This window comes from Carassius auratus, chromosome 37 (assembly GCF_003368295.1).
Source record: "Carassius auratus strain Wakin chromosome 37, ASM336829v1, whole genome shotgun sequence".
Lineage (NCBI taxonomy): Eukaryota > Metazoa > Chordata > Actinopteri > Cypriniformes > Cyprinidae > Carassius > Carassius auratus.
In genome coordinates, this window is record NC_039279.1 from 15,380,549 (window position 1) to 15,658,704 (window position 278,156).

General features: G+C 37.5%; 1 protein-coding gene across 1 annotated transcript; it reads left to right on the forward strand.

Annotated features, from left to right (window-relative positions):
- The first annotated feature begins 45,927 nt into the window (after positions 1-45,927).
- On the forward strand, positions 45,928-243,169 carry LOC113056339 (protocadherin-15-like). Its single transcript, XM_026223068.1, has 38 exons — positions 45,928-46,355; positions 62,309-62,423; positions 83,750-83,764; positions 84,108-84,173; positions 97,307-97,467; positions 98,497-98,652; positions 107,275-107,394; positions 108,222-108,332; positions 109,405-109,575; positions 128,683-128,791; positions 129,347-129,459; positions 135,355-135,561; positions 137,610-137,744; positions 147,038-147,187; positions 148,420-148,613; positions 149,901-150,033; positions 151,018-151,097; positions 152,267-152,360; positions 158,136-158,264; positions 166,961-167,266; positions 171,990-172,217; positions 175,649-175,765; positions 183,908-184,048; positions 184,315-184,427; positions 205,903-206,012; positions 207,854-207,994; positions 216,680-216,807; positions 223,139-223,354; positions 225,047-225,135; positions 226,058-226,234; positions 227,497-227,715; positions 230,473-230,481; positions 231,653-231,763; positions 238,358-238,379; positions 239,211-239,249; positions 239,510-239,583; positions 240,400-240,529; positions 241,704-243,169. Exons 2-38 carry the CDS (start codon positions 62,327-62,329, stop codon positions 243,144-243,146), a joined length of 6,054 nt encoding a protein of 2,017 aa, XP_026078853.1. The 5' UTR covers positions 45,928-46,355; positions 62,309-62,326; the 3' UTR covers positions 243,147-243,169.
- Positions 243,170-278,156: the final 34,987 nt, after the last annotated feature.

Sequence of the window (278,156 nt, forward strand, 5' to 3'; positions counted from 1 at the left end):
TCTTCAGAAAATGTTCCCCAAACCATGACACTTCCTCCTCCTCGTTTCACTGACTTCTTTAAACACTCTAAATTAAGTCTTTACCCAGTTTGACACCAGACATAATATTTCCCATCAGACCCAAAATAAATAAAGTTGCTTGATTAAAAAAAAAAAAAATATATATATATATATATATATATATATATATATATATATATATATATATATATATATATATATATATAGATAGATAGATAGATAGATAGATAACATCAAATAGGACTAAACAGTGACACTGAAATTTAGGAAATTATAGGTTGTTCTCTAATTTTGATCTCCATTGTATTTGACTTTAAATAATTATTTTCAAAATACGTTAATTCAAACAGATTACAATTAGCATAAATTCATTTATTCAATTAAAAAGGTGTGAACATGGTTAAAATATGGTTATCTGTGGAACAATCGATGTTCAATTAATTTAAAATGAAAGAGATTGAAAGAAAAATTATTATTTTGCATTTGAAAGATATTCATTTTATTTGTAATAGAAATATTGTACCTGCTTCATTTATGTGTAAATGACAAATATGCATCTCATTACATTTATTATTTTGTCAAAACTCTGTAATCCAATTGGATAGAGATTAATATGTAATTAGGTCTACTTAATAATTTAATTTAATTAAATTTTTTCTATTATGAATGCCATTTTTTATTGTGGATAAGACAGCATTTTTTACTTAAACACTTTGTGCATTAGTGTATTTTGTATTGATGCCTGCTTGATGTAACACAAGTACTTAACTTAATTTCTAATTGAGCACCAAACTTTGTGTCCAAGGCCAGCTCAAGGCACTAGAAAAATCTATTCTAATATGTCTGAGAGGATGTCTCAATTAACTTGAGGTCATTATTTTACACTCAACATTGATTCGCAGTGACTTGATGAAGAGGGCAACATTGCTGGTTGTTTATCCTTAAATACCTAACATAATGAGCTTATTTGAGAAACGTGCCTGATGGCAGTAACTGATACCAAACAATGACAACATGGGTTAATTCAGAGAATAAAATAGCATAAAATATCACTTATTAAATTACTGTACCATGCTGATATGGATGTAGTGAAGCACAGGGACGTTTAATCAATTAAAAAGAAAAAATTCTGGACTGAACCACTGATGAACCATTTTAGTGGTTTAATTATTTTTAATCAAAAGGTATACATGTATAATCATTTAATTTCAATAAACTTTACAAATCGATTGAATTCATTAAAATTTTACATTTTAATATTTTCCTTTTTTTCCCTTTTAAAATGTAATCAAAGTGCTGGACAACAGATGTATACTGTTAAAAATATAACATGGAAGACAAATTGTTTGATATTTGTTCAAGTTCTTTTTATAATTTATTGTTATTGTTGTTCGGGCCTTTCGCACTGCTTTAGTTCTAGAACTAAATGTACAGTACTAAAGTGCTGGTACAATTTTGCGCAAACTATTTCCAGGTACCATTTAAACAGTTGCATTCGCAGTCACCATGTGTACTAGGACATGATGTAAGCCTGTTGACAGCGATTGTCATTTGTGCACAGCATTCAACAACGTTAACAAAGACGAATAAAGTTAATAACAGGAGGATGGAAGACGCTGTGTTTTTGTTATGACTCACGGGCTTCACAATAATGGACATGGAATGTTGACTTATACTTAAAGCGATTGAAAGAACAGGAGGATTAAGAATCTACAATGACAACTGGCAGTGCTACATTTGCTACAAGTGCCTGCACTTCAGTGTCCATATCTTTATCGCTGTTCATCATACTTGCGAAATAAGTTCACTGTAAAACCCGACAAGTTAACTCAACTCAAATCGTTTGAGTAAACTGATTGCCTTGACTGTAATACCCGACAAGTAAACTTTACTCAAACGGTTTGAGTAAACAGATATCCTTAAGTTATGTTAACTCAAACCGTTTGAGGAAACCGATTGCCTTAAACCATTTAAGTTGAAAAAACTAACAGTTAAGAGTAATCTGAACTTAATTCAGTTGAGTTCCCTGAAAGAAGATATACATTGCAATTAAGTAATTAAGTGATTAACTGAGTGATAATTGAGCTTTAGTGATGAACACCTGCTGTTAACAAACAGAATCACTGAAGAAAAGAGAGAAAGGAACAACAGCTGACTTCAGACACAGCCTCACTCAAACTTGACAAGTTATGTTAACTCAAACCGTTTGAGGAAACTGATTGCCTTAAACCATTTAAGTTGAAAAAACTAACAGTTATGAGTACTCTGAACTTAATTCAGTTGAGTTCACTGAAAGATGTACATTGCAATTAAGTGATTAAGTGATTAACTGAGTGCTGATTGAGAATTAGTGATGAACAGCTGCTGTTAACAAACAGAATCACTGAAGAAAAGAGAAACACAAGAACTTCTACAACTGACTTCAGACACAGCCTTAGATGAAATCAACTGAAATAAAATAAATGAAATCTCTCAAGATCTGATTAAACAACCCCACAAACAGCATCACCAGCTCCACTTATTAATAACCAGACTGACTTTATTTCTGTCAGACGTCTACAGAAGATCTTATTGAGAATGAACTAAGGTTTAGATGTTGATTTATTGTTTCATTTGAAGTAACCATGTTAGAGATCAGTGTTTGCTTTAGTTGGGCTCTTGACCCTTGATTTCTGTCTTAGTCTTTTCTCTGGCTGTTATAACTGTGTGTTTCTAAAACACATTTGTTGTAACTCAAAAGCCCAGAAGAAAAGCCATCAGGTGTTAACCTGTACCTAGGTGTAGGTTGCTATACTTTATAAAGGTGATGGTAACTATTCACAGTAGAGATGTTCCGATACCCTTTTTCTCTTCCCGATACCGATTCCGATACCTGGGCTCAGGGTATCGGCCGATACCGAGTACTGATCCGATACCTGGGTGTATATCTGTATATACAGCTGTATATACTACTAGCCCTGTGTAAATTGCTAGAATTTTTTTATGGTGTGCTTCAGACAGATCCCTCAATAAAACATGAACAAATACATGGTGAACTACTGTATTTATTACAGTATTTTTATTATCTAACATGAATTTGACAGTATTATTTATTTTCTTATGCAAAAAAGAACTTCAAATGCAGCCAAAAATCTAACACCGCAAACTAAAAAAGGTATTTAAGTTTTACAATATAACTGTATAAAAAAACTGCAACAAAAAAGATCTATTAATCAGATAATCTCTTTACAACAAAACAAGTAAAAAACAAGCAACCATCTAGGCATAATTATTATTATTATAGAGACATATTATTATTACTGTAGGCTACAACAGTAGCTTTATATATTGTCAATTTACTCATGTAAACCAAACATTTATTTTAATGGGCTGCCATGAAGATCTTTGAGTGTCTGTGTTTATGATATGACAGTATTCTCAAATGAAACGGTAAATTCTCATGAAGTGACGGTTTATGCGTTCGTGTCCTCATGACACACAGCAGAGACTACAAAACAGCGAGCTCTCGCGCATCTGTGCCAGTCACCCACAGAGATGTAGATTTTGCGGGAGTAATATTTAAATAGTATTTTGCAGTTTAATATTCACAGACACTAGTATATATTCGGCTACTGTCTGGAGCCCTGCGCTTTGACTTACACGGAAGCGACTGAACGCAGCTGCCGGTACTGAATATACTCGAGAGTCTGTAACTACCGGTACTACAGAGACATACTGCTAACCACTGATCTATAATATAGTAGCGGCTTCACTGTGTTTTGGCAGTTTAGAATGTGATGAGTGATCCAGTCATATATAGATAAGGGCTGCTAACGCGTTTTCATTTCTTCTTCGCTGCTCTAAACAGGGGTTGCTTGTGGCAACACAGCACAACTTCCTGTGTTTTCAATGCATTTTGAGCAGCGAAGAAGAACCGTGCAGCGGTTAGGCAAAGCTTGCGGTCATAACTAGGTCTTTTTTAAGAAAATGGTATCGGATCGGTATATGGGTTCATGTACTCGCCGATGCCGATGCCAGAATTTGTTGTGGTATCGGAGATATTTCCGATACTAGTATCGGAATCGGAACAACTCTAATTCACAGTTATTGATCCATTCAGAGTCTAATCTCTGATGTGTAATTAGTATAAGTGGACCTAGTAAAAATGACACTAAGAGGCAGTGATTCTGTAATATTCAATTAATATTAAAATGACTTCATAAACATTTTGTACACAGACTTTTGTCTTCTATGGCAGTAACTGGTCAAACACAGACATCAATAATCAGAATATGAACCTCAACAATGGTGACAAAAAAAACATGCTGCAATGCATGCTGGGTACTATTGTAGAACAAAACTCATCCATGGCGCCCAGCATGATCTGCAGGATTTTTTTTTTTTTTTTATGGTCACCATTGTTGAGGTTCATATGCTGATTATTGATGTCTGTGTGTGACTAATCGACACCATAGAAGTCCACACTGTTTGGAAAGTCTTTGTATTAACGGATTATCACAGAACCCCTGGGTCTTAGGATCACTTTTACTGTAATCAATCAAATTACATAACACTTATTTCATCAGAGATTATACTTCTTATGAATCAATAATTGATGATTATCACCAATATAAAGTATAACAACCTACACCTAGGTACAGGTTAACACCTGATGGCATTTCTTCTGGGCTTTTGAGTTACAACACATGTGTTTTAGAAACACACAGTTATAACAGCCAGAGAAAAGACTAAGACAGAAATCAAGGGTCAAGAGCCCAACTAAAGCAAACACTGATCTCTAACATGGTTACTTCAAATGAAACAATAAATCAACATCTAAACCTTAGTTCATTCTCAATAAGATCTTCTGTAGACGTCTGACAGAAATAAAGTCAGTCTGGTTATTAATAAGTGGAGCTGGTGATGCTGTTTGTGGGGTTGTTTAATCAGATCTTGAGAGATTTCATGTATTTTATTTCAGTTGATTTCATCTAAGTCTGTGTCTGAAGTCAGTTGTAGTAGTTCTTGTGTTTCTCTTTTCTTCAGTGATTCTGTTTGTTAGCAGCAGCTGTTCATCACTAATTCACAATCAACACTTAGTTAATCACTTAATTACTTGAATGCAAAGTTTTAAAACTTACATGGTTTAAATCAAGGCAATCTGTTTACTCAAACGGTTTGAGTTAAGTTAACTTGTCGGGGTTTACAGTGTTGACACAATATTTACAGTATGTTACATGGCATTTTAAATCATGGCGGGTGAGGGCATTTTCAAACGTGTCTGGCCAATCAGTGCCTAATTACATCATGGTTAGTACCAGTTGTGCTGATTAGACCTTGCTCCGGAGTAGAAGTCAGTGGGGCAAGTCATGGCCTAGAGTCTTAGAGAGTTGACTCTTAACCCTACGGTTGTGGGTTTGAGTATCAGGCCGGCAATACCATGACTTAGGTGCCCTTGCATATGGGTCACCATACTTGGCTGTATGTCATGTCATTTTTTCTTTTTGGTTCTCGAAAAAGGCAGTGTGGTACTAAAGCCTAATACACACCTAGTTCCTGCAGTATGAAAGCACCCAAAGGCGGGTAGTTCCAGAAGTAGTTCTGGTTAGAGCCATGCAACGGTTCGGCTACCCGCGGATACCCGCATAACAGTGGCTGAAATGGGTGGATTGTGACATTCCTAGAAATTCACGGCTGGGGATCCGGGCAGATAATAATCTCCTTGTGGGCGGGTAGTAGCGTGGATGAAAAATATGTGCAATATTTGTATGTCTAAATTACCATTACACAAATGCAACAATGATATGACATTTGACCCATCATGTCACCACCGCACTGCGACCATGCGACTTTTGTTGATGCTTCTTGAGCGCCGCGAGTGAGAGAGACTTTTCCACAGCTGGATTTGTAATTCAAGAATGGAGAACGCAACATAAACCTGGGACTGTGGACGATATCCTTTTCCTGCACATTAACCTTAAGGGAAAGTAAATGCATAGTTTGTGAGCGACAGCAAAACAAAGCGAACTTTCGTTTCATTAGCACATTAATGACACCATTGTGATGTTGAGAGAGGTGCAAGATAAAAAATAAAGCACTTTAATTGGAATTATTTTTCTTCTTCTTCTTCTGCTCTTGAGTCTATGGCAGGCCATAGAACCACTTTTTTTGCACACTGATAGAGTACAGTTTCAGCATTAATATTAATACTTCCAGAAGTACATTTTATAGCACAATAGTAATATATTTCTGTCACAATTTTTTCACATTAAAACAACATTTTATTTTGACATGTTGTCATGATGTTTTAAGTTTCTGTGTGTATATGATAATGAGGATAATTATTTTTTTTTTATCTAACAACACAAAATGCACATAGTAGTGCTACATATTTATATTAAAGAGATGTTTTATATTAAAGTTGTTCTTTAAACTTCTTTTTTTTTGTCATTTATGTATGACCATGAGTGTATGACTTTCGTTCTTCTGTGGACAAATATATTTAATACAAATGTCTTAATGTTTATGATGCTTCAAACATTTTTCAGCAAGTTTTTGTTTTCCACAGTAGAAAGACAATCATACAGGTTTTGAACGACATGAAAGTGAATAAATGATGACTGAATTCTCATCTTTTAAGTCATTTAAGTCATTACCATTCATGTCAGTGTAAACATCTCTTTTCCATGTGGCTCATTATATGTTGAGGCTTATTCATAAAACACAGCGGTAAATGAAATATAATGTCAAAGAGATATTTAAGTACATTGTCTATTGAACCGGAACCGGGAACACTTCCCATAACACCCAATGTACTTGCTACATCATTAGAAGAATGGCATTTACGCTAATATTTGTCTGTTTCTCTCTTATTCTGAGGTCACCGCAGCCACCAAATCCAGTCTGTATCCAGCACTGCAGTCACCCGGATCCAGTACGTATCCAGACCAGATGGTGGATCAGCACCTAGAGAGGACCTCCAGAGCCCTGAATATCAGCGGAGCCCAGGACAACTAGAGCCCCAGATACAGATCCTCTGTAAAGACCTTGTCTCAAATGACCACCAGGACAAGACCACCAGAAACAATGATTATTCTGCACAATTTTACTTTGCTGCAGCCTGGAATTGAACTGCTGGTTTCGTCTGGTCAGAGGAGAACTGCCCCCCCAAATACTATTTAAACCTAACTGAGATGATGACATCACTGAATTCATTGATGACTTGCATTTAACTTTGTCATTTTGCATTATTGACACACTGTTTGCCTAATTAATGTTGTTCAGTAGCTTTGACCCACTCTTTTTTGTTTAAAGCTCTATAAAAATAAAGGTGATTGTTGATTATTATACGTTTTTTGTCAGATGAGGAAGAACAGTGTTGTGTATCCAGACGCATGCTGTAGTTGAGCACTTTAAGCATTTTAAACACCCGATTCAGTTGCTGTAGTACAGCAAAACTTGCATGATCCTAGAGTACCATGCTAGGTTGTGGTAGTCTGTTTCATCCTCTTCAGCTTAGCACAACCTGCACATGGGGAATAGCTAAATGCTTTTACCATTCAATTTGTGCATTCTCACGGTGACTTCATTTGCATAATTCCTGAATGGAGCACTAAAACAGACAGTGCATGAAAATAAATAGCATTATCAGCAGGCGCAATTCATTCTTTGAGAATTCTTCATTCATTTCTTATATACATACATTAGCAGCTAAAAGCGTATGTCTAACACACATCAGCATCAAACTCCATTTCACATTCATTTTTTGAGATTTACAGCCCAGTTGTCTCCAAACCCCTGCATGGTTGCATAATTGTTTACTTGCAAAAATCCTAAAATTGACAACAAAGCAGAATCCTAGCCGACTCCTCTGCTCCCGTCATTACACTTTATTCCAGGTCGCTTCTGCTGAGGATTTGTGAATTGAGTAAAAAGGATTTTCACCCTAAATATTTGATGGGCCTGTTGAGGTTTAATCCAGCACAAAGCTGGCATGAAGAATTGTGTCAGACAACATGTGAGAGGCCTTTTGGAATTTGGAAATATTTCAAAGTCATCAGCGTGGCGATTGCATGCTTGCAATATTTATGAATTACATGGATTAATTGGTAAATATTGCACCTGGAACCATGGGTTTAAGTTAGAATCGCTCATCTTAATCTGTTCTGTGATGATTTGTTACTGTTGTTTTGGCATGTTTACAGTACATAATTACAAACTTGCTGATTTTTCTGATCAAATGAAACATTTCTTGATGGTTTTCAAGTCAGCATAAAATGAAAATTCACCCTACTCATTTTCTAAATGCATGTTATTGTGAACTTTTCACCCATCTATGTGCAAAGTTGTTGGAATATCTTTTACAAGAAAATAAGTTTATGTTTTTTTAATTCAAAATTTCATGTTTAATTAAACGTGTTACTTGACATTTCTTTGTAATTATTTATGAAATTTACTATTGCAGCCATTTATGAGTGAAAAGTAAATCCTACACCATTTTTCAATACTATGAAGTGGACATATTAAACATCTAGAACAAATTCCTGATGATTGATTTGATTCTTTGCAGAAAGAAATAAGAATGTCTGAAGATGCTTCTGGTGAATTAAACTAGCTCAAGAATCAGAATAAGAATAAGCTTGATTGCAAGGTGTTTACACATACAAGGAGTTTGTTTTCATGATAGAAGCTTCCGCAGTGCAACAGAATCACAGCGACAGAACAAAAATGTGGGGAAGTTGTGGCCTAGTGCTAAGAGAGTTTGACTCCTAACCCTAGGGTTGTGGGTTTGAATCTCGGGCCGGCAATAACACAACTTAGGTGCCCTTGAGCAAGGCACCAAACCCCCAACGGCTCCCCGGGTGCTGCAGCATGAATAGCTGCCCACTGCTCCAGGTGTGTATTCACTGCTGTGTGTGTGTGAACTTTGGATGGGTTAAATGCAGAGCACAAATTCTGAGTATGGGTCACCATACTTGGCTGAATGTCACTTTCAAAAAAACAGATAAATAAAAAATAGAACAAGTAAATAAGGAATAGAACTGTGGAACCATGGTGACAGCTTCCAGTCTCCATTATTTTGACCTTCTCCTAAACACTGGGAGCCTTTCTATTAAAAGAGATAAAGAAATGTTGACAATTATAAAAGAATAAAGAATGAATGTCAATCAAACATCAGATGTCAGCAAAAAAAAAAAAAAAAAAAAAAAAAAAAAAAAAGATTTCATGAATAGAACGATTGGTTCATAAACAAAATTTGTTTTGTATTCTAAAAGATGACATTAGTGAAGGAAAATAATCTATTAACACACTCTTTAAAGCCGTTTATAAAGGAACACAAGTTGAAAGCAAATGAATCATCCATTGTATGAGACATCTGTCAGGCTTGATAAAAGTTCTCAGGCACACAAATACTTCCCATTTGACTCAGCCTGATTGAGTTCAAACTACAGTATTTAGGCAGTTTACTCTAGATTAATTAACATTTCGGTGTACATTTAATGGTAATTAGATTTCATAAGGATCAAGTGTGTAGTAATAATTTATTTTTCCCAATAATGTTAATCCTTTGATTTTTCATTTAAAAAATTCATACCTTTCACTGAATTAAAACCATTGAAAATGGGTGGAATCTCAATGTGAAATACACATTGGCAACAGTTATTGACCCTTTCATTCGATACTTTTTTAAACCTCCATTTGTTACATTGTTACACTCTTTCACGATATTAGTGTTTTTACTGTATTTTGAGCACATAAATGCAGCTTTGGTGAGCAGAAGAGAATTCTGTAAACATTTAAAAATCATAATATTTCCAAACTTTTGACAAGTACTGTATATTTGTGTGTACACAGTGTTATGTGTTTGGTTGCGTGATGATTGAAGCCAACAGTATAATGGCCACCAGAAAGCTTGAAGCAATGGTGCACTCATCTTAATTACAACAGAACAGTGGAACATACTTCAAATATTTATGAGGATGTTTCCAATGATTGCCTTGATGAACATTCCTGAATCAAAGTAATTATCTAAGGCTGCTGTCAAGTCAGTTAATGTTGTCATGCACTAGTGCATCTCTACTTGCCACAATTCACCTAAGGATTTAATTAAGATGCTTAATATGCAAACAGAGCCCAATCATTTTGTCAATAAGGCTTGGAGCAATTTTATTCTTCTGCTTTGTTTCTTGTTTATCATACCTGTTGCTGCCCAGGAGATTTGACAGACAATGAAATGTTCTAACCTTTCTAAATATAACTGATTGTTTATATGGGCGCCATTGATCAGCCCTTTATTTTGAACCACCAGTCCTCTATTGTGGACACATGTTTTTTGAGCATTTAATTTCAAAATCTTGTTCCTTCCTGAATGCTTCCACTCCTCTGGAACTACTTTCCAATTCATTGCTGTTCCGATACATCCCAGTAGTGTTCAGCGGGGTTTCAGGTCTGTACTTTGTTCAGGCCAGTCAATTTCTTCCACACCTGTTCCACTAAATTGTTTCTGTATAGCCATAATTTTGAGTACAAGGCTTTTATGATGTCATAATGGAAAAGGGCCCTCCCCAAATTCAGCCTGTTTGTCAGAGGTTGTAAGGCTGGATGCCTAAATGAATGCACAATTTAATAATAGCTGAATCTGTAATGGCCAACTTTAATTAACAGGTGGGTTGCCACATCATTTTGTTAATGCATTGTACATTTGTCCAGATCAGTAGAAGATATAGTAAAGATATTAAAAAAAAAAGCATAAATATTTAGTGAGCCATGTTGAATTTGGGATGAAATTAATAAATCAAAATAAACACTTTTGTTGTCTTTCTCATTCTCTCTGTTCAATCCTGCATGTTTAGAGAGCGACTGCAGAATGTTGAAATTACATTATAAAAATCATGTTGTTTTCTTTGGTGGGGTTATTCAAACAATGAAAATTATAGTATATGTTGGCTGCTGAATTAATTCCAGTGTAGGCATTTAATATTTCAGTGCTTGAGCATTTCGAGTGCCGTCTTTTATAATACTGCCAGCGAACTCAAACACAAGTGCGCTGAGGCTTGACTGAAAAAGTCTTGATTTATTTCATATCTGGCAGAGAAAACCAATTCAGCCACCCTCAGATTTCTCAGGTTAGTTTAATTTAGTCTCAACTCAGTGGTGTATCATTTAGAGTGTATTTCTGAGTAGACCTTTTTGAAAGGATCTTGTTTCCTGGTGTCATGAAAGTATGTCATATATTTTGTGGTCTCCAATTAGGGCATTCATGTCAACCGCCCATTGAGATTTGAGGCTTTATAGGTTATGACTCATCTTATTTCATGTCTGCACTGCATCTCCTCCATACTCATACAAACTCTGAACACATCCTGGTGCCCTTTCATTTGTCTAGTGCTTTTTATTATTATTATTTATAGTGTTTTCTTTTTGTATGTACCTTTTAATTAAAAGAATGTTCTAGGTTAAAATCTTATATAAGCAGCATCTTCATACAAGCTCGTTTCTCAATTTTTAGTTACATATTGTCAATTTATATCATGCGAAAGTTACTGGGTTTACAGATTTTAACATAATCAAGACAAAATATGAAAATATGAAAGGTTGGGTTATAATTTTACATTAGCTATGTTTACATGCTAAATAATCTGTAATCTGATTGGTTAAACTGGACTGAAAAGCCTTCATGTAAACCTCTCAATCAATTCAACTGAGATCCGATTGAAAGGGATGGTGTACCTGAAACAGGATGGATCTGAAAATCAAAAAAACCTCACACACACATGCGGTACTGTGATGCATACAGTATATGTATATATTGTGCTTTGAATACATATAATGCACTTGTGAATATGTAATTCAGAATGCAGTCTTTAGGGTTCATATAAACATAACTTTTAGAATTTGAAATCAGATTAGATTCATTATGACTGACTTTATAGTTAATGTAAACATACTTAAAATAATGGTTAAACTTTCAGAACAATGCAACAATTTCAAATTTGAAATGTTTAATTTTCCACAAATAGTATGCTTGTGGGATGATGCATTTTTTTAGGACAAAACCCAGAAATGAGTTTGCATTTTATCACTTTGGTTTTAATCTTACCGAGGTCAGTGGGTTTTTGGTTGAAATGGCTGAAATAAGGTAAGTGTATATACATATGAATAGAATACGTAGCTTACTCAATATTTTAATGAATTGCAAAAGCTTATTAATCAAACAAAGCCTACTTATTAATTGGTGAAATAATCTAAGATTAGACAATTAATCATTCTTATAATCGTGAGATTAATCTATTATCAAAATAACCATCTGTTTCAGCCCTACTGAACATGTAAACTCATTTACTTTTGTTGGAATCTTAATGGTGGTGATATTGAAGTCGTGGTTTAATTTTTCTTAGCTTTTTACTTCTGGCAATTCTATTTAGGCTTCAAAATACAAAACAGAGTTCATTTTTGAATATTATTGTAATAAACAAAACATAAGAATCATACTTTTTTGTTGTTCACAGAGATTATATTCTGCAACAATCCAAAAACCAATGGATAGATCCTAGTGAGTTTTTGAAGGAAGCTTTTGTAGAGGTAATACTAACTTCTGGGTTGGCATACAAAAATGTCATTACAGCACTTGTACGGTAAGCACATTTTTTTGTATGTTTTTCCTTTATTTTGTCACATTATAAGTTGAAATTATTAGTTGTTCGATTTAAACCACAAACTTGCTTGAAAACAACATTAACAAAATAAATGCCATGTAGGAGTTCTAGTTTTCATGTTCAACAGAAAAAAAAAGAGTAATATTATACATATATATTTCAACAATGGACTGCAAGAACAAGGTGTAGAAACTGGAATTCTTCAGCTCAAAGCTTGATCCATTGTTACATGCTCAAGCCACAGTGGAGCTGGATAGCAAAACTAAATACTTAGTGGTGAAGCAAAATAATAAAGTACAGAGGTTTCATGACTTTTTTCATGATGTCTACTACAACGGACAATCTCAAGGTTGCACTGGAGCCACTGACAACACATATGCATTTGTGTCTTCAGTTGCTCCAGTTCAGTCTTGAGAGAGACCATTGTGTTTCCCTGAAACCCTTATGCTAGGGTTGTGCAGTCATGCTTCTGGAGGGCCAATGACCAGCAGAGTTCAACTCAAAATATCCCAAATCTCCTGCCTGGAAATTTCATGCAAAGCTCTTATTTTATTAGGAGATAACAAACTTTGTGGGGCTATACCATTGGAGAAAGCACAAATGGTAAACTTAGATCACGTGTGCATAATCATGTCATAGCCTTAAAGTCATTGAATTGCTGTCAGAGATATACAACAGTCAATCTCTAGTTGTGTCTTATTTTGAAGGCTGTGCCCTTGAAGGTCACATTTCTCACAGCGTACAAAAATCAAAGCGGTCTCATTTCAGAAAAGCAATCATTATAAAATTGACGTTTATTGTAAGAATTGTAATTTGTTACTTGCTTTGGAATGTACAGTAAATGGTTATTTTCTGAAAAGATGTAGTCTACTGCCAAGTCCTCCCTGGAAGTTCGCATTTAAGAGTTGGGAAATTTTAAGTCATTTTCGGTACAAATAAATAAATATGCAATTTTTTTTTACTATTCTTCTATAAAATTATGAATAAAGGACACATGTCTTTGCTTTATATTTTTAGATAATGGATCTTTAATCATTGCATTGATAGTAACAGATCTGAGAGACACAAATAGGTTTGGTTATGCATGGAAGTAAACATAACAGCTGCTTGACGAAAACCTAGTGTAAACACACACCATTCAGAGAATTATTGTAGAGGTTGAGTTGTTCAGATGAAGTGCCCTTCAGTTAGACTTACTACAATCGAAAGAAATCAGATAGAGGTCAGTGTCAACATATCATCCTTTTTATTTGCATATTTAAATTACACATGCTTTTTTAGGCATTGTCTTGATGTACATATAAATTTAAATTCACACCTTTTTGACTTAACAAGCTTTATTTACAACAGTTCTATAAAACGTCTTGGTTATGTATGTAACCCTCATTCCCTGAAGGAGGGAATGGAGAAGTCACATTTTGAGCAACAAATTGGAATATCGCTGCAAGAGACCAATCTAATTCTAGTGTAAGCTAAATGAGCTGATGGACATGCAATGATTTCATCTAGCTACCGCTGATCTTAGCGTGAGCATAAAAAGGCAGCCAGTGAAACATACACCAGGTTTTCGCTGAGGAGCAAAGCTGGGAACCGGACTACTCAGCAGTGGTACAGCAGCCAGTGCGATGGGGCATGACATCTCTGTTCCCTCCTTCAGGGAACGAGGGTTACATACGTTACCGTGACTTTCTCTTTCAGTCGGTCACTACGAGTCACGACAAATTGGTATCTCTACCAAAGTGCCATGGATGCTGCCCCTTCCAGTGTCCCTTGTGAGCCTCCGCACCCCTTTTTGGTGCAGGCCAGGGCTTGGAACAAAAAGACTGTGGCAGGGGAGGCGTGGTTCAGCGAGGTCTGTGCCTGGAGAGAAAGTAAGGAGACGAGCGGTGGTAAGTAGGTCAAGTGAAAAACTAGTGACACCTGCTTCTCATTGCAGTGATTGGCGTGGGGAAGCTGTATTTAAGCCAGCTGCTAACCAGCGAGGGAGAGAGAGCTGAGGACTCATGGTGACTCAAGCAGAAACGTGGAAAGCAAGGCTGTGAATTGCCCAGCAATGCTTTGAATTAAACGTATGCGCAGGTGGCGCGACTTTGTTTTATTTTCTTTGATTAATAAAAACCCACAAGCCTCAGAAACGCTGACCCTGGTCTCCTTCCTTCTACTACATAAGAACATTATCACAAAGACCATTCAACGTTGTCTTAGCACTATTCATTCAAAGAGATTGGATAACAATGGGAAAATGTACCCGTTCCACTTGAAACAGGAATGTTGCAGTTGCCCCATCTTTCTTGAAAGAGGTTTCGGAAGCACTTAAACATATGAACAACCTTTTAGGTGCATATGGAAGAAGAGAGGTGATTGTAACCCTCTTGGAAAATGGCAGAGAGTCTGATGGAGAAACACAGGCTCTGAGGCTATACCGTCGACTTTACACATACGGAACCACTTAGGTCTCTACATATGGAACCCAGCCCTCTACCAGCTTTCATGGATTCACTGAGTGAGAGCCTGGCACCAGACATTTGTTCTGGAGCAATTTAAGCAAGCTGACACTAAACTGGGGCCTCACAGCACTTCTACCCATTTGAGGTGAGAATTCAGGAGGATACTGGCTCCACACAAACGCTATAGAATCTAGCGAATGTGTTGGGAGTTGCTCAGTCCGCACCTTTGTCTTATAAGCCAGGGTGAGGACATCCACAATCCAGTGGGCTAGTGGGCTATCCTCTTCTTAGAGATGCCCTTCCCCTTCTGCTGGCCTCTGTAACAGACAAAGAACTCGTCTTAGGTCCTAAAGCTTTGTGTCCAGTCTACATAGCATCTCAAGACTCGGATGGTCTTCCTAATAGATGATAATCATACAGATGCACCATATATATAGTAAATGTTGAAGAAGAAAAAAGGAAAGAAATATTTGTGCAAAAAGCAGATCACTAAGTTAGGCCCCCATCATATGACAGGTGCGTCATAGTGCGTTTCACAAGCCGTCACGAGAGATCGCATAATTCCAATAAACAATATTTCGTATGCTATAAAATAATGCAGTTTTTTACTACTGTGACTGAGTTTTTTTGTTGTTGTTGTTGTTGTTGTGTAGTTTATTCCATAATGGATACAAACAATACTGTCCCAGAAGAAATTAGGCATAAACAAAGGAATTATCATCCATATTACAACTTTATTGCTTTGTTGGTCTAAAAGTGCACTATAAGATGTCGTTCAGTGAACCCTTACCTATCTGACTAAACCGGGATTTACAGCTGTGGATGTGTTTATGACTCGTTATTACGATGAATCTGGTCCGTACTGCGTTTTGATCATGCATGTTTTTATGTGTACTGTTGCACAAATTTATCAAATACATTCCTTATAAGCTTTCCATTGAAAAAGTTTGATCTGTCGTCAATGCTTAGACCTTCATAATAATATATAGTTTGTATTGATAAATTTTTTATGCAACGGTCGCCGTGTTGTCCATTTGGACCAGCACGTCCTTGCCTCGTAAGCACCCTTTGAGACGGTTCAAGGAAAAGAGCAACGCTAATACTCTAGACAGTTGAGGATGTCAACACCCCACTCTCTGAGGTGAACAAGAGCCCCCTCTGTGACTTTTGTGTAGACCCTGGAAGACAGGGACAGTACTGATATGCACGTCCTTCAAACACGAACCGCATAAATGGTCTGTGGTTTGGAAGGCTCGACACATGATAGTACATGTCCTTCAGGGATGGATGCACCTGAAGATGTGTTTCTGCCTCAACATTTTGAATGGTAACTGGTGAAGGGCCCGGTTCAAGACATGAGGACCGATGAGGGCTTTGAGCGTGTTCTACAATGCTTACCTGGTTCCACAGTTTTGCAGAGGTTGCATGAGTAGGGTCTTTGTTGACGATCTTGAACTGCCCACTGCTGCCTGCTGGTAACTGCTGGGTAAAGCTCTCGACCGTGTTGCCCAAGAGGCCAATCTGGGACACAGGGGCATTGAGGAACCGTACTTTGTCAGAGTCCCTATTGTCAGCCAGACACATCCAGATATGGTAATCCCGGACCACAAATGTGGGCATCACACAACCCAGAGAACCTGTGGTGACCTTTGTCGCTTGGAGTGCAAAGTCAGTAGTGGTTCAGAGCTCTTTCAGGTATTCTGGATCATGACCACCCTCATGCAGGTCCTTCAGTGCCTTGGCCTGATGAACTTGCAGTAACGTCATACCATGTAAGGCACAAGCAAGATAAGCACCACCAGGCAGACAAGATGAATGCTTACAGGCCTGGGAAGGGAGCGACGGGTTTCCCTGTCAGGAGGAGGTGGTCTTAGGACACAACTGCATCGCTACCAACTGCTCCACCCCATATTCCCCTTATCTGCACACCATAAAGTGTGGTGAGGGAGGAGGAACCAGCAGGCCAGTTACTGGCAGTAAAAGTTGCTGTCCATGACCTGGTGAGCTCCTCATGCACCAAGGCAGGGCGCTGAGAGTCAGTGTGAGCCACCCTGAGAAACCAATCGTCGAACCTTGATGGCTCGGGATGAGGTGTAGATTTTCACTCGAGCCCTAACTTCTTTTCAGCCCGGGAAATCATAACCGACATCTCCAAATCCAATTCAGACGTTGCCATCATCCCGGAGGGAATCTTCCTCCACAGAGAGCTCTCCCTCCAACGCAGTGATCTCGCAGTATTAATTTTCACAGGCATTTTTGATTTGGTCTTTATCTTCAGACAAAAATGCTTAATAGTCTTAGTCACATTTTAGTCATTTGAGTCTTTCATTGTTTGTCGACAAAATAGTCATTGCATTTTGTTCAACTTTAATCATTACTTTTATTCATTATTTTAGTCAAACTGCAGTTACCAACATTTATTTTGGTAGCTTTTTTATATGTAGTTTTTTAAACAAAACAGTCATAGATCTTGTCTCTTGAGACCAAATCAGTTAAGCTTATGAGAAATTTGAATCAAGCATTGAATTTGCAAAAAACTTTAATCAATTATGAAAATTTTCATTTTTGGGTGAACTATCCCTTTATACAGTAGTGAAAAAGGGAGCAACTTATAAAAAGTATAGTTGTTCTTATATAATATAGATGATATATATATATATATATATATATATATATATATATATATATATATATATATATATATATATAATTTATAATTGTTGAAAAATAATCAAAATAAGATAAATGTTAAACAGATTTTTTTTTTTTTTTTTTTTAGATACAGTAAGTTTACTTAACTTGTGTACATCTATATAACATCTTTTGTTGGTTCAAATGAATGAAACAGATAGGTACCTTGTCAGGAACCAGGCAGTTAAGCAAGAGGAGTCACAAGAGAAGTTCAAAAATAATGATTTTTATTTCCTAATAATCATGACAACAAAATGAAAATAAAGGCTTGGGCCCCAAAACAAAAGTCAAATAAAGAAACAGTAACTAAAGCTCTGAACAAAAAAATACAACTGATCTCTTACAAAAGAAACAACGGGGACTTATATATTGTTTGATCAGACCAATTTTAACACACAGGGGAAGATTAACAACAACACTACTACATAAGCTACAAATAACAGCAAAATCTACATAAAACTTATTCCAAAAGGAATAAACATTTAATTAACCTTAATTCAACAAAAAATGAATTCATAATATAAACCCAAACCCCAGAATATCTAAGCAGAGAATGAGCTATCCCCCCAGGACATAAACAATGGTAGTGTCCAATTAGGCCACCTCCCCTATAAAACTGCTCCTGCTCCAAACGCCACCCCTTTAAGCCACCCAACCTCCTGGATCTCTCCTGGGTGTGGAATCCAACACTGGTAACCTCAGAAACAAATAATTCTACAAACAGAATGACAATCCTAAAGTAACTAATGGTGCGCGCTCCCAAAACTATACTTCTGTATGGTCAACTAAATAAAGTACAATGTATACGAAGTGACCTTGCACTGTATGAGAACTGAAGAAGTGGAGTGTGCATGAGAGCGAGCACTTCTACCAGCGCCATTCCGCAATTTCCACCTATCATGCCTTCACTAACTTCCAAGTTAATCGACAATGAATTGTGACTCCCGGGAAAAACAGCACTTCTGGTCACCTTATCACTACCGCTTCGGGTGCTTAAGTCATTGTTTCAGATTGCTAGTTTGCGTGTTGTTAGTCTATCCATCCATTGCGGCTGCCATAATGAAACTAGATATGTGAATGCCCCTTATCTGATTGCAACCCAAAGAAAGGGACACACATTTTGAAGGATAAGACATTAGCATATAGGATGTATCTTGAATGTCCGGTAGTCCACAAAACGTTATAGTCCCATCTTGTCCTGTTAATGAAGACGTTGCATAAATTTTGTCATAGTTTTTATCCGGTTTAGCTCGTCAAGGTCTCGTCTTAGTCACATAAACATTTTTCACTAATTAATATTTTTCATCCTCATCTTCGTTTGACGAAATTAACAGGGCAGTTAATGGGCAGTAGATCACTGAGTTCTGGAGGTAACAGAGCCTGGTCTGCAGCTCCGCGATGGTCATCTTCCCACAATGGGAACATGACACACCAATGAACGTCACCTCAGCATGTTTAATTCCCAGAAACGTGAAGCAGTGATCGTGACCATCACCCGGTGTCAGGTAATGACTGGAAAATGCTTTTACATGCTCAGATGCACAGGGTAAATGGGCATTTGCAGCACCACAGGGGGTAGTGCAACCCCCTGGACACTGGAACAACCACCGCTGAAGCACCATCTGCCCACACAGAAAGCTCTGTAGAGCATGCTGAACTCATCATCACCATGAAGATATTGGTAGAACCGTAATGATGTTATCACTTGGCTTTGAATCGAAAAGATGGTATGCGTTGCACCAGCTTCCTTTTTATGCTTACTCTGCGATCAGTGGAAGCTGGATGCAATTGCATGCCAATGTCCATTGGCTCGTTTAATTTACACTCGAAGTAGATTGGTTTCTCAAAGCGAGATTGGAACTGACTGTAATGGAACCCATTTTATGTGTCGGTTTCAATAAGCTGTTCCTTTACAGTATGTTTTTGTCTAGTTTTATGTTACATTTAAATTTATTCATTTAGCTGACGCTTTTATCCAAAGCGACTTACAATTGCTATATATGTCAGAGGTCGCACGCCTCTGGAGCAACTAGAGGTTAAGTGTCTTGCTCGGGGACACATTGGTGTCTCACAGTGGTCTCTCCGACCAATGGCATGCGTCTTATCCACTGCGCCATCACCACCCCCCTACAACTCCTGTGCCTCATTTCAGCTGGATCTCTGGGTTTAATAATGTTGCATTTCACTTCTGTAGTGTATTTTCTGGCTGAAGACTCGTATATCAAACTGTGTCATATTTTAAACCGTAAAGCTAATTGTTAATATATAGTCAACTAGCTTCGCTGTTAATATTTGAGAATCTTTTGTCCACCAAGTCATGTAGTGAATCTAACAATGTCACATGATGCAACCCATGTACACCCTAATGTGTCATGGTCAATAAGTTTCTTAAAATGTAAGGCAAATTTGTTTTTATTAATAAGTGTTCGATCAGGTCAGGATTATCACATTATTTTTTTTTTCAAGTTTTCAAAGTAAACATAAAAAAAATAAAACCTATATTATTTTATGTAGTTGCCAAAGCAATGGTTCTTATTTTAATTTACGTTAAATAAAAAATAAAAAAATAAAATAAAATAATAAATGTAAAAATTAAAATATTTATTTAATTGAAATGTTAAATATATAACTATAATATTATATCAGTGATACTTTCCCGTTTTTGAGATGCGTCTTACCAAGAACCACCTATGTTATATGATTGTGCAGTGATCTTATCCAACAAATACACCATTCTTCCACAGAGTATACCAGCATATTAAAAAAAGTCCTGCAAAGACTGCATACATTCCCTAATGGTGTATTTTCATCCATGGACCGTATAGCAATTACCAGGAAATTGCACCCAGGTTTGTGAAAAATTATTCAACTTGCAGTCAACTGCTATGGCTTTGTTTGTAATTTATGTAACTTTTAGTTTACAGAAGCAGGAGAAAAGCTGCCTCATGATTTTTTGAAGCATAGTGAACTACTGCAGTACTGTATGCATGAAGATGTAACTCTGTGAGATTGTTTTAGCTGTTTAACGATCAGCAGTGTGTTGATAATGTTTAAGGAGTATAGATCAGTTGAGAGCACTGTGATAGTTGCTGCGGTGCTTCATTTTTATAATATGCCAATACTTTACCCTCTATCCCATCTCAAGGTGATGCTTGCACTCTACTATTCAGCACAGAATTGCAGTGTATTATGATTCACAAGACTTGTGCAGGCAGCTGATAATCAATCATATGTCAAGGACCCATAGGCTATCATTTGTAGAAGATGTCAAATTATGAGCTGTTCACTCATGTTTCTCTATCCCTTTGTCCTTTAGTATGTTTTCGTCTGTGTGTGCGCGTGAACATCATAATGCATGATCATGCATGATCTCCTATACATTAGCTGGCAGGTTTTAAATTAATGAGTTAGGGGAGGTAGAGGTCCAGATCTGTTTCAATGATTTTGAAAATGGTAATTTTAATATTTCCCCCATGGTGGTGTTTTTTATTTTATTTTTTTTTAATATATTTTTTAATTAGTGGTCTGAAATTGATTTTCTGTAAGAAAGTACTAATTACACCCGAGCCATATGCCTCTTTAAAAAAAGGTTTTTACAGTGCGAGTCAGACAGAAGATCCTCATTTTAACTTGTGGGTTAAAGTTGCAAATTGTTTAATGTATGATTTTATACACTTGTAAAGAACATTTTTCTTTACATTTGATTTAATATCTCAATATTTATCTTTGGAATGAACAGTCACACAGGTCTTTTTTTATATAGGAAATATGCATTATTCTTTAAAGTAACAATGATCTCTACCTCTTCTGAGGAAATGTAGAAGTTAACTGAATCAGTGACATCATTAAAATGAAACTAAATTAGCTTCTGTTGTACATCAACTGGCATAAAATTAAAATTTTTGTTTATTCAAAAAGTAAGTAACATGACTTAAACCTGGGGGGATTTATTTCAAGAGTAAGAACGAATTCTAGCTCTGGGCCCACCTGTCCACCTGATATTTAGTGTGAGTTGTTTAAAATCAATTTTTTAATTATACATTTATTTTTAGTGTAAAATGTATGTTTATATGTATCAAACTAATATCCTAACTATCCTTATTTTTACTGTTGCCAAGCAGTGTAGCAACTCCCAGTGGCATGTTTCTATATTTTACAACAAATGCCTTATCTAATTAGAATTTAGAGCCTTTCTATTAAATAAGTGCAGTTTAATTTTTTTTTTGTTCACACATGAATTTTATGACTGTGAATGATATTTTGGGGGGTGTAGTTGCTGATATGCAGCTGTATTTTTAGTGTCTGGCATATTATGGCATAAAGTGTAACTGTTACACTGAATACATTTTCATCATAAATCATAAAATGGAATGAGATCATTTTACTTTTATTTCCTATTTAATAACATTATTACTAAATGCTTCCATTACAGAAAGAATGTGTTTAAACTAGGTTAACGCATTACATTAAAAGGGATAGTTCAATCCAAAGTGGAAATTTGCTGTTAATTTACGTTTAGGGCATCCAAGACATAGGTGACTACTTCTTCTGTAGAACAGTAAGGACTTTTTTTTTTCTTTTTTTTTTTAACTGCAGTCTTTGGTGTTTTAAAAAATGCAAGTCAGTGGCTACCTGAATTTAAAAAAAAGCAAGTTTGTTTACATAATCACACAATGGGTCTCATTCATGAAACATTCGTAAATATACGAGTAAATATCTGAGTGATTTGCGCGTAAAGAGAACTTCCCGAAAACTCTTCTCCTGATTCACAAATACTTCGTAAACGTCAGATGTGATAGTGAAATGTGTGTGTGTGTTAATGAATTCCAATCAGTCATAAATGGGACGCGCGTGCACGCTCATTCTCAATTACCATAAATCCCGCCTATTAAATCCGACTGACAACTATATATGAGCATCATATTATGACACCAAATGAAGGCTTTCAACATGTCTTCTAAAAGCGATTGAAAAAGAAACATTTCTCAGCTGCACAAATTGAAGTTTTATTATCAGAAGTTCATTCAAAACGCCACATTTTATTTTCAAGCGTACATAGTGGCGTATCAGGTCCTAAAAAAAAGGAAGCTTGGCAGCATATTACAGATCCTATTACTGGCTCTCATAATGAAAGTAAAACTGTATGTAATTACTATATATAATATTTTTTTCAAAATGCTGTTTAAATATGTACCCGAATAAGGTGAATGAAAATGCAGCTGTATTAATGAGCAAAACGTTCAGATGTTAAACGCACTATTTACGCGTGGCTGGGAGCAGGTGTAGATTTCGTTCGTACCAACTAACATTTGGAAAATACGAACGTTTTAATGAATCCGAAAATTTATGCCAGAACCACTTTACACACGATTTACACACAAATTCGTTCTGCTCGTGTTTCATGAATGAGACCCAATGATATCACTTATACACAATTTTATCATTAAAGCACCCAACAATGAGGTGAAACTTGAATGTTTTGCTTGTCTCAAGCATTTAGAGTGAATGAACTAATCTTAACCAACTCACCTATTAATGGCAAAAACTGGCATCACAGAATCCTATATGTCAGTATATTGGCTCATTTCCAGTGACTGTTTTGATTGAGTAATTTGGAGATCTGTGCTGCTTAGGACAACTGGTTCATTCGTTCAATACGTTCACAAACTGGACATCACTCCAAGCCATTTGCCTGAGGCTATGATTTGCAGGTAATAATGTTTTAAATAATGTTCAGTTTCTTGCACAGATTGATCATTTCGCTTCATAAGACCCCAATATATTGTCAAGAGCTAAAGGCATAAATTTTGTTCGGCCTGTATATGTGCTTTTTTGTCTCTTAAAAAAGTGACAGAAGCCGAAGTTTTGCATTTTATAAATCACCAAGAGCTTGCATGAATTAAAAGCTAATTTTCTTTTTTTGGAGGGGTGAATTATGCTTTTAAGAAAGCTAAATTTGACACTGCTGCTCTTCACATTTGAGTGAGACACATCTGCCACATCTCTGTTGCTCAGATTAGTGTGTGTGTGTGTGTGCGCGTTTTCTCTAATTGAGTCTTCATTAAGATAAGTCTTTGAATCTTGGCATCACTGTACAGACACCCAAATTGGGCACCAAGTGTATTGAAGGTTCAAGTCATCTTGCAAAGTTACGCTCAGTGTCCTGTTTAGTTAATCTGCTGTTGTGATCATTAATATTTATATTTGATAATTAACAAGGCTGAACTCTGATTCAAATAAAACAAACTGCCATCTCAGCTACAGTTCCACTTAAAACCCAGGCATTTAGTCCAAAATTAGTAATCATTGCAAATGATCAGATGTACAAGATCCGCCTGGTAGATAATAAATAAATAGACAAACAAACAAACCCATATTGGATTGGAAGGGTTGGGTTGACGGTATTGATTTATGACCGTAAATAACCACACAGAACACTCTAGAAACCGCACAGATATGTGCTAAGAACTTTTCAAAACTACCAAGCGTAATGGACGTGCACAGGGTAATTTTCGCTGACTGTGAGAAAGACATATTATTTTTATGCGTATAGTTCCAGAGCAATGATCCAGACTGAGCTTGAATGTTGGGAGCAGTCTGACTTCTGGACTGAACCATTTGCATTATTATACTCCAAAGGACAGGTCAGAAGCAGATTTATTAGCCAGAAATGAGGGACTTCATGCTTATTTGCACAGTGCCGGTGATCGATGGAGTGACTCGGTGGGCCGTAGCGAGTGTGACAAAGGAACCCCGAGTTAAAAGAATACAATATTTGTCATTTTAAGATGATGGGCCAGCCAGTTCACAGCTCCCAGGCAGCAGTCTCCCCCTCAAATGGCTCACATTTATATCCCCGCAAAGCAGTGAGATCTCCTGAGTGAGATCAGATGATTAATGAGTCTGGGAGCTGCTCTCATAATTCCAGCTTTCTTTGTGGTCTGTTCAACTGAGCTTGACAAACCTGAAGCTTGATGCTTCTGGAAGCATGCTTTTATCATGTAGCATTTTTTTTAGAAGGAAATGAACAAATAAAAAAATAAATAAAAGAACTGTATTTTCTAGGATACTATATTGAATAGATAGTATGTTGAGCAGTTGGTGTTTATCAGTTATCAGTGTTTAATTAAATGTTTATGTCCAATATTAGTGTTAAACTGTTGGACTTCAAATTAAACCTACTATTGATTTTCACCACTGACGGATTTTGCAAAACATTTAGACTGATTACTTTCTGTGCACAGATGTGGCAAATTTGTCACAGGACGCGCGGTATGACAGTTGCGTCTGACTATATATGAACTAGCTGTTATAAATACAGTATTTTTATATTTAACGTTAGTTTATTTTTTCGACTGTTGTCGATTCCATAGGCTCTCTCTTGCACACCTGCATGGTTTAAAACACTAAATAGTTATGCTATGAAAAGAACAAAGAGTCTCTCTCTTGCTCCAGCTATGCACTATTATATCGTGTATCGTCGATCTCACGGGCTGACGATATGACGATTTGAAAAATGCCCAACAATACTATCCATTTAAGGTTCTATGGTGTATTTCAGTTAAAACATTTTGGTAAATGTAATGCAAGTTTGTTATGTGGCGTGACACTCAGCCAAGTATGGTGACCCATTCTCAGAATTTGTGCTCTGCATTTAACCCATCCAAAGTGCACACACACACTGTGAACACACACTTCCGGAGCAGTGGGCAGCCATGTATGCTGCGGCGCCCGGGGAGCAGTTGGGGGTTCGATGCCTTGCTCAAGGTCACCTAAGTCATGGTATTGAAGGTGGAGAGAGAACTGTACATGCACTCCCCCCACCCACAATTCCTGCCGGCCCGAGACTCGAACTCACAACCCTTCGATTGGGAGTCCGACTCTCTAACCATTAGGCCACAACTTCCCTTATTGAAACATTTATTCAAATTGTTCTTTCAAAACGGCCGAATCATTAATTCTGTATTTATGAATGGATTATTGAATCATTAATCATGATTGGTTGAAAAAACACATTAATTCAGGAGCTAAATATTGCAGTGAGATGAACAAATGTTTGTTTGTAACTATTGTAACTATTTGGAACTCTCTTTGTTGGCAAAAAAGAAAAAAGACAATATTGTGTCTTAAATGAAAATCACTCAATATTAACTTGTCTTTTGAACTTTTGTATGAAGTTATTACATCCGTGTTCATGCTCGCGCTAATATTCAGGAAAAACGCTCTTGTTTGTGTGATATTACTTAACTGATATCTTCTTTAAAAAAAAAAAATGTACTTGAATTACAGCGGCATTCTAGCTGCTTTCTGATCACGCATGCTTTTGTTCTCAAGATGTATTTGTTTTTTGCCACGAGATTGTACTTGATAATGTCAATGCATATTGTTAAAACAACGATTACGATATTATTGTAGACAATAAATGTTGCACACCCCTGATAGATAGATAGACAGATAGATAGACAGATAGACAGATAGATAGATAGATAGATAGATAGATAGATAGATAGATAGATAGATAGATAGATAGATAGATAGATCTGATAAATCTGATATTGAATAAAAAAAGTGCCAACCACAAGCGAAATATCAGTCCTTCTTGTTTCAACATGTACTCTACTTTCTAAAACGGTGCTACTGTTGATCAAAGGTCATTTGAAAAGCTTTAGTAACATTTAACAAGCATTTACAAATGCCATAAAAAAAAAAAAAAAAAAACATTAGGCAGCAGTAGATTTATAATATGTCAGTTTGGTGTCTCTCATGCCACAGCAACCATTTCTTGACATTTTCTTATCACTGAACTCAAATGCGAAAATATGGGCTTTCAAGAAGGGCCAAGTGCTCTATTATTGCCTTTATTGTTCTCAGACTTTGGGCTCTGTGTCTCTGCTGATATGCTGCGCCTGTGGAAAATATACCAGTAGTGAGGACAGCGAACCATTTCCTCAGCCTCTGGGACTGCAGAAGTGTATTTCTTTCAGACTACAGCAACACCATAAGCTGTTGTGCCTCCAGAGCTGGGAATAATTTACATTGAATTCATGTAAACATATATTTGCCTCCGCAGATAGTGTGCAGCATTGCCTTTTAGAGCTGCTCTGCATGTATTATTTAAGAGAAAATTAAGTTTTAATCACAGCACTCAGGGAACCTTTATAAAACAAAACCATTGTCTATATAATGATAATGTATGTGCTTAGTACAAAACTCACATTACTGCATGAAAGGTATGTATCCAGACCAGTGAATACACTGTTGAATTTCAGAAGTATCCAGATTCCAGTAGTTTACAGGATGCAATTGACCCTTCGCAGGAAGTGTGATTGAGATATCTTGATGTTCATTTATGTTTATTTTGTTGTATAACTAGTAAAGAGAAACAGATTATCTTTTCACTTGGCACTTGAACTGAGGTGCTATACAGCAATCTGTCATGACACCCTAAAGAGCCACAAAACTGGATTTATTGTTTTAATTTCCTACAAAATGCCAAAATTTGAAAGCTGAGACTTTTTCATACCAAAAATAACCTGCTCTGTCATGTCTCCCAGCACATTGTCAATGTCCTCTTTGCTCCGCAATGCATTTTTCACTGCATAAAAACATGATATGTGGTGTGAGAGTGCCATGGATTGTCGGGCATAGCTACAGTAAAGAAGGGGGGAGGGTCTTTGCAAAGGGTCAGTTTAATATTTTTCATGAGTCTCTAAAAAAACAAAAACAAATTAATAATAATAATAATAAAAACTGGAAAATTCCATGCAAATTTTACACATAAAAAAATAGATACATTTCTAAAGTGAATTTCTTTTTCTGTGTCTGTTTTTGCAACACATTTTTTGTTAGAAACTGTCTTTCAGATAATGTTTATAAATGTAAATGAAATGTAACATTTTGGCATAACTTAATCATATATATCTGCAATTTTATAATAATAATTATAAGATAATATATGCATTTTGTTTAAAGCTGTTGAAGAAGTATTAGACATGAATAAAAAATAATTACTCCATTTCCAAATTCAATTTTTTTCTCTGTCTGTTTTAGCAACAACCCTTTCCCCCTCGACAGCACTTTTAGTCATATTTTGGTATAATCTAGTTATGTATCCCAGAACTAAATTATACATGGAGCTAAAATGCACATTCTCACAATTAATTATGACTGAAGTTACCTCTCTCATTAATATGTCATTCTCCCTGTTTGAATGGAACTTTCTTCTGAGAGTTGTGTGTAGAAACTAAATAAATAAAAAAATAAATAAAGTTGTTTTGTTGAAATTTGGACTGGGATGTCTCAGGGGTCATCATTATCCTGACTGCTCTTTCTTTGCTCTGATACGTTTAAAGGGTTTCAATAGCGAGTGAACGACTGGGATGAGCTACTCCTGATGAATCCTGACCTCTGAATAAAAGCACATCACCGTAGCTGGTTTTACACAGAACAAATAAACAAATAAATAAATAAAAACTAATGATATTTATATACATTTATGGAAGATGTTCAGAATACTTTCTTTGGTATTTAGGTATTTGAGAGCTCACAGTTAGTTTTTTGCAGTTTGGTAATGTTTGTGGTATTTCAGTTGACTTATATTTGCTTAACAGCTTGTGAAGCAGCTGTGCAGGAAAAATTGATTGAATTAAAGTTCAAAATAAGACAACCAAGGCTTGCAGCACAGTTTGAAATCATTTTTAATTCTCCTAAGACCATGAACATTTAAAAATGAAAACTGTTGTCCATTTCAGAACAAACCCAAAATCTGAAAATATATCAGGTTTCATAGATATAGATTCAGACAGGCCTGATATATATACTGCACAGCCTCAGAACGTGTAACACTGCGAAAGTTTTAAACACTCAAGACATGTTTTACCACTACAGTTTGTCTTTAAAATAGTTTAGTGGAAGAATATTTAATCATAATTCTGAATTTATATCATAATGATCATATTAACATTGGTGTGTGTACCAATATATCAAAACATATGAATAAACATCAAAGATTAGTGTTTGCACACGCTACTTAAATGTATGCACTTAAAAGAAACAGAATTAAACAACTCATTTGTAGACATGAATCAAACATGATACATAAAAAAAATAAAAAAATAAAACTCTGGAACACAATATAACATTCAATAACAGTCATACAACCTAACATACAATAACCATCTTCTGTTCTCTGATTAATAGTTCATACTTTTTCTTTAAGTTTAACCAAGTAGCTTAACTTCAGACTGAAGCTTTATCACATAAAGACTCGGTTATGGAATTATATAGTTTTCTGTATTAGTTTATTAGGCTGTGATATTTTTGGGGATGAAAAATAGATGAGCTTTTTTGTGAAGTATGCATAAGACGATAAAAATATATTTGATAATTATAATAATATAATTGATGTTTTACTTTAAACCTACAGTACATGAGAACCAGCTGACTTACCCCTAGTTGAGAATCACTGCTCTAATGAATCAAGATAAGAAGGAAGTTGCTCACTAACTTTTGTAAGAGTGAGAGAGTGTTTGACCCTCTGGCTATTTGACAGCTCTTTGATCTCCACACTGTCATTAAAGTGGTGTAACAGCAAATGACGCAATTTACAGCCTTACCTTAAACACTTATGAGCTGGACAGCTAAACTGATGACCTCACGCTATTCCATGTTGCTGATTTTGGCATTTTCCAAAATGCTGAGCTGATCCAGTAAATGGCTGCCTGTGTCACAAGCAGTTTTCTCATTTCATGTCAAGCATAGCTAATTATTATTATGACCCCGGCATTTTTTTCAGCGCAAATTAAACTACGAGCATGCAATGCCGTAGTTATGGTTTCAGTCAAGTCATGGATAACCAAAAAGACAAATAAACCTTAAAACGGTGCTATGTAAGTTATGTATGGGTCAGATTTAAAGTGCCCCTATTAGGTCATTTCCAATATTGCCCTTCATGCAGTGTGTAATGTAGCTGTCTATGAATGTAAATGTTCAGCAAAGTAAAGTGCTTGATAAATAAAGTTACTGTCTCCCAAAATTAAAACACAAAATAGATGTTGTACAGCCTAAACGAGCCATTAGTAACACATTTGCATAATCCCCACCTACAAGTTCCATATTGTCCGGCAGCGAACAACTTGACCCCATATTTAAACACGTAATTTTATTGATGACTTCTCCTCTAGTCTTAGGGAGTTAAAAAACAAAAACAAAAAAAAAACGTGGAATTCACAAAATGCTTGCTGTTGAAAGATGGCTCAGAACCCAGTCACCTGAATCACAAGTATGATAAAGGATAGATGTTTATATTTTCTATCAAGCGTTGAAAAAAATACAGAACTATGGCATTGGACATATCGTTCCCAACGCAGCTAATCACATCAGACTGGGCCGTCTGACCAATCAGAACAGAGTAGGCTCACGGAAAGGAGGGTTTTAGAGAAACTGAATTTTATAACAGTTTTGAGCGAATCTGAGGTGATATTAAATTATTTTAAGAAAATGAAAATGAAAACGAAAGTGTTTTTGACCTTGCATTCATTTAATCCTATTGTAGGAGACTCCCAAAACAATATTAGAAACCTTAAAAGTGGCATGATGGGGGCACTTTAAGAACACGTCTCTAACATGCAGTGGTTTTCGGTTATCGTGGAGCACCACAATACTGTCTCCCTCATCTAACACACCCGATTCAACTCATCAGCTCATTAGTAGAGACTTTAAGACCTGAAGTGGGTCGGAGAAGGTAAAGGGTTGTGAGAAAATACTATGCCTGTAAGATCCACGTCATGTTCAGCAACAGCAGCTCTTAAAGCCAAAATAGCCCAATAACCCGGCTGCTGTAATGGCTGTTAATAAAAAAATAAAAATAAAAACGTAAATCAATAACTTTTGTAGCTTTAAGAATTCATCTATATTGAATTTAGAATTCAGTGTTTGATAACTATATTTCCTACTTGCTGAAGGGCAAATTTACCTAATACGTCTTTTTTTTATAATGGGTTCATATGAAGGTTGTTTCAAGTTCACTTAAATAATAAGTCGTTATTTTTTTAAAGTCAAAATATTAAAATTGATAGCTCTCAATTATGCTGCAATGTTAAATGGCTATAGTCAATGCGTAAATATTAGGAAACAAATTAATTTAAAATCCATAGAGACATCAGTAGTATTGGTATCAGCGATACTCACCTTTAGTCACAAAAATATGCCATTAAACAAATATTTACAAAATTAACTTGTATATATGTTGTTTCTACATTCATTTGTAGACTGAATATGAAAAACTAACAATAGATGGGATTGATCCTGATTAAAAGTAATAAGGCAGCCCTCTGATACACTGTACAGCATTAAAGTTATATAAAATATAACGTTATGAGACTTTGTCCTTGATCAGCCAAAACGACAGTATTATTTGTAATATTATAGTGGATTTGGGCATCCACCATAATACTCACTGCATGTGAGAAATACTGCAAGTGATTTAAATAGTGAAACTGTTGGAGTTCTGTTATAACTAGTATATTGCATGCCAGGAAAGGCTCTCTGCCAATCAGATTTGAGAACCAGAATTAACTGTTGTGTGTGTGTGTGTGTGTGTGTGTGTGTGTCTATATATATATATATATATATATATATATATATATATATATACTTACACACACATTTAACAAAATGTGTATTTCCTCTTTTATGTTTACTTCATGATCCTCAGAGTCTTCTGAATACCATATTCACATTCTAATGCAGCTATGTACACATGTCTTATGGCCACCTGCTTATGTGTGTCAATCATCCAGGAGCCCAGCTTACAGATCTGGGGACAGTTATGCAAACAGCGTGTAATTGGGTTTATTAATCAAATATATCACAGGACAAGCCCACATGCTCCCATGAAGGCTTTTTATTTACGGAGAAAGAACCTCCAGCGTATTCCTCCTTTGATCTCTGAATTGCTGGCAACACTTGATTTGCTGTGAATGAAAGCCAGTCTGCAGTGCCATCTCCCTCCACAACAGTCGCTCTGCCCATAACAAACCATATAAACCCCAACCCAGAATTTAATAACATTTTTCAGTTCCTTTTCAAGCCAGAAAAAAATAATCATACTGTCATGTTGGTGCTGGTGTGGAGACTCGATTAGCAGGTCCTGCATATGTCCTTGCTGCTGTGGAATATTTGGAGAGCTCCACCATCTGAGAGCAAGTCTGATTTACAGCCATGTAATGATATTGGCCTTTTCTTTTCTTTCATTTCTGTTTAAAAACGGCATGAAACACAACTGGATTCTGTAATGAGCCGGGTTTGAGTCTGGTCTAATTTTTTTTCCCCTTCTACTCCTTAGTTTGCTATTTTAGACTCAGTGGTTCGCTATCAAGATCAGCGCTCGCACTGATTAAGATGGCACCTGTTTCTGTTTTACGCTCACTAGCCTTCTGTGTTCATTTGTTCCTGGCAGATTCTGTCACCTTTAATCTAAGTCCTGTAGCTTTTAGGTCACAATATGTTAATGTAAAAAAAAAAATTATAATATAGACTGCATTCAGTGTAGACACACTGTGATTGTTACTGGAAATGTATAAATCTAGTTAGGGCATGGTTTAATGCAGCATTTTTCTGCTTTTGGCAGGAAGGAGAAGAAAGCTTTAGACAACAAACACTAAAAGGGTGTAAAAATGCATTAAACATGATTTACAGTGCCACAACATTTTCCCAGCCTTACTATTTCCCGATATTTGTTACTCATATGAACAGACATCCTGGGAGAGCCATTGTTTTGAGCGTGCTCCCTCACTCTATGATGAGAAAATAGAGTCCTGTTTTATTCTGCTAAGATTCCAGGTCTCTTTAGAAAAACATAATGGAGACATTGTGTCAAGTGTCAATGCGCTGAATAACATTTTGTAGAGTTGAGCTCAGAATGTCTCTTTGTTGGTGAGTCATAATGGGGCGGCGGTGTTCTGACTGAGGGACTCTTGGGACAGTGTAAATAAATGCATGCACTCCCAAAAGGGTAAGGAGGAATCGCTCGTGTCTCTTTGAAGGATGAGCAAGAATTTGCATGCTCTGCACAGCAGTACTTATTTCCAATATCGAAACTGACTTGAACGAGCTGAAATATCCTGAGAGACCAACATTCATCATTTATTTATATACTTTCATTTTGTTGTTTTAATTACACTATCAGCCTTTGCTGTACTAATGGTTATTTTTATATTGATTGTGGTGATATGTAATATAAACATTTAGATTCTGAGTTTGGTAAAATAATGAAGAGGTTATTGTTAATTATTGGATTTTCTTCTTTTTTTTGGGGGGGGGGGGGGGTGGGGGTTATGATGCGTATGGGCATGCAGCATACCCATATTCACACACACACACATCGCATTTCGATAGCTTCAGGTCATTTTTGCATGATGCTTTAACATGCGCTAAGCCCAAAAAAATACAAAAAATATATATAATTATAAATAAACTACAACTAAGTAAATGATCCTACCATCCCAGACCAACAGGACACTCCAAATACAAACAGATCAATGCGATTATCCACCCCCAAGAAATCTAAGACAGTTTAACCTTTTAATTGATCATTGAATTTGCCTTCTTCAATTGAGCAGTTATTAGGACTGTTTCCACATCTGAATTATATTGGTTATGCCAGTAGAGGTCATAGAAATAGATTGTATCTATTGAAATGATCTGATTTATTCTCACTCATGTTTTGTGTGTTATGGACTGACTGAAACTCTGACACACGGTTCGAAGTGACTTATGACGTGTGCTGGTAATCCCAGTTTCACCAAGATCATGGCTGGAGAGATCAATGCTTAATCTATGGTTCAAAGTTCGTTATGGGAAGCTTAAAGAAGCACAAAGACAACAGAGCCGAATTTTAAAAAGATCTGGCTGATAGGAAATCCGTCTTAGTCTTGTGTCTTAGGTTAGAAGATGGTAAACACATGATGTGCTGCATTGCAGGGAGTTTTCTCTCTGTGTGCAGGAAGTTTCAAAATAGACACATGGCCTTGATTTTAGGCATTTTATGATTTTTTTGGAATTACAAAACAATGAGGATTTTCACTAGTATAGGCTTTTTTTTTCTCTCTCTCTCTCTCTTCTCACACACTGCGACCATACAACTGTGTCCAAACACGTTATATAAGAGATGTTAGCATTCTATGGCATCTTCAACAGTTTTTAGGGTAAGAAAGTACTTCAAATATGCAATCTGTTGTTAAATCGGCACACACACACACGGCATCATTTTGCATGATGCTTTAACATATATATATATATATATATATATATATATATATATATATATATATATATATATATATATATAGTTATAGTTATAGTTATAGTTATACATATATTTTGGATTTCATACTAGACTTCATTCTATGCCACATCAGTGCTTGACTGGCGCTTGCTTTTTCATGTACATTTGAACTACATCATATTCAGTGTGTGACTCAAACCTTGTGTGCTACATAAAATATAATTGCTTTTTTATTTTTTATTTTACAATGTAGATCACATGACAGGAACATTCATCTGTGCACCGGTGTTCAACAACAGACACTTACTCTTCTGTAGTTAATGCTAAGAGACAATGAACTTGTTCAGTGAGTAAAATCTCATTTCATTCCATTCTGTTTCGACCTGCCTCATAAGACAAATTTAAGGCTTGAGGGAGTTTGCAATGGTCTGGAGGACCCAGCAATGGCTTTTTTTATTTCTTTGAAGGAAATGAGCTCCCAGATTAATTGAGCTTGCTAACATTGGGTTGATTTTAAAGGTGGATCTTCTGTTGAAGAACATCACTCTGCTTTTCTAATGGGATCAGACCATGTGCTGTGTGTTCTCATTGAATCAGTGCTACTGGAATATGCTGTTAAAAGGATATATGTGTTGTGTTACAGATGACGTAGCCAAATTGTCTCTTGCCTAAATGCTTTTGCAGATCAATGACATTTGTTATGCTTACAGCTGGCAGGGACTGACAGGTAATTAAAAATAAAGCAAAAATGGGTTTCAGGGCCATATAACCAATAATTCCTCATTATCTCCTCAAAGCAGACATTAACACACAGAGGGAGAGGGGGATTTGTAGAGCACTGGTCATCCAGCTGAATATCAAGCTCATTTCAAGATGTTATAGGGAGTACATAGCAATGATGTGACCTTTTTTAAAACTGGAATTTAAGCTGGTTTGCTTGATATTACCAGAATTACACACAGAGCATTACATAATTATTCTGTTTTTGCAACATTAAAACATTCAGTAATTTGGCAAAACAGCTGCAAGAATTTTGCAAGTTGTTCTTTTCTTTGCATTTTAATAGTAGCAAAATGTACTTTGATGCAAGGAAACAAAGTTTTCAATAATGACAGGTGAGTAGTGATTGGTTATCAACAGTTATCATTAGCGAATAGTTTAACTTTTTTATCTTTTATAATGTTCTTTATAAATATTTATTTGTTTGTTTACATTTTTGTATATGCAATGACTATTTGTTCTAATAACTGATATTGTAACAATTTTAAATATTTTACATTGTTTATTATATTTATTTATTTATTGGATATATGCAATTATTATTATTATTATTATTACATTTGTAGATATATACATTTATATCTGTATGTATGCATGTATTCATTCATTTATTTACTTACTTTTTATATGGATATATATATATATATATATATATATATATATATATATATATATATATATATATATATATATATATATATATATATATATATATATATATATATATATATATAATGTTATTGTTGTTGTTTTATCATTTAACTAACCAGTAAGGTAAGTTTACATTGTGCCGATCAGTTGAAATAATTCATTATTCTTATTTTATACTTTTCATAAAATATGTTACCCAGATGGCATTTTATCACTGGTGGCATTGCAAAAGAACTTATATTTCTGAACAGAACTGGGATGTTTAACTATTTCTATAATTTCACTGTGTGGAGCAGAAATGATGTTCACACCATCTTTAAGGACATGCTATGTTGAATTACTCAAAGTAATTAAAGATGCTCAGCAACAAAAGCCTTCACAGATTTCTTTAATGTGAATAAACTTACTCAAGCGGAAAGCAACAGCCATTGTTCCAAATGTGCTCTTTCTCACAGATGAGTCTCAAGCAGAGTCATAACTTTAGGGAGTGTATTGTTGCCAGCCATAATGGAGAAGCTTGAATAACAACAGGAGCTAACAAATTGACTGGAAAATGATCTTCTATGGCATGGTGAAGTCATGTGACCTGACTAATGTTGCCACTTTTAACTGCTTGCTGTGTGTATCTTAACTTGTAATTGAATTTTCAGTTGTTACAGGTATGCACATCCAGTTCTCTGACTCTGTGTCGAGTCGAGGGCTTGTGAAATCTAATGACTGAGAGAAAATAACAACCTCCCTCAAATCAAGCCAGCAGTTTAATTTAAAGTGAAAATGTTGCCTCATGTTCAGAAATTGGGTGGATGGTAAATTCACTCACCGGTCTTTCTACTTATGCAGCACTGCTGAACCTACAGTAACATAAAGACATTTATATACAGAAGTATGTTTGTCACAAATCGTTTTTTTGTGTCTCAGCAGCCCTCTCTTTTTAAAGATAACAAATACCTTTCTTTAATTTAAGGCTGAATTATGGAAGACTTTTAATCCATACTACAGTATGTTCTGATATTTGCATTAGATCACCAGCTAAGTGGCTTTTCTGATGTGGTAAATTTGCTCGGTAGCTCACCTAGAGCATTGCATTTATGATACAGAGCTCTGGTATAAGTCCCATGAAACATGACTCACAATAAGAGCTAAAAGACTTGTAGAAGCAAGCTAGAGTGGTATGGATGGTGAAATTTTTATATAATTTTTTTATCTCATGTTTGCTTTTAACACTATATCAGTTAGGATTCGTGTTGTTGGTTTTAGAATGTGAAAGAACATTCAATGTTTAGCACCACTGGATTTCTTATCTCTGAATTTTCCATGAAATGTACAACATCCAGCATAAGAAAACATTGCCAAATTCACATTGATCTGTTTCAGATAAAAATGAATGCACTTTTAATTTAACTCACTTGGCAACTGACTTTAAAAGTGTTGCGAAATGTGCAAAAAGCAACAGTATATTTCCACCTACATCTTGGATGCCATGGTGGTAAACAGATAAACATCACATTTTCATTTCTGGGTGAACTGCCTCTTTAAGTAATATTAACAAATTAAATCTAGATTGTAAAGTGTTTCCCAAAAAACACTGAGCAAAATAATCAGTGTACAAAACTTTCCTCATGATTATATTTACAGTAATTTGAGGAATCAGTTCAGCACAAACCATTATAAACCAGCTTGTAAATTCACAGCCACCTGAATTGCATTTTTCACCAGCAGTGTTAATTTTAACTGACACTAATGAAGACGAGAAGAAAGTCACATCATGATGATTACAAATAGACTAGAATATGACATGGCAAGGACTCTATAGTCAAAAAAAAAAAAAATAATTTAAAAAGTAAAAAATTGTAAAACGTTTTACAATGTAATTTTACAATAGCATTAGCTGACATTAACAATGAATTATATTTTTGTTTGTAGCATTTATTAATTGTAATCTTAATGTTTGTTACTCAAAATAAAGTTGGCCATTTACACGGCGGTTCATTATATTATTTAATGTTTACAGATTAATGTATTAGGAAATATTGAAATTAAAATGAAATAAGATTAATAAATGCTGTAGAACTGTTCATAAAGTTCATTGGAGAAACGTGCCTCTATCTACAGTACATTTTTGTGAAACTCCAAAATCGTACCTACACTTACAACTCATTGTAGTTTCCATCTAGAAGCAGTAAAACACAAACAACTTTTATTTATTTTTCACACAAATTATGAATACATTTGCATCACATAACCAGCTCCATATGTATGGATTTTCTGATGTAGTAAATGTACTCGGTAGCTTACCCGTTACAGCATTGCACTTTTGATACAGAGCACTCAGGTACGAGTTCCACGGAACTTGAAGAGCTCAAGTACTTGTAGAAGCAAGCTAAAACTAAATGGCTGCTTTTTAACTTTTAATTGCATTTGGCTAAGATGCCCTCTCATTACTACTCTGCCAACTTTAGACAAATCTTCGCTGCCATATACACAGTGTATAAATTAGATACACTACCCAGCTGAGTGGTTTAGAATAAGCAGGGATGGCATAATAACCACCCTTAAAGTCGGTCAGCTGTCTGAGGGGCAGGCTCTCGAAGAGGACCTTGCAGCGTCCTTCTAGTTCACTTGTAATTAGCTTCATTAGTGCAAGTTCACTGCAGTGGGCATGTTGTCTCTCAGGTGCCACGGACTGAAGCTACAGGCAGGTGGAAGTAATCTGCGGTAATCACCCTTCTTCAGGATAACAGTAATGACTTTTAGCTCCCACAAACTTCTAGATTCACATATTGTGAGTCATTTGAGTTTCTATGGACGACTCTAGTCTGTGGATTCTAAGGCTGTGAAGTTTCCTGAGAAAAGTTGGCAAGTAAAACATGAATCATTCCTAATTATGCCTCCAGAGAGGCAGGTCAGGAATTAGGTTTCCTGGAGATTAGAGAGAATCTGAGTTAGAGTATTTGCATGGGCCAAATCTTCAACCATTTTTAATATAATATGATAAGAATTGCATGAGGCTGCTGGCTGACTGTTTGTAAGCAGATTCAGGCATCTTAGTAATGTTTACGTAAAAGACAGTATTTTCCGTTCACATAAGCATCACAGAGGATCAAGATGAGAAGGCCAAACCATGTTCATTACAATTGTGATGGAAATTTCTGATGCAGTGAAATCCAAAAAGTTTGTCCCAAAGATGTATTATTTTCATAACTTTGATTAGCAGGGACTCACTTCCTTCTAATCCTTCTTGTTGTCTGTTGTTTTAAAGTGTGAAAGAAGAACCACTCACTAAGAAAAAAAAATAGCAATACAAATGAAAAATAATAATATATATATGCAGAATCACCAAACACCTCATAAAACCTATTACAATTTCTTTTTAATTTAATGTAATTTATGCTTAAAATGAGGGCCAAATAATAACAATAATTAAAAAATATATAATTCATCCAAAAAGGAAAAAGAAATCACTTCAATTACCCTCATGACTTTGTTTTGACATTTGTTCATCCATCCAGTAACACAGATGAACTTAGAATGAAGGAATATGTTTCAGTATAAGGACCGAGACCAGTGTCATTTCAGTCAGCGACAATTAATTAGTGCACCTATTAATGTACAGTAAACATTTCTGCAAACTCTCCCTATCTGCAAAACTCAAACAAACAGAGCAATGTTCTGATAAGAATTAATATAGCTTAATAACAATTGTTTACCTACATTTAAGATGGGAAAAGAAAATGTATTTTAACGTAAAAAAAAAAAAAAAAAATTACCTTTAAATAGAGGTGCAGTGCTTATCTGTGAGCATCAGCGGTGTAATGCGCTCTTCTTAATTTAATAGTGATTTTGACATTTGGAAGCAGATTGTTGTTGTGTTTAGCAATCTGTCACACTGCTGACCCCAGAGCCTCCACTCCTTCTTTTTTTTTTTTTTTTGTCTATCCTTATTTTCAGTTGTGTCAAATTTAACAGGTCTTCCTCCCTTAGGTCTGTTAGTGTCATCTTTGTGCTTTGGAGGCTCATTTGTCAAGTTTCAGTGGGTTTATGAAATATCATTGGTCTTTGTTTCAGGGATGTTAGAGATTCAATCAAAGGATACATGCAGCAGAAAATGAAGTGAATAGAGTCTGAATGCCAATTATCTTCTACTAGCAATGTGTGACAACTTATAATAGTGATTTATTATTATTATTTTTATTTTATTTTTTATCTATGGAGAGCAAGTCTTATGTGTTTCCTGTCCACCTAATGTAATTTCATTTTAACATGAGACTGTCTGAACTGCAGAAGCTGAGAGACTCTCCTCAAAGCTCATCTGAAAAATGTCAACTTATTTGTTTTACCCAGCTCCGTGCAGAGGAGAGTATTTCAGCACCATGGACAGCACGGGTGAAAACAGCTCTATCATTGCCTGCATATTCTCTGAATAACTGAATTTGCTTTATTTTAAAACTAACATGGCCAGTATTTAGTGTTTATTATTTAACTTGAAGAGTAGCCACTCTTATTTTAATATATAAATTATATGTATATGAATATATAATTTGGTTATTATTTTATAGTAAAAATTGGACCTTAAAATAAAGTGTGACTTATAATTCATATACAATTCATATAAAACTGATTTGGCATTTCATGTAAAATATTTTGTTCAATTTTAAATTGTATTTGCAGCAAAATAAATAAATAAATGCTACAGCAATACATTTCTTTAACATTTTATGTCAAATTCTGAAATAATCATAATTATTATTGTTGTTGTTATTATTATTATTTTAACTTCCTGTTGTGTTGAGGTCCATTTGGCCAACAATTGATTTTGAACTGTCCAAAATAATGGTTAAACAATTTCTTTATTAATGATTTTTTTGCAATATTTTTTCATTTGGGATCATTACCATGTAGGCAAGGTTTCAACACATAGATACAAAAACTAACTTTTGTATTAGGGCCATATTGACCACCATTGTTTTCCATGCAATTTACCAAAAAATCAACACTTTGAAAAACACTAAAGAGTAAGACAGAAAACAGAGAACTTACCAAACACCAAAATATATGAAATGCATGAGAACTTTTAAACGTAAAAGTAGAGTCTAATTTAAATGTATACTTTTCTTCTGAACTATTTCAAGAAATATTCACTGTTTCTTTATCTAGTTGTATTTAAATAGTTAGTATTTATTTGAAATATATTTATTTAAAACATTAGACATATGAAAAACCCATTTTACTGTCACAAGAGTTTGAGAGGCAGGCATAATAAATACAAACAGCAATAAGTACTACTTTAACTATGTACAAATAATGGTAGATTTTATTTATACATACTTGCAGTTATTTGCACCTTACTGTGAAAATAGTCACTTCTGACTAACTAGAATAGAGGTTTTCTGTTTTAGCATAAACCTTTGGTATTTTTCATAATGCCGTTATTTTTTTTATTTTTTTAGGGGAGGTAGGGTTGGGTTGACCTCAAACACAGTTAAAAATAGTTAACAAATTTACATCTTCATATCTGAAATACATAAAGCTTCTACTTTGCATGATGATATGAAATATGTATCAAGTTAATGTATTATATGCCTATCTAAACACATTTTTCCTATCATCTTTAGAGGAGGAGATAATTAGGGGCAGAATTGCACAGGTTTGGCATGTGTCCAAATGAAATTAAGCTACATATAGATCCCTCAAGTAATTAGGCAAACACAGAATAATATATGGTTACAGTTTGAAGTAATGAGAGATCAGTACTAATCCACTCTTGTGTTGTGTTAGGCAAAATAAATTAACAATTTAATCCAAACCAGCCTGACATAAGACCTGATTTTATTTGAAGTCTTTTTTTTCCCTACTACACTGCTTCTTAACATAAGTTTGCTCATTCATTAGTGCGAATCGCTGCTGAATTTCGGCAACAAGATTTCTGATTGCATGTGCTGGGAAAGCAGGTGGGCCAATAGGCCTTCAAAAGCAGTAAAACGACCTTAATACACATTTCGCCTTCTAAATTAGTTATTCATTACCACTGACATGCAGCAGGGGAGCTTGGAAAGTTATTGAGGCGGTGTAATTTGAATAAACACCAGTACACAATGTTTTCAATAGTTTTTTTCTGGCACCAAACTGCCAAGACCTTATTAGCTTATTTGGTTTCACGAGTCTCCCTGGGGACGAGTCTCTCTATGAGGCTGTGCAGAAAATAGCGGGCTGGTAATGTTAGAGAACTGATGTTGTGATAAGCACAACAAAAGTTTTCAGACACAGAGGATAAGTCATCTTTGAATGAAATAACATCACAAGCCTTATGTCAAACACTTCAAGGGCTGCACTATGTGGAAAAGTCGTGGCCTAATTGTTAGAGAATCGGACTCGTAATCCAAAAAGGTTGCAAGGTTGATTCTCAGGTCAGCAGGAATTGTAGTTGAGGGTAGTGAATGTACAGTGCTCTCTCCACCCTCAATACCACGACTGAGGTGCCCTTGATCAAGGCAGCAAACTCCCAACTGCTTCCTGGGCACCCCAGCATATCTGGCTGCCCAGTGCTCCAGGTGTGCGTTCACTGCTGTGTTTGTGCATTTTGGATGGGTGAAATGCAGAGCAAGGATTCCGAATATGGGTTACCATACTTGGCTGCATGTCATGTCACTATGTCTGCTGCTTGGCTATTTAGCATCTATAAGCATTATTTGTGGCAGTGTGTAACTGAAATGCATTTTTCCTTCTATGTTGGTTTTGTACATGAATCCATCCGTCTTTCTGAGGCCTCTTTGTAGCAGCTGTTGCACTACAGACTACGCATTTGAATGCATCTCTTGCATAAAATATGCATACTGAGAGGTACTGCAAGCTCTTCAGGCTCGGGGTTTAAAGGTGCATATGAACACCTGGCATCAAACAGAGGCCTTCAAATACCTGCAAGCTTATTTTTATGGTCAAAAGCTGGCATTCAGATCATGAGCACTAGAATGAAGGAAGCACATCACTTAATGAACAGATGTGTATTGTAAATCACCTATTATGTCTAATGAAACACACATTTTCAGATTGTGAAAGAAACATCTTCCCTCAATTGTCTAACACCTAAACAAACACAACACACACACACACACACACACACACATGCATGTTTGTTCTTGTGAAAAGTGGGGACATTCCAGAGGCGTAATGGTTTTTATACTGTACAAACTTTATATTCTATGGCCTGACACCAACCCTACACCTAACCCTAACCCTCACAGGAAATTTTGTGCATTTTCACTTTCTCAAAATAAATAAATTAATTAATAAAAAAAAAATAATAATAATAATAATAATAAACTCATTCTGTATGATTTATAAGCATTTTGAAAAATGGGGACATGGGTTATGTCCTCATAAGTCACCCACTCCTTGTAATACCTGTGTCATACCCATGTCATTATACAGAGTTGTGTCCTGATATGTCACAAAAACATGCACACACACACACACACACACACACACTATGGATTTTTACAGCCTTTTTTTTTAGTTTCATTTAATTGATATACTACCTGCCAGATGAATAATTACAACTTTTTAAATGGTTTCTGAAATAAGTGTCTTATGCTGCACCAAGGCTGTTGTTATTTGTTCAAAATTTCAGTTAAAACAGTAATAATGTGACATAAAATAATACAAATCTGCATATTCAGCATTATTACTTTAGTCTTCAGTGTCACATGATCCTTCAGAAATTATTCTAATGCTCTGATTTGGAGTCCAATTACTATCGGTTATTATTGGTGCTCAAGTTTTGAAACTTGATGTTGAAAACAGTTTCTTTTTTTTCTTTTATTTCTTGATTCATTTATGAATAGAAAGTTCAAAAGAACATAATTTATTTGAAGTAGTAATCGTTGGTGACATAATATTTCCCTTTACTGTCACTTTTGATCAATGTAATGCATCCTTGCAGAATAAAACATTTCTTTCTTTCTTTTGAGAAATCGGCATATTGGTTTCTGAAGAATCATGTGACACTGAAGAATGGATTAATAGCTTTGCCTCACAGAATAAATTAATTTTTAAAATATATTAAAATAGAAGAAAACACTACTTTCAATTATAATACAATTTCACAGTGTTACTGTTTTCCCCACCCCAAACTTTTGACCGGTAGAGTAGTTCTTTGTTCTTTATATTCAGCATTTATTGGTCAAAAAATAAAATTTTTAGTCTACAAATATTTTGTTAAAACATTAGGTACGCTATTCTAATAGATTACTATGAATTATTTATTCTTTAGTTATTCATTGTCCATTTTTATAATGGAAACATTCTGACTAACACATAACTTGTGCATCTGCACAGAGATTCTTATTTTGGAGAGATTCAACCTCTGAGATGCTGGCAGTCATGGTCTAAAGGTTAGAGAGTCAGACTTGTAGCCGGAAGGTTGAGGGTTTGAGTCTCAGTACCAGCAGGAAGTGTCAGTGAGGGGAGTGGATGACCAATGCTCTCTTTCACCTTCAGGAACCAAGACTGAGTTGCCCTTGCAAGAGACCAAATCCACTTAGTTGGAACTGAATCCAAAATGAGTTTTTAATGTCAAACTCATTGAAGATTAGCAGATATGCTGTCAATTCATTAAGTGATAAGATGTTTCCTCACAAAGGCAGTTTATACAGTTTATTAAAGCTTCTCCTCCATTGGCATTCATTCAAAAAGGAGCCTCTTGATGCCTCTTGTCATTTTGGAAGTCCCTTGTCCCTGGAAGCAGTTTTGATATGCATCATTTTGTGCAGATGTTGTAATGTTACATTTATGATGATTTTATGATAAATCTCAAATCTACAGGATGTTTTGGGGTGTGCTACAGTGCTTCAGTTGACCAGTGTTCATTTACTGTTAAGCTTTAGCTCAGGAGAGTCAATCCTTACCATTACTGACTTACTGGACTATTTGAAAAAAATACATTGTCCTTCTAGTTTTCTTAATTAAAAACTTTTCATCTTCATTTTCATCAACATTTAATTATTTTATTTAATCATTTAATCACACACCCCCCCCCCCCAAAAAAAAAAACCTTTTGTTAAGAAACAGCATCTTTAATAATTCTGCCTCTTATGCATCAACACACATTCATACACTTTCCATGGCTTAATCTTAAAATAAGTGTATTATGGGCTGTTTCTCCTGTTTCAATACAGTTTTGGCTGATCTCATATCCTATTAAACTCATCATACGTGCTTCTTCAAAGTTGGCTGTATATTTCTAGCTGTCCTTATACAGATTATAAATTCCCTTTCCCCTTGGTAGACTATTTGATGGCCTCTTGGTGGATGGCTTTCTTAATACTGGGGCTGAATAGGATTTAATGTAATCCCACTCAGGGAACAGATGGACTGATAGCATTCCCTGCCTTAACACAGACCTGCGTTTAACCCATGGGCTATATTTATACCCCAGTGAAGCCCCTCCCAAAGCCTCTCACTTAGTTTTCCCTCTGACAATAATTCTATTGCCTGATTTGAAATAGATCTTCATTTTAGATTGAACGAACCACATGCTCTTTCAGTGTTTGTATATATGTTGATTAAAAAAAGAAAGGAAAAAAAGACTACTGAATTGATTGATTATTAGTTTGTGGTAATCAAACATGCTTGTGTTTAAGCTTAACCAAGTAACTTGCACCCCTCTTTTGATGACAAACCCAAAAAATGGCATACGCAAAACAGATCCATGAATCTTTTGGACCAATACATTTTTGTCTCATTTGAAAGAAACTTGTAATTTTTTTTTTCATCAAGTTATAATGAATTACAATCCTCCTAGCCTCCTAGCGGCAAAAGCATAAAAATGTGAGTTACTGGCGGAGGAACACACTTTTGGTAATTAAGAAAGTGAGCTTTGGCTTTGCGCGGATGAATCTGATGGTTACCGGTGCATCATAGCGAATGTCATTGAGGACATCAAAACGTTTCACCCGTGAATAAATAAATAACGAATGAAAGAAAAAAACTGACAATAAAAAAAAAAAAAAGAGAGACTACTACTGCAGCATAAGAAATCCGCGGAATCAATCCCGACATTCAGCAGTTGGACATATTGATCTTCTCAGGAGAAATAAAGAGACACAAAGGAAACATTTATTGAAATTAAGCGTGTAGAGTTCAAATAAATATAAAAATTAAATTGATGAATATACATTGATATGAATAGCATAGCGCAGATAATTTTTGCGTTTGGAATGTGATGAGAAATACTGAGATCAAGTTGAATTGAATCATATTAAACGCTGATTATAGATTTAAGAAGGCAAAACAATGCTAAGAAACAACGCATGAAGACTCTTTTTTTATCAAATGGGTATAAGTAACATTAGAGATCTCAAAAAGATATAATTTGTGTGTGTGTGGTTATTTATTGATTTATTTTTCTCCTGTGGGTGGCCATGCGCTCTCTGCGCTCTAATGAGATTACTCCTACGCCACGGCAGGTACATATTCACCAATTTGAGCTCTCAAAATAGATGACAGCCATTAAGGCAGAGGAGACCACGGAAGCTGGATCGCATTGCCACCCAACTTCCTGACATTTTCTATCTGCGTGGGAATCCACGCTATCCTCGGGAGTGAATTAAAGACAGAGGGCAGCAGAGCTCCTAAACCCGACTGCTCGGGATGTGTTCGGCACTGAGGAGTTTCTGATACTCTCCAGCCGTCTGAGGGGGATTTGCATGGCTTTAGAACTCACGCAGTAAGACTTTCTGCGCTTCCTCAATCGCTGCGCAGTAGCGCGTCAAGGAAAGTTAGTGGCACTTTGCGCGCATAGCGAGTTTTTGGATTGTTATTCCAATGGTTGACAAGTCGTTGGATGAGGAGGTGAGTGACTAAGTAAGGGGTTTATTTCTCGTTGGGTCGGCTGCTCTGAATCTCATTTGGGGGCTGTGTGTGATGTGAATAGTATCTTCGGTTCTTGGCGCGTAACGGCGCCTGGAAATGTTGTGAATTGCGCACAGGACGCGTTGACGTGCTAGCAATTGCATTTGGAAGATTTATTGATGAAAACCGGCAAGTGGTTTTGATACAGTGACTGACACAGTTTTCCAGGCTGACGTGAAGGATGTGTCTACAGGACTCCGGATTACCGTATGTTCATCCCATTATGCCGCGCATTCCCGCAATCTGTTGCCTCCGCGTTTAATTCACTTAACGAAAGTAAAATAGAAATCGATCACTCCAACATTGATTACAGCCTAAAATATAACATCAGTACGCATGAAAAGTTTGACTTGCATTCAATCGTTGGATTTACACAGTAGGCTACTACAGTTACTACAGCCATTCGTATTATTGTAAAATCATACAATTAATGTGAGATCGTTATTATTTTTCAATGATCTGTCATTTTAATTTCTTTTATGACAGTGGTGACTATTAAACCGCAGCCGCCCAGTTGTAACAATAACTAGTAAGCATGATATTTTTGTCTTAACTATTTATCATGGTATTTTTTTTTATATATTATTTTTTTCAGTGAGATGGTTAAATTAAAAAAATGATGAATTTATGACAATTATACATCTTAATATTTAAAAAGTGAAATTTAAACCTAATTTGACCCTTGACTTCTGTTAATGTAACTTATGGTAGATCGGTTGACTTAGTCATATTAAAGAAGCTTATTGATTAAGACAATTAATTGTTGTATTACAACATGCAGAACGATATGAAGAGCTTAATTTAAGTTATTCCTTAACCAAACCAGAGAGATCTTCTCTTTTATTCTTAAAGTTTTGATGTCAGAATTATAATCGATAAACATTCTAAGAAAACATCTTTATAGTTCTGATGGTCAAAACCCACAGAAGAGAAATTAAATCTCATTAATATCTCTGTTCTTTCTCCTAAATAGAAATCGTATTCGTTTGAGAAGTCTAGTTCTTTTGAGAAACAGCTCACCTTCTGTACGTCTTAAAAATGTCTCAAACTCCAAAGGCTGATATCAGCATAAGCTCAAACCTTTATCATATTCCTCCAAAACCAAATGATCTGAGCTATGGAAACCTCTTTTTATTTATTTATTAATTAATAATTAATTATTAAGTTGTTTTAAAAGAAGCATCCAAAACAAACAAAGCTGATCCTTAAAATGAATCCTACTGTAAGAGAGAGTCTCCTGAGCTATACAGAAAAGCAACTTCTGAACAATATGATTTAACTCTGGGGAACCTCCATGTCTCAGTGTTCCTGCAGATATGTCAGTGTGATCCAACACCAGTGATGAATTGCAAAGTTAGACGTTTATAGAAGGAGCTGGTGTGGAACTACAGCAACACGAAATGTCAAGAGAACACAATGAAGTGCTGCTGGCCTCCTCTAGTGATAACCTCCTCTACCCCTCCCTTCCTCATTAATTATTGACCCCCACCACATGTTCCTCAACTCCCGTGTTATTTGTGATGGTGTCTGTCTCCATGCTGCAGGTTAGGTCAACAGCTTGTGAGTCACCCAGCGGGTCTATTACCATGACGCCGTGTTTACCCCTTTTAAATATTTACAGAAATAGATGTGCTGGTGGGTTTAACACTAAATCAAATGAGCTTATCCAAACCTTATCCCCATTTCCCCAGCTAACTAACAAAAATATTTAAACAATAATCTCACATATATATATATATATATATATATATATATATATATATATATATATATATTTTTTTTTTTTTTTTACAACTTTGAATTATTTTTTTCAATGTACTTTTGCACAAACATAAAATCCAAAACAACTGACCTAAAAGATGTTCACGTACTTGTTCATGTGCATTTTAAGGGATATTTTGTACGATACGTTATGTCATCAGTTACTCTCCCTCATTTTGTTCCAAACCGACTTCGAAACACAAATGAACACGTCAACACACATACACAGAGCTCATCAAATACAGTCACCAGAAGTGTTTAAATATTTACAGAAACAGACACATGCTGGTGGGTTTTACAGTAAAATAAATGCAATTTGACAACCTCATTCCCATTTCCTCCACTGACAAAAATATTGAAACAATTTCCTTAAAGTAGAGCAATACAGAATATAACAGATAATCCTTGGGGTTTCTATGACAACTTTTTTTTGCAGGTCACAAGCTCAAGATATAAAAAATAAAAAAGAACCAAAGATGTCCACGTACTTGTTCAAGTGCATTTTAAGGGATAGTTCATCCCAAAAATGACAACTTATTTACTCACCCTCAAAGCATAGTTCATTCAGAAATGAAAATGATGTCAAGAATTACTCACTCTCATGTTGTCTCAAACCCTTTTGTTCGAAAATGAACGTCTACACACATACAGCTCATCAAATATGGTCACAAAGCTTGTAAATATTTACTGAAATAGGCACATGTTAGTTCATCCCAAAATAACAACTCTGTCATTTACTTACCTTCAACTCTGTCATTTACTCACCCTCATGTCTTTCCTAACACTGTTTTGTTCACACAAATGAACACACAAGCATATAGCTCATCATCATTTAAATAAACTATATTTAGTATACTCTTGCAGGTCTCAAGCTCAAAATCCAAATACAACTGAGCCAAAAATGTCCATGTAGTAGTTCACTGCATTTCAAAACATAGTTTATCACAAAAATGACAATTTGGCCATTAATTACTCATGTGCAATGGATAGTTTATTCAAAAAGGAAAATGATGCCATCATTTACTCACATTCATGTCATTCCAAACCCTTTTGTTCACCTTCGAATTACAAATGAACACGTCAACACACAGACATAATGCTCATTAAATATGGCCAACAGAAGGTTTTAAAGAAATAAACACATGCTCTTGGGTTTTACAGTAAATTAAAAGAGCTTATCCAACCAAATTCCTCTTCTGATGAAAAACAAAACAAAAAAAAACATTTAAACCAAATTTCCTTACAATAAAATATAATACAGAACATATAATTTCTAGCATAAATTCTGTGTGTGCGAATTCATATCGCCTATTTTGAAAATGCCAATGTGGCCAGAAGCCAAGCATCTGTCGCTTTTTAGCTATGTCCTACATGTTTGGATTCTGTATATTTCAGCGCCCACCCCCCACCCATCATGCTTTGCGTGGTTTGATTCATTGCTAGGCTGTCCATCATTGTTTCACTGTCTCTGGCTGTCTCATTAAAGACATTGGCTAATAGGATTTAGCCTGCTCTGAGGCAACCATAGTAAATGCTCATTTAGCTGGAGCACCCTCATCAAATGGGGCCTCTGTAATCAGACACTCAGGGACGTTCGTCCCTCCAATTTATCTCAGCCACCTGGTCTAAACACTGACTGGAGGCGGTTGCATCACTGAGGGCTTGTGGGATACAGTGAGCCTGTCATTAAAAAAAGAAATGTCGTTTGACACATTTGACCCCTCTGGGGTTGGTAAAACCAGGAAGGGGACAGAGTGAGAGAGTTGTGACCCTCTGATGGAGGTCGCCCTCTGAAAGAACCCGCGGTGGCTTTGCATTTGCTGTTGAGCTGAATTCTGTCAAGGTCTTTCTCTAGACTAAATACTTCTCAGCTTGTTGACAGTAGGTTTTCATTCTGATTAGAACTTGACATTGTAGCTTCTTTATTTTCAGTGTACTCTTGCAGAAGAAAACTCTTGTTGTTCCAAGACCATAAGAATTTAGTTTTTCTTCAAAACGCAGATAAACACACATTAATGCACAAACAGAGCTTATCAAATATGGTCAACAGAAGCTCAACTACTGTAAGTAAGCAAACACGTTGAGCTTCCATCGATCCATTGATTCATTCTATTTCTGTACGTTGATCAATGGTTATATTTGCATTTACATGTATGCATTTAGTAGATGCTTTTATCCAAAGTGATTTACAATAGATGAGCATAAGCAATTCATCACAGAGGTAACACTATTAGCAGTATGCAATGCCACATTTATTAGAACACTAGATTAGGAAAGAAGTTAAAGCAGAGGAGAAATGCAGAAAAGAGAAAGGAGGATATTTTTCTTGGCAAGGGCATTGTTTAATGGAAAACATGTGTCTTCCACTGCTTCTTGAAAGTTTTGATGTGTTTAGCAGTTTAGGTGAACACTCTTGGAAGCACTGTTTAATCCTGCGCATCCAGTATTGTTTTTTTTTTTTTTTCTCAGGTGACATCACCACTTAAGTCATAAACCTGTCATGATTTTGATTACATGCTCTTGTGTCAAAGGGGTGGAAATTATCCTGTAAATTGCCAGAAACTTTCCAAAAATCTTATATACAAAGATTTTTATCATATATATATATATATATATATATATATATCCCAGTATATTTTATGTGTGACATTTAGATTTGCATCAAAGCCCAGTTTAGTTTGCCTAATACTGTTATGGAAAAGAAGAGGTCCGTTTTGAAGCCATTTTCATAATTTTCCCATTTCATCCTTGATTTTAGCGAGCTGAACTGAAACATCTGAGGAAATTACCCCATGAAATCTTTCAGGAACAGAATGAAGTGAGGACAGAATCAATTCAGCTTGTGTTTCAGGGACTCTCACAACACACACACTTCGGTGCACATACCCTGCTTATTTTAAACCATTAATCACAAAATAGGACAGAACAGAATCATTCAACTGAAAACATCCTTTTGTGCCAACCTCTGATGATAAATCAATTAATTTGGTTCTATATTACCCCATATTTTGATTGTTCATCTTAGAACATCCACATTGAGCTAGTAACGCATAGGTTCTTGTGTTTTTGAATGAAAGGAAATTGTCAAGAAATGTGGATTAAACCACATTATAATTTAACCCCATCCATATGCTAAACAGCTTTACTTCAAAGTAGATGACAGCTCAAGAAGCGTCACTCATCACAAAGCAAACAGACTAAGTCATGAGTCAGAGGTAAGACTTATTTCTGTTAATTGCCGTGGCAGATGACGTCTTTCTTTCTAAAAACACACACTGCCTGATTGCCTTACACCAGAGATAATGCAAGAAGATTGATTTCAGCCACTCACCTAATGGACAGTAAAACACCACTGGCACATTCAAGCCTTAAAGGAACAGTTCATCCAAAAATGTATTCTATTAAAGTGCCCCTATTAGCCATTTTTTTAAGGTGTAACGATGGTGAAATTCTTGGGTACAAGACTCAGTGCCATGGCATTATAAGCAACAATATATGAATAATAAAATAATAATATACACATTTACACAATATACAATAGGCAATTGTACACAATATACAATATACATATTTCCATAATATACACATAGTGCACAGAATACACAAGAGACTTATAAATTATAGCTTTTATATATGACTTACAGTGATGTACTGTGTACTGTAGTGTTTAATATGAAGTTCAGTGCAGTAGTTTGTTAGTGCAGAAGAGAAGATAGAGCTGAATGTGTTCTATGCTATGCAGTACAAGACAAGCTACAGTGCTGTCAGAGTCAGCGTGGTTGGTGTGCAGATGTGTGTAGAAGAGTTCATGTCTCGGGTGGCAGGAGTCTCTGATGATCTTCCATGCTTTCCTTACACATCTCTGGGTGAAGATGTCCTTGAGGGAGGCAAGCTCACCTCTGACGTTGTGCTAGGCTATCTGAACTATTCTCTGCAGGGCTTTCCAGTTGAGAGCGGTGTAGTTCCTGTACCAGGCGGTGATGCAGCCAGCCTGGATGCTCTCCACAGTGCAACTGTAGAACTGTCTGATGACTTTTGAGCTCAGACCAAATTTATTCAGTCGCCTTAGGAAGAAGAGATGCATTGTTACACAGTCAGTCATGTACAGGGAGTACAGGAGAGGACTGAGAAGACAGCCCTGTGGGGCTCCAGTGTTGAGGGTCAGTGGGGAGGAGATGTTGCTGACAACTCTGATGTTGCTGCCAACGCTGCCGTCTACCTGTCGTCTACCTGCACAGAGAACTGTTCAGACCCAGAGCCCGGAGTTTCACCACAGGCTCAGAGAGCTGTAGTCAACAAACAACATTCTCAGATATGTGTTCCTCTTGCCAAGATGGGAAATTGAAGTGTGCAGGGTGAAGGCAATTGCATCTTCTGTGGAGATATTATTGCGGTAGGCAAAGTGCAGTGGATTGGGTAATGCTGGGAACACAGAACAGATGTGATCTCTGATAAGCTTCTCAAAGCACTCACTGATGATGGGAGTCAGAGCAACAGGGCACCAGTCATTCAAGCAAGAAGCTTTGGGTGTCTTTTGTTTTGGCACAATGGTGGATGTTTTGAAACTTTTGGGGACAACAGATAGGGGAAAGAAGAGGTTAAACATGTCTGTGAAGACTCCAGCTAGTTGGTGAGTGCATGTTTTAAGGACTCGACCAGGAATGCCATCTGGACCTGTGACTTTGCAGATATTCCCGTGCTGGAGTGATCGAGTAACATCCGCTACAGACACAGAGAGTGGACGAGCCTCAGCAGCCTCAGCCGTGGTAGCGCTGTGTGGGAGAGGAGCCATTGGTGACCCAGAGGTGAGCATAGAAGGTGTTGACCTCATCAGGCAGTGAGGAAGCAGTGTTTGTAGCAGGGTGTTTGTGATCCTTGTAGTCCTTAATGTTGTGGAGTCCTTGCCACATGTCTTTGTTGTTGGAAGTGGTGAAATGTGCTTCAATGTTATCTTCGTATTGGCATTTTGAGTCTTGAGGACATAGCTGGCTTGCTTATAATCATCCACATTACCAGAATTTAAGGAAGAGGTTCAAGCATTGAGAGCCATGTGAACATCAGTGTTAATCCACAGCTTTTTATCTGGGTAGGTTCTGATTCTTTTGGTCGGTACAACATCTTCTATGCACTTCCTTATGAAGCACATGACGGTGTCTGTGTAAACATCAATGTCGTCATCAGATGCAGCCCCGAACATATCCCAGTCGACGTAATAAAAAAAAGTCCTGTAACATAGAATCTGATTGGTTCGACCAAAACAGAATTGTCCTGAGGGTGGATGTTTCCTGTAAGCCGGTGGCCAGGGGGAAGGACCTGTAAGAAGTCCGGAAGGGAGAGTAACAGTGGTCCAGAATCCAATCTCCACAGCTGTTGCATGATATGTGCTGGAAGAATTTTGGTGCAGTCCTCCTAAGATTGGCTTTGTTGAAATCCCCAGTTATAATAAATGCAGCATCAGGGTGCACGGCCTCCTGTTTGTCTAAATGTACATTCTTTCAACTACAGCACGAGTTGTTGATCATGATTCATACGTCTCCTTCTTTGTTTTTCCCTGAGAGATCCCGTATTCTATAAGCGTGGTGCAAAGGGAATCATGTAGGTTCGATGGCAAACTCTCGAGACATCCAGGTTTCTGTAAGGCAAATAATGGAAAAGTCCCTGATCTCAAGCCAGAAAGAAATCCGCACTCTCAGTTCACAGAGTTTATTGTCCCGGGTCTGGATGTTAGCCAGTAGTATACTTGTAAGTGGTGGTCGGTCAGTACGGAGTCTTAATCTGATGAGAATGCCGACTCCCTTTCCGTACTGCCCGGCTTTGTTTTTGACGTCGTGGTTGGGTGGCCCACACAAAGGACTTCACAGTGTTGTTTGTAAACAACTGGTCGGTGTTGCGGTGAGTAATTAAAAGAGCAACATCAACCGAAACAAGAAACATTCAAATTACATAAAAGACAAACCAAAAGCCGCCAGTTTGGGTCAGAACTTGCAACACGGCGGCCATACTCGGAGACATCTTGGCACAGTCTTTAAATAATTAGTAAATGACTCGTGTGCAGCAGTTCAAAGAATCAGTCTCTCTAAACCCCTCAGATGGTGCAGTTCTTTGTGATTGGTCTTCAGTGTGTGTCAGAAACTAAACGCCCATTTCCATAACGGAATGACAGCACCTGAGTCTTGTCAAAACATAGAAAATAAGGTATCAAATGTTCCTTACCAATTCGAGCCAGAGTCTGATGATGAAATGGTTGATGTGGCTGATCGACAGGAGACTGATTTGTAGGCATGACTGGAGCAGGACATTTCAAAGTGTTAACAAGTTCATGGTAATTAGAAGATGTGACAAAACAAATTTACTCTCACTGCATAGGATACAGTATCTTCTTGACATGATGTTAACCACAAAGAAATGTTAGTGTTTGTGGGCAGGCAAGTTGGCGATGTAGAATGTGGGTGGACATTATGCAAATGTGTTACTTTGTGACATACAGCCGTAACATAATTCTGATTAAGATCAGTAAGGTAATGGGTCACACCGAACCTCAAATTGCTGATGACTCATTTAGGCGATTGTGAGCCGACTCTTCTTTTTTAATAGAAAATAACTTTATTTATCATACACTGTCGGCCTCACAACTTTGCAGATAGTTTATGTTCACATACAGCTACATGGCCCACTGCATGAAAGGTGATATTCAAAAAGGCATAATAGGGGTACTTTAAAAGTCTGATAGTTCAGTTGTGGATGAACCAGAGTCAAATGGTCAAGAACTGCTTGAAAAATTTTCAGAATACCTTCTCTCGTGTAAGAGAATACGGGATTGGAACGCCATTTAGAGAGATAAAATTTCATTTTTAAATAACTGTCCATTCAAACTTGTATACATTAACTAAAGCTAAGCACAAACTATCAAGTCTAGTGTGGTCAAAAGTGGTTGAATGTATGTTAATTTCCTCATGGCAGAAAAAAAATCACTGCCTCCTGTAGTTCCATCACACTGTATTTCGCCCCTGCCTCACTATGTTCTGACTGTTGTTTCTAGTCACCGTGTGGCTGGAAGTAATGGTGTACTGTTCCACAGTCAGTGAAACACAGAGCAGTGTAATACATTAGCTATGTTGACAGGTTCACTGTGGCCCATTACCTTACTGATCTTTGTCAGAATCCCAGCACACTCAGTTAAGCGTTGAGGCTGACTGATTTTAGCATTACCCACAATTCACTAATAAAAGCTCATTTATCTATCTATCTATATAATAGAATATAAAATTATATCTATGATTGTCTGTTTTTCACTCATAAATCCATTCATCCATCTGTCCAAGTGTTTCCACCATTAAACACCCCAATTTTGAATACCTGGGCATTTTAAAAGGTTCCCTAGTGGTAATTTTGACATGGGTGGCACTCAAGTGCTCTTATCTTATAAATACGATTATTTTGATGTTATTTGAAGGCAACATATATTCAGCCCCTCTTTGTAAAATTGTGGCTCTTGGAAGCCTTTACATAGTTGAGCAGGTGTTGTCTCAGTTACTCTCAGAGATTAGGGTTTAACTAGAGGGCCCTGTTCTAGACCATTAGCTTATTGGAGGCCCCTACCTTTATTGTGCACTGATTGTAAGTCTGCACACAAAAGGCCGCACTCAATTTTGTCTAATTTCTCAAAGCTAAAAATAAATTTTGAAGGAAACACATTTATATATCTCGCCCCTTGACATACTGCATCTGCTGTCAATCCGTTGCATTCTCACAGTGTAGCGTTGAAGCATCTGTCATTGATTGTCCAGAGGAAGACCTTTGTATTAACGAACACAGGGGAGAGATATGGTTTCCGTACTGACAACAGAGGATGAAATTGGATTCGTGTCTCCAAAGACTCTTTCAGTTCGGAAGAACAAAGGCCATTCATAATGAAAGTCAGTGAGCATGGCAGTGCAATGATCATCTCCAGTGTTGAGGGTTTTGATGTAGTACAAGTCGAAAGGCTTGAAAGTACATGTCTCCCTCCCTCCTTCTCTAGGGTTGACTCTTTTTCACTCAGCAATGGAACTTTTTGTATCTTTGAATTTGCTGATGTGATTTGACATCTGGATCACAATAAGTTATCATCATTATTTTTTTTTAAATTGGCTTTTCAAAATAGCCTCTTTAGGTTTAGCAAAGACATGTCGGCATGTCCTGATACCCAAAAGGAATCTGTCAAGATTGTATTAAAGATTCAGAAGACTAGCTTGTGCTTCAGTTTCTTATGTGATTTGGAAGTGCACTTATTTCATTTATTCCCATTTACACAGTATATCTTTCGATGACATCAAATGAATATATATATATATGTATCACCAATTATGAGAACCGGGAAAAAAGGCCATAGAACTGAAAAAAAATAAAATGTAAAATTATGTTTTTGTGCAACCAAGTTTGTGTGTCTGTGTATTTGTGTGCATGGGTCACCGAGGTCCGGACCTCTGTAAATGTTTCATGTTCAAAATTATTATTTTTTTCTCTGATTGACTAATTTGCTGATAGACTCCTCATATGGATGAAAATGATCTCTGCGAGATGCTTCCTAAGTGAACGAGTCTTCAGAGACGGTACATTATAACACAGTATTCAATATTAACTTATTGAGTCTAATTTAATAGATGCCTCCTTATTGGGACAATAAAGCCCTCCCTACACCTACCCTTAACTTTTTGATTATTTACTTAATTTTCATTGAAAATAAATGCTTTTCTGATGTGATCTGAAAATTTAAAAGGGAGAAATAATTTCGCCAGGCAGATTCAAACCCGGGTCGATCATGTCAAAATATGTATGACACATGTTTGACCATCTGCGTCACTGGAGATGATTGTCATGTACTGTCTTTTGTAATCTTGACAATATGTATGTTTGCATGAATAATAAACAACTGATAAAATTATCCACCCCATAAATATAGTATTAACAAACTTTGATGCAATAAATAGGGTATGATTTAAAACTGAGCATCTTTCCAAAAACATCTACATTTCAGTGTCTTTTCAAGTATTAGTGTATATAATTAGTTGTATTTATAGGGGTTATTATAGCACAATTCTATAATAAGGGGGTTATTACAGAAACGCCCTGGACCTCACTAATTTTCGAAGCCTGGCTATGGCCATGTTTGTGTGTGTGTGTGTATTAGTAAACCCATATGAATCTGTACCTGCAGAACTCATAGATTTCCACAGAATCAAAAAATCTCTTTGTGTCTAATATTTTTCATTAAATATTTTTTTTTTTAGATTCATTATTATTTATTAAATATTTAGGCTAACTTATTGATTATTCTTTTAGCTACCAAAAAGGCTGTTGTTACCTTAGTTACTGTTAACACATTTTATTAGGTTTAAATCAGTTCAGCAGAGTTTGATAGTGTGTAACGCTGAGTCGGAGACGTTATGATCCATAAGCAGCTTTATTTCAATAATCCACAGAGTAAACAGAAACAGGTCAATCAGGGGCGTTGGATACAATGTAGACAGATCACAATCATAAACCTTGACAGAGCATAGAATCAGGGCTGGCGGCTGGCAGGCAGAGGCGAGAGAACAAGGCAGAGGTCGATAAGGCAGGCGGCAGAGAATCAGAGTCCAATGAACAGTCCAGGTCACACGGAAGATCCAACAGTGGGGAAACGCTCGGTAATGTCTGCATGGGCAAAACAAGACTTCGCGTTTGAGTGAACAGGGTGAGTTCCTTAAATAGGGGATGAAGATGAGCGACACCTGTGCAGGTAATCAGCCCCAGGTACGGGGTGTATGGGAAATGTAGTTTGAAGGAGGTTAATACTCAGGTGACGGTTCCCTCTGGTGGTGCTGTTGACGGGGGTGAATGATGAGGTTCGGTATCGGGGCCGACGTGCCCGAATCAGATTGTCTACCTTGATGGACAGATCGATGAGTTGTTCGAGGGTTTTGCCCTCGTCTCGGCAGGCTAGTTCGGTCTGCAGCTCAGCATCCAGTCCCCTCCTGAAGTGTAAGCGTAAAGGGTCGTCTGGCCAGCCAGTTTGTGCAGCTAGGGTGCGGAATGAGAGGGCATAATCTGCGGCCGTTCCTCCTCCTTGACGGAGTGCAATAAGCTGTTCACCAACCTCGTTTCCTCCAGCGGGATGTTCGAACACCTCTCTGAATCGGTGTAGAAATGCTGAAAAGGTGGTGAAAACTGATCGATCCCCGTTCCAGATGGCTGTGGCCCACTCTAGTGCTCTCCCCGTGAGCAAAGAGCACACAAACGAAATTCGGCTGTCCTCTGTGGGATATAACGAGGGTTGTTGGTTAACGAACATGGAACATTGTAATAGGAACCCCTTGCATTTGGCTGGTGATCCATCGAATTTTCCTGGGAACGCCAAGCGCGGGCTTACTGAAGCGGGAGGTGTGGTCATGGCGGCGGCCATTTGCTGAGGTTGAGGTGCTGCTGGAATGTTTCCCTCCGGGGTTTGCAGGCGGAGTGATTGGAGGGTTCGGATCATCTCTTCGGTGAGAGAGGTGAGTCGATTCAGCTGCTGCTGATGTGCTGTCAGCGCCGCGGCTTGAGCGGATACTTCTGCCGTGATCTGGAAGAAAGCCGCTGGATCAATATCTGGCGAAGTCTTCTGTAACGCTGAGTCGGAGACGTTATGATCCATAAGCAGCTTTATTTCAATAATCCACAGAGTAAACAGAAACAGGTCAATCAGGGGCGTTGGATACAATGTAGACAGATCACAATCATAAACCTTGACAGAGCATAGAATCAGGGCTGGCGGCTGGCAGGCAGAGGCGAGAGAACAAGGCAGAGGTCGATAAGGCAGGCGGCAGAGAATCAGAGTCCAATGAACAGTCCAGGTCATACACGGAAGATCCAACAGTGGGGAAACGCTCGGTAATGTCTGCATGGGCAAAACAAGACTTCGCGTTTGAGTGAACAGGGTGAGTTCCTTAAATAGGGGATGAAGATGAGCGACACCTGTGCAGGTAATCAGCCCCAGGTACGGGGTGTATGGGAAATGTAGTTTGAAGGAGGTTAATACTCAGGTGACGGTTCCCTCTGGTGGTGATCGGAGAGAGCCACAGAGGCTGTGTTTGTGACATAGTGTCAGAAACAGGTATAGAATACTCTGGTTGTGCCTGCCTGTTACTTAATATGGGCCAACATAGCCGGATAGAAAAAAAAATACACTGTCATATAATATATTTATAATCAGTATTGACAAAACTAACATAAAACAGATTTGAAACATGAATCCTGTTTTCATTAAACACAGCATCTGATCTCAGCTCCATCTATTGAACAGGGTTGAGTCTGACAAAATAATATTTTGCATATCACACCAGGACTGAAAGATATGCACCGAAAATATTATTGTGATATATATTTTTTATTTATCAACCTGAAAGTTAGCATCACCCTGGCTCTTCTCGACAAAAAACCATTTGGCTTTTGGATTATTGCAGAAAACAAGGTCTGTGGCCAACAAAAGACAATACTTTATATTGTTTGTTGTGCACATTTTGTTCACCAATGAACACAACATTTATGAATTTCAAAGCCAATATACAATGTCTCATACTAAAAAGCTAATTGTGGGCTATAAAGCAACACCTCAGTTGTGAGACTCCAGTGTCACCACCATTAAGCTTCCAACAACTCTTTTACTCTTTATTTTTAAATTTGAGTCAGCATAGTTGGCAAGAATCATAATGAGTCTCCGAAAATCACTGTAGTTCCATTTAGCCACTTGTTAGCAGCTGCCTTTTTTAAGGCGAGACACTGCAGGTGAATAGGGAAAAAAAATAACTAATAGTTATCACCTTACTTACCCAGTTGATTGATTACCTTGATTATTGCAAAGATTTTTTGTATTATAAGTTTTCAAAAATGTTATGTTTAAATATGCAAATGAGGCATTATTTAATTAAATATGTGCTAATTTGCATAAATTTGTAGTGCAAAAATCTGAACACTAGATGAAGTCAGTTTCAAATTTTTTGTTTAATTTTTTTGACATATTAGAGTCAAATGATTTTACAGAGGGAATTCTGGTTATCTTTTTTTGTCACTCCATAATTCAGAAAATACTTTGAACAGCCAGAAAACAATATATTTTCACAATTTTGGTGGAAATAAAATGTTGTATATAATCCAAGAAAATATATATGAACAAATCCCTCTGTAAAAACCTTCAGAATATAGACAGGAATAAAAATGTCAAGTTTGGTGTGTGTAAGTGCTACTGAAGTGGAGATTTATGGCTCAGTGTTGAAGAAAAAACTCATTTTGAGAAAACGGCCTTTAAAAATATGTTTTGTAATTGAAATCTATTGACACAAACAGATAAAGTGCTATAAAAGAAACACTTAACAGTGTCTTTTAGATGTTTTCCTTCCACTAATTTGAAAAAGCACTTTATGAAAAACCAAAAAGCCCAAAATCTCAAAATTGACAGGTGCTTGAAAAAACAGTGTTTTTGCCTGCAGTGTCTCACCTTAAGACAAATAAAAGCTTTAAAAAAAATGGGGCTGAAAAAAAATCACATTTCTGGTTTTACTGGTGTATTTTTAGCTGTTGAACAAAACGTGAAAATATCCTTGCAGGCATTTAACCAAAAACCCATTCACTTTAGACTTCAGAATGATGGAACCGGAAGTGACAGAATGCTAACTTGTTTATGGTTTTAACCAACAAACCTTGTAAAATGGGTGATGAAATAAAATTAAGAGTTCGTAAAAATGAAACGGTACACTTGTTTAGAACTTTTTTCTGATGAAATGGAAACGCTGTTGTCAAAATCAAGTAAAATTGGGTACCATGTTATTTCAGTAATCAGTGTTTTCGAGCACTATTGTCTCTATCCTTCACTAAAATTGACCTTATTTAAAGCTGCAGTCGGTAACTTTTGACGCTCTAGCGGTTAATAAACAGAACTGCTTGCGTCTTGCAGAAGAACATCATAGCCGGAACTACTTCTCTCTGTTTATGTCTATGAAGAATCACAAAGGTACTGGGTTACTCCGCCGCGGTACTCCAGAAGCGATCTAAAATAGTTAGAATATAAACACTTATTATAGGTGCACCCTAGTGATTCAGGACAAGCTAAAAACACGGTTTGGAAAATGGATTCATGGTGTACTCGCTTATTATATACATTTTTCTACATTTTGAACACAAACAAAGTTACGGACCGCAGCTCTGATTGGTTGTTTCTTACAGGGAACGATGTATTTTCTGCAAATGGCAATAGGACCACTGGGAGGAGCCAGAGGAGCTTGATTTTTTCAAAGATTATCTGTCCCATATTCTACTGTCAGGGCATAATGAAAGGTTTAACAGATATATTTTTACAAAAGTTACCTACTGCAGCTTTAAAGAATTGCTATTGATTTGATTGTGTTAACTATTTTCTTTCATATGATGTAGACTCTTATCATTGTAAGATTCACTTCTGACTCGGTCACCTCTGATTAGTCATAATATAAATGAATTGATGTTATTCCTCTAGGAGCAAAGCTTATCTCTTCCTTCCATCCAAACCTGTCAAAGCATGTTGGTCTTTGAGTCTTTTCCAGGAAGAAGTTCGTTGACCCCTCAGACATGTTGCAAACTTCAAAGCTGCACTTTGCTGTAGGTTGTTATATCTCTCGCACGAAGAACGCTATCTATCTCTCTGCTGACTTCAAAGGGAAAGGTTATATGTGCATGCAGCAAATGCTTCCTGCCCACTGTTATTACCGAGGATTTCAGTTTGATGCAACATCCCCAAAGCCAAACTCTATTATTTTTATGACATAAAATGACTCGAGTAATTATGGCTGGGAAATTGACTCAGCTGGTATCATTGTCTGTTTTGATACCGGAATTAATTAGAATGTTCAGTGAGTAAACTTCAAAGTCCTTGGGATTGCTTTTAATGACAAACGGTAAATAATTTTGCTCAAAGAGATGAAAATCAAATGGTCACTTGGCATCTGAATCCCCCTAGAGTCTGTCTAGAAGTGCACTATATTTAAAGGCTACCAATTATACGGCTTATGACTTGTGCATCTTAAATGGTGCAGGCACCATTATGAGGCTCATATATGCGAGAGAAGCACTTCATCCGTAATCGGTCTCTTTTATGTTCACAGGTGAGCATGCTGTAATACATGAAGATGCGACAGAGGTCGTGGCTCTTTAAATGGTTGGGAATAGGCATTGGCGTTCTTCTGCTCACAGCTGCAAGCTATTCTCAAGATTCAGAAGGTAAGTTCTCCCTCATGAATTTTCATGACTGTCTGGCATCAAACTTAGATGATGATATCTGTGCTTTCCAAAACTCATAAACTTTGTTTCATAAGCTGGTGTCCTGCCTATGTAGGCACACTCCTGATGTTCCAAAAGTTAGGCAGCGTGAAAATGAAAAATCCCAGAATGCACTGCAAATAAATAGAAAAATCATACTGTGTGTAACATTGTAACCGTCAATGTATGTGAATGTAACACATGCATTAACTGTTACATTGTTACAGACTTTTTATTTTTTGCATAGTCAATGTATAATATGCACTACTAGTAGGATATGTTTGCCTCTGCAGAAACCATAATGACTCGGTATGACAGGATGATATATTCAAATTTCTTGCAGATTGTGATGTATGAAATCTGCCTCTCCAGCTCGTCTAAACACAGCTGGACTCTGTTCTCACTCGATCTGGGATATTTGTGGATATGTGTGAATATCCTTTCACACTTTACACAACTGGAGTTTACTGAATAACCTTTTTGTTGCGTAGATGTTTCCCCTTTCTAGTGTTTTATCGATTTAGCACACTGATATGAAAGTAGAGAAACTCTATATATTGATCCTTCCCCTGCAAAGAGTTGGAAACAGCTTATCCATTCAGGCTTCAGTTCAGTAATATTTCTTTTATTTCACTTGAACACACTCATTTTCTGGGTACAAAAATATTTTTGTCTTACTGTTAAATAAATAGTTCATTGCAAAAGAAGTCGTTTTTTTTATTTTTATATTTTATTTACTGACCTTCATAACATTTAGAACCTATATACGGAGCCCCGCACATGACATGCAAAAAAATAAAAACAAATTATGTGCACAATTTACTAATTCATTCCCTCGATTTACTATTGCATTCCCTCGATTTGCAAAACGTGTGCACGTTTTAGTACATTTATGGAATTCATTAGTAAATCGTGCACACGATTTAGCCTACTATTTTCCCCTGCATGCCATGTGCGGGGCTTTTTACCTATAAACATTATTATTATTATTATCATTTGCTATATAGAACACGAAATACTAATTTTTATGGAAGAACAATTTTTTCTTACAACAGTAGTATATAAATATCACCGCCATCAAGCCCCAAAACAGATGGACACCATAAGGTAACCTAAACATAGCATATGTGTGAATTATATTTAAGTAATCAAACTGCCTTGTATGGAAAATAGTCCAACCAATCTCCCCTTCCCGTGAGCTGTAACCTCCAGAATGATTCTTTTGAGCTGGTTGTCAATCAATTGTTTGATCCAGTTAGCAAATCAGACTTAATGATTCATTTTCCTATCAAACTGATTTGTTTATGATTCTGACTCAACTATACAGTCTTTGTGGTTCTCAAGCTAAGATCTTACTGTAGGGAAGATTGTCAGTGAATTCTGACTTATTAAACCCTCAAGTGTTAAAAGGGGGGTGAAATGCTATTTCATGCATACTGAGTTTTTTACACTGTTAAAGAGTTGGATTCCCATGCTAAACATGGACAAAGTTTCACAAATTAAGTTGTACGTTTGAAGGAGTATTTTTGTTCCAAAAATACTACTTCCAGTTTGTCACAAGTTTCGGAAAGTTTTTTTCGAGTATGGCACTGTGTGACGTTAGATGGAGCGGAATTTCCTTATATGGGTCCTGAGGGCACGTCTGCCGGAAGAGCGCACGCTCCCGTATAGCAGAGCACTGAGAGCACAACAGACATTCACTGATCAGAGCGAGAGCGTCGCGAAATGTCACAAAAGGAGTGTGTTTTTGGTTGCCAGGGCAAGACAACCCTGCACAGATTACCAAAGAAAAAACAGCATTAAGGGACCAGTGGATGGAGTTTATTTTTACAGAGCATCAACGGAGTTGTGCAAGTGTTTGTTCCCTGCATTTCGAAGTTGCTTGTTTTACAAACAAGGTCCAGTTTGACGCCGGGTTTGCGTATCGTTTATTTCTTAAGGATAATGCAATCCCAATGAAAAAGGATCACGATCGTGTGTTGGATCTCTGGAACTGATTCTAGATCATAAATATATGCTGAATCTGACTGTTAGCCATGGTTTGTTTTGTCCTCACGGTGTCACAGCTTCCAGACGCGCTCAACCCAAAAGCCTACTGGCGCTCGTGATTCTTTAGCTCCGCCCACACTTCACGCCTCCAGCCACTCGTGTTTTTCCGGGAAAAATCGGTACAGACTATCTTTCTCTTATGAATATAATAAAACTAAAGACTTTTTGGAGTTATGAAGGATGCAGTACTACTCTATAGGTACTCAAGATTAACAGGATATTGAGTGAAAACGAGCATTTCACCCCCCCTTTAAAGACAAAATGTATTGTGTGAAACTAAAATAAATTACCAAACTAAAATATGTTACCAAAAGTAGATGGACTCCTGCCTTAATGGTTTTGAAAGCTGTGCATGTTTTATATCTTAATGCTGCACCAAGCAGTGACATTCTGGAGAATTATGGGCTGCTAACTTTGTGGCAACAGTTTAGGAAGGGACTTTTTGTTCCAGCATGACATTTTCTCCTGTGCACAAAGTAAAGTCGATATAGAAATGATTTACTCTTTGTCCTCACTGAAATGACTGGAGAAGCTAGACTATAACAGGAATTAGCCGTACAGTGTATTATTTCAACATCACTAAGCTATACATTTACCCTACAGTAAGTCTGTCTGGGTTGAAGGCTTAATTTGCATTTGACCTCTAGGTTTGATGAAGAAAGAATATTCCAGGCTGAACATTGATTTATTTGGTTACACCTTTTTTTCCAGTGTGGAAACATTTGTAAATCATTCTTTCAATGAAAATTGTACAGATATGTACATGTTAGCATTATTTATGGGGGGTTCAACCTTAATGTTCATGGGTTGCTCTCCCCTCTGCAGTGTTATTTTGAGAAAATTGTAACTTTTTGTTCACTTTGCAAAAAATACCTACCTCAAACTTTATTTTGGTATTCTTACATTACATTCTTACTCACATGCATTATTGCCAAATATGGCAACCATTCATGCTGAGATATGGAGCAGGTATGCAGTACTGGATATTCTGGAAAAGCAGTCTCCCTAGATCATGTGGAAGATTTTTATTAGTAAGATTTTAATCAATCAAGAATAATCAATGTGAATCTAGCCATTTTTGTTGCTAGTTGTTTTCCATTATAATCCTATAGGTAATGGATAGAAAGGAATATGCTTACGTGCAGGAATGTTCAGAACTGAGAGAAACATATGGCCAGACATACAGAAAGGGGGCCTTTCATTATACCAATACAAGTAGGGGCCTCTCCTCCCTATGGAGGGATCAAAATTGCAAGCATAAGGAAAAGTTTGACTATTTGGAAACGCCCTGTATAGGGTATATAATGAGATGCAACCTAGCTTTTCTGGAGATCTCCTTGCAAGGACCTCTCGGCTTTGTTTTGCTTAAAATAAAGTCTTTTCTTCTGAGAGAAAAATCCCTGACTGAGTTCGATTCTTTGGAGAACCGGCAAAATACACCACAATCAATAAATGGAATTTTTTCCAAAAACAAAAATAATAAGTTGCTTGGTATTTAAAATGAAAAATACCAGTATAAAACAAATGTAAATTGTAGTGGCATTAATTATAAACAACATTCATTGTAAATGCCAAGCTTAAACATATTCAAAGCTAAACTTAAACCACCAGTGTGTGGGAAACGTACTATACAAATAAATTTGGGCTCGCCAGTCTAAATGTGTGCTTGTTTTTTTTATTCTTCAAGTTTATTGCATTGTATAAGTTGCTTTGCAATATACAGTGCCCCCAAGGGAACTTTATTTCAGTGCTTTTGCAATCTCTTGTGAAACTTTTGCATTTCCCAGAGAAACTTTGTATTGACTCACAAACTTTTGCCTTCCCCAAGCAAACTTTGCATTAACTTGTGACACTTTTGTGATAGGTCTGGGCGATACGGCCTAAAAATAAAATCTCCGATTTATTTTTTTTTAATTCGATTTCTGATTTTTTTCCGATTTTCCCCCCTACTTAAGGAAAGCAATAAGTACAAACAGCAGACAACTTAAAGCAAATTTTGCTTTTATTTAATCAAAAGTAGGGCTGCTCCGATCACGATCGGCCGGTTGTTAATAATGCGCATCTCGTCAGTAAAGCAGGTTCTCTAATCAGCGGTTTAAATTCCATCAGGTGCGTGATTTCACATAGAGCAGCTGTTACTACACAGAGCCGTTTGTTAACTGAGAAGATGCGCAAATAAACGCTGAAAATGAAGTGGATTTGCACATCTTCTCAGTTATGGCTCCTTGTAGTAACAGGGAATTTACCGCCGCCTTAACACTGGCAGTTGAAATCCGCTCCGTAATACGCAATACTCCCCCAGTGGACGTCGTACTACATCGCTGAAAAGCTTCAGAAGCGAGTAGAACAAAAATGGCGGAGAGATTAATTGTATTAACTGCCCTTATAATGTTAGAAAATCATGAAAAAAAATGACATGACAACTTATCGTTATAAAATCATTATTTATTTTATTAAAAGCTATGAATTCAGGTTTGTTTATCAGTACCATAGCAACGCCAACTTTCGCTGGAATTGTCAGATAGGAACCGTCCGTAGCCTTTCGCAAGAGTTAAATTTTTTGTACGCATACGGATGACCAACGGACACTATTTTTTTCGCACCGCACTCGTACGGACCCGGTTCGTAGCCATCCGCATGCGGTCTGCGAATCTCCATTGGAAATGAATGACTTCTGGTTGTTTCGTAGCCGTATCAGAGCTGATTTCAACTGCCAGTGTGAAGGCAGCGTGATTAGAAAACCGGCTTTACTGACGAGATGCACATTAACGATCGGCCGATCGTGATCGGAGCAGCCCTAATCAAAAGCAAGACAAATGTAACCCCCATTTTCATATTCGGCTGGTGCCTGCTGCTTTTGACTGCGATGGGCTTTAGGCAGCGTGGGGTCTCTTGCTCCACGTCTGTCGCATCAAACCCAGATGATTTCCAGACCCAGTTCCAAACAACAGATGATTTTTTAAATCACCTGTAACAAAAAATTTGAATTAATTCATTCAATCGATTTTTTGCCCAGGCCTATTTTGTGAGGGAATTAATATGTGGTAGGAAAAACATTGATTTCAGTGCTTTTGCTAGCAAATGCAAAGTTTCACCGGGGAATGCAGTACTTTTCAAAGAGCTTGTAAATGTTTTGTAAGAGAATTCAAATTTTCTTTGTGGAACGCAAATTGTTGGCAAGAATTAAAAAAAAAAATAGTGAGAGAGTGCAAAATTTAATGGATAATCAGTGAGACAATGCAGAATTTTTCAGGGGAATGCAAAACATTTGTGAGAGAACGAATATGTTTTGTGAGAGAAATGTTACTTGGGGGAAAGAAATATGTTTGCGAGATAACACAAATGTTTCTTGTGGGAATGCAATTTGTTTGAGGGACAATGCAAATGTTTTGAGAGAATGTACTTTACTTTATACTTTAGCGAGAGAACCAAAATATTTTGTGAGAGAATGCTTATATTCTGTGAGAGAATGCAAATGTTTCTTGGAAGACTTTTATGAGAGTATGAGAAAGCATTTTTCCTCAAATCTAATTTGTTTTTTTATTGTTTCAGATGATAAAAAGGTGACTTACATTATGAAAAATACGATAGACCTCAAAGCTTTTGCTCCTTTGCGTAGCTGAAATTAAATAGAGCTGCATTCCAATAGACAAGAAAACTCATTTAGCTTGATGGCAGCTTTAGAATCAGGCAAAACCAACAGTGAGGATCCTGTGGTTTTAACAGCAGACTCTACTTTTTCCTGACTTTATCTCTCAAAGGATCTATCACTCTCCTGAGGTTCCTTGTAAATTAGAAGAAGGTCTAGAGAGAGCTGTTTCTAAGCATTCCCATTCATCTTGCTGCCAGTTGCTCAGCTGGTATATTATTTAAAATATATGCCTAAATTTACATTGAGAAAAATGCTTTTTAGAGCAGGTTGGTTGCAGATGCTAACAGGACCATGCTAAGTAGCTCAATATTCATATTTTGGTCCACTATGTTTTGATTCTGTTAGATTTTGCATGTTCTCTGTTGGATACTTATCCTTGTGGACTTGAACTGAAAAGCTGACACCGCACCTTTTGCAGTGTGCAAGAATACCATTAGATTAACAGGCTAAAGTTTATAGTGGAGTTGGCCTCATGCACTCTATTCTCACTTGAACCATGACCACTAAAGTTCGTCAGTCCAGCTTCCCAAGCACTTGCTCTCTCACGCCCCCTAAGATTCAGATGTGCCCGCTCTGTTCAGAGTAGTTCAGCTAGGCATGGCATCCACTGAATGCTAACTAAGGACAAGTCCGAGATTTATTCCAAGGAATATAATCTCATCCATTTTTCATCAGGCTATACAAATTCACAGCTCAGACATGCTTCATTGCTAAACATTTCAGTGGTCATTAGAATTGCAATAATGTTTCCCTTTGGGGACGCCACACGGTGTGAGTCAACATGCTTATATTGTATCAGGTCAGAGCTGTTGATAATGCATAATATGCTGCAGACCCATTGGAGTTGATGATGAGAGATTTTCCGATTCAAAAGAGGTCAGTATTTATATAGTGACTGAAAAGTAATTTAAAGTAAATTTGGCTTGTGGTTTAAAGTTATGGGATATGTAATGAGCAAAAACCAGTCCATTATTGTACGTGTGCATTCCCTTCATATTGTCCTTCCAATCACTGCGTCTTGGCATGCAGTAAAACCCAGAATGGTTGTAATTAAAATTAGAAAATACTTATACAAACTTTGGTACTTTCTCATTCAAAACAAATTCAATTGATTTGGAGTTTTTGCTGAGCGTGGTTATCTTCACACTTTCTTTCTGCCGAGAGCTGTGACTTAAGCGCAAGGGCAGATTGATGTATAGGAGACATGAAAAGGGACGATCAGCAGACAGTAGTGAATGGCTCCCTGTGGAGACATCAATCCCACTCAGAAGGTAGAAGTTGTGAACTTTGACCTCAGCTGTGATGGATGTCTGCCACCTGACAAGCAGCCATGTGCTGCAATGTGTTGATGTGGATGTCATTCCCGGATTGCACTGTCCTTTTATTGTTCTAGAGATTCTTCAGAAACCCTGGGGCAGTAAAACCATATACCAGAGAGACTCAAATTCCACAGCTCTGGGGCCACTTTTAGAAAATGCTATCTATCTATCTATCTATCTATCTATCTATCTATCTATCTATCTATCTATCTATCTATCTATCTATCTATCTATCTATCTATCTATCTGTCTGTCTGTCTGTCTGTCTGTCTGTCTGTCTGTCTGTCTGTCTGTCTGTCTGTCTGTCTGTCTATTTAAAAAATGCCGCAAGTGGTCTGATGACAGTATTTGCATATCCTAATGCTTGTCAATTATTAAAAAGAGAATATAAATTGTGAAACATTTAGTAAATTAATCTGATTACACAACCACTTAAATGTCAATTACAGTTTTTCTCAGTCACTTTGGTTCTTACTTGCTCAACTTACTCAAAATCTTTAGTTCATCTCTCAAGATTATTCCAATGAACATATTAGTGCCATCAGAATTAAAAGGCATTGTGTCATTGTTCACAAACAAGATACAACAGTGCATAATAACCTGACATTAACTATGGCAACAGTTAGGATGACAGTTATTGCACTTCTTATGCATGCTATATATCCATGTTAAAAGTACACATTTACACACTACTGTATGTAAGTAGTGCATTGATTGAAAAAGACTGTATAGAATTCCCAGTTACCCTTAAAAAACACATTTCAACATTATTTTGATATAGAAAAGAAAAAATAAATATGGGCACAAAGGCGAAAATACGAAATTACAAAGGCAAACACAGGAATCCCACCTCAGCCATTGTAAGGCCATGATTGACAGCATGGTCCACAGTGGCCTTTATTTCATCTGATATGTGCCTATGTCCTTGGCCCCTTCTGCCCTATCCTCTGGTTTTCCTCTGTACCTTTACACCATGCATCCTTACTCCTATTCCTCCACAATTCATGGCAAATTTAAAAAAAGTCTAATAGAAATGTGTAGAAAAAATGCTTTGACAGTTTATGAAAACTAGATCAACCATTTTGCATTTAATGACTTGTACGATCAACTAATGACTAGATGTTGGGGTAATGTTAGGGTAGATGGGGTAAGACTATTGTAAAGAGAACTACATAATACATTTGGAGCAACATGACATTAGCAACTGATGATGTAGGAAACCACAGAAAAATATACATAATCAATTGCATGAATGCACCAAAGCAATCGCAACTTGTTCAAAATAATGATAAACTGCTTTTATGATGTGCACAAAGGGACTAGATGATGTGGAGGTTGAACAAGTAGGCCTAGTTTTGAGAATTTTATTTCTGATCTGAGAAATGCACCAAAGTGACAGAGAAAAACTGTAAATATACTGTAAGACTGCTCACTTAAAGAATTACAAAATACAGTAGTTCAGTAAATGTTTTTATAATGTTTATGCGCCAAAAGGAAGGAAACAGCACTACTCATTTGAAGCGCACCACACAGAGCATTTATCTGCTCTGCTTAGAGTTCAAACAGCATTGCAGTGCAAACTTACTAGAGCAGATGAGTTTACTTGCTGATAAGTCTCGATCACGCAAGCATTAAACAGCGCTGTTAACAGCATGAAGTGCTTGAATTCAGAGAACACAAATTACTCTGTGTTTTAAACTAGTTTAAAGCCAGATGAAACAGTGCTGACAAACAGGAGAAACTCTGTGCATAACAAGGCAGTCAGAAAGGTTTTCCTTTATTTAAGACCGGCCTTTATTTGTCCGTGTTGACCACCCTCCTGGCCACTATAAGAGGCCTAGCTTTTATTTGACTACCGGTTTTTATTTGAGGAATTACGGTATATAATTGTTTTTTTTTTGATAGTTAAATTTTAACCATGGTATTGGGGTGCTATATGTGTGTTTTGAACTGTACACTGATCTTAATGTATGCTACTATGGAAGATCAATGGCTAATTTAAATAAAACTCAAACATACTACAAAAAAATTAGTTTGTTGCAATTTTTATTTTATTGTGCACTTCTAAGAGACATACATTTTTATATTATTAATATTGCAGTACAAACTGTGCTAAATATACATTATATATTTTTTCATGTTAGTGATTAATATGATTATGATTATTATCATTTATTATTTTTATAAATTTTTGGCCATATAGCCCAGACCTGATTGGTCTGAACTAATTTGAAAAAGAGCACTACACAATATTTTTTTATTATTTAAAATCACAATATTATTTAAAATTGAAACTGTTTTGGTATGCTTTTTTTTTTTTTTTTTTTTTTTGCAAAAGCAGTTTATCCCCCCCCCCCAAAAAAAAAATACAAATAAAATTGTTGTTAAAATCAATCAGTTGCAGTGCATGCTATCCGAGCTAGATGTACAGTAATTAGAGTATCATGTTAGCTTCTCATGTTAGCTTCTAAGATTTTTCTTCAAAGAAAACCATTCCCGTCATTAAAAACCATTCTACCCAGGGGGTGTCACGTAACATGTTTGATCATCAATGGGATGATTGAATCAAAAAAGAGATAAGGACTGTAATCACAGCTTCAGTAATTACTACGAAGCTGTCAGATCAGAGCAGTCTCAGATGCTTCATGGAAGCTGTTAGGCGTCATGCATGTGTTTATGTAATAATGATTATTTACATTTTATTCAGCAGAATGGAGGAATGGAGAATATGGTTTAGTTTAGATATTGAAGTAGATTTTGTGTACTTTCGTACTGATTAAAGCAAAAATAAATACAATAAAAGAAAATACATTATTTAAATGGAAATATAACTCAGTTCCCAGGCAATCTTTAGAGAACAAATCAGAGGTTGAACATTTTTGGATTTTTGGATAAACCTTAGTAGGGAAACAACATTTTTGTAATGTTCATGCTCTGGATTTGTGGCTATTTTGAGAGTGATTCCTTCCTGTGTGCTGGCTTGTTGCTGAGTATTGATTTCTTCTGTGATTACTCCCATTGGCTCCTCTCCGAGCTTTCAGAGGTGTGTTATCTTATCTAAGGCATTCGTTAGACCAACCCACAGCATCTCACTTTAACACCCTTTATTTGCTCTGAAACCTGGTGTCATACTTTTAAAGAATTACTTTTTTTTTTTTTTACATTTATTTTTTCAGATTCTATTCATTTTATTTTAATTATTTTAGTACATCAAGTTTAACCTAAAATATATAAAGTGCCCCTATTGTGCCATTTTTAACTTCCTAATATTGTTTTTGGAGTCTCCAAAAATAGGTTTACATGCATTCAGTGTCAAAATATGCATTTAATATCACCTCATTTTCCATCGATTCTCAAACGATTCATTCAAAGCGGTTCTAAGATTCATTCTCTATCAAATCCTCCTTTCCCTGAGCCTACCCTGCTCTTATTGGTCAGGTGGCCCAGTCTGTTTTGATTGGATTAAAACATTCAATGCATGTTGGAAATGATACACCCATTGCCATAGTTCTGTATTTCTAATGCTCAATAGAAAATATAACTAAATCTGTAAATATAATTTATCATTAGGGATGTAACGATTCACTCAACTCACCATTCGATTCACAATACTGATTTCACAATTCGATTTTTTCTCAAATTGTTTTTCTAAACAAAATAATATTTAAGACAAATTATAAATGAAAAGGTGTCCATTTATTATTGCTTGATCCAAATGCTGCACATACAAAAATATGTCAAATAACAAAGCTACATTGAAGTTTTACAACAAACCCTAAAGCTAAACAAAATTAGACAAAAATATAAATATAATACAGACTTCTAATAAAGAAAGGCTAACTGTGCTCTTTCCATTCAAAATGAAAGGCAACCACTGCATTTGAATCACAATCCAAACAAAGATGCTGAACACATGCAGCATGGGCAGTTTTTTAAAAATCTAAATTAAATATAACATAATAAACATTTTAAAACAAAAACAGAATGCTCTGACTTTAGTTTTGTGAAACTATACTACATAAAATATCTGCACAAAACAGAGCAGAAGCTCTAAATGAGACGCAGATTCACTCTCTGACAGCAGGTGGCACTTTTGGAACAGCAGCGATACAGCGGTTCCTTGGTTACCGCTTTAAACAAAGCAGCACAGCGCTCATGAACACTGCTTTAATAGAAATTATACAAAGACGAGATGAAAAGAAAATATCCCCTCAAAGATACATTCAAGATACATAAACTCCAACCCCCAAATGTATCATGATTCATTTAACATCAGAACATAATTTTTCCCATTTTTAACTGGCTCACGGTGAATCATTAAATCACTATTTCTTATACTTACAGTTTGCGATTCAGTGGAGTCAGCTGGTTTAAATTAATTGGGTACTAAGCCATCTTTCAAGAGTAAGCATTTTGTGAATCCCACATTGAACTACTCAAGATTAGAAAAGCAGTCATCAGTAAAATACAAACACACACACACAAAAAAAATAATAATACATAAATAAATATTGGGGTTGTATTGCTTAGGTACAGTGAAAAAAAAATGTTTTGACTCTTTGCAGTCTCATCATTTGGAAGTGAAAATAAAATGAATTTACTTTCACAGCGTCTTCTCGACATGAAGTTTACAACACAGAGCTACAGTGTTTGAGGGTGGTGTCAAGTTGTTCGTGGCCAGCCAACATTAAATTTAGCTGGGCATTATGCAAATGTGTTAGCCCTTGACAGAGTGGGAATCAAATTCCTTTTTGACTTTTGGGAGACAAAAACTTTCTAATATCTTCTTTTTAATATCATGCACTTTTTGCATTAAAACTTTGCAGATCATTTACATTTACATACTGCTACATTACACACTGTATGAAAGACAATATTCAAAATGGCAAAATAGGGGCATTTGAACTGAATGTAAATTAAAAATATTGCTGAAATATTATGTAGATTAAATAAAATACATTTAAGCTTTTACACACACACACTCACACACACACACACACACACACACACACACACACACACACACACACACACACACACACACATATATATATATATATATATACATATATATATATATATATATATATATATATATATATATATATATATATATATATATATATATATACACATATATATATATATGTGTGTGTGTGTGTGTGTGTGTATTATTATTCTTTTTTTACATTATTGTAGATTTAGATATTTACATAACGCTTGGGAGTCTGTCAGTGGACAATGGGTTACGTAAGGTAATCCTAGGTCATCTTTCTCTTTTATTGTATGAAAAAGAGCTTTGAAACATCCTGACAATCTCATTTTGTGGTCAATAAAAGAAAGACATTCTTGTTGTTCCAAGCCTGAATTTTGTAGAGTAAATTATGACTATTTTAACTTTTGATTGAAGAAGAGAGAAATTTAGGTCACCTCTAGGCTAAAAGAACTAAGAAGATAAAAGCTTATTGCCCTTATTTTTTGTGGCCTAGGGTGCTATTTGGAACACCATTTGTTTCAAGTTCATCAATGGTAATAACTAAGCTTCTGCCTGAGTCGTGGTTTTCCTTTGCTCAATATAAAAAGGGGCCCCACAGCCATGAAACTTTAATGGCAACACAAGATAGTTGGTCTTTCCTTTGATACCCTGCTCACCATCATAGTCCTAGTTGCTAAGACTTGCCTCGGTTTAATGTGTCAGCACTTCTGATGTTACGTAAAGCCACACAAATTCTATCAATCTCTAATTCATGAGTGGCAGGCCAGAAACGTGCTTTGGAGACGCAAACAAAGATGCAAACGGTCGTCATCGCAACACACACACACACAAAAAAAATGATCCGGGGAACTTTTACTGTAGACTTGACCTTCATTTGCTCTTCAAACTATTAACCCTTGTGTAACGGGACAATTAATCTCCTACTTGTCCTCGCTTTGTGTAGCACCCTCAAAGAAATCCCATTTTGTTCATAATCACTGATCTGTGTTGCAGAATTCATGGTGTCGATTTGGTATGATTTATATTCTACTGTCGTCTTCTCATAACTGGGCATTAAATTTAGGATAAAGGTGCGCAGGGAGGAGAGACGGGCGGAGAAAAGCCAGCGGGCTGAGACCAGATTCCTCTTGCTAACAACAGCAACCGCTGGCAGTCGTAGATCTCGTCTTGCCTACCGTGAAGGAGCATGTTAATCAAATCAGTCACTCAAGGACTGCAGCGTGTTCAATGTCTCATTGCTTGCCAGTGTAAATCAAGAGAGCAGATAGTCAGTTCCTGCAATGCTGGGGTAAAATAGAGTGCAAAATGCAGGTCTACGCAAAAGCTAAAACAAGTAATAGCTGGGTTGTGTTCACCAGTGGGCACAAAGGAAAACTCTGACAATTAGAAGAACTCTGACTATTAGATTTTGGATTTAGTAGATACCTTAAAAACTCTCAGTTCCCTATCTGTCGGTCACTACGAGTTATGTCGACCGACAAATGGGGTCTCACTTGGGAGGCCAATCATCTCTGATTTTAAGAGAAAACGCCAATGAAATTGGCAAGTGGATTAACACACCTGAGCCACTCCCCGTGCCAGCGGGTATAAATAGGGCGACAGGTGCATCCACTCATTAGATTTTTGCTTCGGAGCCGAGTAGTCGATGAAGAAGATCACTACAAAGCCATTCATCTTTGTTTTTGGTAGAGCTGTTCCTGGTCGGTGTGACGGCGCGTTACAGTGGTGTCCCTGCGAGCGGCGATTCCCCTGGGCGCTTCGGCTAAAAGAGACAGTTCTCTAAAAGAGCAAATCACGGACGATTCGCGTCTTTTTCAAGATGCCGTTTCGTCCGTGTCCTTCTGGATGCGGTCGTTTCCTGTCTTCGGTTGACGGTCACGAGCGTTGTCTGCAGTGTCTGGGCGTCCAACACGCTGAGGCTGCGCTCGTGGATGATTCATGCGTCTATTGTGGGCGTATGAACATGGCAGCGCTGCGATCGCGTCTCTCACTCCTCAAGGGGAGTGCAGCAGACCCCTCTGTCGCCACCCGTCCCGGTCTCTCTGGCTCGAGCAGAGGGCCGCCGGCTGGCGCTCTGGGAGATCTGAGGATTACAGTGAGAGCTTCTCCGCCGGGCCACGCCCCACGGACCTCTCACTCCTCCCGCAGCGCCTGTCCCGTGCAGCTGCCGATTGATTCTGCTGGGCCGTCTCACGGCGGTCCCAGCGTGTCTTTCGGTGCGCCGCCCGAAGATCAGATGTCGATCGCGGCATCGGGGGATGGGTTATCGACCTCTGAGGATGAGGGTTCGGCGGGGCTGCCCCCCTCGGGTGTTGTCGCCACTGCCGAATCTGACTTGGAGCTGTCGGCCATGCTTGCCCGGGCAGCCGTGAGTATCGGGCTGGAGGTGACCACACCGCCCAGTCCCGAGCCCTCGCGGCTGGATGATTGGTTTCTCGGCGCGGGACGCGGCTCACAACCTCGTTCTGCTCCGGTGCCTTTCTTCCCGGAGGTGCATGAAGAGGTGACGAAGTCGTGGACGGCCCCTTTCACGGCCAGAAGCCGCTCGTCTCCCTCTTCCATCCTCACCACCCTCGACGGCGGGGCAGCCAGGGGGTACTTGGAGGTTCCCCAGGTGGAGAGGGCGGTTGCGGTGCACTTGTGCCTGCAAAACGCCGCCACTTGGAGGAATCGTCCGCGTCTCCCGTCCAAGGCCTGTAAGCTGTCGGCCGCGCTCGCTGCCAAGGCTTACAGTGCTGCGGGCCAAGCTGCCTCTGAACTGCATGCCATGGCTATCCTGCAGGTACACCAAGCCAAGGCACTCAAAGCTATGCACGAGGGTGGTACCGACCCGGGGTTGATGCAGGAGCTGCGCACGGTGACTGACTTCGCCTTACGGGCGACGAAGGTCACGGCGCGGTCCCTCGGGAAGGCGATGTCCACGCTGGTGGTCCAGGAGCGGCATCTCTGGCTGAACCTGGCTGAGATGAGAGACATGGACAAGGCTCGCTTTCTCGATGCTCCCATCTCCCAGGCAGGCCTGTTCGGCGACACTGTCGAGGACTTTGCCCAGCAGTTCTCGGCGGTGCAGAAGCAGACTGAGGCCATCCAGCACATCTTGCCCCGACGTGTCTCTCCGGTTGCCACCGTTCCGTCGCGGGTAGCGCCTCAGCCTGCTCGTCGCCGTGGGCGCCCCCCTGCGTCCTCCACACCAGCTCCGCCCCGTGCCGAGAGTTCTTCGAGGCCGGCGCGTCGAGCCCCGCGCAGGAGAGCGGCGCCCCCCGTGTCACTCCCGGCCGCGAAGTCCTCGAGGAAGTCGACCAAGCGGCCCTGACACGGGCAACTCGGAGATGCGGAGAACTGCTCTTCAGGAGATGGCGAAGACAGCGCCACTCCTTCCCCCGGAGGAGGGCCGGGCGAAGAATCTTCAGTTTCTGTTTTGTTCTGTTCCGCCACTGGACGTACCCACATTTTCAATAAAAGAGCAAATTCTCCTTCCTCCGAGTTGCAAGGCTCGTGGCTTGACAATGAGCAACGCACAGCTTCCTCACTCTCACCCACGACGCCCCCTTTCGCCAGCGGCCAAGAGGTCGCGGTTCGGAGACGCAACGCCTCTCCACGCGTCTCTGGCCAGTTCCTCCGGGAACACGAGGAGTGTGGTTGCGATGACCCAGGACGCAGTGCCTTCTGGGCCTTCCGGCACGACTCCCCATCGCTGCACCACTGCGGGTATGTCGACTGTCCCTTTGGTGCCACTTGTACGGTATCTGGGAGCGTGGCTTGCGCTGCCCAACCCGTCACGCTGGCTCATCCGGACGGTTCGACTCGGCTATGCGATTCAATTCGCCCGGCGACCCCCCAAGTTCAATGGCGTGCTCGAGACTTCGGTGGCAGTCCAGGACGGCCCTGTCTTGCGCGAGGAGATTGCTGTCCTCCTGGCGAAGGATGCAATCGAGCCGGTCCCTCCAGCCGAGATGAGGACGGGGTTTTACAGCCCTTACTTCATCGTGCCCAAGAAGAGCGGTGGCCTTCGACCTATCCTGGATCTGCGAGTCTTGAATCGGGCCCTACACAAGCTCCCGTTCAGGATGTTGACGCAGAAACGCATTATCAAATGCGTCCAGCCCCAGGACTGGTTTGCAGCGATCGACCTGAAAGACGCGTACTTTCATGTCTCTATCCTCCCTCGTCACAGACCGTTCCTGCGCTTTGCTTTCGAGGGTCAGGCATGGCAGTACAAGGTCCTCCCCTTCGGGCTCTCCCTGTCCCCCCGTGTCTTCACGAAGGTCGCGGAGGGCGCCCTTGCCCCACTTTGGGAAGTGGGCATCAGGATCCTCAACTATCTCGACGACTGGCTCATTATGGCCCGGTCCCGAGAAGAGTTGTGCGATCACAGGGACTTCGTGCTTCGGCACCTCAGTCAGTTGGGGCTTCAGGTCAACCGAGAGAAGAGCAAGCTCTCCCCTGTGCAGAGAATCTCTTATCTCGGTATGGAGTTAGACTCGGTGAGTATGACGGCACGTCTCACCAGCGAGCGTGCCCACTCAGTGCTGAACTGCCTGAGTTCCTTCAGAGGCAGGACAGTGGTACCGCTGAAACACTTTCAGAGGCTCCTGGGGCATATGGCATCCGCAGCCGCAGTCACGCCACTCGGATTGCTTCATATGAGACCACTTCAGCACTGGTTACACTCCCGAGTCCCGAGATGGGCATGGCGCCGCGGTACACATCGTGTCACCATCACACTGATGTGTCGCCGCCTATTCAGCCCTTGGTCGGACCTTGCCTTTCTACGGGCCGGTGTGCCCTTAGAACAAGTGTCCCGGCACGTTGTTGTCACAACAGATGCCTCCAACTCGGGCTGGGGCGCGACATGCAACGGGCAGGCAGCCTCAGGGTCCTGGACAGGACCTCGACTGCTTTGGCACATCAACTGCCTGGAGTTGCTGGCAGTGCATCTAGCTTTGCGACGGTTTCGTCCGCTAGTGCTGGACAAGCACGTGTTGGTCCGCACGGACAACACTGCGGCTGTTTCGTACATCAACCGACAAGGCGGGTTACGATCACGTCGCATGTCTCAACTCGCCCGTCATCTCCTCCTCTGGAGTCAGACGTGGCTCAAGTCGCTGCGCGCTGTCCACATCCCGGGGGAGCTCAATCGTGCAGCCGACGCGCTCTCACGACAGCTCACTTTCCCCGGGGAATGGCGACTCCATCCCCAGACAGTCCAGCTGATCTGGAGTCGATTCGGGGAAGCCCAGGTAGACCTGTTTGCTTCCCACGAGTCCTCCCACTGCCAGCTGTACTATTCCCTGTCCCAGGCCCCCCTGGGCACAGATGCACTGGCACACAGCTGGCTTCGGGCTTTACGCAAGTATGCGTTTCCCCCAGTGAGCCTGCTCGCACAGACACTGTGCAAGGTCAGGGAGGACGAGGAACAGGTCCTGTTGGTTGCGCCTTACTGGCCCACCCGGACCTGGTTTTCGGAACTCATGCTCCTCATGACAGCCCCTCCCTGGCGCATCCCCCTGAGGAGAGACCTTCTCTCTCAGGGGCTTGGCACCATTTGGCACCCGCGTCCAGATCTCTGGAACCTCCACGTGTGGCTTCTAGACGGGACGCGGCAGACCTAAGTGATCTGCCCCCAGCGGTGGTAGACACTATCACTCAGGCTAGAGCCCCTTCTACGAGGCAGGCCTATGCTCTGAAGTGGAGTCTGTTCACGAATTGGTGTTCTTCTCACCGAGAAGACCCCCGGAGATGCCCGGTCAGAGTCGTGCTTTCTTTCCTGCAAGGTAGGCTGGAGCGTGGGCTGTCACCCTCCACCCTGAAGGTGTATGTGGCTGCCATTGCAGCACATCACGATGCAGTGGACGGCCGGTCCCTGGGGAGGCATGACCTGATCGTTAGGTTCCTGAGGGGTGCCAGAAGGTTACGTCCTCCTAGGACACCCCTGATTCCCTCCTGGGACCTCTCTATTGTCCTGGCGGGACTTCAGAGGGGTCCCTTTGAGCCGCTGGATTCGGTTGAGCTGAAGTTCCTGTCTCTCAAGACAGCGCTCCTGATCGCGCTCACTTCCATCAAGAGGGTCGGGGACCTCCAAGCATTTTCGGTAAGTGAAGAGTGCCTTGTGTTCGGGCCGGCCTACTCTCACGTTGTCCTGAGACCCCGGCCTGGATACGTGCCCAAGGTTCCCACCACTCCCTTCCGAGACCAGGTGGTGAACCTGCAAGCGCTGCCCCTGGAGGAGGCAGATCCAGCCTTGTCGTTGCTGTGTCCCGTAAGAGCGCTTCGCATATACGTGGACCGCACCCAGAGCTTCAGAAGCTCTGAGCAGCTCCTGGTCTGCTTTGGAGGTCAGCAGAAGGGGAAGGCTGTCTCTAAGCAGAGGTTGGCCCACTGGAAAGTGGACGCCATCGCCTCGGCTTACCATTCCCAAGGCGAGCCGTGCCCCCTGGGGGTGAGGGCCCACTCCACACGGAGTGTGGCCTCCTCCTATGCATTGGCGCACGGCGCCTCTCTGGCAGACATCTGTCGAGCTGCGGGCTGGGCGACACCTAACACTTTTACGAGGTTTTACAACCTCCGTGTAGAGCCAGTTTCTTCCCGTGTGTTGGGTAACAGGTAATTGGCGGGAAGGGCTGGCTGGGTGTCTCGCTTGCTGCACCATTCCCCCTAACACGGGGATGTGAGCGCCTTCTTCTCCCAGTAGAGTTCCCCGGTTGGCGTACCCTGGTCGAGCATCCTCCAGCACCCTCGGCGTCAGACTTGGCGGAGCAGTCTGTCGCCAGGCCCAGTACTGGCGTTAGCATGCCCGGAGTTCGGTCAGCCCCTGTACTGGGCTAGGTGTCCATATGGCTGGGTTCCCTACGGGTAATCCCATATGTGTATTCTTCCACGGTAAGGTTTCCCTCTTGGCAAACCCGTGTCTTCCCTTGACAGACCGTTCTGTCAGTCTCTTCTGGCAGCCGTTCCATCCCTACTCCAAGGTAGGACCTGCCTCAGAGACCCCTTCCATATGTAGTACTGCCCCCTGGGTCAGTCCATATCGGTATATCCACATGTCACCTCCCTACAGGTAGGATGTGGTCTCCGTAGCGGCCTTTCCTAAAGGCTCGCTTCCCCATTGTCTTGCCAGCTGAAAGAACAAATAGGGAAGATTTGAAGCTGTCTTTCACCGAAGGTTGAAATCCCTTCCATTTACTTTATGTGGGCGGAACAGCAGCATGGCCTTCTCCAGCAGCGATGTACTCACCCTTTGGCCCCTTCGGTACCAAGGTCAGTGAATTTGCGCTGGGGCTTTGGGAAGGTTACGACCTTAAGCGTAGCTTTTGTGGCACGCCAAGGCTTGTCAACAATTGCAGCGCCTCAGGGTTGTGACGGGGTTCAGGTTATGGCGTTTTCCATAGGACCCCATTTGTCGGTCGACATAACTCGTAGTGACCGACAGATAGGGAACGTCTCGGTTACGTACGTAACCCTCGTTCCCTGATGGAGGGAACGGAGACGTTATGTCCCCATGCCACAACCTTGAACCATTCGCTGTTGCCGGGACACGTTCTCGGCTCCTCAGCGTAAAACCTAATGAGTGGATGCACCTGTCGCCCTATTTATACCCGCTGGCACGGGGAGTGGCTCAGGTGTGTTAATCCACTTGCCAATTTCATTGGCGTTTTCTCTTAAAATCAGAGATGATTGGCCTCCCAAGTGAGACCCCATTTGTCGGTCGTCATAACTTCTCCGTTCCCTCCATCAGGGAACGAGGGTTACGTACGTAACCGAGACGTTCTTTCTTGGTTAATGTTTTGCTACTTCTTTTGACAGTGAAATGTAAAAGTAGACAGTACTAGATTTGAAGGTTTTTCATGTAAAATCAAGATTATATGTGTCTGAAGAACCTTTGCTAATGGAAAGGCTATGGCTCTGAAAAATGCAATCACTACTGTCAGGAATAATTATATTCATGTTGTTCTGTTGATGTAGAAACTGCATCAGACTCAAACTGTTTTGGGTTCTACTTACACTGGTTTCGACAAATGGGACTTGTTTAGGATCAGTATCTTTGTTGGTCCTGAAACAAAATTACCTTAACCAGCGAAGTGGATATTCACAGGATATTCTGCCATGATTCTAGTTAAAAGGGACTGTATATGTTCCATTCAGAGGGCATTAAAGTGTACAAGATGTGAATTGAAATTGTATTTATTTACAAAGGTATATTGTGTTACTCTTTACAATTCTCTAGTAAGTTTCGTCTGTGTGTGAAGACGCTGCAGGCAGTGGCGTAGTGCAAATCAGTGAATGAATGTTCCGAAGTGAAGTAAACTTCAACAGATTTCCCATGCTCAGAGGATAGAGAGCAAAGAACACTGTGTAGGGACAATTGTGTCAATTGAAACACAGCTCGTTCATGGAGCTCTCTTCTAACGAGCTGGGGTACGCAGAGAAAATATGCAGAGGGGGTCACGAGGACTGGAATTGAGAGGGTTAGAGCTGAGGTTAGCATTTCTAAATGATCATAATATCCATACATTTTTTTTTGCCTTAAATTAAGTAAAGGCATGTACTGTTTATAGATATGTTTGATTGCCAGGAGGGCTATACCAGGACAAACAAACAAACAAACAAAAAGATATAGATATGGGTACATTTTGTCTTAATTGGCAAAATCATAGACACTTTGATGTCCGGTTACTTTCTAACTATGATTATGCCAAGTACGACCTTCATAGATCAACATTTTTGGTGGTATTGGACTAAAATAATTTACAACCATTGGGAATAGGGATTGAATGTTTTGAAAATATGTGAGTCTGGGCCACAAACCCAGTCTCAAATCACTTATGTATATTTTTTTGTAATAAAAAAAATATATATATATATATATATATTTTTTTTTTTCAAATAGTCAGTTTTCAGGGTTAAGTTAGGGTAACTGATCGTTTCCCATTTAATGGTAGTTAATGGTTAAAGATAGACCTAGAACTTTATTCGTTTGACCGGAACATGTTGTTCTTCCAGCAACATTTCCTATTTTGCAAAATCATGGTCATCTTGAGGACCACCAGAAAGTAAATGTTCTGGAGTGAACACCACTTGCTAGTAGCACTGCTTGTCTTCTGAATTTCTCCATGTATATGTCTCTTTGTCTTTGGTTATTTTCTCTGTCTTATCTTTCAAGCATTGGAGGAAAATTTGATTTTGTGCTTCTTTTTTTCTTCTGTCTCTCCCCACCTCTCTGTCACTCCATCGTTCTCCTCAACTCTGTCGATGACACTATCAATGACTCCAGACTGGCAGTATGAGGGTAAGACAATGTATCTTATCTTTCTGTTTCTCTTTTGTTCTCTCATCGTGCATGAGAGTGCAACTCTATTAACCCTTCACAGCGTAACAGCTCTCTCTGTACACATAAAGAAGTCATTTTATAAAACTCTCTTTGACTTGTGGTCCCCCGGTCCCGGTAGTGGACAGGTTACAGTACGCGTAGATCCATTTTTATGTGCAGTTTGTGTGACTTAATGTCAGCTGAAATTGAAATGTCTTGTTTACTATGATTGAAAACTGCTGTCTAGACTTCAAGAAATTCTTATGTCTCTTTTTTTTTTTTTTTTTCTTTTTGTCATCCATTCTGTGTCCTTGTTTTACAGAGTGCAAGCTCTCCAGAACAGGCCCACCTGCAACCATTGTAGCCATAGATGAGGAGAGTCCTAATGGTAGGTTTACATTGTTCATTTCTTTTTTTTTTTTCTGCACTTCATTAAACTAAAATGAAGGACAGTCGTTTTGAAAGAGTATGGACAGAATTCAGAACAGCACTTAAGTTAAATCATGTCTGTTCAAGTCTGCCAATTTTTGGTTTAGCTCAGATTAACTGTTTAAGAATCTGAGATGGACATTTCACACAAAAATGTATTGTTTCCTGTTCATTTACTGCCGAGGTTTTTGTTGTTTTGGTGCTGATTCACTTCCACCAATCAAGTAATGGCATACACATGTCCTTAAAAAATTTGCTGAACACAATTTGCATGTTGCAATTCCCAATCATGCGATGTTTGGTTGTGGAGGGTTCTATTTCAGAAGATTTTGATATAGTTTGATTCATTTATGATTCATTTGCATATACAGTTCAAGTTTCATTGATAACATATGGAACTGACTTGATCTAAATAATGATGTGAATGTCTTATGTAAACTTGCTTTTTAGCTTAATTGAATTTTATGACTCATGATTCATGAAACGTCGATAGTCTTATTGAACTGTCTATATGCCGAACTTAAATATTGATTCAGTAGCTTCTCTGACAGATTAGTGAAGATTTCGACAGACTGAACTGTAACTCCCGAGTTTGCGTCTATTTAAATGATTGGTCTTGAGATGAAGGACTTGATCAAAATAATTGTTTTTGTATTTTGTGTTTGAATCAGACTACACTGGTTATGCTGTACGTTTCTGATTCACTAAAAAGACGTGATTCATTAGGGTCAATTGTTTGAGAATCAGACTGCATTGGTATAAAGGTATAGGTATAAAAATATGTTTTCTTGTCATTTTATGGTAATGATCTGAATTTACATTTAAAAGAGGCGTTTTTGTGCTCAATGACAAATGACTTACTGTACTGTGAGTATGTAAATTGCTGTCTCAGAGCAGTCTTTATGTGGTTAAACTGGACTGTGGGTAGCTTGTTTATAGCATAGTTGAAATACAGCATACAAAAGTGCCGCAGCTCTCCTGTGCGATTTCCTTCTTTGTGTGCTAACTGACAGTGATGGATGTGAACAGATTTGTTCAAATCTGTTGGAAAATATATTTTGGACAAAACGATGTGTATGTTGCATTGATGAAAGCAATTTTTTTGTTCTTCACACTTACCTTAGACCTCCCATGGCGCACCTCACCAGTGCACAGGTGGTGACAGTACACTGCTACATTGATGGGCCTTTCAAGTATTGTAATATTATCCTCTCTTCATCTGCTCTCTTTATCTGTGTGCTCAAATATTGAGGTGCTATAAGAAGGCTTCAGGAGAAGCTGCATTCGCCTTTGAACATAATTGGAACAGCTTACAGGTGCGATAGAGAGTCAACACTTTCCACGTTAACCCACTATCCACAAAAAATCCACAAAAAATAAATAAATAAAAATGAAAACACTTCTAGAAAGCAGATGCAGAGAACCGTTTGTTTAATATGGCACCCATTTTACTTCTGCAGTCTGATGTATTTTTAAATTAAGCAGAATATTTAATGAGAAAAAAATCTTAGGGTGGGATCAATAAGGAATTGACTGGATTGTTAAAAATGGGTGTCACACTATGCAAAACATCAGCAATTAACACGTTGAATTAAATGTTAATTTAGAAATAGAAAAACTAAAAAAGTAGTACAATAGAAGTGTTGAATATGAAGAGCTTGGTTCCAAAATGCGATCAATTCTCTTTAAAAAATAAAATAAAAATGTTTTCCAAAATCAGTATTGTTTCTGGTCGGTTCTGAAAAGTCAATTTTTAATTTAATGCAAAATGCAATATTCGCAGAGTTATCAGGTTATGTTTTCTCCCTTTTTTTCCAAACTGCGACAAGCGCCAGTCTCCCTTTTTTGCAGAATGCTATATATCCACACCAGTCACAGTGCACCATTCCACGCACTATAATACATAATACACAGAGCCATAGATCAGTAACAAGCTACACTATATCACGTTCAGTAGATAAATCACATTCGATTATGAACGTGATATCACGTAGCTTGTCAGTGTTAGTATTTTTTAATAATGCCATTTAAGTTTTTGTTAGTGCAGCACATAGCACTAGTCAACTAAATGAATGTAACATGGCAGAGATGAATGCACTTTTTGAAGTTGAATGTTGGGGAAATTACATTTTGGAATTTCTGTGGTTTAATGTGATATCGTTGTTCATGTTCTTGTTCATGTTCTTGTTCATGATGAAATTCTTTTATTGGTGTAATTAATTTATAGCATTAACAAGATGAATTCATTTTGGAAGCTATGACTGATGAATGTATTTTTAGTCCAGTGCATGTATATAAGTATTGATTATCATATAATATAATTAGTATTGACCAAGTTCAGAGGCTGTCATATGTGGATCAACTTACTATGTTGTGTATTTTCAACAGTTTCAATATGACAAATAACTTTCATATTGATTTAATGGATTAACTGTATTTTGAGAAATTGTTTCTTAGTTTTTTAGTGTTTGGAGATTATCTGAGTGTACAATTTGATTTTAGTATGAGTGAATCTCTTCTCTCTGTTTGTCTTTATTACCACATCACTGCAGAAATAGATGAAATAGTTGAGTGTTTGTCCAGAAGTTTGAGAAGTGTTTGCTTGGTCAAATTAAGGAAAATCGCTTCTCTTAGGCTTATTTCAGAGCTTTTATAAGTTGGCAGGATTTGTAGTAATCTCTTCTTTAGCAATTTCTCTCCTAAGGCTGTGAATCCCTACGCAATTATTAGAGTAAAGAATAATCATATTCATCCAAGAGTATTATCCTCCTTAATGCATGCAATGAGATGCTGCCTTTACCTCAAATTAAAGATGATACTCCATTTTCACTCATTTCATCCTCCCGTCTCTGAGATCCACACATTATCTTTAAAACCCCTTGAAAGCAATGCCTCATAAAGGATCATCATTTCGGCTAAAATGTGTCAACTTTGGAAAGCTCAAACTGTAATCAGAGTTGTCACAGGGAAATAGTGATAAATGTTTTATGTGTAAAATGTTTGCTCTGAGGAGACATATTTTTCTCTCGCTTTCCTTCTTTCTGTCTTTTGTTTAAAGCACTTAGTTGCACTTTTACAAAACATGTTTATAATTACAATATAAATACATGGACAAGTACTAAGTGAACACTTTAGACATCATCTACTCGGGATGGTCAAGATGGTCAATTAGTCATAAAGTAACTGACTGGATGATTGCTGATGTTGACTAGTTTTGGAGTTTTTAAACTAATGGCTGTAATTGCAGTACATTAAAGGGAATAAATGGAAAGAGGCATTTTTTCTGTCAAAGGGCTGCATGTTCTCAGTATGCACATTTTGTCATCACTGGTCAATGTAAACATTCTTAGTTGTTGGCCATTGAGTTGTCTCCATGATTGTATCATATTGAAATGTAAATTGTTATGTAACCATGCACTTTGTGAATAGCCTGCATTCTGTTCCATTTCATTGTGCTTCTATGCAGGGTCTGAGACCGAATAGATGTAATATATACAGTATAGACCAAATATTTGGACACCACTTCTCATTCAAAGAGTTTTCTTTATTTTCATGACTATGAAAATTGTAGATTCAAGCTGAAGGCATCAAAACTATTAATTAACACATGTGGAATTATATATGGAATTATATACATAACAAAAAAGTGTGAAACAACTGAAAGTATGTCATATTCTAGGTTCTTCAAAGTAGCCACCTTTTGCTTTGATTACTGCTTTGCACACTCTTGGCATTCTCTTGATGAGCTTCAAGAGGTAGTCACCTGAAATGGTCTTCCAACAGTCTTGAAGGAGTTCCTCAGATTTTATTTATTTATTTATTTATTTATTTATGTATTGCATGTTGGTTAATTAATTTCATTTGGCAGTCAAACGTTATTATTTGTAAATTATATTAATAATCAGGAAAACAGTTTTTTAATGTTTTTGTAAGAATAATCAATGGTTCTTTAAAGGCCCTTGGAAGAACATACTTATCATAGCATAGTCATTGTATTGATTTTATGTAATTAAATTTTTTATATGTATTTAAATAAAGTAATCCAAAAATAATCCGAAACAAGTTCAAAATCAGATAAGTGTGGGTGTAAGTCAGTTTAATTTTTTAATATTTAATTTAGATGTATTACACCTAAGTATGACTCATTTTAGCCTGTGAGATTTCAAGCACTATTATAATGATCTCTCATGTTGTTGCTTTGATAGGACTCATTTATAAATAAAATATGTGTGAACTGTGTATAAAACGTCTCGGTTACATACATATACATATGGTAACATTCGTTCCCTGAAGGAGGGAATGGAGACGCCACATCGGAGACCGTTGCAAAATGGGATATCGCTTCGATAGACCAATCTACTTTGAGTTTAAACTAAATGAGTCAATGCACATTTGCATGCAATCACTGCATCCAGCTGCCGCTGATCACTGCGTGAGTATAAGAAGTCAGGTTTTCCAGGTATTTCCATGATTTCGCTGAGGAACCGAGCCGGATGCCAGGATGACCATCACCGGATGCCAGGTAACGACTGCACCCAGAAACGCAGGGGTGAAATGGCATCCTTATAAGGACGATCCGTTGTCTTGACAAAGATGCACCCGTGAAGCTCTTTTAGAGAATTTTGCTCTTTAGGAAATGCTCTTTTAGTGCTGAGGTGCACAGGAGAATTGGATGCTTGCAACACGATAGGGGTAGTGCAGCCTGGAGTGTGCAATCCACTCGACACAGGAACGACCACCGCTGAAGCGCCAAACACAAGAAGTTTCCGAGAGCATGCTGAACTCGTAGTTCACAGCAGACACAGTTGAGCAGAACGATACTAACGCTCGGATCCGAAGCGAAAAGCTGGTATGCATTGCACCTGCTGCCTTCTTATACTCACGCAGTGATCAGCGGCAGCTGGATGCAATAATTGCATGCCAATGTGCATTGGCTTGATTAGTTTACACTCTAAGTAGATTGGTCTACCGAAGCGATATCCAATTTTGCGTCGGTCACCGACGTGGCGTCGAGAGTGACCGACTGAAAGGGAACTACTCACATTCACATTCAGTGAATCGCAGGGTTTCTCAGTGATCAGCCGTGAAACAGTGATTCTGTTCAAATTCCCTAAAAATCTTTAAATCTTAAATGATTCCTTTGAGCTAATTTGACCTGTTTCCCTTACAACATAAAGAGCCTTTTACCCTTATTTATTAGTGTAAGGCACTGAAGACTATTACACGTTGATCATTATTACATTAGAACCTCATTATGGTTTTTGCGCTCCTCTTTGTAGAGTGAATGTTATGTATTGGGGGACCCTGATGTTGACTGAGTGCACGCTGGAGGATTGGACATTGCTTGCAGGATAGATTAACTGTCAGACCTCGATGAAGTTGGTGGCTCAGTGGTTGACCAAGCCAAACCTGGTTTAGCGTTGAAGTTCCCTTTGAGTGTCCACAATATTGGAGAAAACAAAGGTGGACAGTTTGGACTGGTGAGTAATTATGGTTACGTTTGATTGATGGTTGGGAGGCAAAACTATGAATCTAGGCAAGATAGGCTGGAAAAAGTGTGGGTCTTGGTGTCAGGATAGAAGTCGGTTTGTTGGAGGCTTTTGGGGAGTTAACTGACCTTTTGTTTGGCTGCAAGGATGAAGGGTTGAAGAGCATCCATTTATATCCCGACATTCAAAATGCCTTGCATCAACCCATTATCTTCATCTGACCATGCTCTCCTCTGGCTCTTGTTAAATATTCCATGTCCTCCCTGATCATCCTCGCTGCATCCAATTAGAGCCACAAAACTGACCGAAGTGACCCTTGCTTGATGATTAGATTTGCCTGGTACTTGAGCCAACTCTGTCAATTAGTAGGCTGCATTTGAATTGAGTTATTAGTTTTGTCTTCATTCTTTGAGTTAGGAGCAGAATCCATTTCTATATTTAAAGCTGAGACCTAGTGAACGGTCCAATATTGTCTCGAACATCAACTATGCAGCAGGTCTTCACCAATGTTGAAGAAAGTTGCTTTAAAAAAGTAATGCATTATAATTTTGCTTTCCTCCCTAATTAGTTAATTTTATGGAAAGTGATATGTTACGTTACCTTTGTGGTACATTTTAAATCTTGGCTGGGCTTCCTTTGTTTTTAATTAAAAGTTTGGTATATGTAAACACTAAACAAGTAATCTGGTTACATAACTCATGTTATTTGTAATGCTTTAACTCTCAAAACTGGTCTTCACTGGTTACAACTAACTGATGATTATTTTTCAGTTAGTCAAAACAATGTAGCAGTTGTTTTTCTCATTAATCGATTATTGGTCGAATAATAATTCCACAACTTCCAAGAACTTCTGCCTTTTATTTTTCGATTAGTTACTTTCCATTACTTTGTAAAACCTTAAAATAATTAAATACATTAAAACATTAAAGAATTAAAAGCCATTTATCAGTAATACAAATGTTCACAGTCAGCATTTGCTTACTGGTGTAAGACTTAAAATGTTTTGTTAATTCGGCAGATTGAAACAGCTGCTTGAATACATATCTGAATGAATGAACAGATGCTGTCAGAAATGTATTCTAGCTCAGGTAAAAACACTGTGTTACCATATCAAAAATGCCTATAACGCTGAGAAATTTTTATCACAATGTGTTATTAAATAAATAAAGCCAATCAAGGTGCGAGATTATCCATCAGGTCTTTTAAATACTTGCAGAATATTTTAAGCCACATGTCTAGCATCCATAACCGCTCCAGTGGATATTTGGATGAACACAACTCATTTCTTCACCTCTGTGAGTAAAATAACCTCAAGTAAATAAATAATCATGATTAGCACAGGGCAGACAACTAGCTGTTAATTTTAGTTATGTTCATACATCCGGGTTAGACAAGAATTCAGTTGTAAGTCTTGAAGACGCATTGATGCATTCCTTTGCAAATTGACATATTTTCGATTACGCTGAGGCATCGTTTCAGCCCTATTCCCAGCTAGGGTGTTTCCCGCCAGTGTTGATCATGGTTTGGCACTGGACCACCTCCTTCCAAACATCCATCTCTTCTAACGACAACCCGGCAGGCCATTTATAGGTTTATAGGGGAAATAAGCCCACCTCAGCAGCTAGAGACTTTCCCAAAACCACTTCATCACTGACCCCCAACAAACACTATGGTGTGCATGGCCTCACATATTTACTAGTTGACAATTCGATCAGAAAAAGTACTGTTTGACCAGAAATACATTGATTAGTCAATGCAAACTGTAGATCGGTGTTTCCCAGCCTTGATTATCTTCCATTTCAACTTTTCTCCACTACACATTTGTTATATGTACAGTTATGTAACATTTGTAGTCTAAGATGCATCTGAAGCTACAACTCTTATGCAATTTTCAGGTGAGATCTTTTTTGGTCTTGGGTTACAGAGGCTCTCGGTCTGATTTGAAGTGATGGTAGAGGTAAACAACTCTTGAAGACTGCTTGCATGGTTTAGAGGATAAAGCCTGTTGTTGGCATAGGTGAGCCGGTGTTGTCAGAGGGAAATTGTTCCATAAGTCAATATATCTAGGCTCCAGCATTGTGTGAAAGGAAAATTTAGCTGTATAATATATTACTATGGTGGAGTAAACAGGTAGGTATGTGAATTGTGCATGTTAGAAGAAAAGCTGGTAGAAACTCATTGCAAATTTAATTCAGTGATTTGTCATGCCAAGCCAATTCCCTATACCTATTGCTCTGTCAACAACAAAGGTTTATAATATAATATAATATAATATAATATAATATAATATAATATAATATAATATAATATAATATAATATAATATAATAATTTGTTCCACCTCAGTTCCATAATGAACCAAAAACAATAACAGTAACAGAAAAGATCTCTGTTGTGTTGATTGGCTCCATTTTATAATTTACATGGATTCCAAACTTTAATGCTTTCAGTTGATGAAATTAAGAAATATGTATTATTGTATCTGCTATCAAAGTAATTAATATGTTATTAAATATTCATTTTTTTATTTACATTTATTTTACGGTGCCGTTGCATCACAATAATATATTTCTGTCTTAAATAATGATGATAATAATAATATAATAACAACAACTGCACCAGACTGATGCATTCCACATTAAAAAATCTAAACTGGTTTGTACCTACTGGAATTTCCCATAAGATATTCTCATGGGTTAGGTTAAAGTGTGATCAATATAATTTTTTCCTTCCTTTTTGTTTTGAATGTGTGGCATTTGAGGAATAAGCCAAATGAGAGCCAGCACAATGAGTTTATTTATGTATTTATTTATTTAGCATACTGGGTAACAGAAAACTGCCTCTGGGGGTCAAGGCTATTTAGCATCTTCTCCACTTCACATCCCAGCAAAGAAGTGGAGGATGTTTTATCTTCTTCATGTTTTATTCCACAAAAATACAAATGTGGTAGCTGACTACTATTTCAGAAATGTAGCCTTGCAGTCACATCTCCAGAGGTTAGAGAAGTACAAACAAAATGATAATTGTCAGTTATGAGAATCATGTTTTTGTTATAAGTTGGGAATTGGAAGAGCAATGTCGTGCAACTTTTTTAGGATTGTTTTTTTTTTTCTTCTATTTTTCCATTAATTTTTTTTATTAATTTTTTTTACGAGGGAATATTATAATTGTATTGCTACTTTTACAGAATTTACTTAATTATTGCATTTCACGGGAAAGATTAATTTATTTTGTTTAAATAAAGAACTGTATTACTTTAGTCAATTATTAGAGTATTACATATTGCCAGATGTGCTAGTGGAGACCTGCGGTGTGGAGGCGTTTGTGAGTATAACCGAACATTATGAGACGGGCTGTGAGAAGCATTCAGAGACACAGGCTTTGTGTGCGCTCTTCTGATTTGGGAATAGCGAACATGCATTATAAACTTCTATCAAATTAGAATCTGTTGGGGAGATAAAATGTGCAAGATAACGTTCATTTACTAATAAAAACATATAAGGTTATATCTTTTATTCTCAAATACTGAAAGCAGAACAGATAAGGGAGCTCTTGATATGTGTTGTGACACAGCTCTTGTAAATTAACGTTTCCTTTTTTCTTTGGTGTCTGTCATTTCGAAGCCAAGTAATCTCATATTACATAAGTTTTTCTTAACTATCGACCCTGCAGATTTCATAATCACACACACACATACTCTCCCACTTTCCTTTTTTTAACGGTGGGCGTTTACGCAGTTGGTTAGAGCAGTGCTGATTGCGGAGAACGGAGGTGCGCTCACTCTATCACTCTAATGTTGCGATAAGCAATATCGCAACGTCTCAAATCGCGATTGCGATTCAATTTCAAATAATCACACAGCCCTAATATATAATTCAAATATATATCCTTTATATCATTTCATATCATTTACTTATATAATAATAATCATACACATAATTTGATTTAATAAGAACCCAATTTGAAGCAAAAATTTAATTATACCACGTATACTTTTTAGAAGACAGTCAGCTCCACTCAGAAATACATTCACATAAAAAATCAAATAAATATTGAGTAATTTCTTCTAATGCTTCGTGCATCATGAACAGTGAGTGATCTGCCTGCCACAATATTTTTTTTTCTTTGCATCCGTCTCTGGCCTGTGTTAATGGGCATTTACAGACTTCATATTTTCACATGGCCTCAATTATATTTTGGAAAATGATTGCATTGCAACGTAGTTTGTGCAAGTCCAGAACAGAGAGTTGTAATAAGCAAAAAAATGGCTGGTTGCTGATTGCGTAAAGGCCAAAGTATATTTGCACCTTCGGCTCGCGGACAGCCACAGTAGCACCTCACGCACCCCGTGGTTCTGCGCATGTGAGCTCATCCGTCCGCGCTCATCTACGGTTGAATATACGTTTGAAAGCTTTGCAGACATTTTAGCGGCTGTGCGTGAGACGGAAAGGAACTCTGAATGTGAAGTGTACCTAACATGCATCCAACACACAAGTCCACGGCACACACGGTGTATAATACATGTGAATGCACATAAGCTTAATACACATTCAGTCTTCAACTGGAGCTGAAAAGATAAATGGTTTATAACAAGTTCCAAGCACATGAATGAGCTAGTGAAGCTATGTTTATGAGCTATAGCAACTGATGCTGGCCCGATATTTTAATTATTTCAACTTTTTGGTATTCCTTTTTTTTCAGCATTGTGAATTTTATTTTCTTTAATAATTAAATGAACAGTTATTAGGGTTAAGTGTGCTGGGTTGGTAGGTTACTAGGATGACTAAAAACCTAGTTACTAATGTGTAGCGAATTAAGCTTTATTTAACATGACATTTTAACATGACTTGACATTTTCTTGTGAGCGTCTGACAGTGAGAGAGTTCATTTTGGATGAACAAGCTAGAAACAAAGAAAAGAAACATCATTTGTTGTTGTCAACTGCCTGTTTATTCTTGACTTTCTCATTTAAAATAATGCAATTTAATAGCATTTAGTTACACATTAAAAATGCTTTTAAATTTACAATTTCATTACATTACTATACATTTTTTTTTATTATTCATTCCTTTTTTTATTTAATACTTGCTGTTTATAAAAGTATAAAACCAACAACTGGTCAGTTGTGAATCAGTATGTGAATCAGATTAAAACTGTATAGTTTGACTGATTTTTAAATGTCCATATCAACGGTGAAGCCACCCCTACGTCCTGAGTATGAATAATATTCATAGTCTTTAATATCAGGGTGACAGCCCAGCTCTGCTTAGCAAGAATAGCTGTTAAAACTACCATTTGGTCTCTCAGCTGAGGTAATGGGAACAAATGTGCAGTATATTTCTTTTTTATACCGTTATCTGTGTGAGTGATAAAACATTCACAGGATGTCAGATTTCCTGTGCCCAGAGAGTCTCTTTACACCACTGCAGTACAGAAGAACACAGGAAGTTGCTTGGGCAGGCTGGGAATGATAGAGCTGGATGGATGCAACTGAACCCTGTGTAGAGAACAGTGAGAACACTGAAAGAAAGGAGGAAGACGCACATTGACGTGTGAGCAGACAACTCAGCATTCTGTGTCAAGTATCACCCAGCTTGCACAGGTGTTGCCAGCTTGCAAGGACCCCGGTCTGCTGCAAACCAGCTGCCAAGGGACGTCCATGACCGGGCGAACCACTGTTTGAGACAGTTGAGAGAGGGAATGGCGTGCCGCTTCCTGAGATTGTCCCGGTGCTCACAAAGAACATGTTCATTACTCATCGGTGTGACATAGAAAACCATATGGCCGTATGCTGAGAGACATGGCTTTACAGATAGCAGAAGGAGAAGTGCTTCCGAGCAACCTGGAAGAGTGCGAAAGAGCTTTAAGTGTATGCTGAGAAGGAGATAAGAACACGCTGGAGAAGAACACATTTCTGGTGTATTGGCATGCTGGGGAACTTCATTAGTATGTTGTCAAACTGTGATTTTCTTTTGTATTTTTCCACTCAAGTGTACAGGATACATACTGTCTGCAACAATGAAAAAGATAAATAAATGCAGCCTTGATGAGCATAAAAACTCCTTTAAAAAACATTAAAAATCGTTCTGATCCCAAACTTTTGAACGGTAATGTGTGTGGGTGTGTGTGTGTGTGTACCTGTGTGATATATATATCAATTTGTCAATTTATCCCCATTTCTGAAATTTCATTTCTGAAAAAGGAAAAAGTAAAAATGCTCAAGGTTATGTGTCTTTGTAAATTATGTGTTATATATAATTATGTGTTGTAGTCTCATACAAAAGTCTACAATTTTGTACAATACAAACCAAGCATATCAAGCAATATTTAACAACTACTCAGTGTGGAATTTCCTGTAAGATATAGTTTTAATTAATAATGTCCTACAGCTGTTGAAATGAAAGGATGAAGTGAGTGTGATTTGCTCTACGTGGTGAACTGAATGTCGGTGGAGTTCATGCAATGTGTTCTTATGATATCAGCTGCTTTAAATCACTTGCTGCAGTTGACGTGCTCTCATTAAACCCACATAACAACACCTGGATGCTGCTCTGCTATGGTTTTTGTTTGTTGTGTGCTTTGGAATAAGTTAGATCTGTATATGTGTTTGCTTCTATCATTCAGAGAAATGACATTAAAGTATGTTTTAATTTATCCTAAATGTCAAATTTAGTTTCCCAAAAGTACACTATAACCAATAGAAGTAATTATGTAATTACATACAAAGATGTACTTAAAGGGATACTCCACCCCAAAATGAAAGTTTTGTCATTTATCACTTACCCCCATGATGTTCCAAACCCGTAAAAGCTGTGTTCGTCTTCAGAACACAATGTAAGATATTTTGTATGAAAACCGAGAGGTCTGTGACCGTCCCATAGATTGGCAAGTAAATAACAGTGTCAAGGTCCAGAAAAGTATAAAAGACATCATCAGAATATGCTCTTCTGTACCAGCCGCGCCACAAGGAGGCACTGTTTCTACATGCATTTAGCATTGATTTGAAAGAAAACAGTGCATCCTTGTGGCACGGCTGAAACAGAAGAGCACACGCAGCATATGGTAATATGGAGAGACACTGAGGAGACTGTTGACAAAGGAATTGTTGAATAAAGTCATTATTTTTGTTTTCTTCGCTTATAAAAAGTATTTTTGTCGCTGTCTCAAGCCTCCCGATTTTGATCAAAAATATCTTAAATTGTGTTCTAAAGACGAACGAACATTTTACGGGTTTGGAACGACATGGCGGTAAGTGATTAATGACAAAATTTACATTTTGGGGTGGAGTATCCCTTTAAGTCCTAATAAAGTGGGCCAACTAGATGCAATTAATTTAAATTTCAACTATAATTTATTTTCATGCATTCGTAAATATGAATGTACTGAAATATCTGAAAACATTACATTCAGTTTACCTTTTTTCAGTATGATAAAAATTATTTATTTTTAAACAAAGGATAAAAAGAGTAGAGAGCTATAAAATTAATGTGAATATTGTCCATCTTTAGTCAATAATTTAATGGAATGATTAAAGTTAAATGCCACAAATGCTTTTTAAAATGAAACTCTTGGAAAATAAAAATGTTTGTTTGTTATTATCACAGGAACCCTTCTGGTGGAGAACATGCAGATAAACGGGAGAGCACAAGACCCTGGCAGGACCATCTCTTTATCTCTACGGGACAACTACGACTACTGGGTCATTCTGGACCCGGTCAAGCAATGCCTGTATCTCAACAGCACCGGACGAGTTCTGGACCGAGATGTAATTATTTGGCATCATAATGCTATGCAATTCCTGATATATCCATTGAATGCTAGTGGTGCCGAAATCACCACCTTTAAAGGAATAGTTCACAAAAAATGAAAATGGGTTGAAAATGTTCTAACCCTCAGGCCATCTAAGATATACAGTAGATGAGTTTGTTTCTTCCTCAGAACAGATTTGGAGAAATTTAGCATTACATCACTTGATCTCCAATGGATCCTCTGCAGTGAATGGGTGCCGTCGGAATGAGAGTCCAAATTAGCTGATAAAAATATCATAATAATCCACAAGTAATCCACATGAAACCAGTCCTCTCACACAACATATTTTAGTTTTGGACTGTTTTCGGTTGTAAACATTGCTTGATCTGTGCATCTAGAGAAAGCAATATTATGGATAGAGGACTCACATTTTAGCCAGAAGCAATGCTTTGAAGTTAATAATTGATTTGTTTCTTAAAAAAAAAAAAAAAAAAAAGGAGGCTTGCAGCCTTTTCCTTCAGAAAGACATTAATTGATGGACTGGAGTGGTGTAGATTATTGTGAAAAAAAAAAAAATTCAGCTGATTGGACTTTCATTCTGACGGCACCCATTCCGTGCAGAGGATCCATTGTTGAGCAAGTGATGTACTGATGAATTTCTCTATATCTGCTTTTTTATTCTCGGGTGAACTATTCCTTTAAATGTGGTAATAATACATGGATTTGTGCAGGATTTTTTTTTTTTTTTTCATCTTAAAATTGTTATTCTGATAATAAAACTTAAAATAAATAAATGAATAAAAATCGACTGGTGGTCTCATACTTTTGGACCCTCGTTATCCGGTCATTTGTTTTGGTTCAGTCAGAACTATGAAAGCCAGAAAAAGTTGCTCTCTTTTGCTTGGAAATTTGTTGTTCACTGCATGCACTTTGTAATGGGCTTCAAAATGGACTGCAAACAAATGGTCATTTTTCGGTCGGTCTGCTGAACGCACACCATGCAAATGAACTTGCTCGATTAGTCTTTTTTATTTTTATCTTTCAGCCTCCCTCCTACATTCAGTCCATTGTGGTGCAGGTTCAGTGTACTAATGAGCTTGTTGGCACGGTGATCCTACACGAGGTGCGGATAGTGGTACGGGATCGAAATGACAACACCCCACGCTTTCAGCAGCCACGCTACTATGTAGCGATTAATGAGGTGAGTTTCTATTTAGCAGTCCCTCTTTTGTTCGTCTTCTGTAGTTGAAATGACTTTTTCACAAGTTGCTTTTCTACAGTTTTTGGAGTACATCAATGTCACCGGCATTCTGGAGCATACGTCATTAGAAGTTTGCTGAAGTGAATTGGTTTAGCTAAAACTGAACACTTGCCAGCTGTAATTGGGAATTCAATCAGTGGATTGTGCCAGTGTGGTGGTTTATCCACAACAGGGTTATTTTGTGGTAAATGAATTGCACTTGCGGGCTTTGGAGCTGAAACAATTAGTTGTTAACGTTTCTCTCCCTTTGACTGCTGTGTAATTACCCCAGAAGTGCTGTTGCTCACTGAATAAATCTGCCAGTCCCCTTTTGTGACTTATTTAGCTTTTGTGTTTTTCCACCATAAGTTATGGCTGTATCGTAAATTCCCATTTCACCATTGCACGGTATGCACATTTTGGCTGATAATTTTCTTTATACACTCCGCCCCTCTATTTTTGCTTCCCAAATCACAAATCACAGTAATACTGTGAAATGTTTGACAGTTTTAAAGAACCGTTTTCAATTCGAATGGACTTTTAAAATGCAATTATTTATGTGATTGCAATGATGAGTCTTCATTACTTCAGTCTTCAGTGTCACATGATCTTTCAGACATCATGCGTTGCTGCTCAAGAAACTTTCTTTGTATTGTTCGTCATTTTTCTCAGTATTTTAATGTTTCTTTTTTTGTGGAAAATGTGGTGCACTACCATTTAAATGTGTGGTGTAAAAGTTTCTTTTCTTTTTTTTTCACATTTCAAATAAACACTGTTTTTTAAACTTTATATTCATTAAGTAATCCTAAGTGTTTTCCTTTAAAATATAAACAAATTTTCAACAATGATAATAATAAGAATCATAATATGACTTATATATTAATTTATTGAAATTAATTATATTAATAAAAACTATGTTGAATATGCATTTGGAGGGGTTTCCATTTCATTTCAATGTTTGCGCTCGTCAAATTGCAGGTCTTTGTGCCAATATTTAATGCTCCAAAAAAAGCATAACTTCAAGCAGATGCTAATTTGTGCTGCTCTTGGTAGATTGCGTGGGTCATTATGGAAATTATCTGGCTGAGTTCTTTAATTTGCACATTATCAGAAATTTCCACTCCCTTTTTCACTTTCTTGTATTTTCACTTTTCTTTTTAAATACAAATACATCGTTTGTTGTTTATAGTTTACAAATAGCATTAAAATATATTTTTCTTCTCTGATTGAACACATTTACGGTATACTTGTCGGTATATATATATATATATATATATATATATATATATATATATATATATATATATACCGTCTATATGAGAAATAGTAAGACCTCTATATACAGTAATAGATTGGCGATTTCTGGTTGGGTTTGTATGAGCTGTCTGAAAAATAAATATTAGCTACATATAGGCTATTAATTATGATGAACATGCTACAGCTATGAATATTTGCAGCCCTGAGAAACTGAATTTTCATTTTACATGTGTCTAAAGGACACGATATGGACAGCGCTGGATGGAAAATGTCAAAGTAACATTAGTGACTTGATTCAAATTCATTATTAATTAGTCTAAAATAAGAGATATGCAAAGGGCAGAAGTTGTGTAAAACTTTGTGAATGACAGTAATGCCAGTTCTGTGAAGTTTCATGGTGCACATTTTGTGTGGGCCTGCCATTACGATCACGATACGTCGTATTCTATGACTCAATCTTTACCGTTAAAAACTGCGTCCATTTCTGGAAATCCATTAGCTCTATTTTTATTTTTTCCATCACTTTGGATTAGCTTTCGAGAACATTCAACACGTAGTGTCATGGTGGGTCTGTAGGAATGCTGCCTCGGTCTCCAGAGATCTTCTCACATGAGATAGACGGCATGGAGAGTGTGTGGCTTTCAGCTAATTGAGAGTTGTTCCCTGGAGAGCTGTCAGTAGAGATTTCCCTCATTAGGAAGCAGCTTCAGTGGCAAGCAGCCTCCTCTCGAGTGGCCTCAAAAAACGGCAGGCCGTATTGCCCACTATCGATTTCAACCGGAGTTTGAAACGTCTGACTGACGCACAGATAAGGGGGACTAACACAGCTCAGTCCATCAGTCAACAAGCACTGCAGAGCACACTATATAAGTCCACACAGTGCTGAAGCAGCCTGCTGAGTTTAAGAGAGACGGTGAAGTAAATAATAATGTTTTGGAAAAAGCATTTGATGGACATGTGGATTGAATTGCAAGCCGTTCTAAATGGCTAAAGGGTTGTGTGTGTTCATTGATTGGCTGCAGATTCCATGAAGTTATAGCAAGAAGAAGTTCAGATTAACTTTCCATTGATCAATGTCACTAACTTAATGTCCTTTTGCCCTACAACTATTGAGATTGATTTGATGTCTTAAACAGTAAGCTACAAGAGACTGTTCCCCAGTGTGAATACCGTCAAGCTGAAGGCTGTTGTTTGCCATTTTAGCCATGACTATGTTTGCTTGGAGGCTTTTATTTATGTCAGTGCCTAGAATCATGATTTGCTACTTGCTATCGCTAGTGAGAACAAACAGGATTCAAGAGATCACTTGATAGGACAAGATGGGTGATCAATGTTTCAGTCCTATAAAGCCTATTGTATGATATCTGAAATATGATTTTGTTAGGCCTCTAAATGATCAACATGATCTAAACTTGTAGAAAAACTTTTACATTGTTAGTAATATTAAAGGGGTCGTGAACATGATTACAGGTATGTACACATAATCAGGACATATCAAGCGATCTCTAACAAAGCAATAGTGACACATAGTACAGATATTTTTTACTCACATAAGTGTGCTGTGCCATTCCTGTAGGAAAAACAGCATTTTTTAATCAGTCTCTCTGCAAATCCAGAGTCGACCTGTGTCTTGTTAACAAAGGAATCTGCTGTGAAATGAAGCGAACAAATGCTCAGTGTTTTACTCACGTGAGCTGAAATGTCATAAAAAATAAATTTCACGCATAATATTCTATAATTCTAATATTTGAATCTGAAAGAAGGTTATGCAGCGACCGCGTTCTTCCACAACTGGGCAATGGACAATATTTTGCCATCTTCAATGGCATGTTTATTGCTGGATTGATCTATCCGGTTTAGGGCTATGTAATGCTTGAATTAGTGGAGATATTTAGACAGAATTAGGCATTGATATTCTTCTTTGGAGGCAGTGTTTAACCAGATAAATTAGGCACATTCTAGGATCTGGCGTTCACTGTGCCTGGTGTCAATAAAAACTTTTTTTTCAGTAACAAGGAGGTTTTCAGTTCTAATCTCCATTTTTGTCATAATTGTTGTAGTCTTCACTCTCTCTCTCTCTCTCTCTTTCTCTCTCTCAAAAAAATAAAATAAAATAAAATAAAATGCAACAGCTGTTACTGGGGCAGTACCCTTACAAAAAGTACAAATATGTAGAATTAAAGTACTAACAGAGTTGCAGATGGGTAGAACATTTCCAGTTAAGTTTTTTAAATTTTCAGAAAATGTCCAAAATGTAAAAAAAAAAAAAAAAATTCAAAAATTCCTGGAAAGTTTCCACAAATTCTGGAGAGATTCCAGAAATGTACCGGACATTTTCCACCCCATTACAACCCTAGGTACTAACACCTGTATGTACTATACCGGAGGATATAGGTGTGTCTTTCTAAATTGTTCCACCCCCGTGAAAACTTTCATACCTTTTTTTTTTTTCTGGGAGTATTTGTAAGCTTATTGATCCAAAAAAAAAAAAAATAAAATAAAAAAAAATCTAATCTATCTAATTTTGGTAGTAAAATAAACCTTCATTAAATCTGTTGATATGCTGTAAAGACTTGTATTAAATTGTTCAACACCTTTATGACCTTTTTTTTGGAAATTTTGGTTGCCTGGACTTTCAGTGGAGGGACAAAAAGCTCTCAGGTTTCATCCATCCATCCATCCATCATCTTCCGCTTATCCGGGGCCGGGTCGCGGGGGCAACAGTCTAAGCAGAGACGCCCAGACTTCCCTCTCCCTAGCCACTTCCTCCAGCTCTTCCGGGGGGACCCCGAGGCGTTCCCAGGCCAGCCGGGAGACATAGTCCCTCCAGCGTGTCCTAGGTCTTCCCCGGGGCCTCCTCCCGGTGAGACGTGCCTGGAACACCTCCCTGGGAAGGCGTCCAGGAGGCATCCGAAATAGATGCCCGAGCCACCTCAGCTGGCTCCTCTCGATGTGGAGGAGCAACGGCTCTACTCTGAGCTCCTCCCGAGTGACCAAGCTTCTCACCCTATCTCTAAGGGAGCGCCCAGCCACCCGACGGAGAAAGCTCATTTCGGCCGCCTGTATCCGGGATCTTGTCCTTTCGGTCATGACCCACAGCTCATGACCATAGGTGAGAGTAGGAACGTAGATTGACCGGTAAATCGAGAGCTTTGCCTTACAGCTCAGCTCCTTCTTCACAACGACAGACCGGTACAGCGACCGCATTACTGCAGAAGCTGCACCGATCCGTCTGTCAATCTCACGTTCCATCCTTCCCTCACTCGTGAACAAGACTCCAAGATACCTGAACTCCTCCACTTGAGGCAGGAACTCTCCACCAACCTGAAGTGGGCAATCCACCCTTTTCCGACTGAGAACCATGGCCTCGGACTTGGAGGTGCTGATTCTCATCCCAGCCGATTCACACTCGGCTGCAAACCGTCCCAATGCACACTGAAGGTCCTGGTCTGAGGATGCCAACACGACAACATCATCCGCAAAAAGCAGCGACGAAATCGTATGGTCCCCAAACCGGACACTCTCCGGCCCTTGGCTGCGCCTAGAAATTCTGTCCATAAAAATTATGAACAGAACCGGTGACAAAGGGCAGCCCTGCCGGAGTCCAACATGCACCGGGAACAGGTCTGACTTACTGCCGGCAATGCGAACCAAGCTCTTGCTCCGGTCGTACAGGGACCGAACAGCCCTAAGTAGGGAGCCGCCGACCCCATACTCCCGGAGCACCCTCCACAGGATGTCGCGAGGAACACGGTCGAATGCCTTCTCCAAGTCCACAAAACACATGTGGACTGGTTGGGCAAACTCCCATGAACCCTCCAGCACCCTGGAAAGGGTATAGAGCTGGTCCAGTGTTCCACGACCGGGACGAAAACCACACTGTTCCTCCTGGATCCGAGGTTCCACTATCGGCCGAATTCTCCTCTCCAGTACCCTGGCATAGACTTTTCCAGGGAGGCTGAGAAGTGTGATCCCCCTATAGTTGGAACACACTCTCCGGTCCCCCTTCTTGAAAAGAGGGACCACCACCCCGGTCTGCCAGTCCAGAGGTACTGTCCCCAACCGCCATGCGATGTTGCAGAGGCGTGCCAGCCAAGACAGCCCCACAACATCCAGAGACTTGAGGTACTCGGGGCGGATCTCGTCCACCCCCGGTGCCTTGCCACCGAGGAGCTTTTTAACTACCTCGATGACTTCAGCGCGGGTGATGGACGAGTGCCCCTCCGAGTCCCCAGCCACTGCTTCCTCAACGGAACACAAGTCGGTGGGATTGAGAAGATCCTCGAAGTATTCCTTCCACCGCCCGACGATATCCCCAGTTGAGGTCAACAGGTGCCCATCTCTACTGTAAACAGTGTTGGTAGGGCACTGCTTCCCCCTCCTGAGGCGTCGAACAGTTTGCCAGAATCTCTTCGAGGCCAACCGATAGTCCTTCTCCATGGCCTCACCGAACTCCTCCCAGGCCCGAGTTTTTGCCTCCACGACTACCCGGGCTGCAGTCCGCTTGGCCTGCCGGTACCCGTCAGCTGCCTCCGGAGTCCCACAAGCCATCCAGGCCCGATAGGACTCCTTCTTCAGCTTGACAGCATCCCTTACTTCCGGTGTCCACCACCGGGTTCGGGGATTGCCGCCTCGACAGGCACCGGAGACCTTACGGCCACAGCTCCGAGCAGCCGCAGCGACAATGGAGGTGGAGAACATGGTCCACTCGGACTCAATATCTCCAGACTCCCTCGGGATCCGGTCGAAGCTCTGCCGGAGGTGGGAGTTGAAGATCTCTCTGACAGGGGGCTCGGCCAAACGTTCCCAACAGACCCTCACAGTACGTTTGGGTCTGCCGAGTCTGTCCAGCTTCCTCCCCCGCCATCGGATCCAACTCACCACCAGGTGGTGATCAGTTGACAGCTCCGCCCCTCTCTTCACCCGAGTGTCCAAGACATATGACCGAAGGTCTGATGACACGACCACAAAGTCGATCATCGACCTCCGGCCAAGGGTGTCCTGGTGCCACGTGCACTGGTGGACACCCTTATGCTTGAACATGGTGTTCGTTATGGACAAACCGTGGTTAGCACAGAAATCCAATAACAGAACACCGCTCGGATTCAGGTCAGGGGGGCCGTTCCTCCCAATCACGCCCCTCCAGGTGTCACTGTCACTGCCCACGTGAGCGTTGAAGTCCCCCAGTAGAACTACGGAGTCTCCAGTTGGAGCACTTTCCAGCACCCCTCCCAGAGACTCCAAGAAGGCCGGGTAGTCCGCACTGCCGTTCGGCCCGTAGGCACAAACGACAGTGAGAGACCTATCCCCGACTCGAAGGCGCAGGGAAGCGACCCTCTCGTTCACTGGGGTAAACTCCAACACATGGCGGCTGAGCTGGGGGGCTATTAGCAAACCCACTCCTGCCCTCCGCCTCTCACCATGGGCAACTCCAGAGTGGTAGAGAGTCCAGCCTCTCTCAAGAAGTGTGGTTCCAGAGCCCAAGCTGTGCGTTGAGGTGAGCCCGACTATCTCTAGTCGGTACCTCTCGACCTCCCGCACAAGCTCAGGCTCCTTCCCCGCCAACGAGGTGACATTCCACGTCCCTAAAGCCAGATTCCGTGTCCAGAGATCGGGTCGTCGGGGGTCTCGCCTTCGACTGTCGCCCGATCCTCTATGCACCGGCCCCTTACGCTCCCTCCTGCAGGTGGTGAGCCCACAGGAGGGCGGCCCCACGTCACTCCTTCGGGCTAAGCCCGGCCGGACCCCATGGGGGAAGGCCCGGCCACCAGGCGCTCGCATACGGGCCCCAACCCCGGGCCTGGCTCCAGGGTGGGGCCCCGGCTGCGCCATGCCGGGCGACGTCACGGTCCTTGATTTTAAATCTGCCATAAGGGGTTTTATGAACTGTTCTTAGTCTGGCCCGTCACCAAGGACCTGTTTGCCTTGGGAGACCCTACCAGGAGCATATAGCCCCAGACAACATAGCTCCCAGGATCATTCGGGTACTCAAACCTCTCCACCACGATAAGGTGACAGTTCAAGGAGAGGGTTTCATTCATATCTTAATTTGTTTTTCGAAGTTAAAGTTTAAAGTCTTATGGGGCTGGAGTAAATGCTGACAGAATTTAAATATTTGGATGAACTATCCCTTTAAGGTGTCCCTTTAGCCCTTTTTACCCTACCAAAGCTGCTTTAAGGCAAGCCTCCAGGGTTAGCTAAAAAAAAAAAAAAAAATCCTAACAAGGCCAGAGGTGTCTTTTTGAATAATGGCGAAAATACTTCAATACACTGAATAAACTGCTTTTGTATGAAAACGGCTTATTATTTTGATGAATCAGCCCCCTATTTGGCTAATCTTAATGTGATCCAAGTAGGCTGTTACACTTTCTCAAGTATTAAGAAGACTAATAATGATAAAAAAGTAATAATAAGACACAAATTTTTGTCACTACCTCAAGCTGCTAACAAATAATAACTAAGCTATTTTCATTCAAGCTACTTGTGTGAAAATAAACAAACAAACAAAAAACAATATGCCAAAAAAGCAGCTGTGCAGCACAATCTTATTGTTTTGAAAGCAACTGAGCTACCATATCACTTCTGAATAAATGTAGTGATGTTAGTTCCTTTCACACACAATATGGCACTTGTACTGGAACATATGCTAATAGTGGTGCAATTGTGCTCTACTTGACACTGTCAGCTCCACTCAGGATGTTGGCTCTAGGAGCTAATTTTGTATCACAGGCTGTTTAATTGTTCTTTGTTCATAGCTCAGTGCGATATCCACACATGACCTCTTCATGACAGCAGTCGGAGAGTTTTCCTCAGACATTGATGATGGCCGTGTTCATCTTAAAGGCTCTCTGAAGCGTCCTAACTCTCTTTTGTTGTCTGGAATTTGTCTTTTTTTCCCCCACTAATATGTCTTGTCAGAACGTCAGAGTGGCGGTGCGGGAACTAACATCTGAGTTCCCAGGTGCCTCTAGCTTCCGCAGCAGACTCGTACCTATTACTTCCGCTCTTTCCTTGCCCTTCTGGGAGCCGCACCACAGCAGGACCTCGTTATGACAGCCAGAATGAGAAGAGAGCGAGCGCTGACTACTTTACAAGGGATTGTCCATCAAACTCTTCCTCAGGGGAGTGTTGTTCAACACAATGGTCAAGACGCTTGAGGCGTAAACTAGTCCGCCAACTTACCAGCACCAGGAATCAAGCACATGATGATGAAATCACTTAGGATGAAAACGCACTCACACTGACGGGCGGCCGACTGAGGCAGTTTTAAAGATCTTAAATGTTTTGTTTTTTTTAATCCATAATGTGTGTTTTTATCCTTTTCAGCTAACGCCTGTCGGAACCACCATCTTCTCAGGTTTTACAGGGAACAATGGGGCTGTTGACATTGATGATGGTCCTAATGGACAAATCGAATACACCATTCAGTACAACCCTAAAGATCCGGTATGTGTTTATAGTTTCTCTGTTGTCTTCATTGGTCTTGCTAAAAAGTGTGCAGTACAGAGAGTTTCTGACAGGTGTTTTCAATTGATTTACTTCACAACCTTACAAAACCTAAATTTTTGTGTATCATTGATTATCGCAGAGCATCATATAGCACAATTCAGCAACATTAAAATATTCAGACAAAACAGCTATAAATTCATCACATAAAATAAAGCAAATAAAATGAATGTCATGGGATGCAAATAAAATTACTCCATCAAATGATTTAAATGAATATGGTTGTATTACACATGAAAATTTTTGACATTCTCTTATTGCTTCTTAATGAGTAGCATTAGTACCACAAGTGGAGTTAGAGGAGCTAAAAACTTCAAATCCCATTTTTTCAGTAACATTATTCAACAAATATGGATTTAACTAAAAGCTTCAACACGCAGTACAAAATAATGAAAGTCACACACCACACACTCACTTGTTCTACTATATTCTGAAGATAATCGAGTTTAAGGGAGTGATTCTTGGCCAGAATAACCTGAAATGTGTACCAGACTACTACTGCATGTTCACTTGTTGAAGTTTTACATAATTTACACATCAAACACTTTTGATTTCAAACGATCAAGAAGCATCCTGTCTCCATGTCCCTCCATGTACTGCTAAACAGGGTGAGGAGGTTTTGAAAGTCAAGTAGTTTTGTCCCGTCAGCATTCTCTTCTTACTGAAGCAGATAGATGATAAATATCTCATGAGGCTGGGAGTGCGTGAGCCTTTGTGTGCAAGTGTGTGAGGGAAACCCTTTTTACCTACCCTTTTCTTCTCCACAGACCACAAACAGGACATTCGACATCCCTCTCACCCTGTCTGGATCAGTGGTTCTGAGAGAGAGGCTGAATTATGAAGAGATCACACGCTACCTGGTCATCATTCGGGCCAATGTAAGAGGAGGAGAAACAGTAGGAGAGATACAGTAGATAAAAGAAAGAAAGAGTTACTCAACCACATGTTGTTCCGACCATGTATGTCTTGTTCTTTCTTCTGTGGAACACAAACTGAGATGTTAGACAGAGTGTCCAAGCTTATGTCCATAAATCAAAAGTAGGTGGTGATCTACTCAGTCAAACTCAAAAATGGTTTGAAAAAGAACTAAAAAAAATAGTTTATAACTGAAATTACTTCTTATGAAGTTGTATTAAAACTTTGCATCAGAAACAGGCTGAAATTGAAGCTGTTATTCACTGGAAATCTCCTCCAGATACTCATGTCTCATTTGGTGTTGTGTTCAATTCAGAAACAATGCCTTTATACACGTCATCATGTGTTTGCCATTAAATGCAGCTAAATGGAACTGGTTGGATTTAAATTTCAGTCTGCTCCTCAAATGAAGGCTTAAACAACTTGGAATATAGTCGACAAGAGTTACTATTAAGGTTTATAGGTGTTGCCATAGTTAGTGTTGATCTGCCAATTTTTATAGGTGAAATTCAGCCGTTTCAATAGTAATCCACACGATTGGGAATTTCATGTGAGGGTGAAAGATTTCCCCACGCAGATTTTGCAACTGGTTCAAGTTGGTCACACAAATTTGTAGCCTTGACTAACAGAAAACTGATTGGTTTGAAAGTAACTTATGTGTGAGCTGTTCTTTATACATTGCTATACTGTTGACAGCAGATAATTGACCATATTTACCCATGAAATTACACTAAACTTTTGCTAATGTGACCACACCTTTAATCAGTATCTTGGACTTGTTTGTGTAGACTTTTTTTAGACCTAGACAGCCTTTCGTGACCAGTTTCACTCCAAGTTAAACAAGATATTCAACCACAAAAATGCAGGGCTTGAAGTGAGAGAGTTGGAAAAGTAAGTGAGATGCCCAATTTTCTGTCAGTAAAATGTGTTATTTTGACTTTGACTGGAGAGTCTATTTGGCTGGTGAGTAAGTTTGGAATTTTGGAGTTGGATTCAAACTCCATCCCTAAGTCCAAAGTTTGTGTTTCCCTTCAGGACCGAGCTCCGAACCCAAAGGACCGGCTCACCGCCACCACCACGCTCACAGTGGATGTGCTGGATGGGGATGACCTGGGCCCAATGTTTCTGCCTTGCAGCCTGGTAGACAACACGCGTGACTGCAAACCTCTTACGTACCGTGCCAGCATCCTGGAGCTTACAGATCCGGTGAGCGGTTCCTTATCCTGTGCTTTTCCAGCTGTGTCTTACGTTGAGTAGTTCCGTTAAGTCTCCTCACATATTGTAGCTCGAAAATTTAACTGCCACTGGTTTATAGTTTGACTGACATGTGTTTTGCATTTTTGGTCATGAAGAACATTACATTACTTGACAGACTAAATGGCTTAGCACACGCTTCTAGCAAAAGGGAACTTTTAAATTCTGGTTTCATTTCTGAATCCACTTGACAATTCCTGTGTTTTGAATCTTTTAATATTTCATATATCACTTATTTAGTCTCGTGAGCCTTGTTTTGACATGTTTTGGCTCATTTTGAGTTGGACATGTCAGAAATAATGACTTGCGGTTCAATAAATAAAGCAAGAACCTATTTGGTGTGGGAGTGAAACTGATTCAAACAGACTTACTTATTAGTTTGAGACTGATTCTTTTGACAGATATCTGAAAAATGGCTCATATGAGTCTTTGGTTGCAGTTTAGTGAATAAACCAAGAACTGCTCCATTTAGTGAACCATTAAACTGATTTAAACTGGATTTTTTTTTTTTTTTTTTTATACAATTCATTAAAGTGACTTGCTCATTTTGGTGAACTGGATAATTTGGGTCTTGCTGTATGATCACTTGCCATAAAAAAAACAAAAATAACTAATAAAACCTTAATGCCATAACAACCATTTTGGTTCCAGTAGTTTTAAAAATGGACACAGTTCTGAATAAGAACTAACTTATGGCTCACAACTATACAAACAAGTTGCTGTTATATTGCCATTACTTTTTAATTACAACTAAAAATGAGTTTGTGAAGTGAAGCTTAATATTGATAAATGACATGATTAAGGGATAATTTGTGAGTGAGAATGAACATGTAGGCAACAGAATGCAAATGTAAAGTATAAATAATACAAAAGTCTTATTTTTGTGCTAAACTTTGTATGGCTCAAGGGCAAAGTGGTGGTGGGGTTTTTAGTAACTCAGTTCACGAGTCACCCCTATCTACGATTGCACCTGCAATATTTGCAGCACCAGCGCAGAGCCTTGAGCACTAGGATATCGCCACCTGGCTTATGTGATAAATGCTTCTTTAAAAACATGAAATTATGGCCATAGGGCATACAACCTTAAATCAGCATTTCTATTAGCTTCAGATTTGGTTGATGTATTGAAAACGTGATTTATTTTCAGCCAGCTCTCAACAAAGTGAAATGATGTTTGACTTGAATTGTTGTTTTTGTTTTGCGTGAAGCTGCATTCGTAACATGTTTTACTCTGGTAATATGATGTGTTTATTAGTGAAACAGGTTAATAAATACTGAAATGGGTAGGACATAACATAATTTTATTTACTGAGAGTTAATGGTAATTGAGAGTTAACAGAATAAAACCAGACCAGAGTGTAACGCCTGTTTCACACATACTCCATCTGCAGTGCGTATGCATTACATATTTTTGTACGCACCCATGGTTACGGATTCCAGCGTTCACACTGCACGCGGTTGCGTTCCGTCAGTGCGTTCCAGAAGCGGTTAGTCCGCAGCAGTGCAGCGATCATTTAAGTACGAAATACGTACGTATTTTTGCTGTGCTGCATGCGCTGAATTAAAGTGATTGCGCATTGTTTGCGGTAAAAATGAACATGGATTGACACGGAAATGCAGTCATTTCACAATAAATGTGTACTAATTAAAGCCTAAAGTGTTTCACACGCAACACATGAGTTTTTGGCTAGGTTTAAAACATGAAAAAGAGCACCTTTAGATAAACAAGGCAACAAAATATATGTTTTATGGAAGCAGAAAATATGGTTTTATTTAAGCAGAAAAACTAAGTTCACTAAGACCTGTGGGATTGCTTGTAATAAAGATTTAAATGCAAAAGGCACGAGTGTCGACTGTTTCTGTCAGTGGTGTTTTAATTTTAAATATTGGCAATATCCTAACAAGAAAAGTAGGCTAAAATGTTAAGTTAAAATGTGGTGTTTGCTTGAGCACCTAATTATACAAACCTAGAAGTCAAATGCATGAATAATACGTTGTTTATATTTATTGAGTTTAAACTAATGTCTATGATTATGGAATATTGTTACTGTTCTGTGATAGAAGAGTCACAATGCCGAAAAAAAAAGTATATTTATTTTTTACATCATTTAAAATCAAAATAATGAAAAAATGTTGTGTTTGTGTACTAAACAGCCATGGATCAGTAGCGGACTGCAAACGTGTACTATGTGAAAAATTAACATTTTGTCATTAATTACTTACCCCCATGTCATTCCAAATACGTGAAAGCTTTGTTTGTTTTTGGAACACAATGTAAGATATTTTGGATGAAAACCAGGAGGCTTATGACTGTCCAATAGACTACTAAATAAGTTACACTGTCAAGGTCCAGTAAAGTATGAAAAGCATCGTCAGAATAGTCCATCTGATATCAGTGGTTCAACCGTAATATAATGAAGCGACGAGAATACTTTTTGTACGTGAATAAAACAAAAATAACTAATTTATTAGGGCCGTGTATTGCCAAGAATCTGGTGATGTGCTATGTATCATGATACAGGGGTTGTGATACGATATATTGTGATACATTGCGATACAGTCAGCAAGGCGATATATTAGGATATTTCTTATTTTAGGAATAGGATATATATTTTAGGAAAGCGTTCATTAAGAGCACAATTCAATTCAAGTTTATCTGTATAGCGCTTTTTACAATAAAAATCGTTGCAATGCAACTATACAGAAAATTAAGTTTCTACTATATTTAGTAATCGCTTATCAGTGGTGACTGTCAGTTTATGTACATATGGCAGATATGTTCGGAAAAATCAATTAAAGACGTAATCAAACAGACGAACAATATTAACAGCAATTATATTATATGATGCAATCAAACTTCTAGCAAAATTTGGTAGTTCTGTATGTTGTAAGAACACACCACCATATGCCAACCTTAGCAATAAGTAAATTAAAATTATTTAACCAGAACACAGTGCGTTCTGCATTTGTAATAATCAGTCCCTGTAACATCCAATGTTATTGAACCAAATTTTGTGCAGTACAAATAAAGGGTGGGGGTGTTTGGAAATTAAAGTGCTTGCAGGATCCTTTATGTATGTATGTAAATGTATATCACAGGTTTTCCTATTTGTATTTATGTTCTGCGTGAAATTGCCAAAACCGCGACACAGGCACCGCCCCAACTGCACAATGGCCCCAAAATGAGAGAATGACCCTGCCACCCACCTCGACCCGACCCCCACGGGATGCGGTGGACATTACCACGAAGCCCAAATGATGGCACACTTCAGCTTTGTACGCCGAACCAGGAACAGGGACAATTGTTTCATCCTCCATAACTAGAAGCGAATAGTTATAATAATTCTAACATTAGTGGCATTCCCTAACGCTAGTGTTTCCTGTTACTCTTACTGTTGTTCAGAGATGAAGACTGCCATCTAGTGGTTGGGATGTAACCTCAAAAAAAAAAAAAAAAAAAACTGCCATGAATCTTGTATGATTTATTTATTTATTTTTAAAATATTCAATTTTTGAGAATCGATACAGTATCGGCAAACAAAATATTGCGATACTCAAGTGTATCAATATTTCCTTACACCCCTAGACTTTATTTAACAATTCCGTTGTCAACAGTCTCCTCTGTGTCTCTCCACATCAATCAAACTACCTATGCTCTTCTGTGTCTGCTGCACCACAAGGATGGGCAAAGTTTCTCACAGCGCTTTGTGATTTCTGTTCTTAAACCACTTAAAGGAAGCATATGGCTCAAGATCATTGCGCTGTCGGATCAGGTCTTTTCTCGGCTCACTCTGGGCACAGCTGCGCTTACCTGCAGTCATGAATGCAGTGATGGACAGCTGTCTTTCCTCTCTCCACTGGTGTTTGGATTTCATGTGATTTCTCATTGTGGTGGTGATATTATGATAACTCAGTTTGACTGATACATTTGATCAAAAGTAATTCCATTTTGTAAGATTATTAAGTAATAATCATTTTGATCAAACTTGTTAACACACTCCATAGCGCCACCTAGTGCATTTAGTTATAATTGACTTTTAGTTTGCATGCTGAGGATTCATCATGGATTCCTTGCATTTACGGCCACATTTAAAATTCACATTGTGTTACATATCCAACATTCAACTATTTGTGCACACCAATAACCAATAGCCCATATGGATATTTTTGAACCTCTGTTTTTGGTATTAATCTCAGCCAGTGGTTACATTTGTTTGGACATCTTGCTCGTCTGATCTGCTTCTGGTACCGCAACAGTGCTGGGAAGGATTGATGTCGGGAAATTTCCTCTGTTTGAGTCACTCTGTTGGCAGCATACTTCTTTATATTGAATGATTGCCATGTTGCTTGACACAGCTTTGAAGTTTTACATCACAGACAGGTGCTTTTATATTCAGCTGTACACTTTTCTGGTACACTCTGGAATTCATTTGTTCCTTGATGATAGAAACCTTCTACCAGAAAAAAAAAAAAAAAAAAAACAACCTTACTATACCAATATAGTCATTCCACCTTGCATCACAGTTGAAATGAGTGGAGCAGAATTTTGTTGCAAGTAGAGCAAGTGCAAGTAACCAATATTGGAATTTATTTTCCTATCCCCCCTTTTCCCCTATGATTCAGATGCCTGTAGTCAGTCTGTTTTACATTCATGCTGCTTTATGGTTTTATAAAATAAAAAGACACTGTCTTTTGACAATATTTTAACTGATAAAACCACAATCACAATCAAGCCACAATGCTTCCCTTTCTTCTGTGCATGGGTTTAGTCTTAGACATTATTTGGGAAAATCTTCTTCTGCACAAATATTTCATGATGCGTTCTTAAAAAGAAATGTTCCAAAAAGGTTGTTTTTATTTTTTTTTTTTTTTTTTTTTTTTGCAGCGATGCCAAAGAACATATCTTAAAATAAGCATTTTTATAATCTAAAGAATGTTTTCCACTATAAATAATCTTTTTTTTTTAATGAATGAATGAATGAAAAGGTTCCATGGATGTTAAAGATTGTGAGGAAAACAACAGCATATGCTGAACTTGAATTCAAATGATTAAGTTGATATTGTTTTTTATAGCTTTTTTATAGCCTTTATATTAGGCATGGGCATTTTGGGAAATTTCTCATTTCGATCATCGATAGGTTTCAAAAACGATTAATCGATTAATCGGGGGTGGGGCTTATGCGGGGGGCGGGGCATGGTCATAATGTATATAATGAAAAAAATCTGAAGATTGTTATGAAAATGAAAAAAAAAAATTGACATGAAAATCTGTCTATGAAAACATGAACACATGATTAGGATAGGTTAGATAATGATTATGATCAAGCAATGTTATTAATAAAGGAGCAAGAAATATCTGCATGAGGTGAAGAGTGTACCAATAAACGGAAGCTAATTCTATGACACATCCTATGATAAAACAGATAACTGAGATACATATCATACGTGACATTACAACTTGTATCAGCACAACAGGATGCTAAGTTATGCGTTAGACAGAGAGAGAGAGAGAGAGAGAGAGAGAGCGAGCTCCCGCTGATGCGTTTTCATGACAGCGCGCTGAAAGATGGGCAAGGACCGATTTTACTATAGATTCCTATAAAGTTCTCATTTTAAATGTATGGCAGATTTGTGCTATATTTTCATCTACGTTATTAAGTGTAATAGTTGTAATTAAGTTTTATTGTTAATTTAAGTTTTATTTTACATAAACCTGCATGTTTTCGAAGCCATATGAATTGAATTATGCCCACAAATATGACGAAAAAAAAAAGCTTGGCTGCATTATTATAACATCAGTAATAAAATATAAATAATAATAGAAAAATAAAACATTTAAGAGCAATATCATTATCGGGCATTGCTTATATGAGCATGAAACGAATCGATGATATGCAGCGATTTCAGCATAATATAATTGTTCATGTTAATTAATCAGACGTAGACTAGCTCTTGCAACTTTTATCTGAAAAAAAATTTGCAGATGCAGATGTGAACTTGACCGAAAGTGTAACTCGATCAGGTTGTGCTTTACAAACACTAAAGTACAATTAATTCACATTAGTGTCACTATCGTTATTTTTTTATGTATTTTAATATTTAATTAATATTTTGTATTCAATTTGCACTTTCTGATCAACCACAATATTATTTAAATATTATTTAACAGCATGGAAATCACTGATTATTGCTAAATAATTGAATGAGATTTAAAATATATTTAAGATAAAAACTATGACAAACAAATAATTTAGATTTCCGTCATCTCTACAAATATAATGTAATTAGGCTACAAATATATCCAGTGCATTTTTATTTTATAAAGACCATTTCATTATTTGTCTGTGATTTAAAAATGAACACACAAAGATACTTTTCTTTTTTTGCTACTTTATTCAACGGCATTTTTTTTTTTACAAAACATTGTCTTCAAGTATAACTTTAGCAGCATATTTTGATCCAGCGGTGAAACGTAGTTTTTAAAAGATAGGAAAAAAGTTCACGAAGTTTAACCAAACAACTATTATAAGGTATAAAACAGAGACCAAATAGCCTAGATATTTTAACTATGGCTAAAACTCAAAACTAAAATAATAATATTATTTAAAAAAAAATGGATATTATATTTACCACAACCGGTGAAACATTCAAATGTCTTTTCAAAAACATAAGGCGGTCCACATGCTCAAATGAGAGCCGAGTGCACAGCCTGTTCACATTTAGTGGAATAAATTCACTCCGCTGGAACAGATGTTGCAGGAACAGCCAGGTACCAAGTAAACCTTCTCTGTCCCTGAAACTAATGCGCAGCAAATCTTTCACCACCATTTCAGCGAATAGCTTTGTCGTCTTCTCGGTTCTGCCTGCGTTGCATTTAGGTCTTAAGGCAAGTGATTCAATGTTCGTCTGAGTTGCCGCTCTGTTATCGCCAGATATTTTATGTACAAATTTTAGATGATAGCGCATTGTATTTGTTGTAGATTTGTGTGAAAGCTTGGCGCTGCACAGCTTACCCCGAACTGTATTTTCATCGTTCTTCTCAAAGGGAAGCCAGCCATCACTACATGACTTTGAGACCATTATTATGTCTTCTTACGTCTTTTGAGGCATCAAGTGGGAAGCTAACCAATCAGAGATCAGGGCGCCGCCCAACGTGCTGCCATAACCAATCAAAAAAAAAAAAAGAATAATAATTTCGATCATTGTTTACGTGATCGATCATCGCTGTCGTGGTCGAGTACTCGAGAACTCGATCACTGTTGCACATCCCTACTTTATATTGTTTTAAATTAGATCTGAAAGGTAAACAAATTAAAGTATGGAGCCATCATGGCAGCGGCAATTGGTTGTTCATCAAAAATGACTTATGTAATATAACGAAATGTGTTTCGCATGTTGTTATTTGCATAAGACTTCGATTTGGGCACATTAAAGAAGCTGCATTAAATCTAAGTTCCAGATTTATTTCTTTTTCTTCCACATATAAAAATCTAGCAATTTTTCTGTACTTTGTTCTTTGTTATAAATCCCAGTGTTTATACAGTCAAGATGTCAGTCTGCAAAGTATGTTAATAGTGCTAAAAGCATGGAAAGCTAAAAGCAATCTGAGGCAGATAATTCACAGGTAATTAGTTTAACACTTCAAACACAAGAGGTGACAGTGATTCATTGATGAAATGTTTCTAATTTAAATGTAAAACAGATGGCTTGTTAACAGCATCCTGGAGAAAATGTAAAAAATCTCAAATAAAACTTAGCCTTAATACTTTCCAATGCAGAAGCATTCTGTTTTATGACAATGACATGAGTTATTTCCTTATCGTTCACACCTTTTCATTTGTTAAATAGGCTTAAAAAGTCTCAGAACCTTTTATCTAATAAAAAAAGGAATGAAAAGAAAAAAAAAAAAACTTGCATAAAACTTGCATAAAACATAAAACTTTTGTATCTCAATTTCTTTTCACCAACCATAGTAAAAGCAAACAAAAAGCTTTTTGTTCAGTGTGGTAGTGTTAGTACATTAGCCCCTTAGCTCTTTCAGCCCATTTGCCCTATCCATGCTTGTCTGACAGCCAGAGTGAGCTCTATATCATGTTTACTCTAACATTTGGAGCCGTTTGACTTCAGGCCAGCAGATGCATCCAAGGACACATTTCAGAGGAGCTGTGTTGTGCGTGGCCAATGATTAGGTATTCTAAAGCTCAGCCACCTTTATCAGCTGTCAGAGAAGATGCACTCTGCTCTGTGTGCCATTACTCAGGTGGTCAGTTCACTCCACAGCTCCCCTTTTTTCACTTCCATGTGTCCCCCTCTGTCTGTACCCTCTGTGTTATTCTCTTTTTTTTCTATCTGCCTACTGTACTATATCATAATATGCTTCCTGTACTATTTTGGTCCCCATGCTATAGGCCAGTTGAAGTACTTAATGTACTAAATTATTTAGCCCATGTTCTTGCTAGATAAAAAAAGCCAACTTCAGAGAATACATTTAGCTGAAAGAGGGAAATAAAATAAATCTTTATACTGAGTGATATGACAAAAAAAAAAAAAATCATATATCATGATGTAAATAATTTTATCACGGCAAATGAGGAACATATGTGACCCTGAAGCACAAAACCAGTATTAAGTCGCAGGGGTATATTGTTAGGGATAGCAAAAATACATTCTATGGGTAAAAAAATTTTGATGCCAAAAATCATAAGGATATTTAGTAAGCATGTTCCATGAAGATATTTTTAGTGGATTTCCTACTGTAAACATATTAAATCTTAATTTGTTGATTAGTAACATGCATTGCTAAGAACGTCATTTGGACAGTTTTAAAGGCAATTATCTCAATAATTTAATAATATATATATATATATAATAACATTCAGATTCCAGATTTTCAAATTGTTGTATCTCAGCCAAATATTGCCCTATCCTAACAAACCATACATCAGTGGAAAGCTTATTATTATTATGCATGAATCTCAATTTTGAAAGATTTACCCTTATGACTGGTTTTGAGGTCCAGGGCCACATATAATATAATTATTTGGATATATAATATAAATATATACTGAAATTAAGTAAATGAATACCTTATGCATATTTATCTGTATCTTCAAATGTAATATTCATAAGAATATTTAATAATTTATTTATAATGACAATAATGTTTTATTTAATAATTTATGTATACAAAAAATTTAAATTTTGTATACATGTATATATGTGTGTTTGTTTATGTATATATTACATTTATAAATTAATCAGTCTTGTATAGCATCATATGCATAAAATAATATTTTCAGTGTGTGTGTTTGTGTGCGTGTGTGTAAATATGCACAAAAACACTTTTCATGAAAACGTAATACATATACATATATTGAATTTCAATTATACACATATATGTATAATATATATTGATATATATATTTATAAATGATGATATAATATGCTGTTTCATTTCAGATAAAGCTAAAGCAAAATTTGATATAAATATGATGTTTCAGAAATAGGTATAAATGCTTTTTTTTAAGGATGTGTAGGTATTTTACTGGAAAACAAGAGTGCTTTTGCAGTGTTCTTTCATATCACACAGCTTGCCTACAATGTACATGCATGCAAACAATCCTAAGCTCAAATTTACAGCATCCTCACAATCCTCTCTCTTTTTTTCTCTGAAAAAGCTTTTTCCTTTAAGAGACAACATATCTCTCAGCAAATCAGCAGAAGAGAGACACATCTGTTGCTTTCTTGCACAGCAGAATCACGTTTGGAAGGTTCGAGGAGCGTATAGACACTTTCACCCAGACAAACTGATCGTGTCTGACAGGTGTTTTATTCGGTTTCTGAGAGCCTCCTCCAATCCTAACACAACATGAAAGGTCGAGAAAATCCAGCCTCAAGTGGTGACCGCCTCGCGTTTGCCATCTTTTCCCTGCGCATGACATCTGAAATGGATACTACAGCTACTGAGTCAAATACCTTTGGGGAAACCAATGAGTATAAATGCCACACAGGGGGATCCAGGTCTAAAGAAATGAATAGCTTTTTTCAGAGTCTACTGGCCAATTTGGCTGAGCTACGGCTGTTGTATTATTGAGCATACACATGCAGGGTTTGCTGTAATGGCTTTTCCTCATTTCACCACACAGCTGAAATGATGTGAGAAAGCAGCGCTGGTTGTGGTCCAGGTGCTGTTTCATAAATCCTGTAATGGCGAGGATTAGGTAATCGTCTGCTTTTGCCATGTGTGTTTTACGTGTTGAGGGCATCCATCACTCTATCACCATCACAGAGGGTTCTGCAGTTTTACATGCTGAAAACTATCTATCTATCTGTCTGTCTGTCTGTCTGTCTGTCTGTAACACTTTACAGTAATGTTCATAAGTTAACAATAGTGAACTATTAGTTAACATGAACTAAGATGTTAACATGAACTAACATTTACTATTGCATTACTAAAATCAAAAGTTGCATTTGTAAACATTAATTCATGCACTGTGAACTACCATGAACTGATTAACTGTATTTTCATTACTTAGCATTAACAAAGATTGATAAATATTGTAATACATTTATTGTTAGTTCATGTTAGTTAATACATTAATGTTAACAAATGACACCTTATTGTAAAGCGTTACCTGTCTGTTTGTCAAATATCTTATTTATATTAGATTTTGATTGAACTTTATCTGAAAACAGGATATTTCAACATTAATATAATTTAGAAATATAATATACACATGAACATACACATATAATGCATATTAAATTAAATACAAGGCATTATATTTAATGAACATAATTTAGAAATATATAAACTGTATATGAACTGTATTATGTTTCATACATACACACACACACACACACACACACACACACACATATATAGATAGATAGATAGATAGATAGATAGATAGATAGATAGATAGATAGATAGATAGATAGATAGATAGATAGATAGATAGATAGATAGATAGATAGATAGATAGATATAATCATAAATTAATCATGAATAATAATAAAGCCTTACTGTGGTAAATGTTATTTTGCACTCAACAGACAGATTGTCAAATCGCTTTTTAACCGATTTAATAAGTTCTTTTTTATCCCAGCGGGGGTCTGAATGTGTTATATTGGAGTAGATGGTGCATGTGGACTCTCTGTGGAAAACTATCCTGGAGTCAGGCCAGTCTTATCTAAAGGGCAGTGAATAAGGATGAAAACACTTTTTTACACTCTAATTTGGTTATTTGGCCAGTTTATTGCTTCAGCGGCCTACTGTTGGGAGCTCGTGGTGGGAGGTTAATAAAACGGCAGTAATGAGTCACGTTCCTCATTAATTACTGTAATGAAAGACTGAGTTCAAAGACCCCATATGGGCTGAGCTCATCTCACCCCCTGGACACTTGGGCCAGAAACACAGTTAACACAGGTTCATAAATAAGCAACACAGCATTGGTATTTGGTAATATAAACTAATATTTTATTGTGCATCAAATCATAAGAATTTGACAGTGAAGACTGGAGTAATGATGCTGAAAATTTAAGGATGCCATCTCAGGAATAAATTACATTTTAAAATATATTTAAAATAACAGAAAACAGCTCATTTGAATTGTAATAATTGTTCCTAAAAGTTTACTTTATTTTTATCAAATAAATGCAGTGTTTTTGAGCATAAGAGACTTATTTCAGAAATCAAAAAAATTTTACCAACCCAAGAAATTTAGAACAGTTGTGTGTGTAGTGTAGGGGAAAGTTACTTTTAAAATTAATTTATTACAAAATTGCATTACTCCATAAAAATAGTAACTAATTGTTACTTGCAATGGAACTTGTGGTTCAACACTTTTGTTACTGTTAATGCATTACCCCCAACGCTGAATGTGTATGATTATAAGTCAAACTGTTTCACCACAACATTACTTGATATGACAACAAGAACTTAATTAAAACCCACTTGTGGTAACGCTGAGAATTGCATTACATTTTGAATTGCATTGTGACATATTTCATCCAACAGTTGCATGAGCTTGCATATAGGGAGAAGAGTTTGCATTCACTTAGGTATATTATGGCCCTTTGGGTGACATAACAACACTTAAATTCTGTTTGAAGAGCTAAAAATGGGTCTGTTCATATAAAGTTCAGTTATGAAAGCAAGTGACAACCGCATTCTATAACCAAAGTGACTACCAGCAATTTCCAAGGGTCATGATGGCTGAATGTTTAGCGTGTGTTCGGTTGTGAACAGCAGTCCACAATGAGCTGCCTGTCATGTCACTGACAAACATGTGACATAAAAGCTTTCGTCACGGGTTATAGTTTTGCTCTCAATCACTAATATTACTGGCTGTCAACCTCTGTCTGGTTAGAAAAAACAAAAAAACAAAACAAAAAAAACAACAACTTAATAACCACATACTGTATGTATATATATATATATATATATATATATGTGTGTGTGTGTGTGTGTGTGTGTGTGTGTGTGTGTGTGTGTGTGTGTGTGTGTGTGTTTGTGTGTGTGTGTTATAATATAAAAGTTGAAAAATTGCAACAACAGAAATATTTAATAAACATCTAATTTTATTAATAATCAATTATTCCAAATTCATATTTTAATCATTTAATGTTGTATTCTATTGTTATTCAATTAATCAATCAATCAATCAATTTTTTTTTTCCTGTGTGTGTGTGTGTGTGTGTGTGTGTGTGTGTGTGTGTGTGTGTGGTTATCTGTATTTTACAGTGGCTAGGTTAAAACATGGCTCATCCAATTGGAATTTAGATCCAGAATTATCTATTTATAATAACAAATACAATATTTGTAGACAGAGTATAGAGTCCTGACATTTGGTGTCTGTCACTATTGGCAAATTTATTTATTTATTTATTTTTTTTGCAAATGAGTGAAAAGGATTGAGAGTAGTTACCTGTTTATACTGTATTTGATGTGGTCCTACTGTAAGTTACATCTGTTAATGAATACATATGTTTTAACAACAAACTATAACTAAATATATTAAAATCTAAAGTAAATGAAGCTGAAATATAAATATCAAATATAAATATTACATTTAAAACTTAAAACATTTAAAAAAAAAGGTCTGGCCAATGTATGAAATATAAAACAAGTACTAATTGCTAAATTATTACAATTTTAATAAATTAAAGCCAAATAAAGCATTTTTTAATAATAGTAATAAAAATGACAAAATAACATATTGAAATTACTAAAACATAACTGGAAAGCAGTCTTTTATGTTACTATTCAAATGAGGGAGGTTTTATAAGATGTCTTATGAGATTTGTTTCCAATCTCTACAGTATACAATTTTGCCTGTTGTATGTGTTTTAGATTAAATAATTTCATGCATTTCAAAATATTGGTATTCATGTTCACGTGAACAAACATTGCTCTAGCAAATACAAATCAAAGCTATCTGCTTTACAGCCTAGTTTCTTTTTTTTCAAGGACAAATTCAAATGAAATGTGAGCTACTTTGGCTTACGATGACTTGCATAAGTAATATCAAATATATTACTGTAAATAAGTCATTTTCCCTTATGTATTTTCTCCCAGGATTATACACATGCAGCATTTGTGTGCATAATGGATGACTGGAAGAGTATTATGGATAATCACACCTAGCGAAGACCCCATGAGCTTGTGATTTACTGCTGTCAGAGGCATTATAATTACAGGGGCTGGGAATTACAGGGCAACCATGAGAAATAAATCTTAACCATGCTGATTTTCTGCTGCTGCTTATTAAGTCTAGGAGGAATACATGCATTTGTTTGTCCAGATACTATTTTTTCATGCAGCAAAGCCAAGACAGGACACTGTGTTCTGTTCTGATGAAAAAAAAAAAAAACAAAAAAAAAAAACAACAACTTTGAAATCTTATCTTTCTCCATAAATTTGGTGTTTGTCATTTGCAGATATTGAAAATATGTGTGGGACTAGTTTTCTAATGAGTTGCCAAATTTAGATTTTTACCTGTTCCCTTAAAAATAACAGTGCCAAAAGCAATTTCATAGAATAACCATTTTGGGTTTCCCAAGGAACCTTTCAACAAACAGTTCATAAAAGAAAAATACAGAGTTCTGGCATTGTCATCCGGTGTCTGGAAAGTGTCCGATCCCAATCTGGAACCCCTCCACCGCCAGTCCCCAAGTCAAGCCTGCTGCCGTCCGCAGCTCACCCAAGCTCAACAAATATTAATATGGCAAGCCCAATGAACATTAATATGGCAAGCCCAATGACCATTAATGCAGCAATCCTGCCAGCCCCAAAGCTCACTCTAGTGCCCACTCCTTGTAAGCACCTTCCAGAGGGCCCTACCGTGCCCATTCCTCATATGCACCTTCCAAAGCACCCTCAAGTGCCCGCTAATCCAGAGCTCACTTCAGTGTCGGCTCCAGCCCCAGAGTTTGCTCCAGTATTGGCCCAGACCATACCTCATGATCCCTGTCAAGCCCAGGGAGGGCTCCCTGTTTCTCATTAATCCCTGGGCGAGCGGCAGTCTCCGAATACAGCCCCGTAAATTTCCCCAAGTATTTCTCGGAGACTGCTCTGCCATGGCCTCCCGAGTCTCCTGCTCCACTGTGGCATCCTGAGTCCCCAGATCCACCATGGCGTCCTGAGTCCCCAGAGACATCATGGCCTCCCAAGTCCCCTGATCAGTGGTAGTGTTAATTTCGTCACCTATTTTTAATTTAGTCTTAGTCTTGTGCCAAATGTCCTTGTTAGTTTTAGTCATATTTAGTCATTCACATATCTTTTTTTGTTAGTCAAGTTTTAATCGACTAAAAGTCTCATCATTTTAGTCTAGTTTTTAGTCAAAAATGTTTAGTCTTTTTTTTTAAATAACACATTATTACTGAAATTATTACTGACAAACATTTCAGTAAAAAAAGTGTTTCACCTATCTCAAACATTTGTTAAATGTCATAATTACCTGACAAAATCCACTTGTTGAATGATTTTTGTTGAATGCAAATGTTAAACTTGTCTGGTTTTCAATTTCTGATTTAGGAGACACATTCACAAATGATTAACCTGATCACATTTTTTTTTTTTTTTTTTTTTTTTTTTACTTTGATACTGCTTTTAATCTTAATGCAAAGACCTGTCATCGGGACATAAAATGTCATGTAATTTAACACAAAAAGCCTGCCTAGACGGGGGACTTGCGCTCATGATTTTTATTTTAATTTTTGAGCAGCGTGTGAACGAATTCTTTCTATGCACATACTATTTTATTTCTTGATAACAGACCACTGCTAACTACAGTATAACACACAAATATCGAGCCTCTTCCTTTGACCTAGCATGTTGTCATCGCTCGTCACTCGTGTTCGCTTTGGGTGTTGTGTGTTCAGTAGTGTGGTGTTGCAGCCACAGGCTGGCAGCAACAGGAGTATGACACCTATAACAGCGCGAAGCTGCAGACTCGTTCTGAATATTTTAAAGATGTAACAGCTGATGAAAAAGCAGAGACGAGAGGCGAGAGATTTTATCTTAGTTTTTATTTTATACAAAACATTTTCGTCTCATCTTTTTTCATCAACAATAATGCATGTTAATTTAGTCTTAGTCAGTGTTTTTGGACAGTGGTGCAGTCTTGTCCTCTTTACACTGCTGCGTTTAAGCGATCTTTGTCACTAAGGATGTAAATTTTTGATAATTTCCATGATTGATCATCGTTTATATCAATGATCAATTCACCTTAATGCAGCAAAATGCATCTATTGCAACGGCACAGTCACTGTTGTGGCAGGATGTATAAAACACACTCAAAAAAAAAAAAGCTTTTTCACCCGAATTAAAGGGGGTTTAGTTTGCATAAAATGTTAGTAGCATGATTATAAAATGAATGGATGATTATGATCATTTGATGAAATGAAGAGAGCGCGCCATAGATTTGAGATCGTTTTACTGACCGCTGAAGGCGCCTCTTTAAAAGGTTTCCTGGTGCTTGTTGTTGTATTTTAAAACACAATTGCAATGTTAATCCATTACACTCAGATGTACGTCACTGTAAAAAAAAAAAGATAAAAACAGAAGTTTCTTCTGTTTGGTGACAACTTTAAGCTTGTGTCAGGCATTTTGCTTGTCAATGTTTGTTTGTCTCAAGATCCTGCCTCCCAAATGGACAAAAGCTCTTCCAGAACAGAGTTTTGGCACAGCTATCTTGAGAATTATTTTCTCCTTGCTCTTTGCTGACTTGCAGAGCAGTTTTTTTTTCTTTTTCCTGGCAGCTTTATTTTCACCAAGGCATCTCTGAGTTCACCCACGCCACTCACTGTAACACTGTCATTTTCCAGAGGCGGTTTGAATTATAGATGAGCATATTTACTGACTGGTAATATTATGGCTGAGACAGAGAGAGAGGCAGGGGGAGATTTTCTTATCCCTCTGGCTCAGGAAATGTGGAAGACGGGTCTCTGGAGCTCATAAACAAGAGAAGGAAAATGTGGCCTTGAATTCTGTGAACAAACATCTGCAGCTCATTTGGAGTAAGGAATTACAGGAATGTTGATTCAGCTTCTCACATTTGATCATTGTGTTTTCGCTTTGTCCCCTGATAAATTTATGTGGTGTGGATCTCCCCTCGCCATCTGCTTTCTTCTAAATTTGCAATTATGTTGCACGTTGCGATGACGTAACATGACATTGCCAAAATGCCTTTATTGCTATTCTGCCATGACAGAGGAATACTGTGTCATTATTGCTTATTTTGTGTCATAGTTTTAATTATTTTATTTTTTCTTGTTGTCTAGTAAAAATTAGTGCACAATGTCTTAATGTGTTGTGCCATAAGTGTATAAATACTTGTATCTTTTGTTTATTATTAATGGAAACATAACGTGTGTGCAGATTTATTAACTGCACCTATATTCTATGATGTGATGATAAAAAGAAAACAAGTCTTATGTCATTTGTCCTGATAAGACATGGGGTGGAGGGCATTAAAAGGATGACATTCTTGAAAAGAAAACCTAAAATAGTTAGCATAATCTTGGCATAATATTTTAGTGGATTTTATTTATTTTTTTTATTAATCATTTTATATATATTTTTATTTCTTTTTTTATTTTAGAAAATTATGTATTTAATTTTTATTTTATGAAGAAGAAAAAAAAGCAGTAAAGCATACACTCACCTGAAGGATTATTAGGAGCACCATACTAATACTGTGTTTGACCCCCTTTCGCATTCAGAACTGCCTTAATTCTACGTGTCATTGATTCAACAAGGTGCTGAAAGCATTCTTTAGAAATATTGTCCCATATTGATAGGATAGGATCTTGCAGTTGATGGAGATTTGTGGGATGCACATCCAGGGCACGAAGCTCCCGTTCCACCACATTCCAGAGATGCTCTGTTGGGTTGAGATCTGGTGACTGTGGAGGCCATTTTAGTACAGTGAACTTATCGTCATGTTCAAGAAACCAATTTGAAATGATTCAAGCTTTGTGAAATGGTGCATTATCCTGCTGGAAGTAGCAATCAGAGGATGGGTACATGGTGGTCATAAAGGGATGGACATGGTCAGAAACAATGCTCAGTTAGGCCGTGGCATTTAAACGATGCTCAATTGGCGCTAAGGGGCCTAAAGTGTGCACCGTTTAAGGGACCTAAAGAAAACATCCCCACACCATTACACCACCACCACCGGCCTGCACTGTGCTAACAAGGCATGTTGGATCCATGTTCTCATTCTGTTTACACCAAATTCTGACTCTACCATCTGAATGTCTCAACATAAATCGGGACTCATCAGATCAGGGAACATTTTTCCAGTCTTCAACTGTCCATTTTTGGTGAGCTCGTGCAAATTGTAGCCTCTTTTTCCTATTTGTAGTTAAGATGAGTGGTACCCGGTGGGGTCTTCTGCTGTCGTAGCCCATCCGTATAAGGTTGTATGTGTTGTGGCTTCACAAATGCTTTGCTGCATACCTCGGTTGTAACGAGTGGTTATTTCAGTCAAAGTTGCTCTTGTATCAGCTTGAATCAGTCGGCCCATTCTCCTCTGACCTCTAGCATCAACAAGGCATTTTCGCCTACAGGACTGCCGCATACTGGATGTTTTTCCCTTTTCATACCATTCTTTGTAAACCCTAGAAGTGGTTGTGCGTGAAAATCCCAGTAACTGAGCAGATTGTGAAATACTCAGACCGGCCCGTCTGGCAACAACTATGCCACGCTCAAAATTTCTAAAATCACCTTTCTTTCCCATTCTGACATTCAGTTTGGAGTTCAGGAGATTGTCTTGACCAGGAACACACCCCTAAATGCATTGAAGCAATGTGATTGGTTGATTAGATAATTGCATTAATGAGAAATTGAACAGGTGTTTCTAATAATCCTTTAGGTGAGTGTACATTGGTATGAAAAAAAGGAAATTATATCATAGTCCAAGTTATTAAAAAAAACACATTAAAAAGATTTTTTCTTGAATATATATATCTATATATATATATATATATATATATATATAAATTTACAGTATATTTTCATAGTCATGAAAATAAAGAAAACTTTTTGAATGAGAAGGTGTGTCCAAACTTTTGGTCTGTACTGTATATATATATATATATATATATATATATATATATAGAGAGAGAGAGAGAGAGAGAGAGAGAGAGAGAGAGAGAGAGAGAGAGAGAGAGAGAGAGAGAGAGAGAGAGAGAGAGAGAGAGAGAGAGAGAGAGAGAGAGAGAGAGACCTTACAAATAAATAACATTATTTGTAAAATAAATAAATAAAATATAACAACAATTATAATACTTTTAAACTTAAAAAGAATATATACAAAGGAAAATATTTAAATATAAATAATGTTAACACTCACATTTATTCAACGTTTTAAGGGAACCATTTCAGTACTTTTTTACATGATGTTTATCAGAGTCATTACATTTACAACATTTCTTGGTTTTCAAGTTTTTCAAAATCAACATGAATGCCAAGTGAACCTTTTTAGAAAGTTTTCTTTTCTTCTCTCTCCCAGTGTAAATGACGTAAGAATCTTCTCTGTGTCTCCTCTCCAGAGCCGCATAAATCCTGTCAACGTGACTCCTCCCATTCAAGCTGTGGATCAAGACCGAAACATCCAACCTCCGTCAGACCGCCCAGGAATCCTGTACTCGATTCTCATCGGTAAGTCTTTGTCAGGTTCTCTATACTCTATATTGAGTCGCTACTGGCATACAAGTCCTCACTATGCAGGAAACAGTGGTATTCCAGGAGAGGCAGAGTGGGGCAGCGGGTCAGAAATACAGCAGGAGTTAAATGCATTTATGCCATGGGCAAGGTGCGCCTACCCACTGTGCTTTGAGATGAAACCTGGAAGCGGAGCAGCAGGCTCAGGGAACCCACCGCTCGCGACCTGAACTAAAGTGCACCGCCGAAATGGTTAGACCTCCAGTCAGGGATATGTCAGAACATATTGTAGGCCACAGCCGTGTTGCTCAATATGACAACAGCCTCATGCTTAGAACTATCAACCAAGCACTTTTGTTTATAGAGGAAATGCATTAGTGGTTTTATTTTGCCTTTCTGTTTGAAGTATGGCTATGAAAACAAATACGCTACTGTGTATGCCTCAAAATCATGGTGCCCTGGTGAGTTATTATGTTCAATGTTGAACTTTTGAATAGAAGTCCTTCATCTTATGTGTTGCTTTATTTCTTCCTCAACCTTCTGTTTTTGTAGGGAAACCTGTGTCATATGCAGTGTATTTCTCCTTGAATCAGACCACAGCTGAGCTCCAGCTCCTGAAGCCCATCAACAGGGAACAGTACCAGCATTTCAACTTGGTAATCAAGGTAATAATGACAACATCAGCAATACAACGTTATATATGAATGAATGAAATGAATGCCTGAATGCCAGGAAAATCACTGAAAAAAAAGGTATAATTTTTGATAACATGATTTTCAAGAAAATCTGTTAAATTAAGGGTCAAACATTAAGAAATGTAAAAAGTATAACCCTTTAGATGAAACATGCATGCAGATGAACAAATGCCTTGATGATGAGCAACAGTTAAAAATTCATTAAATTAAATTTCAAACATCAGGAAATTATGCATACATATATATATATATATATATATATATATATATATATATATATATATATATATATATATATATATATATATATATAAACACCTGTATCCAAATGTATCCAGTTATTATGGATGACTAGGAATTTGTGGTGAATTCATGAACTTTAATTGTTTAAAAAGTGTACCCTGGACACAGCAAGAATACAATATCTTCATGCTTAATTGTGAAATGATAACGATATCTGACATGATTTCCATATGATATGATTTCCATCATTGTGAATTATGACTTTAATTTTCTTTCCAGTATTTTAAAACATATGTGACAGGGTTATAAAAATGTACCGTATTCTAGGAATGACTCAGATCCCAAAGGGGTAATTGTGGAATTGAGGCGAGCATGTTCATGACTGTAGAAACTGAACGTCAGGGTCTAGAATGTTAGTTTACACAGGTACGGGGTGATGATCCGTAAAGATCACTGTACATGCCATCGGCCTTTTCACAGTGGGAAGCATGAGGGGGACATGGAATGGGTGTTGAATCCTTTAGCTCTTCTCAGGATCAGAGGGAACAAGACTAGCTGCGTACAGGGATACTGCTTTGGCTTCATGAGTGTGAATCAAATCAATCGTAATTGAATACATGAATAAGCTTGACAATATTTACTCACTCTCACATCATTCCAAACCCGTATGATTTTCTTTTGGGGAACACAAAAGGAGTGTGAAGGTGATTTGAGGACTGCAATCAACTTCTACATTTTCAGACTGTTCATCTCACAGAATTACTGAATGACTTCATGAATGTAGTGCACTTGTTATATGCAGCATTTACTTGATACTTCCATGCCGCTTTGGTGCTTTTATGTGTTTTTTGGAGCATTCAGCCCCTGGCCACTGCCTGCTTTAGGTGTATGGAAAAGAGAAGCGTGAACATTATTTTGACTGTGAAACAGCAGTTTTAACAAAGTCTTACCGGTTTGAAACTGAGTGAGGGAGAGTAAATGATGACAGGATTCATATTCTATTAGTTTCTGGATGAAGCAATTCAGGTTCAGTCCTTATATTGCTATGTCTGACACTCTCTCCCTTCTAGCCCTGTTTAAAGTGTCTGTGTATAGCAGGGTTTATTTGGAATGAACAAAATGAGCAGAATATACAGAGGAAAAATTTTCCCCCTGACTGCTCAAGCCAAACTAACTCCGTTGTCCAGTTGGTCTCGGTCTTTCACAATACCAGTTATAGAATATGTATTTGCCTGTTAGACCTTTTCCATTATGTAAAAATAAGCAGCACTTTAAGGGCACGATTTATCCACACACCGTAGAGCGTGCTGAAAACCTGAAAAAGAATATGTAAACCATTCTCTATATGTAAAGCTGACATAAAATACTATTTACCCTATTTATAATCCTGAGTTGATTGATTGATGACAACAACAATAATAATAATAAATGAAATTAATTATATACTTTACACTGTATCACAGACTGCCTGATGCAGTATTATTATTATTATTATTATTATTATTATTATTATTATTATTATTATTATTATTATTATTATTATACAGTGTGTATGAGCGTGTGTGTGTGCACATGTTTTTCTATACTGGTGGGGAATTAAAACCCGAATACACACACCAACTCATTGGGACTTGTGTCACCGTGGGGGACCTAAATTGAGGTCCTCATGGGTACAAAAAATTTGAAATCATACAGAATTAGATTTTTTTTAGATTGTGAAAAATGCTGAACGTTTTCTGTGAGGGTAGGTTACATGTAGGGTTGGTGTAGGGCGAAATAAAAAAACAGTCTGTACACTATAAAAACCATTAAGCCTGTGGGAAGACCCCATAAACCATCAATACCAACTGTGTGTGTGTGTTTTTGGACAATATGATTTTTGCATTTTGTCTACTCACCAATAATCTGAGTGCTTCATAAACATGTTTTGTTACCACAACCAAAAAAAATTAAAAATTGTTAACTAGGTTCGATGTATTCATGAATGTTCTGCAGTTATACTAAGATCAAATGAATGATATACTTCACACTGCATCACAGACTGCTAGGTACAGTAGTTTTGCCTCTGCAAATCATTGTAAGATCAGCAACATAGTAACTCTTTAGTTTTTCCTAAGGGAATTTCAGTTGTAGCACCACATAAAAGCAGTCCTACTGTGACAACAGCATGTCAGCCTGCCAGTCAAGATCTCGGTTTCAAAGCAAAGGCAATGGGGCTGAGCCCCCATTTGAGTCCCCTCAAAATCCAATCACGTAGCCCGTACGCTACAAGAATCCCAAAATCCGTCTGTTTGCACTTATCTGTCAGTGTAATACATCTGATATAGAATGGTTCCAAAGTATATGGACACTTAAGCCACACTTATGAATGATATTGCATTAGATCAAACTCAGAATTTCAGCATCATGCCATTTTAATGTTTCAAATGCATCAGACTGTCAGTCAACTGACTGTGTGTGTATGTATGTGTAAACTACCTTGCCATGAACCATATACATTTTACCACAAAAAAAAATAAAATAAATAAATAAATATTATACATCGTTTCATATTTTCATGAATTCAATTTCTATTTAAGCATGAAAGTTAATCTAGTTGATACAATAAACCTCATATTATGATAAGATGCATATTTATCACACTGGATGCTGTATATTCATTCATATTTACAGTTCAGCAATTCTTGTTGATTTTCATTATGTCCTCTCTACCTTTAAATGTCAGTCTGAACCTGTCCTTGGGCCTACATTGAAACTGTCTAGAAATACGTGCTGTCACTCAGATGGCTAAAGCTGATTTTCCTCAGTTTCTAATGTGAGAGTGATGATATAGTCAGCCCACAGCTTAAGGACTTTTCTATAGTGTTTTACTATTTATATATTTGTCAGTAAACTGCAACAATAAGGATAATGCTTTAGTTCCGCACACCATTATAGATGGATTTTTCCATCAGATTTTGGGTTATTGCAGAAAATAAGCTCTGCGATGATTGAAGGTTTGTTGTTCTTACAAATTTTGATCGTCATGATAAACCCTAAGTAAATACTATCATCAGGAGTAAAAAGCTCAACTTAGAATATTAAAGAAACTACACCTCAGCGTCTCCAGCATTGCTCTTCTGACAACTCATTCAGTCTTCATTTAAAATACATTTTGAAAGTTTGAGTTTGCAAAAGCATGATAATAAACAAAGTGTGATTGTGAGACTAATGAGTATATGAGTTTTCCAGTTTAGAATGATGGTGTTTAATATCCCAGAGAACCTTTATAATCACATTTAACTACTTGTTAGCAACCACCCTTTTCAAGGCAAACTATATGGGTGTATTACCATATAACGTGGAAATACCTTGAGCTTGTGTTTACCCGATACCTTACTTTAGGCATTTAAAAAAGAAACCTTATTAAATACAGGACAATTGAGTAAGAAGTGCTAAAATGCCTTACATAAGGTATACTTAACTAAGAACCTTTCAGGAAACACATATTATGGACAAAGTATAGCTTAAAGCAGTGTTTTCTGGTCCACCACCTTACTCTGATTAAACTCCACATTTTTTAACTACAATAACTACAGGTGCATCTCAATAAATTAGAATGTCGTGGAAAGGTTCATTTATTTCAGCAATTCAACTCAAATTGTGAAACTCGGGTATTAAATAAATTCTATGCACACAGACTGAAGTAGTTTAAGTCTTTGGTTCTTTTAATTTTGATGATTTTGCCTCACATTTAACAAAAACCCACCAATTCACTATCTCAACAAATTTGAATATGGTGACATGCCAATCAGCTAATCAACTCAAAAACACCTGCAAAGGTTTCCTGAACCTTCAAAATGGTCTCTCAGTTTGGTTCACTAGGCTACACAATCATGGGGAAGACTGCTGATCTGACAGTTGTCCAGAAGACAGTCATTGACACCCTTCACAAGAAGGGTAAGCCACAAACATTCATTGCCAAAGAAGCTGGCTGTATACAGAGTGCTGTATCAAAGCATGTTAACAAAGTTGAGTGGAAGGAAAAAAGTGTGGAAGAAAAAGATGCACAACCAACTGAGAGAACCACAGCCTTATGGGGATTGTCAAGCAAAATGGATTCAAGAATTTAAGTGAACTTCACAAGGAATGGGCTGAGGCTGGGGTATTTGGGGAATTTGGCTACAGTTGTCGTATTCCTCTTGTTAAGCCACTCCTGAACCACAGACAATGTCAGAGGTGTCTTACCTGGGCTAAGGAGAAGATGAACTCGACTGTTGCCCAGTAGTCCAAAGACTGTTGCCCTTAGACTGAATGGTCATTTTTTCTTCTTCTACAGTCCCTCCAATTTTCCTTGCAGGCATGTATTTTAAGTGGCTGTATCCTGTTTGTAAGTACCATATATAAGGGCTTGAGACTGCTTTTAGCTAAAACTTCCCCATTGACTACACGTTGCGGGTTTGGATTTTCTGCATCGCCAATCCATGTAAACCCAAAACCAATGGAACTGTTGCTGTATTTGCATTTTTTACTTGATATCTTCCAACTCTCTAGGGTAGGCCTAATTATCGTCAATGGTTCTCTGTTGGATCTCTGTGTTCCTTCCTCTTCACCTTGTTCGTTGTCCTCTGAGTCCATTTGATCAGGTTTCTCCATATAACCAAGACCAGTGCACAGCTCCCTTGACTTCTTTAAAGAGCCAGTTTTTAACCAGGTGTATATTTTGATGAATATAGTTAGTAAAAAAAAAAATAAAAAAAAAAAAAAAAAATTAAAAATGAATTATCACTTAGTGCCTAATGTGAAAGGGCAGTGCTATTATGATGCAGACGTGTAATGGCAAAATTAAATCAAGAGTAATTTGTAGGTTGTAATGTGAATTAGTTTTTTTCTTAATAAAGAAAATGATAAATACTTAAGGTAAATACGTAAAAATAATAAAGAGACCATTTTTACACCATTACAATCTTGCACATCCCACTTTGGGAGCCACTGGCTTAAAGTATAACTTAAGAATGACGTAGCATTAAGAAGGTTTTGGGAAACGCAGCCCAGAGCTGTTTTTGACAAGGTAAAAGGTGATGTTTTAAACAACCATTGAGGAATTTTAACCATAGTATGTTACAGACATTTTATGAAGACCCTTAATAATCATACTAACTTGAGGAAAATGGACGTGTGATGTCCCCTTCAAAAAGTACATTAATTGTAATGTCTACATGAAAGCTTTAAACCAAAACCACTTTGTGACATTTTAATCCTAAGACCTGTTCAGGATTTTCATACGTTACATTTTTATTCAAGTTTCATATAGCTGTAAGACTTATAAATGCATACTGTTGGTGAGGTAGGAATTTTAGCAGTAGTTACTCCACTACATTTTCAGGCGCTCCGAGCACTTGGGTGCATGCCAGATTCTGAGAGAATTAAGTTTGGGAATGACCTGAATTAATCAGCCATGGTCTTTATTTAATTAAGAGGGGCAAGTCTGTAGATAGTGTTAAGCCCTCGTATGCTCATAGAGGCTTATCGCATTGCCCTTATTATATGTGCAGCATACGGTAATCCAAAAAAGCTGTGTTTCACACCAGTATTCCATTTTTGAGTCAGAATCTTTCAACTTATGGCATTTTTTTTTTCTAGGCAGAGCAGGATAACGGACACCCTCTTCCGGCATTCGCTAATCTCCACATTGAGGTGCTTGATGAGAACAATCAGGCGCCGTACTTCCAGGTGGCCACTTATCATGGATTCATCTCGGAGGCTGCTCCGCTGGGCACAACTATCTCGAGCAGTGCCAATCTCTCCACCCCCCTCACCATTATCGCCCTGGATAATGACATTGAGGAGGTGAGGAGTCTCTCTTTCTGTGCTTGTGCTCAGACGGCAATCACTTTCGCGTGTCCTGAGGAGTGTGTGTATGTGTGTGTATAGAAATGTTCCTCTGAAGTTAACCAAAGCTCCTGCTCTATCGAGCATTTCGAAAAGCAAATTAAAATTGAAACAAGCTTCAGAAATACAGTCTTGTGCTAATGTTCTCTGGAGTGTTCACTCTTTGCAATTATCTCTGCTTTATAGATGGCAAAGTACTTATAGCCGACTCTGCTATGACAGTCGTATTCTGCTTTAAAGGGACAGTGCATCCAAAAATTTAAATTCTATTAATTAGTCACCCTCAAGTCATTCTTTCACATAAAAGAAGATATTCTGAAGAATGTTCTTGCTGCTCTTTTCCATGCTACATCTTTCATAAATTGTTATACTAGTATTGTGTATGCTACTGGGCTATTGTGTTAAGTTTAGAATAATTAGAATTATTTTTTAATGGTTTCAAAAAAAAAAAAAAAAAAAAAAAAACTGAACATTTTGTAAAATATCTTCTTTTATGTTTCATGAAAGAAACAGTCGTACAGGTTTGAAATGACAATAAGGCTGAGTTAACAATGCACATTTTTATTTATGGGTGAACTGTCTCTTTAATACTATCAGTTTTAGAGATGGAAAATGCTGTAATGTCAAGCATATGTTTTGTCTCCCACCTAAAGCTGAATCTCGGTGATGTGCCTGTAGGTATTATTGAAATTAGTGAGAGATGTGTGAAGTGAAAAGCTCTTGTTTGCCTTTTCTCTCTTTCTCATTTGTTCTGTGCTGTCTTTTTGTATCATTCAGTTTGCTTAATGGTTTGCATGATTATTGTCCTGTGTCTTGTTTATTGATTTTCATTTACATTTTTGGCTGACTGGCAATTGATCTAATGTATGTCATTCATAATTTGGTAAATTTGGAGGACTGCATTCAGCTGGGAAAAAATCTGGAGCATAATGAGAAATTGTTAGTGGAGTTGCAAACAACATTATTATTTAATGCCTCAAACTTTGACACTGTTAATGGAGTTATTCAAACAAACAGAGCCACGTTTTGATAGCATCAAAAACATACAGGTTTAAATGGCTATAGATAATGGTGGGAATGAGAGCACCACATGAAATACCAGCATTCATATAGATGGAAAGCGGTTACTCAATCAGAATTGTTAACATTGAAACAGTGACAGTGTGAATGTCACAGATTGTGACAGTGAAATTTTTTTTTTTTTTTTTTTTTTTTTTTTTGTGACAAAAGATGCTTATAATGTTACAAATAATTTATAATTCAAATAAAATCTGTTATTTAGAACCTTTTATTAATCAAATAATACTGAAAAAATGTTTTCAGAAAAAATATGCAGCAAAAAAAAAAATATACATATATATTTTTAACATTGATTATAATAAGAACACTGACACTGAAGACTGGAATAATTGATGCTGAAAATCAGCTTTTTCATAAGAATAAATTACATTTCAAATATATACAAATAAAAACATTTATTTTACATTGTAATAATGTCTCACAATATTACTGTTTTACTGTATTTTTGTGAGTTTTGGTGAACATAAGTGACGTCTTTGAAAACATTAGAAAAACCTTCCTATTCCAAACTTTTGGTAGTGTACATGATAACATTATGTTTTACCTCAGTGCCGATACAACACTTTAACACCTCAAATGCTTTATTTTTGCACATTTCATAAGCATGAAAGTCTTGGAATGCTATTGCTCTTGTATAATCTCTTTAGATATTTATGATCCTTATTAATTTATTTTATTATTTCAGATATCATTGTCTTAAACTTCACAAGTTGGTGCTTCTTTAATTTCTTTTAGAAGGTTTTGAGTTATTTACGTCTCTCTTTACTGGAGTTCTCCCTTATACAGTGTGTTTCTCTAATGCACTGGGTTTTATGAGCGTTTTTCCCATCCTTTGCAATTTGTATAGTCAAATTCCCAGCATGCTCTATCTTCTGATGTCTCTGCCTTCTGACATGGGAAATTAAGGTGATTTATCTCCACTGCAGACGAAAGATCCCATGGTGCACATCTCTCTGGACAACTACAACAGCATCTTTGCGGTGACGCCCAGTGGGATTGCACGCTACCTGACACTACTGAGGCCCGTGGACCATGAAGAACAGCCGAGTTATGCCTTCACGGTAAGGGCTCCGTGCCACCTTTCCTTGACAAGCCTGCTTAGCTCTGTCTCTGTCACTGCGGCTTGCAGCTTTCATGTCAAGGACTTTGTCTAAACTTGCTTCACCACACACTACTAGATTTTTGGCTCTGGTGTTATTTTTAAAACTGCACACTGCACTAAAGGAATTCTGATCAAGTGCAAGCCTTGCGGTCGTATAGATTCTCTATGACAAGTGGCTTTTCTTAAGTATGTAATGTGGGACACTGACAAATGACAAGATATATATTTTTAAAGAAATCTAGTTGACCATGTACCAAGTACTTAGAAATGTAGTCTTTTGTATTCATGTTCTTTTCATTAGGTTTTAAAAAATAATTTATTCCAATTCAGACCATTTATGATCAACAAAAGATGGAACTTTAAGAAATCAAGTAAAAAGCCTTTTTCTTCTCAAAAATGTGTAATATTTTAGCAAAACTGCTTGTTTTGTTTATCTAAGAAATTATGGCACACTTTACAGTAAGGTTTGTTAGTTAACATTAAATAATGCATTAACTCAGTGGTTCCCAACCTTTTTCAACTCGTGGCCCACACAACCAAACACATATGTTTGTGCGGCACACTGCAAAAAATAAATAAATAAAAAATGCATTCAGGATGAATTTGGAACATATTTCCAAAGAAAACCAATTAGAGCTTTATTAAAAAGTTTTAATGTCTCTAGAACAGACATAATTCAAAATTATCACTATAGTAAAGGTGTAACAAAAGATACAAATATAAAAAATATAAATAAATAAATCCCGTTTCCAGGGACTTTTTTTTTTTTTGCCATCCATTGTTCATAGAGCGTATTAATTGTAGCAGTGCCTCAGGTGTTGAAAAAGATTTGTTATATATTATACAGGTTCACACGTACTCCGATTGCAGTTTGCATACAGTCTATGTAAGCGGTGCAGAAGCAGCAGCGAGAGCGCGTTATTGTAACGCGAAAGCACATTAAAATGATGGACGAGCACGAATCTCTCTGTTCGCACGCAGATTTCCTTTGCTCTGTCACAAAACCAGACGTGTTTGTCCGGAGAGAGTGTGCCCACTTAAAACCTATCTCCTCTCACTTAAACTGCATCCTGTGCACTCACAATTCTCTCTATGCTCATGTGTTAGATATTAATTATTTTCGCACATTTTTATTTCTAGCCTTTTGCCGCATGCAGTGTGAACGCTCTGATCCGTAAACATGGGCTAGGAAAAAAGGCGCATCACAGACAGTGTGTGAACCTGGAGTTAGGCACATGCCCAGTATGTTCTGTTCTGTCAGGGCCGTGGAAAATCGTGCTATAAAGCGATTTAGAAATCGCGACGCTCAAATTGTGATTTTATGATGATTTTGATTAATCACACTGCCCTAGAAAGGACTGGAAATTAACAGAAAATAACTCGGGCTGGCACCGCTCAGCAAAACGGGAAAACCAGCTCGGCAGTGGGTAAACAGTCAGCGGAGCAAGCAGTCAGGAGGGAACACGTTGACAGCCATTTATGTAGAGCCTATTGGCAGCCATTTATGCACGTTTGAATTTGTTGTTCTGTAGCATATGCAGCAAAAAGATCTAAGATTAATTGGTGGTTTATTCTTAATCCAATCAGTGAGCTCGAATAGTGGAAGCATAGTTTAATATAATTTTTTTGTTATTTAATTATACACATGAAATGATGTTATTATGTTATAACTTAGACATTTTTACATATATTAACAATATCATTATTTATTTTAATAGTAATTGGCGGCACACTTGCAATACCACCGCAGACAACAGGTTGAAAACCACTGCATTAACTTATATGAACTAACAATGAGCAATACATTTGTTACAGTATTTATCAAGCTTTGTTAACATAATAAATAATAAAAGTACAACTCATCATATTTGGTTCATTTTAGCTCAGGGGCATTCATTAATATTAACATATACAATTTTGGATTTTAATAATGTATTATATAGTATATGAATACATGCTTTAAAAGTGTTTTTCATTGTTAGTTTACGTTAGCTAATGTCAATAAAAGGAACCTTATTGTAAGGTGTTACAGAAATAATTACAAAATTGTATGTCAAACATTTTAATAAGACTTTTTTGATCTCCATCCAGAAACAGAAAATTATTTTATAAAAAAAAAAAAAAAAAAAAAAAAAACCTTAATTAAATAAAGTTTTGAGCAGGTACCTGTCTCCCATTATTGTGTTAAAAAAGCATGTTAACAAAGTTTGGCAGCATTGACATTCAACATACAGTAATGATTGCTAGATATCTTACTAATGACCATATTATATACTGCAGCTTTCAGTAGTGTTGGTACTTGTACTTAGTTACAGTGTTGAATATCATCACACTGCATCAGGTCACATGGACAATGCAGAGCACTGCAGTCATGCCATCACTAATTCTCTCAGGGTCCGGCTTTACAATTCACTCAAAAGCACCATATTTCCCTGCCTATCATACTGCACCACAGAGATATGCAGATCTCAGTTTGGTGCCATGTAGGCGATTGCTGCTTTCCCCACATTTTCACTTGGTGGTGAATGGATTTGAATTAACACTGAGCACGTCCATGGTTATTTTAGTCTCTGACATATATTACAGTGATACAGTGGAGTGCATTATAGTGCTGTCAGCCTGTTAATGAGAGAGAACAATGGTATTTTTAGTACCAGAGAAATTATGGAAGTATGGGTCAAACTATTATGACCTACACAAAGAACACAAAATTGCATATCCCTGGTCAATGGAAACACGTTTGCTGGAATTTGAATTATTATTATTATTATTATTTTAAGCTCAGTACCTGAGTTCATAGTGCGAACTACGGTGGAGCTAGGGGGAGCTCGGCTCCCCTTAATAAGAAATGGGCTCCCCTGAAAATAAGAAATTTGAAATTTTGTGGGGTCTCAAAAAATATTTACAATGTGAAAAAGTGTAAAATAGCAAAAGTATTATTCATTCATGGATGACGGCGATTAAAACCTAATTTACTTCAATAAAGATTACTGTTAAAAACATTTCAACTTTTCAGAATGCCGCAAGCACACCGTGGGTCATGTGACAAGAACTAACCAATCAGCTTCATCCTTTCCCTAACAACGTTGAAAGCTCAGCCAAGATGAAGGAACAGCTGATAGTTGTATATGGATTTCCATTTTGAAATAAATTTAGTAGCAGAGCTACTGCAAGCGATTTTATTAAACTAAAGGATAATCTGTTAACTTAATTATAATACCTTATAATAATAAGCTTAAAAATATTCCTTACATATTTCTGGTTATACCTTTAAAGTGTATACTCCATAACATCAACATTTTACATCAACATTTTTCATTCAGAATATGTGTGTTACCCAAATAAAATTGACAAACAATAAGTCTTTGAGAAGGGGTTTATCAAGCTAGGTGGTGCATTAGAAAAGGGGCTCATCTCCTGTTTCCAAAATGCATCACAAAGTGCTTGAAAAAGCTGTAAACTAATTCCACATTGCACAAGATGCAAACAACATTACGCCTGTTTCACACCAATGTTTAAGGTTTTAGGTGTCAAGGTACAAAAAACAAATAATTAAATGTAAAATAGCACTGGATAGTCTTGAATGTAAAAATTAAATATACAATTAAACCTACATTTATTCAGACACCTTCAACATTTCTCACATTATTACAGTTTTGATATATATATATATATATATATATATATATATATATATATATCAAAAATTATATCTGGTGTCTGAATAATTTTTGGTTTGACTGTTAAAACTACAAAGTATTGCAGTAAAGAGCAGTGAGTGATTTTCTTTCTTTCATTTTCTTGGATTAACATTACAGCAGCCAGTAGCTAAATTAGGCGCGGTCACTTTAAGAGACGATGAACGCATCCAATACAATACACATCCCATTTTTTCCCTCAACTGTTTACTTTCTATGACAGTTTTTTCTAGCATAATTTCCAAGGTAGATATTTTGACATATTTTGTATGTATTTGTCGCCACAAGAGCAAAAATAAGCAAATTCGATGTTCAAGTGTTTTGAGACGCCTTTCTCTTCGCAGAAGAGAGCTCGGTTCAGTGTCGCTGTCCGTGTTACGCGGCTCTCTCTCTCTCTCTCTCTCTCTCTCTATCGTGCGCAACGAACACCAGTAACCAGCTGCTCCGTTCAGCTTTTCCGCGTCTTGTGTTTGGATGCTTTAATGTTTAAATCAACAAGTGGTAAGGCGTATATATATATATATTAAATGTTAGTGCTAGAAATTATAACTAAATCAAATAATATAATTCAAATATTATTATTTTTTGTTTTTTTTTGTTTTAATCAAAAATCAAATCTGATCAAAAATAACAGTAAAACCTTTTTAATGTTACAAAACTATTTTGAGTAAATCATCTTCTTTTTAACTGTCCATCCAGGAAAAAAAAAATACAGAAGTATTTTACAGTATTACCGTTTCTAATCTCAAAGCATAAGAGACTTCTTTCAAAAACATAAAAATATTATATTTTTAATAGTTTTTAATTTATGTCTATCTGTCTGTCTGTCTATCTATCTATATACAGTGCCATCCTTATATATCATTATACATACCATTATTTTCATCTGTCTTGTTTCTCTGCTAGCTGTTTTACCTGTTTTCCTAACAGTAGTTGCTAACCTTCATTCTCAGCTGAATATACACATGAAATCACTTATGCAGTAATGGTGCCTTTCAGAAATGCAGCTTACTCACTCTTACTGGAGGCGCACGTCCTTGAATTTTTTTTTCTAGCAGAGGGGATCGACATGAAGGACTCCACCTGGAGCTAACTGAGATGTCTGAGCTGTCTAGTTTGACGTGCCAAACTTTGCACATGTGATAAGCTCAGCTCTTGAAGAGCCTCGCTGAAGTGATGTCATGACTCTACGTTTGAATTCTCTCTTAAATTTGGGTAACACTGTTTCCGTGGCAACAGCAGTTTCCAATTTCACCATTGTTTGTTAAGGTACAGTACTCTCTGAAGACTTCCTAATTTGCCAGTTGTAGATGTCACAAGTTTTAAGTGAACTAGCCAAAACATTGTCAGACTTGATGCAAAATGATACCTCAGTGTTGTATTTAATAAATCCAGATGTTTTTGGCTGTTTTTATTACTGCAGGAGCTTCAGTTTCTTTATTAGAATGATACTGTGAAGAGAAGGCAGGAAATTGTATGAGAGAGAAAGGATTGGCATCGTATAATTGCATGCATGCCAGATGCAAACTTGTGTCTATCACATGAGTGCCACAACTCCACAAGCTATACCTGACAGAAATCACTGAAATAGGTGTCCTGAGGAATCACGTCTGACAGCAATCGCCAGTGAGGGGGGTGGCCCATACTTCAATCTGAACACGCTCAGAATTATGTGGGTTTGTTAACATCATATTGGCTTAATTTGGTAGTAAATTGTGTGGTCACACTAGATTTTACAGAAATTGTTCACCCAAGAATTAAGATTAATTGTATTATTTGGTTTAATCTCTATGAAGAGCAATCTTCAAGTGTCTATCAACACTGGCATGCCTGATTCCCAGATGAACAGAGTCCAGGATTAAGGTTCCGATAAACTCACAGCAAATTTCATTTTCAGTCTTTGCTTAGGGGTAAAAAAAACAGCGCTGCACCGTTTGCCAACATTGTTGCTTTCAATTAGAATTACTACAGTACTTCAGTTTCTACTATAAATAATTTCTCTTGTGTGTTCATGGTTTTACATCTGATCTCAGAACAGAAGAAATGAAACAGAAAAGATTTCCATGCCAAAGTGGGCTGAACCCCATTACTTCAAATACAAATTGCATAATCGACACAGACCAATGATTCATTACGAAAATTTCAATTGGCAAGTTGTTTCAAACTTTCTAAATGAACTCCAAACGTACATCATTTTGACCTGATTTTGTTAAAAATTATGTCACACCAGTTCTGAGATTTTGCTTGAAGTATATAAGGCTCTTTAGATTTCACCAAACTAAATAATTTCAGCCCAGTTTAGAACAGGTTAAGCGGGTTCAGAATGCTCATTCTCAACTCAGGAACATGGAGTAAATCAGTCTGATTCACTTTTCATGAGAAAATTCCCATTAATTGCTTTTCTAATGAACATTAAGAGATTATTATGAGAAAAACCTTGAGTTTAACACAGCTGCTGCCAAAGTTTGAGACGGCAGCTAAAATAAAATATTTGACCTTATTAATTCAAGTGAATTAACTGAATTTATTAAATTGTCAGTGTTTAAAGGTTCATAAAGAGCATACAATAAAACATGTTAGCGTAGCAATTTTAAAAGCTTTATATATTCTAAAGCATGCATTTAAAGTAATTTAAATGAAAAGTTTATAATTCTGTCAAAATATAATTGCTTAAGTGTTATGGATATATATATATATATATACATACTCTAAACTGCCTTAAAGATGATAAGTGACTTATTTCATCATATGTCACTTTGCTCAAAGCTTTTAAAAAAAAAAAAAAAACACAAACAAACAAACAAAATAAACAACAACGACAAAAAAGGTTAGCCATGTAGGGTAAGTCACCAATGAACATCACTGAAAACCAATCCATCTTCTTTAACCCTCCAAAATAACTGAATCTCCTAAAGTTTAGCACAAATTCACCTGGACAGCCACTGTCTCCTTCATTTGTTTTTCAACTGTGAAACAGCAGCCTTGTGGACAAACAAATGAATACGGAGTATGTGCGGTTAAACAATTGCATAGGGAATGCATTGTATGTAAACCTTTGGGTACACGTAAAGACCGAAGTATTCTTTGGGCTTATTACTAGACTTTTTTTCACCATGCTTTCATGCTGAAAAGACCTTTGTGCCCGATCCTATAGGAGTGTGTAATTATGGTATGAGAACACTAAATTGTGGCAGAGGCTGTGAATGAATGCTGATTCTCAGTCAGACGTGGGTCGCTGTCAGCTCATGGGAAATGGGCTGCAGGACTTAACATTCACTGCACTGCGCCTCATGCCCTCTGAGCACCGATTCATTCAGAAACTGAAACCAGCTGGTCTCGTCTGAGGGAACAGAGGACTTTAGGTCCCGTCGGTGATGTTAACTGTGCAGTGTTAGGCTAGCATGTCACAAACAAACGGCTGCTTTGGGATGCCATTATCTGTTTTGCGACAAGATAAACTTTGTTTGCCGGAGCAATGGAATATCAAGTATCTCATTTGTAATGTCTTTGTAGCCGATAAACATTGTTTCCATTCGTTTAAATGAGTCTGTTGGGCCACGTTGTTATACCCATGACGTGGTTAAATTGGAGGAAATTGTTCTCTGAAATAACACAGATGAAAGTATTGCGCTTGCAGCTGATTTTTTTTAGATACATTCTTAAATAGCATTTCAAGGCTAACCATTATAAAAATTTACTGCGGTGACCATTGTTTCTGCCAAAAACTGTGCACTATTGGGTATCAGTAAAATGTGCAAACACTAGCTGCTACAATGCTTCTTGTAAAGTTGTAAACTTACCAGAGTAAGTGTTGAATTACATGGTGGTGAATTACATCCATAATAGACTTCTTTTCATAGCAAACTAGAAAGTCGGCTATCAAAATATAGTTTCTGAAAGTCTGCTGTCATATTAGAAAGTTTAATTCTTGTCCAGTATCTGTACTATTTCTCTCCTGAAGTAATGTGCGATTAATAGTGGTGGGCCGTTATCGGCGTTAATGTGCTGCGTTAACGCGAGACTCTTATCGGGCGATAAAAAAAAAATATCGCCGTTAATCTATTCTCAAAGTTGGGTTGGGAGCTGGGTCTATACTAAGCAAGCTATGATGACTTTCACCTTGATATTTTATATAACCGACTGACTGAGGCCAGCCTAAAAAGATGCTCAGGACAGTTGACGGGCCACTGCTGCGCATCGTCACAAAAGCTTATCTTTTGCACATGTTTCTTACCGCTTGTCGATTTAAACATTAAAGCATCTTGGAAATTATGCTCGAAAAAACTGTCAGTTATTTCTAAGGGGAAATAAACAGTTGAGGGAAAAAATGGGATGTGTATTGTATTGGATGCGTTCATCGTCTCTTAAAGTGACCACGCCTAATTTAGCGACTGGCTGCTGTAATGTTAATCCAAGAAAATGAAAATGAAAATCACTCACTGCTCTTGACTGAATTACTTTGTAGTTTTAACAGTAAAACCAAAAAGTTATTCAGATACCAGATATAATTTTGATGTATATATCAAAACTGTAATAATGTGAGAAATGTTTAAGGTGTCTGAATAAATATAGGTTTGATTGTATATTTAATTTTTACATTCAAGACTATCCAGTGCTATTTTACATTTAATTATTTGGTTTCTGTACCTTGACACCTACAAACTTGAAAAAAACTTAAACATTGGTGTGAAACAGGCGTAATGTTGTTTGCATCTTGTGCAATGTGGAATTAGTTTACAGCTTTTTCAAGCACTTTGTGATGCATTTTGGAAACAGGAGATGAGCCCCTTTTCTAATGCACCACCTAGCTTGATAAACCCCTTCTCAAAGACTTACTGTTTGTCAATTTTATTGGGGTAACACACATATTCTGAATGCCTTCGGCAGAATTTGAATGAGCCATTTTAATCTAGATTAATCTAGATTAATTTCAAGATCACAGTGAGATTAATCTTGATTAAAAAAATGAATCTATGCCCACCGCTAATATATATATATATATATATATATATATATATATATATTGTAGATATGTTTGGAAATGAATCCATTCTTTTTTTACCATCAGTTATTAACATGTTTCCATTTGTGTTGTCTTTTATTCATGATATTTGACTTGACTACCTCCTTCTGTGCTCGAGCGTCAGCTCTTTCATTCCATGTGGAGGTTGACAAAAACACTTTGCCCTTCCCACAGTGCCGTCCACAACCTCTCTGTGATATCCCATTAGTCTAGCTGACAGCTAGTGAGGCAGTTGGGAGTACCGCCAATGGACTGTACACTCCACGCAAGAGTATTCATTTGAATAATTTGCCTTCACAATAAGCAAAGGGAAAATGTGTGAGGCTATCTGGGTGTTATATCACAGTATCTGTTTGCCACTGTATAGTTAGCAACAATTTTCAAATTTAGCTTTCAACTGTTTTACAGTGATTTTTCTGTGCACAATATGCAATTATGAAATTAAGAAGCAAATGTGGTTCCTCCTAGTGCGTTGAATATGTTTCACTCTGTCTCACGGTCTGATAATAACAGTTTTGTTACTTCTTTTAGATGACTGCCTCAGATGGAGTTCAGGAGAGCTTTCCAGTCACTGTCAGTATCACTGTGATTGACGCCAATGACAACACGCCTGCCTTCCCCAACGTCTCCTATAGTGTGAATGTTTATACAGACATGCAGCCTGGAGACACAGTCTTACAGGTAATCAATAAGATACTCCCATTGCAATAAAATCACTTCTTTAACAGCATTTTGTTTGGTCTTCCAAAAACAGACATATAAGCATGCCTTAAAAAAATCATGCATTTACTTGAAGGCTTATTGTCTGACAGTATATTTTGATTTTGTGCTTTATATACTTTACACAGTAGAAAATGCAATTAAAAATATCTCTGAAAATATGTATTTTATACAGTTTTGCTTCTCAAATGCATTGATTTCTTTCTTGAAAAACATGGCAAAATCTTATTTGCAGAGCTTTTCACCCTTAATCCATTCATTTGAATTAATGGTTGTAGTTCCCACATTTATGAGGGGCTTATTGCTACAATAATTGCTCAGATCTCTGTTTAATCTTTGTCTTAATGGGAATTTTGAAATGTGTGCATAAATGATTTCTTTGCAATCAGAACATAAGCAGGGCGTAGATTTGCTCTGACATGCGGAAAGATTGACCCCAGAAGTCAAAATTAAAAAATACAAGTTGTATCATCTAAAAGGTTAACTGCTCTATTATATGCTGCTAGTCGTCACTTCATAAAGGTTCTGAAACAAATTCTAATCTCCCTGTCTGTAGAACTAGTGAGTCAGCAGGTAATTCCAAAAAAAAAACATGTCTGGGTCACCTTTTACATTTCTAAACAAAATAATAATAATAATAATAATAATAATAATAATAATAATAATAATAATAATAATAATAATAATAATATATTTTAGAGTCATAAAATAGAATTAAATATAAATTATATGAGTATATAATATATAGTGTATAATTAATAATAAATTAATAATATATAAAATATTAAAATGCAGTAGTAATATTTATTAATGATCAAAATAATTACTTTTTGCAATATATATATATATATATATATATATATATATATATATATATTCAGGCTATACATTTTTACCTATCAAGTGTTCCCGGGGAATCGAACCCCCAACCTTGCGCTTGATAAGGCAATACTCTACCAATTGAGCGACAGCAACATATATATATATATATATATATATATATATATATATATATATATATATATATATATATATATATATATATATATATATATATAAATGAGACACGGACATGTACTTGGCAGGTTTTGTGATTCAGCCTGGTCCAGAGAGGAAGCTTGGACAGTGATGAACGTGAATAAGCACCTTTGCATGTCCCCTGTGAAGTAACAGCTCCAATTTATTTCTTTTAGCTGACAGCAGTGGACGCTGATGAGGGTCCCAATGGCTTGGTGAGCTACAAAATCTTGGCGGGGGATCAGGGACATTTCACCATCAATGACTACACAGGAATAATCACTGTGCTGCCCGGTGTAAACCTGACCGTGGGCCGCTCCTATGCCCTCACCGTTAGGGCCTCTGACAACGGCCCTGCATCCCAGAGAAGGTAAATCAACTGATAACCCAATGAGGGTTGAAAAAGAGTGCGTCTCTCACTCTGTAACAGAAGACTTGACCTAGCATGCCCAGTTTGAGATCAATACAATGCCGCATGGTGACAGATTTTGCTTCGGAAATATCCCAGAGAACACTCTGCCGATATTGTCCCCTGCTCTTGTCCATCTGACACTTGGAAGAGCGGAAATTAAGGGCTTTTCACTCTAATTGCTGCTATCTCCCCTCCTGTCCAATTCATACCATCCGCTGCCCTCTGTAATTCTTGCTGACTGCTGAATCAATACAGATGAAAGAAGCAGAAAGAGAATGAGGGCAAGCAAAGTTCAGGAAATGCATCTTTTCACTTTGTAAGTTTAAAAGCGTCTAATATTCACAACAAATCAACCTAAATTTGAAGTTCTTCTCCACTGCTTGGTTGAAATCCACTTCATTGAGGTAGAAGAGGTTTATGGTGAAAGCTATTATATGTGTTGGACAGATGGCAGCTGAGCTGGTGAGCACCGGGTAGTTATTTCCATCTCTTATTTTTCTGTTTTAAAGTTTTATGAGAGTGCTGGCATCAAATCCATCATACTGGAAGATTTCCAGAGTGAAAATATTCCCCGATCTAATTTGCTTCAATGACGTTGATGAGTGCCTTGATACAATGTGTCATAAAACAATGACAGTACCAGGTTTGGTTTTCACAAAAAATCCGAAAAAACAACCTAAGCAATCCAGCTGTCATTATTAGCTAGACTTACAGTAAAGTGTTAAAAAAAAAATAATAAAATAAACGTGAATAATATTTTCTTTTAATATGAAAATGAAATAATATATTATTAATACATTATATATAATTAATAAATCGTTAATATAGAAAATTCTATATTTCTTGTTAAAAAAAATTAAGATATTATTCATGTATTATTAATTATATAAAATGTATGAATTATATATGAATATAGTTTATCTACATATAATTCATTTGAATATTTTTACATATTTATTTTATTTGTAGTTTTTTAAACACTTTTCTGTTGTATACATATTTCATATAGTTCATATGGTTCTGAATGTTGCCTATTTAGACAGATCACTTGATTTTGGAATGCCATAGCATTTTAGGAGATTATATGTTGAAACTCGTTTTGCATTGCCGATTGTTTTGTGGTTGGGGTGGCATAGTTAGTAGCTGGAGGGGATGCATTAGCTATCATGCTGTTCCCCTGAGTGAGACACTTAATATGTTTGTCAAATAAAGGAATATAAATCATGTTCCTTTTTGTTTCTTCAGAAGTTCCATCACTACGGTGTATATCGAAGTGCTGCCCCCCAACAATCAGAGTCCACCCCGCTTCCCTCAGCTCATATACAGCCTGGAGGTCAGTGAGGCCATGAGGACAGGAGCCACACTGCTCAATATACAGGTGACTTACCCATCAGCTCCATGACCCGTTGAGCTATTCCCTTTAGGGTGTTAATGTTTAAATAAAAATGTGTGAGTATCATTAATATTAATATTGTAATGATAAATATATGAATTATCTTTCAAAAGTTTTAAATTGTGTTCAAAAATACGCTAAAACAGTTATATTGTGAAACATATTTAAAATTTAAAATAAATATTTAGCATTTAAATATATTTAAAATGTTATCCCCCATCACGGTAAAGCTAAATTTTCAGCAGCCGTTACTCTACAGTCTGCCATCTTCCTTTAGAAATCATTCTAATGATTGGTGATTTGGTGCTCACTTATTTTTAATTATCAATGGTGCTGAATTAAACATAATGGTTCTTATTCTTGTTAATGCTGAAAACAAGCTAACCCTAACCCTAACTTTGATAAATAGCAATTTCAAAAGAACAGTATTTATTTAATATAGATTCTTTTGTCACATTATAAGTGTCCCTACTGTCACATTTCACCAATTCAAAGCATTCTTGCTCAATAAAGTATTCAGTTCAATCAATCATATATATATATATATATATATATATATATATATATATATATATATATATATATATATATACATATTCTCATGTGACACTGATGGCTAGTGATGACTATTAGAGTAATGATGCTGACACATGTGCAACACATGAATATACAATACAATAAATTAAATACCATATTATATATTTCACAATATTACTGTTTTTACAACCAAATTCTTTTAAAAATCTGAAAATATTAATTTAGCATCTAAAACCTTTGACCTGTACATTTATCAAAACATATTCATATAACTTTTCACCAAACATTGATGTAAAAAAAAGAAGAGAGAGAGAGAGATCATGGATATATGTGATATATGTCAGTATGTGTTTCCTGATCACGAAGTTGGGAGGCTGTGTTTTTCTCATCATAATTGAATGAATACACAAAAATGCTTTTTGTCATTTGCAGGCAACCGACCGTGAAAGAGATCCCATTACATATACCATCCTCAGAGGAGACACAAGCAACGTCTTTGAAGTCTCCCAAACGTAAGCTTGCTTTGAAAGGCCGCAAAACAGTTTCTGGGGTTTGAATACGCAGAAATGATATTATAATTGTGATTCAGACACCCTCACACAATGATTTGCACTCAGAGAAAAAAAAATATATTTTTCTCCGTGAAATATTTATGTTTAGGTTAGCCACGTCCTGACATGAACTGGATGCAGATTACATTATGACACAAACATGATGCATAATTAATAAGTTCCGATGAAATTATTAATTCCTCCATTTCAAATAGCAGCTTAAGACATTTCAGCTTTTGCTTGGGGTGAAGGACCGATAGTACGTCACTGTTTTCAGAGCAAAACCTAGGATGCATTTTATTTTATTTAGCACTCCATAAAACAAGTAAACAACATTAGGTGGCCGACATCTCTCACTCTCTTTCTTTAGGAAAGCATGCTATTCTCTGTAGTGTGCAGGGTGCCGGGAATTTCACTCATAACCTGGAGCAAAGCTTCTGATCCTGTTCTAAAGTTATTTAAGCACGATACCACAACCAAGAGACACTTCTAATGAACCGCTTCTGTTCTTTCAATAAGCAGCAAGTGAAGAACAGAACAAATATAGATATGTTCCTTAAACTACCGGAGCTTATCTCTCACAGTTACAGTTACCTTTTCTTTCTTTCCTCTCCTCCTTCCCACAATGACTTCTGCTCCCCGCGGAGTTTACGATAGAGCTGTCTGTTTGAGGGGATTGTGTAACTGTGGAGTCTGGAAAAGTCTGGCTGGAGGGTGAATATGGTGATATAAAGCACTTTCATGGGGGTTGGAAGTGTGTGGTTCTCCTTTCATAAAGTAAGCGAAATCAAATTTTAAAGTGGGATTATTGAGAAAATAAGTTTTTCAAGCAGATGGAATTTAAAATATTTAAATGGATTTAGATCTTTTCAACTTAGCCTAGGTTAAAGTGCCATAATTCCATCCAGCCTATATTTGATGAGCTAATTTCAGCCAAAAATTATTCACTTTGTCTGGATTTTAGCTGTGGCCTGTTATGCGAATGACATATTCCACATTTTTGTTTTGAATTTTACATTTTTTCCCTCCCTCTTTTACTCATGCTTACTCTTTAAAGCCGCCGTGAAGTTAAAAAACTTAGACCTCTGAGCTATATAATCCTCAGGTTTCCACGTCATCTTTGCTTTCAGGTCTGGCCTGTTGTTGTTGGCGAAGACTCTGGACAGAGAGATCACGGATCACTACATGCTAACGATCACGGCCTCCGATGGTAAACCAGATGGGGTAAGACTGAAGTCTGTCAATCAGTCACACTCAACTGAAGACGAAAAGCTGCATTAACTGCAGTTCAAAAGATCGTAATCGAATCTTCGGCTTAAACAGACGTCACATGGAGACACAGTACAACATGGCGGGCAGAGTCTAGCAGAATCAATCATGCTGATGAAAGGAAGGGCAGATGAAAGTTAGAAACGGTCGTAAAGTGTGCCGGGAGTATTGTATAGTCCTCTGTAGTCCCACAGATCGGTTCAGTGTCACTGGCTCTATTAATGTATGTAGACATTTGTATATAGACAATGGTGACAAATAGAAAGAAATTAATGCATTTATGATTAATTTACTCTGTCAGTCAGGTAGACAGTCAAATTATTCTTTCTCTCACTGATTTTTTTTTTTTTTGTTCATTAATCAAACTGTTCTATTTGATTTATATATATATATATATATATATATATATATATATATATATATATATATATATATATATATACACACATAACTGGTCAGTATATTATGTTTTTGAAAGAAATCTCTTTTATGCTCACCAAGGCTGCATTTATTTGATTAAAAATTATAATAAAATACATTTAGCATGTTATAAAATAAGTTTATATTTTAAAATACCATTATTCCTGTAAAGCCGAATTTCCCAGGCAAACTCCAGTCTTCATGGTCAAACAAATAAATTCCTTTACATTTTTATCGAAATAGAAAACAATTATTTTAAACAGCAATCATTTTTCTGCATTATTCATCAGAATAAATACAGCATTGGCGAAAATCCGAGACATCTTTAAAAAACATTTAGAAAAATCTTTATTCCAAACTTTTGATCAGCAGTGTAAACATAACCACAATATAAACAGATTTTCAGTAACACTCAAAATAATGTTCAATTCACTTGCAGTAAGGCATTAGACATCATGAACAATTAACAGCTTGTTTTATTAATCATTTTATAGTTGTTGTATTGTTCATTTTGTGTTGCTATAACAGTACTTTACTGTATATTCATAATGGTGAAAATGGGAAAGAATAGATATTTTATATATGGTATTATGTTTATATGGAAAGAAAAGAGAAGCCTTCCACTGATTCACTCATTCAGTCAACCAGTTAAATTAAACTGATTGCTGTTCATTTGTTTATTCATTCATTTCAAGTGGTTGATTTCTTTTTGTTTGTTTTCCTGCTAATTACACAGTAGTATATAAATGTAATTATGAAAATGAAAAGAATTTTGAGAAAAAAATAAGGATAAAGGCCCATTAACACCAAGGACGATAACTATAAAGATAACGATAAAGTTTTAAAAATCGTTCTCAATATTAAAGAATAGCAGAGTCCACACCACAACTAAAACGATGAAGCCACAAAGAAATAATATTTTTGGAATCACTTTCAGAATGTTTTTTTTTTTTTTTCAGCTGATGAATGATAAAAACACTGACAGCCAATCAGAATCAATCCTGCTGTGACGAACTAGAGAGTTTAAAGTTGCGGACGCAAATGTGCTTAGAATAAACAGACTATATCGTTTACTGGTGTGGACGCTAATATTGTTATCTTTATAGTTTATCTTTCAGGGCTTTAGAAACACAGTAAAAAAAAGCCTAATATTGCTTCCTTTGTCCATTTGTTTGCAACAGTGTTTGATTTTCTTTGATTGGGTAAGTCTCCAAGCAGTTACCAGCGACTGGCCTCTCCTGTTCACTCCACTCTCACAAAGGGCTCATTGGGATTGATCTAAATAGAGGAAAATGAGGTGCATCTTACAATGAAGTGATTATGCTGTAATGATGGAGATAAGCGAGCCGAACGGGCTTTTTAATTATGAAACAACTTTTGCTTCAGTCTCTCATTGAGCCTATTTCTCTTACTGGATGAGCCACCAGCAAAAATCTCACTTAGTATTCCTCGATAAAAGAGATGACTGGATTTACAACCCGCTTCAAGGACATGCAATGTGTCCACCTCCAAACTCAAGGATAATCACATGCCTTCTGCAGGAAGAAAGTACATAAAGATCCGGCTTTTAGCACAACGGTATCCATTTATATCCAGACTGTCAAGGTGGTTGTCAGGTGCTGAAGTTATGTCAAAAGTCTGTGACTTAACTGTTGTGTTAGCATATTCTTTACAAACGAGTGATGGTGATTCCAATGCTTTAATAACCCCAGGAATAATTCAAAAAGCACATCTTAATTGGCAGAATTCTCAGAGCCGTGATCTCTTTGCTGGCCTGTTGAGAAAGACGTCCCTCTGTGCTTAGCTCATGAAAGTAAAATGAGAAAACAGTGCAGCAGGTTTCATTCCCATCTTTCCATTTACCCGTAAGTGTCCCTCTGTGACCTTTCTGATTCACATGCATCTAAAAATCAAGGGTGAAGTTGAGACGTAAGGTTGGGGGAGCAGGTGTGGCTTAAGGTTTTTAAAATTCAGTGACCTTTGCTAAACCACCTGGTCATTAGCCAATTTAATATACAGTCCTTTTCCTGCAGAGGAGAAATGGAAAAATAGGTCCCTTTCTAAGGGCCCAGGGCAACACTCAGAGTTGACCTCTGTGCCCGCTGCGGTCATTTGGGCCGCTTCTTGCATTGCAAAGGGCAATGTGAGAGTCAGATTTACAAAGTCCACAAGAGAGATTTCTTCATTCCCAATCTGTGGATAGAGGAACAGATATACACAGACATTTGACTATTGGCACAAAGTCTTGTTCGCTTTGCTGGAATGGGCACAGTTCAGTGTTAGCTCCCTTTCAATCCCAAAGCTTCCATCTGACCGACTGACTGACCGACCAAGGTTTTTTTTTTTTTTTTTTATGGCTGCAAGCAGGGTGGCTGGTGCCTTATATCAAGGCTGATTTACATAAATTGAATCTTTCACAAGGACAATCAATCAAACACACAGTACATGCATTTTTATACAGGATACAGTACACTTTTCAGCTAGATTCACTGAAGTTTGTGAATTTAAATTAAAAGTTCAGCAGGTATTCAAAGACTTGCTTAAATTAGATAAATGAGTATTTTTTTTTAATGCTAACAGTATATACAAATATTATAGCATTTACTGTACTATTATTAGACATAACTGCTAAGCAGTGTCTTCTATCAAATGCTGTGGCTTCCGGAGGTCACATTTATCTGCTACATATGTCAATGAGGCTGTACTACATTCGCCGCATTGTTACTGTTGCATCGCTTCACTGCCTTTTATAAATCCTCTTGCATGTCCTCAAGTGATAGTAAAGTGACCATCGAATGCACACTTCTAAATCCCAACAGTAGTAGGCCATCCGGGTACTTTTTGCCTACTGACTTTCTAATAATATGTATTCGCCCATAATACTGTTTTCATGCTGTTTTACACATGCTATGTAATAAAGAAGTATTTGATTTTGATAACTAATGCAGAAGCAAAATGAGCGTTCACGTGCGTCGCTGTTCAAGTGCTTGTCTCTCAGTACTGTCAAAATAACGTATAAGATAAAACAGTAAAACTCTGTAGAAAATACTAAATATTGGCTGATATGTCAACCTTGGCGATATATGTTGGTTGATCACTAGTTCAGACCACAAGTAATTTTTTTGCTGCATGTTGCCAGTAGCTGTAACAATTGTGCACTGATGTTGGTAAAGTTAAACTCGTCATGCCACATACAAAATTAAATCATGTTGCTGTAAATCCCCAGCTTCATTAAAATAAATGATTTCAGGCTGTTTTGTTGTTCCAAATCACTGGTGGTGTGCATGGTGAGAATTATTATCATTTCAGATCTAAGCCACTGAGAATATGTGTTCTAACTAGAATACAATTTTATTATGAAAATAGCCAGGTTTAGCAATAAAGTTGCAAGATTGTCTTTCTTGCTTAAAGATTAATGGTATCCTTCCGGTTACCAGTCAAAGTTAACAAACTGAATTACCTTGTGTGCATTTGTCTCAGCTCAAGATCAGCTTACCTTATTCTAACCCCAGAATGTACTGCAAACTCAGCAGGCTTTATTGCCTGCACATGAAACATTTACAGGACCAATCTTCCAACTACTCCAGCATTTAAACCTTTAATAGATAAGTCCGAGCAGAAGGGGGATAACCACCTGCTAATTTATGGATTATTGGTTTCCTCACTGGCTGGTCTGGGATATTTCTGCCCAATGTTTTATGTTTCAGGGGAAGTAACAAAATTCACATGACATGGATGAAGAATGATCTGATAAGAGGCTAAGCAACTATGTTGTGAGGACACTAGACATGTGCCGGTATTCGGTAATGCGATATATCACGGTAACGAACATATACAAAATTGTTATCGTGGGCTCTTCTACATTTGGAATGCTTTTTAAGAATTTTTTCCCATCAACTGTTCAAAATGCATAACACCACTGTATGCTGCTTGAAAGACTCTGCTCTGATGTAAACAAGCACACATGAGAAGCACATGGAGGAACATGTGAGGGACTCACTGAATTAAAGCACATTCACTCTCTGACAGCAGATGGCGCTAAACTGCAGAAAATGCAGTCCTTACTCTTGAAACATCACAAATAAACCAGCTGCCCTACTTTCTAAAACATATTTAATAATTTTAAATAGCCAATATTTGTGTATTTGCTATGATGTTCATCACAGTGCCAAATACTTAAGTATTAAATCTTAAAATGCTATTTTAATCTGGACTACAACATGACATAGAAATTGTTTGAAAGTGTTTTGATTTTTGTTAATATGCATTTTACATTAGGGCTTCATTTTAACATTGGTTAATTCATTAGTTTACATAAACTGCCAATGAAAAATTCTTCTGAACGATGTTAAAGAACATCTAAAGACCTGGTATGAGAAGTAATTATTTGTATCAAATGTTCGCAGAAACAACTTTTACCCTAGACTGTGTAGCTCTATTTTGAATTGACTGGTGCTTTGAATCTAGCTGAAATGACACTACCTAACCGACTTGCAAAACACATTTGTACAATGATAAAATCAAAAATGGTAAAATCATGTTATTTGTATGTGTATTTGAAATTCACACACACAATGTATCTTTAATTTGACCAGAATTGCAGGGTTTCTGTCTTCATATAAAAGACATTTTAGAAAAAAAGAAATGAGTGTAATGTTATCGTAAATGTTAATGTTGTAGAATATAAAGGGTTTTATAATTAAACACATCTGAAAGGTCATCTAAAAATCACTCCCCATCACCTTCATGGCAGTTTTACTTAGATTCACCCATTTGTAGTGTTCCCCTGAAATAATCATACATGTTTTAACAGTAGATTTATGCTACTTATATGTTTGCTGTTTGACTGTTTAGATGTTATGTTTCCGTTCCTCATCTTTCCAAATGAGTCACTTTGTGAATTATTGGAAATGTAGATGGTTAATTGTTGTTATTGATTAGACAGAAGTCTCCCCACCAGCATGCTAATTTGGTTGCAGCCATCAATTTGTAAAGGCGATCTTTACTCTGAAATACTAATCTGCTCAACAGCTGTGAATATTTTTCATTAGACCCCATTCATGGCTTGATGATGAATGCAAATATGTTAGCAATTACACAAGTTCTGTGTAAATTAATCAGTGGAAATGGATAATTGTTAGTGAAAGCCAACACAGACACAATCTCACAGAGGACTCAAGGTTTGCATCTCAGATTTGTTGACATTGTTAGATTTCTGAATGAAACTGGTTGGATAAGTTTTTTTTTTATGTTTTTATTTAGAAGTGTCCATGTAATGATTGAAGTAACCTGAAGCTTTCTTGTTTTCAGACCTCGACTGCTACAGTGAATATAGTGGTGACTGATGTCAATGATAACGACCCTGAGTTCGATCCTCTGCTGCCCCTTAATCTCACAGTTCAAGAGGGAGAGGTGAATGCTTTTGTGGGTCAAGTAAAGGTAAGACCGCCACCACATTCAAAATTCTTTCTACTTGTTCTCTTCGCTGCGTGATCTCTAAACTGTTTGCTCTGCAGCTGCTTTCTGCCCTCTAGAGTCAACTCATATGGAAGTTTACACTTCAGAGTTTAAGAGTGTATCTTTGTGGTTACACTATTCTGATCTCTCATTGCTCATTGTTGTAGAGATGTGTCTGAATGGCAGCATTCCAGCTCTGTGGAAATCTGTGGATCATTCTGCAGTCTGAAGTGCAGTCCCATTAGTCATTAATGAGATTTTGGCAAATTTCATAGGCCAAAAAAGTTGCTAAATCTTTTACATGGGTTCATTCTGAAATGACAGGATTTCTGCACTAATTTGCATCTAATGTACATACATTTCCAGAATAAAAAATTGGACATCGGATATAGGAAAAAAAATAGATAAACTTGTTTCGTTAATCTTGAGTGGTTTTAAATTGTACTTTCTGATTCCTTAAAAAGAATCTGCTCATGAGAGACATTTGTTTCAAGGACCACTACTAATTGCATTACAGTCACAAAATCTCAAATCATTACGCCTGCTCCTTTAAATCCATCATAGTTTCTTTCACTGAATCTGACTGTTCTTTTGTATAGTTCTATTTGAGGATTTCAGTCCCTTCTGTGGTTTCATTTGACCGGTGTTAAGCAGTGCCTGCTGGGGCGTACACGTGACGCCAGCGTCAGTGTCTTTATCTGCCCTCTTGAGCCCTTATTTCACGCTCTCCCCATCGCTCGCCTAGTTGGCATACACCCGCAGCATACCCGCCAAAGTCCCTGCCCGCTCCACTGTTTATGATTTTCCAATTAAAGAAATGTAATTTAAATAATTTGTTACCTTCGGGGACGTGCTGTAATGAGCAGCTTTGTTGGGCTCTGGTAAGCTGCGAAGAGTTGTAATTAGTGGTCTAGATTAATAGAGCCGCACTTTGTCATCAGAATAATCACAGGCTAATGCTGGCAGACTGTTTATTAGCAGAGTTTTCCTTAAACATGTTTACGTCGTGTCAGAAAAATCAGACCTCATGAGATGGGCAGGCATCATTTTTTAGGGCTTTTGATTCCGGTGTTCTAGGGATACTATATCATGCTATCATAAAATATTTGCTGGAAAGATTAGATTAGATAGATTTACTTATGTAAATAAACAATAAACACTTAAATAAACAAATAAATGAATAAAAAGATACAAAACTATGGAGCCCCTAAAGGGACATGGTGATGGTAAATATAATGAGATGTATAAGCATTCTCTCACAAAACGTTTGCGTTCTCTTGAGAAACTTTGTGTTCACTCGCAAAAAAAATTGAGTGATGGAAATAATATGAGGTGGGACGAAAAAACGAATTCGGTGTTTCTTAGGGGAGTGCAATGAGTTTGCAAAAGAATGCAAATGTTTTGCAAAAGAGCTCAAAGTGTGAGGCAGTGCAAAAGTATTTTTTAACTGATTCAAACTGGCAACTTGTCTTTGGAACTATTCAATAAAAATATGGCTCTTCAATCAGGTACAGTAGCACATTTTCCACTGTTTATTTCAGATTGACTAAACACAACTCATGAATCATGGTTATTTTTATGAATTGAACTGTGTGGTTGAGCTGTATGTTGGACTCTTTGAAAAGAATCCGCTCAATAGAGCTATTTGTTTGTGAATCAGACTACACTGCTCATGTTTATTTTTGCATGCAGCCTGCAAAATAAGAGTGTAGACTCTGAACTGACATTCACAACTACACTACATATCCGTTCCACGTTTTTCTCCTTTTCTCAGACGTAAGTCCTGCTCATTGATTTGCACTAATATTTATACTGCAGTATAGCAAAATCCCTACACTTGTATGTATATATCACGATACAGCGCCAGTTTTGCTAATTGTTCACCTCTTGACAAGGTAATATTTGTGTGAGCGCTGCAGTACGACAAGCTTCATTTACAAACCCTCACTTGTCCTGAATTCATTTAGAGCTCCTGACACGTCTCCCAGCGAGAGGCACATTGGATATGGTCCAAAGCTTAACGCTAGCTAAACATCCCCTACGGCTAACGCAGCAGAGGTTTCCATATCATTAGAGAAATGCCCACAGAGCTCTATCAGCACTATCACAGCAGAGCCTGCATCGCTGCTGATATTACACCTGGCCGACGTGCTCATTTCAAATGACTCCAAATACGCCACAGCATGGGAAATTTAAACTTGTTTGAAGTCGGTTAAGTTCAGGCCTGAGAGTCTCATCTCATTGTCTGCAGTTGGAGAACCCGTTGGTTGACATGATGTCCATATTCTTGTGCTTGTTTTTCATCTGAACACTTTTCATGAACTCGAGTACTTGCCATTTTGATGTGGGCAGAAACAGACACATTAATTTTCTGCCAGCCTCTCTTTGATGTACTTGTCTGTATTCCGTCAATACGCCTCATAATGATTTCAACTCAAAGCAGAAGTGAGTCAAATAAGTGGGCAACTGTTGTTATCAGAGGTGCTACAAATTAGTCTGATGCATGACCACTAATTAGAAAGCATAGTGAGAACTCGAATATCTGCCATTATTTGCCTGATAATGCAGTCAGCATTTGTAAAGTTAAACCCCCTTTTTTCCAGTACATTCAACTTTCAAGAAAAAAAAAAGGAATTAGGGGTTTTTACATGACACAATTTTCAACTAAAAACGGAACTTTTTAATATGTTTTGGCCATTCATGCACATTAGATACCCACGTTTTGTGGGACTAAAATGGCAAACTTTTGAAAACGAGTTGAAAACGAGTTCGAAGTGCGGGTTTTTTGAAATTCCATATAGTCTCTGTGTAAACAAACAAACAAACAAATAAAAAATAAAACACTGACACACACATGCATATTGCATGTATGTCACATGGGATTTTGATGTCATTGACTTGACTAAGGACAAAGCTTTAGTGCTCTCCATTGCATGATGTTGGACTTTGGAAACATTAGGAAGCAAAATAATAGTAGCATGTTGTCAGAGTGATTCTTATTTAATTTTTACAGCATATAGGGTCATCACAGAGAAAGGTGAGATATGTAAGAATGCAAATTTAGTGTGCTGCTCCTTAAAAACAATAAATAAATAATAGCTACATTAATTAAAAATATGCTTTCTTGATCACTTCTTGATCACTGTGTTTTTATAAGACATGCATCACAACATGCCTCCAAAAACGAGCAGGCATCGTGTGACATTTCTGCTGTGCCCTATATTCAAGTTTAATTAACTTTATATTGATTACTGAGAAGATGAATGCTTTCATTACTGCCTTTTGCTTACCTTAGCATGTGATAAAGAACGCACAAGAAGTTCTGCCATCTCCTTAATGCTATCTTTATTTTGTGTTTGTTTTCCTGACATTATTTCCGCCTTATTTTCAGAGGGAAGTTAACTTAAATGTTTCCAAATAACCAAAATTATGATATTCATTTAGATCAGCAAATGAAAGCAAAATATTTCAGAGAACAGTCCATAAATAAAGGCACTGGGTTTCTGTGAATTTCAGCTGTGTATCAGTGATTGAAAAAATAAATAAAGCTTCTCTTTTTTCTATTTATATTCTATTTTCAAATAAATATTAATAATAATAATAATAATAATAATAATAATAACTCCTTTTCATTTACTTATTTATTATTATTTATTCATCAGTTTTAACCCCAACTCTTTTTGAAGCATGTTGACTGTATTGCTGCTGGGTAATTAAGTTGTAATTTCCAATGCATAAAAAGATAATATATATAATACATTAAAATATTTATAATAACTTTAAAAAAAGTGTTTTTTTTTTTTTTCATTTATCATTTTGGAAACATTTAATCTGTTATTCACTCACTTATTCAAAGAAATTCTGGCACCAGCTGTTTTGGAACTACATTGCCCATATTGCTGCTGGGTAATTAAGTTATCAGTTTTAACTTCCTACTTCAAAAAGTGCATCAGAATGACAATTGATGTTTAATGTGAGCTTGTGAAAAGCGATAATACTGATTTAGCAGAGATGCAGATGTATAATTTCATGCAAATGTGATGGAGACATACTCAGTTAATGATAAACATTTTCAGCAAATAAAATGCATCAGTGACTCAAAGTTCTTATATAAAATAATAATGATAAAACCTGTTTATGAAAGCATTTGCAGAACCAGGTGTTTAAAACATGGTAAATAATCTTCTCTCTTGGTAATCACAAACCTGCAAAGCATATGCTTTGTGCATTGTGTTTCTTCATACATCGTCTTCTGGGCTATGGTTAATGGAATGCTATTTGTGACACCTACCGATATATACTTTATTTGTCTCTGCATATATAACCCTTAAAGGCACTTTTCTTTGTTTTTCAGACCTATTCTAGCAGTCAACATCAAGTACCATATATCATTATAAACAGGAGAACTTGAAGTTTTAGTCTAATTTAAAGTCACAATTTTCCGTTTGTTTTCTCTAAGAATTAATGAACTTACAGTATTTTAAGAAAAATGCAGGCAACAATTTTGTGTTTCTTTTACTGTGTACTCAAACAGAAACCCCTAAAGTGTGGATATTTTTTCTTGAGAAAGTTGTATCTGGGTGTTTTAGACTTCCAAATAAAATTGTATTTGCATATAACATTCCCCAAGCAAGTTATAGCCATTTATTACAATATTGTTATCTGCGCTTTTAAAGGTACAGGTTGTAGGACCTGCCACTAGATGGCGCACTACCAAAACAATAAACAATCACGTGGTTTGATGACGCTAAGAAAGAGCGTTGAATGATGGGATTTGTTGTCTTACCCAATTGCTGACGGCCATCAATCAGATTATATGAAAACAATTACCACTTGTTCAACAAATATATACACTCATGTACATTTAAACACAATAATTGGGCATACATAGCAAACGCGAGTTCAATGATTTGCGTGAGTAGATTACATACAAGGTCAATGCAAAGACGTGATCAGACTATGGATCAGACACATCCTCTCGTGGATCTAAAGACGCGTTGCCCCGCGTTTGCCATGTATGTCCCATAATACTAATCTTGTTGATCGTTATAATAACATATGTTTTCTGTAAAGATACGAATCAAAACAACTCACCTGTCCAGTAAAACACAAGCGTGATTGGCACCTCTTTCTAGTTGAATTTTGTCTCGAAGCTCTCTCCATCTAGAAAATGCAGCACCGATATTGATCCTCGCTCTTTCTCTCCTCTTGTCCCGAACTCTTCTTGGGTCGCTTGGTTGGTCCATACGCTTACGTTTCCGGGAGCTGTCCTTGTCGACAGAACCAGCGGCAGACGGTAAACAGTAATTATGTTCAATAAATTAGTAACACAATCCACCATAAAAAGTGCAAGAAGAAGTAAATAAGGAATTCCTTGAAGCAATCTAGTGGTTTGCTGGATGCTAGACACTCCTTCCGCATTTGTCCATGACACTGTTGTCAGGTGGTTTCTACGTAAGTAAAGGCGGTAACAAAGGGTAATTAAAGTCATTGACAGGCGACTGCACGGCCCCGTGTCACTGTTTAGAATGGGAATTTTCTCACGATTTACAAGTAGTTGAAAACATTAGAGATATTTTTAGTAAACAGCTGGACAAAATATATAACACTAGCCTAGTGGTTTTTGGATATTTTACTGCAAATATCTTACAAATTGTACCTTTAAGTGAAAAAACGGCCCATTTTGTTTAATAACAATAGAGATGGTTCAAAAAATATTTAGGGAGTGAAGAAAATGGAAAGAGTGTTATATTTTAACAAAACTTTTTTTTACAGAGAAATATATTTTCAATCTGTGTATGAACAATAAACACAAACCGTGCAGCAATTAGTAAAAACAATTCCACAAATTGTCTTCTTCAACAATACAAACGATTCTCAAACTACACACAAAATGAGTGAGAAATATTCAGAGTGCAAAAGAAAAAAATAGTGCAAATTATCTTTATGAACTATATAAGAATTATTTACTCAATATACATAATATAAAATAATATAAAAGCATGCATCAGAATTGATTTTTACGGGGCATCGCCTAGCGACGTAAAGACATAAATTCCAGTGCTTTATCAGACATGTACCGCAGTTTCATCCTTGTTTTTGGTCTGCTTTATGTCAAAGTACTCAAAGTTATTTCTTGTGTTTTTCTGTACTTTTCCAGAGACTTTTCTCGTGCAGATGTGTTATTTTGTGTTTAATTTAACTTTGCGTTTGTTCATATTTCCAAAGAATAGTTTTTCAAAAGATCAAAACCTATGTTCATTGGTTGAATATGGGACAGTCAGAATCTGGACAAAGGGGTGGGAGTAAGAGTCAACAATCCTTCTCGTTTGGCTTAGAGGAACAAAATGCATTGGTTTCTTCTGACGAATCAATATTGTCAAAATGTGATAACATAATCACATACACTACGGAGCCTCTGAATATCCAGATGAGAGAAGTAGTATAATCTCCGCTTTATGGCACTTTTTAAATCATTCAGATAGGATTAGCGGTCCACAGTTATTAAATATTTAAGAACAACAGTTCTTTTTTTTTTTTTTACAATTTTGTTTGTAGCAATCACATTGTTCATTGCTGATGAAAGTGGCAACTACTGTTGATGTGATGCTGTGAGCTGTTAAAGGCTTTTCGATTACCATAGTTAGTGTCTTATTAAATACAATTTTAGTATTATTCACTTTAACTGTTACTTTTGACAAGCTTGGTGGGCATTAGAAAGCACACAGTCACCACTGCTTCAGTTACTGCATGCTAAAACTTTCCCTGAACTGTCTGTGTTACTGACATTTCTTTTTAGCATTTATCTCATAATTATATATGAAACGACTCAAATTAAAGACATTGCTGTAACTCACTGGAAAGGACCATTGGAAGCAAGCTTTTATCCCTTCACTAATACATATCGTAGAGCTAGATTTTTTGGATTGTGCTCATTTAAACATGGAACATGTGGCTCTTCAAAGACCTGTCAAAGGGTCGAGACTGTCATTGACTTTAGTTTTTCAGCTTTGGTGGTAGTAATTGAGTTTAGACCCGACCTTTTGGAGAAGAACAGTAGTAGTTCTATCTGCATCTGTAAACTGTATAGCAGCCAGTCTTGGATGTCTTTGTTTCAGGGCTTACCTGAATCAAAAGCTCTTTGCCTGAGTGTCAATGAGGTGCAAAAGAAGCAGATAACGCAGTTGGGAGTTTGCTTGATGCCATTAAATCTGATATTTAAGGCTGTCTAAATAAAGAAACTTGAAGAAACATTCCCAGGTTATACCATGAGACTTTCTTCCATGAGACTTTCTTCCATGAATCAGAAAAGAAGAGACTTCTAGGGAAATCCTAGATGTTCTTTTCCTTACAATGAAAATGAGTGAGGACTCAAGCTGTTAAGTTGTAAAATAACGAAAATGAGTTGTATGGACAATTATTTATTTTTTTATTTTTTTATTTATTATTCTTTTTGAAGCTTAAATGCTTGTTAAATGGGTTTGGAATGACACGAGGGTGAATAAACAATGGTAATTTTAATTACTGGGTGAACTATTCCTTTACCGCTATGATTTAGTCAGACTTTTTACTGGTGTCTGTGAGCTGAGTGGGGAATCTCAAAGAACAACACAGTGCACCTGTCTGCACCACTGCAGGGAGTCACAAATCTTGCTGGTGTTTTTGTTGATTGTCTCTTCACCCTGCTGATGAAGCAGGTGTCTTTGGTGGGGTTGATTGTGGATTGTGTGGTTCGGTGACTTTGTGTGGTGACGTGTTGAAATTATAAACTAACGTTATGTTTTCACAGCCATATGAACAGGTTATTTCTCTCTGTGTGGGGCAGGGATCCCACAGTCATGAACACCTGGGGTGGGGGGGGGGGGGGAGAAAAGAAGGGAATTTTAAAATTGAAATGGCAACACTATGGGAATTCATGTTCATGGAAAAAGTTAACATTAGTTTTTGAAGGTTTTATGTACTGATAATGAAAATTTTTGCCGCTTTTATTAATCTATCCATCTGTTATTAATATTTTATTGTTCATTGCTATTTTTTATGTTAAGTAAACACTTAAATAATATAAATGATAATTTATCTAACACTTAAATAATATAAATGATAATTTATCTAACATGAATATTAATATGTATGTTGAAATCAACATTTTAACATTAAATTAATAATTGTTCATGTAGTTCATGATAGTAATTTTACTTAACTGAACCTGAAGTGTTACCAAAATTAAAAAAAATAAATATAAGTATTATTTTAAATTGTAATAATACGTCACAATGTTTACTGTTTTTACTATATTTTTTTATCACATTAATAGAACCTTGGTTAGCATAAGAAACTTTTCAAAAACATAAAAACAATCTGAACTTGAACTTTTGCATTTTGTCCATAATGATCTTACTGAAGACATTTGTTCACTGATATAGAGTAGTACATATGTTTAAATCTAACAATTCAAAATTAAAATCCTGCAAATTGAAATCCGCCCAGCAATCTCTTTATATTTTTTTAATAAAATAAATCCAATAGTCTAAAACAGCAGATGCCATTTTTTTTTAGAAAATTCAAGTCAGTTTAAAAATTAAATGTCTAGCAAGCACATATGACTGTAATTGACTATTTATGCAATGCATGTCGTCTTTTAGATATCTATGTAAATGTTTGTGTGTGTCTTCATCTAGGCTACTGATCTGGATCTGGGCATTAACGGACAGGTCCGATACCAACTGGTCAGTCACAGAGATCTCTTCAGGATCAGCACTAATGGCAGCATCTTCACAGCTGTGCCTCTGGACCGTGAGGAAAGGGCTCAGTATGATTTGGTCGTGCAGGCTTCAGATGGGGCCAAGGACCCTCGCCGGACCACTGTCACACTCTCCATCAAAGTTTTGGACGTGGATGACAACAGCCCAGCCTTCTCACAGCCTGCATATCATGTCACACTGCCAGAAAACAGCCCAGTGGACATGATCATCCTCAATATCAGTGTAAGTTACACACATACACACATACCACATGCATAGCCAACACATCAATCATAGCCAGATCAAAAACATGAGTACATCAAATTAGCCTCTGGAAAGCATTTTTTCTTTGCTAATGTTGTCTTAAAACAAGTTGACAAGTTGTCTTAAAACAAGTTGACATGTTTTACATTTGTAAAGGGGTTCTTGGCTGTGGAGTATGGAATATGTAGCTTCTTAACTTGACTTACTGAGAGACCCTTAGGGTAAATCCATAACATGTTTGTAACCTGCTTAAAAGACATTCTTTAAAAACATACATTAGGTGGCCAACCAGAGTGCTTTCTATTGCCGCGAGCGCCACAGCCGCGTCTGCAAAGTGCATATGCAGCTTTTGACCGCTGAGTGGCGCTTTAAAACTAGGTTATCAATTAAACGCATCAAAGCACATTTTCGCAAATAGTCGTAAGCTTTGCTTTACTTGTGTATTACATTTGATGGCTGCAGTCGGCGTAAAATGAAAGAAAAACACTGTAGTTAAAATATTTAATATTCACAGATGAAAATTTTGTAGACTAGTTATGAAGTTATGTTCGTTACTTAAAGTGAATAAAACAGAATTAAACACTCACATACTTTGTTATTCGTTACCTGTCCTTTATTTTGACAGATAACTACTTGGGGAAAATATATCTGTCTGTACACTGATTAAGAAATTGTTGCGTGTTTTATAAATGATTTCCATTATTTTAGTAAAACGTGAGGCACTGAATAAATTCGCTCCCATTATTTAGGCCAAACTTAAACAAGAAACGAATAAATTAAACCTGGCCATAATTTAGCTAAATCACTGAAACTGAAAAGAATGGATGGATTACTAAAATGCCCTCACGTTTCAACTCAAGTTCTCCCATTATAATCAACAAAGTGCACACAATGTAAAAAAGAGCTTCATTAATTGACAACTTCAGTGATTTTAAAGGGAGCCTTCTTTACTTGCTTTCATACAATTTAAGTAAATCTAAAAAAAAAAAAAATCAGTCGCATTTAAATGCAAGAGTGTATTCAGGAATGAGCAGCTTCAAATACCTTGGTGTACACATTTCCGAGGACCTGACTTGGACTAACCAAAAATAAAGAAAAGCTTTAATGATTAGGCCTGCATGCTGTCTCAGGACAGTTTCTTATTGCTGCAGTATATTTTTACATTTGTATTGGCAAAATTACTGCAGCGTTGATGCATACAATTAAAACTGAAAATAGAGCAAAGCAGCATGGGCTATACATTAAGAACAAAAGTTTTTGTCTCTTTGGCAGATGCACGTCTCTTTCGACAGTTTCTTTGTCTTTTTCGACAGTTTCTTTGTCTCTTTCTCAGAAGCCTTCATCTCTCCTGAGAAAAAAACAAAACAAAACCATATTATATTGTATGTAATACCCTGTAGGCCTATGCAGCTGCAAAAATGGCAAAAGCCAAACCAAACGATGCATTTTTCCTAAAACCAGCCCTAAAACAGACACTTTGCTTAAATCTGCTCTGCATGTTTGAAACCCTCATTAGAAACTGTCCATATGAAAGAGCATGAGATTCACACCTTTATTTTTATCTAAAGCAAAAATGGTGTATGTAAGTGTTTGTATTAATCATTTTATATAATATTATATATCAGATCTTATATATATTGGCTAATCATAGAGGACACCATTCAAAGTTCCCTTAATAGGGAACTATTGACTTTTTACCACAACAAAAAATAGTAATGTGCAGTGAGAGAATTGCAAGATTTATTAGTAATTCCTTTTGTAAATGATTGCAACCACATTTTTATTTTATTAATATTTTTATATTTTTCTATTAATCAATGTGTCTGCATTTAAAATACTTAAAGGTCCCATGGCATGAACATTTTATTTTATGAGGTTTTTTAACATTAATATGAGTTTCCCTAGCCTGTATATGATCCCCAAGTAGCTAGAAATTTTGATAGGTGTAAACCAAGCCCTGCCTTTGAGGGCTGTCCTGCTCTGCCTTTGAGAAAACGAGAGCTCAGACGGCCCGATCTGGAATCCTCCCCTTATGTCGTCATATGGGGAAAGGTTACCTCCCCTTTCTCTGCTTTGCCCTCCCAAACATTTACATTTAATTCAGTCACAATGTTAGCACAGGCGTTCCAAACAGATTTTTATTTATATGGATTCGACAGCGGCACTACAAACAGTGAGTAACAGTGTTCATTAATGCCTGATCTGCGATCAGTGGTTTCTGATGTGTAGCTAATTATTCAAGTTCACACAAGACTTTCTTTCTAAATCGTTTAATACTGTTTATGCATCAGTGAATCAAGCCAGTGTCTAATCGGTCAACTTCACGTTGTTTCTCTTAGTAGCATGAAACAAACCTTTTATTTAAATTGTGATTTAACTACAGAGAGCAATCAAAGAACGCTATTGTTCGGAGCTGTCAATCACACATAGCAAATATATCTGTACACTTGCCTAGACTGCCGTTATAATGACTGATGCTCTTATGCTGCACAACAAAGCTCTTACTGTATTCATGACGATATTGTGCTTGCTGTTATCTGTGGTGAAAGTATTTTGTTAGAGAAAATGCGTTGCAATGACGAGATCACTGCATTCACGTGATAAACAGACTCTGTCTACTCAATGCTCATCTCTGCAGCCTTTCATGTGATGGGAAAAGATCGAAAACAAATAATGCTATAATCAACACTTCCACGATTCGTTCATCTCAACAGCTGTAATAGTAAAAAAAATTAGTAAAAATATTTGAGAGGGGTTCCAAATGTAATACGCATTTCAAATGCAAAGATGTCAACAGTTGGTATCACAGGTATCACAGCAGACATGCCCCTTCATACAGAGCATTCAAGCCTGAGGGCTAAAATCTGGATATAAAAATGCATTCAATTTCTAAATTTTAAATGTAAAAATCATACGAGCAATATAAGTACACATCAGAAAACATTAAAAAAGCATTTAAAAAAAGAAAATAATCCACGTCATGGGATCTTTAATGAACATCTATTTTGACAAATTCTATTATTTTTAACCTACACTTAAAGGACTCCCTCATTTATGTTAGGGATGAGGGATATGTCAGTCACTCCCAAAACTTTGCTGCTTGTACAGTATATAACCATTAGCACATAAAAATATATTTTGTAAATACAAATTCTGAAATTATTATATTTAGCCTACAAAGTGCACAAATAGCACTTCTTTTATAAACATTAAAAGTCACTTCAGTTCATCGCGATCTCACAAAGTTCCTTCATAATCAATTCACCTCTTATTTACATTGTGTTACATCGAGAGGATTCACGTGCATGGGGAACAAAATCTGGGGTTTATTTGAAAGGAATGGCCAATCAGAGTCGTTCAAGTATTAACAGATCTGTCTGTGATTGGCTACATTGCTCAACGCTACAAAAACACGTTGTAAATAGAAACTTTGATGTCCTCCATAGTGCAAACAAAAATACACACTGGAGCGTTAACTAAATCTGATTCACGAATATCTTAAAACATTTTCAACCTAGGGTGCTGCATGAGAAAAATGGACGTGCGGCATGAGCGCATGAGAAAAGTGTAAATTGTGTGAGTCATAAACTGTATGCATAAGAGTTGGCAGCCCTGTTCCCATGACTCCAGTCTATCAATTAGCATCTTGTGAAATGAAAAGCTGCATGTTAATAAACAAATCCATCATCAAGAGGTTTCAAACTTCAAACTGTTACTTTTGGCAAAGAAATGAGTCCTCTTTACAAAATATTGCTTTCTCCAGTGAAAAAGTTGTTTAATCTTAAATTTTATTAACATTTCCGCATGATCAATCTTCTGTCAAATGATGCAGCTATGCATTTAACATCATTGACCTCAATCCTTATTGTAACGTGTTTTGATGAACTACTATCATATGCACAGATGAGATTTGAGAGCTGTGGCATTCTTCAATATGTTGCCTTGTGTTTTCCATGGAAGAAAGACATTGGGATGAAATAATTATGACAGGGCATTAATTTATGTTCTAAACTATCCCTTAAAGCTTGAATCGCAGATAACATCAGTAGCTCCTAACTGGATTTGCTTTAGGACCCAGTTGCATATGTATATATATATATAGTTGTGCACATAAACCTCCATACCCTTTGCAGAGTATGCACAATTTTCATAATTTGCACAAAATACGAGGTATCATGAAAATTGCATGTTATTTTTTTTATCTGTTAGGGTTTAGTGTAGGTGGTAAGGTTTTTTTTTTTTTTTTTTTTTTTTTTTATAAGATAGAGCATTAACATTTCCAGTCACTAAATGGATGTTTCATTGGTGAGCTGCCACAATATATACATCAAACAACTTGATAAAATGTTGCTAGATTCACCTTAATCTGTTTTGGACAGAACTGACCAACTGCAATACAAGACCAGACACAATTTTATCCTCAGGAGCTACACTCCACAACCTTCCAAAGGCCTGTGTCCTCTCGGGATGTTGTTTAGTTTGTCATAATGGTTAATTTGTGAGTTCCCACAGCTCAGTGCCTTGTTGCCGGTGAAATATCTTTCTAATTTACTCATCGCTTCTGGGTCACTACAGGATTCATTTCAATCATTAATGTAACCCGATCATTTGGTTTATTCAGAAGAAGTTTAAGGGTTTAATTAATGCCGAGATTAGAATTACTCATCCAAAGTGTTTTGGACCTAACGATTGTCTCACGCAGGCACTGGACCCTGATCTGGATGCCAATGTCACGTACCGTATCAGGACCGATGAGGCCAGAGAGCTGTTTGCAGTGAACTCTCTTACTGGAGAGCTGAAGGTGCTTCACTCACTTGATTTCGAGAAACTCTTACCGAATAGGACAACATGGACCTTCGTGGTGGAAGCTGTGGATGGAGGAAGTGGCAAAATGCCACCGGGGTTGGCCTCTGTTACTGTCACTGTATTGGTAAGAGAGTCTAAATTATGTTCCACAATTCCAACTCCTTTGTCTCTTAGTTGACTGCCTTTTTAGTAATGTCCCCAGACAGCTATGATATGACCATTTTCCAATTTAAGGCTGCTGTTGTTTGTTTGGGGGACCCCGCAAACCAATTCTTAGAATGGGAGACTATTTTTATTTTTAAGAACATATTTCAACATTCAAATGTATTTATGCTATTATAAGCTGTAAATGTTTCTTCACATTTACCACTGTTCAACAAATTTTCACAGGCAGAATCCATGAGAATGGGAATTTCGTACAAGGGCAAAAAAACACGGAAGTTAGTCGCATGGATTAATGAAACATCAATTTGGTTTCAGACTTGGTTAAATGAAAACATTAATTTTGGTTTCAATGAAAAATAGTTTTCTGTGCATCACTAAAATATATCGCTATCAATTCACACATGATATTTGTAAAAAAAAATATATATATAATAAATAAATAAATAAGCAAGTAAGACAATCTTTTGCAAACAGCATTACAGCAGATATTCAGATGTGCTCTCCTTAATTGTCTTCTCTTTCATATACACATAGGTCTGATTCATTTTAGTGAATGGAAGTTAAATCTATAGTTTATTTGTGACTGTTAATCACAGTGTTTAACTTAGTTATATAAATGGTTAAATTGATAAATAGTTATATAAATTGTTTTATAAATTGCATTTAATGTATAAATTCAAACACTATCAGCCTATTTGAGCTCTTCTGTCATCCTATATGAGATCCTTTTGCTTCCCTTGTTCATGTAAATGTTGTATTCCTCTGTGGTAAAGCTTTGACAAAAGAGCAAGGACACTGTTAGACATTTAACCAGTTGTTTAGGATTACATTTATTTTTTATGTTTATTTCATTTCACAAACCACCTGCAGTTTGGTAGGTTTCAGCTTAAAGGAAAAAGAGTTTAAGTAAAAGCATTTTCATGCAAGGAGAAACAAAGCTTATTACGTCCTCTACAGTCTCCCAAGAACCCATAATTGTTTCTGTGTTGGGATTATTTATTAATTTTCCTTCTGTGCATGGTGTGGCTAATTGATAATTAGTTGCTGTGGAAAATGAAAAAGTGAACGGTGGAAATGAATGTGCTACCTGATGCATGGAAACTTGGAGTGATTATGATGGGATAGAAGCCCCAAGGCACCATCCTGATGGAGACAATGGTCCCAGTGCGACTAAGAGCACCATTGTGAACTCACTACACTTTGCAGATTTACTCTAAGGCTTGACAGATTTATTTTTTTATCTGGGGAGGTAGAAGACAAATAGATGTGTGAGCATTTGAAATAAGAGAAAAAAAATACCAATTTCACTTCAAAGTACTTTCTCATGACCTTTTATTTTGAGAATGTGAGCAATAGCAAAGTTTTATTAGTTGGTACTCAGGACTCAAGGGCATCCTTGAATAAGCGCATTCTTACAGGAAGGATGAAGGGTGGGGGATTGACAGGGGAGGAAGTGTAATTTGGATACCAGAACCCTCCTGGCCTCTCCTTGGACTCGGAGACGGCTGCTCTATTGAGTGTATTAGGTCACATCGCATCTCTTCCATCTCCCAGAATCACCTGTGTCATCAGCATTCATGGGAGCCAACCGCATTTTTCCGCTTTGCTGTATCTTTCACATATACAACTTTGTGGAAAAAAAGTTAAGGTCCTCAACAAAGTGAGAAACCATTTTTACAGCAACCTTGTATCTGAAAGTTTCTCCAAATATAAATATATAAATAGTGTATACATGGTTATAAACCATGATCCAAACAGATCTACAACATTACAAACATTGATTTATTTGATTTATTATTATTATTATCATTTACTAAAGTAAGCATTAGTAATGAGTTAATGAAGCTTCCTGAACACAATACTTTTAGCATCACGATGGTGGATTGTATCTGTATATATCTGTATTGTACTGTAATATTGAGTTCATTTTATGATATGGTGGCATAATATCAAACTATTCACTTATAGTCAAGAAAATAAAACAATAGATTTGTATGTTACTCCCACTTTTTCGAATACATACAAATGTATTAGCTATTTCAAGGGTTACTCCACCCAAAAATGAAAAAATTGTCATTAATCACTTACCCCCATGTCGTTCCAAACCCGTAAAAGTTTTGTTCATCTTCGGAACATAATTTGAGATATTTTGGATGAAAACCGGGAGGCTTGTGACTGTCCCATAGACTGCCAATTAAATTTCACTGTCAAGGTCCAGAAAAGTATGAAAGACCTCATCAAAATAGTCCATCTGCCATCAGTGGTTCAACCGTAACGTAATGAAGCAACGAGAATACATTTTGTACGTGAAAAAAAAAAAACAATAATGACTTTGTTCAATTTTTCACCTCTTTGTGACTTCGCATCACCGTAGCGCCATTTTGGAGAATATGAGCTGAACGCAGGTAGCGTACACTCTTCTGTGTCAGCCGTGCTGCACGGATGCACTGTTTTCATTCAAATCAAACATAAATACACGTTCTAATGTTACAGAATAGCGCAGCGCAGATATTGTCCAAAATGGCGCTACGGTGATGCAGCGAGACACAGAGGAGACAGATTGTTGAATAAAGTCATAATTTTTGTTTTCTTTACAGTGATTTTCATTTCTAGAACAGTGACTTCTCTCATTGGTGGATAGCTGTTTAGAATTCTGGGTAATATAGTTCCTCACTGGAAATTTGCCATTAAATAAATTTAATGAATTTGAAATCACAGTGAGAAGCATATATCACTTTTTGTCTATCCTGAAATATTGACAACAGACTAAAAAAAAAAAAATGAAAAAAAAAGGTAAAAATATTACACTATTAACATTAACATTATTCTATATATAAATGTATTATAAATGCACAGACATTTCTGAAACTAAAAATATTTTGCCAAAATAGCGAAAAAATTTTAAAATAAAAACATAAAATTATAATTTTGTTATATTCTCTGAGATAACTCAAACTTCTGAGGGCATGGGTATATCTATCTTGAAATGTCACTTTTGAAAAATTAATTTTTGTATGGAGAAAATGTATTTAATGTTAATAGCTCCAGAAGCAGTCTATTGCACTATATTAGCACCCCTGTATCATCTTTGCCTCTTTACTCTCTCTAGTAACCTTTTCATCTGCCTTTAGTGCTCTCTCACTGGCTATAATTACGCCTCACCCAACTTTTTCCCAAAAAAGTCCCCGGGCATCTAGCACTGTGACACATCCTTAATGCACTGCATGATGTACTATTGAATAAATGCCATTTTTGCTTAGTGTTTTAGTGTTCGAGGCTAGCTAATGGGGCCTGAGCTAGTGCACAGTCTGACAGCTGCAAAAGTAGAGGAAGGCGAAGAGAGCAGGAGTCGAGGCACTAATCTGAGTTTGATTTTCTTTGTCTTGGCAGGACATGAACGACTTCCCACCAGTGTTCAAGCAAATGCTGTACCGGGGAATGGTGGCACCCAACGCAATCAAAGGGACCATAGTGACCACCGTACATGCTGAGGACCTGGACCCACTGGTGAGTTGAGTTTAAATGTGTTCCTTCATCACTGAGATGTTTCATTTAAGGAATAGTTCACCCTAAAATGAAAATTAGGTAACAATTTACTCAACCTCAGCCATCAAAGATGTTGATGAGTTTGTTTCTTCAACACAACCGATTTATGGAAATTTAGCATGACATCACTTGGATCCTCTACAGTGAATGGGTACCGTCAGAATGAGACTCCAAACAGCTAATAAAAGCATTACAAAAGTCAACGTAATACACATGACTCCATTCCATCAGTTAACATCTTGTTAAGTGAAAATCTGTGTTTGTAAAAATCAAATCCATCATTAAGGCATTTTAATTTTAAGCCATCGCTTCTGGCCAAAATACCACTCCATAATCCACACTGATGCTTCCTCCAGTGAAAAAGTCCATCCACTCTTACCCTCTCATATCTATATTGATCTGTGCATATTTCTCTCCTGTGTTATTTTTTTTATTTTTTTTTTTTTTTTTTTTTTTTTAACTGGAGTAAGTAATATTATGGATAGAGGGCTCATATTTTAGCTAGAAGCAACAGTTTGAAGTTAAAAATGCCTTGATGGATTTGTTTCTCACAGACATGCAATTTTTCACTTCAGAAGATGTTAATTGATGAACTGGAGTGGTGTGGATTACTTGTGTGTTTATTATCAGCAGTTTGGACTCTAATTCTGACGGCACCTATTCACAACAGGTGATCTGCTAGTGAGCAAGTGATGTAATGCTAAATTTCTGTTCCAATGAAGAAGCAAACGTATTTGCATCTTGGATGGCATGATAGTGAGTACATTTTCTGGAACTAACTCTTTCTAGAATCAAACTAGTCCTTTAAGGAATCAAAGTTCTTCAAATGTACACACATCATTACAGATTCTAAGTAGCAATAACACATGAGATTTTATGCTGATAGTCAAACATCATGCTTCACAAGAAAACAGTCGCCTTGATCTTTTTTCTACAAAATGTCACTGAAGATATATCGAGTGTAGCATCAAGTCTCTAATGATTAAACTATAGTGTCATTGACAGTCTCTATTGGTTGCTGCCTGATGTGACTGTGAATAGGTCTGACTGTGTTGTGCAGCAAACGAATGTGTACTGTGTGGCATGACTTCAAAGGGCTAAGCACAATAAAACAAAGATAAGAAGAAAAAAAAGAAACAACAACAGCAAAGACTCAAAGCTGTGTGTGTTTACCTGAAGAGGCAGCTACACCAGCCCAACAGGTGAGTAACAGCCTGGCACGTCTCCAGCGTTAAGCCCCAGAGCTCTACAAACACAACCTGCATCACACAAAGCCGTGTATTCTAACACGGTCCAGGGCTATTATAGTATTCTTTATTTTATTTTATTTTATTTTTTGGTATGTACCGTATTTATTTATTTATTTATTTATTTATTTATTTATTTGGTGGGGAAGTCGTGGCCTAATGGTTAGAGAGTCGCACTCCCAATCGAAAGGTTGGGAGTTCGAGTCCCGGGCCGGCAGGAATTGTGGGTGGGGGGAGTGCATGTACAGTTCTCTCTCCACCTTCAATACCATGACTTAGGTGCCCGTGAGCAAGGCATTGAACCTCCAACTGCTGCTGCAGCATAAATGGCTGCCCACTGCTCCGGGTGTGTGCGCTTCGGATGTGTTAAATGCAGAGCACAAATTCTGAGTATGGGGCACCATACTTGGCTGAATGTCACTTCCCTTTATTTATTTATTTATTTATTTTTCAGTTTTGTTTTATTTTTTCTGTTTTGTTTTGTTCTGTTTGTTTGCTTTCCCTTCTTTGTTTGGTAGTTGTTGTTTTTTATGCCTTTTTTCAATTTACAAAAACAGATCATATTATATTACTGTTGAGTTATAGGTCCTAATTTGGATTTGTATATGTTTTTTTCTTTTTCTTCTTTTTTTTTCTTCTTTTTTTTTTAGTGAAAAGTGAGAGTCATGACATTTGCCAAGTATGGTAACCCATAGTCTGAATTGTAGCTCTGCATTTAACCCATCCAAGTGCACACACACAGCAGTGAGAAGTGAACACACCCCCAGAGCAGTGGGCATCTATATCCAGCGTGCGGGGAGCAACTGGGGGTTCAGTTCACTTCAGCCATGGGTATTGAGGGTGGAAGAGAGTGCTATTTATTAATTCCCCCCACCCCAGCTACAACTCCTGCCAGCACCGAGACTTACGTCCAGGCCACAGCTGCCCCAGCTCGCACCAGAGAACATATAGTCACTGGATTTGAATCAACTAAAAATAAGACTCATGTTTCTATTAAAACATACAATGTGACTATTTCTTAGTTTTATAAGAAGAACCTTTTTTTTTTTTATGCCACAACTGATCACATGCTAGCAGCTAGTATTCTTCCCCTCCTCCAGATTTTACATCACATACATGTTGTACATGTCAATAAGACACTCCCTTCCTGTTGAACTGGGCAGCACAGACTCATATTAATGGATTATAAATGAAACAATTCTTATTTATTATATATTTTAATTTTAGTTAATAAAGATATATTATATACTGCTTGTTTTCATTAAAGATAATAACTTGGTTACAAATCCCATGTAGCAACCACACAAACAACCTTTTTTGGTCAGTTTGGGTTGACTCTTTCCCTTTCTCTTGCTCTTAAATGCTTTATTTCTCTCTCTCTCCATCTCTCTCTTTCTCCTTCAATCCAAATGCATATTCATGTGGAGGTGTGCAAATGTAATGCTTCTCAGTAACCTCAACCTCAAAAAAAGGATCTACTGTGCGTCTCGATTCAGCCCATAACTCAGCACACATACAAAGACTGGTCAGGGGCAAAGCAGGCCAGAAGCCCCAGCTGCGACTGGAAATTGAATTTAGCCCGACAGTCATGCTAGTATGTCTTCAGTTGCCGTATAAAACACTGCTTTGGGTTTCTAGTTCGCCACATCCATATGAGGAATAAGTAATTTTCATGTTGTACATTGCTATTATACAGTAGGTTAACAGAAAGATTGCTGTTTTCATCAGTGCACTACTGTTACTTGCTAAGCTACAATCTGCATACAATTACAGAATGAAGTCAAGCTGCAAACAAAAATTGTTAAAATGCAATTACCAATTGGAGCTAATAAATATATAATACTTTTATGTATTTAATACTGTAATTTTATTCAATAATAACAGAAATAGCACATAGAAAAAAAAAATATTGATTTTGGTTAAAATAATAACATCAACATCAACTTATTTTTATATATAAAATATACTGCAGGGACTTTTATGGAACACCAAATAGTTAACTAAAACCATCCGAATGAATCTTTTCTTTTTGTTTTTTTCTTGCAAAGTTACTTGAGTTACTCTGCTTGCTCAACAGCAGCATGTGAAATATGGCTCTGAATTGATGCCATGTAATGTGACATTTTGTCACTCTGAACTGCTGCCACACTGTTGAAAAATATGTTAGGTTAGTAGCATTGCTGCTTGAGGTTAGTAACTTAACACTGGGAATACATGAGTGATTTGAACAAATAATTATTTGAGCATACATCTAAACCTAAATTGAATTTCTGACTCTGACATTAAGTTGAGCGATACATGAGGTCTTTATTAGTGAGCGCTCTGATAAATGGCACTTTATTCATAGGAGCAAGGTAAATTTGTGCAAGCAACACTTTAACTGTCTTTGAAACTGAGGGATACTTATCCTCTTCAGTGTATCAGATCATGCAGAAAGCTGCCATTATTCATAGGAGCTGGATCATTTTGTTGCAGATGGTGGCTGTTGAATGCCAGTTATTTATTTTTTGTATAGCTTGAGTCAGAGTCTAGATGCTACGAAACCTCTCAGTTCCTGCCATAAATGACATTTCAATAGGTCAGTTTTGGCAGGAAAGCACTACTAAGGAATATAGGGCTCAATTTTGAATCACTTTACTCTTGTAATGCATTTTAGACATTTTTAGAACGTTCTTTGCTACTTGAAAGCAGTCATTTGAACTGTATCTTCTGGTATCATAATACTTCTGTGCTGTTGCAGTCCATTATGCCTGTTTTTGTCTACAACACAGATTTTAATGTAACTTAATGTAACTTTGTGATTTTTTTTTTTTTTTGCAGGGATTCAATTGTCCTGGGAATTTATAAATGATTAATATAATCTGTAAAGGTAGTGGAAAAGTGTAGTCAACATCAATGTTTCCTGTAATTTTTATTATTTCTTTGGTGTTATAAAATTCAGAAAAATCAAGGAAATTAATTGGGATTAGAGCAGCAAGATGAAAACCCAATCACAATGTTTCTAAGACATTGTATCAGCTATCAAGTGTCCTTTTCCCTCTTTAAATTTTGTGTTTTTTCTGATTTTTTGTAAATCGAGGCTTATGCTGCTTGTGATTAGTCATAAACAGCTTGTGCAGTAATCATTCACTGAAGTGGTATGAAACTATGCGTCCCAAAGTGAAAAAAATGTCCCCATTAATATGACTGATTTGCTCTAGAGATAGTCTTTTGTTTTTGTGGACAATTTTAATTGTGTGCCCCTTCATAAGCCTCGGGGTATACATATTCCTCTGAGGATTGTGCCTGCTCATAGGATGTTCTATGTGTATTTGTCACTTTTGTGGTAGTGTGAGCCTGGATTTGTACCTGTGTTGGCGCTCATTTGTCTAGATGCAATTGTATTTGTGTGTCCCTTGTTCCTAAGGTCTTCTGTAGCAGATGGTGATCGAGTTAGTTTGTTTCTTACATTCGTCATGTTTTCCAAGACATAAAGTATTCCACCTTACTTCCACCACTCTTATCTCCGAGGGTTGGGCATTTGTCATGGAGCCCTAGTGGTCAGATACACAGATGGGCCTCAAACTCCAAGAGCTCTATTGGTCAGCTGGCATTATATATTCTGAGGTGCCTAGGTGGGCCTCTATGGTTAGAATACAGTTTGAGTCAAGAGCCCTGGTTCAGTTTTCTTTGGCAGTCTCGGGCCATTCACCCTGAGGCTTTGGAGGCCTCTGGCTAGTCTGAGGTCCCATAACACTGGCCCTACCCATGATTCAGTCCTGACCTTTGTTTCCTCAGAATCTGTGAGATTCTCAGTAAGTTAGATAGTAACATACTAATTTGTCATTTTTTAAAGGGTTAGTTCACCCAAAAATCAAAATTATGTCATTAATAACTCACCCTCATGTCGCTCCAAACCAGTGAGACCTCCGTTCATCTTCAGAACACAGTTTAAAATATTTAAGATTTAGTCCGAGAGCTTCCTGTCCCTCCATTGAAACTGTGTGTACGGTATACTGTCCATGTCCAGAAAGGTAAGAAAAACATCATCAAAGTAGTCCATGTGACATCAGAGGGTCAGTTAGAATTTTTTAAAGCATAGCAAAAACTACGACTTTATTCATCATTGTCTTCTCTTCCGGTCTGTTGTGAGAGAGTTCAAAACAAAGCAGTTTGTGATATCCGGCTCGTGAACGAATCATTCGATGTAACCAGATCTTTTTGAACCAATTCACCAAATCGAAACTGAACTTTTTTAAACGGTTCGCGTCTCCAATACGCATTAATCCACAAATGACTTAAGCTTTTAATTTTTTTTTAATGTTGCTGACACTCCCTCTGAGTTCAAACAAACTAATATCCTGGTGTAGTTCATATACTTAAACAGTACACTGACTGAACTGCTGTGAAGAGAAAACTGAAGATGTACACCGAGCCGAGCCAGATAACGAACAAAAGATTGACTTGTTCAAGAGTCAAGAACCGGTCTGTGTTCGGATCACCAGTAGTTCTTTCGGACAGTTTGATTCAATAAACCAGTTGAAGAAAATAGTTCACCAGTTATTTTGCGCTCTACGTAATGACGTCATTTGCGATGATTGCCCTTGATTCAAGCCTTCGGTTTACCTGGGCTCATAACACTAGCACAGAATCAGTTCAGAATTAATCACCCAAAAAAAACACACGCTCTGTGTGTCGGTCTGCTTCACGCTGAATCACACATGTGCAGTATCATCAGCTCCTCGGTTCTCGAATCAGACGCGTCTGACAGAAACGGTTCTTCACTCGAGAACGAGTCAATCTTTTGTTCATTATCTGGCTCGGCTCGGTGTTCATCTTCTGTTCTCTATTCACAGCAGTTCAGTCAGTGTACTGTTTGAGTAAATGAATTGCCCCTCGATATTGGTTTATTTTTTTATTTATTTTTTCTTAAGTCATTTGTGGATTAATATAACTGGATAAATAACTGCTTCAAGAATATCCGGTTACATCGAATGATTAGTTCACGAACTGGATATCACTAAACTGCAGTGTTTTGAACTGTCTCACAACAGACACGGAAGAGAAGACAATGATGTCGTTGTAGTTTTTGCTATTTTTGGACCAAAATGTATTTCCGATGCTTCAACAAATTCTAACTGACCCTCTGATGTCACATGGACTACTTTGATGATGTTTTTCTTACCTTTCTGAACATGGACCGTATACCGGGTACACACATTTTCAATGGAGGGATTGAGAGCTCTCGGACTAAATCTAAAATATCTTAAACTGTGTTTCGAAGATGAACGGAGGTCTCACGGGTTTGGAACAACATGAGGGTGAATCATTAATTACATTTTTGGATGAGCTAACCCTGAAGAAATTTGTTATCCTTTTGCACATTAAGTAATTAACAATAGCGCTATCAATATTTTAAATAATGATCTTTGTGTGAGAAAATGTTTTAAAGCTAATGTGACAGCATGTTTTTTTTGTTTGTTGTTTTTTGTTTAGATTCAGACAGAAATCATCACTCTGACCACATCCAAAGCTGTGCATTACAGTAAATTACTTCAATCTTGTTAATGGATTTGTGCATTTTCTCTTGGCGAATTAATATACATGGATTGAGCCTTTTTTTTTTTTTCTTTTTTTGTCAAGCAAAGTAATCATTCAGTGAACAGTTTTCGAGGGTTATTTCATACTGGCACATATTGATTCTGTTTTTCACAAACAGCAGCTTTTATTTAGGGCATCTCTTCAGCCCATTGGTGACCAGGTTTGTTTTGCTGTCTATCAATGTGGTTCTGGCAACACTCTCCGCTTTTCCCTATTCTCTGAGCATCTGTCAGATGGCTTTTCATACTGGCATCAGATATCTCCTCATGCCCATTAGCGTATATTATTCATAAGTCATCCTCATCCACACAGAAATAAATCAGAATTAAACCCATCTTTGCCACGCCTTCCTTAATACATAAAAAGCTGACTTTTTCTGGGCACAATGCAATCATATCTGCTATTATAGAGTGTCTTCAAACTGAAAAGACATAAAATATTAAAGCAAAGTGACTGGAGAAATGAGAGTGCTGTTAATCAAACTCCTCAGGATTTTAAAAGAGCAGCGAGGAAATGTAAATGATCTGCTAGTTTGATAAAACACAGTATGGCATAACTTCTCGTGCTTTTGAACGCCCCATGACCCCAATCCTCTCCATACGCCCTGAAGACACAGGACTGAGCTGAAAAATCATTTGTAGTCTGATTTCACGCCAAAACGCATGCCCCGACCAGCACTATGTGTGGAGCTGTCCCACCCGTGGGAGGATGAATGGGTTTTTCAGCACGTTCTCATGAGGACAGGGCCACCCGCAGGCTCCATTTCTCACCCGGCGTCACCCTTGTAATTATCTCCATCACAGCAGAACTACCATCCCCTCTGTCCCCAGGCCAACGCTACACATCGGATCTCACAGTCTCACAACTTATGAAACTCGCAGTGGGAGGCGGGACTTGAGCAGAACAGAATAAAATGAACAAATTGGGTCTGTCAGATTGATTTGAATCCTGCTAAGAGTGCTTAGTAGAAACATTTGAGTTGACCATTGGTTGAAAAATGTTGCTTTAAACATGCTTTACACCTTGTAGACTTGACTTGAGATCTTGATTTATAGCACTAAAGGACTGAATCCTTTATTCTGACTGATTCATATGTTTATTCATGAAAATGAATGCTTTGCATCTCAAGTTTGAAGGATATAATTCAGCAGTCATTGTCAGTTTTTTCTTATATATTGTCCACATTATGTCTTTCTGAATACTTTGATATTCAAACTAAATATTGATGTAGTTGAGAGAGAGTTTTCTTTTTAAAGCTTTTTAAATTTTCTTTCAGGGGACAGCGGCTAGTCGAGTTCACTATAAAGTGGATTTGGAGAAGTTTCCTTATAGCACTAGTATCTTCGATGTGGACGAGACCTCGGGCAATGTTCTCACCAGGGTCAATCTGAATGAGGAGCCCAACACTAAATTCAGTGTAAGTTCACAACAATCTTTTCCTAATACGGGGCTTGTCAACTAGCAATCCATAGACCATTACTGCCCGTCAATCATTTTTATGTGCCTCACAGATTGATATAGATTAAATAACTGCACTGCAGTTTACAAGCTTACTTGTATTTTGGATGAAAAATGATAGAATGTTCATTATAAAGACAGTGTGGATAGAACTTGAGCCATTGCTGATTCTTATTACTCTTATTTTTTTTACCTTAAAATTGATTTTCTTGTGTTCCCAAACAGTTAGCAGTTATTGCCTACGATGACGGGGAGCCGATGAAGTTCAATGAGACTCTGGTGGAGATCACTGTCCTGCAGCCGTCCATCATCCCGGTGTTCACGCAGGAGGAGTACAGGTAAGCAAACACCTGAAAACGTGATTGCCCTCCGCCCCACCTGCTGTCCTTTCACACAGTAACAGATTGTTCTGTATCTGCGGCAGACTTCTAAAACATCATCATTAAGTTCAAAATTAATCCTGTTTTGATTTAGGGTTATGAGGGGCGAAAAAAGCATCTTTTTCATGTTTGGATTAACATTCACTTGTAGATCATTCAAAATACACATCCATTTTCTTATTGTGCAAGTAAATTAGGTCAGCATACCTTGGAAAGAACCAGTTCCAGGTAGTTTTATTCAATATAAAACCGTCAGCGTAGATTTAATCATAGACTTTATAAATATGTATAATAGCTGCAAGGTAAAACGTGTTTTAATACACCCTGTTGTTTCCTCAAAGGACGTTCACAATCCATTCGAATGCATTATGGCTGCTTCATTAAATTACATTTTTAATATACCTGACACATGGGGTAATCAGTTCAATTCGCACGGCTTCCGAGGCAAATAACACTTCCAGTGGTTTGCCTAAATTGATTTAAATCTAAAAACATTGAAGCTTATTTTTTTACGGAATCCAGCCTATTCGTCTGTACAGTACATTCAGAAGAAGACAATACTGTCTGTACGAAAGGATCTGTGATCAGATTTGAGTTTATTAACAGCTTTATAGTGAAGTGGCAGAGCTACAAGGACCAATGGGGTTAAAAATGGCCTTAATAACATCCTTATCCATTGATTAATCAGAGCTACAGAGACAGAAACATAGAGATGAAAAGACTTGGCTGAAGGTCTGAATTAATGTTGTGTCCTACAGAGCTGTAGGAAGGTCATAGTTGATAGTGGCTCTGCAGCACAGTGAGAATAACAATAGCTTTCATATGCAGTCCTCGGCGAGCTCCTGATTGCTGCCTGTGGACACATTAGCCAGGTGTCTGTTGCCCCTGTCTGGTGAGCACAAGGCTGCTTAGAGTTCCTCTGACCTGCCTGGCTTTGGATGGTTCAGGAAACTGCTCTGGGGGGATCATCTAGGGGTGGACTTGGCAGTGAACATGTCAAGAACATTTGGAGGACCAATATTTTTGTATTGTAATACATTTTCGCTGCAAAGAATTTGTAGTAGTAATAGTAGTAGCAGTACCAGTATTTTAAAATATTCACTTATTCAGTCTTATCTGTATGCCTGTAAAACAGAAAGATGATTCTTGTCCTGTCACGTTCAATTATAAGTTACATCAATCATATCAAATATAGGCTGACATATGTCAAAATGTTTGTTTTGGCATATATACAGTACATTTTATTAAATATATATATTTTTGGTAATTTGCTTCACTTGAATACAGTCATATAGAAAAATACATCATGACCGAGTCTGTAAACAGGACCAGTGTTGGGCAAGTTACTTTTAAAAAGTAATTAGTTACAGTTACTAGTTACTTCTTCCAAAAAGTAACTAAATTAGTAACTCAGTTACAAATTTTTAAAGTAACTAGTTACTTAAGAAAGTAACTATTGCGTTACTTTCAAGTAAAATTGAATTTTAAATGCTCAAACGTGACCCCACCTCTACCCCTCTTTAAAGGAACTTAAAATACATGTGCATGTTCAATTATTTATGATAAATCTGAATATTATAATGAAATGGACACTTAATACAATACATTATTAACAGAAACATGAAACATTGTACACACATCTAAAAAAAAAAAGTTGCTGTGGGACAAAGTGAGACTAGCCTCCAATCAAATGGCATGTATGTAGATATTATGTTTATATAGTGGATCAATGCAAATAACACGATAGATTTTTGGGAACTTTTGATATTTCCTTTTATTGTTTCTTTAATTTCTTGAAGGAAAAAGTAATGTATATACTTCCATTTAGAGAAGGCTACTTTTGGATTATTTGGGCTCGTCGCCATACCTGTCTCTGGTTGACTGACTGGCTTGTGTTGTTCGTTGTGTGTCCTGTCCTGTCCGATGATGGGTCGTTCGCGAATGAGCGTTAGTGATGATGGATCGACTCGTTCGCGAATGAGCTTTTGAGGAGTCGTTCGCGATTCGCGAATGAGCCGACTCTAAGAGCCGGCTTTTTTAGTTGAACTTCGGGAGCTGGCTCGCATATCTGAAGAGCCAACTCTATTTTTTTCAAATTTAGCCCATAGAAATTAAATAATTATGTAATAAAAATTTAAATATTATAGTCAAAGTCATTTAAAGAGCCGTTTGTGAGCCAAAGAGCCGGCTCTTTTCAGTGAGCTGAGTCAAAAGAGCCGAATTCCCATCACTACTATGCGTGCTTTCGAAAACCCACCCAACTCTACCTCTGATTGGCTTACAATGAAATTTTACTCTACCTCAGCCAATCGTCAGCATTTATGCGCTTGTCTCGTGCTCTGCCCACTAACCAAGGAAGAACAGTAAAAAAAAGTATTTGCCTCTCGCTCAGAGATCTAGTTGGTCTGATGAAAAAAAAAAAAACAGCTTCATCATCAGTTATAGTAACGCGCCGCATTTTTTGGCAGTAACGGTAACGGCGTTATTAAGATGAGAAGAGTAATCAATTAGATTACTCGTTACTGGAAAAAGTAATGCCGTTAGTAACGCCGTTATTTATAACGCCGTTATTCCCATCACTGAACAGGACCATAACAGAGGAAATAGTAGGAAATACTGCAGCAGGCGGAGCAAAATGCTTTGTAGCTTCTGTTCCATAAGTGCCACCTGCTGTCAGATGGTGAATTTGCATCTCAATCAGCCCGTCTGCTGATTTTGTATCATGCAGATATGTTTTATGTAGCATAATTTTAGCCAGACTGTTTTTGCTTTAAATACTGAAATTATAAAACCTAATTATAATCAAAAAGAACCGCTCATGCAACGTGTACAGCATCTTTGTTTGGATCATGATTAAAATGCAGTGGTTGCCTCCAATTTTAAATGGCTACAGATACAGGCAAACAATAAATAAAGTCAGGGATGTTGGGCTTAAAAACCTAACTACTATTGCTCTAACTCAATGGTTTTGCATGTGTGCATTCAGCAGATGATTTTATACAATATAAATCAATTTATAATAGATGTATCCATTCCCTAGGAATTGAACCCATTACCTTGGCATTACTAGCACCATACTCTGCTATGTAGACTACTGGAAAGCTGCAGTTTTACATGGGTTTTGGGTCATTCTGGAGAAATGACTGGTCAACTGCACATTAGCTTGTCCAAATTTAGCCAAAAACCAGATGAACCTTCTTACCAGAACACTTTAACTGCTGTAAAGTGACTGCTGTATTTTGCACAGGCACAAAGCCCAAATTCTTAAGAAAGTAAAGAAGGTATAAAAATATAGTCTGCCATTTTAACCGTTTTGTTTTATTTTAATATTTTGACTTTTTTTAGCATTGTATTGTTATAATGAGGATGGCACTTCCCTTCATTGCATGAAAAAGCAAAGCATATTTGATAATTGCTAAAGAAGAGTGAAATTCTGTTATAAAAAGGTAATTAGACAAAAACAAAGCATTGCTTTTTTGTGGTATTCTTGTTAGCAGCTGTGGAGTTTTTTCTGATGTTTTCCAACTAAAATGTGCAGCCTTTGCAATTTATCACGGCTTATCTCATAAAAATGCTTAATGAATCTCTGTGACTCTGTGCTCAATCACCAGCCGAGCACCCTGCCACTTCTGTTTTTCATTTTGACAATCACACCCATCACTGTCTTATTTTTTCACTTTCCTTTGTGGATGTTTTTTTATCAATTCAGTTTCTTCTCCAGTTATGGAGTAAAAAAAAAAAAAAACTAAGATTAAACTTCATCTGACAAACATTGTTACGACCAGCTGGTGTGAATTACAGAATATCAGAGATGTCTGATTTATTTAACTTTTTTTATTTATCTTTTTATTTTTATTTTTTATTTTTTTTTTAAATCAATACAGAGTTAAATGAAATGCAAAGATGCATTTAATTTATCTTTTTAAACTTTCAATTAAAGAAAATTAAATTTAGATTACACATATGGAAATAGATCATTTGGAATACTGGTGTTTATTGTCAAGTTAATTATCATTCAAATTCAAGTTACTTTAATTTTATTGTCAAAAATGGTTACAGCCCATTGATTACTAATCGATGCTGAATGTGATGACACACGGACTGTGAAAAAGGCCTATTTAACACTGCACTGGCTGAAAAGTATATTATGTAAGGGTAAATAAATGTGAAAATAACTGCTTGACTGCTTGAACAGTAAAATACAAAGTAAAAAAAAAAAGGAAAATAAGTTTTGCCTTTAAGTGCTGTGACAATTTAATGACAATTTAATGAATTTGGCCATGGATTTTTATGAGTGCGGTAAGAGAAAAACACTGACATCCTGGATTTGGATGGCTTTAAAATCACCAAATACCCCCTGTAAATGGTGAAAATCACTTATGTCCCCCTGAGAAACAATTATCATCTGAATAGGGCTTTAGACTATGTAAAAACAAGAATTTACTTAAATTTGTAGACTTAGAAAATTCCCCAACATTGTAAAGCACACAAAGATGCCTGACAAATGTCTGCTGTCTGCATGGTCTCCACATCATCTCGCGATAACTGATATTAAGAACTTGATATTGTTATTTAACTGTTTCAACAATTTTTTTTTTTTTTTTTTTTTTTTTAAATTGAGGGGGCAAATTATCTTGTTCAGTCAACTTACAAACTAATTATGTTAAGTTGATGTTGATGCAAGTTGAATAAACTAATTCAGAAACTGCAAGTTGTCAGCCTAAAAACAATCACTGAAACAACTAAACTGCAATATATACAGTGGTGGCCAAAAACATCGGCCCTCTTGGTAAATATGATCAAAGAAGGCTGTGGAAATTCATCTGCATTGTTAATCCTTTTGATCTTTTATTTAAAAGAATTTAAAATTGGGGGAAATATCATTATGAAATAAATGTTTTTCTCTAATACTCGTTGGACACAATTATTGACACCCCTAGGAATTCTAATGAGTAAAATATCTCTAAAGTATATTCCCATTCATATTCACAATTTTGAGCACTCCAGCGTGATTATAAACATGAAATTATATGGGCATGTATGGTACAAGAGCACAGGTTGTTCCAGCACAGAAATTGGAAATAATTAGCTGAGGTGGAAAGTAACGAATTACATTTACTCGCGTTACTATAATTGAGTAGTTTTTTTGTGTACTTATACTTTTTAAAGTAATTTTTTAAATCTGTAATTTTACTTTTACTTAAGTATATTTTGTTTGAAGTATTGTACTTCGCTACATTTTAAAACACATTAATTACTGAGTAAAAAAAATAAAAATACAAAAAAATAAATCACTCCCTGGAAACTACGGCAGTAAATAATGGACAGGAGAGCAAACTGGCGCTAAAATCACAAGAAAGATGCAGACGGACAAAACAGGCGTTAGTGGTGCAGACACCGCTGAAAACGAAACCCCGTCATATTCTGAAGTCTAACTCGAAGGAAATGAAGTGAACCCCTGGCCATATGTATGCTCTATTATGCAGTGTAAGCTGTACTTGCCTAGGAAGACCAAACTAGCAGCTTATAAAATCTCGATAAGACATCAATCCTTTGCAAGAATGTAACGTTAGAGGGTAAGCTAAATAATTGCATCGTTGCATTGGTGGTTAAAATTAAGCTTTGACATTTTAGCAAGAGGTTTTGCACAAATTAGCCAAAAAGACAGTGGTGAGGAGTGTGCTATATATATCGTCTGCGATAATATCATAATTTTTGTTTTAATGATGTGCGCGCACATTTATAGTGTGTTCTTTCACTGTGTGATTCAGTCTCCTAAAATGCATTTAGAATGATCACAAAATTGAAGATATAGGGGCAGAAAATTCACATATTTATATAATTTCATATATTAAATCAGAATCACACAAAGAATGCCGTCTTTTCCTCCAAAAATCATTATGAATATATACATACAAATATATAACAGTTCAGTAAACAAGTTTATTAAGAGACACACCATATTGCCTTTTTTAGCTCTATTTCTACAACAGAAAATAATTCCAAACACAGCCACCAAAGCACAGTCTTTTGCGTCTCAACGTGACAGTGTTTCGTTCCTGAATGAATCAACCGTTTAAATGATTCGGTTCAATCGCAATGACTCACTTATTAACAGTGACTTGCTGACACATACTGGCCATTTTAATTTCACATTAGTATCTTTTGATTTTTTTAAAATAATTATTTTCTTATCATTTCAAATGAGTATTCAACATTTTATGTCTTGTATTTCAAAACATTCATGCATTTGTAACTGCAGGTTAAATGCATTCTTGTCCTGCACTAAACAGTGTAATACATCTAAATGCCACTTCCAATGAATCTTCTGCATTTCCTCTGCATTAAAAGATGAGTTTGTTGATACTGATTTGCCTGGTAACAGCCCAAATGTTTTATTATTCTAAATAACTGATTCCTTTAATAAAAATAAAAAAAAACTAGTTTGAGCTTAATAGGCCTATCCCAGGGGTGTCAAACTCAGTTCCTGGAGGGTCGTAGCCCTGCAGAGTTTAGTTCTAACCCTGCTCCATTACACATATCATGTAGTTCCCCATCGAGGGAGAGACGATGCGTCGATAACGCTTTGGGAACGCATTCTGCGTGAGTGCGTCTGAAGCATCCATGTCAACTAGTCCAATGGCGAGAGTGAGCGTCAGGAGTGACGTCACGACCAGGAAATGATAAAAACCCCAACCGGAGCAACCGGTGTTAGCTTTCTGTGCCTCAGCAAGCGATCTGTGTCAAACCTGTCTGTCATATTTACTGTTGTCTTGTGCAAAGTTTATATACTATGGCTAAGCAACTATTCAAACCGTGTGCTTCTCCCTGCCCGCGTTATTTAACGGGTGGGGATACACACGAGCTTTGTGTAGTTTGTTTGGGAGTGGAGCATGCGTTATCAGCCTTCGAGGAGACTGATTGCCCGCATTGTGAGAAGCTTTCGCTTCGCATGCTCCGCTCCCGCTTGTCACTCTTTGATGAGAAGAGCGCAGGGTGCAGGACCCGCTTCTGCCGAGGCAGAACGGAGAATGCATTCCTGGGGTTCGCAAATGGATCTCTCAGCGGGGTTGGAGACGGGTCCGAGGGCTCTTTCTCCTCCCTTACCTGGGAGATCCATAGCTCAAACTCCGGTGTCGGAAGCCCGCCCCGTGGCTTCTTCCGCCCGGGGGGAGAGCCCATTGCTTCGTTGCTCTAGCTCCGAGGAGTTAGATGTAACAGGCAGTGAAGGTGACACAATCAGGGGGGAAGAGGATTCGCCATCTCTTTCCCCAGCATATGAGGAGTTGGTTGATGTATTAACACGAGCTGTAGATAAATTACATATATCTTGGCCATCTGATAAACAGAGCGCTCGTCCTAAAAGCAAATTAGACGAGCGTTTTCTGTCTTCTAAAACATCGCCTACATCACGGGGTCTCCCTTTTTTCCCTGATCTTCACAGTGAGCTGTCTAGATCGTGGAATAAGCCATATTCATCACGTCTTTTCAGCCCTCAAGTGCGCATTTATTCTGATATAAGAGGGCTGAAAGAAAATGGTTATGAAGCGATGCCCCGGGCGGAGCAGACGCTCGCGAGCTATCTTTCCCCTGGTTCAGCGTCATCTATTAAGAACCCGACTTTGCCCACGAAGCCTTTAAAGATCACATCTAATTTAGTGGGTAAAGCTTACACAGCAGCAGGTCAGGCTGGAGCTTGCCTTCACTCGATGGCTTTGCTTCAGGCTTATCAGGCTGAGCTGCTGGGGGAGTTAGATAACAGTGAGGGAGTCAGCCGTGACGAAATTCGCGAACTTCGTCGGGCTACGGATTTTTCTCTCAGGGCGACTAAAGAAACAGCACGTGCTATTGGTAGATCTATGGCTGCTTTGGTTTCTACAGAAAGACACCTTTGGCTTAATCTTTCAGATATTAAAGATAAAGATAGATCTTTCTTTTAGACGCTCCCATTTCTCATGAAGGTCTGTTTGGTGATGCTGTGAATGAAGTGGTTGAAAGATTTCAAGAAAATAAAAAGCAATCTGAAGCTTTTAAAAGTTTTCTCCCTCGCCGTTCTAATCCTGATGCTGCTGGGCGTGCAAGGCAGCCCCAGCCATCATGCTCCTCATATCGTGTTTTTCAAAAAGAGAGTGTTGCGTCTCGCGCTCCTCCTCAAAAATCACGGGGACCGAGCCAGCACTCACAGCCAAAGCAATCTAAGCAGAAGCCGGATCTGAGGACCGTTCTTCTCGCTAAGAAAGCTTCGGCTCAGAAGAAAAGGTCTTGACGCCAAATGGGTCAGACCTGTGAGGGCAGCCCCAATCGAGACGGTGCGGTGTACACCTCAGTATACGGTGCCCGTCCGGTCTCGGTGCTCTCACGGGGCCGTCCTGCCAACCCCGCCACCCTTGGTGCCTCGGGGCGCAGCGGTCTCCAGCAGGTCTCTGGCGCTGTGTCTCCCAGACGCTGCGTCAGGCTCGCTCCCTCTGAGGGGGGTCCAAGAGCAGTTAGCTCGGGTGGTTCCTGCGCTTCGGCTTCAGGTCCCCGAACTAGCTGTTCAAATTACACCAGAGGCCAGCCTCGAGAGGCTGGTTCCCTTAGTAGAATGTCTGACAGAATGGAAATGTCTGCCGAATATATCTCAATGGGTCCTGCAGATAGTAGAGAAGGGTTACAGAATCCAGTTCGGTTCTCGTCCCCCACGCTACAACGGGGTGTTGCTCACAGTAGTGCATCCCGAGCAGGCTCTGGTCATGGAGCAAGAAGTGAAATCTCTTTTAGCGAAAAATGCTATAGAGCAGGTGTATCCTCCCGACAGGGCATCGGGTTTTTACAGCCGTTATTTCATTGTTCCAAAAAAGGATGGAGGGCTGCGTCCCATTTTAGATCTTCGTCTGTTGAATCGTACAGTTCAGAAATTAAAATTCAAGATGCTGACACTCAAACAGATTGTGACTCAAATCAGATCCGAGGACTGGTTCGTCACAATAGACCTAAAAGATGCGTACTTCCATATCTCCATCCTCCCTCAGCACAGGAAGTTCCTAAGGTTTTCTTTCGGGGGCAAAGAATACCAGTATCGGGTACTTCCCTTCGGTCTAGCTCTCTCACCCCGCACATTCACGAAATGCGTAGATGCAGCTCTGGCCCCGCTCAGGCTGCAGGGCATACGTATTCTGAATTACCTGGACGACTGGTTGATTTTAGCAGAATCAGAACAGTTGGCGGTTCGGCATCGAGATGTCGTCCTCGCTCATATGCAAAAGTTGGGTTTGAGGCTCAATACCAAGAAGAGTGTGCTATCTCCATTACAGAGGACCACTTTTCTTGGGGTGGTATGGGATTCGGTCACGATGCGAGCCTCTCTTTCGCCCGCTCGTGTAGCCAACATCCTCGCAGCCACTTCGGAGCTAAAGCTAGGCCAGTCACGCACTGTAAAACAGTTCGAGAGATTGTTGGGTCTCATGGCAGCAGCGTCCAATGTGATCCCCTTTGGCCTGCTGGGCATGAGACCTTTACAGTGGTGGCTCAGGACCAGAGGGTTCTCCCCGAGGGGAAACCCACTTCGTACGATCAAGATCACGCGGCGGTGTCTCCGCGCCTTGGTCATATGGAGAGAACACTGGTTCCTGTCCCAGGGTCCGGTATTGGGAGCTCTTTGTCATCGGGTTACCATCTCGACAGATGCTTCCCTTACCGGCTGGGGAGCGGTAATGGAAGGCCGCTCAGCTCAGGGTCTGTGGGAGAGCCATCATCACTCTTGGCACATCAACTGCCTGGAGATGATGGCTGTCTTCAAAGCTTTGAGGCACTTCCTGCCAGACCTGAGGGACCATCATGTGCTGGTCCGCACAGACAATACATCGGTGGTCTCTTACATCAACCGTCAGGGGGGTCTGCGCTCGCGCCCACTCTACAAATTAGCGCACCAGATCCTCCTGTGGTCTCTGGGGAAATTACGCTCTCTGAGGGCGATGTATATACCAGGGACTCAGAATATTGGAGCAGACACCCTGTCGAGGCAGGTGCTGAGGCCAGGGGAATGGAGGCTTCACCCGGAGGTGGTGGAGCTCATATGGGAAAGTTATGGCCAAGCAGAAGTGGATCTGTTTGCTTCTCAGTACACGACGCACTGTCCACTATGGTTCTCCCTTACTCATCCAGCCCCCCTGGGGTTGGACGCTATGGTACAGACGTGGCCGAGGCAACGTCTGTACGCCTTTCCCCCTGTTGCTCTGCTCCCAGGAGTTCTGGAGAGAGTCCGCCAGGACGGAGTAAGTCTACTTCTCGTAGCTCCACACTGGCCGAGTCGAATCTGGTTTGCGGACCTGATTCATCTCCTCGACGGTTCTCCCTTGGAGATCCCGATCAGGAAAGACCTTCTATCTCAGGCCGGGGGCACTATATTTCACCCCCGGCCAGAGATTTGGAAGCTTTGGGTGTGGCCTCTGAGGGGGCGCAACTCATAGAGAGTGGTCTCTCAACTGAGGTTGTGGAGACCATTCTTAGCTCCAGAGCTCCAGCTACGAGGAAACTTTATAGACTCAAATGGAATGTTTTTTCTTCTTGGTGTTACCAACATCAGTGTGACCCCGTCCACTGCTCTGTTGGCTCAGTTCTTGAGTTTTTACAAGACCGCTTCGCTTCTGGTCTATGTCCATCCACCTTAAAAGTTTACGTGGCGGCCATCTCGGCTTTCCACGCCCCAGTGGGTGGTGCATCTCTGGGTCGAGACCCTCTTATCTCTCGTTTCCTTCGTGGCACCTTGAGGCTGAGACCTGCAACTCGTTCTAGAGTGCCGGCCTGGGACCTGGCTATAGTTTTAGAAGGCCTTTCTAGGGCTCCGTTTGAACCCCTAGATTCAGTCTCTGAGAAGTTTATTTCGTTTAAGACTACTTTTCTCCTTGCTATTTCGTCCCTTAAAAGAGTCGGAGACCTTCAGGCTCTCTCGGTTTCTCCCACCTGCCTTGAATTTGCACCTGGGATGGTCAAAGCATTTCTCTACCCGAAGCAGGGATACGTCCCTAAGGTACCGACCGTTGTTCCGAGACCTATTGTTCTGCAGGCTTTCTGTCCTCCCCCGTTTGCATCATCGGACCAGGAAAAGTCTAACCTCTTGTGCCCGGTGCGAGCATTGGACACTTATGTTCATCGGACTTCTTCTTTTCGGAAATCCGATCAGCTGTTTGTTTGTTTCGGGTCACCTAAGATAGGTCTTCCTGCCACTAAACAGACACTTAGTAAGTGGATAGCTGGGGCTATCCTTCTTGCCTATGAGTCTTCTGACCTACCATGCCCTTTGGGGGTCAGAGCTCATTCTTCTAGGAGTATGGTGGCCTCTAGAGCCTTATTATCTGGGGCCTCTCTTCAGGATGTTTGTGATGCGGCAGGCTGGTCCTCGCCACTCACATTCGTCAGGTTTTATAGCCTAGACCTGGACGCTACTCCCGGGTCTCAGGTTTTTAATTCTAGAGGCGTTGGGTTTTCTGTCTGACACTCAGGCACTTGTAATATGGCGGTTTGGGTATTCTCGTTCCCAAAGCGTTATCGACGCATCGTCTCTCCCTCGATGGGGAACGTCTCGGTTACGTCTGTAACCTCGGTTCAACGATTTTAGTTCAAATCGGTGAACTACACGTGCATGAGGGTGTGAGGCTAACAGAAACAGTGTAATTTCGGTCAATTTGCCACCCTGTTCTATGTTTCCTGTAATTTTGCATCATGGGTTCGATCCCAGGGAACGGATGTGCATGAAAATGTATATGCTCAATAAATCATAATTTAGCATGATTTCTGTGAGGGTTAGGTTTATGGTTGGGGTTAGGTGTGGTCATTCGAACGAATAAGCCACCTAGTAAAATTAGTAGGAAATAATGTGAGATTGGTGTAAAAAGCCCACACATTCCATTTAAATAAACGTACATTTTGATTTCATGACGACAGATGCAACGTGATACTGTCATTATTTTTAACATTAAAACGTAAATATAGGTTATAATAAGGTGCTTGCACAAATGATCTATATGATCGTTTTTTGTTGGAGGACAGGCTCAAACTGTCCCACTAAAAAAAAATTAATGTATTTAGTTATTTAATATGTCAGGCTTTACAGGGTTCTGCTTTACTTTCGGCTTTCAGGTTTTGTGACATTTGTGTCATCTTGACACAGACTTCTTTTTCTGTCGGCTTTGTGTTAGAATCAACGTTCAGTTTTCAAGTGCGGGATGAAGTTTTCCCACAAAAAGTGATTCCAGAGTAAATGTATTTAGAAAAGCAGCATTTATTTGGCCTCTGCAAAAGTTGGGGGTCCTGTGCAGGAGTAGGTCTCTTTCTGTGTGGCAAGAATCACTGGATATGTGATGAGACCATCGATCATACGGCTGCGGTTCTCCCTCCATCTCCTCCAGTTCTGGAGTGCAGATTGGGATCCTCTTTACGCTGTTACATTTGGCAGTGAATGAGCAGCGCTTGAGCCGCCACTGAACCGAAGAATGATTAGTCGCTTTGGGAAAAGTCATGTGGACAGCACTAGAGACAACCAAGCTCCTCTCTCGACAGAAACAAATGATTTTGATGTTCCTTATTAAGTATATATATATATATATATATATATATATATATATATATATATATATAATATTTACAAACAGCAACCTGCTCCTCACTGCAGTTCAAAAGCCTTTTTCCTCACAGGTGGAGAGTGCGTCCCCGTGGCAAGTTTTGAGACTAGTTTAGTTTGGAGTGCTGGCTGACAATTGCGTCCCTTGATCTGAAGTGGTGTTATGCTGTCAAGTCGCTGTACAGTGAGTCACTTTCATGTGAGCTGAAGTGTCGCATTGCCGAAATGTAATCTGCCATGAATTGCTGTGTCGGGACTCCAATTTGCCACATGTGGAGCTCTTTGCTTATGGTCCTGTTGCCTCCTCCTCCAGTCTTGCAGAGGTAATAGAAGTGCCTGGCCTGCGCAGGACTCCCTGCACCTGCAGGATTAGTATTCAGACCCTGGCGGTCCCTTTGTGCCGTCCCACCAGCTCAAGGGTCAGACAAACAACCACACCATTAGCACAGCACTTCTTATTAACATGTAAAGCCCCGCCGCTTCTGGCATGTTAGTATTAGACTCGATAATGAATGCAACTGAGATGCTTTTTTTTATGTTCTGGTGTTGCGTAATGACGTATCATCACAAAGTAATTTGTATACATATCTACAAACATGTCATTTAGGACTATGCAAAATGCCATTTCATTTGGTAAGGTCTGGTTGTGCTTGTGTTGGATAATATATCATCATCTCAAAACATTAATTTCGATGCTTGAGCACTTTTTAATTGATTTTGCTGATGTGGTTTTTATGTGGGCGAATCCTGGATGCTGTTCTGTCAGGTGCTGTTGAGATACAGTGTGAACTGGTTAAAAAAGGGGCGTCAAACTCCTCTCAGAGACCTACAGAGTTTAGATGCAACCCTAATTAAACACACCTGATGCAGCTAATCAAGTCCTTCAGGCTTATTTGAAAGCTACAGCACATGGTACATCTGTTGGAATGTGGTTCGAACTAAACTCTACAGGGCTGGGGTCCTCCAGGAACTGAGATTGACACCCCGGGTTAAAAAGTTTAAGAACTTTTTTTTTGTTTTACTTTTCTCCTTACTTTTCTTAAAAAAAAAATATATATACTATTACGACTATTACAAAAGGTGCAAACTTTCACTAATGTTTAAGAAGAACAGCTTTGATGTTTTAAATTAATATTTAATATACCTATTTTCCATTTTCAATATTATTTTTTTTAAACTAAAAAAAGAATCATTAGTAGTCAGAAATGCATTAAGTGAAAGTAGTAAGACTTAAATAAAACATCAGTATTATTTGAGGCTATATTTTGAAGAAGCTTTTGATGTATTGTTTCATCTCTGTAGAACTTTAGCCTTCAGGTTTTCAGACCTCTGTGTTCAAATGAGGAAAGAAATGTTCATTGCAAAAAAATCACAATGAAATCAAAATATTGCAGTGTTTATTATGATTATTAGAAATTATATATCCATGCACATCATTTAAAAAAAAATAAATAATGATAATAATAATAATGCGCCCTTATAATCTTCAGTCACTCACTGTCTCTCACATGAAGTTTATGATGTAAGTTTCTAATGACTGTGATAATTCACATGACAGTCACATTACAGGGAAGTCGTGGCCTAATGGTTAGAGGGTTGGACTCCCAATCGAAGGGTTGTGAGTTCTAGTCTCAGGCCGGACGGAATTGTGGGTGGGGGGAGTGCATGTACAGTTCTCTCTCCACCTTCAATACCATGACTTAGGTGCCCTTGAGCAAGGCATCGAACCCCCAACTGCTCCCCGGGCGCCGCAGCATAAATGGCTGCCCACTGCTCCGGGTGTGTGCTCACAGTGTGTGTGTGTGTGTTCACTGCTCTGTGTGTGTGCATTTCGGATGAGTATGGGTCACCATACTTGGCTGAATGTCACTTCACTTTCAGATCAACTAACTGGCCCCAAAAGTTCTGTGGTTCCTAAAAGTGAAGATAGCTGAATTCAAGCTGGCTGTTTCTACAGGGGCAGCTGAGCGACTGCCATTGAGATGAATGTGAATGCTAATGTTAGTTTTCTCCAGCAGGCATTATAGACCACCTTGTTTATAATCTGCCACCCATCCCTCCGAATTATAGTTTGGTGCAGATATAAAAATGATCAACACCTGTCGTCAACAAAAAATGATTTCCCTTTCAATGTCAACTATATCATCCCCCTTAATTAGAAGTAATGCTTCCATTATGGCCATAAAACAGCTAAAAGGTGCATTTGTATTGACTTTTAAAAGTCTGCGACCTTGCAGCACGTTAAGTCATATAAACAAAGCCGTTTAATGTATTTAATATACAACCCTTCAAGATGTTCTGTTCTGGCTAATCTCATCTCCTTGTGCTCACGCCGTACCCATGTTTCTTGTTGCAGTCTAGTTTAGAGCGCTTGCTGCGTTTGTCTGTCACCCGTTTGAGAAAGAATAGAAGGCGGCCACGAGGCCTGCTTCCAATTATTCATCTCAATGAGCTTTTGTTACTTTTATCCAAGAACAGGTCAATCAAACCGAGATGCTTTACCGCATTTCCCTTTGTCTGGAACCAGAGCCTCTCATCAAATATTCATAGCTTTTTCAATAATTTATCTCTCTTGTTTTAGGACACTCGTGCATGTGATTAGTAAACTTCTGAAAGTATGCTATGTATGTAAATGAGGCCGACATTTTTCGACTAGACCAGCTGAGAGTTTATAGCTACTCGATCTTTCAAGTAGAGCTATTCATTTCTCTTTGCCTTCACTGACTTTTATGTTATCATCTTGAAGCACCATCCCTCATTATTATTCTCCTCTCATGTCTTCAGCTGTCAGTTTTTGCTACTGACCCTCAAGCCTGATATCATTATTAAGGTTGTGATGATACTAAAATTGCAGTAGTCGATACCAATACCAGTGAAATTTCACGATTCCCAAAACCATACCTTGTCTTAATACCTCAAATAAAACTGAAATGCTACTGAAAACACTCTTCAAATTAAATATTATTATAACAGGGGTGTTATCTCAGAGGAGGCAAGGATGGACATTGCCCTCCAAAATAAAATAAATTACAATATAAAAATGTTTAAAAATGCATAAATTGATGAGAATTTAAAGTGTCTTGGTTTTAATGCATTAATATTTATAAAAATTATATTATTAATATAATTTTGGTTGCTTATTGATATATATATATATATATCATGTGTGTGTGTGTGTGATAAATTGCTGTTGCATTAAAACAGAAAAATGTTTGAATAACAAGTGGAACATACATTTCTATTGGATTAAAAAAGGCCCAAACTCAGGGAGAAAACTTTGTCTCCACATTTCAGACCTACTCCACATGAAATAAATGAAAATGGCACGACATATGGTGTTCATGCATCTTTTTCATTTAAAGCGGTTATGAACTGGATAGAATGTTCTTTTAATGAAACCACACCTCCGAATGCGTTGCACTGACTTCCTAAGGATCCAAGCATTAGAAATGCATGGCTGAAGTTTTTTTTTTTTTTTTTTTTTAATGACATGCCTGAAAAAACGGAAAGATAAGGTTTTCATTTGTTCTCCAAATTTCACAACGGACTGTTTTGTGGATAATTCTAACCATGCTGTGGGTTTTTCTAAATATATTTTATTAAAAGATATGGCAGTGCCAAACTTTTTGTCCCATTTATGTTTAATCTTATCTGTTTGTAATAAACATGAAACCAGTGTTTATCACTATCAAGACACTATTACCATGCTGAAACAGTTTTTGCGGTTGCGTTATATCAGGCTCAAACATATTATGGCTTGATCACAGTGCTTGCTATCTCAAGTATCAAAACATACAGCATGCTGTAAATGAAAGTGTGAGAATGGTGCAATGAAGTTAGCCAATCACAGCAGTGGGCGTTTCCTTCAGTTTCTGCAAGAGGTAGCGCCCATTGAGATTGAGTGTTTTTCTAATTTCTTAAAGATATTGTAAATGATAATGGAAAAATCTTCTTTTTACATTTACTGACTCCCCTTACACGAATAGCTTTCCTTGGTATTTAGACAAAGAAATGCATTTAACTGGTTAAATGTGCAGCAGCATGATTGCTGAAAAGAACCTGTCAGTCAGGCAGTAGGTGCCAAATTGAGTTGAACCTCAGTAGTGCACTGCTATTTTTATTTGTTTGTTTATTTATATATCTTTTGTATTAACTTGGTACAAAATTACAGCCACTTTTGACATCCCTAATCTGTACTTAGTCTAACTGAGGGTGTCTAGATCTCTTTAGTGAAGTATTAAACTCTGGGGGAAGATAGAGTTGCCCTTTGTAAACCCATCCAGAGCAAGCAAACCCATTTGTTTGTCTGTGCATGTAATGGGCGGCTATCTCAGTATTCATGTATTCTGTCTGAGTGAAAGTTGTTTTTGAATGGAGGAAAACGAGCACGCCTCCCAACCCTAAGTTCAGCTGAAGGAAATTTGCCCTTTACCTCTTGTTTGGAAAGGACAGACACAGTATGCCACATGGCTTCCAAACGCACTGCTCGCAAATAGTTTGAAAAGGTCAACACTAATCCGCAGGCGGAACCTTTGAAAACGGTGAAAGGTTCTTTCATTTGAAGAGAGGCTGGTTAGTTTTGCAGAGTCATGATGCTGGCTTGTTTGTGTCCCCTGTTAAGTACTGATTTTTGTCTCTAGAGGGTCACGGTGAGCTGGACTCCTGGAGCAGGGTGAAGTACAGTGATGTTGATGATGTTTAGTGGAGAGTCCAAAGACTTGGTTAGGTTAAAAAAGAGAGCTTGAAACCGGAAGATTGAATAAAGAGACTAAAGCATTGAAACTATAAATAAATACATTTTCTTTAGATGTGTTGATGTATTTCAATTGGGTTGGGCAGCAGGGATTGTTGGCTTGTAGCCTCTACTAGTATATTATGTTTTTAATAGTAGAATACCATGGTTTTAAAGGCTGCAAGAGAGTGTTTGGGGCTTACCAAAAAAAAAAAATTATAAAATCAACAACACAAACTATAATAATATGTATAAGATGAAAGAATTTTACATCTATTATTGCTTTATTCAGAATACTAGAAGGTTCCGGCACACTTTATGTAGTCTTTCACGTTGTTAATCCATTCTTGTTTCTCAATCAAGAACTGCACATTTTTCCTGATACACAACACACAAAAGGGACAGATTTGCTGCTTATTCATAAGCCATATTGCTTTAGGGATGTTCTGGTTAAACTTCTAAATTGATATAATCAGAAGCCGATAAATTCTCTTATTGTAGGCCAAAACAAAATGCCTGGAGAAACCAGCGCTTTACAAATAAAACTGTAGCCATGCCATATATGCAAACACGGATATTTCTGTTCAGTATATGGTATACGGTATTCCAATTTATGCAATTAAGATCAGATCCATTCGTCTTGCCAGAGCTCATATGTTTGAGAATTCAGTACAGAGATTTTTAAAGACGGCTTGCTCTGAATCATAAAAAAAAACCTTTTTTCCTTTTAAAGGAATTTGTATTCGAGCAGATTGATGGAGGTACTCTGAATAACAAGTGCCTTGTGTTTTATTAAATAGCAGGATTATCGATAGCTGTTATGTATTGCCTTTCGAGGCCCATGGTTTTTACACATTTTATAAAGACCAAGATCAAAGATCATAATACAGGCATTAGAGTTTGACCGTTTCCAGCATCTCACGTCATCAAAGTAAAAGAGCAAATCTACATGAAAAAGACTGTGATCTGTTAATGAGTAACACGATCTCAATGGAAAGAGGCCAAAGGTTTTGAATTGCTGTTTTGATATCACATCTTAATCTAACAAACTGAAATGCTCACATGAAACAAACAAAAAAGTAGTTAGATGCCGCCCCATGGCCCATGCTAATTTTTTGGATTAAACACGGTTCAGTCCCAATTGAAAGCCATAGGCACAAAAAAGCAGTGGAGGTTTCTGGGATGCGTTTGCCGGCTCAGTGGACCTCATTAGTGTTGAACACTTGAGCATGTGCTTGTGTGGAGCAACCATTAGGGCGCTGTCAGAACAGAGAGCATACAAGAGCGTTTTTTCCCCCCCTTTCTATTATCTGCAAGCACAGTACACAGTGCACCAAGCAATAGGACGATGCCATACAAGAAGAACATGTCGATGTGTGTGCGCAGGGATTATATGGAAGGTACTGAATAACAAAAGCCTGTGTATCTTTCGCAAAACAGCCCAGGGGAGACAAATCGTCGTGTAAGCCTGTGTACAACCAACTCTTAGTACTCCAAACCCTGGATGAAGGTTACCTTGTCACCAGGCCGAGCATAAGCATCACAATGTATGAAAAGAAAAGTACTGAACAACCGATTATGTGACAGGATTATGAACTTTTGTATTCAAAGTGTCCTTGAGGGGTTTTTGTCCGTGTTGTTAGATCCGATAGGAGAAACACACGCTGTTCTGAGCTTTCACCTCGTTCTTTATAAGGTATTGGTTTCGAAAGGCAGCATACTTGTGGTTTTGAGGACAGTGAGCTTTAAGAGACGTTCTTCAGTTTGTCTGTCTACTTTCAATTGTTAATATTTGACTTACAGAGGTATAAGCAGTATGACTGTGGAAGTGTGTACTCATCAGTACAGAATGTCAAATTTACAGAACTTATGGCCTTGTAAGACTGAATACCTCAGCAACATTTTAAGTTTCCATAAGGCAATGGAAGTTGAACACATGGTCGAGATCATGCAGATGCACTGGAATTTTTTTTTACCAAAACAATCTTCACTTGTGACTGCTAGTAAATTTCACAATTTATTACAAAAAAATGGCTAGTAACGTTGAATTATACATTAAAATCTGAAGTAGAAATACTCAAATAGTATTTTTATTAGATTTTACAGTTTATTCCAAATTATTCCAGTTCAGTTATACTGTACACTACTACTTTTCCCCTCAAAAGGCAGGTACTGTACATCTGACAAAAATGTAGGCCAACTTGTACTACTCTTAATCATTATTTCTCAGTTATTCACTAGCATATGCCTTTCTGGAGCTAATAACATTCAAAATTTAATTTATGCTGCTTTAATAACTGATATTGGAATAAAACAAAATGCGGGCAGGTATTTACTAATTACATTTACCGGAGGCCTTTTAGATGGCATACATACAAAATTGGTAATTAAGGAATATTAACGGCAATATTGACATGAAAAAGAGTTTTAAAAACCCTCACTGCCTTTGGCTGGTTAACTTTTGTAGCTTTAATAAGCTATTTAAAAACAAATATCAACAACAAGTTCAACAAGGCTGCATTTATGTGGTATATAATTAGTGAGAAATATTAATGCAATTTAAAATAGATTTTATTTTAATATATTTAAAAATAATTTGTTCCTGTGATGACCAAGCGGAATTTTCAGCGGCCATTATTCCAGTCTTTAGTGTCACATGATCATTTTGAATTCATTCTGAAATGCTGGCATGATTTTAATATGCTCAATAAATATTTATAATTATCATCAATGTTTAAAACAGTTTTTGCTGCTTAATTCTTTTGTGGTGACTGTGATGGATTTTATTCAGGATTTTTTTTTAATGAGTGGAAATAGCAAACGAGGTCTTTAATGTCTCTTTTGATCAATTTGAGCATGCTTGCTGAATAAAAATGTTAATTCCTTTTTTTTTAATTAATTATTATTTTTATTTTTTGTATTTTTACTGATTCCAAGCTAGCACTGCCCATTTCTGATAAAATCACATGAAATTAATGCTAATGCTAATGGACAATGATTATTTGTCAACAGTTCATATTGTGTTTTGAAGTCTAATGTATGTTGTTCTTGGAAAGCGACAGCTGATTTTGATCATATGTTTCTTTATGGATCAGTTTTGCTGTCGGGTTTATCTGAGGTAAAGATCTGCTCATTTAGAAACTATGTATGATGCACAATTAAGACTGATCCTGTTAACTTCTTGATTGATTCAATTCCTGTGAATATTTTGTCTTGGTAATTCTAAACCAGAATCTTTTACAGCTCAAATTAATTGAGTTTGTTTTAGAAAATCGAACAGGTGAGTTGTCCGCCTGGTTTCAGAATGTGAAATAATTAAGCTGCCTTTCATTGATTCTCTATGAGACTTATATGTGTACATTTAATTATGTTTAATAGTGCTGAATAGCCCACTGTGCATTTATATCAAGGAGCAAAATTGCAGCATTTAGATTGTAATTCGATTCATTTTATATGCAGTTTTGCAGTTCCAGCTGTTTTTTAATGCACGGTTTTGAATCCCCATTTTATAACCCCTCTTACCCTCAGGCTTTTCTACTGTAACTTTAAACATTTCATGTAGCTTTAACAGTAAATCGTTAGTAATGCCAAGTTCTCAGGAAATGCCAGAAAAAGATGCATATACAGAAATTACAGAATTTAAACAGCAGCTTGAATGTACTCATACATTTATTTAGTTATTTTCTCACAATTTTCTAATATACTTTGAATTTATATCAAGGAGCAAAGTGTAGCATTTAGATTCAATTCATTTATATGTTCTTGTAATGCAAGCCACAGTTTTGAATGCCCATTTTCTCACACCTCAAGATTTTCTACTGTACCATTTTTGTTTTTTTCAGACAAATCACTAATATTACTTCAATAGGTACAAGTTTATGCTCACCAAGGCTGCATTTATTTGATTAAAAAAAAAAAATACAGTAAAAACAGTAATATTGTGAAATTGAAAAATATTACAATTTAAAATTTCATTTTACTTTTACAGGCCTAGTAAAGTTTTAACGCTGTGGAACATATCTGCAGTGTGACCCAGCAGAACCACCATTTTATTGTGTGTGATTTGTGTTTCATGATTAATGCAGTGCACCGTGTATGTGCAGGTTCCCTCCGGTCAGCGAAAATGCCCCCGTGGGAACGGTGGCAGGAGTCATCTTGGCAGCTGCCATAAACCAGACCATCGTCTACTCCATCATCGAAGGAAATGAAGACGGTGAGCACTAACCAGATTTGCATTATTTATTTAGTGAATAAGGTGCTAAAACCATGCAGAAAGTGCATGCAATTAAACCATCACTGGCAGCATACAGTACAAGTGTATACTTCAGCCAGACTATGGTTTATTCTGTCCTCAGAAACCTCAGTGAAAAAAAAAGACAAAATTGCGGGAAATGTCACACTGGTCTTTTATGAGCTGAATATTATTGTATTGTAATAAATTATAGTTTGTAAGTCATCAAGCACTGGGTAATGACAGCCCGCAGACTCCTAGATGGTGTTTTTTTTAGGTGGCTGTCAGCTGCAAGTTATGAAAAGCTCAGTGAGAGAGAAGGTTTTGTTTGAAGGAGTGTATTTCCTGTTGCCATGTGTCATCAGAAAGCAAGCGAGAGCAGGATGAGGGAGGTGTGCGTGATTAAATCCTCTCCGTTCAGAATGTGTTCAGCCGAAATCACATTTGAATACATCTGCTGCTGGTTTAAAGCGACGGGGAAATCGTTTCGGTACATTCTCATTAGACGGAATCAAGAGGCGTAAATAGGTAATCAAAGGGCTGTTTTCATTAGCGCAAACTAGAAGAAGACAGGAAGAATAAGGTAATCATTCCACCCTTCAAACCGCCAAGATCCATGGCGTTTAATGTGATGACATCACCCTAGATCAGAGCTAATCCTTTATGAATGTTAATGAGACTTAAGAGGGGAGTAGTGCACTCTGGACCTGAAATCCCAATATAGCTAAGTGCATTAACAATATGAAAGGGAGAGTCGTAAGACCTGGACGTAGCCGGGCCAATAATTACTGATTGAGTAATGTCATATTATGGTAAAGGTTAAAAGGTTAAAAATTGTTTATATTGTAAAGAACCATGGTAATCCCTATTCTGGATTATCCAGTGAAAAAAATCCAATGAATCCTTAAAAATTATGGGTATCTCATCCCTTGTGAAAAATAAATTGCATTTAACTGTATTGCATGTGTAATTCTTAGAATTATATTTAAATATATATATATATATATATATATATATATATATATATATATATATATATATATGTGTGTGTGTGATGGGTAAAAATTGATAGCCTTAATGCACTGTAAGTCGCTTTGGATAAAAGCGTTTGCTAAATGCATAAATTTAATTTAATTTAGTTTTTAATATATATAGGGGTTAGGTTTAGGCCACTTATGTGTACTTAAAGTAACTTTATGCTTCTTAACACGCTTAAGTATACTTTAAAAAAAAGTGCACTTTGTAATAATGTCAAAATAAAGGTTTAAAAAAATGTAGTTTATATCATGCTAAAGCACGTAAAGTACTTTTAACTGTAGTGTTTGTTACTACATTTAGTTAATACAAAAGTAAATGAATACATTTTAAATGTGCTAAATTGTGACTTCATCATTACAATGTGCAATTTGTAATATACAAAAATATATTTTAGTTTATTATAAATGCTTGCCAGTACGTTCGGCAGTACACTTTTACCATATTTCAAAAACAATAGAAGTAATTATGGAATTACATATAGAGATGCACTGCTTAAGTGGGAATAAAAATCACTCTTAAGTTCAACTAATTGCATTTAAGACACATTTAAATTAATTATAAATAACATACAATTAAGCATCCAAAAACATTAAATTCAGTTTAAAAATAAAATAGATTTATATATATATATATATATTTTTTTTTTTTTTTTTACAGAACATAAGTCTGACGCTATGTAGTAAATATGTAAGATTACAATGCATAATTCAGACTCTGTGTACCTGATGGTGAAGCAGTTGAAATATCAGTTAAACACACCTGCTGTCTTTCTCCTGTTGCGGTAGGGGAATTCTTTGTGAACAACATCACTGGAGTTATCAGCACCGCCAAGGCGCTGGACTACGAGAGGAACAGCAGTTATGTCCTCCGCGTGGAAGCTGACTCCATGAGGGTGGTGTCGTCCAACCTAAGAGCCCCATCCAAAAGTGAGGCTTCTTTTAATGCCCATTCACATCATGGACGATATCTGTAAAGTTTCTTAGAGAAGTAAACGTTACAGATATAATGTTAGCCAAACAGAGAAACAATATCAATGGTTCAAAATGGTTCAACTTTCAGAAGGTTTTTTTTTTTTTAGCAGATGAATGATTAAACATTGACATAGTACAAAGAGTAAAGAGTACAAGCATTTCAAGTGTAGTAGTAGTAGTTTATTTCATCAGTCATTCAGACATAACAACATACACAAACAGAATTATTATGGTACAGCGATGACTGGAGGGGTTTAGGCTGAAGTGAAACACTTATTGATGCCTAACCCTATTTACAGCAAGATTTAAATACCCAGCATGAGGCAACAATAATCAGAAAGTAGCAAACTGGAAACAAATGTAAGAATATTACCAGCTATATATAAACAGCTCATACGAATAACATATTAATGAATATATTTTTTCAAATGTAAGCCATTACTAATAACATTACACAAGTCACCTTGTTAATTTTCCTCTAGACATTCCATTACCCTAATACTACTATGAATCATTGCATTATACACCAGCCTTCTACTTATTTTAATGGAATTTAAACCAAACAATATCATTCTAATGCAATATAGCTACCAATCACATTTGATTAAAAAAAAAAAAAATTGAACATGTTTATTGATATAGATTGTTTTAATCTGTCATCCAGGCTATTCCAAAGATTCACTCCTCTTACTGAGAAACACCTCCCTGTGGTATTGGTCCTGGCCTTATTTTTTTGATAGACCCCGATTCCTCTCAAATTATATCGAGTCTCTCTGAGCTTGAACCTCTCCTGAAAACAGACTGGAAACTTGAGATTGTGAACCTTATACATCATTGCAGCTGTGCTAAGATCAACTAAATCCTGTAATTTTAATGCATTTAATTTTAATAAACAATGGGTTAGTTGGTGCATAATAATTAACTCTGTTAACAATTCTAATAGCTTTCTTCTGCAATATGAAGATAGCTTTGATGATAGATTTATAATTATTCCCCCATATTTCTACACAATAATTTAGGTATGGAAGAATAAGTGAATTATGTAATAAATATAGGGAATTTTGATTTATACATGATTTAATTTTACACATCATACCAATAATTTTAGTTCCTCTTCAGGAACTCGAGCTGCGTCGAGAACGATTGGGGAACGCGTCCAGCGTGACGTCTCTGAATAATATGTATAATCAGTCCAAAGGAAGGGCGAGACGTCATAGGCGGGTGACGTCAGAGACCAGGAAGCATAAAAGCAGGAGAGGCACAGCCGGCCCCAGCCTTGTGTCTTCAGCAAGCGCTCTGTGTGTGTGTGTCAGCCGCTATTTGTTTGTGAGTCTTATTTAGTGTCGTTTGTCCACTGATAAACTCCATTGTCAAAGCTTCAATCAAGAGAAGTTTTGGGCGAGAGCAGGCAGCGCTCAGGCTGTGTGTTTTTCCCTGCCAAAAAAAAAAAAGGGTAGGGACACACGCAGCTCGTGTGTTGTCTGCTTGAGAGTGAAGCGCGCAGTGTCAGCTCTCGAGGGAGTTGACGGCTGCGATGCGAGCCTTTGCTTCACTCTCAGAAGGCTCTCTTTGAGGAGAGAGCTTTCACTGGCGTTTCTCGCGGTGCCAGTCCCGTTTTCGCCGGTGGTTGTGCTCGCGGGACTCGCTTTCGGATCTGCTTGAAGGAATGTAAGACGGCCAAGCCCCTATCTTCTTTCTTAGCCACCAGATCCGGCGCCCGCTCTCGGTGGTCGGAAGCCCGCGTTTGCGGTACTTTCTCCCCGATGAGAGGGCGCGACGGCGCTGCCTGTCTTTCTCTGAGGAGATTGATGTGGATAGGCGTCGACGAGCTCGCCAGTCACACAAGCACCAGTTACACAAGCATGTTATGCCTAATATTAACATAAGCAGCATTAATGAAGAGTGGAGCTCGCGCAGTCAGCTCTCGGGGGGCTGACTGTGCTTTTTCTCACTGTTAAGCGCTCCGCTCTCGCCGGGCACGCTCTGAGGAGTGTGTCCGTGCATGCGATCTTGCGGTCGCAGTCTCGCTAGCAGGAATCGCACATGATCTGGCGAACGGGTTGGAGGCGGCTCGTCCTATCTCCGCCCGTGTTCACTAGATCTAGAGCTCGTGCTCGAGGCCTGGAAACCAGCGCTGCGGTTCTTTCGCCCTCTGAGACAGCTCGCTGCTGCTGCTGCATGCTCTCTCGCCGGGCACGCTCTGAGGAGTGTGTCCGTGCATGCGATCTTGCGGTCGCAGTCTCGCTGTTGCTGAGGCACGGCGGCGACCGCGATAGCAGGAATCGCACATGATCTGGCGAACGGGTTGGAGACGGTTCGTCCTATCTCCGCCCGTGTTCACTAGATCTAGAGCTCGTGCTCGAGGCCTGGAAACCAGCGCTGCGGTTCTTTCACCCTCTGAGACAGCTCGCTTCTGCTGCTGCATGCTCTCTCGCCGGGCACGCTCTGAGGAGTGTGTCCGTGCATGCGATCTTGCGGTCGCAGTCTCGCTGTTGCTGAGGCACGGCGGCGACCGCGATAGCAGGAATCGCACATGATCTGGCGAACGGGTTGGAGGCGGCTCGTCCTATCTCCACCCGTGTTCACTAGATCTAGAGCTCGTGCTCGAGGCCTGGAAACCAGCGCTGCGGTTCTTTCGCCCTCTGAGACAGCTCGCTGCAGCATCCATATTTCTCTGAGGAGATTTATGTTATTTGTGTGACTGAGTAGCATAAAATAATATATGCTAATTATTTTATGAACTAATTATTTTATGAACCTTATATATATATATATATATATATATATATATATATATATATATAATAAGACATGAGCGCTGCCGAGGCAACGCGTGTATTACATGGTTTCATTTTTATGTGATTTTTTCTACACCAGATCGCGTTGACTAGTCTGGTTGCTGACTACATTTAATTCTAAGGAATAAAATGTCATATTTATCTGACTATGTGAAGTTAGATGTACAGGGGCTCTAGGGATGGGATTTCTTTTGTGAGAACACGTGTGTACCGCTCTTCCTCTGAGGAGTTTGAGGCGGTCAGGGGCTGCTGGGCAGAGCAGTCCCAAAGTGTTCCAGCCCCACGTGCCGGGGGTGTCACTTTTGTACTCCGCAGACGCTAGAGTCAAAGTGGCGCTCCCAGGCCGAAGGCTTCTAGTGGAAAGCAGTTCTACGGACTGTTGTTTTCGCTGGATAGCCTTCATCATAACGTCCTGATGCCTAGGACGTTTTGAGGGCCAGCTCCCTCTGGGGAAGAGTGGTGTACACCGCATTACACGGTGCCCGTCTCTCCTCAGTGCCCTCAGGAGATCATTCTGCCAACCCTGCCGTTGTTCCAGGGCGCAGCGATCTCCGGCGAGCGCTTCTCTCAGTTACCGCCCGGAAACGTAGCGGTGCTGAGAGGCTCGCTACCTCTACGGAGGTCTCTAGAGCAGCTAGTACGGTCATCCCCTGCCGGTCCACGGCTTCAAGGCACCGAGCTAGTGGCTCTAGGCGCACCAGAGGCCAGTCTCGCGAGACTGGTTCCCTTAGGAGGTCACATGGCGGTGTGGGAGCCCCTGCCAAGTGTACTTCACGGGGTCCTGCCCCGAGCAGGCTCTGGTCTAGTCTTCCTGACAGACGATATGAGTCTGAGGACCGTCGTTTTTAGGAGACTTCAGCTATGATAGTCCTGATGCTGTAGCTCAGGACCTCGGAGGGCAGGCCCCTCTGGGGAAGAGCAGTGTACACTGCATTACACGGTGCCCGTCTCTCCACAGTGCCCTCAGGAGATCGATCTGCCAACCCTGCCGGTGTTCCAGGGCGCAGCGGTCTCCAGCGAGCGCTTCTCTCAGTTACCGCCCGGAAATGTAGCTGTGCTAAGAGGCTCGCGACCTCCTGGGAGGTTTCCAGAGCAGCTAGTTCGGCCGTCTCCTGCCGGTGCGCCGCTTCAGGGCACCGAGCTAATTGCTCTGATGCAACCAGAGATCAGTCTTGAGAGGCTGATTCCCTTAGTAGACTATATTGCAGTGTGAAAACTACTGCCAAATGTGTTTCAGTGGGTCCTGCACACTGTAGTGAGAGGCCACAGAATCCAAGCAGGGTCTGGTAATGGAACAGAAGTAGACTCTCTCTGAGGATGGAGACCATCGAGGTGGTCCCTCCTTGGGTTGCAGAGTCCGGGTCCTACAGCCGGTACTTCACTGTTCCCGAGGAAGGATGAGGTGTTGTGTCCTTTTCTAGATCTGTGCTTTGAACCTCTCAGTCAGGGGACTGAAGTTTAGCACGCCAGCACATGCCAAGTCCGAGGACTCGTGTGTCACGATCTATCAAAAGATGCACTTATCTCCATCCTTCTTCATCGGAAGTTCCTGAGGTTTGCTTTTGGGGGCAAAAGCCTACCAATAAGGATCTTCCACTGGCCTTGCACTCTCACCCCACACTTTCACGACTCAACCACATTGACGATTGGTTGATATCAGCTCAATTTGAGCAGATGACGGTTCGGCACCGAGGTGTCGTTCTCGCTCACACGAAAGAGCTGGGGTTAAGACTTAACGCCAAGGAAAGTGTGCTTTCTCCAGTTCAGAGAACCACTTATCTGGGCATGGTGTGGGATTCGACCACGATGCAGGCACGTATGTCACCTGCTTGGATCGAGTCGATCCTCACTGCAGTCGCGAGAGTGTGAGAAGGCCGGTCACTCACTGTCAAGCAGTCACAGAGATTGCTGGGTCTGATGGCAGCTGCGTCCAACCTGAATACTATTGGCCTGCTGTACATGAGACCCCTACAGTGGTGGCTCAAGACCAAGGGGTTCTCCCTGAGGGGAAACCAACTTCGCATGCTAAAGGTCACGCGGCGCTGCCTACGTGCCTTGGAAATGTGGAGGAATCCTTGGTTCTTGTCCCAGGGCCTGGTGCTGGGAGCTCCTTGTCGCCGCGTGATGCTAGCGACGGATGCGTCCCTCACCCGCTGGGGTGTGGTCATGAGTGGCCACCCTGCCCGTGGTCTGTGGAGTGGTCGCCATCTGACATGGCACATCAACTGCCTGGAGATGCTGGCCATGCTTCGTGCACTTCGTTAATTTCTCCCAGACCTAAGAGGTCACCATGTGTTGGTGCGCACCGACAACACAGCGGTGGTCTCTTACATCAACCACCAAGGAGGTCTGCACTCACCCCGTTTATACAACTAGAGTACCAGATCCTTGTATGGGACCAGGACGAATTCCTCTTGCTCAGAGCAGTTCACATTCCTGGGCATCTTAATATGGGAGCAGACATCCTGTTGAGCAGGGGCCGAGGCCCGGGGAATGGCGGCTTCACACTGAGGTGATGAAGCAGAGTTGGAAATGTTGGCCAGACTCGGGTGGATCTGTTTGCGACTCGAGAGACATCGCACTGTCCCCTCTGGCTTCCTCTGACTCATCCAGCTCCACTGGGGCTGGACGCCATGGTACACGAAGGCTTCATCTGTACATTTTCCCCCGATTGCTCTGCTCTCGGGAGTTCTGGAGAGAGTGTGCCGGGACGGAGTCCGGCTGCTGTTAGTAGCCCCGTTCTGGATGGGCCGGGTATGGTTCCTGGGCCTGATTTCTCTTTTTGATGGCACTCCATGGGAGGTTCCCGTCAGGAGAGATCTCCTCTCGCAGGCGGAGGGTGCGCCCCCGCATGGAGCTTAGAGGCTGTAGGTGTTGTCTCGAGGAGGCACAACTCTTAGCTTCCGGTCTCTCAACCGAGGTTGTAAGACCGTTCTCCAATCCAGAGCTCCCTAAATGAGGAAACTGTATGCCTTGAAGTGGAAGCTTTTCACTTCTTGGTGCGGAGACCGCCAGCTCGACCCAGTTAACTCCCCGGATGGTACAGTGCTGGAGTTCCTGCAGGCTCTCCGCAGGGTTGACCCACTCCACCTTGAAGGTCTATGTGGCGGCCATGGTGGCCTACCACGCCCCTCTCGGTGGCCAGTCAGTGAGCAGAAACCCTCTGGTTACATATTTCCTCCATGGTGCACTGAGGCTGAGGCCTCCGGCCAGAAGAAGCTTATGCTAAGCGGTGATCAGGATGCTGTCCTAAGCCTCGAGTCCTCTGATCTCCCCTCTCCTGGGGGTCAAGGCTCACTCCACTAGAAGTGTGGCGGCCTCCAAGGCCTTCCTAGCAGGTGTCTCTATGCGTGACATCTGCGAGGCTGCGGGGTGGTCCACGCCCTTGACCTTCGTAAGATATTACGGTCTAGATTTACGAGCCGCTCCAGGCCCCTCTGTTCTCTCGTCCTAGCTGTGCAGTTTCCCACACTGGCAGAGATTTGTAAGTCTGGCGGCGTGGGCATTCTCGTTCCCCAATCGTTCTCGACGCAGCTCGAGTTCCTGAAGAGGAACGTCTAAGGTATGTAACCCTGGTTCCTCGAAGGAACGAGACGCTGCGTCGCAGTGCCACACTTCCGGCATCTCTGGCTGGCGCTTGCTTCATCCTTTGAGGCTGGGGCCGGCTGTGCCTCTCCTGCTTTTATGCTTCCTGGTCTCTGACGTCACCCGCCTATGACGTCTCGCCCTTCCTTTGGACTGATTATACATATTATTCAGAGACGTCACGCTGGACGCGTTCCCCAATCGTTCTCGACGCAGCGTCTCGTTCCTTCGAGGAACCAGGGTTACATACGTAACCTTAGACGATATTTTTGTCTTTAGATAGTGTCCGAAAACAAAACTGCAGCTCATGCTTAAAATAAACAGAATTTTATCTTCTGTCGGTGTGGACGCTAATATAGTTATACTTATCTTTACATTTGTCAATCTTGGTGTGAACTGGACCTTTTATTTTAATTTTTTTTTAACCATTTTATGGATTTAAACTGTCAAATGTGTTTAAAGAGATTCTAGCACATCAGTTCCGCAGCATTCCGTATGGATCTGCTTTTGACCCTGGGACATTTTACATGGCTTGAAAGCTTGTTAAAAGCGGGTTTTTGCTTTTTTTTTTTTATTATTATTTTGTGGTGAATAAAACACCTTCTTTCCAGCATGCCAAAGCAGAAATTCTCAATGTAATAAAAGTATAATCGTAATAATACACAGCTATGTATATTGATTTCTTTTTTTCTCATTTAATGTTCTAAGTACGCAAACCTGCTGATAAAATCAAAAGATTAGTTGCGTCCAGTCGGTCTGTCAGCTTAATTGATTTTTTTTAATGTGAGTTTTAATGAATTATATCTTGTCCGTGTGCTTGCGAGAGCTGCCAGGTCCTTGTTTTAAATAAGACCTTATGGCTCTCATTGACTGACATGGATTGTGAATTTATTTGAAATTGTAATTAATTAAATTAATTACATCATGTACAGACTAATTAATCTAATCACTTCATAGTTTGCATGACAGGACTAGGTGTTATAATTGAGAAAGCTCTCTAAATGAAGAGAATTTAAGAACTTTACATTATTTTAGCAGATAAAAACATTACAAAAAGTCAATATATTGTTTAAAAGACTTGCTTTATTGGTTCACTTTCTGGATTTATTCACTGTTGTTGGTTTTCATTTCACCCGTCGGTCAGAGATCCTCTTGTGTCATGTCTTTCTGCTCTGTGCTGTGACGCTTCAGCGCTTCACTCGGAGTGACTGTGCAGAAATGGACAGAAGATTCTGGAAACCCTTTGGCATGAGCGCTGATGTCTGTCGGATGATAAATCATGTTGTTGCTCTGCATACCTCCGCAAAATATGACTTTGCCTTTTACTTTGAGAGGTGACAGATGATGGTCTTGAAGGACTTGATGAAGAAATGCTGTGCTCCATAAAAATAAAAATGCACTTCAGCAGCTTAGTTGTGCAAAACTGAGACTGGAGGGCAGAGTTTTGGTGATCTCCTGAGTTTGATTGTAATTGCTTTAAGGCATTTTCCATGTGAGCAGTACACTTTTTGTTTTGTTTTGTTTTGAGAACTAGCATGAAAACTGGGTAGTTCATGAATACTTTAAAACGTATAATGCTAGTTTAAATTGCTTCTGAAATGAAACATCATATAAAAATATCAACATTTTTCACATTTGTTGAATTGATATTTACTTCATTGTAGTTAAAAGCTCTATTTTATTTAAAAAAAAAAAAAAAAAATATATATATATATATATATATATATATATATATATATATATAAATTACTGTTGTGTTGGCTGCATTGTCAAGTCGACATGAAATGGAAAGTAAACCTGTTTTCTAAATGCATATAATTGATCTTACTGTGAATGATTAATTTATGCATATGAAAAATAAATAAGTAAATAAATAAATAAGCTCATAATTTTTATTTATAATTTATAATAATAATAAAAATATATATATATATATATATATAATTCTAATTACAATTAATTGTTTTAATTGTATGCACATCTCAATACAGAAGAAAATATCTGTCACCATTTCCACTACATCAATAATTTTATCATTCAACTTCTTATTGAATTGTATTTTTACAGAAAAAAAAAGTCTCAAAAATTGCTTTTTATTCCTTATTGTATTTTTTTATCCAAATATTATTTTAATGCGTACTAAATGTCTGTAAAAAAAGAAAAAAAAAAAAAAAACTGTATACATATTTTAGATGCAGGTTTAAAACTGATATAACATTCTTGTGTGATTTTTTTATTTTATTTTTTCACCTCACAGGCAACACAGCAAAGGTCTTCATTTATGTGCAAGATGAGAACGACCATCCTCCTGAGTTCACTAAGCCCTTTTACCTCGGTGGGGTTGCAGAGGATGCCAAGACCTTCACCTCTGTTTTACAGGTCCAGGTAAAGTGTCTTCTCCCACATAATTGTAACACTATCCATGAGGGTTCAGACAGCACTCCTACGGATAAGCCAAGGGCTGTTCACTAACTGTTGCATATTGCATCCAAACTGCATCCTGTAATATGATTGACTAGTTTTCCTGGCCTGGAAAAGTCATCGATATTAATCAAATCTTAAAAGCCATGGGCATGTCTTTGGTGAATATTCATTTTTCTAACATTGCAATGGTTTGCTATTGCTCTTGCTTAGAGAAAAACTTGTTTGCAAACCTCAATGATGTTAGAATTGTGAACAAATGATTCTTTTGAATCGAACCGGTTTCCAATTGGTCTGAATCAGAATTATTTTTAAATGACTGGAATGGAAAAACCTTTGTAGTTCATCATCGAAAAGTGGAAATGCTATATTTAGCTGGAGTGTATTACGCTAGCTTTCTTCTGTGCTGGAGGTTGAAGTCAGTTGGTTCCAGTGTCCGTGTGAAGAGGTGTTGTTGGTCAGATTGCTGGTCTCGGCTGAGGAGTTTAAGTCTACTCGGCTGGGGTCTGAAAGATTGGATCATCTTGAGACAGCTTGTAAAATGTCATGGCTGTGGGGCCCCGCTGATACAGATCTCAACACAACTGTCAAAAACATGGACAAGGGCACCACATTCCCTGGAAAGAAAATGAATCAAAGATCCTCATCAATCAGCCAGGCTTTCTCAGATAGCACAGACTGTGTCCTTTTCCAGCCGCTGATCCTCTATCTCGCTCTGTATTATTTTGTTTTCTTTGTCTTTACTAGTACTTTTCTGTCTAACAATGGCTTTGACTCTCTGACTTCTCTGATTAACCCTGTCTCTTACTCAAACCCGTCTTCAAACCTATATTTTAGCCTAAAACACTTCTGGCAAGTCATGCTCGATTTTAAAGATTATTGCATGCGTTTATCCATTTCTGTGTGATTTATAATGCACACTATAGCAGACATTTGTAAAAAATGTCATCTGTAACGGCAGAGTAAAAGTTAGATGAGTTTCACATTTATGGCTAACTACCTCAATAATTACTGGTAATCCGATTTAATGGCAGAGATTTGAAGTTAACTCTATCACCCCCTTGAGAACAGACGTGCTAGGGATGTCAAATGTAGCTGTATAGTATAAAGATGATGCTAAAATGAAGTAATGTAATGCCAGAACTGAATCAGTAAAAGTGAGTACTGATTCTATAGCTCCGCCCCCTTGGTTACTGTTGCTAACTCAGATGAGCTTTGAAGAACATAAACTGGAGATTTCAGTGATCAGTGCATTTTTCAAAAACATTTTATTATTAAGTTTAATTACAAACCCCTTTACCATCAATTTAAAGGGATAGTTCACCTTCAGTTGCTGGTCTCCATTGACTTCCATAGTATGAAAAAAAGAAGGAAAAAAAAGTCAACTGGAGGTGAACTATCCCTTTGAGTATGTATAATTAATAATTTTACTTTAAATTTAATTACTTTATTTTTTTCTCCAATTTCAGACAAACCAGCAAACTCCAAGCACTGCTGATTTCATTAGTCTTTGTTCTGTTGTTTTATTTGTTCAGTTGCATGTAATTGGTTTCTCTCTTCTTTTTTATATTAGGTTTTTCTTGTCTTGAATAATTACAGTTTTAATTTAAAAAAAAATTCCGATATACTTGAAGGCTAATTTACTTTAATATTTATACTAATGTTCCACTTCAAAGAAGTATGTTTAATAATTGTGTCCTTGTGGCTCAGTGGTAGAGCATTGCTAGCAGCACAAAAAGTTGTGGGTTTGATTCGCAGGGGACACATGTTAGATAAAAAAATGTTAGCCTAAATGCACTAGAGCTGAAGATCTTTGCCCGAACCTGATGGGACCCGTCGGGACCCGACGGGTTCGGGCTTAATTTCTATCATCTAACGCGGGCTCGGGCCGGTAAACGAGTCATGTGATGTGTTTCGATTAGCGCGAGAAAGATGTGAAAATGAATGCTGAGCAGGTGTAACGGAGGCTTGCCTCTGGTGATTACGTTTTGGTTGCACCAGCATCTAAAGCAAACTCTGAGGTGTGGAAAAGTTTTGACCATGCTTATAATGAGAATAATGAGTGAATAATGACGCACCATCAGTGAGCGCAGGAACGCGCTGAAGACATCTACAGTGGATTCAATCATAGACCTAGCCTAATCTCTGTGAGTAAAGGTTTTTCAAATGATAACTAAATATTCATTGAGTCTTAAATGCATAATGTTGACAGAGTGTTTACGCTAATGTTGGCATTATTGTTTTATTAAATAAAGCAAATCAGGCAGAGCCTTTATCTAAATTTCGTTATTGCCAAATACCCATCTTAATTTAAAATTTATCTTAATTTTTTTTTTTTTTTAAATGACTCGTTTTTATTGGTGCGTTGGTCTATTTATAGGTTAAAACCCCTTTGCGTGCAAACATCGCTGACGGCCCCAGTGTATTATTGTTTCACTTTCACAGCACATTAAACATCACTGTCTTACTTCATCTGGACAAACTGTGCATCAATGGAAAGTTTAAAGACTCTAGCTTCGATATTTGACCAATATTTTGATAAAACATTGTTGCAGTGACAGATATTTAGTGATTTATGTCAGGAGTGCAAAATAATAAATCCGTATTATGCCACATTTTGAATAGAAATTCACAACTCACTTATATTCAGTCACGTCAAAAGCGGTTTATTTGTGTTCACATAGACTCACTGAACAGCGTCAATAAGGATTTACAGACCAAAGATGCATATCTGCGGAGATATATGGATATATTTACTGATGTTTACTTCATATTTCTTCAGACAGAATCGTCATTTCTATTCATTTTCCACGGATTTACGCGATCAGATGATAAACAGCCTCTTGTGCGGTGTGTGACTCAGACTCTGATTGGGTCTTTCAAACGTCAATCTTAGAGTTTCATATCTGGACACCGCCCCATCGTGTCACATGCTTCCTGCACACTTCCTGGTAGTTATCTGGCCAAAACAACACTGAAACACCTCTGTACACACAAAATATCCGAATAATAAACCCGCGATTACGATAGTAAAGCTTGGTATGAGAATTTCTTGAGATCTGGGGCGTTTTTATAAAAAACGAAAATGTACATCGGAAATGCTAACTTGTGCAGCGATGAAAAAGGCTACAAATAACATATTTTTACAACAGTAAACGACCAAATTCCGCCCCTGATCGCTAAAGGAAGTTATTATAAACACTCGATCGGGGTTTAAAGTGAGTTTTGAGTAAAAGTGTACTAATAATTTCATAAATTATCAGATGTAGCTTGATGCTAACGTTAGCACCAATGCTACTAATAGCAGGTGCTTTTCTTCTTCATAATGCATTTTTGTCTCAATAATTCACGTAAGGTCGTAAGAAAATGTTTTGTTGTATTTTTATAGTAAGACTTTTGATAAATAAGGGCTAAATGCAAAGAGAGACTGAAGTGAGATCGCTGCTTTGTGTCTTTGTAAAGCCTGAAAAACCACAATCAAGGCTAATAAAGGTGGAATAAAAACAAAAGAATAATGATAAAAGAATAATGCGGATAATGTGTCATACTTGGCGGAGGTGTGAAAGAACCGTTTGGTGAGAACAATACAATCATGATTCGGGCAGTTTTCTACAGTGAAACATACACAAAGAGCACAGGAATGTTTACATGTGAGATCTTACAGAGATGACAAGGACCATAAATCAATCTGATTAGCCTTCTCTAAAAACACACATGACATGGCCTTAGAAAATATTTCATAAAATTCACAGTTTTACAGATTCGATTATGAAATTTTTTATGAAGTCTTGGAAGACTTGTGGCCTTAGCTACACTGTGTTTTCAAACTCATTTCCTAATTCAACATTTTTTTAAATACATTTAAAACATATGTTTTTAATATTTTTATTTTTGTTTTTATGTTTGAGCTTATATATCTCTATTATCATAACAGTCTGAGTGATTCTGATTCCTGAACAGTAAACTTTAAAGTGTCAGCTTTGTGAACAAAGGTTGATTATGTATCTAGTCAGAAAGAATCATGAGCAGAAACCTTTTTATTTTGGGTATGTAATTTCGGTCTCCATGCCAAAAAAGGGGGGTTACTAGTAAGGGGTTAAATGAGCCTATGTCTAGAATGCTGAGATGTTACGATGTGACACAGGACTTAATTTATTTCTTTATTCCAACTTCCAAGTGGTCTAGTCTACGTTAGTTATGAGTAAATTATGTTAAAACATGAATAAATTACTCATTGTTGACAAAAGGCAAAAGAGCTGTGTGCGTGCGCACATTTGAATAAACCTGTCGGGCTCGGGGCCTGTCGAGCCTAACTTTTAAGGCCCGATTACAGCTCTAAAATGCACTGTAAGTCGCTTTGGATAAAAGCGTCTGCTAAATGCATAATTGTAATAGTAATTTAGTTTTTACAGTGGTATCAAAATGCCAACATCTTTCACAAGCGTCTAAATTTCCGTATTTGATTTTGTATGTGTCTGGCCTCAGAACTACAACCCTGTAAAAGTCGTTTATGTAATTATCTCAGTGTTACTCTAATCAGACATGTAGGCCAGGTGCGGTAACTCAGGCAGGGGTTCACCTCATATGACTTCACCCTGTCTTAAGTTCATGTGCTGACTAAAAGAACAGCGACTGTGATGCTATCAGGTGCCTGGCATCATGTGTTCGATCAAGGAGACCTTATTAGCCAAGACCCCAGACTGAGTTAAGCCATGCAGCAGAAGCTCGAGGTTTCATAGGGTCACGTTCACTGCGAATACAGATTACCATCATCAGTGTCTTTTGTTTGCTTGAATAAATGCCTGAGATATGAAGTTCAGCGGGCAAAAATCCAAATATGCAGCCTTGACATACACGGTCATGCATTTTGTCCATTTCTCAGGTGTCGCAGGAATCGCTTACTATGGATTTTTGTTGAAGCCGCTCTGGGATTTGTAGATTAATCTAATCTACTTAGAAATCCCTCTTTAAATAGTATTGAGGAGAAAAAAGCGAGAAAATTGAAACTGTCCCTTGCTCTGCCAAGCCTAAGGATAGAGATGTCAATGAAAGATCTGCTTTTACTTTGCGCTGTAAAGATGCTTTCTCCGATTAGCCCTGCATACATTGTTCCGTCCTGATCTGATTAGTTTATGCAATTTATTAGCCTTCTAAGAACTTACATTACCTTTCTGATGTTCCTTGAACTTTATTTGAGGACAGAAACGTGAAGAAGGAAAATGAAAAGAGATTTTAGTGGAAATACGGATTCAGTTTCACACAATTCTCACCCAAGATCTGTGTTACAGCGACAATTGAAGTATTTCACCGCATTGTGCATAATCTGTCCACACTAAATGATCAATTAAAAGACTGACCGTTTCTTCGCATGTGTCTTTAATACACACTTACTGTATCTATTGAAACAGGTCTTCCATGCGTATTAGAAAAATATCTGGCTTCTGAGAAAACATTGATGTTCCTTGGGTGTAATATGAGGTGTGTGTAATCTGATATATATATAGATAAAACATGAAAAGAGAGGGGAAAAAACAGATTTCTGTGGAAATACAGATTGAATTTCAAATAGTTTTGCCTCAAGATCTGTGCAGCAGCAGTGATCGAAGGTTTCCACCGTGGGTTGTGCATTGTGTCCACGCTCAGCCTCACTTTATGACCAATTAAAAGACAGACCTTTTATTTGCAAGGGCCTTTAATACACACTTACTGTATATAATGAGATGGGTCTTCCAGGCATATTGGAAAAAACATTTGCTTTTCTAAGAATACATGGCTTTTCTGATGTTCCTAGGGTTTAATCTGGGACGCATAACACAAAGAAAGAAAAGAAAACCGGTTACGACTGCGGCACAGAGGCGATCGAAGCTTTCCGCTGCCAAGTTGTGCATTTTGTCCGTGATCAGCCTCACTAAATGACTAATTAAAGATGGACCTTTTTGTTTGCAAGGGCCTTTAATACACACTTACTGTATTTATTGAAACCGGTCTCGCGGGCATATTGGAAAAAGTCTAATTTGTGTTAATGACTCTGCCTGGTCCGGGGCACCCTGCTGTCCGTGGAGCCGCCCGTTCCCCTCTCTTGTAAAAAGCCATTATAAATCATTGTCACCGCAGTGGAGTGCTATAATGTTCAGCTGAGACTGAAGCCGATGTGTCATAAGTGCTGTGAAACGAAGCTTGGAGCTCCTCCTAAAGGCCAGAGGGGGAAGTGCGTACGCCGGCAGATGTTGTAGGTGATAAGTAGCTTGTGGCTATTCCTCTCTTTGACATGTCTGTGCTCTATTGTATCTGACAGGCTGTGGATAAAGACACAGGGAATTACAGCGCCATGCTGTACAGGCTGATTATCCCCCCAACTACTGACGGCAAAGACGGCTTTGTTATTGAGCCCTTCACAGGAGTAATTAAGACAGCCATCATGTACAGAAACATGCGGCGCTCCTACTTTAAATTTGACGTGGTTGCTACCGACGACTTCGGGGCGGGACTCAGCAGCAGTGCTCAAGTGGTGGTACGTATGTGATCCAGAAGCATAAAGTTGAGTGCTTTTGCATTGTTTCCCATTCAAAAGTCAGATTTGTGAACAAATGACTCTTTTTAATGAATCAGTCAGAAAGACTCACTGACAGATCACAAGTTAGCAGTTTGATCCCTTAGTAACTGAATCAGTCAAAAATATAACATTTGACTCACTTAAACATTTAGTTAAAGACCTTTTCAATCCAGACCCCAAATATGATTATCCTTATGAGACGGACCCTCATCCTAAACTTTAAAAGGCAGCTATATATATATATATATATATATTTTTTTTTTTTTCATGTAAAAAGACCCAATCTATGCTGTGAAAAATGTATTGATATTATTATAAATATGTATAAAATATTATTTGTATACACACACACACACACACATATATGTGTATATATATATAAATTCAGAGATTTCTTGTAGAACATCCTAATCCAGTGCAAAAGAGAAATATTATTATTATTATTATTATTATTATTATTTATTTATTTTTATGTGGGATGAGGGCTCCAGCAGTATTTAAACCCATTAATCAATCTCTCAATAGCACTCAATATCTTGAACCTGCACTTGGCCTGCGAGTTAAAGATGTAGAGGTAGAGGCATCTGTTTAATGCCAGCTAGACCACAATTAATTTACAGAGCTAGAAAAATGGAACACAAATGTAGTATATATATATATAAAAAAAAAAAACTTGAAATATATATGTGTGTGTGTGTCATGTGTATATATATATTCATTGCCCAGCACTATATATATGTATAGAGCGAGAGAGAGAGAGAGAGATTTGAACTGAAGTATAAATAAATACTTTAAATATTTTCAATTCAACAAAGCATTCTCTTTTTTTTCAACAAAAATCTCTTTTTTTTTTTGTCAAAAACTACATCTGGCTAATATTCAGTATGATTATAATCCTGTAAATCACTTCCATCAATACCTCCCAAACCTTGCACAGACATATACCACTTCTATGATCAACATTTTACTCTGTAACATCATGCAGTTTTCATTTATATGCTGTCCATCGCTGATGATCTCATCAATTTTATATGCATCTTTTTACACAAGAGATCGCTCGTTTCTCCATCCAGTTCATCTGTGTTTTTGTTCGGTTGGGAGGTTTTGCATTCATTCAGAAGAAGTTTAATAGCGCCTCCAAGTGTATAACAGTGAAAACATCAAAAGCCGTAAAAACTTGTCAATGGCGGGGAAGCGTTGTCTTTTAAATGTTGAGATAACTCATCAATGGCGGGGGAAAGAGTTAAGGATGTTTAGATAACTGGAGAACAAGAAAAATACAGATTTTTTTTATTATTTTTCTTATTTTATTTTTTATTTTTTTGCAGCATAACAGCACAAGTATATATAAACAAATCTATAAATTGCTGGTCGATATGTGCATTTGCATTTCTTTCTGCGTTACCTTTAACTTATTTCTCTCTCAGATTCAATCACAGAAACAGCATACATTTTAAATGTAACACAGTTTAGAGCTTAGTAACTTAAACTAGTATACCAACAGGGATATGGCTATTTAACTGAAGTATAAATGAATACTTCAAATATAGTATTTTAGTAAATATTTATAAAATATTTAAGCACAGTTTAGAGCCTTAATGCTACACTGTCATTTTCTCTTCTAGAGATTCTTTTTGTTTTATCTCACAGGTGTCTGTGGTTAATCAACTGGACATGCAGGTGGTCGTGTCCAATGTGTCGCCCACTGTGGTTGAACAGAACAAGGATCAGCTGATTGGGTAACGCGTTCTATACAAACACACTCTTCATCCTGGTTCATAGTGAGAATTGGTCGCTGAATGAAAGTGTTACCAGAAAAATATGTCACACAAGTCATATGAGTCACTTTTATTATGCTTTTAGGATGTTTTATGATATTTTTGGTACTCAGCATCACCCCTCCTCATGTATTTCCATCATATGGAAAAGAGCAGCATGAACATTTTTCAGAATTTCTCCTTGTGTGTTCCATAGAAGTTTTGGAACAACGCATGTAAATGATGACAAAATATACATTTTCACTTTTACATCCCTGTTGAGATAGTACAGTGCAAATATGAAATTCATAATATATACAGAGACAGGAACACACTCGCACAACAGAACTCACAGCCCAAAACATCTTCTTCCCTCTTGTCGGGCTTTTTCCCCAGCAAACCTGCTGCTTGTTCCTTTCCTCATCATTCCAGCCTCTGTTCTTTTTTGTCCCATGTTCTTATTTCACCTCAGCAGCTGAGATACTGCAGGTAATTGGCTGAGGAGAGCTGGCTGCTCTGAGATGTGAGCTGAGGGGTAATAAAGACACCTACCGGGAGGAAAATTCGGAGGAATACAAGACTGATTTTTTTCTTTTCTTTGAATTGCAAGTATATATTTCACATTTCTGACTTTGTAACTTGCAGTTGCTTGTTAGAAAATCAGAATTGCGAGATATAAACTCACAACTGCGAGAAAAAAAGTCTGAATTGTGAGGAAAAAGTCGCAATTTCCTTTTTTTTTTTTTGGTGGAAACGTGCTTTCATGGTTTTGAGAATGTTCTCTGTGTGAAAATAACATTCATTAGTTGTTTGAGAATTCCTTTTGGTGAAAAATGGTGAATAGAACGTCTTCAGTCTGTCAAAAAGTTCTGTTCAATCACTCCTTTTCTGTCTCTCAATGCAGGATTTTAGAGCGCTATGTCCAGGACCAGATTCCAGGAGCTAAAGTTGTTGTGGAGTCGATCGGCCCACGTCGTTTTGGTGAGGGTTATGAACAGGAGGACTACTCAAAATCTGACCTGATGGTTTATGCAATTGACCCACTGACCAACAGAGCTCTCTCAAGACAGGAGCTCTTCAAGTGAGTGCTTTCTCTCATCCAACTTACCCTCACAGACTCCATTTCTGCATTGCTCTTAACCTCCTGACCTTTCCTTCAGACCTAAGCAACTAATATATGTGTGTGTGTGTGTATATATATATATAAATATATATATATATATATATATATATATATATATATATATATATATATATATACATACACACACACACGCGCACACACACACACACACACATATATATATATATTTTTTTTTAATATATATATATATATATATATATATATATATATATATATATATATATATATATATATATATATATATTATTAACTCAATTTCCTGCATACAGAATTATACACACACTTAGTGTTTTATAACATTTCTCATAGCATTATTTAAGTGTATTTTTTGTTTGCCCATTTCTCACCCATGAAGCACAATAAAGCTGATGAACTGTATGTTTATGTTTGTTTAGACATCTTCACATTTTTCATAAACAAATGACACTCGTGCTTATATCTGTAGCCAGATTGTCTGTTTTGTCACAGTATTTAGCCTGCTCTGACAGCGCGGTTTCTAATACTTGTACAAGCAAATCATGAATTGTAGGCTGTCGAATGTGCTTTACTTCTAATTTAGTCAAAATTCAATCCTTTTTTCTCTTTTATTTATATAGCGCTTTATACAATACAGACTGTGTCAAAGCAGCTTTACAGTGTTAAACAGAAAGAAAAAAAGTGTGCTGATAATGCAAGAGGATAATATAAAACAATCAGTTTTTCAGTTAAAGTCAATTCATTGTTGATTCAGTGATTCCATCATCCAGCTTAGTTCAGTTCTCTTCAAATAGTGTCTGTGCAATCAAGTCAACAATGTTGCCAGAAACGGTGTCCCAAACTAAGCAAGCCAAGGGTGACAGTTACAAGGAACCAAAACTCCATCATAATGAAATAAAATTATCCTCTGGCCAAACGATTCAGTCTTTTGTTTTATTTTACTGTCAGCAGGGTGAATGGTACTTAAAAAATGTGATTTTATAGTAGCCATTGTAGCTATATGATCGACACATTACATTTACGTTATACTAAAAAGTCAGATGACCCATTTTACACTTTATTATAAAAGTTTGGCTCATGAATTTTAATTACATTCGTTCAGTCGATCAGAGATTGCCTGGAAGGAGAGATCTTTATTGCTAGATTTATGTGGCTTGCACTGGAGAAGTAGTCGAATAGCATATGCAAGGCCACATATGTGACTGTTCCTGTGGTTTTTGCAGGTTTTTAGATGGGAAGTTATTGGACATCAATAAGGAGTTCCAGCCCTATCTAGGTCGTGGAGGCCGCATTCTGGAGATCCGCACTCCAGATGTGGTGGAGAGTGTGAAGAAGGCGGTTCAGTCTGTTGGATACACCGAAGGAGCCCTGCTGGCCCTGGCCGTCATCATCATCATGTGCTGTATCCCAGCCATCCTCATCGTCATCATCACGTACCAACAGTGAGTCTCACCACCATAGTCCAGTGTCTCCCAATTCATGAAGACAGCATTTTTGCAAGTGTAATATTGCTATATAATTTCAAATTAATATATAAAAACAAAAACCCATACAGGGATTTATTTAGTTTTTTGCTACAGACACAATAATGTCAGCTTGCACATTGTTAAAACAACAATCACGATATTATCGTAGATACACCCTAAGATTTAGCAAAATTAGCCATCAAAAGTCTCTTCTGTTGTGATTCTGTGCATAGTTAGTTTTTAACAGAAATGTTATGGCATAGTGTTTCTTTCATGCCCTGTGTGGGATCAGGTTGAATCACTGGAAAGATTACCCAGACTGCAGACTTCTCCACTTAGCAACCAAATAAATAAATGTAAAGTTCATTAAGGTTGAAACATCTTGTTAAAGGTGCTGTAGGGAACTTTTGTAAAAAAATATTTTTCACATATTTATTAAACCTGTCATTATGTCCTGACAGTAGAATATGAGACAGATAATCTGTGATAAAATCAAGCTCCTCTGGCTCCTCCCAGTGCTCCTATTGCCATTTGCAGAAACTCCGTCGCTTCCGGTTAAAAACAACCAATCAGAGCTGTGGTCCGTAACTTTGTTTGTGTTCAAAATGTAGAAAAATGTATATAATAAGCGAGTACACCATGAATCCATTTTCCAAACCGTGTTTTTAGCTTGTCCTGAATCACTAGAGTACACCTATAATAAGTGTTTATATTCGGACTATTTTAGATTGCTTCGGGAGTACCGCGGCGGAGTAACCCAGTACCTTTGTGATTCTTCGTAGATATAAACAGAGAGAAGTAGTTCCGGCTACGATGTTCTTCCACAAGACGCAAGCAGTTCTGTTTATTAACCGCTAGAGCGTCAAAAGTTACCGACTGCAGCTTTAAGCAGACAGCTTCCCTCTGCTGGGATTTCAGAGGAACATATACACACATTCTTTCTTTTCACATTGGTAACACATTTGAAAACTGTCTGGTCTTTTGTTTATTCAGCATGAAAATTAATAATCAAGGCCATGAGGTAAATATGAGAAACTGTCAAGACTAAATGTGGTTCCAGCTAAGCTATTGCCATATGGCAAACCAGACAATGAGAATTCAGGAATATACCGTAATAACATAATCTGTGAGTGTATATATAAAGAGCCATGGCCAGAAGTTTTGAGAATGACACAAATATCAATTTTCACAAAGTCTGCTGCTACAGTGTTTTTAGATCTTGTTGTCAGATGTCATACTATGGTATACTGAAGTGTAATAAAAATAAATTCTTAAGTGTCAAGGGCTTTTATTGACAATTAAAATAAGTTTATGTGAAGACTCAAAAGTATTTGCAGTGTTGACATTTCTTTTTCAAGACCTCTGCAATTTGCCCTGTCAAGCTGGCAATGATTGTCTGGTCCACATCCTGACTGACGGCAGCCCATTCTTGCATAATCAATTATTGGAGTTTGTCAGAATTTGTGGGGTTTTGTTTGTCCACCTGCCTCTTGAGGATTGACCACAAGTTCTCAATAGAATTAAGGTCTGAGGAGTTCCTGGCCATGGTCCAAAAATGTTGATGTTTATTTACCTGAGCCACTGAGTGCTCTGTTGAAAAGGCATCACCAAAATGTTCTTGGATGTTTATGAGAGGTTGCTCTCGAAGAATGTTTTTGTACCATTCTTTATTCATGGTGGTGTTCAAAATTGTGAGCCCACTCCTTTGGCTGAGAAGCAACCCCACACATGAATGGTCTCAGGGTGCTGATGGAAGTGTTCACCTTTTCTTCTCCTGACAAGCCTAATTCCGGATGCCCCAAACAATCAGAAAGGGGATTCATCAGAGAAAATGACTTTACCCCAGTCCTCAGCAATCCAATCCCTGAACCTTTTGAAGAAAATCAGTCTGTCCCTGAAGAAGTTTTTCCTAGAGAGAAGTGGGTTCTTTGATGCCTTTCTTGACACCAGGCCATCCTCCAAAAGTCTTTACCTCACTGTACATGCAGATGCTCACACCCGCCTGCTGCTAATTCTGAGCAAGCTCTGCACTGGTGGTGCCCTGATCCTGCATCTGAATTAACTTTAGGAGACGGTTCTGACACTTGCTGGACTTTCTGGGGTGCCCTGAATCCTTCTTCACAGCAACTGATCCTCTCCCCAAGTTCTTGATGATCAAATAAATGATTGACTTAGGTGCAATCTTACTAGCCGCATTATACTTGCCTGTGAATCCCTTTTTGTGCAAAGCATTGAAAACTGCACATGTTTCCTTGCAGGTAACTACAGTTAACAGAGGAAGAACAATGATTTCAAGCACCACCTTCCTTTTGAAGCTTCCAGTCTGGTATTCTTTCTCAATCAGCATGACTAGCCTTGTCCTCAGCAACACTTATGCTAATGAGAGAATCACTGACATGATGTCAGCAGGTTCATTTGTGGCAAGGCTGTAATACAGTGGGAATGTTTTTGGGATCAAGTTCATTTTAATGGTGAAGAGGGACTTTGCAATTAGTTGCAATTCATCTGATCACTGATCACTCTTCTGGAGTATATACAAATTGCCATCATAAAAACTGAGGCAGGAGACTTTGTGAAAATTTCTATTTGTGACATTCTCAAAACCTTTGGCCACGGCTGTATGTATACATATACATATATTGCTGATATTTATTTTGTAAGTGCTGTCCATGTTGTTATGAGTCATCGTCTAATATATTTTTTCTTTCCTTTTTTACAACGCACCAACTTAAGATTCAAAGAGTAAGTATCATATTGCATGTGTAATGATATGTTGGTTATATACAGTATCTCAATTATTTCCCTCTCTCAAGCATTATTTAATTCAGTGGTTCTCTGGTGGTTTGGCTTCAAGGCCCAGATTTTACATTGGTTATCAAATAGCAACCCAACACTACTTAAATGGCTCATTGTACAAAAGTTAATGATACAACAATGAAAATCAACAATTGTGATATTAACATAAAAAAAAAAAATAATAATTGACTTGTTTTTATAGATTGAGTGTTTGATAAAAGTCTCTTGAATTAGAATTATTATGCTCTGAACAGTCAATAATTTTTCAGCACAAAATACATTGTCAGCACTAATGATGTCTTTCCTCACTGTTTGTATCGTCTTGGATTTTTTCTATGCTTTTGTTTGTTTACCTGTCCATGTTGGCATATTTCAAAATATGACTAGCTTCTATCAAGTGACAGATCAATTACAACCATTTGATTTGACATGCAAGCATTGGTGTCAACAACAAAAAATATGCGAAGCAGTTTCCCCCTTTTAGAAATGCCTCTTTATTTTGCACTCGTGACTATGAAAGATTGTATGGTTAGTTGGATATCATTATTATTCCATTTTATTCCTAACATTTTGTATAGCTGTTTGCAACCCACCAGTTGAGAACCACTGATTTAATTCGTTGTATCTGAGAAAATTATAAATCTAAATGTCTACAGCTAAATGTCCAGGAAAAGATAAAGGCTTGTTGATTTCCAAGGACCAGAACAAAAGTGCTATAGAATAGCTTTTGTTCCCTAAGCTGTTAGATCTCCCAAGGATATAAAGTTGATTCCAACATACTTGTAAAATTGTACTTTGAAAGAAAAGATCAAAACTTAATTATTTAAAAGCATTCGAAGCATTTCTTTAAGGACAGCATGCTATGGAATTACAAACTCAAATCACTTCACAGGCACTGATTACATAAACATAACCATCACACTCTCAACTATTACCTTAGCATGCTATACATAAAAAAAAGATAAATTCTATTTTTTCCAAATTCAGATTCAGTAAACATAGTTCTTGTATCCCAAATTAGGTTTTTGATCTATGAGTGCATTTATCATTTATGGATCTTTAATAATATAAGATATTGCTTTTATTTTGCTCCACTTGTTGACTTCATCATCTAAAGACGGCAGGCAGAGTGTGCAAAAGCAGCCAGGATCCAAATGGTGCTTCCCACTGGCAAATCTGGAGGAGCTGCCACCAACAATCTGTATGAAGAACTCGGCGACAGCACCATGTAAGTTTTATATATTCTGCACTTTATACAGTTCTTGTCAATGTTTTCAAGCACTGACTGATGCAGAATATTGATACATATTGGGTTTTACAAGTTACGATTACTTAAATTAAAATTGCATTAGTTGCATTCCATTAGATTCAATTGCATTATTTTTTTCTATACAATTGTAGGGCCTTTCATATATTCCTAGTGGTGTGGAAGGATAAGTAAAAATAATAATAATTAATTAATTCCTAGACAGCTTTGGTATATTTGGTGCATTTGGTGTATTTGGTGGAAATTGTGGCCTAGTGGTTAGCGAATCTGACTCCTAATCCTAGGGTAGTGGGTTCAATTCTGGGTCTGGCGATACCATGACTGAGGTGCCCTTGAGCAAGACACTGAACCCCCAACTGCTCCCTGGGCACCGCAGCATAAATGGCTGCCCACTACTCTGGGTGTGTGTGTGTGTTCACTGCTGTGTGTGTGCACTTTGGATGGGTTAAATGCAGAGCACAAATTCTGAGTATGGGTCACCATACTTGGCTGTATGTCACTTCACTCACTTAATTAGTTTATGTGAGTATTTTCTACCCTCTTTCTGGCCCTTAAACTTAAACTAGCTTATTTTCCACTGCAATTTTGATTTTATCATGATGATCTTTAACAACAGGTTTTCTTTTATTGTCATAATTATGACTGAACAGGCAATGTGTTAAGACTGAACAAGTTTTCAACATTGAAGTTTAAATGAGGACCATAACATGGACAAGTATATTGTGCTAATGGTTGTGATGATACATCTTAATTCAAAAACATCAAGTAAAGTTTTTTCATTATTAGAACTCTTAGACAGCTATCTTGCTAATTTCACTCATATAATTTGTTTTTTCCTCCTGTCTCTCTTTCTCATTTCTTGGATATCAGATCTAAGTAAGTAGGCAATCATCTGTGTATCAACTAGTAGACAAAGTAGTTTTAATTAGACAATATACTGTAAGTAAGGTATAGTTGTATTTGTGATGGATTCTCAGAGAGATTTTGAATAGTTGTGTAGCACTGTTATCTTGATTAGTATTGATATTTGTTTGGAACTGTGATAGCAGCCTTCAGTGAAAACTTGTTTTGGGTGTTTGCCTTGGATTTGGTTAGCTCTTTGCTCCTAGTACAGTAGTCAATCCAAGCAGGTGCTATTCGTAGTTGGCTTCGCTCCTACTTCCCTGTCTTTCTTGCTATTCACATCCTCTGTTAAGTCAATCTTTGTCTCTTTTTGCGGTTTATGCTGAAAGCAGGACTAAGAGGTGTGTTCTGAAGGATGGCGATCGTCAGCGTCTCATTAGCTCATTTGCCTCCCGTGCCATCACTGCTCACAAGCTGTCCACCGCTAATGGGGTCCTGCTCAACAACTTGCCTAAGTCAGAAAGCAACATCACCTTTCTCTCAGATGAGAATCCTCTTACTACAACCAACCCTCTGTACCATGATGATGGCACCCTTAGCAGCCCTGAGAACCAAAATCAGAGGTATCACCTGGGCATGTATTCACCCAACATGAGTGGTCTAAGAAGGTCCATCCTGCGCTTCCCATCTGCAGGCTCAGGTCATGCCTGGACTTTACCCTCTAGGTTACACAAGTGGGAGAACAATGATGCCCTACGGAGTAGGAGGGTGGTGATGGATCCAGATCAGTGGGAGCTGCAGCTGCTGAATTCCGACCTTAAGGACAGTAAGGAGATGATTGATGGGTTTGATGGGTTTGTGGATGAAGATCAAGAGCCCAAATTGACAGTAAAAGAGCAGGCACGGCAGTTTGAGCAGCAGGCCTTTCAGGATATGAGGCAGAAGCAAGGCCAGGACTCACGTGGGTCACTCTCTTCTGAAATTATTCTCTCTGTTTTCGAGACCCCGCAGTCTTCAGTCATGGGGCATAACAGCAGACCCCCATCAATAATAATTACCCAGAGTGATGGAACACCTCCACCCAGTCACAAGCCAACCCCGCCAGTGCTGCGGAAGTACAGCAGAATGACTACCTATCCTGATGTGGAGTCTTACGAGGTCAATGTGGAGATCATCCCAGACCCACCAGATGTACCTGCTCCAACACCCCCACCGCCTCCACCTCCGTCTAGTCCCCCACCACCTCCACCTCCCTCAAGTTCCCCACCCCAATCCACTCCTGTCCCTCCATCGCCACCAGATCCTCCCCATCCAGCCCCTCCTCCTCCTCCCCCCCTTCCCTTATCACCAGACCTGTCCTGTTCCATGTCTCATTCTCCATTTGTCCTTCCTCCTCTTCCCTTGGTCACATCCCTCCGACCAGTGTCCTTACGCCCCACACCACCTCCACCGCCATCCGAGCCAGAGCCCCCAAAGAGGGAACTCAAAGGGATCCTTAAGAACATCCAGAACATAGCAGACATAGAGAAATCCATTGCCAACATGTGCAGTCAAATAGACAAAAAGCAGTGCCCGCCAAAGATTGTCCCCAAAAAACAAGTGTCTGTTGAACCAGAGGCTGGTTTGTCAGAGGTGAAGCCTGTACAGGAAAAACCATCACCAGAGACCAATCCAAACATGAACTTACTAGTGGAGGAGCTGGAGAAACGCTTTCCTTCTCAGTCCACTATCCTGTGACACTCTCTTTGTCCATGTTGCTTTTAGAGGTGGTTCACACAGGATGCATTCTAGCATTACAGCATTTTAACAGAGCACAGCAGAACTAACAATAGACGAGGCATTCTTGTTGCTCAAACAGTAGAGTATGGTGCAAGAAACACCAGCACGAGAATATGTCCTGTGTGAACGGCCCCTTAGACTATAGATACATTTTTGTCATCTTTTTGTCTTATCATTGTGTTTCATCTTACTGTGTAACAAAATCAAATCAAGATCACTGAATGCATCAAGAAGTGCTGCATGGAGTATGAAATCTCGGTGCTCTCGGTGCTCTTTGTTTCTATGGGATAGTATATATTTAAGGACAAGAACTCCAAGGCACTCGAATTCTAATGAAAAGTTAAAAAGCCTTTATTGCATCACTGGCTTTATACGTTAAAACTCTTTTGGTGAGAGGTACATCTATGCGTTGTCACCCTGATGAAGGCATGTAAGCCGCAACGCGTAGATGTACCGCTCACCAAAAGAGTTTTAATGTATAAAGGCAGTGATGCCATAAAGGCTTTTTAACTTTTCACTACAATTCGAGTGCCTTGGAGTTCTTGTCCGAAACAAAATCAAGTGTTTGTGCTTTTACAGTTTTTGTATTTTTTATCTGTTTTGCGAGAGTGTTTTATTATTTAGTTGAGATAAGCATTTCATACAAGCATTTTATTTTATTCCTTCGACCTGTTTTAGTACACAAAACACTTTTACTTACTCATAGAAATTATCCTGTTTATATGCCCTAATGTTGGACTGTAAGTTATTTTAAATTATTTTAAATTATTTTAATTAATTAAGACATTTTGTCTCTCTCAGTGCACGAATTCACATTGAACTGTTTTTTGCTAGGTTTGCAAATTGTCTGTGCTAGAAAGGACCAAAAAAGCACTGAAGAGAAACAAGTTTGTTCTAATGTTAAATTGCTCTTTGGTACATGACTATGCACACATTAGGAGGTTTGAGATGCAACTGAGTCGTCAAGTTGCTTGTAATCACCGGCTAAATCAATTTAGTGCAAGTGTGTTTGTGTGTGTGTGTGTGTGTGAGAGAGCTTGTCTGATTGGCAACATGTCCTCCACTTAATCTTTTAAAAAGAAACACTGCATTCAATTCTTGGCTTTAATTGTTATGAATCTTATGGATAGATACCACAACATTACATCAGATTATTGTCGACCCACAGCAGTACACATCTATACCATATTGTTTTTGTGCTGTAGCTTATTCAAAAGTGTCTCAATCACCTGAAAATTGACCATGTTCTGTTTCTGTAATACCTGCACCTTCTATTTACAGTGGGGTAGCACTGTATTAGCATAACACCGATATTATGGTTATAGGCTTTGTTTTAAATCTCTTATACCTAAAAGCCATGAATTCAGCCCCTTAATATAGACTCCATTCAAACTTGGTTTTGTAGATCACCTCAGTGTTGTGTGTGCTATATTTTTTGGTGTTATTAAAAAAATTATCATTTACAATCAATGTGCAGTATTCACAAACCATGTCATTGCAATATTTGCCATTCGAATTCCTATTTTGTCTTTACACTTAATCTTGGATAATATTTAAAACTTTTTACTTTACTATCATTCAAGCACTGTTTTTACTTTCAACATTTCTTTGCAAGATAGCCAACATCATGCCATGCTTTCCCATCTCGTATCATGATTTGTGTTTCTAATCTGTAGTGCCATGTTCCATTAGGACTAGCATTGCCATAATTGGATATTTACAGTGTTAGGAAACAAACAAACAAACAAACATCTTTATGGAAATCAGAGGGAAGAGGGAACCTCTCTGTGCATTAAAATTAGCTCAGTCAAACAAGATCCATCTGTCACTAATACTGTCTGTTTAGTCAACATTTCAAACACAGGCAAAGCAGATGGCAAAAGTCAAAAGTGCAGTGCAGAAAAGAATGCATGTCTAAAACTAGTGCACAAATGAATTCAGTTTGTTTGATTACAAAAGAATAAGGTGATAACATGTTTAATCACATATTTATGTTATTAATCTTCATAAAGTATCTGTGATCTGCAGCTCTATGTAAAACACTTTCTAACATTTTAACTACTAATTATTTGTAATATTAACGATTAATCCATTACTTTTTGTATATTTATTTCTATGTTACGAAAGGGCATTTTTTTAATATTTATTTCTATGTTACGAAAACAATGGTAGCATTTTTGCTCATGTAATACCTTCCTTTATATGTTTTCAGTGGTGGTATTGGCTGCCATTCATTTTAACTAACATACTTAACGTACAATAGAGCATGCTAGCTAATGGTAAATTATTTTTAATCTATAATTATTTTGTGCGACCTTGCAGGTAATTTAGAAAGATGATCAAATAATTAATATAGCACAGTAGGTTTAATTTAGCCTTTTGGCGAGTTTCCTTTTGGGGGAAAAAAGATGGAAATGCCACTGCAGTTGTACCTTGACCTTGTTATACCTATATAACATAATTAGTATTTCATCACATAGTTTAATTATAATGATATATCATGTAATATATCATATTTCATTCATGGAATGACACATCATTACACTTGCAAACACACTCACAGAGAGAAAAGTCAACAAAATAAAAGTCCCTTGAAAGTCGCATATTATCGTTAAGAGATAAATCTTCATTTGAATCCCTCATTATGCCCACATCAGGGAAGAATTGCTGTAATTTGCTCTTGCTGATCTGCTGCCTGGAGAGAATTTTAATTTTCTATGCTTTCAATGAAATAGTCCTGGTACTTAGGAAATGCTGGCCCACCTCCATATAATCTCTGTATACCCCTAACACACCTGATAAACTGTAATCAAATGTGGTTGTTGTTGTCTTTTTTTTTTTTTTTAGGTTGTCTTTGCATGCAAAGCATTGCCACACATGATAATGTCTAATGTCATTAGAGGCTTGAGGGTTTTAACATTCATCTGAGTGATAAACAGTGTGCCACTTGTCCTTGCCCAGAAACAGTGCCTAGTTTTCTCCTCTGTGGCCATGTCATTGTCTTATTGTCTGCTTTGAATCAGTGGCGTTAACACAGATTCATCATGCCATGAGGCCTTTGAGCTTCACTGCCCAGATTCCTCGCCCAGACTCCTAAACTAATGTCCTCTAAACTAAAATCCCATAATTAAAAATAATATACATAAATTAAAAATTAAATATATAAAGGAATCATTTGCCCAAAAATAAATAAAAACATGCTGAAAATGTACTCACCATCCAATATGTAATTTCTTCATTGGAACCGATTTGGAGAAATGTACCTTTACACCAATGCTTACCAATGGATCCTCTGCAGTGAATGGGTGCCGTCAGAATGAGAATACAAACAGCTGCTAAAAACATCACAATAATCCAATTAACATATTGCAAAGACAAAAGCTCTGTGTCCTTTATCCATAATATTGTTTTGTCCAGGGAAAAAGTAATCTCGTTTGAATCAGAAGATAAATATGCAAAGATCAAGCACCAATTACAAGCAAAAACAGTCCAAAATATTTCTAAACAAATATGTCTTGTGCATTATAGTGATGTTTTTATCAGCTCTTTGCACTCTCATTCTGACGGCACCCATTCACTGCAGAGGATCCATTGGTGTGCAAGTTTTTGGGTGAATTATACTCATAGTAAGTTATGCTTTCCATATCAGACTACTGTATGTCTGCATATTTATCAACACGTACACGTTCAGTTCCTCACAGTTCTTTATTATTTGTAGAGTTTTGCAAAAATGTAATGGACATTGTCTTCGAAACGTCATCTCAAGGAAATGCTGTTTAATCTCATGCCTTTAAATCTGCTAAACATTCAAATACTTTGTCATATCTGACAGTCCAGTTTGAGAAGAAGAATTAAAACATTTTCTACATATGAAATAGTAAGGTTTTATTGTAATGTTCTTACTTTTATTTCCATGCTGTTATCTCTTCACAGGAGAGGCTACGGGCAGCAGGAGGTATGTATTTTATTTTCTTTGGAATTGCATAGTTTGAATGATGTCTCATCTTGAGTTGTATTGGCCATCATTTTTATCAGTTGATGTTATTTGATAGGGAAAGTGATGAGAGAGGAAATAAGTATTTGTCAAGATCCCATCTTTAAAATTGCTGAAGCCTAGGCCTGTCAGTTTGGACAATGACTCGCTGATTACATTTTTTAAATAGTTTTGTTCTTAGGAAGTTTGATTTTATGAATTCCAAAGTGTTTAAATAAAGCCATAAGCATAGCACTCTGAGTACATTATTGATTGTATAAAACAGTAGCAACACCAATATGATCAAGAAATAGTTGCGTTTAAATACAGTTCATTTTAACAGCTCTCTGGAATCCTTGATTCTAGCTGGTCAATCACAGAATACTGTGGTTAAGTATCTTTTTTTATTTTTATATTGACATTAAAATGTGTAATTAACCAGTTTTCCATGTTGTTCCAGATTTTATGAATAGCTGTGAAACAGTATTTTTCCACACTAATTAATTTATCAGTGTAAAATGCATGGAAAGCTGGATTAAAAAGATTTATCAAAATGTGTTCTTTGAGAGTATATCTGATCTTTTGTTTTCTGAATTGTTTCTTTGATGCCATTTCCAAAGCCCTAAAACTTTATTTCCAGGTTTAAATTCAGAATTTATTTTCAGTTGCTGATTTTTAGTGCAATCACAGACTTGTGGATCCAACTGTATTTATTTTATATCTTCTATTATTCACTTTCACACAGATTAAAACATTGTATATTCCTCTTTTTCTCTCTGTTTCTGCACTGTTTCTCTGCTGAATGCTGTTCAGCAACAGCAGTTGCTTCGGCCCTCTCTCTTGAGACCAGAGGTAGAGAATCTCAAATTTTATACTCGCAGCAACTTTCTGTTGCGATGAACATGTTGTAGTACATATTTGAATGAACATGAATGTGTAGGCACAATACGGTAATAACTATTTTGTTTTATGGCCACATAGCTTTGAAATGAATAAATACAGAAATGTATTTTTCCCCCTTTGAAATGGGCAGCAATTTCGTCTGATTTCTCTAAGGATTTTTGCCTAAAACAGTGTGCTCTTTGCCTTATAACTCTTTGTTCTGCTGACAGGAACTCTCTATGGAGTCTGGTATCGACCCGGGACAGGACTATTATACACAGGATTACTATAATTATGACCATGGGTGAGTGTGCATTCATTAGTCGAAATGTGCAGCTGGCCCAAATCAAATTTGTCAGCTATGTGTTGGACCAGCTGCATTTAATCATTTTGCAAGATTTCTAGGACTATTTTATATGGTTTTCAGATGGTGAATCTCATCAATTTTCTCTAAACATTGTGGGCCACCTGTTTGTGTCTTTTTGAACGTAATAGCAATAAATATTTATTGATGCTTGTGCAAGGTGAGCTGTCCATATGGAACCCAATCCAGAAAAAAAAAAAAAGGTATTAAAAATCCATGGCCCCTCGAGGGAAGTGATGGCAACCACAGACTATCAAAGCTATTTGAGAAAAACTGAATGCTGGCCAAGTTATACAGTAGGTCATACAGATGTGATGAGTAGCAGTCCCCTGCTGTATACTAAATTGGTCTTCAATGTATCCATCTATTCTCAATAAATCCAAATGAAAACCTCCATGGCTACAAGCTAGTGAGGATCAATATAATCCTGACTTTCAGCCCGTTTCCTGTTAAATTGGCCGCCAAAGCTGCATTTGGATTCATACAGCCTGCTGCTCCCTAAGAATACTCAAAGTCCTTAATGAAGGTCTGTTTTGACCTTTTCCACACAGTGTTATGAAGAGGTTCTGCTGCTTAATCTGCCTTTTATTTCTCTGTTCCTGAACATTCTTAAAGTTTTAGTTTTGATTTAGGGGACAGTAGGTACAAGGTTTTTGCCCATTTATTCATAAATGTTTGCATTGGTGTGTGTGTGTGTGTGTGTGTGTGTATGTGTGTTTGAGGTAAATGCAATGATCCTGTATACTTGTCTTTTAGCTATGACTTGCCTCAGTATGGGAGTCGTCGGAAGCTGATCTCTCCAACAGGGGTGTATGATGAATATGGAGAAGTAATTATGGAAGATGACGGCAGCTACTACTACAGCCCACACGAATCCGAGGGAGAGGTATTGCATTTGAATTATTTCTGTTTTCTTAATTTAACCCAATAAAACATTTAGTATTTTTAGTATTTTTCAATAAAGTCAGTTTTATATCTAATGCAAGGATGGGCAATTCCCGTCCTGGAGGGTTCAGGTTTTGCTTGGTCCATAAACTGGATATTACAGGCAGGTGCGTTTGATTGTGGATGAAGTTAAACTCTGCAGGACCAGAGGGACTCTGGTCCCTCAAGGACCAGAAAAGTGAAAGTTGGTAACCCATACTCCGAATTGGTGCTATGAGTAGTTGATAGCCATGAAACTCTATTGGCGCTGTAATTGGTTCATTCAAAATTACGTTCAGTCAGCTTTTAATTATAATTATTGTGTGCCTATTAACTTCTAATTATAATTATTGTGTGCCTATAAACCAGACACATTCCATGCTCACCACACCTGCATGCAATGTGTATCTGTATTTTCCGCACTATAAGGCGCACCGGATTATAAGGCACACCTTCAATGAATGACCTAATTAAGAACTGTTTTCAGAAATAGGGCGCACCGGATTATAAGGCGCATAGAATAGAAGATACTGCAGTCAAACATTTGACTGGGTTTGCATTATGCATCAACTAGATGGTGCTGTGCTAAAGGGAATGTCAACATTTTGACAGCGCTCTGGATTATAAGGCGCACTGTCATTTTTTGAGAAAATTAAAGGCTTATAAGTGCGCCCTATAGTACAGAAATTACGGTACTAGCCCACCACCTCCCCAGCACCACCTGCCTAGATCTGCTATGGGGATCTTTTTCTCTCACTAGCAGCAGCATGTTTCCTTTTATTTATGATCTGTGCATTTAGCCAAAGCAAGTCTACTTGCTTCACAGAAGCAGCATAGCAGATCTAGTCTGCCAAGACCAAACCTAATTTTATCAATAATGTAATAATAATCATGTAATGATATATGATGCAAAATGTCCAGTAAATCATTGACTTCACTTTGGATGGTCAACAGCCAATGGGGTTAAAGTTAATGCATTTGCAAGTAACATGGTAATGAGGGTAAGGTTTTACCATAAGTGACACTTCTCTCAGACATGACATGAGTCATGTGAAGTCACAAAGATGATAGGTGATCTGAATTGTTGATTAGATATTCTGAATATTAAAAATCCTGGACTAATATCATTGTAATAGGTTGCGAGACAAGGCAGAAGGCCAGCTCCCCCTCCAAGCAAGGCTCCACCACGAAGGCCCCTTAGACTTGCTTTTGGAGACCAACCTCCAAGGCTTGAGCAACACCTGCCTGGACCAGTAGAAGGCATTACACACCCTTACAGCTCAAAGGCTGAAAGTACACTCAAAGCATCTATAAAACTCGGCCAAATGTTTGACAAAAGATCCGGCCCAGTTCCATCTCCATTCCACCTTCCATGGAAGAACAACAGAATATTTCCAATTGTAGTTCCTGAGGAGAAAGGAGGAAGTACTGATGAGCCCACAGCAATCACCATGCAACATTCAAACAATGTAGAGAGTGGCGTGGTCATTGATGGCAGCTATTTCCAGACTAAAGAAGCCATGCCTTCAGCAAAGACAAGACTTGGCAAAGTTTTAAGTCAGATGAACATCTTTAAAACATTGCAGACTCAGAAGAACTCCATGAGTAGCATTAGTGGGACTGTAGATCATGGACGTAATAGAAACATCCCAGTCTCTTGGTCACTCAGTGAGTCAGAGAGGGAATCGCAGAGAATCCCTGGAGATAGTGTGGAAAGTCAACAAGAAAGAGTTAGGAGCAAGGAAGGCATCATTCAACAGTCTTACACTGGAAGTTCCATGTCATTCACACCTTATCATCCATACAGACTCCAAGAGGGGGCACATATGAGTAGTTTAGACTCAGACGATGATCAAGAACAGAGTCCTGTTGATTCAGACAGGGAGAGCCAAACAAAAACTCAGCTAGATGACACTGAAATAGAGTCGAAGACAGAATCAGATTCTGAACAAGACACAGAGACTGAGAAAGAAACGGAGACAGAACAAGAGTCAGACACAGAGAGAACATCAGAGACAGAGAACGAGTCAATCTCAGAGGATGGCAGCAGTGGAAAAGAAAGTGTCAAATCGGAGGATAGTGGAACAGTATCATCTGTCAGATCTTCTCAGTCCAGACAGAGCAGCACAACATCCCAGAAATCAGTAACCTCCACCTACAAAAGAAAGAGCTGCAGATCATTTTTAGAACCTGAGACGACCTCCACCCACATGAAAGCATTAGAAGAGACCATCCTAAAGGAGGATGAGGACAGTCAGGAAGAAAATGGGCAGATGGGAGAAGGTCAAAGTAAGGATCCCAGGTCTAGGTCTAAAAGCAGTACTTCTCTGGAGAGTAGACATGACTTGAATTTCCACAGCATGAGCAGATTCTCTACGACAAGCAGTAATGTAGCGAAGGCTTTAGAGATCGACAAACTCTCTCCTATAGATGAGAATGAAGAAAGGGAAATGTCTCCAGAGAGAGGTGTCAGTCCGGGTCATAGTTCAAGCTCTTCGGATGGAGCAAGAAACCTTGAAGTAGACGGGGAGGATGAGGAGTCTAATTCAGACGCAAATGAGACTGTCGGTTCCTCCTGAATTATATGCTGATATTTTCAGTAAGACTGGCCATTGCCTTTATTTCTTGTGTTGAACTTTTTATCGGCCTTTTGAATGTCTTCCTCTGGTTGGAGTTCTTCTTCTTATTTTTTTCTCACTGAGCACATCTTGGCATTTCACCTTAACCTTTGCTGAATAACATGCATGCTATTTCATCTCTAGTCTTACCTTTAGAGGTCACCCTTCAAAAGTTTAGATTAGCAGTTAATATTCAGATCAAAATTAGGTTAGTTTTTGTTGTTTTCAAAAAAAATCCTGTAATCCAATGGCATTTGGTCCTTGAGCACATTACTTTTAATGAGCTCGCGAAGGGACATTAAGTGTGAGTTTGGCTGTTTTTCTTTCTTATGACAAGCAGTGGTGGTCCGATAGGGAATTTTCTTTCATCAAACCTGCCTTATTACCTTATTTATAGTATTCTGTAAGAATTATCTTGATAATTAACACATTATAATCTTTCTGACTTCCAAACCAATATTTGTCAATATATATATAAAAAAATAGAACAAATCAAGCAATGGCATCCACAAACATTTATATAGTGAATATAGAGCCCCCCCCATATAAATAGCAAAACAGATCTTTTTACATTACATGCATCTTTTATGCCCACAATTAAGAAATCGATGAAAACAACAGTTAATAACATATCTTTAGCTGTGCATTTTTTAGAAGACTTTCCTCATCGGACAGATCACCACTGTGGTGTGCTGTGTAAAATTGAAGTCTGTTATTATGTAAGTCATCTTACACAACTGTTTTCTTGTTTGTTTTCAGTATGGTAGAAAAAAGAGGATCAAGCTTATCGTAGACCGAGAATACGAGACCAGTTCAACTGGAGAAGAAAGTGCACCTGATTCACACAGGAACCGTCTATCTAATGTGAACAGCCACAGCAGCATTAATGGGAGCATATACTTGGCCCAGAATGGCTCAATAATCCGGACACGACGGGTCGCGCACACCAACAACATCAAGCTCAACTCTCCAGTACGACTGGGAAAGCACTTTAAGAAACTGGACAAACTTGCTGTTACACATGAAGAGCGAATTCCGTTAAACACCCCCATAATCACAGGCGCCTCAGTAGGTGAACAGAACCTCACAACCAGGCCTTCCAGTGGGTCCCTGGCCTCCAGCATTACAGGCCCAGAGAGTATAGCTTCAAAATCAAACGTGGTGAAAGGTGGGGGTGAAAGAACACAAAATGGCGATGAACAAGAGTCCACATTGGACAATCAGGAGGTGAGGGATCCTTTAGGATCACATAGTGACCGCACCCAGTCAGATGAGGAGGAGCTCTGGATGGGGCCTTGGAATAACCTGCACATTCCAATGACAAAACTGTGACTTCTAACACGCAGATACTCTTATTGTCTTAAAGAACTTGAGGGAAAAAAATAATAATCTGCAGCATAAAATTATAAAATTGCACTTTTATTCAGTATTATATTTGCTTTTCCGTGGCCCTGAACAATGAGCTTCTCAATGATTGTTGCATTCATAAGTACCTTAAAAATCAAACATGTTTCTGGCCCTTTGATTGTTGCTCATTAACATTTTATTTTTATTTTTTTTTATTTAGTACAGATGCATTGTATTCTTTCATAATCTTTTTTTGTGCTTTTTATAGTTTAAAAGGCAAAATCAAATGTCTGCTGAAGTGTATTTTTGGTAAATGGTCATCAATGAAAATAATTGTAATGAATTTATTGTGCACTTATGCACTGTACATTTGCATAATGCCACAGTCATTTGAATGGACTTGCACCAGAGTTTAAAGTTCAATATTTTTGTGCTTTTTTTATACCAAGTTATATCAAAAAAACAAAATTATTCGGTATATGCCAAACTTAATCTTTTTTTGAAACTTTTGTTGCTGTTGCTTATATATATATATATATTAGTACAGACCAAAAGTTTGGAAACAATGTGTTTGAAAGAAGTTGATTAAATAAATACAGGCTTGATGAGCAGAAGAAACTTCTTTCAAAAACATAAAAAATTTTAACGTTTCCAATATATATATATATATATATATATATATATATATATATATATATATATATATATATATATATATATATATATATATATATATATATATATATATATATATATATATATATATATATATATATATATATGCAAGGCAAAAACTGCTCTCATTGTGCACCCTTTGAATATTTGACTGTTTCTACAGGGCAGAGAATCAGGCACATGAAATAAACATTCCTGGTAGAAAAAATGTTTTAATTTATCCTTATTTTCATCAATATACTAAAAAGAGAAAACATCACTTTTACTGCTTGAAGTTACACCATTATCATATTTGGTTGAAACATAATATTGCAAGTTACTATATGATATTATCATACTATATGTGCTTCTGCACTATTCTATGTGGATGAATCTGGTGGTGTAAACTTTTTTTTTTTCAATGTTCTTAAATCAGAGCAGATCTGACAAGCTTCACCAAGAACACTGATAGAAAGAAGAAAATCCTACAAGACAATATTTTATGTGAGCTAGTAGCACATCCACTGCCAAAATAGCAAGACCATATTAATTCTTTAAAGGCATGATATTTAAAATCTGGTTTGATGTACTATAGTAATAATTATAGAATGGGAAACTAGAAATGATAAAATCTTTCATGTGTCTATGATAAAACTTTGATAAGAATTAACCAAAACCCAAGGTCAGTTCACTGGCTGGTCATCTTGGCAAAATAACACACTTTAACTTGGCAGAAGTAGAGTAACACGGCTCAACTACATCTATATTGAATCCAACTACATGAAGGCATTTTAGTAATCAGGATATTACACAAACATTGGATTTGCACATCTGATAAACAACATTTTAGTGTTGTTGTGCCAGGCTGGAGTTCTGTGAAAGTGAACTGTGATGAACACTGTCAAGCACCAAAAATGACACCACGAGTTACAATAAAAGTAAGCCCATATGACTCGTGCGATGCATTTACAATGTTTTCTGAAGTAATGTGATGGTTTTGTGTAAGAAACGGGCACTTAAATTCCCACCTCATTTTTCCGAGCACGTGTTTTTCTCGTCTTTGCCACTAGTTGGCATAAGCGTTGTTTGTAGACTCAAACCACTATTTCATACTCCCCTGTTGCAGCAAAAGGTTTTCCCACTAGATGGCACGAGACTCATATTTATGCAATTTAAACATCTGACAAAGACTATATAACTTCTAAATATGTCTTAGTAATTTTAAATAACTGTCTTTGATTTAAGAAACATGTCTGTTCCTGTCAGTGAACTAGCTCACTTCAGCTGGCACACATAGCGTCATGTGCCTGAAAACTCGTCAGTCTATAGTTATGAATAGAGATACAAACCTCTTTACAATGTTTTCTTCCCCTTCCATTAAACAGCCCTTCCTTAGGGGACACACTAACGTCTGAATCATAATATTAAAATTGCCAAGAGCAAGAAAAAACACGATTATCTTGGGCTTGGCAAAGTAATTACACTTTAAACGATTATACTATGATGAGCGCATGTTAATAAGGTCCTGAGCTCTTTGATCTATAGATCACGATACCAGCAGTGCATTATTTCAGACAAACATCCAAAAATTAAATAAAGTCAATAATTACAAGCTGGCGTATAAGTTATTATAGGTACCTGCCCACGCGTCATGGATATTTAAGATCCGATCAGAGACAGAGAGAGCGTTTCAAAGTATTAAACTGCACGTCCTGGAGCCAATGTAAAGTGTCAGGGTGTGTGAGCATGTCTTTAAAAAGGACTAAATACATAAACACACACACTTTTTTTTTTTTTTTTTTTTTTACCTTCACTCCACTGGACGCCATCCAAGAGCTCCTAGCCGCCAGTTTGGCCTCAGTCAGTGGTTAATGGGTTTGTGGTCGTGTTCTAAATGCACTGAATATGGAGAATACATCTGACATTCTCAGTGTAGAGCTGAAGATCGTTTTGATTGCGGTAATAATTAAGTTTTGATGTCTTAGTTATCTGAAAGACAGTGCTTGTGTTTTCATTGGACATGGGCGACAGGCGTATATTGTGGCCTGAAGGCCTAGCATAGCAGGCTAATACATGAGACTTGCAATGGGAAACCAGACATAGCTACTATTTTTGTGAACTGTGTATATTTAGAGCCATTTCTTGGCTAGTTTTTGGTTTCCTAAACTATATGCTAAGTGTTCCTCTTCCTGTGTAATTTATATCCATAAAGAGCAAGTTAGTATTTGAAAGATGTTTGTGATCATTCTGAAAAAAAAAAAAAAAAAAAGAAAGAATCATACACTGCACTTGTGAACACGCTGGAGAGGGGGAAAAAATTGATGGCATCCCACACGAGCATTTTATTATTTCTGAAAGGCAGGCCATATAGAAAAAATATAAGTTTGGCAGTCTGGCTCTCGTAATGAAGGGGTTGATCAGGAAAGTCTCCAGTACAGACATTTGAAGATATGCCTTGGCCATCGTGCCACCGAAACCAGTAATACAGCATGTCACAGGAATATAGAAACGAGTAGTATACTCCCTCATTTGCTGTCATGCGTGCTGTTTGTACCTGCACGCTTGTCAGAACTCCCAATTTGCAGTGCATTTGTTGAATGGAGTTGACATGCCATGAACAAATTTATTCTTGCTGTCCATACACAAAACCATGTCCTCTGTTTGTTAGGTTTTTATTATTATTATTAGTAGTAGTAGTAGTAGTAGTATTTGTTTTGTACTTTTAAAATTGCACACATTTACAAAAAATTTTATGTGTCTTATTTAGTTTCATCAAGTTTTCCTTTAATTTAGAAAAACTGATAAGCTATTTTTATTCTCCCCAAAAAAAAAAAATAATAATAATAATAATAATACATTTAAATGTAAATATTTCGAATAGCCAGCAACTTTTTTCCCTTATATTTTCTTTCTAAGGCATTACAAATATTTTAATTAAAGCAGGCGATACTTTGCAGTTACAATATAATTACAAATATAAATGTATGTATCTATATATACTGCTTGAAATAAATGTTTCGTTTCTTTCTTATTATATATATATATACAGAGGTGGGTAGTAACGAGTTACATTTACTTCGTTACATTTACTTGAGTAATTTTTCTGGGTAACTAATACTTTTCGGAGTATATTTAAAGATGGGTACTTTATACTCTTACTTGAGTACATTTTTTGGGAAAAATCTGTACTTTTACTTCGTTACTGTGGGCGACGCTCCTCTCGTTACTTTATTTTAATGCAATAAATGTTATAAATGCTTCAGTTTATTCCAAACGCGCCGTCTACTTTTCTCTGGGCAATGAGCGATGCCCATTCGCGAATGATTCATTCTTTTGAGTCAATTCTGTTCAAAGGCTTGATCAAACCAATTGGCAAACGAGTGAATTGGTTCATGAATCAGTTTGAATGAGTCGTTCAGTTTCCTGCCGCACGCGCTGAGCGTCTGAAGCGGTTCACTTAGAGTCGTAACGTTTAAGATCATCAGCAGCGTTGAAAACGTGGATATGGATCTGCACTGAATTGAAAGCAAATCTGCAAAGGCTATTGTTTGCTTGTGATGGAGATCCTTATTAGATGAGCACCGCGTGTGCTGTCTACTGTTTAACAGGTAGGCTAATAACTTGGGCTACATTCGATTACAGTACACGATACCACTGTGGCATTAGTTTGTTGTACGTGTGTGGCTTATAACAGAGGGGAGTCAAGTTGAATGCAGCTTCCAAAAGACAAAAAATAGCCGATTAAAATTTTATTAATTTTAATACAATCACACCGGTGCGAGTACGTTCAGCAAGTCATATCATCAGCTGTTAAATTCAGATCTGTGATCGCTTGCTGGCGCTGAGCCAGAGACAGACGCGTTTTTACAGCGCTGCGCATTATAACCAATCACACACGATTCTTTTGAATGCAATGGCCAATCAGAGGTGTTCCGATGAGTCATCGCTGAAATGCCGGTGCTTCCTTCACTCGCTCACTGACTGAATACCTCTTTCTGGCGAATTCTCTCGTCAGAAACAACAAAGTGCAGATGTGTGCACGAATCTATAATTAAGATATTGATTTCACAGTGTTAACAGTTTCAGTGATTTTAATGGGAGTTTCTGAGAGTGATTGAAATCTACACTGTCAGTGAAAATCATCTTTAATAATTTAAATGTTATTTGCTCTCTTTCTGAACAATAAAAGATTAGTAGCAATATTTATATCACATTAACTTTCAATGTTAAATTCACATTTAATATAAAGTCAGTCGTATTAAAAATATGTTATGGCATGAAACCTGATACTTAAGTAAACAGACAGGGTTTTATAATAAATTGGAGTAAAGGCTGATGAAATATATACATGTATACACACACACATACATTACATACATTTTATCTATATATCTAAATAAAAAAAAGGCTCCGTATATATGACCCAAAGTAACTAGTAACTAACTACTTGAGTAGATTTTTTATCCGATACTCTTTTACTCTTACTCAAGTAACTATTCAAGACTAGTACTTTTACTTTTACTTGAGTAAATATTTCTAGAATTACTTTTACTTTTACTTGAGTAAAGTTTTTGGGTACTCTACCCACCTCTGTATATATATATATATATATATATATATATATATATTATATTATAATAAATGGCTGAAATATTTTTTCACCACCATAATGCAGAACTGCATATCATTAATTTACATGATCTAATATTTATGTTTTAATATTAATATAATGTTGTAGATGCACTTTATATTCACCAATTCATAATGTAGCCTGTTTGTGTTTTATTATTATTCATTTGGCTAAATTTCACAAAAATGAAATGAGTGTGTGTTTACGCCTGTTTTCTGTTACTTAATGGTTTTATCGTAGTACAAAATCTGCAAATCTAATTCCTGTAGTAATGCCTCATCTCTCCAGTGTGCTTTTGCTACTGGGTGTTCTCTGCAATGAATGAGCCATGGAGCTCAATACAGCGGTGCTTGGCCAGTGGCCTGTGAGTATTAATGTGCGCTGCGGCATTAGCGGGGCCTCTAGTTAAAGAGAAATTAGATGAGAGGAGTTAGAGGCTCTGCGGTACAAGCGCCTGCTGGACTGAGGTTAAACGCAGATCCTGAAATGAGAATTTGACTATCTGCTCTCATAAAAGCCTCAGTGAGGGCCGAGCGCGAGAGAGAAACCGCGGCGTCTCTGTCGCTGCTTGCTCACTGAGAGCAAACAGAAGTTCTGTGTGTTCACCAACCCTCTGCGGGTGTTGATTTGCCTCTGTTTTTTCTTGCTTACCCGAACAGAATTTAGCTTTATGTCATCGAGTATTTAACCCATTTGTTTTTGACCACTACCACCCCAATTCTTTGAGTTTCTGTGAAACAAACAAGGCATTAAACCTCAGTTCCCAGCAAGTTTAGCTTAATTCACACCAGACATGTCCACAAGTCTTTCGTCTTGAAGTCCAAAGTCAAATATTGAGTTTTTAAACTGGGGTCAGAGTCAAGTATGGAGTCTTTCATCATGAGTCGAATCTGGAGTCATGTCATTAATTGTATTTTAAAGTGTATTTTAAAGAAATAATGTGTTCCAGGGATACTACAAGGATTTTAGCTCAAATTGTCTTCCTTTACCTTTACATAGTGTCATTCAAAGATACAAAAATACATAAATAGATGTACAATTATTAATTTGAGGAGGCCCTTCATTCAAAATCATCTGTAACAACATAATGTAGCCACTAGATGATAAATTAGTCTAATTCTAGATCTAATTAATCAGACATCAATTTTAGCTGAGAATATGCCCAACAAAAGCCCATTTAAGACATTTTTAAGTTCAAGTTTAGTTTAAAAAAAATTAGTAGCCTACTGAAGTTTGATATTATTTTTACAAAAATGAAACGATACTCAAAATCTAAAACTAAAACCTCAAGTAGGTTGGCAGCACGTCACCGTCTTAATGATTGATTGAGTGAGTCATTCAGTCATTCATTTAATGACTCACTGAATGAGGAATGAAACACAAATTATGCAATGCAGACATTACAATAGTGTGTCTAAAATGTCATATGTTAACTAATTATAGCAAATATTAATTAATTGTTTATTGAACTATTATATAAAATCAATATCACATTTGCAATCGTGCAAATATAAAAAATCTAGCCTTATATATATATATAAAAAACAGCACTCTTTCTCGTGTGATATCGGTGAACTATTTTATATATAGTTTATATCATATAATAACCTATATGCATTATGTTGTCCATAATTAATCACACCAATTAAAGCATTAAATAGCAAAAAGGTTGATAAAACACTGTGCCCATTTCAAGGCTAGATTTTTTGTTCATGTTTTCACTTCCAGAATAATTTACTCACCCCCATGTCATTAAAGATGTTCAAGTCTTTCTTTCTTCAGTCACAAAAGGAATTAAAGTGCACCTATAATGCAAAATCTAATTTAACAAGGTCTTTGAACAGAAATGTGTGTTGGAATTCTGTGTACACTGCCATCTTAGAATGATGACAGTCTATTAAGTCTGTTTTTCACGAGTTTGCTCTGCAGATAATAAATCAGGATAAATGGTGTGCGTATATGGTGTGCTGTTGGTGAAACTGCAGTTTGAAACTTCAGCCCACTGGCCACCATTTAAGTCTATTATATGGAGAAAAATCCTGGAATGTTTTCCTCAAAAACATCTTTCACGTGTCCTTATTGTCGAGTCGAGTCATGTCTGAAGTCTTTTCAGTTTGAGTCTGTAGTCGAGTCGATTGCCCATAAAAAAAAAAAAAAAAAAAAAAAAAAAATATATATATATATATATATATATATATATATATATATATAATAAAAATAAAAAACTATTTTACCCACAATTCTGAAGTGCAATCTACCATTCAGAGAAAGCACAGTTAGATACCAGAATCATGTCTCAATAAAGCAACGGCAAGATATTTTGAAGAAGAAGAAAAATTCTAATGTTTTGAATTTTGGACCTCACTGATTTTCATTGTATGGTGGAGGGTTATTAATAACTAAATTTTGAACTATTTAAGAATTATAATAATACAAATAAAGTCAACTGAAATTAAATATGAAAAAATGTAACTTATTTTATTTCAGCTAGTTGCCTAGAAAACATTTCTCCATTTTAGTTTGGCCTATCTTGAAATACTAAAATAACTAAAACTAAAGCAACAAACATACAGACAGACAGACCAGACTATACAGACAATAAGGAAATGACACAACAAAACTGTAACTAAAAAACAACAAAATTACTGTAACAAATAATGTGCAAACAGAGCACAGACAAAAAATTAATAATAAAAAAAAATGGATAGAAAAAAACTATAATAATATATCAATAAAATAACACTGGTATGTACAAACAGTTTATTAAATTTTCAGAATATCGTCCCTGGCGGGATTCAGCGCTTGTATCCAGCTGATGCACTATGCTTTATTCTCTGTTTATCATGGAAGCGCGGAGCCTGGCGCGGCTGTCGCCTTTAATATGAGATTGGTTAAATGACGTTAACATCCCCGTTCTGAGGTTTGAACTCAAGTTTTGGGCGGCTGATTTGTTTGTGTCTCTAACGTATGATCAAAGCAAAGAGATTTGTACTAAGATTTCTTACCCACGAGAAACGTCACATGTCCAATTTCTTCGTCCTATGATGTGTAAACCTCTCTTTATAGGAGTGTTTGGAAAGCTTTATGCTTGTTATGGGTTCTTTATACTGGAAATGATCGTCTTAATATGAGCGGTGTGTTTAAATAGCTCAAGTATTTAGGCACATAAGACACACTTAATGTCTAAATGTCAGCAGACCCCCTAAATCATTCTTGTAAGAAATTATAAGGGAGTGTCCACATACAGTTTTATTTATTTTATTTCTTTTTCAACTTTTGAGAGATCGTTTAGACAAAAATTAAAACTCTGCCATCATTTTACCCTCATGTTGTTCCAAATCTAAATGGCTTTTCTTCCTATTAGGATATTTTGACGAATGTTGGTAGCCAGAAGCTTTTAAATAGCCATTGGACAAAAAAAGAAAGAAAAGAAAAACAAACACTGAGACATTTCTCATAATATCTTTGTTTATGTTCCACAAAAAGAGAAAGACTGACATACAGCGACATAAGGGTGACTAAATAACACAATTTTCATTTTTAGGTGAAATGTTCTTTTAACTGCGGTCCAAATACTTTCATTGACTTGCAGTCAAAAGGGAACATGTTTCTGACACACAAGAAGTGTCTAACATTTAATCACATTCTGGCCTACTATCAGCAGAAAGTGGTTCACATCCTCAGGCAGCACGGCTCTCATCCATCAGTGCTGTGATAGGGCAACAATAGTGGGTTGTTCTGTCTGTCATTGGGTCTGTTTTGATCTCTCTGTAATGCTAATGAGGCTATCAGTCAGTCCAGCCTAACCCACTCTCCCCAGTACATGTTAAAGCAGCTCAAACGTCATTCCCCAGTCTCAAATGACTCAGCAGATGGGCTTCTGGTGAGCATCTATGATATCCGGGTACTTACATATGCTGGCAAAGTGATCAACTAGTTATATATAATTATAGTTATAAATTTATATAGTTGGTGTGGTGACATTATTAGACCTGGAGCCAGTTGCACATACTTAGCCACCATGTTAAGACTGTGTCTTAAGAACTAGTTTGACCAATCAACAGCTGCCAAGGGGTAATCAGACTTACTTTTCCAATACGAAATAAGACCAATCTTTATAGCTAAATATAAAAAGAAGAAGAAAAAGTCTTGAAGAAAAAAAAAATAAAATAGGTGACTAACTTTTTAAAACTAGTCTGAACAGTTTATGCAACCAGCCCCTGTGTAAATAGTTTACCTAAAAATGTAAGTTCTGCAAATTTAAAAATGAATGTAATAGTTCACTCAAATAAAAATTATTTTGTCATCATTCACCCTTGTGTCTTTTTCAAACCCATTAGACTTTCATCTTCCAAACACTAATGAAGTTATTTTTCATGAAATCTGAGAGATTTATGTTACTCCTTTGACAGTTCTACCAACATTTTTTATGCTACAAAAAGTTTAAGTGTCTGTGTAAGTGTTTTGGTGTAATGGATTTTAATGGAGGGACAGAAATATATCAGGTTTCATTAAAAATATCTCTATTTGTGCTTCAAAGATGAACAAATGTTTTACTGACAATGTTACTGACAAGTTAAAGCCTGAAAAGTATAGGCATTTCGGCCACATAGATCTGGCATTGGGAGAGTGGAACCAATTCTTTTTTTTTAAACCCGATCCTAGAGTGGATAAATCTGAAAATGCCACCCTTGAGTTTTCGTGTGGACAGCGAATCTGTTTATTTTCTGAAACGATGATGTCATTTACCCACGTCTTGCCCCTAGTTAGACACCGCTACGTCACGCAACAGAAACAAAAACATGAACAAACACTGAATGATTATCTTTGTATTAACTAACATTAACACAGACTAATAAATCTATTGTTCCATGTTGGGTTGTATACCACGTAAGGTTTATGTGGTAGTCCAAGTCTTCTTCTCCATTTTAGTGTGGCAGAATTACAGCGTCACATACTGGTCTGGAATGCATACTACATCGTTTTGTGTCGGTTTTTTGGTTTCATGTGGACGCAGATATTTCTTGAGATGAGGGGTAAAAAAAAGATCAGGGTTCATGTGGACGTAGCCTAAATTTCACGAAATTACTTCATAAGGTTTGTCCATGAAGTTGCTAGATTAGTCTCTAGGCAATAGAAAAAAAAAAAGTTTGCGATAACACTTGTGATCACGGAACACTATGCATTGTTAAGAGGTCATTTATTACCATGTATATTACTAGCATTCTGGCTGTTTATTAGTACTTAAAAAGCATTTATGAGTGCCTAATTCTGCTTACCATATTCTAGATCCCTTAATGCTACCCTATACCTATACAAAACTATCCATACAACTACCTTACTTAAAGGGGGGGTGAAATGCTATTTCATGCATACTGAGTTTTTTACACTGTTAAAGAGTTGGATTCCCATGCTAAACATGGACAAAGTTTCAAAAATTAAGTTGTACGTTTGAAGGAGTATTTTTGTTCCAAAAATACTCCTTCCGGTTTGTCACAAGTTTCGGAACGTTTTTTTAGAGTATGGCTCTGTGTGACGTTAGATGGAGCGGAATTTCCTTATATGGGTCCTGAGGCACTTCTGCTGAAAGAGCGCGCGCTCCCGTATAGCAGAGCACTGAGAGCACAACAGACATTCACTGATCAGAGCGAGAGCGTCGCGAAATGTCACAAAAGGAGTGTGTTTTTGGTTGCCAGGGCAAGACAACCCTGCACAGATTACCAAAAAAAAACAGCATTAAGGGACCAGTGGATGGAGTTTATTTTTACAGAGCATCAACGGAGTTGTGCAAGTGTTTTTGTTTATTCCCTGCATTCCGAAGATGCTTGTTTTACAAACAAGGCCCAGTTTGACGATGGATTTGCACATTGTTTATTTCTTAAGGATAATTCAGTCCCAACGAAAAAGGGTCACGATCGTGTGTTGGAACCGCATGCGGTGAGTAAAACTGCTTCAAATATCTCTGTGTTGTTAACTTAGCTATCGGCGCATAAGCACATCAAGTAAACAACATGCGATGTTGTCATCAAACTGCACTTTACACATGTACAGCTTAAAAAAAAAAAAAAAAAACGACATAGAGTGGAACTTAGTCATTTTCCAAAACCGCTAAGCAAATATATACAGTTTCAGTACATACCACATAGAGAAGTCGTTGCTGATGCTGCTCTTGTTAAATTTCAGCCTCTGGATCTGTATCACAGCTTCCAGACGCTCTCAACGCAAAAGCTTACTCGCGCTCGTGATACTTTAGCTCCGCCCACACGTCACGCCTCCAGCCGGTCGTGTTTTTCTGGGAAAAATCGGTACAGACTATCTTTCTCTTATGAATATAATAAAACTAAAGACTTTTTGGAGTTATGAAGGATGCAGTACTACTCTATAGGTACTCAAGATTAACAGGATATTGAGTGAAAACGAGCATTTCACCCCCCCCCCCCTTTTTAATATTAATTAGCAACAAATTATGAGTTTATTGAGGGTAAACTCTTAGCTAATAGTGAAAATGTGTTCCCTAATCTAAAGTGTTACCAAAGTCACTAAAGGGGTCTGAAAAGGTGTTAGCTGGTAACTCTGTTTACTGATTTGAAACAAAATGAATGGTGAGTGAATGATGACAGGCTGAAAGTTTGGCATGAACTCATGGATTGTGACCACTTGTGGTTGTCAAACCTTAGTAAATCATGTGAATGTCATAAACTGCACCTGTGGTTCCTCTAGTAAGACGCATGTGCAAACTTTAGCTGAACTGACTTCATACATCCAAAGTTCTAGTTTAGCACCTGTGAAACTGATATATTTGCAAATGGGGCTGAAATGCTTTGTGGTTCAGTTGTACAAGGGATTCCAATCGATTAGGCAATAACATAGACACCTATTAGAAGTAATGTTAACTGTGTTTATTATGAATGTAAGGATAATAATACCATTTAGCATTATAAATGATATAATAGAGGCTTAAGCATTGTTGACACATACTCTCTCTGGAGTCATTAGTGGTCAAAGAGAAGAGTTTGTGGCGCCAGTGCTGTATGAGGCTCTTTGATTTGTGACCTTTCCCAGGTTAATTATGAAGAAGCAGCCCATTAGAGTTAAGGGTGCTGGTTTTCGTCTCAGTCTTACATTTACCATAAAACTATATCTGTGAGATCTTTACTTTATAAGTAGGTGAATCTTTGTATATCTTTTGATCGTTCTGAATGACATGATGTTGCAGTGCTTCAGTAATTTTGTAATGCTCCTCTAATGCTAAAGGATGCTCTCTTTTCAGGAATAAAGGCTGAACAGTCATTACCCAGCAATTTTCAGCTTACTTTTATCTTTTGGTGGTCAGTCTTCATTTGTGACAGGTTAACTCATCCAGTACTTTTATCTTGAGAATAGAATGGCATGTGAAAGAGAAGGCTTTATTATATGAATGACTTGAATTATTGGCACAGATGCAAAGATGCTCAGAAACTTCTTAACAGAGATTCTTAAGCGCAAAACTATATAATTTGTTAAAAAATGCCATGATAATAGCAGCAGTTTTTTTATTTTTTATTTATTTATTTTTTTTTTTGCTTTTTACTTTAACACTGTGCCATACATTGTCATACAATGTGAAAGCACAACACAGTGTTAACACAAAATAAATAACTTTAAAAATCATACAACTAATACATCTAACTCATGTGACTCAACTAGTCCATGCACATTTTGTTAGAAAATAATAGCATAGAATGCAAACCTACTGATTTTTTTCATTTTTTTATTAATATATATATATTTTTTATTTTTTTATTAATATATATATAATTTAAGCTTCCAGTCATTTCCTTAAGTAATATCTAAGACTAAATTAATATGTTCAAAAAACATGAGGGGAACTTTTGGGCAATTAAATATTTACCCTTTTATATCTTTTTTTTTTTTTTTCTTTGATACCATGATGAATGTGTAGCATATATTTATTTCCTGAATATTTAGCATTGCCCACCAATTGTGTAGTTATCAAAGCAACATGGTTTGTTATCCTCCTTTACTTCTTTCTTTGGGTTTGAACTGGTCTGTAGCTTCAAAAGTCTCTAATGGATGTCTAATGATAGGTTTGGTCTGTTATTGTGTCAACTCCACCACATGTTCTGCTGTAAAGCCCTGTTTCAATAACACAATCATGATATTGTCATCTCAGCCCTACCAGTAAACAGTCGCTGTTTCCGTCGTGAGCTATTGACAGACAGTGTGTGTGGAGGGAGACTGCAGCAATAAGATGTTTGTGGCATTTCCTCCTGCATAAGCACAGCTGTGTTTGGTATGCTGATCGCCCGAGCTCCAGTCACTTATGCTGACGCCTGCTTGCTTTCGCAAAAAAACTTGGAGACATGACTTGGCCGTAGAAAGATGATAACGGTTTGTGTAAACCATTCAAATTGTTGTAATATTGTTAATGTGGAGTCCGGAACTGATGTGTTTGTTTTATTTTTATTATTTTATTTTTTTATCCCAAAGCTGCTGTATTTATTAATTAATTCATTCATTTATTTCAATTGTTTACTTTCGGGTTTAAATCTCAGACTTATAAACCCAATTGTATATCATTAAAAGAAAATAAAAATAGACGAAGAAGAAGAAATCACTCCATCTATTTGCTAATATGAAACTTGTTTAAAGCTTTTTACAATTAGGAGGTTATCTAGGTCACATATGAGGTCTTGAAGCGTTTAGGTTAATACTGAGTCATTTTCAAGATCATGTACTGTAGGAGTTCACCTTGTACAGCCGAACAGTGTTTTGGTTCAGTGAGATATACAGTACAGAGGAGGCAGGGGTTTAGTTAAGGGCTCTGGCTCTGAATGGGGCTCTACAGCAGATAAATGTTCTGTCTGAGGGTAAGGAGCAGTGCGGAAAGAGGGATGAACACTTTCCTATTACTGTCAAAATGTGATAAACAAGCTAGTAAAGCCCTGCCGGAGATGCTTTGGTGCAGCCCTGCTCTGGTTCTCATCACAGTCAGATTTGTACAGGTCACTGCTCTGAGATGCTCTGGGCTTGGTTGGGAATCGGTCAGAGTTTTTTTTTTATTCAAATGTTACTGGTCATGTAATGCAGTTTCTGCACCTGTTTTCGATAAGGGGAAATCAAGAATCGTTTATTCAAATGGTTCTTAATTGGAGGGTCACAGCATAGAACATTTGCAAGGTATATTCTTAAAAAAAAAAAAATAATAATAATAATAAAAGTTTTTTTTTTCAACAGGTTTTTTCACAACAATGCCATAAAAGACCCATTTCCAGTTCCCCAAAGAACCTTTCAGTGAACAGTCCTTAAAAGAACCATTTTTTCCCTTAGTGTGAAGAACATTTTATATGTCCTAAAGAGCCTTTTTTCCACCTTTTGGGAAGTGGAAAATGAGTGAGGGACGTGTAGCCAAGAATGCCATACTCGGAATTTGTGCTCTGAATTTACCCCACACAGCAATGAGTAGAAAAAACACACATACTGTGTCCACATATACAAAGCAGTGGGCAGCCATTTTTTTCTGCAGGTGCCGGGGAACAGTTGGTATTGAGGGTGGAAGAGAGTGCTGTTAGTTCACTACCCCCACCTACAATCCCTGCCGGTACAAAGACTCGAACCCGAGACCTTTGGGCGAAGTCAGACTAATACCCATGACTGCCCCAAAAGGTTCCATGGATGTTAAAGGTTCTACATGTAACCATTGACTCAAAGAACCTGTATTTTCAAGAATGTAAATGTAGACCCATACTGCATTAAATGCAGGTTAATTTGCAACAAGAATAAAAATGACTTGCAACCACAGTGTGTTCTGTGCAATAATTTATTGGCTGCCAAGACCATCTTCCACGTAAATTTGAATCCTGGAGACAATTTTCTTATTGTCTGTCTTCTTGTCCGCAAAGTGAAAATTTGCTGACAACTCATCCAGGCCATCCAAGATGTATGAATATCTTTATTCATTGGAAAAAAAAATTGAGAAATTTAGCATCATAAGTAATTGACACAAGTCCAGTCCATCAATTAACATCTGTGAAAAGTGAAAAGCTACATGTTTATAAGAAACCTATTCATCATGAAGGCCTTTTTAAACCATTTGTAATGTAGTTTAGAACTGTACCTGGCCAAAATACAAGTAAGTAAGGGATAATGGATTTGATTTTTGATTTTTTTTTTTATGGATTTTTGTTACGCAGCTTCTTGCCACATAAGAAAAAATTAGACACAAAATATTGATTTGAGTTTACACTGCAGTCAAACCACTTATTACACAACATTTCACCAAATAAATAATTTAGGCAATAAAATATATTGATTTAAGATGAAAGTGTTTTAAAATCTTACCAGTTTGTCTTATAATATTATAATCCATTACGGTTTACAAAACAATAGTCGCAAAATGGCAGCATCTACATTTATATGAAATGAGAGAGCGAGTCTGCGATATTAAGATGACATAATTAAATAACTGTACACACAATATTGAATTGAGTTTTAAAATTGTATTAGCTAACCAAATGCAAAGCTTCAATGAAGAGAAAATGTTCCTAGCAAGAGTACAGTGCTGACGTCAGTTACCTGGATGAGCTTGTGTTATTCGGTTTTTACCGGTTGTTATCGCACGTCCTGATTTTGCTCAGTTAGATGTGTTCCTAGCTCAACATATTTTGTTGACCCTGGAACAACATTTTACTCCAAAAATATATTCTTGACCATATCCCTACACCTAAACATAAGCTTAACCATGAGTAATCCCTACAATCAGAGGAAATGCTAGATGAATGACACTGTTCTGCGGTTGTTATCGATAACATACCTCGCAATGTCACGACTGACCAATCAGAATCAAGTATTCCAAAGACCCATGTAATAATTCAAAACAATGCTTCCTCCATTGAAAAAGCACTGGCTTTTAAATGGTGCTTGTTCTGTGCATATTTCTCTCCTGATTCAGACAAGATGACTTTGAGAAAGCAATATCATGGATAGAGGACTCTGTTTTAGTCAGAAGCAACAGTTTGGATTGCATGTGGATTATTGCGATGCTTTTAGCAGCTGTTTTGTCTCTCTTTCAGATAGCATCTATTGGTGAGCAAGTGACACAATGCTCAATTTCTCCAAATCTTTTCTGATGAAGAAACTCATCTTGGATGGCCTGAATGTGTATATTGTTGGCCCAGCACTACCCTGCTTAAATCAGACTAAGCTTGTTTGTTGGTCTTAGCAGGTTTAAGATTTCTCATCCCATCTGAAGGTTTCCCAAAACCCCTTTAAAACCAATCTGGGAGAACAGCTAAGACAAGCTTTATTTACCAATGAAAGCTGCTGTCAGGCTAAACCAAACAGCACAGATCAGATCACCCAGAATTTGGCTTCCCACTGCAACAGCAGCAGCAGCAGCAGCTCCCGACCGCCGATCCCCACAGACAGACGGGCAGGCCTGGCGACAGCGGTGCAGCGGCAGACCGCGGCTGTTTGTCTTTCATGTTCTCAGAGTGCACGCCTCTGCTCCCGCTCCCCCCTCAGCCAGTCAGTGACAGTTTGCCGTTTCGTTGTGGCTTTTCCCATGCTGCAGACAGTCAAGAGAGAGAGAGAGAAAGAGGGAGGGTGTCTCCCAGATCAAACAGGAACTCCCTGACAGTGATGAGAAGCTTGGGAAATTAGGAGCAAGCCAGGCAAACACATTATGCAGAGTGGCAGAGACAGTGAGTTAAGAGTCAGCAGCAATAACAACAACAGAAGAAGAGATCTGTGGTTTCCATCTGTGCCAACTAGTGGAGAACAGATTCTCTTCTCAGCATACAGCTGAGCTGGGTGTTTAGCTGTGCCACAGTAGGAAAGAAAAATCACAATCATCTGTATGAATGATGGTGTTTCAAGCACTGATCTGTTTAATACAGGTAACAAGATGGCCCGAACTGTTAGAAAGTTTCTAAAAAAACTGTCATGTATAAAGAATTTAAAATACATTTAATACAAATATTTCTGGAGTATTGATCATTATTCTGCAGTGGGGTAAAGAAATCAGAACTGACTTGGTTGGACTAAAGGGAACATCCTTATTGTAGAATGTTTCATATTTCAGTCCCAATAAGATTAGCAGACAGCAAACAGACACTTTTCTGGGATCCCATGTTATTAGTGCTCAGAAGCAATCTCAACCAGAGTTATTATCCACTAAAACCATTAAAAATTTATATTTTAGTTACTTGAATGTTACTATCCATGCATTTCACAACATGCATAAATGTAAAGAAAACTCCAGAATTGAAAATACTTCCTCTAATACTGTTGAGAGCAGTCAAATTTTAGTATCACTGACATACTGTTGTCGTTTTTGTTAATATTTTTAATTAGGTTTTTATTTTTGTGTATTTTCCATTTTTACTTTAAGTTTGCTTAAAATTTTTGGTAATTTTGTTGTAGGTTTTGCCATTTTGTTTATTTATTTATTTGATCTATATGTTTATGATTTCTTTTTATTTGTTAGTTATACATTTAGTTATTTTAGTAGTTCTATTTTTCATTATTATTATTTTTATTTATAAAAATTAAGCTATATTTCAGTTAATGTTTTAGTTTGAAATAATGTTTTTTTTTTTTTTTTTTTTTTTTTTTTTAATTAACTATGATAACCCTGCTACAGAGGTTGTCATCACACCAAACAGGTAAATTCGTCTACACAATAGTCTTTACAGTCATGTTGTGTTGTGCTCTTACAAACTATTCTAACTCAATCTTTCCGTTAAAATACTGACAGAGTTGTTGGAAGATTAGTGATGGTGACATCGAAGTTGTGTAATTTGTTTATTGCCTGCGTTTAGCTTTTTACTTCTGCTGAATGAATAGGCTTAAAAAAAAAATTGAAAGTTGCATTCATTTGTGAAAATGATCATGGTGAACAAAAAGCGAAAGTATCAACATTTTGTTGGTCACAGAGCTTATTTTCTGCAACAATTTAAAAGCCAACGAAAAAGTCCTGTTGGATTTTCATTGAGTGAGAAATTTCCAGGCTGGTCTAAAAAAATGCTTCATTACTGCAACACAAAATGCAAAAGCATTCTAGATCAGAACTTCCACCCTTACATTCAAAGCGACTAACATGTCAAGAACTGCTCTGGGATCATTCACTTTTCTGTCCCGTCTCTCTCTCTCTCTTTCTCTCCACTCCCCTTTATCTTTCTCATCTCATCTCTTTTCTCTCTGCTTTGAAGAAATCATGCAATTTTGTGACTCCACTAATGAAACAATCATTTAGCTTTGGACTTTGATGTATCATTCATTATATTCTCTTCGGTTGCCTCATGCTTTCTTTTATCTGCTAGCGCTATGTCCGAGGCCATCTTTGGGTTTTTGTTGTCCAATTAAATGTTATTTCTTATTTTTTGTGGTTGTTGTGTTCCCTGTCTAACCTTGTATTAAGAGAAATTGCATGGATGGTCCGCAGAGAAGCGACGCCACTAAAGACGCTCCTGCTGTCACTCCTGGGCAAGGCCTGCACATCTGCCGCGCGGAACCTTGTCATTACCCTCCTCTGACACAAACACACACATTGACACCCGCAGAGGCCTGCTCAGGACACTCGCATTACGGAAACAACTCTGACTCCACGCTGTCACTCAATACTCTTGTGCAAGAGCTTTTATTTTTCCTGTTAGTGTTGAGATTTTTCTATGACGTATATACCACGATAGACTGCTTGACGTACATGTCATGTAGAAAAAAATTGGACTTGTCACAAATGTGTCAAATTGAACCTTGTAAAAAGGGGGCTCTGCTAGAAAACACAAAGTTTAGTTGTTGATGGTTGCCTACTAGCAACAGCTCAACTTCACTTATAAACACAACAGGCACTTGATTTTATATATCATCTATTTTTCATAATGGTTTCCATTGTGCCTCATCCAATCATGATTGACAGTCTGTTTTTAAGTTAATGTATTCATCTTAAGTTAATGTATATATATATATATATATATATATGAAAAGGGAATTGTTTGTTTCAGTCAAGAATCAATTAAAATGTTAAAAATCAAATGAAATGTGATTCAGTAAAGTATCACTTAGTATTTTCAATAATAGTAAAAAATTTTACAAATAAATAAACATATATGCTGGTTTACTGTTATCATTAATTGGATAAGCAGTATTTATTTATTTTTATTTATTTATTTATTTATTGTGCATATGGGACACTCTGGAAACTGAATGTATCAGATAATATTTTAATATGCTGGTTAGCTTGCTGATTCAGGGTTCCCATGATAATGAAAAAACTTACAATAGTATTAGTTTTTATAAATATTTTTTTAATTGCCTATATATTGAAAATAATAATATTTTTATTGATTGATTGATTGTAATTTAAGTAGATTTTAGACAGAGACATATAGATATGGATATACATATACATACATATATACACACAGTTTTAGTAAACTATAATAACAGATCCAGACACATGCACACACACCAAAAATAAAACCCTATAGAAATAAAATATTTATATTTAATAATATTAAATAATATAACATAACAAATAAACTAATCTACAAATATATAATAATAATAATATAAATAAAAATATAGAATTATATAATTAACTGAAATCAAATAAAACTTAATCAGTCTAATTTATTCTGATTAAAAAGAGGAAAAAAAAAGAATGTGAATCAATTTGCTGTCAACCCAATGATTTACTCCCCTATTACCGCCCAATTGAAACAATTAATCTTTTTAACCTCCCATGATGTCAGTATTTAAAGATATTATGAACACACTGCAGAACACATAAATCTCCACCAGTGTCCTCCAAAGGTATCCTAAAAATTCCAGTAGAATTCCAAACGTGGCGGAGACACCTACAGGTTTGTCTGGACGTTCTCTGACAGCATTTGATGGAGAAGACAGTAAATTACAAGCCAAGTGACGATGTAATGAGGACCAATGAGTTTGGTGGACCCTAACAGCTGCTCGACTGAAGGTGTGTCTTCCAAGGTGGATAATTAATCACGGCACTGATCTGGAGTCAGCTCCTCTAATGACAGGCCTTCCCTGCAGCACTGTGAGTTTGGGCCCTCTCTGCTCTGGTGCCAGGAGGTCTGCCACAGAGTGCATGTTGGCTCCGGATTAGGTTTCAGCCCCATATGAGATAGTCTGACCTGGGTAACGTAAGTCTAGACATCTACAATGATCAATATCAGTCGTGGCCTAATAGTTATAGAGTTGGACTTGTACCCTAAGGTCATGGGTTTGAACCTTGGTACTGGAAGGGATTCTAGGTGGGGGGAGGGATTGTATAGTGCTCTCTTCCACCTTCATGTCCAAGGTTTTAAATTGCGACCGGGGTGGGGGGGGGGGGGTACGCAATAAACATAATTTTTTTTCAAGAGTAATCTTTGAAGGAGACACAAATAATCCAGACAAAACTGTAATAGTAAGCATGGATAAGTTAACCCAGCATGTGTACATAGCATGGAGACCGTATTTAAATAAAGGTTAGGTTCATAGGTTCGTAGCGCGGTCATATTCAATTATAAATAAATTATTTTACATCCTCGACATAGTATTTTAGGTTTCATCTGAGATTGAGGACTCTTATTTAGATATTCAACAACGGCAAGCCACTTAACGCCATATTGAGCAAAACCCATCACATCAGTAGATCTACAATATTAGCTTAAAGAAGCCGTATGTAGGATTGTGGCCTAAACTGGTACTGCAATCACTATAAAAATTCTGTAGAGCGGTGTATCCCCTCCCCCTACCCCCTGACTCGAGGTTGCCAGATGAGCTGCAGGATTCAGCAAAAAGGTAGGATGCTTCAATGAGCTTCCAATGGCAAGTGACGAAATTTTTTTTCTTCTTCTGTTAATTATGTTTATGCTTCATGAGAGATATTTTGATAAGTAATTATGTATTTAAAAAATTTACTAATTGTCATTAGTTAAATATAATCATAAAGATTTATGCTCGTATGTGACAGTATAAACGTAAAGATGTATGCTCGTACGTGACAGACAGAACGGTAACTGTTAGTCTAACTTGTAACGTTATTTATCTGTCATTAATGTAAGAACAAGCACAAGCCTATGTCACTATGTGTAACCAATATCAAAGATACAGCTATTCATTTAGCTGATGCTATAAGTGAAAGTGGCCAGCTGTATTTTTTACTTACCCTGCAGCACACGTCCATAACGCTAAAATATGTGATGTCCAGGAGAAAATTAGCAACGTTGGCGTCTGTGTTCAAATTATTCTCAGTTTTCAGCCATCTCCATCTTTCAAAAGCATCTCCAATACAAATTCTTGTTTTATTTCGGACTTTGTCACAACGAATTTCTGAATTATAATGAGGTTTTTTGATTTAGTAACATTAGACTTTTTTTATCCGACTGGAGTTAGGGTAGGTTACAGCAAAGCTGGCAACACGGATCCCGAAACACTACTGACTTTGTGATTGGTAGATAGATGGAGGGAGGCGCGTCAGGCCAAAACACAAAATGACAACAACAACATCATTTGAGGGCTGCAAGTCCACTTTTTAAATGACAATATCCTGGCCGGACTACTGTTGTCAGTGATATAAGTATTTGAAATGAACATGATTTCTTAATGTCTAGTGACACATCAGGGCCATTTTATAAAAATTGAAATAGATTTCTTACATACAGCTCCTTTAATATCAGTTCACAGGCTTAGTTGTAGTGGTTGACTTACTGTCCAACAAGCTACGGTATTAAACAAGCAACTAAACAAGCTAGGTAACCTTATAATCGCTCATGGAAAAATACATTGGATATCAGAATTTTTTGTCATGGCTAATTTATTAATGATCAACATCAGTATGTATTAAAGAGAAAGAATCACTTAATCCCATAATAATAAGCTTGACAGCTTACTTACACATAACTACTGAAGCACTCTTTATTGCATTAATGTTTCATGATTCAAAATGTTTCTATCTTTTAATTCGGTTACATCGATAGCTGGATGCCTTTGTCCATATCAGGGATTTCCTGGAGCGTCATGAATTCTATTACTTCTGTGATGTACTGTATATGTAGAGTTTCTGCGTGAGTGCGACCTCTATGAGAGGCTTCCAACACACATTACATGAGTTTATAGCTCTCAATAATGGCTAGTGGTGTAATCTAATGAAGTAATCATACTTTGTTATAGTACTTAAGAGAGAATCTGTACTTAACTGTCATTTTTCACTTTTACTCCACTATATGTCCTAATTAAAATGTAACCCTTACTCCAATACATTTCCCCAAAATAAATGCTGCATCCCATTGTGTCTACTTAAAGAATGTACTCTTTTTGTGAGGAAAAAGTACACATATTTGAGTGTGTAGCTGAAGAGAAGGCAAGCTTTGGGACATACTATAACATCATACAATTGCGTCTTTAACAGACCACTCTGACGCACCCCGTCACTGTAAACTCACCTGTCAATTATTTTGTTACAGTTAACATCCTCCACATTTAATTTACCTTCCTACCATATCAGAGAGAAAGGAAGTAGCATGTTGATCTGTCAGCCGTGGATCTTTATTGGAGAACCAGTCATATTTTTTGCATAAAGATCAATTTAAAAGTAAATTGCAAAATGGATGTTTACAAAGGTTCACGTTGTTGCTCTTGACATACAACACAGATAACTTTGAATGTGTGTGTGTGTGTATATGTGTCTCTCTCTCTCTCTCTCTCTCTCTCTCTCTCTCTCTATATATATATATATATATATATATATATATATATATATTTATATATATATATATATATATATATATATATATATTATCAGGTTAAATGTTCATTATTAGTAACTCAAACCTCTTTATCTAAACATCTCTACTTACCTCTACTTGACTGTCGGTTGTGCACATCCACCATGTTTGAAGTATTTAACATTTTTTATTCATGTTTGTAGGTCCAAACCATATCCTTCAACAAAGCGCAATGAATTGTGGGCAATATTTACCATTAGGGTGTGCACAGGTACACACTTCAAAAATCTACCTGAATTAGGAGACAATAAGGTGGGACGCACTTCTAAACTCACCTACTATTTAGGATGGAAAGTATGAAAATTGAGACAAAGGGAAAGTTGGAAGAACACAGACTGCAAGAAATCAGGTTTGATGAATAAATGGTCTGGCACTTGCAAAGACTTTGCTCTGTTCAAACACAACACAACACAAATGTTAAAACAAAACATTGTAACTGCTGGTAAATATCCCCTCTGAGCTGCATTTAACAGTCTGAATTGAATTTAAAAGCTTTACTCAAGTAATATTCTAAATGGTGACTTCAACTTGTATCGAAGTCATTTTTTGGTAAGATAGCAATACTTTTACTTAAGTGTGTATTTCAAGTATTTTATCCAACACTGATAATGGTCCATAAAAAAAAATAAAGATACTTATCTCGAAAGAAATTTGAAGTAGACATATGATAATCCATATTTTTTAATGTGCAAATCTGCTCTTAAATCTTGTATTTTGCACATTGTACAATTATGATTTTGACATTAGCCATCAAGGATCTTCAGGTAATAATGTCGCTATCAAGGAATATATGAGTCCCCTCAAACGCCATGTCTCAAATGGTTCTCAAATTGTTTTTCCCAAGGTTGGCAGGTCTTTTTTAACAAAGCGGAAGATATGAAAATAAAATTAATTCCCAAAAAATTTACAAAAACTATAATATTATCTCAGGGATACTTAAACAATATATACAGTACAGACCAAAAGTTTGGACACACCTTCTCATTCAAAGAGTTTTCTTTATTTTCATGACTATGAAAATTGTAGAGTCACACTGAAGGCATCAACACTTGATATATATATATATATATATATATATATATATATATATATATATATATATACTGTGTACTGTGTATTATGCAATGCCTTCAAAAATGTGTTTTGTCCCTCCATGTTGATGTGTTTTGGACAGACTCTAATTCTCCTGACCTGGACCATGTCATTATTTATCCATTAATCTCAATCTTGTCTCTTTCAACACTTGATAATGTCTCCCTGGCTCCACACAGCCATGTCCCACACTGAGTGTGTTCGTAGTTATACTCGTAGAGTTATAGATCAACAAATGACTCAACAGAGGACATCTAAGTGCACGGCCAGCCGTTTGATGTTAAAGAACTCTCTTCCGGAAGCCCTTTTCCACATGCATTGTCTTCAAGTCCCCTCTGAAACATCAACAGCCACCTTTTGGCATGATGATAAGATCTGTCAAACTCTGTTATTACTACATTACAGACACTCATTTTCCTTCGTTCCAGTGCTTCGGCAGTGAGTCATGCTGATTAGGAAACATATATGAGGGTGTGGACTGGAGCCAGCCAGGAGATGTTGAGAAGATTAAAGGAGGACCACGCCTTGCATTTCTCCAATTAATTCACTCACACTCCTCTTGACTCCTCAACGGGCTTCCTGAGGAGAACCGAGTGTCAACCCCAACAGTTTTGTGTCACCACTAATCCTCCTAATATTTCATTAATGCCCAGTCCATCCACTTTAATCCCCCATTTATCACAATGGTTTCATGATCCAACCTACAAATTAGATGAAGGCACCAAGGCGGAAGGAAAGTTGGGAGACTTGAGGACAGGACACACATATCTGGCTTTCCTCTTTAAACCTCTGTCTCTGCGAAGAGCATGGAGAACATGTGACATCAATTATCATTAGCATTGCGGTCTGTGTGTCTGGAACTTCACCACAGAGCTGCCCATTATTATCTTGCTTCAGTGTCTTTTAAGTATGGCAGATTGTCTAGGCTATCAGACATTTTCTCTTTGTTTTCTTTCAAACCAGGATTTTTTTTAAATGCAATTAATGAATCCAGTTGTCTCTCACCAGGAAGAACATCAGACATTCCAGATCATCAAAGAAAGTCCAGTTGAAAGGGAATTAAATGCATTCAGAGAAGATTTCTGATTAGAACTCTTCAGTTCAGCTCACGCTATGTTTAATATGTTGCCTCACCTCAAAATAGCTTGCTCATTTGTTTTCTTTGATGCTTATTTATACCGAATTATGATTTTCAAATGACTCTTTGCTGACAAACACCAGCTAGTTATTCTAAAATAATTTCCCTCCTCCAATTCTGTGTGATTGTCCTCTCCTCTTTCCCTACATGGCTTTGCAGTCAAATTAAATAACAAGGTCAAGAAAATGAGCAAAGTGACTGCCAATGTAAAGTATGATGTGTGAATTTGGGGATTTGACTGGAGTGGCAATATTTCATAGTCAGCAAAGCTTGACAGGAAAACTGTCTTTCAGGAGTCCACCATTAAAGATCCTACCACAGTGGGTTTAGAATGGCAGCTTATGTATGTCCAGAACTATAACTTTTTGGCATACGGAAAAATTAAGAACATTTCAAAGATTGAGAATGTAACGCAAGTGAAAGTGAGAGATTTTCACACAGTTCTTCATAAAACCTGAATATATAAGCATCCCCAATCTCAACTGTATGATTGCTTTCATCATCGCAAAATGTAAAATATTATCGCCCAGTTCTAATCTGCTAAATGTGACTATAAGGTATAAAGGTATTCAAAAAATTATGATAAAAACATTAAAAAAAAGATAATTTGGGGGAATTATGGATTTTTCCCCCACCAGTTATTTTGGTCAAAATTAACTGGCCTATAAAAATTTCTTTTAAATTTATAGTGCTACTATATTATTACCAAATGTTGGATTCAATCTTTTATCAATTTATTTGCTGACAATTCGCACAGATTTTGTAATTCTTTAGCAACTGATTGGTCAAAGGCCTTACTGACGTGAGCTCATGCACCTTGAGTGAACATTGCAAAATTATCCACAATTTATTTATTTATTTTGAGGTGAACAAACATGGGGCCTACAATCAATTAGTTCCAAAAAACAAAGACAAAAAATTATAAATAACATTCCAAAATCTGCTAACTGAAAGAAAACATGTTGACAAAAAGATTGAATCCAACATTTGGTTATAATTGATAAAACAAAATAATTAGGGATTTACAAGGCCAATCATATTTGACCAGGAACAACAAATTACGTAGGCTAAATTATGTTTAGCACAGCACAATGGATAAATACATTTTACTTGACTTAACGCGTGGCATCTTCATCAAAGGAAGTTTTAGTTTAAAATTTCAAAATGAAGATTCAAAAGAACAAAAATAGAAATATGGTCATGTTTGTGGTTTAACTGGTGTGAGATGACATAGTGTTGGTTTATGATGGCAATTGTGTCCTTTTTTATTACAGATGATTGTATTTATATAAGAGCGCACATCTTAAATTTAGAAGATAAGGCTTCATGTGTTCAGCTAAACAAGCACAGTTACTGCTTTAAACACTAACCCCAAGTGTAGTTCATAAATATATCCACAGAGAATGTAACAGATCAGGATCACAGCTGCTTTATTTATGCTACAATAGCTGCTTTTCCACTGTTGGGCCAGTGCGAGCCAGTGTTTCAAACGGGCTTTACTAAAACCGTCCCTTTACACGCCTCTCAGGAACAACATCATGCAACCCCATCATTTCACCGACAAGAAGTTATCAGAAAACGAATAACAAACAAGTCACTGGAACTAGCGCGATCACAAAATGAAAACGATAAAAGTGGCCTTTTGTTTGCATGCTTTGTTAAATATTTAAATCCAAAAGCATCTGTTTTACTATAATAAGTAAAACGATACACTGATCATAATGAATTAATTCATCAAGACTGAAATAGTCACACAGAAATAAAATGTTATGAACATAGTTAGCTTATTCAGTCGCGTCTGTTTCTGTTTATTTGTAGTAAAGTAGTTTATACATCATATTTTGGAAAGAAGGAACATTTCCATATTTTTATACATTAGACAGTGGAAACACGTCTAATGTTAATCCGTTAAAGGATTTTTAGGCTGCATTAATTAGATAAACCGGAACCGGGAAAACTTCCCATAACACCCGATGTACTTGCTACAAAAGAGCCTCTACAGCCCTGAAAGAGAGCGGAGACCAGGACAACTAGAGCCCCAGATACAAATCCCCTGTAAAGACCTTGTCTCAGATGACCACCAGGACAAGACCACAGGAAACAGATGATTCTTTTGCACAATATGGCTTGATGCAGCCTGCAATTGAACTGCTGGTTTCATCTTGTCAGAGAAGAACTTTATATGGCTAAACCTCATCATAAATCAAATTCATAATGATCTATTATAAGTCTGTGGCTAGCAAGCTGTTAAATACATGCTCTCCGGTGGTTCTAGTGCCATACTCAGAGAATACGATGCTGACACATCTGTCTCACAGAAATGTGGAAAAATCTGTCTGCATGCAAGTTTAACAAAGGCTTACTTTCACCTGCTTTAGTCACGGTGGTGACAAATCAGCGGAGTTGGGAAATGATTTTTATATTTATATAAGATATTTATTGCATATTAAAAATACTGAATTGATAAATCAGTTATGTTTTTTCTAATATACACAAATACATGTAATAAATATTTTAGAACATATTCACATTTAAATGGGATATATTTATGCACAACAATAAGAAGGACATCAATGCAAATAAAGAAATATAAAAACATTAACCCTTTTACCATGTTGGCCTGCACTTCCAGGTTAAATCAAATACTCTAAAACGTATCTTCATGCTATCATTATGTCCACTCTGTTGTATTGTTTACCTGTTTGGTCACTCACAACAAATGAGATCCTTGAACCAGTAATAAGACTCTATTATAGAGCCTATAAGAACCATACTAGGCTTCCAGGCTGGACTCACCACTCTGTTGCACTATCTTTGTGTAATGCCTTGACATTTCAGAGCTATAAAATAAGCCATGGGATAAACTTGTATTATCAAATCTTAAATGGACGCACTTCAGCAGCACTGACTGCGTTGGTTCCAAAACTCAGCACAAGGTTCAAGCACACTAGGAGATCTGTTACAAATGGACTTCTGCCTTTACTGGCTTTTAGGAACTGCTAAGGACAGAGATCTTTTTTTATTTGCTCACTAAAGCCTGGAATGAGATTCCACAGCACAGCAGAACTATAACATCAAAAAGATTATTTAAAATAACATTTGCTCGCCATCTAATGGACAGGTATATCAGTGACCACTGAGATGGTTTCCCCCTAATGCTCACTCTCCATCACAATGACAATATCACCCTTTTGCACATTCCGTCTTGGTGTGTGCCATTTTTGCCTGAAGGAAATGTTGGCAAGAGATCAGTTCAGTCACGGGGCAAATCTGCCATCCGTTGTTGTTCTGGAGGCCTACGAGTTCTCCTAGAAGGAACACACTGCCGTATATACTGGGCTACCATTTTGCTGCCACCAGTAATCCAGAAGCCATTGGCTCACAATTTATTCAGAGTCTGTCCCCTGCCTTGATGTTGAACTTTTTGATGATGTGTGCCAGAATAAGGCATGTGATGAGACCATCCTTTGGAAGGATTGCTGGATGCCGCAATTCAAGAGGGGCAGATGCCCTCCTCCGTCATCCTCCCAACCTCATTATTCCATCTTGCATAAATGGATCAAGCTGATACAGAGAATTGTTTTCAAGGCAGCTTTCTAGATTCATGGCCAAGTACATACAACTCTTCTTTAAAGGCATCCTGTTGTGCCAAATGAATGAGCCTGAATGAAGCTCTTCTTCTCTCCTCCACACTTAAAGGCTTGGATATCTTCACCTTCTTTAATAGTCTTTGAATCCGGGCAATGACGTTCACAGCTGTAGTCCATTTTGAGGACCGTGCTAGTCCCTATTGAAAATCCACTTGAATTATGGCCTAAGCCTTCAAAACTTGGACAGCCTTGACCTCAGGGTCACCCCCTGACAGCTCTTACATATCTTGTTTAGCAACCACCTCTTTCTCCCAGAGGAATCTGGGCCCTGTGAGCCAGTTTGAATTAATAAGCTCTTCTATCGTGAGGCCCCTCAAGGCATGGTCAGCAGGGTTTTCTCCAGCATTGATGTAATACCACTGTCTTGGATCGGTGGCCTCCTGGATTCTCTTTACACAATCTGCAACAAAGACATTAAATCTTTGGGCTTTATTATTGATGTAACCAAGGACTAATTGAGAATCTGTCTTAAAATATTCTCTGTCAAACTTTAAAAGCCAGCTCCTCCTTTGGCATACTACTCAAAGCAGCAGAAATCACTGCTGCTGTTAACTCTAATCTTGGTATGGTGACAACTTTTGTGGTGGCAACTCTCAATTTCCCCATGACTAAGGCTCAGTGTACCTTGGTATCACTCAACTGTCTGATATAGGAGCACTGGCCATAACCTTTACTACTTGCATCTGCAAAGTGGTGCAACTCCGTTCTAAGGATCTTCCCGAAGTTTGAAGGCATGAAACATCTTGGGATCTGTATCTTTTCTAGGTAGGACAAATCCTTCAGCCAGCTCTCCCACCTTGATCTCAACTCAATGGTTAGTGGTTCATCCAAACTGATGGCCTTGTGACACATCTCTTGCAGCACCTTCTTGCCAGATATGATGAATGGAGCCAAAAACCCCAATGAATCATAAATGGAAGCCACATTGGAAAGAATTCCACGTCGTGTGGCAGGTTTCTCATCAAGCACAGCATTAAAGGTAAAAGCATCATTCTCCACATCCCAACTTACTCCCAGAACATTCCTTACTGGAAGATAGTCATAATGGAAATCAACATTCAGAGCTTGAGCATCTTCCACCAGCCTAATTGCCAGCTAAACATATTCCAGACTTATGAGGCCATCATCCACATAGAAATTATTTCTGATAAGACTACCATCTGAAGAATATTCACTCTCATTAATGATGGAGAGATACTTCAAGCCATAATTGGCGCAACCTGGGGAGGATGATGCTCCAAAGAGATCTACTTTCATTCAATATTCTCTTCAGGAAACAACTGAAAGAATACTTGGGCAACAGAGGGGACAGAAAGACCAGGCTGATAGAGAAGGCCACACAAGGCACCATAGAGCAGAGCTCAGAAACTTGCTGACCACTGACTCTGGAGACAGACCAGGTGTCAGGCTGGTAGAACCAGGGCAGGACACATGGGGACAGGTCAGGAGCTCAAACACAAGACTAGACAGGACAAAGCTCCACGAAAACACAAGTTAAATCCAAGTCAAAGAATATAAACCAATAAACTAATAAGAGTAAAGTAACAAAATAAGAAATTACCAATTTAACCAACTTAAGATAATGATCAAACAAAACCAAGACTAGAAAACTAAATATAAACTACAAATGAAAGCAAAGAGCAAGAACAAACAAATTAGACAGGGAGACGCAGACACATATTCAGCCACATCCACGGACAGAAGGGGTGAGAATGACAATGGACCAGTAAACACAAAAGGGTAAGGTGCACTATAAATAAGGAGGAAAATACATGAGGGACAGGTAAGCACAATTAGACCAACTAGGGTAACAAGAGGGTGTGGTAAAGAGGAGACAAGGAGGAGGTGCTAAAGGAGCACATGGCCGAGAAAATAACTAACAAAGCCATGTGCTGACACTAGACACAAGAAAAAACATAAAACAAAGTGACAGTGCAAAACCCTGACAGGGAAACTCCCTGACTAATATGCGGTGGCATATACCAGTCACATCCTTGGAGTTCACTCTATGTGGAGTACCTCCTATGATGCTCCAGCTCAGGTTGGTCTTGATGGCATAAGGCTCTTCATCACCTCCATTGATGACATGTCGAGGTGCCAATGCTCTGGAGCAATCATAGCCAATGAAAAGACCTACTTCACAATCAGGGTCACATGACCTTCAATTTAATCAAACTTAGCAGTACCACAAAATAAGCACATCATCATCAGAATGTATGCCATTGGCACACATACACAGTATTACATTTACATTGTAAAGTTTTAAAAATACAAAAAGGAGCAAAAACCATGATATTACAATTACCTCATACACAAGCTTACCAATTTATTTTCAAGAGGTCAAACACAAGTGGCAACAAGTAAAGAGAGATAGGCCTAGTAATGATTAGAATTAGCAACATAATTATTTGGCTAATACTGTTGTCAACCTATTCACAAGCAAAATATAAAATTTAATTAAAAATATTAGCCTTTTGTGTATATCACCCAATTCAATTCAGCTAAAGCAAAGGGGAGTCCCTGGGTATATTGTGAGGGTTCTTGCCTATTGGTATGCCCACCAGTAGATGCATATCAAATGGGGGGGTAGCATATCTGCCCCCTTTAGAGTGCCCAATGGTGTTAGGCAGGGAGGAATCTTGTCCCCTGTCTTATTTAATTTATATATGGATGAACTGTCAAGGAGACTAAATGGTTGCAACCCTGGCTGTATGATTGGTGGCATGCTGGTGAATCATCTTATGTATGCAGATGACCTTGTTACTTATAGTCTGAGTAGTGCTGGGCAGCAGGAGCTTCTTAATATATGCTCTGATTATGGGGTGGAATTTGATATACAATACAATTCCAGCAAAAGTGCTGTTTTAATATGCAGAACGAAATAGGATAAATTGCTTAATTTTCCTGTGTTCATGCTAGCCAATAATTGTCTTGAGGTCTGCAAAAAGATTAAATACCTTGGTCATTGTATTGCAGATGATATGAATGATGATGATGACATATACAGACAGTGTTATAAGTTATATGCACAGGCAAACACCATAGCACGTAAGTTTGGTTACTGTTCTACTCGAGTTAAAGTGGCTCTGTTCAAAGCTTACTGTACACAACTCTATACAGCCCATCTGTGGTCTTCTTACAAAAAAATCTACCATGCAGAAGTTACAAGTTGCCTACAATGATGCAATGAGAATTTTACTCAAGGTTCCCAGAGGAGGGAGTGCTAGTCAGATGTTTGTATCTGTAGGAGTAGCCACACTGAAAGCACTTTTAAGACATTTGATGTTTAAATTTATGCAACGTCTGGATGAGTCTACTAACAGTATCATGGTGGCACTCTCAAATCCCTTAGTTGCTACAGGTACAAATCCAGACTGAGAGTGCATTGGCTGAAATGTCTGTATGTATTTTAATTATTGTATTTGCTTTTTTTTTTCTTACTGATTGTTGTTTGTTTGTTTTGTTTGTTTTTATCTGTCCTGTCTTGCGTGGCTTTTGGACATGAGTCTGGCAAATAAACTGAATTGAATTGAATTGAAAATAAAGTGAGATAACAGGTGCTCTGCGTTATGCAAACTCAAGCATTAACTCTTGAAAATAATTAATTGTTAAAAAAATTAATTGAGTGTCTCAATAAGGCCTTTACATGTTAAATTTTATCATCTGCCAGATAAAAGTCTCTATGTCTGATCAGTTTGAAAAGTAATTGCACAAATCTCAACAAGCGTTATCATTGATGAGTAATACTTCAAGTGTGGATTTATCCAAACAGAAAAAGCAATGCTGGCAACAATATAGCTTGTCAAGTTTGCTAAATCTGTGCTAAGCTTTTTTTAGCATCTTATGTTTGGAATGGACTTACATTCATCTTTAAGTCAATTGTTGTTTTTAAGTCTCCACTTACTCTAAACACATTTGTTTGGATGGGAAACACCTGTTCTTGTAGACGAGATTAGGAGTGTCTCCCTGTGAGGACTGTGTTTGACTGATAATAAGATTCTCTGTAGTCTGTTACAAAGACTTCACTCACAGATTCAAGTAATGACAGTATAGTTACAGTAGTGCACCTTAAATGATAAATTATGTCATCATTTACTCACCCTTATGTGGTTCCAAATCTAGATGATTTTCATTATTTGGTGAAATAGGAATAATGTTGCTCATGCTGCTGTTTTCCATACGCTGAAAAAAATGGGGACAAATGTCGTTGAGGTCTAAAACGACAACAAACATTAAGGTAATATGTCGACAGTAAATATGATGAGCTACACCAGTAGTTGGAAGAGAACTGTCTTCATATATATATAGTAAAACTTAACCGAGACCAGGTGGTTAAATTAAATTAAATTAAATTAAATTAAATTAAATTAAATTAAATTAAATTAAATTAAATTAAATTAAATTAAATTAAATTAAATTAAATTAAATTAAATTAAATTAAATATACTTTTTTATTTTCACTTTGAACATATTTTATTTCAGCTAGTTTACAAAGCAATATTTTGCATTTTCATTTGGTTTTACTTGATGTGCTAAAAGACTAAAACTAAAATAATTTAAATAATATAAATCAATATGAATAAGTGAAAATACTATACAGAATATAAATATTCTGAAAAAAGAAAAAACCTTGACAAAACTTAGAACAAAAATACTAAAACTAAA

Bases quoted from the DNA above. Each gene is read 5' to 3' on its own strand.
- LOC113056339 (XM_026223068.1), top strand. From the start codon at position 62,327: ATGAAGATGCGACAGAGGTCGTGGCTCTTTAAATGGTTGGGAATAGGC. The intron at 108,333-109,404 runs GTAAGAGGAGGA...GTTTCCCTTCAG, and splicing joins TGGTCATCATTCGGGCCAAT to GACCGAGCTCCGAACCCAAA. The intron at 225,136-226,057 runs GTAACGCGTTCT...CTCTCAATGCAG, and splicing joins AACAAGGATCAGCTGATTGG to GATTTTAGAGCGCTATGTCC.